This window comes from Oryctolagus cuniculus, chromosome 3 (genome assembly GCF_964237555.1).
Source record: "Oryctolagus cuniculus chromosome 3, mOryCun1.1, whole genome shotgun sequence".
NCBI lineage: Eukaryota > Metazoa > Chordata > Mammalia > Lagomorpha > Leporidae > Oryctolagus > Oryctolagus cuniculus.
This window is the reverse complement of record NC_091434.1, coordinates 34,017,243-34,305,600: the sequence shown is the minus strand read 5'-3', so window position 1 is coordinate 34,305,600 and position 288,358 is coordinate 34,017,243. Positions and strand designations below refer to the sequence as shown.

Genomic DNA, 288,358 nt, shown 5'->3' with positions numbered 1-288,358 from the left:
TGCAATGATTTTTTTTTCCTTCTACCCAGGTTTAAAAGACAAAGCTCAGAGAGGTGGACCACACTGCTTAGGGACCTACTTTCAAAGGTTCCTGCTCTCTGGGGCCGCGTTCTACACAATCCAGCAACAGGATACAGGCAGAGGACACATTTGATCCATGGACATTTGCTTATCTGCAGTGAACCATTTGTCTTACAGGCATCCATGTACAAAACCAAGCCTTGTCCTCTGCTGATGCATCACCCTGCCCCCATCACACAAACCCAGGCTCACTCCTGCCCTGGCTCCTGGCATCAGGACATCTCTGTCCTTCCTCAACAGCGTCTCCAGCTCCCTCAGAGAGCTTCACCAAGACTGCCCTTCTTTCTCACTCAGATCCTACACCATCTCCCTGCCCCAGTGCAGTCACTGGAGCACTGTTGATAAACAGGGTCCTGCTGGGCCAGGGTCCCACCACCATTTCTTAGTTGGGGCATGGGAGAGATGAGGCATCCCAGGGTCAGGCACTTGGGTGGGTGGGTTGGAGTGGCTCTCACAGTGACCAGCTACTCACTGACCACCTCCCAGTCTCAGCTACCCTTGCGGCCCTCTGGGGTGGTATGAAGATGGCGTGTTTGGCACATTAGCCAATGAGGCTTGTTATTTACTATTATTAGCTCTGATTTTCACAACAGATCTGACTGTAGATGATACTTAAATAGCATGCAATCACCAGGAGACAGGTTTCCCTGTCCTTAGTGAAGAAGGAAGATGTAGTCAGGGGCACTATGTCCTCAACACTTCTCTAGAACTTGCTCATCTCTTTCACCGAGAGAGAGGAGGCCCCAGACTTCCACAGGCTCTAGCTCGAATTTAGGAACGTGGTTTTGCTGTCATTATATTCGCTGTATGATTGTCTTCTATTTAGGACCAAATGATCATAGTCCTACCCCCACTCCCATCGCTCCCTAATATATTTGCAAAGTCAGTCTCCATTAAAAAGAAAAGTCTTTGGGTCAATGGTAGGGGATGGAACAGATGGAGGCAGTAGCAGTCATGGTGTGACTCTAGAAACGCTGTGCCCCAGGGGCTCTGGGGCTCCCAGAATGTACAGTGACTTCAGGAGGGGGCAAGCTGTGTGGCTGAACCCTTCACCTCCAGGTAGGCTAACAGGGAATGAAACAAAGCCAGAATAGACAGAGACAGGGGCTAGTGCTGTGGCATAGCGGATAAAGCCACCGCCTGTGGTGCCAGCATCCCATATGGGTGCTGGTTCTAGTCCCGGCTGCTCCTCTTCCAATCCAGCTCTCTGCTATGGCCTGGAAAAGCAGTGGAAGGTGGCTCAAGTCCTTGGGCCCCTGCACCTGCATGGGAAGACCCAGAGGAAGCTCCTGGCTTCTGGCTTCGATCTCTCTGCTTCTCCTTCTCTCTGTGTAACTCTTTCAACTAAATAAATCTTAAAAAAAAAAAAAAAAAAAAAAAAAAAAAAAAAAGAAGAAGATTGTATTATTCCAGGAGGCTTCCTCGGGGTGGGGGGAGGGGGTGTCTTACCTGGTACCACCCATCACTGCTCCTGGCTATCATCCACCACATGCCCACAGGCCCTTCTCTTGCCATCATGCCTCAGTAACAGGTGCCTGCAGGAGCATTGGCTAAAGCTCCCAGAACAGCCAGAGACAAGTCAAACAATGTCCAGGAATGAAAAGCCTCAAATGGAAGCTGTTTTTTTTTTTTTTTTTTCCTCTTTCAATGCCTGAAGTTGTCCTTAACATTTTAGAAAGCCTCAAAGTTCATCTGGTCTAGTGTCTTTCAAACACATCTTGACCTTGGCCCACATTAAGACACATAGTTCACATCTCCACCTATTACATAATGTGCCTAAAAATTGAGTTTCATAAAACAGTCCTAACTTGCATATAATTCCTTCTTATGTGAGGGTGCTTTTAAAAGTTCATGAAAGAGAACTGAAAGATAATTGGGGTAAAAAAGTGATATATACGCATCATTTTTCCATAATACACATTTTCCATGAGTTTTTTGAAGATCTCTGGTATGCTCTATTTTATCTCATTTCATTTTTCTGATTCTGGCCAAGATCCCATAAATTGGTTTCATGACCCATGTGAATTATGACGCGCAGCAAGAACAACTTTGGCCTCGTCTAATCCCTTCATTTCATAGATGAAGAAATTGAGACCCAAAGCATAGCATGAATTCGCTAAAATCACTCAGTTCACTGGCATCCCAGCCACGGCTGGAACCCTGGCCTGGACCTTGAGGAAAATGCTCTTTCCCTACACTGCGCCACAAAAAGAACCCACACCAGACATTCCTGGAACTGAGGAAAAACCATTTTAAAATAATGTGGCTCCAGTTATTGGTTAAAGAGAAAAACTGCCAAAAAATGCACAATCCAGGAGTCTAAAAAACTAGACATTTTTGTTAGAAAAATGAGCATTCGCCTGGAAATTAGATAAGGTTCACAAGAATCCTAAATTCTAGGGAAGGTTCAGAGGTGCTGAATCCTTCCTCAAATACGTGTGAAATTGAATTCATCCTCTCAATGAGCCTAAGTCTCATGACACTGGACAATTAGCCTAGACTCATCTACAAAGAAAAAACCCACCAGCTCGCTGAAGTTAAAGGCCTAAGGAATGCTGGAAAATTCAGAGGTCCCTGTCTTTTCAACCCTAGCCTCCTCTTTTTCTTATTTTACCCTCAACTTCCAAGATGTCTATGTTAGACCCTCGGAGTGAGGATGCTAACACGTCGAGAGGCACGCCCCAGAGACTCAGACTCCAGACCAGCTGATGCAAAAGCAAGAGGATTTATTCGGCGTCTGCGCAGATGGGCCTCCTGAACTCGGGAGTCCGGAGAGCCCCCCCAGTACAAGCCACACGGTTTATATACCCGCAGCGACCAATCAAAAGCACTATAGTGTCCATGCACACAGCAGTCCAATCCGCGAGCTGATCATGTGAAGGGCATGCGTCTTCTATCCAATCAGCTACAGGATCACATGGGAGGCATGCACCTCGCCATTTTGTTGTTTACTTCTTTAGTAGTTCCTTTCCCTGCCAGCGCCATCTTGTTCACCCTGGGGGTGGGGGGCGACGTCTCGCTCCCTTTGTTCCCCTTGTGGGAGAGTGGCATCCTGCTTCCCACACCGTTATTTGAGTATTAGGAGGCATACAAACTGGGTTAGGTCTTAGCACAGCCAGGCACAAGTGTCGCAGCTAGCTAAGCATAGGGCCCCTTATTGTTATAGCTGCACCTAATTTTAGCTTTGGGGGAAAAAAGTTTAGGGCTGTAATTTTAAACTTTAATTTTTTATTTGGGGCAAAGGTGACTTCTTATTTTTAATAGTGTTAGCTTAAGTCACTCCATCTTGGTTTGATTTTTAAGGTTCTTCAGTCTACAGTCGCTCTGCGAGGGTTGTGTGGCACTGCAGAAGCCCAAAGTCCAAGAAGGCTCACGTAGGGCCAGCGTTGTGACATAGTAGGTGAAGCTGCCACTTGCAACACTGGCAACCCTCACTAGTTCAAGCCGCTGCTGCTCCACTTCCCATCCAGCTCCCTGCTCACATGCCTGGGAAAGCAGTGGAAGACGGTCCAAGTCCTTGGGCCCCTGCTCCCTGGTGGGAGACCTGGAAGAAGCTCCTTGCTTCAGCCTAGCCCAGCCCCAGCTGCTGTGGCCATTTGGGGAGTGAACCAGCAGATAGAAGATTGTGTGTGTGTGTGTGTGTCTCTGTCTCTACCTTTCAGGTGAATAAAATTAGCATATTAAAAGGCTCATACATAACATTCATTGATTCCAAAGAAAACCACCCAAAAGTCCCGTTAGGAGAGCCATCTACCTTTCCTTGCAGGAGGGACCCATGGTGGCCAGTGTGTCAGCAGTGATCTGCACAGTGTCACCCCACCACAATCCACAATGCTGATAAAACAAGCACAATGGGTTCAGGGTCAGAACAACTGGGTGTGTTCTCAAGTGCGTTGGGCAGCTGTATTAGATTTACGTTAGCCCCCCACCCAATCCACTTAAGATGTTTACCCTGGGGGCATGGGGTGGTGGAGGTCTATCCCAGAGGCCACCCCCAGGGTATAGAATATTCTATCTCCTAGAGGAAAAGCAACACCACATAGTGAGCCTTCTCTAGGGACTGCCCTCACAAAGTGTCTTTAACTAGACAGCTTCATATAACAGAGCTTACTCTTCCACAGGACAGGAGGCTGCAAGTCCAAGAGCACGGTGCCTGGAGCTCTGCTTCCTTCCGGAGCCTCTTAGGGAGAGTCTGTTCCATGCATCCCTCCTGGCTTCTGGTGATTGTCAGCAGTCCTGAGAAATCCCCGGCTCGTAAATGCATCACCCCAGTCTTCGCTCCATTGTCACAGGGTGTCCTGTGTCTACAATTCCCTCTGTTTATGAGGCTGTTTGGCATTAGATAAGGGTCCACCCTAATCCAGCATGACCTCATTACATCTGCAAAGAGCGTTTTTCAAATAAGGTCACATTCACAGCTACCAGGGGTAGGACTTGAACCTCTCTGTTGGAGGGGACACACTCCAGCTCACAACAGTATCTTGTGTGCAGAGGCTCTCTCCTACCTATGCATCTCCTATCAGCACTGTTATCTATGGCGTGGTCTACACCCTGACACCATCCTCGACTCTAGCCCCCACTGCCATTGCTGGAAGCCAGGTGGCCACATGGCCCAACCACCAGTGTCAGCCCCACCCCTATCCTAACGGGATGCAATGCTCCTACTTCCCTGCCCGCCCCCTGGCAAAGTTTTAAAAGGACCTGCTCTTGTGGAGGATGGCCCAAGTACTTGGGCCCTGCACCCCATGGGAGACCAGGATAAGTACCTGGCTCCTGTCATTGGATCAGCGCAGTGCGCCGGCCATGGCGGCCATTGGAGGGTGAACCAATGGCAAAAGGAAGACCTTTCTCTCTCTCTCACTGTCCACTCTGCCTGTCAAAAATAAAAATTAAAAAAAAAAAAAAGACCTGCTCTTGAACACGTGTCTCTCTCTTCTCTCTGTCTCCTGACCGTTCTGTCTCTTCCTTACACTCTCCTTCTCCCTCTTTTCCCTTCTTCGCCCTTCCCTTCAGTCTGTTGAGTTTCCCCCAATAAACTATTTCCCATACTCCAGTGTTTGGTGTGTTTTGTGGCGGCCTTACAAGCACCTCCCCCAAAACCTTTACTCAGTGTGCTGCTGCAACCCATGCACGCCCAATCCCCACGGCTGACTTGCAGACCTCGCCGTGCCTTCCAATATTCCTTTTTTCCCCTTTCAGGGACTGCGGAAAAGTGGACAAGGGGTAAGGACCAAGTGTACCTGCTCTCCAGACCGTTGGTTCTATTAAACCTAGACACTTGCTTTCCCAGACTCTTTCTATACAAGAAAGGCCATTGGTCATAGCTCTGACAATGAAAAATAGAAGCGGTTGGGGATTTCAGAGAAGTGTTTTATTTCCTAATACAGGTTGCAATGTCTTCTCCTTTCCCTCTTACCTCTCCTTGCTCTTTCCTGCCTGGGACCTAGATGTGATAGCTAGAAACACAACAGCCACCATGCAGCTATAAAGATTCTCATAGGACGCTAAATGCAATGTGCTAAGGATGATGAAGCACTGACGAGCATTGACTATGTCCCAGGTGTGCTCATGGGCACGTGAAATACAGTAACTCCTTTGCCCCATCAGCCCCATTAGCTGCGTATTATCTCCACTTGCAGAGGATGAAACTTAAATGAATCCAGGCCATGGCTGCAGGGTGCATAGTAGTAACCACTAGAGAAAAAAGTCTGGGGGGTCCAAATGGCATCAGTACGCTGCTACAGCTCCTTTTTATTTTCAAATAATAAGCCAGTGTTCGTTGAAGTTTCCATTACTTGCAGCTGATTTCATTCTTGGCTGACCCATGGGTATTAACTCATAAGGGCATCAAAAGGATTCAATGAGAAAATACATGTCTGTGGATGAAAACAACAGCCAATCATGTCTACAACACAGCAGGCCCTCAATAACTGCATTTCATGGTTCCCCATTTCTAGAAGAATTAAACCAATAGCAAGGCGTCCAGAATAGTGGCCTCCCAAGGATGTCTTGGCCCTAATCCTAGGAACCTGGAAGCGTGTTTTGTTACATGGTAAAAGGGACTTTGAAGCTGTGATTAAGTTTGAGGACTTTGATAAGGAGATTATTTCAGGTTAACCAGGTGGGCTCTATCCAATTGCATGAGCGTTTAAGCCGAGAGCCCCTCCTGACTGCACAAGGTCAGAGATGGCAGCGTGAGAAAGGACTCAGTGTTCTATTGCTGATGCTGAGCTGTAGGAGGCTATGGGCAAGGACCAGAGAGAAGCCTCTAGGAGCAGATACTCAGAAAGAAACTGGAGATCTCGTCAGACAACCACAGGGACCTGAATTACACCAACACCTGTCGGAGCCTACAGCAAGGGAAACAGCCCTGCAGGCACTTTCATTGGAACCTAGTGAGACCCATACTGGACTTGTGACCTATGGAATTTTTTTTTTTTTTAATTTTATTTGTTTGAAAGGTAGAGTTACAGAGAGGGAGAGACAGAGAGAGAGGTCTTCCATCTGCTGATTCACTCTCCAAATGGCCACAACCACCAGAGCTGGGCCGATCCGAAGCTGGGAGCCAGGAGCTTCTTCTGGGTCTCCTATATAGGTGCAGGGGCCCAAGCACTTGGGCTATCTGCCACTGCTTTCCCAGGTGCATTAGCAGAGAGCTGGATCGGAAGAGCAGTAGCTAGGACACGAACCAACGTCCATATGGGATGCTGGCGCCACAGGCAAATGCTTAGCCTACTACACCACAGCACTGGCCCCTGCTATGGAATTTTAAGATCATAAACTTAAGCCATTAAGTTTGTAGTAACTTGTCATTGTAGAAATAGAAAAGTGATGCAGATAATAATGGAGTTCCAGACCTCACCCAGAGGGTTAGAAGGGCTTTACAGAAGCCAGGAGCTCCTCACCAAGGCCACTGAGAAGCCTACCATGATGGACTCATGAAGACGTTCAATATGAAGTTTCTAGCCGTTCGGTGTAGCTTCCACACAGTGTACTGGGTTACCCCAATAGACAGTGCAAGGGGACCATTTGCATAGCCCCAGAGGCGCCACTTATGCAGAATAGAACGTGAGCAGGGCCTCCTACGTTTGTGCAAGGCAGAGGCCCTGCTCATGAGAAGGGTTGTGGGGCATCACAGTGAGCGCATTTCTAGAGCGCGGAAGGCCAGGGAGAAGCAGGGCAGTGTCTGAATAGGTATTGTACAGGCAGCGGCCCTGAAAAGCTCCTGGCTGGCAGTTCCAGCGATTCTGGTATTTGATAATGAGTATAAAATGCCATCTTCTAATGTCAAAAACTCCATTTCTAAAGAGAACAAAAGGAGAGCTCCTGGGTTTCCCTCTCTGGACTGCACCTCCACAGGCAGATAGCTCGGGGTCATGGGGACCTGGCGGGGACCTGGCGGGGCCCAGGGGTTTCCTCTGTCCTGGCTAATGAGGAGCATGCTCTTTTTAGTAAGCTAGTCAAGATGCAATCCAAAGGTTGAACGGAGGACAAGGTTGACTGCGCGGTGACAGCGGTCTGCATGTTGAATAAAAACTTGGAGAAGAAAACAGTCCAGACTTGAGAGGCTCCTGCCCCCTTTTCACGTGCGTTTCGGAGAAGGGCTGTCTTTCTCATCAGAGGCGTGGAAGGGCCCAGAAGCCCACTCTCTTCAGGGATCCGGATTACAGGGCTGCTTTGTCAAACACGGCTGCTTCTGCTGACGACAAGCCAGGTATGTCAAGATGTGAGAAATGGAAATGCTGCACCAATTTTCCAGAACAAAGTCTGCCCCTAAAAAAGGTGTAACTTCATACAAAATGCATTTCATCATTTGAATAACAAAATAAGATATGCAAAAAAAAAAAAAAAAGAAGAAGAAAAGACTCCTTCAAGGGAGTCTGCTTGCAGGTTGCAGTTGAATGCAAGCAATAGGATGACGATCTCAGCTGCTATATTTAAAATGTTTTGTGCAAAACAATGTGTTTTAGAAACGGAGCCGAGATAATGCCAGGGACGATCAAGTAAGTTTCCAGGCAGGTTTTGCTGTTTTTTTGTAAGGCTCCTGAAGGTAATGGGGAAAGCTGCCATTAAAATTCATTAGATGAAAAGTAAACTTATATTACAATTGATGACATTCTCCTTTAAATTGGTAGTCCTATTAGTGAGACTCCACTTGTCTGCCAAACTCTGTCTATGGTGTGTGCTTCCCTCTGAACAGTTCTCTTGCATTTTAATCTAAGGAAAACCCTTCTGATATTAAGGTTCTTTCATGCACCACAAATCACGCAGGGCAGTCCGTGAACTAACCCGAGATGCTTCTCGACTTTGGGAAGCAAGGTGCTGAGGTTGCAAGGAACGTCTCCCATTCCAAGCATCAAGGTTGGAAAAATTACTTAAGGATGACAGGAAACGGTTTTTTATGTGCCAGTTACTAAGGCCTGAAGCGGCAATTCATTCAGCTGAAAGGAATCCTGCATGTGCCCCTTAGGGTCCCTGGAAGGGCCGTCTGCCCGGCCTCTCTTCTGGGTTCAAAGCAATGCAAGAGCCGATGACGTATGGTGAATCTGTGTCCCTGCTTGCTTTATCCTAACACACTGTTCCCTTGCAGCCCCTTCCAACCACACATTGTCACCGACTAGATCAGGAAAACAGAAAGTGACCAGCTGTCATCTCATTGATGCGGTGGCCAGCAACCTTAGCTATGAACTGAGTGTCTCCCCTAGATTATTTTTCCTTTTTTATTTATTTATTTGAGAGATAGAGTTACAGACAGTGAGAGGAGAGACAAAGAGAAAGGTCTTCCATCTGTTGGTTCACTCCCCAGGTGGCCGCAAAGGCTGGAGATGCGCCAATCCGAAGCCAGGAGCCAGGTGCTGCCTCCCAGTCTCCCATGTGGGTGCAGGGGCCCAAGGACTTGGACCATCTTCTACTGCTTTCCCAGGCCACAGCAGAGAGCTGGATCAGAAGAGGAGCAGCCGGGACTAGAGCCAGTGTCCATATGGACCGCCGGCGCCGCAGGCAGAGGATTAACCTGCTACAGTGCGGTGCCGGCCCCTCCCCTAGATTCTTATGCTGAAGCCCTAGTGTGAAGGTATCTGGAGATGGAACCTTTGAGAAGTAACTAGGATTAGATGATATCATGAAGGTGGGGTGCCTGTAAGTAGTGTTCTTATAAGAAAAGGGCAAGGGGGGGCAGCATTGTGGCATAGCCGTAAAGCCGCCACCTACAATGCTGGCATCCCATGTGGGCGCTGGTTGGAGTCCCAGCCACTTTCAATCCAGCTGCCTGCTAATGTGCCTGTGAAAAGCAACAGAGGATGACCCATGTGAGAGACCAGGATGAAGCCCCTGGCTCCTGGCTTCAGTCTGGCTCAGACCTGGCTGTTGTGGCCACTTGGGGAGTGAACCAGCAGATGGAAGCACTCCCTCTCTCTCTCCCTCCCCTCTCCCCCTCTTTCCCTCTCTCTTTCTCTCTGTAACTCTTTCAAATAAATAAGTAAATAAATCTTTTTAAAAGACAAGTCAGGGGTGGGCATTGAGTCTAGTGGTTAAGACACTGGTTGAGGGGCCCGCACTGTGGCGCAGCGGGTTAACGCCCTGGCCTGAAGCGCCGGCATCCCATATAGGCGCTGGTTCAAGACCTGGCTGCTCCATTTCCCATCCAGCTCTCTGCTATGGCCTGGGAAAGCAGTGGAAGATGGCCCAAGTCCTTGGGCCCCTGCACCTGCGTGGGAGACCCAGGAGAAGCTCCTGGCTCCTGGCTTTGGATTGGTGCAGCTCCAGCTGTTGCAGCCATCTGGGGAGTGAACCAGCAGATGGAAGACCTCTCTCTCTGCCTCTCCTCTCTCTGTGTAACTCTGACTTTCAAATAAATAAGTAAATATTAAAAAAAAAAAAAGACACTGGTTGAGATGCTGGAGTCCTGTATCAGAGCATCTAGGTTCAACACCCAGTTCCAGCTCCTGACTCCAGCTCCCTGTCAAGGCAGAGCCTGAGAGGCAATGATGATAGCTCAAGGAATTGGGTTCCTAACACCTACAAGAAAGGCCTGGATTGTGTTCCCGGCTCCTAGCTTGAAAAAGGCCCATGAGGCATTTTAGGGAGTCAATCAGTGTATAGGAGCTGTTCTTTGTTCTCTCTGTCTGTGCCCCTTTCTCTTGCTCACTCTCTCAAATTCTTAACATTTTCTGAAGAAAGACCAGGGAATATTCTCCTCTCTCCCTTCCACTTGGCCAGGTTAGGATACAGTGAGAAGATGGCTATCTGCAGACCAGGAAACGGGTCCTCCCCTTGATCTTGGCGTTGTTAGCGTCCCGAAATGTGAGCAATAAATGTCTGCCACTCAAGCCACCCGGGGTTATGTGTGCTTGTTACAGCAGCATGATCATTTCTTCTTTGTAAGTTAGTCTGTCTGGGTCATTTCTTTTGTATGCTTATGCTATAACAGTCTGCAGATTGATGCAGTGTGTCCAGAAATTTGGCAATACAAGAGCTGGTGGGTTAGAACTTATCTAAAACACAGAGCTAATATCTCAAAACACACACACACACACACACACACACACATAATTCAGCCCTAAGCTAACTTGTGTTCCGCATGGAAAAACCTATTTCAGAGCATCTTAAGTGGATGCAGGCAACACCCAGCTCCTCCCCTATCCACGAAACCCATTGCACCAGGAGCCGAGAGCAAGGAAATGGGACTAGAGTCTGCCTTTGTCTTTGCCTCTCACCTCGGTGGCTGCAGGGAAATCCCATCAGTTCCCAGGCAGACAGGCCCGGGGTTGGAGTTCCTGCTTCAACACTAATGTTGTGACCTTGAGAGAATTATTAAATCTGAGACCCAGGGTCTTTGTTTACGAGACGGTGGTAAAACTTCCTGCCTCCCCAATGTTCAAGAAAGATAAATAAGCCATGTATGTTCCTTCCAACTGCCCTTCCCTCCCAGCCTATCTCAACAATGAGTCAGCACCCCTGGGAGGTAGGTGTGTGGTCTCCTCCTGGATCACCAGCCCTCACGGCCTCTGAGTGGCCCAGATTTTGAGGTTATGTTTCAGGAGCTCACAGTGGTGGGGCTGAAAAGCTTTAAGGGGTGGGCATTTGCCTAGCAGTTGGGATGCCCACCTCTCCATATTGGAATGTGTGGGTCCACCAGCTCTGCTCCCAATTCCAGCTTCCAGCTAATGTACACCCTCGGGAGGCAGATGATGGCTCAAGCAGTTGGGTCTCTGCCACTCATATGGGAAACCTGGATCAAGTTCCTGACTCCAGACTTTTGAGTGGCTGTTTGGTGTATAAGCAGCAGAAAGGAGATTCTTGTGTTCTCTCTCTCTCTCTCTGTCTCTCTCAAGTAAATAAAAATCCTTGAGAGCCAGCTGTGTCAAAGAGCAACCTCAACTTTGCATGGGGGCATTCCCAGAGGATGATTAGACTCCATTGTCCCGAGGCTTAGCTCTGGAGGAAGTGGCATAAACCCCACTATACTAACGCATCAACTGACAATAAAGCTCATGAGCTCAGTTTTTTCCTATCTTCAGCAAATAATAAGCTGAATATGTATGAATCATTCCTGGAAATCAAAGCTTAGAGACGCTAGCACCTTGCTCTCTCCCCACCAAAGCTGCTGAGAAGCTAGGCCTTTCATATCAGCTTCATATTGCAATGGAACTTAACTTATAATCTATTCATAACCCAGCTCTGAATCTCTTCTCCTCAGAACTTCCAGCAATAAATAATAATAATAAAAGCTAGGGAGGGAAGGATGAAGCAATTCAACTTATTTCATTACCTCAGATCTTACACTTCTTGTTTGCTAGCTTGATAAGGGATATTACAATCTTTTACAATATCAATCTTTTATGATATCCTTTTTATTGCACTAGATGGTAGGGAAATTGCCCCAAATTAATAAAAACCATATGCTGGATTTTGATGAGGGATCACTTTGGAATAATGATTGATCTGGCTTGGGAATGGGAATAGGCTTCCCCCACCCCCTCTTTTTTTAATCATATGCTTTTCAGAGTCCCTCTGGCCTCCTTTCCTCCCCTCCCCTTGCCTTTATGTGCAAAACCAGGATAATGAAAGGTCTTATAAATCTCTGGTGTATAGACTTGTTACCCAAAACTACATTGTAATCTGAACTCTCAGTCCATCCAATGCCTTCTCTATTGTATTGGGGATAGAAATAACAGTATTTCATAGCTGTGCCTGAGTATTTTTGGGCAACTGATAATGTGATGAGATTGTTCCTCTTAGCATGTGGTATGTCATGTTGGCAGGGACCCATTCTTCCAGCCTCTAGGGAGAGTGGGAAAATTCTGCTATAGGGAAGGCAAACGTCCCTAGTTAGCATAACCTATTCTGCAAGCAATGGAAAGTCTCTAGGAAGTTGTTTTCAACATTTGACAATGCTTCTTTCCAACAGCATGGATAACTGGAACCTAATGACAGCCAAGATGGTCCAGGTAGGAAAATCCTTTCCTTTACTCCCTACTTTGGAGTTGCTCCAACTATAGGCACATGAAAATCTACGGGTGATGTGGTTACACTGATGGATGATTCCTGGGCATGGCTTCAAAGGTGCAGATTCACCAGCTCTGGGGTCAGACCCAGGAATACACATTTCTAACATGTAGGCAATCTAAAGACCACCCTTCAGGAAACACTAATAAGGACCTTAAGAACATCTTAGTTGTGTTTTCTTTCTTCTTTTTTTTTTTTTTTTTTTTTTTTTTTGACAGGCAGAGTGGACAGTGAGAGAGAGAGACAGAGAGAAAGGTCTTCCTTTGCCGTTGGTTCACCCTCCAATGGCCGCTGCGGCCGGCGCGCTGTGGCCAGCGCACTGCGCTGATCTGAAGCCAGGAGCCAGGTGCTTCTCCTGGTCTCCCATGGGGTGCAGGGCCCAAGCACTTGGGCCATCCTCCACTGCACTCCCTGGCCACAGCAGAGAGCTGGCCTGGAAGAAGGGCAACCGGGACAGAATCCGGTGCCCCGACTGGGACTAGAACCCGGTGTGCCGGCGCCGCAAGGCGAAGGATTAGCCTATTGAGCCGCGGCGCCGGCATTAGTTGTATTTAAGATCATTGCCCTTTGGAATAAAATCTCACTAGGTTCAAATGCTACCTTTGCCATGGACAAGCTGTCTGATGCTCAATTTCCTAACATAGAGAATAAAGGGATTTATACCTACATCATACAGTTGTTATGCATGTCAAATGAAATACCATATAAACAACATTTAGCACCAGCCCTAGTAATTATAAGGATTTCATATAGGGCTGGCGCCATGGCACACTAGGTTCATCCTCCGCCTGTGGCACCAGCATCCCATATGGGCACCGGTTCTAGTCCCAATTGCTCCTCTCCAGTCCAGCTCTCTACTGTGGCCTGGGATAGCAGTAGAAGGATGGATTAAGTGCTTGGGTCCCTGCACCCACGTGGGAGACCAGGAAGAAGCTCCTGACTCCTGGCTTCAGATCGGCACAGCTCTGGCCGTAGTGGCCATTTGGGGAGTGAACCCACGGAAGGAAGACCTTTCTCTCTGTCTCTCCCTCTCACTGTCTGTAACTCTACCTCTCAAATAAATAAAATCTTTAAAAAAAAAAGATTCCATATCTAGATAGCTCTTTCTAATGAATAGCTAATGAATAGCTTGTATGTATGTTCTATGTGTATTCTGCCAAGTATTAATATATATATGGATTTTAAAATTATGTTTATTTGAAAGGCAGAGCAACAGAAAGAGAAGCAGAGAGACAAACAGAAAGAGAGAGAGATGTTTCATCTGCTGATTTACTCCCCAAATGCCCACAACAGCCGGGACTGGGCCATACTGAGGCCAGGAGCTGGAACTCCATCTCAGTCTCCAACTTGGCTACAGGGACCCATGCACTTGAGCCATCACCTGCTTCCTTCCCAGGATGCATTAGTAGGAAGCTGCTCAGGAGCAGAAGCAAGACTTGAACACGAACACTCCAATATAGGATGGGAGCATTCTAAGCACCAGCTTAACTTGATGACACCCGTTTAACCCTAACACCCATTCTTGGGGAGAACCACCTCTCTTCAAATGGGTTGAAGTCAGGAGTGCCCACACAGGGAATGCGATTTGCCAGTGGGCAAGAATCAATGTCTCTCTCCTCCCTGCTGGAGCTGCTTTTTTGGCTTGGCCTGACTGACAGCTCTGTATGTGACCCATGCAATAGAAACTGCATTCAGTAGAAGTAAATTACAAGACTTGTGCTTGGAATCCTAAAAAGTTGATCCCACCATAGAAGAGAGTAGAGTGATAGTTTCCCCACGTCTGGAAGGGTGTGGGGAAGCAGGGGACATGGAGGATTTTGAATGTCTGAGGTGACAGTTATGCAATCTGATCATTACACATTGTATTGAAATATCATCTTGTACCCCATCATTTCATACAATCATGTGTTGATTAAAAATTTTAAACAGGAATAAAGTTACATGTAAATAGGCCCCCCGTCCTTTGCCCTTGTGCAGCCCATGCATGCCCATGTCTAGCAGGAAAGTCCAGCAGCACGTCTCTGAGGAAGCACAGGGGTATTCACAGGACGTTCTAGCTTCACGTTTCCAGGGCTCTACTTTTGAAAATCATGATATGACAACAGCTGGGCATTCTGTGGAAGCACCAAGGGATTTCTCATCATGCTAACTTGTACCAATCCAGGAGACTCACAGACTTTATCCTGATATAACTGGGAATTTCTCAGAGTTAAAAGGCAGCCATTGTTAGACTCATCCTTGAGACAAACCAAAGTTGAGAGAAAGCACAAGCCATTCTTAAGGTGGCTCAGCAAGCCCCCCAGGGAAACCACAACTCTCAAAGCTTGTTTCCCACCAAACTTGTGAAGGTAAAGGTTAAAACAATAAGGACAGGTTTATCACATTATCTGAGGAAGCAATGTTTAAAAAGGGAGAGCAGGGGGGCCGGTGCCGTGTGCACTAGGTTAATCCTCCGCCTGTGGCGCCGGCATTCCATATGGACACCGATTCTAGTCCCAGTTGCTCCTCTTCCAGTCCAGCTCTCTGCTATGGCCTGGGAAAGCAGCAGCAGATGACCCAAGTGCTTGGGCCCCTGCGCCCACGTGGAGGACCGGGAGGAAACCCGTGGCTCCTGGCTTCGGATAGGCAGATCGGCTTTGGATCGGCGCAGCTCTGGCCATTGAGGCCATTTAGGGAGTGAACCAACGGAAGGAAGACCTTTCTGTCTGTCTGTCTCTCTCTCTCTCACACTGTCTGTAATTCTACCTGTCAAATAAATAAATAAATAAATCTTTAAAAGGGGGGGGTCAGGGGAGCAGGGGTCGGCACTGTGGCGTAGTGGGTAAAGCCTCCACCTGGGATTCCGGCATCCCACGTGGGCACTGGTTTGTGTCCCACTTCTGAACCAGCTCCCTGCTAATGACCTGGGAAAAGCAACAGAAGATGGCTCAAGTGTCTAGGCCCCTGCCATCTGCCTGGGAGACCTGGATGAAACTCCCTGGCTTTGGCCTGGCCCAGCACTGGCCATCAAAGCCATCTGGGGAGTGAACCAGTGGATACAAGTTCTTTCTCTTCTTCTCTCTCTCCCTTTCTCTCTCTGTAACTCTGACTTTGAAACAAATGAATAAACTTTTTAAAAAAGTAAAAAGGGGGAGTGGGGGACAGAGCCAAGATAATGGCTAAGAAGCTCCAGTGATCACCTCTCCAACATGAACAGATACACACTAAGTCACCCTCACAAGAGCTATAGAAGTCAGCCCAGTGCCTGTGGACAGAATCTCTGAAGTTACCCGGATATGAGATAAGGCTTGTGGCCGGGTGGCTCTGTGACCCAGGAGCGATCTACCAGGGCCGGGTGGCTCTGTGACCCAGGAGTGATCTACTGTGGCCGGGTGGCTCTGTGACCCAGGAGTGATCTACTGGGGCCCGCCTGCAGAGCTGAGGAGCTGCCTTTTTCACCCTTCCTACAACCAGGGAATCACAGGTTTGTCTGGGAACTCAGTAACAGGCTTAGAAAACCCAGCAATGGGCCGAATCTAACAATCCCTGAACCCAGGCCAGTGACTACAGAGAGCCGCCACATTTGTTTCAGTGCCCAGTGGAGTTCTGTGATCCTCGCAGACCAGTTCTATATCCCAGCCAGCATCCCCAGTAGCAAATAGGGGCAATATCAGGCAGCGAGTCGATCTCAGCAGAGGACAGAACTGCTCAGACTTTCTAGAACAGCTACAAACTAAACCAGACTACTAAGACGTTCATATATTGAAGACTAACCCTTCAACGTACAGACAATGTTATTCTCTGACAAGCACCAGAAACTTCCAGGGGACCATGACTTCACCAAAACAGGTGCCAGAAACCAACCAAGTAGTCAGATGAAGATTTCAAAATAGCTATTTTAAGGAAACTCGGCAAAAGGTCAACACAGAGAAATAATTCAGTATTCTAACAGATTTGATAGAGATAATTAATCAATCAGAAACCCTTTGACCAAAAAATACACTAAATGAAATTAAAAACATGATAGAAGTCATCAAAAGAAAAAAATATATACACAACAGAAGAAAGAATCAGTGAGCTTGAAGACAGGCTATGTGAAAACACACAGCTGGAGGAGAAAAAAGATTCAAGAAGAATAAAGAAAGTTTATAGGAAATATGGGATAGCACGAAAAGAACAAACATTTGCCTTGCTGGAATTCAAGAGAAGGCCAAAGGTGTAGAAAACATAGTCAAAGAGATATTGACAAAACTTCCCAAACCTAGAAAAAGATTCAGGCACAGGAAGGTCAAAGGTCACCAGATTCAACCCAACCAAATCTATCCCTAGAGTTTCTAGTCAAGCATTCCAAGGTTAAAGATAACGAGAGGATTCTCAAAGCTACAAGAGACAAGAAGTAAATAAAACATAAAGAAGTCCCAATTGGGGGCCAGCATTGTAGTGCAGTGGGTTAAGCTGCTGCCTGCAATACCAGTATCCTATATGGGTGCCTGCTTGAACCCCAGCTGCTCCTCTTCTGGTGGAGCGCCCTGGTAATGCACCTGGAAAGCTGAGGGAGATAGCCCACGTCCTTGGGTCTCTGCCAGACGGAGTTCCAGTCGCTGGCTTCTGCCCAGCCCAGCGCAGCCACTGCACACTGTGGTCACGTGGGGAGTGAATCAGCAGATGGAAGATCTCTCCCCCTCTCTCTTCTAAATAAATAAGTAAATCTTTTGAAAAGCAGGGGTGGGGGAGTGGAGTCTGGGTGGCGAGTGTGGCGACATTGTGGTATAGCAGGTAAAGTCACTGCCTGTGATGCCGGCATCCCATTCAGGCACTCATTCCAGTCCTGGCTGCTCCGCTTCTGATCCAGCTCCATGCTAATGACCTCGGAAAAGCAGCAGAAGATGGCCCAAGTGTGGCCCCCTGTGGGGTGCTTCAACCTGGATGAACTCCCAGCTCCTAGCTTTGGCCTGGCACAGCCCTAGCCACTGTGGCCACTGGGAGAGGAAATCAGTAGGTGGAGGACCTCTCTGTTTCTTCCTGTCTCTGTAACTCTGACTTTCAAATAAATAAATCAACCTTAAATAAAAGGGTCAGGGGGAGGGGTCCCCAATTCACCCAGCTGCAGACCTGTCGACTTCTCAACAGAAACCTTACAGGCCAGGAGGGAGTGGGGCAAGGCTTTTACAGTACTGAAGGGGGAGAAATGCCAGCCAAGCATATTGTTTACAACAAAGCATAGGAGAGAGACAGAAAGTCATTCCCAGACAAAGGATGAGAGAATTTATCACCTTCAGACCCAAGAATATTGTATACAGCTAAGCATATGAGGGAGAGATAAAGATATTCCCGGACAAAAGATGAGAGAATTTATCATTTTCAGACCTGTGTTCCAAAAAGAAATGTTAAAGAGAGTTCTTCAAACTTAAAGAGACAAGTAAGAAGAAAATATCAGAATGTAGAAAACTCACTGGGAAGAATAACTGCACAAAGAAATTCAGAATGTTCTAACACTTTAAACATGGTATGTAAGCCATTTATATCATGACAATGAAAACAAAAATTATGATTGCTACACTAAGATGTTAAGAAACAGGCAACATGGAAAGAGATCAAAAATATAAAATATAGAGAGGAACAGAGCACAAATATACAGTGCTTTTTTATGATTTATCTTTTTGTTTTGTCTCTTCTGTTTTTATGATCAATTTAAGTTGTTATTTCAAGATACTTGTTATAGCCAAAAGAAGTTCTTTGTAAGCCTTATGGTAATCACAAAACAAAGCCTATAAATAGACTTAACAAAATAATAATTGCTAGAAAAAAGACATTTACCAACAAATGGAGATTTTAATTTAAGGACAAAGAAAGAAAACTGCAGTAAAAATTAAAAAAAAAACAACAAGTATCAAAATGGCAGATGCACAACCTTATCTATTATTAATTACCTTAAATATCAATGGATTAAATTCTCAAAAAAAAGACATAGTGACTGAAAGGATTCAAAAATAGGACTCAACTATATGCTGCCTACAAGAAACTCACTTCATCTCTAAGGATACACATAGTCAGAAGGTGAAAGGACAGAACAAGGTAATCCATGCAAATCAAACCCAAAAGAAAGCAGAAATGACCATAAGAATCTCAGATTAACTAAATAGACTCAAATCAAAAACAGCAAAAAGAGACCAGGAAGATCATTATATAATGAAAAGGAGTTCAATCCAGCAAGAGGAAAAAATACTTGCAATTATATATTCAACTATGATTGGAGCACCCAAATACATAAAGCAAATAATAATTGACAAGGGAGAGATAGACTCCAGTACAATAATAGACAGGGACATTAGCACTCTACTTTCAGAAGTGGGCAGATCATCTGGACACAATATCAACAAAGAAACAGCAGAATTAAATTGCATCCTAGATCAACTGGACTTAACAGACATCTACAGAACTTTCCATCAAACAGCTGCAGAATACATATTCTTCTCAATAGCATATGGAATACTTTCCAGGCTGGATCATATATTAAGTCACAAAGCAAGTCTCAAGAAACATAAAAGAATAGAAATCACTGGCCAGCCCCGCAGCTCACTAGGCTAATCCTCCGCCTGCAGCATCAGCACACCGGGTGCTAGTCCCTGTTGGGGCGCCGGATTCTGTCCCGCTTTCTCCTCTTCCAGTCCAGCTCTCTGCTGGACTTGGGCCCTGCACCTGCATGGGAGACCAGGAGAAGCACCTGGCTCCTGGCTTTGGACCAGCGCAGTGTGCTGGCCACATCGTGCCAGCCGTAGCAGCCACTGCGGGGTGAACCAACGGAAAAGAAAGACCTTTCTCTCTGTCTCTCACTGTCCACTCTGCCTATCAAAAAAAAACAAACAAACAAACAAAAAAAACCCTCAATGTGATTTCTATTCTGACAACAATGCAATCAAGGTAGAAATCAAAAAACAACAAAAAAGGTTGTAAACCAGACAGATACATGAAAATTAAACAGCTGACTCCTTAAACAACCAATGGATCAGGAATAAATCAAGGAAGATGTTCTAAAATTTCTTAAATAAAAATGGAAACGCAACATACCAAAACCTATGGGATATTGCAAAAACAGTATTAGAAGGAAGTTTATAGCAACCAGGGTCTGCAAACAAGCTATCAAAAAATAAAAAGATCTCAAACAACTTATCTAGGCACCTTGAGAACTAGAAAAACAAGAAGAAATCCAAAAGTTCTAGAAGGAAAGAAATAACACTCAGAGCACAAATAAATGACATAGAGACAAAAAAATGCAAAAAAAAAAAAAAAAGAAAAAACCACCATGAAATGAAATGAAGACTTGGTTCTTTGACAAGGTAAAGTTGATAGACCTTTAGTTAGACTAAGCAAGAAAAACAAGTTTCAAATACATAGAATCATAAATCAAAATGGCATTATCATTGACACCACAGAAATACAAAAGATTGTTAGAAATTACTATGAACAACTATATGGCGACTAATTCAATAACCTACAAGAAATGAACAAATTCTTGGACACATTTACCTTGCCCAGACTGAATCATTAGGAAATAAAATACCTAAGGAGACCAATAGCAAGTAGTGAGATTGAATCAGTAATTAAAAATTTACCACCAAAAAATCACTATGTTCCTAAAATTGTATTTATGAAATGCATGAAGTTAGTATACCTTAAATAAAAGGCTCCTGGGAAAGCAAATTAAGAAAAGAAGAAGTTATTTCAACTGTGAACAGGTAAACAAGATTAGAATTTTTAAAAAAATACATAGTTTAATTGATTGTTGAAATAACAGAAAGTCCATAGTCAAATCTATGTATTTATGAGAACCTGGTACATGATTTTTTAATTCTGGGCGGGGAAGGAAATTGTATTAGAAGGCTGAATGATGTGGAGTCATTTTTGCTTGGGTTAAGATGCTGATTCCACCAATTAAATCTGTATAAATTGAGTTAAAAAAAATTGACCATTAAAAATAGCCCAAAACCAGATGGCTTCACTGATGTATTCTACCAACATTTAAAGAAAAATTAACACTAACCATGAATTATTCCAAAAAATATAATAAATTCTACCAAATTTATATGAGGCCAGCATTTCCTTGATACCAAAATCAGACAGACACAACAAAAGAAAGCTACAGACCAATATCCTTGATGAACATAAATGCAACAATCCTCAACAAAAATCTATCAAATCAAATCCAGGGCACATTAAAAATATCATTCTCTCTGATCAACAGAAATTTATGAGGATGCAATGATGGTTCAACAGATGCAAATAACAAATGTGATATACCGTATCAACAGAATAAAGGACAAAAATTCTCTACAGAAGCAGAAAAGGAATTTGTTAAAATTCAACGTCACTTCATGATTAAGAAACTGACCAAATTAGGTATAGAAGGAAGAAAGTACAACATAATAAAGGCCATATTCAATGAGCCAACAGCTAAAATTATATTAAACGAGAAGGGCTGGCACTGTGGCATAGTGGGTTAAGCCACCATGAGCAGTGCTAGCATCCCATATGGGTACCAGTTCAATTCCCAGCTACCCCTCTTCTGATCCAGCTCCCTGCTAGTGTGCCTGGAAAAGCATCAGAAGACGGCCCACATGTTTAGGCCCCTGCACCCATGTGGGAGACCCAGATGAATCTCCTGGCTCCTGGCTTTGGTCTGGCCCTGCTCTGGCAGGGCCAGCAGATGGAAGATTTTTTCTCTCTCTCTCTTTCTCTCTCTCTCTCTCTTCCTCTCTCTCTCTCTCTTTCTCTCTTCCATCCCTACTCCCTTCTGTAACTCTGTCATTCAAATAAAATAAATAAATCTTTAATAATATATATTAAATGAGAAAAGGTTGTGATCTGGAACAAGATAAAGATGCCCATTACTTTTATTTAACATAGCGCTGGAAGTCCTAGCTCTAGCAATTCAGCAAGAAAAAGAAGTAAAAGTCACCCAAATTGGAAAGGAAGAAGTCAAATTGTCACCGCATATGATATGATCTTATATATAGAAAAACCCAAAAAGTCCACCCAAAAGTTTCTAGAACTAATAAGCAAATTCAGCCAGTTGCAGGATACAAAGTCTATATGTAAAAATCAGTAAAATTATTATACCCACCAATGGTAAATCATCTGAAAAAGAAATCAAGAAAGTAATGCCATTTCTATTAACTATCAAATAATAGTAATAATAAAACACCTAGGAACAAATTTATCCAATGAAGTAAAAGATCTCTACAATGAAAACTCTAAACCAGTTTGAAAAGGACACAAAGAAATGGAAAGACATCCCATGTTCACGGATTAGAAGATTCAATATTATTAAAATGTACATACTACCCAAGGTGACTTACAGATTCAGTGCAATCTCTATCAAATCCCAACATTTTTCACAAACTAGAAGAAAAAAAGAAAGCACTACTAAAATTTGTATGGAAACACAAAAGATCATGAAGAGGCAAAATGATGTTGAACAACAATAATCAAAGCAGCAGGCATTAAACTACCTGGTTTTACAATAAATCGCAGGGGCCACCATTGTGGCACAGTGGGTAAAGCAGCAGCCTGCAGCACTGGCATCCTATATGGGCACTGGTTTGTGTCCCAGCTGCTCCACTTCTGGTCCAGCTCCCTGCTAATGGCCCAAGTGCTTGGGCCCCTGCTACTCACATACCAGATCCAGATAAAGCTCCTGATTCTGACTTGCTCAGCCCTGGCTGTTATGGCCATTTGGGGAGTGAACCAATAGATAAAAGACCTCTCTCTCTGTGACCCTGACTTTCAAATAAATAAAATCTTAAAGTAAATAAATAAATTACAAAGCTACAGTCATTAAAGTAGCATAGCATTGATTTAAAAATAGATCCACAGACCAAGGGAACAGAATGTAGACCCTAGAAGTAAACCTATGCACCTACAGTCAACGGACTTTTGACCAAGCTATTAAGAACATGAATTGGAAAATGGATAGTCTTTGTAACCAACAGTGCCAGGGAAATTTGATATACGCATGCAGCAGAATGAAACTTGATCCCTATCTCTCACCATTTTCAAATACTCAGCTCAAAATAGATGAAAGCCATAAATGTGAGACCTGAAACTTTAAGACCATTAGAAGAAAACATACAGAAAACACTTATGGACACCGGAATGGGCACGGACTTTCTGCATCAGATGCCAAAAGTACAAGACATAAAAGCAAAAATAGGAGAGCAGTGTAAAGACCAAGAGGCAAGAACCACCCCAGACCAACCAAAGCCTGCGTGTCCAGTGCCTGTGTGCCCCAGCTGCCACCACCACACCCAAGAGAAAGACTGAAGAGGATGTTAAAGGAGACAAGGCCAAGGTGAAGGACAAACCACAGAGAAGATCCAAAGGTTATCTGCTAATCAGCTCCTCCAGAGCCAGAACCTAGGCCTAAAAAGGCCCCTGCAGAAAAAGGGAGAGAAGGAATCCAAAGGGCAAAAGGGAAAGGCTGATGCTGGCCAGGAAGGGAATCACCCTGCAGGAGACAGAGATGCCAGAATAGACGAGGCACGGCCAGCTGCAGGTGCAAGTGCAAGACATGCCAAGAGAAGTGTGTGCATTTTTGATAACTGTACTTCTGGTAATTGAACAGTTTGAAATACTTTATAAATTGTTATAAAAATCCAGAATTTTGTTTCATTTCTTTTTTTAAAGCTATGTTGTTAGCACACAGAACACTTCATTGTTGCTTTGGGGGAAGGGGCATAGGTCACTCCCAGAAGGTCTCAAACTGGACTGATATGGGGGAACACACATTTTCCTTCTAGTTTTGAGACCTCCTCTCGGCTCCCAGGAGGGATTCCCTCCCTGCCTTTGACACCCAGCCACCAGGACACAAAACCTTGTGGTGTAGAAAAACTAAATTTGACTTTATGTCCTCTTCCTCCTCCCTGTCTGTCTTCAGCATACTTGACTTCCTCAAGCCCAGAGGCCTACTGGGACCCGACCCTGACAATTTTGTTCCCAGTGCGACAGGCAGGCTTGAGAGCGACACCACGGAGACGTGTCTCTCAAACACACAACGGTCCCTTTGCTGGATGGTGGATCTTCAGGTTGATCATTCTGCCCTTGTCATTTCATTTCCTGAACGTTCGGGTGGGTTTGAGAAAAGTCGTTAACATGCTGGATGTGTCATGTCCACCCTCCCTCTGAACTGGGCCTATTCAGAGCGTCAGATGAACACTTCCTTGGGCTCTGTGGTGGCTTTCTGATTTTGGTAGTCCATTGAAGAACTGAAAGTTTATGATCACCTGCCCACGTCCTGCCTGAAATACCATGATTGTTTGCAAAAAGAATCTTTAATAAAGCTGGATACAGTTTGGCTTGGGGGAATGAAAAACAAACACATGAGATTTCAAACTAAAGATCTTTTGTACATTGAAAGAAGAACCAATACAATGAAGAGACAACCTACAGATGGGATAAAATATTTGCAAGCTATACATTTGACAAGGGGATAATGTCTGGAAGATATAAAAAGCTCAATAGCAAAAAAGCAAACCATCCAATTTAAAAATGGACAATAAATCTGAATAGACATTTCTCAAAGAGACAAACAAATGGCCAACAGGTATATGAAAAACTGCTCAAAAACACTTAGCATCACGGAAATGTGAATCAAAACCACAATGAGGGGGCTGGCCTTATGGTATAATGGGTAAAGCCACCGCCTGCAACACCGGCATCCCTTATGGGCCCCAGTTCACATCCTGACTGCTCTGCTTCCTATTCAGCTCCCTGCTAATGGTCTGGGAAAAGCAGAAGACAGCCCAAGTGTTTCTCCCATGTGGGAGACTTAGATGCAATTCTTGCTCCTAGATTCAGCTTGGCAAAGCCCAAGTCATTACAGCTGTTTTGGGAGTGAACCAGCAGATGGAAGATCTCCCTTTCTCTCTCTCTAACTCTTTTAAACAAAATTTTAAAATCTTTAAAAAAAATCCCACAATGATATATAATTCCAGCAAGATTGGTTATTATCTAAAAGAAAATATCACAAATGCTGGTGAGGATGTAGAGAAAAGGAAAGCCTTGTACACTGTTGTAGGAATGTAAATCACAGTAAATTATCACGGAAAACAGTATGAAGGTTCCTAAAAAAACTGAAAGTAAAACTAGCACGTGGGGCTAGTGCTGCAATGTAGCAGGTAAAGCCGCTGCCTGCAGTGCCAGCATCCCAGATGGCTGCCGGTTCGAGTCCTGACTGCTCCTCTTCCAATCCAACTCTCTGATATGGCCTGGAAAAGCAGTAGAAGATGGCCCAAGTCCTTGGGCCCTTGCACCCATGTGGGAGACCCGGAAGAAGCTCCTGGCTCCTGGCTTTGGATCAGTGCAGCTCAGGACATTGCGGTCATTTGGGGAGTGAACCAGCAGATGGGAGATATCTCTCTCTCTGAGTTTCAAATAAACAAATCTTAAAAAAAAAAAAAATAGCATGTGACACAAAAATCCCACTTCTGGATTTATATTCAGGAGGAATTAAGTCCCTCGGTTGAGGGCACATCTGCACGCCCATGCTTACTACAGCACTCTCCACCATAACCAGGAAATGGAAGCAACCTAAGTTTTCGTCCACTGATGAGTGGATGAGGAAATGTGGTAGACACAGGCAAAGGAGTATTACAGCCTTTTAAGGATGAAACCATTTTGCTGCAACACCATGGATGGAACTGAAGGTCATTGTGTTAAGTGCTATGGGCCAAGCATAGGAAGATATCACATGGTCTCACTCATATGTGGAGCCTAAAAGAAAGGTGATCTCACAGAAGTCAAAAATATAACTGTGCTTCCCAGAGGCTGAGGAGTGAGGTGAGGGGGACAAGATTGGGAAAAGTTGATTGACAGGTATGAGGTTATAACTAGAAAGGAATAAGAAGTTCTGAGGTGGGGCCTGCACTGTGGCATAGCAGGTTAAGCTGCCGCCTGCAGCACTACCATATGGGTACTGGTTCGAGGCCCAGCTGCTCCACTTCTGATCCAGCTCTCTGCTAATATGCCTGGGAAAGCAGTGGAAGATGGCCCAAGTCATTGGGCCCCTGCATCTGAATGGGAGACCTGGAAGAATTTCCTGGCTCCTGGTTTTGGACTGGCCCAGCTCCAGCCATTGTGGTCATTTGGGGAGTGAACCTGCAGATGGAAAATATCTCTTTCTCTCTCTCTCTGCCTCTGCCTCTCCCTCTCTAACTCTGCCTTTCGCATAAAATAAATAAGACTAAAAAAAAATTAGTAGTTCTGAGGTTTTATTGCACAATAGAATAAAGGTAATTTGCTGTATATTTATTTAAAAAAAATAGAAGACAGGATTTGGGAAATGTTTTCACTATAAAAAATGTTAAATGTTTGAAGACTTATATTTACCATAATTGGACATTATACAATGTATTTATCACATGGTAAATATGTCCAATTTTTATAGCTCTGTTAAATTTTTCAATAAAAATGTTCTTAAAATGAAAACGAGTATTCATGGACAATCAATTTCAGACAAAAATAGAAGAGGATATCATTACAATGTGTATTGAAGAAGGGTTGCAGCTTAGAAATTTCCAAATTTCCGAATTTCTTAAAAAAAAAAAAGAAAAGTAAACATCTAGGGGCAGCATCGTGGCCCAGTGGATTAAGCTGCTGCCTGTGACGCTGGCATCCCATAGGATTGTTGTTTCAAGTCACAGCTGATCCACTTCCAATCCAACTCCCTATTCATGTGCCCGAGACAACAGCAGAAGATGGCGCAAGTGCTTAGGTCCCTGCCACCCATCTAGGAGACCCAGATGGAGTTCCTGGTCCCCGGATTCATCCTGACCCAGCCCTGACTATTGTGGCCACTTGAGAAGTGAGCCAGTAGACGAAAGATCTCCCTTTCTCTGTCTTTCCCTCTAACTCTGCTTTTCAAATAAATTATTTTTCCTCCAGTGGCCATCTCATGCAATTGTGCCTCCATTTTTGCTTCTAAAATACATAGAGACAATTTCTGAGAGAGCATAATACCAACACATTCAGAGCCAATTACAGGTGAATTTCATCTTTGCTTCCCTTTCCCCAGTTTCTCTACTGAACTGTAGTCTTTTTTTAAGTGTTTAAAAAGCAAACATTCCATTTAGAGCTGCAGATTCTGAAGTTTTCTTCGGGTCTCTTTAATCAGAAGAGGTTGGGGGAGATGGGTGAAAGGGATGTCAAAGACTTGTCAGCTGATTCCTGGGCATGGTGAAGTAACTGGAGTATCAGGTCCCGTGTTCTTTCTTTGATTCTCAAAGTAAATGGTCCTTCTGCAACACAACCTACAATTTAACAGGATTCAGAAGCACGGTTCTGGAAGAACTGCAGGCACCAGAAACAACCATTGCAGTCCCTGGCTTCAGAGGCAGCCAGCCACCTTCTCAGACTCTGCCGTGGACAGATTCCCAGTGGGCACAGGTAATGCTCCTCGGCCATCAATAGCAAGCCAGAGCCTATTGCTTACTCTGGGCTCTGGAAGCCAGGCCAAGGACAGCCTCCCTGTGTTGGATGTGTCTGTTGTTTCCATCTCAGGCCAGCCGACTTCCTCCAGTGGCCATTTGGAGCCTCGGGGCACCTTTCAAAGAACTGCAGTGTCACTGGGCAGAGGGTGGGCTCAGCCCATTCATTCTCCAAGCCCTGTTCCTCCGAGGTCTGTGAAACTCAGATGGTGAAGTCATCCTTTTTATCACAACTGTAGCAGTGTAAGGGCAGGAATACAGGAAAAGACCACGACAAAAAGGAAACACAAAGACCACACACACACACTCACACACTGCAGTCTGCAAAACCGGATATTTCTTTTGCTTGCCTAGCAGGATACAGTATCTCCAGGACAGTTTTCCCCTCCTATTTGTGCCCTTTTCCCCTTTTCCTTTTTGAACAGACACACTTCAAATGTCGGTGGGACCAAGTCAAATTGGATTCAGGAGACCACATGGCTAAAGGGTTTGATCTCTGCAGCCATCTTCAGGGGAGCCTGGGGGACGGCCCGGGCTGCTGCAGGCCAGAGCTCCTGATAAGCTCAAGTGGGCATCTGTTGTGCTATCTGGGCTCCTCTCCCGTTAACCTCTATTTGCACACTTGAGCAGAACGGGTTAGAGCCTGGAAAAGAAAGTCCCCTTCTTCCCATTCTTCCCTTCCCCTGTCCCCAGAGGGGATGAAAAGGAAACAAGGCAGAGGTTAAGTGAGGGTGACAATAAAACAGGAGGGGAGCGCTTATCTAAGAATCTGAGCTTCTGACATTGAGTGACAGCTCTGAGGCCAGATTTCTTCTTTTCAAGTCTTCCTCCAAAGATCCCAAGAGAGAGCCTTAGCCTAATTGTTCCCCACCTTTCCAAGTCAGCCAAATGGAAATGAGACTCCAAACGTCTCCCCGGCCCCAGAAGGGCCAAGGCTAATCAGGCAGCCTCTCAGAGGGGCTGGGTGTCCGGGGACGGCCCATATTTTAACCGAGTAATTCAGACTTTCTTGCCTAATGCCTTACTGAATCTTGTCATCACAGCAGCCAAGTAAAAATTATATGTGCCTGCCGTGTGGAGCAATAAATCCCGGGGCTGTAGTCTCAGTCATTCCATATTTCAAGGCAGGGAAACTTATTTCTACAAGGCTGTTAATAACAAAAGTGACTGTATAAGTAAGGGGAAAGTTTTGTGTCTACTGCTGGTGCCCTCACACAGCCATTCTGGAGAGGGAGTTGGGACCACTAGGTTTGCATGGGATTCTCAGCCGACATATGTCTGTGCTCCACCAAGATCCCATCAACGTGGGTCCACTCGTCCCCAGCTGAATGTAAACAGGAGGCAGCATGGTCCCCCAGTTTTAAAATAACCATGGCCATCAACTCTATGAGAACTCAAGGAAGGGCAGAGTGGACAACCCAGCTTGAGGGTTTACGAGAATAGGCAAGGTTAGAACCGAGAAGACGCTGGGATCTGAGGAAACAGCCGGGACTTCTGGGGTAGAACAGTCAGTAGACGGAGCTAGGCCAGTCTAGAACCCTGGACAGGAAGAAAGACCTGGTGTGACGCCCACAGGTCTTCCCCAGGTCCTAGAGGGACTCTCCCATGCTGAGCTCTATTCCAACTCTACCTGCTGTCTCCTCACTCCCTGCCATCACTAAATGCCCGCTCATTCTTCAAGACGTGCATCAAATTTGACTCCTTCTTTAAGACCTTGATTTCCCCCCTCCAAGCTAGCTGTCTCCTCCTCTGCATTCTCAGAATCTTTTGTTCAACTCAGAACACACATCACTCCCTCAGAAGGGGTCTAGAGCCAAGAGAGAAGGCCCATGCCCTGGGGCCAGTCTCTCCAGGTCAAGCCCCGGCTGCCCCATTAAAGCTGGGCAACTTGGGGCAAGATTTGGAACTCGCATCAGTGGTAAAATGGGAGTCATTGTCATACCTAACTCATGGGGTTGTTGTGAGAATTAAGAGTACAGGTATACTAAGAGCTTGGAATAATGCTTTGCACACAGGCAGCATATAGTAAGAATCATTGTTCATAATCATTGCTCCGTGGCCTATGGTCTGCCACCATACAAGGGTACACCCCTCAAAGGCAGAGGCCCTCTTTTCTTCAACATTGCTAATGGCAAGCACAGTGATTGACACTTAGTGCAGTGAGTGGATTTATGCTACCTCAATTCTCCCAATTGCTTATAGAAATGTGGTTGCTTTTACATGACAAATAGTGTCATATGTACTATGACATTTTGAAAAATTCTGGCTTGAATCTAAAAAGGAATGCAGTAGTTAAGGAGGCAGGGTCACTGGAGAGGGGAGCAGGGTTGCAAAGACCATGACCCCACAGAGATCACTGCCACATCTGGACCCACCTTCCATGGGGTGGGGGGTGACTCAGAGTCGGGTCTGCCAGAGTCTGAAGTAGGTTTTTTGCAATGCCACCACGAAAAAAGTTTCTATGGTCAACTTCAACTTTCCCAGACATTGCCAAATTGTTCTCCAAATTAGATTTGACCAATCTGCACTCTTTCCTCATTGTCAGGGAATTCCATTACTCTGCAACTTCTCTAGCACTTGGGATTTCCATGATGTGAAAAAACAGCCAGGAAGGCAGGAATCAAATGCTGTAGTCCTGCTTCCTCCCACGCACAGGTGGCTCACACGGCCGCAGTCTCTAAGTGACCTGATGTCAAAGAGTAGAAGAACAGAGGAAGGAAAGGAAAGGAGAGAGAGAGGGCGGGAAAACACACAGGAGGAAAACTTTTAAAAATCTGTTTAACCTTGCTTAGCCCGGTGTTTTCCCAGGCAGATCTTGAAATCATGGTCTCCCTGACAAGATTTATGATCATCCCACTGAATTATGTGGGGTTGCAAGGAAATCCTGCATCACCTCGGCATTCTCTCCTCAATATTTATTCTGAAAAACACAGTGAAATATTTTCAGGACTCTGTACATCCTCCTGTGTTGGCTTTGGATATCTTAGCTCACATTCTCAACATGGTGTGTTAATTTTTCCCATAACAACTGCTCAGTTAAATATCAAGTACTGATCAGTTCACATTAAGGTGTGAAACACAGAATTTACATTGTCGTCCTTAATTAATGTTCCCGCATGCCCCATTTATTCTGTGTGTAGACTGTTTTTAAGGTTAAATACTTAATGAAAGCCTTGTGCACTGACCATAGGTGCACCTCCTGCAAATGCCTGCGTAGCCTGGGCTTCAGACCTTGGCTACTCTGGCCTGGCTTCAATGAGCTACGTGACCTCTGGAGGCCTCCATTCCTTCCACGGTGAGATGAGAGTGTTGAATCAGATCACCTCTAGGGCCTATTCAGAATCAACATTTATACTTCAAAACCCTTTGCCAGTGCAAACTTCCCTAGCCATGACTGCCTCCCTATGATCTAAATATTAGACTTGTAAGATTGAACCGATTTCATTTACTAAAAGCCTCTAATCAAGACCAAAACCTTTTACTTAAACAATTAGGAAACAATTAGCTAGGGGAATAAAAACAATTTTAATTTGCTAAATGGGCTTCCTCCCTCCTAATAGATACAGACAAGACCCTAACAAATGCTTCTGACCACAGGGAAACCACACAGGCTTCTCTGAGTCTGCGGATGGAGGTGTGGGTTGGCTTGATTTTCTATTAGGGAAGTGAAAGGCGCACATATTAACCTCAGCCTTTCACAGTGATTCATGTTTAAACATATGCCTAATGTTTGCCAGGCTTAGTGCTCTCTACTCATTGATCTCTCCTGATGTCTAAACACAGATGGATCTTGCACGAACGCAAAGCCATGTGCACCTTTGTCATCGTACCTCTCATACAACCATGAGCTTATGAGCCTCTCTCTTCCAGTGAACTTCCTGAACACAGTGCTGAGCACTCATGGGAAACACAGCAGAAGCCCTTTTGCCAGGAACATCTGGTCCCAAATGCCAGTAGGTATGAGCTACAAAACGTCTTTATTTTATGTGATACACAAAGGGAAAATAAGCAAATTTCCATTTTCACCATCACTCAACAGCACAAGGGTACGTTTAATATCCTGACCTTATTAGTACAAAGATCTTTTTTTTCCAATTTGTAACACAAAAGTGAATAGCTTTGGTCTCCCTTTATCCTTTGACATATTTTTATCTTGTGTAAGTCATTTCTTCTCTCTGGATCTCAGTTTTCCAATTATAAACCAAAACAAATATTTGGGCCATGCCAATTTCAGTTCTTTTCATTTGCCTTTCTTAAGCCTCAAAATATACATATTTTCATATGGAGAAAACTCCTTACTTCTCTGGACCCCAGAGAAATGGGAAGGATAGGTACTCAGAGGGTCCCGCAAGCTCTATATCCGAGGATGCTGGGGTAAGTGATCTCACAGGTACATGTTGAACACGTGCTAGTCTGCTGGTGCTTTCACAACCTAATGCCATCCACTGGATTCCTTAAACAGTCAAGTTTGTTTTCTCAGAGTTGCAGAGGATGGAACTCCAAAGTCAAGGCGTCAGCCTCCAACCTTGACCTACAGGTGGTGCTTGGTGCCTTCTACCTGTGCTCTCATATTTTTCATCCTCTGGTCTGTGTTGTTAGTGTCCTAATCTCTTCTTGCAAGGACATCAATCAAATTCAACTAGGCCCCACCTAATGACCCCAATCTCCGTAATTATCGCTTTAAAAGCCCTCTGTCCAGACATAGTCCCATGCTGAGGTACCAGCAGTTAGAATTTCAGCATCTCAATTTTGGGGAGACACAATTTAGCCCATAATAGGGCAACTACTTCTTTTTCTCTCTTTTCATTTTCTGCCCATCTTCAACTTTTCTTAAAATTTTCTGCCTCTTTTTCCTCTCCCTTGGCATTAGTTCAAGGAGGGTCAAGAGACTCAACTCTGGATCCAGACCACCTGAATCTGAACACCAGCTCTACGTTCATGGCCAGGCATGTGCCCCGGAGCAAACCGCAGAGACCCTGTGAGCCGGTCTCCCCTGCATCGATTTCAAGAGCAGTGCTTATCTCAAGGTTGCTGGGGTATTCAGAGATGTAGTTGAGACGATACGACTAGAACAGGGTTTAGCTCGGTAAATACTGAGTTCTACCATTCAGTTTGCCTGGATGTAACTGTTGGGTTGACCATGGGGTCACTTTGCACGAGTGGAAGGTCATGAGAAATTTTGGTTGAGGGATCCTGGGATGGGACAGGAAGAGCGCTCTGAAATGGGAAGGACAGGACAATTTCTGTGCCAAAATGGGTCCCTGAGTGGCCCCAGGGAGAATTGAGGCAAGAAAGGAGCTGCTTTGAGAGGGAGGAAAATCTTCCCGATACTTCTGCATAGAATACAACATTGCTGGGGCCAGTGCCATGGCTCACTTGATTAATCCTTTGCCTGCGGTACCAACATCCCATATGGGTGCTGGGTTTTAGTCCCAGTTGCTCCTCTTCCAGTCCAGCTCTCTGCTGTGGCCCGGGAAGGCAGTGGAGGATGGCCCAGGTGCTTGGGCCCTGCACCCGCATGAGAGACTGGGAGGAAGCACCTGGCTCCTGGCTTTGGATTGGCATAGCTCTGGCCATAGCAGCCATTTGGGGGGTGAAACAATGGAAGGAAGATCTTTCTCTGTCTCTCTCTCTCACTGTCTAACTCTATCTGTCAAATAAATTAAAAAAAAAAAGTTTATAATAATAAAAAAAAAAGCATTGCTTCTGTGCAGTGAGAACCCAGCAGACCTTGGACACCACACAGATTCTGGGAAAATGAGGAGCACAGGACAGAGTAGCTTTGACGTAGATACCACTTCCAGGAAGGGCTCCAACCCCAGGGGTGGTGCTAAGGAACATGTGAGGCGTGAACACCATTGAATAGCCTGAAGCTGTATGAACACAGGCCATGGGTGAGAGCAAGAGAGATGCTCCTTCAGGACTCCTGACATTAGAGAGGGAATTTTTATATAAGGGTGAGTCTTTTACCATATAGTTAAGGGGGTATGGACCAGGAAATCTGGGTGGTTAAGTACTGTGGACGAGTGTACTGGACAATCTCAGGTAATATACAAATTTAAGTAACACTGAGGGGTAAGGAGTTTGCTTGTCCCTGAACCAGATGTACATCAGCTGCATCCAAACTATAGTCTTTACCATTTGAGCCACAGCTATCACCTTCTCTGAACAAAATACCTGATAGATGACCAGAAAAAAAAAAAATCCAGCAGAACAGGGCTTTGACATTGCAGCCAGCTACGTTTGCTCACATTTCAGCTCTGCATTAGGCACAGGCAGTGATGGACAACCTCAGTGGTCCCAAGCAGGGAGGGTCCTCACCCCTGGGCTAGGGTCGGGTACACATGAAGGAGGAGGGGCTGGGCTGGACATGCCTGGGGGGAACTTTTTCCAAGTTCAGTAAGTAAAGGGTAGAGGAGAGGCCAGGAATGTTACCCAAAGGAAACTTTCTCTACAGAGAAACATGAAGCAAAGGGAGAGGAGGTGCTCACAAACCTCAACTGTGGTCACAAACTCAAGTGTGTCCTGGGTGATGATGTGGCTGTGGAAAGAGTCCAAGAGTGTCAGAAGGTCAAGAGCATCAGTGGGCAGATTTAATGTCTGGGAGACGAGGGGTGGGGCTGACATCTTATGGAGCAGGAATGCCTGTGTTGCCACCTGCTGAGCAGGACTGCAGGGCTGGGTACTGGCCACATTTCTGAATTGGAGGTTTTTTTTTTGAAATGTGAAACTTTATTGTTAAATAATGACACAGAATTCAGCTTTCAACATCATGTAAACTTCTCACAGACCAACTGAGGGCTACAGGCTGTGTCCCTGTTTGATAGCAACTAGGTAAGGGCCAGAAAAAGAGATGGCTCTAAGAGATAACGGAAAATCCATCACCAAGGCCTTTGCTGCTTTAGGTAAAGGCAGAGGAAAGAGAGAGAGAGATTTCCTTAAGAGTAAACAAACAAGAGTCCATGGAACTGGGGCCAGGACCCAGTCTGACTGGGACCCAAGCCCAGGGGGGTCATAGCGATTGCTTTGTGGCCTCCAGTGGCAGGATTATAGGCTTTGGTTCGGTAAATACAGGAGGATAAAAGGGTTCCCTTCCAGACAGGAGGAAGTTCTTGCCGGAATCTCCCTTTGCTCCAGGCTCACACCCTCTATTGTCCTCAGCCCATTCAAATGCACAAGGAGACACAAACCCAGAAGCTAAGTGAGTCACCCAGTCTGGGTGGACAGTCATTCCTTCCGTCCTCACTTCCCTTTTGCTCCCCTCTCCTCACTAATTATTTCCAGGGCTAGTGCTGGGCCAGACTTGTCCAATTCCAGGGCTAGTGCTGGGCCAGACTTGTCCAAAGGCCGGCTCTGTTCTTTCCCTACCCCCCACAGGCTGCTCTGTGTTGCCAACGCCCATTCATCTGGAACTCGCTTTTCGCAGCCCCAGCTAAAAGGGCCTTTTATCCATTCCTTATCCCCTCTACTAAAAATGGTCCAAGGGGAAGAAACTTTCAAAGTGTCAGGGACAGTTTGATTTCCAGCCTGCGACAGATCTCCCCCAAGTGCAGGCAGAAAGCAAAAGGAACACACCATCCTCAGGTTCTGCTTCCGCCAGCAGCGTTGTCATCTGTTCATAGTAACACCCAGTCTGCTATGTGCCTTCCCTTTCTGGATCCTTCCATTATTGTGTCTATTAGAGAAACAAAACCTCTAAAGAAGGCACTCCCACAATTCTGAAACACCCGCATTCTGTTACAAATCCTTTTAGCAGTACAAGCTGAAATGCTGCCTTGGAGCTCCCAATGGGTTGGGTCTTAAAACCAAGAGGCCCCTAGCAGAGCTCACGGATTTTTCCATCTTTTCCACCCATCTTATGACTTCACTCTTAATCAGAACCATATTTCTAAGAGTCGATGTAAAAACAACCTAAACAGCAAGCAGGATGGCAGAGTGGCATGTCCCGCTCGTCTTGATCATGAGGGTCACTCTAAAGCCACCTAATCCTTTGGAGGTTTTTCCAAGACTTACTGATTTGAAAGGCAGAGTGCTGGTTCACTCTTCAGATGCTTCCAGCAGCCAGGCCTAGAACTCCATCCAGGTCTCCCACATACTTATGTGGGAAACCAAGTACTTCCCAGGCTCATTAGCAGGAAGCTCAGTCAGAAGCACGGAGTAGCCAGGACTGGAACCAGGCACTCTGATATGGGATGCATCCCAAGTAGGGGCTTAACCTGCTGTCCCACAAACATCTGTGCCATCTCCTACCCCCTGTTTTCAATTTAACTTTTAAATTGAGGTTTATCATAGCCCATAGATCTTTGAATATTTGTGGTATGGTCCTCAAGTCCCATCAGAACCAAAGACTAAATATAGGGGCCTGCACTGTGGCATAGCAGGTAAAGCCGCCACCTGCAGTGCCAGCATCCCATATGGGCGCCAGTTTAAGTCCTGGCTGCTCCACTTCCAATCCAGCTCTCTGATCTGGCCTAGGAAAGCAGTAGAGGATGGCCCAAGTCCTTGGCCCCCTGCACCTGCATGGGAGACCCAGAGGAATCTCCTGGCTCCTGGCTTCAGATCGGTGCAGCTCCGGCCATTGCAGCCAACTAGGGAATGAACCAACGGATGGAGGACCTCTCTCTCTCTGCTTCTCCTTCTAACTCTGACTTTCAAATAAATAAATAAATCTTACAAACAAAGACTGAATATAAACCAGGATTTCTTCCTTCCTCCTCCTCATCTTTTTCTCAACTGAGGGATGCCCAAGTTGATTGGGTAACACACCTTGCTGGAAACACATTATTAGTCTGCCACTTGCCTAGACCAAGAATTAACAGAAAGTCTTGTGAAGCTTCAAGCATGGGCATAGAAATTTTCCATTGAATGACCCTAGACCTGCTTGCTAGAATCTTAAACAATCAATTTTTAACATACTTAGAGCCATACTTCCCAGTGTTGGTAATCTGATACCCAACAGCAACTGGTCACTAGGAGGAATTTATATCATCCCCATGAGCCAACCAGAATACCAGACATGAACTCTTAAACTTATTTGGTGTTATTGTTCTTTGTCCTATATCCAGCACATATAATTTTTTTTAATTTTTGACAGGCAGAGTGGACAGTGAGAGAGAGAGACAGAGAGAAAGGTCTTCTTTTTTGCTGTTGATTCACCCTCCAATGGCCGCCACGGCTGGCGCACTGCAGCCAGCGCACGGCGCTGATCCGATGGCAAGAGCCAGGTGCTTCTCTTGGTCTCCCATGCAGGTGCAAGGCCCAAGCACTTGGGCCATCCTCCACTGCACTCCCTGGCCACAGCAGAGAGCTGGCCTGGAAGAGGGGCAACCGGGACAGAATCCGGCGCCCCGACCGGGACTAGAACCCGGTGTGCCGGTGCGGCAAGGCGGAGGATTAGCCATTTGAGCCGCAGCACCGGCCCAAGCACATATAATTTCTGCTTGGGAAAACCTACTGAACTTGAACTGAATGACATAGCTCTCCCTGCCTGTCAAAACAATTTCCTAAGAGTCATGATTCAGTGTTAACTTTTCTTGTGTTTACCTCTCCCACTCCTGTCCCCCCACCTAGCCCATTGAGGGAGCACCTGTTACTACCAGGCTGTGTGGCTGGCACTTCCACATACAGTACTTCATGTAATCTCTACTATAACCCCAGTGCCTTGTCTAAGGTCATGCAAATACCAGCCAAGAGAACCTCAAGCCCATACATGCTTTTCAATCCACCATGCTCAATTTCAGAAGAGCCCTGGAGTCGGGGCTGAAAGACTCGATTTGAGCCTCAGTTCTGTGTAATTGGTGGCAATCTCTTCACCACACAGGCCTGTTGTTTCACCACTAAAATGGAGATGATGAAACCCCCTGGCTGTAGGTTTTCGAGCTCCTGCTAGATGGAACTGGTGGGACACCACAGCGGCGAGGCACACCTGGCCTCTCCCCAGGTGGTAGTGTGTGTCAGAAGCTGATCACTAGAACAGAGCTGCAGGGGGCAGCTCTATTACTAGGTGGCCCAGCTCTGGTCCTCCCTGCTTGCCTTTTGTGGGAGAAGCCACCATCAGACTGGAGGGCCTGGAGGTAACTGCCTCCCTGGGAGCAGCACTGCATCACCCACCCCCACTCCTCCGCAGTGCCAGCATCCCGTCCCATACGGGTGCCAGATGGGGTCCCCAGTGCTCCACTTCCAATACAGCTCCCTGCTAATGTGGCTGGGAATGCAGTGGAAGATGGCCCAAGTACTCGGGCCCCTGCACCCATGTGGGAGACCTGGAAGAAGCTCCCCTGGCTTCAGATCTGCCCATCTCCGACCGCTGCAGCATTTGGGGAATGAACCAGTGGATGGAAGGTCTCTCTCTCTCTCTCTCTCTCTCTCTCTTTCTGTTTCTCTCTGTAACTCTGCTATTCAGATAAATAAATCAAAAAAAAAAAAAAAAAAAAAAGGAAGAAGAAGAAAGAAACAAACACTTGGGAAACCTAAAGAAAATACTAATGCCGAGATCCTACCTCCAATCAGTGAAATCAGTCTCTGGAGGTGAGCATGGGCATTAAAAAAAAATTCCTTTATTGTGTTCACTCAGTCTTTGGAATCAGACCAACACAGCAAAGGGCGTCAGTGTTTCCACCTGGGAAACAGTCAGTAGCATAGTGTTTCCCAAATTTTTTCACATTCTGGAACAGAGGGAAAAACAAGTATTTGCACAGTATCTGGGAGTAAGCACAGAAGGTGCCCTACTCCCATGCTTGGACCGTCTCAAGGGCAGGCAGGACCAGTGTCTGCGTGCACTGTGTCCCTTCAAAGTCACCTGCTTGGGAGGCTCACAAAGTGCGGCGAGTGGGGAATTTTTTTTTTTTTTTTTGCAAGCAAACCCACCATAGAATATTAGCGTCGAAAAGGAGGTTCCAAAAATTATCTGCTCAGTCTTTTCATTTTACCGAGAAGGAAAGGAAGGCTAGGAAGTTGGGGTGACCCTCTCGGGAAAAGGCCACAGGGGTCTCAGCGATTGCCATCGGTGAAAACCGAAGCTCAGGCCAGGAGGCTGCTTACCTTCCCTTTGACGAGAGAACAGTCACCAACGGACACTGCACGTCCTGCCCGGGACGCACCGACACCGCGCTGCACGGCGCCCTGGGCGCTGGCCCCACGCTCTCGCAGCGCAGGAGCCCGGCTGAGACGGGAAACGGGGTGTAAGCTTGTGTCTCTGCTCCTTTTCCTTCCCTTTCTAATCTGGAAAGCTGCAGCCAATGAGCGTGTGTGGAATGAAAGCCAGGCTATGGGAATGGAGGTAACAGCGGAGAGCCACTCAGGACGGAGACGTCAACAGCCGAGCATGCTGAAGTCGTTTGCCAAGTTGGAGGCGTTTTTCCTCCCTTTTAGGTGTACCTCAGCTGTGGAAGAGTTGGGTTAGGTCTCAACGCTTGAGCTGCATCTGATTCATAAGAGACCCTTGCCGGGTTCCCAGAATTCCCTCCACACCCACCCTCTCAATTCCATCCCCCTAGGCAGCATGGACATGAAAAGCCAGAATGTAAAGGATAAAATCTGCTGGTGACGGACAAGGACCAGGAAGCCACTGGCTGCGTGGATCTGAAAGTGACAGCCAGGTGCATTCTCTCCAGCGTGGCTGCAGACTGTCTTTGGAACAGATGTCACCCGCTCCCCTGCCATTCTCTTTGCTTGCGTAGGGGAGGTGCAGAGTTCCAGAATGGGAGACAATAGGCATTAATACCCATTGGAATGACAGCTGCTCATGACTCGCTTTGCTAGGACACGTGTCCCCCAAGCAGAATGATTAGTGCTCTGGCAGAATACGATATTGGTGGGTAATCAAAAGCGGATGGCAGAACATTTGGACTAATGGGAAGCAGGGTTCACATGAGCCTTTCTGGAAGTTCCCACAAATAAATAATAAAGTGAGTTCATCGCAGTGGCCTCCCTCCTACTCATAATATGGTGGATTTGTTTAGTGTATCCTGGGAAAACTTACCTGCCTTGCCAGTGTGTTAGGAGGATTAATTAATGTTTGTAAAGTGCTTGGAATTCCACTGAAGAAATGTACCTTGTCGATGCAAATTATTATCATTATATAGTGCCTTTCATCCCAGAATCTCAAAGTGCTTCCCCAACAATTAATTAAGCCTCACTACACCCCTGTGAGCGAGGAAAGCATCGTTCCGCCCGCACTAATACAGGCGAGTTTCTGCACCTGAGTCACAGAGTCTACTGTTCAAGTCGCCCTCCAGGAGGGAGCGAGACTCCATTAGTGAGCATCCCTAAGTGCTTCATAATACATGAGTCGCTAACAATGCAAGGCAAAGCACTGTACGCTGATACCTATGGCCGTAAGGACTTGTTTAATTTCGTTTGGTCCCTAATCGTCTGGGCTGCTTGTTTTGTTTTTCTCGCTCCCCTGTAAGACAATAAGGTGCTTGTCAGATGAGAGCCCAATTAGCAGCTGTAACCAGTTACCGTGTTCTGACTATACACTCTAATTCTATTCCGAAGCACCTGCAATCCAGAAACAAGATGTACCCTTCCCCCACCACTCGTGCACCCCCAAAAAAGGTAACTTACTTTTAGCAAAATGTTCCTGGCATCATTAACGGCATGAACGGTTAGATGCCGCACTAGCAATCTGGAGCCGCGTGCTCCACTGACATGTGAGCATCTCAAGCATGTATTATAATTTCTTCTTTCATTACAAGTGCAGTAATTCATAAGCACAAATCTCTTGTATTGGCTCCTTTTGAAAGGAGTCTGAAAATCAAGTGTGCGTGTGTAGCATTCCAGAGGCACGTATGCGCTGGAGACAAATCAGCCCACACAGTCTTTATCAAATACATTTTCAAACAGAACTTTCTGGCATCGGTTCTGGACAGGTCTTTGGATAGGAATTTCCTTAGGAGGCCATCAATTTTCTAGTCATGATAACCTGGGAGGAAGACCATGATTTCCAACTGTAATTGTATCTCTGGGATAGAGTCACCATGCAACCTCAGAAATGTTCCCTAAGTTCACATAAACCTCCAATGTCTGTCATGTACATCTTATAACCAGAAGACCCAGAATCCCAGCTGGAGTGACCACTTACCATCGTTCATGTTGCCCTGAACAAGCCACTGACCTCTCTGGGGCCCCATTTCCTCGTCTATAAAATGGGAATACTGATGGCCGCCCTAGGCACTTTCATGTCGTGTAGATGGAGTGTGATCATTTTCATATGGGAGTGTTTTGTAAACCATGAAAGCTATATAGGTGTAAGTGGCTGCTAATAGCAGGAGCCTAGTCATCATAAGAACCCTACAGTTACAGGAAGACATACTTGTTCACAGTCATAAATCACCCTGAGATGGCCAGCTGCCAGGTGTGGCATGCTTATTACATACGAAAAGCAGCACTGATAAGCGAAGCTGAAGTGCTCAAAGACTGAAATTTAGGCATTTTCAGATGGAGTACCAGGAAAGCTTCTGTTGGTCTAGCTTCTTGTTCTCTCCCTTCCCCACCTGGTCTCCTAATTCCATGGAGGAATTCTTCCCTAAAACTACGGTAGACCTGGTTGGGTACTCACATGTGGAATCTCATCCACAGCCTCATAGGAGATGGGCATGTAACCCAGGTTGGCCAATCAGAACTCTCCAGCCTCTGGCCTAAGGGATGGACATCAACTCCAGCATGGCCAGCTGGAGTCATTTCAGTGATTGATGTACTGCTACTGGGAGAGAGAAATCCTATTTCCAGTGCAACTGCTAAGCTGGTAATTTGTGAGTTGCCTGCCACTTGAACAAAGCCTGCTTGGGAATGTCAACAGACAAGCCGAGGCAGGAGAGCGATGATTACTTGGAGCACATGTACAGTATGGGACAGTGGTTTAATGCCTTGACAACATTATTTGTGTTCCTGGATCAAGCTGTGCTTTGACTCCCGATTTCCTGATTATATGAGCCAACGAGGAGCTAGTTTGAGTTGAATATCTATTCCTTGTAAAAGCAAATGGCTTAACTAATACTGTCATGAAACAGTGAAGAACAGACAAGATTTGTCAGCTCATCTTTGGAGGGAGATGAACTACATAATCCCAACCTCCATAAGTGGATAAAGCAGGTGCCTTATGAGCCCTTTTCATAGTACTTCTGAAACACATAGAAAAGGTGATTTGAGGAGGCCAGCACTGTGGCATAATGGATAAAGCCTCTGCCTGAAGTGCTGTCATCCCATATGGGCACCAGTTAAAGACCCAGAGGCTCCACATTTGATCCAGCTCTCTGCTATGGCCTGGGAAAGCAGTAGAAGATGGCCCAAATCCTTGGGCTCCTGCACTTGCATGGGAGATCCTGAAGAAGCTCCTGGCTCCTGGCTTCTGGCTTCAGATGGGCCTAGCTCCAGTCATTGCAGCCATTTGGGGAGTGAGCCAGTGGATGGAAGACCTCTCTCTCTCTCTCTGCCTCTGCCTCTCTGTAACTCCACCTTTCAAATAAATAAATAAAATCTTAGGAAAAAAAAAGAGAAAAGGTAATTTGAAATGACCTTGTTTTTTCAGAGAAAATATAGTTGGCCTCCTCACATAGTCAGTGGTGCATTATTAGAAAGTTGGGGCACATTCTCCCTGCCTGAATCATATATTTAATCAATGTTGTTGACTAGCAACTTCTTGTGATGTAAGTTTCTCTGTTCAGGCTTCTCCTCTTTCTACCCCTGCTCTAACTGAAGTCTTCACTCTCATCTCATTACTCTGCCATTGCATTATGTTTTTCACAGTAGGATTAGGTGTTATCCTATGAATAGATTGGAAGCTCTTTGGGAACAGAGTTGGAACTCCTGAATGTTCAGTAAAGTGCCTATCATGTGGTGGTATCTTACATTTGCTGAATTTGTTTAGGTTGTGACATACTGTTCACTAGATTTAAGGAAAAGCTAAGGCACAAAAGAATGAATTTTTTATTCTGATATCAATCTAATTGATGAGGCCAAAGCATTCAAGTATAACTGGTGTGTGTGTGTATGCATGAGTGTTAACTCACATGTTTTTTGTTAACCGAATTGGTATACAAATGTACTAGGATACATGGTTACAAGCTCTGTCTCTGGGGCCTAAAAGCCTGGATTTGAATCCTGGCACCCTTTGTGACTTTGGGCTGATTATCACTTCTTTGTGTCTCATCATTAAAAGGGGATTTTAAAAAAATAAACTTTTACTACCTTTTAATTGTGAAAATTAAATTATCATGCACCAGTCATGTCAGCTCGTCATCACTGTAATGAGATACTGATATAGGCTACTTATGAAGAAAGGAGGTTCATTCGGCTCCTTGTTTTAGAAGTTTGCAGTTCAATATTGGGTGCTGCCATTGGTTTGGCATCTGGTGAGAGGGCAGCAGATGACAATAGCAGAGCATTGTGGAAGAAGCGTCATATGGTGAGCCGGGGGCAGGGAGAGATGGATGGGTCAGACTCAGGCTTAAACACCCAGCTCCATCACGAGAAAAACCTTCCAAGGGCATGCCCCAGTACCCTCAGGACCTGTCACTGGGCCCACCTCCTAAACACCATAATTAGATTGTTTCCATGCTCTTAGATCCATTAACTTATGACTTAATGGGGTTGAAATGTCTGCATGAGATTGAGAGTCTAATCATAGCAAGTAGAATGGTTAGAACATTTCCTGAATCAGAACAAGTGTACAATAAATGTAAGCCAGTGTTACTAGGAATGAAATCTGGCCTAGAGTACTCATCCGACTGTGGGCATGTAGACACACAGTCAGTTCCTCTTGACTACACAAGATGCACTTCATATTCTTCTTGATTGTTTTGCCTGTGAAATTCAGGTGCTCGCTTCTCCACACCGAATCACTGTCCTATGGGGTTGGGCAGCAGGTGGCACGCTCATGAAAGCCTGTCATAGTGTGTCACCACCATAGCAAGTCACAGCTGGCGTCCCGAGACACACTGATGGGAACCAGCAAAATCAGACCGAGGCAGCCCATCTAAGCTTGGTGAAGAGCCCCAGAGCTCTTTCTTTTTGTACTTGTCAATAATTTTTCTGACTTATTACCTTTGTGAACATTTATTTTCCTTACCAGATTCCCATGGCAGGTATTTAGTCTCTACATTTTTGGACAGAAGCTTTTACTTCTTGGCCAATTGCCTTCCCCACCAAAGCTCATCTGAACCTCATTTGCATCCCCTCGCTGCTATGAGAAACATAGCTTGCTCTTGAGTGTCAGTGGATGAAACGCTTCTCATGGCAAAGTAAGTGTATGTGTCCTCGGAGGTCTCCCATGAGGTAACTTCTGACCTACATGCATTTCATTCGTATACCTTTGAAATTTGCTCCACTTGCTAACAAGTCAGAGGATATTTGCAGAGCGGGGATGAGTCAAATGGGGAACATGAACAGATGGAGAAGAGCCAGTTGTTATGCTTGAAGTACATTTCCCACATTGGAACGCGTCAAAGCCTGGTGGTACACACTGCATGCGAGTCACCCACATAGCATAAAACTGCTTTAATTTACTACCAAAACGCCTTCGTTTTGCCATTACATAATCATAAATGTGCCCCCAAAGAGGCAATTTTGGGATGTAAGCCAGGGCAAGGAGCCAGGCAGACATGAGTTCTAGTCCTATTATACAACCCCCTCCATGTTCCTACAAGTCCTCAGTGGCTTTTCCTGTCTGTGTCAGGGACATACCACAATTTTACTCTTCTCTGTTGACTTGTCTTCCATCCGTCTTGCTGGAGGGATATGCAATTTGCCAGCTAGATTCCCCAGCACGCTGCAGAGTTACAGAAAGTGTCACTGATGGTGTTGTCTTGATGTGTAGAAGCAACTGTAAGTTCCCCCCCCCCATACACACCACCTACTCTAGTGAAATTGTTTCTCTGAAAACAGAGCTCAGTGCAGCTTAAGGAGGGCCTAGAGAGAACAGTCATCACCACATTTCCCTGCAAGGACTTGCTGCTGAATCTCCCACAAGCTCTGAGAACAAATTGTCAGTGATCCACTTTACTGGCCCTAAACACCTCTGCCGCGTACACACGGATGAAGGAAATTGCTTTCAGGGATAGATGCATCTCAAGAAAGTTGGCTACAAAATGGATTTCTATAAAGAGAATTCCATTTTCTTCTGGCTTCCATTACAAAATTGGAAAATTTGTCACACTGGGGAAAGAAGCCTCTCGAGGGACAAAAATGAACATTTGGGATGAAAAAGAAATTAATGTAAAGCCACAGCATTGGCACGTCTCTCATTGGAATGCACTGGTGCCTGCTGGGAACCACCGAATGGTTCAGTTTTCCTTTGAATGATTCCCAGCATTTTGTAGAAGTATTGGAACTCACGAACCTTACACATACTGTCAGTCCTTTTTCCTCCCCACTCAAATGTTTTGGAATTTTCTCTATGAATGAAGAGCCCATTTTGCTGTTCTTGTACCTTACACAACTTACTGGGACTCACTCTTTTTAGTCTGGATATAGTGTTAGACTGCAACATAACATTTTATTCATTTATTCATTTATTCACTTATTTATACGCCATTTCATTCCCATAAATAATTTGATGTGGCTTACAGGGATAAATGAGATAAAATGGTATGTTTGCATTTCAGATTTAATTCTACTTGTTTGCCCTAATTAAATCAATTCTGACATTTTAATGTCATGAACCATACCATTAAAAAATAAATATTAATCCATCTGAGTTGAAAGTGTTCAAGAGGTCATCTAGTCTACCTCCCACCCAGTAGAGCTTCCACTATATTATGCCCAATGAAATAGAGTGCTATTTCTACCTCAGCTCTGTAACAGACTACTAAGGAGATACACAAAACCTCTCTCATGAAATGGCTCATGAGAAGCCCTTGTATATGACATAAAGCTTGGTGAATTTCCCATTTGGTGTAGAAAAGTTCAAGAGAAGAACTTACCACGTATTACCTGGAGCAATTTTATGCTGCCACTATTAGAGGAGAGAGTTTATTACCTCAGTAGTAATACCTGGGACATTTCTAGCTTCCCTTGCAGGTTTTTATCCTTTATAAGGTTCCTGGAACCTTTGTTCTCACTTTGTTCCAGGGTCACGCCATCTTCCCACCTCCAGATGAAAAGTACTCATGGCAGGGACAGCCACACTTAGAGTCAGTGGGATTTCCTGGATTCTGTCAACAGAATCCGCTTGCCCCAAACTTCCCTTTTCGTGGATCAGTTCCCTGAGTTACTTCTGCTTCGAAGAATTTGTAACTGTAAAGAAGGCACTAGATCTTTCTCTTCAGCCCACTTCAAGGAATGACTCTCCTCGGGAGAGGGGAAAATGTGGGCAGAGATATTGAGACAGTGGATCAGCTGATTGTGACAGATGTCTCATGTCTCCCTGTTCACTTTGTGGGGGGTAAGGGCACACCCTCTCTCGGAGCTTCGGGAAGTGCCACCTACCTATACTTTTCTTCCAGGGTCACAGGGAACAGCCACAGAATGCAAGGCTGGTGTGTCAGTCTGCATTCTCTACATGGGGCTGCGTGATCGCAGTCTTAGGACTGACAGCATAGCGTCTTGTGTTACCCACAGCACATGTCAGCACGGGGCAGCTCAGCCCACCTCCGCTCCTCATGACCTCTTCCTGCTGGGATCCAGACTGAAGGGCAGCCCCGTGGGTACATGTAATTCTCATGACAGAAGCAAAGGGTCATGACTAAATGTCATGCTGCCCCCCCCAGTGTCCATGCACAGGTGGTACATTTCACTTTCACTCACATCCCAATGGTCAAACCATATCACACAGCCACATGTGATGTCAGAGTGGTGAGGAAATCCTTTATGCTTCAAGAAGGCTATATAGAGGAGGGATATACACTTTTTTAGCAAGTGAGATGAATACCTGGGACCAATAAGAGTACTTTAAAAACTTCATGGAAAAAAAATGGAACTCTAAGGTATGTTTATTTCAATGCACAAACAACTTTTTAATCCCATGCCTAGTTTTCTCATAATATATGATTTCATGACCCTTTTTTTTTTTTTTAGTTTATTCAAAAGGTAGAGAGAGAGGAGTCAGGGAGCAGGAAAGAGAGATATCTCCTTTCTGCTGGTTAAGGACTGGGACAGGTGAAAGCGAGGTACCAGTAACTCAAATTCAGGTCTCCCACATGAGTAGCAGGGACCAACGACCTGAGCCCTCACGAGCTGCCTGCGCAGATAGCTGGAACTGGGGGCAGAGACAGCACTCAAACCCAAGCGCTCCAATGTGGGGTGCAATGCATCCCAAGCAGCACCTTAACTGCTAAACCAAACAGTGGCCCTTTCATGCATTTCTTAAAAATTCTTTTGCGCATGGACTTCAAAGTTTTTGTGAATTAAAACAAGCTTATCTTTTAATTACATCAAACTTTCTGAAGTATCCTTGTATGAACTATCTCAGTTGGTGACATAATAGTTTGGGGAAGGCTCCCACAGAGAAGTGAACATTTTTAAAAATAAATATCTATGGGTCCGGCACTGAGGCACAGCGGGTTAAAGCCCTGGCCTGAGGTGCCAACATCCCATATGGGCACCGGTTCTAGTCCTGGCTGCTCCTCTTCCAATCCAGTTCTCTGCTATGGCCTGGGAAAGCAGTGGAGGATGGCCCAACTGCTTGGCCCCTGCACCCACGTGGGAGACCTGGAAGAGGCTCCTGGCTTTGGACCGGTGCAGCTCCGGCCATTGCAGCCATCTGGGGAGTGAACTAGCGGATGGAAGACCTCTCTCTCTGTCTCTACCTCTCTCTGTAACTCTTTCAAATAAATAGAATAAATCTTAAATAGATAAATAAATATCTATTTAGTTAGTTAGTTAAGACTAAGACAGATAGATGAGTGAAAGATAGAACCCCCAGGCACTGGTTCACTCCCCAAATACCAAAAACAGCCACAGCTGGGCCAGGCAGAACCCAGTCAAGGTCTCCCAGCTGGGTATTAGGGACCCAAGCAGCTGAGCCACCACCAGCTGAATCCCAGGAAGCAGCGATTAGGAACTGAGCTGGGACTGGAACCCAGGCTCTATGACATAGGACACAGGCATCCCTACTGACATCTGAAACACTAGGCCAAACTCCCACCCGTTATCCTGTTTACATCAAGTCTAAACCATCATAGCATTTCATCACCCAGAATTTTGGAGAACGAGATCAATGCCATTTCTTCTGGAAGCAGTGGGTGTCTCTCAGAATCATCCTGTCCTTTATGTTATATCCTTTACTCTACCTCTCTCTCTCTCTCTCTCTCTCCCCTGCCTCCCCGACACACACTCACAGTCCCAAGGTACTTCTTATTCTACTCTCTCAAATTTCCTACCTTGCCTTCATATCCAGGCTGTAATCCCTCCCAATGCCACCTCTTGTGCTCAGGGACACAAGGCACAGATGTTAGGGCCAGTGCTATGGCATAGTAGGCTAAGCCTCTGCCTGTAACACCAGTATCCCATATGGGCACCTGTTCCTGTCCTGACTGCTCCTCTTTTGATCCAGCTCTCTGCTTATGGCCTGGGTAAACAGTGGATGACAGCCCAAGTGCTTGGGCCCCTGTACCCATGTGGGAGGCCCAGAAGAATTTTCTGGCTCCTGGCTTCTGATTGGCCTAGGTGCAGCCATTATGTCCATTTGGGGAGTGAACCAGCAGATGGAAGGCCTTTCTCTCTGTCTCTCCCTCTCTCTGTCTGTAACTCTACCTCTCAGAGAAAAAAGTAAAATCTTTAAAAATAAGTAAATAAATAAATGAATAGACACAGATGTCCTCACCAGTTCCCATTTCCTCTGTTGGGTAAGGTAATGGGGAAGCCTTAATTCCTTATAGTGGAAGAGGGAAGACATAGCACACTCTTGAATCCAGGAGGTAGCTTTCTTTTGTTTTCTTTCAAAGATGTGTGTGTGTGTGTGTGTGTGTGTGTGTACATGTTATGTTTTTTGTTTGTTGGTTTTGCCTGAATGGCAGCAGCTAAGTGAAGTCAGTTATTCCTCTCAATCACAAGGTACCATTCACACCTGCTGAACCATCTCGCCCTGACCCCACCTCTTCCCTGTCTTCCAAACACACCACTCTTTATCTATTACCCTCAGGACCATACTCCTGCCCAGAAGACGTCTGGGACAGACAGGCATCTCCCAGGTCCCAGGTCCACCTGTGCTGCTCCCAACATCACACTGTTCCTCATTGTAAGTGCATGATGTCATTACACTATTCAAGCCCCCATAGATTGCATGGAAACAGCCCGAGGTGTTGTCATACAATGACATATTTGGATCACCTCCAAAACAAGGCTGCAAGTGTGAGGGCTTTCACTCTCCACTTTACCAAAATTTCCAAATTTCAAATCACCAAAATTCACTTAGAGAACTCTAGCCTAGTCTCTACCATGCAATCTATACTTGATGAATCAGGTACATTATACCACCCAATTTCTCCTGATGAATCAGACACACCATCAGATCCTGGGCCTGTGACCTACGGGATACTCCAATAAGATAGGATCTTGCCACTGGTCCACATCAAGATCCTAGTGCACCTAGCTATGTAGTTGTCTCGGTTTCCACGCAGAAAGGTCATGACCTTTGACCTTCATGATGTTTGCATGTGCCTAATCCTGCTGCTTCAGAACACAGGGCACTAAACAATAAATTCTATAAATTGCCACACTCTTCCTTCCAAAGTCTGATCAGCCATTTGCAAACATATGAAGCCAACTGCCTCATAAATGAACACACAGTAAGAGAGGACTATTGCTACAAATGAGCAGTGAGCTTGTGACTCAAAGAACCAATCTTCCAGGGAGACCAATCAGTTTCAGCCCCGTCGCTTTAAAAGGAAGAATCAGAAACCCAGAGAGCTGAGTAAAACTTATTTGCAAAGCTGGGGATGACAAAAATTAGACTTCCTATCCCTGAAAGCTACATTCTCCCTGCTTTGCCATTCTCCCTCCATGCATAGTAATTTTTTTCCCACAAAACAACAAACCCATAAGAAGGAAACTGAGTTATTCTGACTTTTGAGAAAGTTACATGACAAATACTGGCAACTATCCGCATTTAGATGGGAGTTGGTTTACTCCACTTATCTCCCATCAAAATTAATGGAGGTAACATTCAGTGGTGTTCTTCATGCAAGTACGCCCTCTCTACTTATTCCTGGAAGAGATCTGCTATCGAGCAGACATGTTATCCCTCACAGACATGCATTGGACTGTCCCTGCCCACCATGCGTGGGCTGCCCTCTCTCGCTCACTGGCAGGTGTGTCTATGCTCACAGATGTACCGGAGGAGCGCAATGAAGTGCTTTGTAAATGCTATCATAGGGTGACATGTTCTTTACATGGTGGTGACAACTGTTTTTTTAAAAACTCAACATCCTGGTGACAGCCGTTGGTTTGGCCAGCTGAGGCTAATTTATGCTCTGCTGCAAGATTTCTTTTGGAGTTCTCTTGTAAGCATGTGAGTAGATAGACCATACAGGAAGGGAAATGTTAGAAGCGCTGAAGTTTGGAGTGTGAACGTTGCCCTGCGGTTAGAGTACAGAACTTGGTGTCAGAAGTTTAGAGTGCAATTTCCTGCTCAGCCAACAACTCTTTCTGTGATAAATAAACCGACGTCCCTGTACCCGTGGGCAGAAGGGCTGTCTAAACAATTCCAGTGCAGGAGGGGGAATCTGTTTATTTTGTAATTAGCCAAAGGTAAAGGATCTTGTCTGGAACATTTGGTTGGGATCCCTGGTTTGATGCTCCTTCCACTGGCTATACTTGCCTCATAAATCTTTAAACAAATGCCTTGCCCTCCCCTTTTAAGAGATTCCAAGAAATCTTTTATCCTAACAAACGCCACTGCAGCATTTTTTCAAATTGACTTTTTCAAATCATTTTCATTGGATCTGAGTTTTCTCCAATATACTACCTTAAACATAAAGGCTCAAAATACAAAAGCTATCGTAACAGTATTGCTGAAGGAATTGCCCTGGTGAGTATCTTAAAAATAGCAGTAAAAGAGTCTTTGATTTCCTCCCATTACAATGTTGCACAAGAGCCTAAATACAGCTTTGCATTTGTTTAACTGAAAGCTGCCATCTCTCAGTGTCAGTTGGGTGTCGGATCTCAGAATGATGAGTGCTGTTAACTTCAGCTACCAAAAAAAAAAAAAAAAAAGAGAGAGAGAGAGAGAAATTATGAGTCTTAGCGTATCTTCACCAGAGTGTCATTGTTAACATGATTCTATGAAAGATTATGCAAGGAGAAAATTTACAAAAACTGGAACTACTTAGGGAAATACATGGGAGGGGATTGTATTTGATATGACTTACAGTCAGCAATATGACGAGAAATGGGAGTACACTAAATTTCCCTAACCTGGGCAAATTAACCACTAGTAAAGGGAGTAATGATAACAATAATAATACAAATAAAGATTATAAATGATGGAAAAAGCACCTTTTGGTCTAAGCAGTGGTTTAAGAACTGTTGAGGGGCCAGCATTGTGGCGTGGTGAGTTAAGCCTCTGCCTATGACACTTGTACCCCATACCCAGCTGCTCCATTTCTGATCCAGCTTCCTGCTAATGCACCTAGGAAAGCAGAGGAGGATGGGCCATGCGGGAAACCTGGAAGAAACTCTGGGCTCCCGGCTTTGGCCTGGCATAGCCTCAGCCAATGTGGTCATTTAGGGAGTAAACGAGCAGACGGAAGATCTCTTACTATCTCTCCCTCTCAGTAACTCTGCCTTTCAAATAAAGAAGAAGTGGATTAAAAAAAATGTTTCAAATACACTTTAGTTAGTTCCATGTCAATCTAAACTTAGAGGACTGACCAATTATGGAGCCCTTTCCGCTCTAAAATTATGGGCTTCCTTCAAATAGTGCCTTCTTTCAGATTATAATATACTTCAATTGACAAAAATATGGCCTCCCATATAATCATGTCTCAAGAGTGTTTTTGCATGAACTAAGGTGCTGCTTAATGGACACATGACTGTGGCTAGTGATGGGCAGTGGGTCAGCAGGTGCAGTGCGACTGGCGAGGTGCTGCCTTGCTGGTCTTTTTCTTGATGCATGTGTGTGTGTTTTTGTTTAAAGATTTATTTATTTGAAAGGCAGAGTTACAGAGTTACAGAGAGGCAGAGGCAAAAAGAGAGGGAGAGAAGTCTTGCATCCACTGGTTCACTCCCCAAATGGCCACAACAGCCAGAGCTGAGCTGATCCAAACCCAGGAGTCTAGAGCTTCTTCCGGGTCTCCCATGTAGGTGAGGGGCCCAAGGACTTGGGTTGTCGTCTACTGCTTTCCTAGGCCATAGCAGAGAGCTGGATTGGAAATACAGCTGCCAGGACTTGAACCAGCACCCATATGGGATGGTGGCACTGCAGGCAGCTGCTTAACCTGCTATGCCACAACACCGGCCCTGGTACATGTGTGCTTGCCTTGCTTTGGGGAAAGGATGGATACAGAAGATGGATGGAGCAATCCTGAACTCTCAGTCAATTTGCCTGGCCATGGATTTTCCAGCAATTAAGGAAATGGACTTGAAAATTAACTCATGGGCGTGGGCACGGGGCTCTGAGCAGGGTCCATTGACTCTCTCGTTTCTTAAGGATGGTGTATCATTGGGTCCTCAATGGAAGCTCCTTGGTCTGGCTCTCCTTTCCAACGAACATCAACAAGGGTTCCCAGAGAGGGAGGATGGCAGACTGGAGTATTCTATTTCTAATCAAATGGATAATTTTAAAAAGTGAGTCTGAGAAGAAAAGCCTACTACTTAAGCCATAGCTAAGGAAGACATCTATGTTAAAATAAGATTCCTGCCACTCTGACAAAGATGACTTAAAAATGCAAACTCATGAGGTTAGGGGAATTTTTAGGAAGGCAGAATTATCTGGGTCCCCAAGGACAAGAAATAGAAAAATTTCCCCACTAATTCTTTTCTTTCCTTAAGCAGTCTAAAGGTTTATTGAATTACAGTTGTAACAGGGAAGAAGGCAGTTTGCCCTACTTGGAAGAAGAACATTTTAACCTCTTTTATTTTTTTCTTTTAATCTTACCGGAGTTTCTGAGAATTCTAAGACAGTTCCTAGTATCATAAGGAGAAAGGGCAACATAATTCTGAATTTGGTTTGCAAGGTTGGCATTTGGGAAAATGTAATGAATTATTTTGATACATTCACTAGTAAATTTTATTTGTTGATTCATATGAGGTTGCTATATTTATTTTAAGACCTAGTGCATAAATCTCATATCCACTAATTACAAAAGCATTTGTCAAGCACCAATCACAGTGCCTGAACCAGAATTAAACACTGGGATTCTCTGCAGAGAAATAGGATTCACTTAGTGATAAGTAAAATCAAGGAAAAACTATGCTACATCAGCCCCTAGCTATAAAAATGTAGTAGAATCAGTGTTTGAAAGCTTAAAAATGTTTTAGAAGTCATGTAATCCACTGCAATCCACAATAACCCAAACTCTGATTGTGACCCAGAACACTTGTGTGCATTATATGTATACGGAACCAATAAGGAGACTTCATGGGAAATGGGATTAAGTGATAAGCTTATTTTGATGCAAAAAATGAAATCCATGCATATGAGGGGTCTTCAACATGTTCATTGAAAAGGTATAGCATGAAAAACTATGCATAGGTTTCAAAAAAAATTGTGCACCAAAATAAATTATTTTAATTACATTTCCCAAGAACTTGTTGAAGAACCCTCATGTATGTTCATATTCATATCTATGTGAGTGTGTGTGTAAAAATAAGTTTCATGAACCAATATATACTTTTGTCTTATTCTGATCCATTTCTTTTTTAAAATGCAAACTGTACTCCCCTAACTTCATTTCACAACCCACTAATGGATCTCAGTCTAAACTTTGAAAAACATGAAAGTAGCTCAACCCCTTATCTTCAAGCTGAGAGACTGAGCCTGAGTTGGGGCTTATAAGGGAGCCTTGGTTAGTAGAAAAGTTTTCCTGTCAGCTGGTTGAAAATCTGAAATGATCTTGCTCTTGCTCATTATTGACTTGAGTATTACCTGTCTGCCCCCAACACCCTTGGAATAACCGTCTTCACTGATACACAGGTAGGTGTTCCACCCGTGCGGAGCCTGGCACATAGAACATGCTCAGTCAACATTTTTTGGCTCATCGAGGGCTCTGAGTTGGACCCTGCTTTATACCAGGTGTAGATTCATCTGAATAAGTTCTGTAGAGCCATTGCTGTGAAATAAGAGCATGGCTTTTATGAGTGAGGAGTCAGAATCACAGAGAGATGAAAAGACTTGACACAAAGCAGTGTTAGTGCAGAAGCCAGAGCCAGAAACTCCTTCTCTTGACCCTGGTTCAGGGCCTTGCTTTCTCTGCCATACATCTTCTTATCTTGTTAACCTCATTATTAATGTTACTAGGCTGACTTGCCCCAAGATACTCCTCTCCCCTAAGGTGTAACTTTTCCATTTCTTAAGGACTTGGGGAGTCAGTGTCAGAGAAGCCACACTACTTACGATAATCCATCCTATCAGTCAGATACAGCAACAGGAAAACATACTTCCAGATGTGTCCATAGGTCAAAATTACATTGATTCCTTCTAATTTATGATGAAGTGAAACGGGAATCCCAGTGGGAAATATTTGTACATCCTAGATCTTTGCCAAATTCTAACAAAGAGATGTGAAGTTGAGTAAATTTGCAATTTAACTTTGGGAAACTTGTTTAAAGAAAAGAAAACTGCTTTTGGTCAGAAAGGGTTTTTTTGTTTGGCCAAGTTTCCAGGATGAATTTTACAACTTCTTAGAAACTAAACTCCAGGAATTCATTCACAGAAAAGGGGAACAAGACAGAAATGGAATTAGAAAGAACTCACTTTAGGCTGCAGGGGGAACCCCAAATTCTGCAAAAGGACTGTTTGGAATGGCTCATACTGCAATTCAGCCTACTTAATCAAAACTCCAGGAACCACTGGCAAATGCCCAGGTCCATCCAGACTCTTGGGGTTCATTAGATTGAAGGCAGCCCAGGCATTTTCCCTAATAATCCCTGCATGCCCAAAGTGTCCCTGGTCCACCCCAGGTCTTCAATAAATACCCAGGTCTAACAACCATGATGGAAAGTCTTTGATTCTCAAATGAATGTTTTTGCTGGATTTGTTGAGAGGCATTGGGTGTAGAGTTTGGGAATATTCTGCCCTCTGGTCCAATTTAGCACATAAGTCCAGGCATTTGTGGTTTTTTTATTTTTTATTTTTATTTTTTGACAGGCAGAGTTAGACAGTGGGAGAGACAGAGAGAGAGTTATAAACAGTGAGACAGAGATAGGTCTTCCTTTCGTTGGTTCACTCCCCGAAGCCAGGAGCCAGGTGCTTCCTCCCGGCCTCCTATGCGGGTGCAGGGACCCAAGCACCGGGGCCATCCTCCACTGCCCTCTCAGGCCACAGCAGAGAGCTGGACTGGAAGAGGAGCAACTGCGACTAGTACCCAGCGCCCCAACTGGGTCTAGAACCCGGGGCGCCTGCACCAAAGGCAGAGGATTAGCCAAGTGAGCCACCACGCCAGCCGGCATTTGTGTTTTATGCTGGTGACTTTAGACGCGCTTCCTAAAGTTTTTGTCATCTCTTTTACTTTTTTTTTTTTTTTTTTTTTTTTTTTTTGCGATTTAAGAGCAAGATTTATTAGAGTCAAAACTGTCATCTCTTTCAAAGTCGGAAATGGGAGGTTTGGATGAGAAAGAGGGAAGAAGATCTTGACCAGAGGTGATCATATTTATTGTGCTCTAGAAGCAATTTTCCATTTACTACCACCCTAGCATAAATATCCCTGCATTCCATTCACAATGCAAAACATCAGTGCTCAGAACTCCCAGGAGGGCTTGTTTCTGCTTAATGTACCGGGGTGGGGAGGGGGTGGGGGTGGGGGCTAGAACACATTAAAGCAGTAGCTGGAAGCTTTAATGAAGTTAACCTGCTGAAGCCAGGGAGGCTTGCCTGCAGCACACCTGAGAGCACTTTGATTATGGCAGCAGCTTCAAAAGAAGCCCAGTCCCCCCTTTCTGAACTCCACTGCAAGGAGAACTGGAATTACGCCTTTATATTCCGGGCAATGTTGCCGCCTCGCTGAGGGCTGAAAGCATCTTAAGCAGTCTGGAGATGTAAGGGAGAGGGGTCCCCCGTCCCCTCCCATCTCCACCCCACACATCTCAGCCCCTGGACAGAAGGTGCTCAGAACCTTCTGCTTGAAACAGATCCTGAGAACGTGACACACGCCTGCCCCTTCGGGAGAAGATAACCTCCCACTTCCGCTAACTTTCTGTCCATTCTGCTTCTACAGGTTTGCTTAAAAAGGAGAAAAAAAAATCATATAATCTCTGCTGTTTCCAAATTGCCCCTCTCATAACACACACCCCCTTCCTTTCTCTTTAGCTTTTTACCTTTATTACCCCCACTCTCCGCTTATTTTGTAAGCTTTGTGTTTCCTTACTTCCTTTCTCACTCTCCAACCCCTACCCTCACCCCCGTCTTTGGCTGGTCTTTCTCTTTAGCATTCCTTTCATTTCCTTTGCATCTCTTGATCTGAGGTTTTAGTTCCTCATTTTCGCTGGTTGTTTCCTTTTTTGGTCACAGCTGCCCCCTAATGGTTTCCAAGATCATTACTGCTTTGGGCTAGAGGCGAGAAGGAGGGAAAAACTTGGAGAATGCGAGAAGAAAACATAAAATGTGCCTTTGGAATATTGTGTCCATGCCTCAGGAAAGATGCTCAAAACCTGTGATGATGAGAAGCGGAAAATGTAAGAGGCAGGGGCAGGTGTTAAGTTCCATGAAATACCATTTTATGCTGCTTGAAATTTTTTGAAAAAAAGATAGAATATACTACCCATTCACTCTTTTTATTTTTTTTTTAATTTAGAAAATAAATAGAACAGAAATCTGGAGAATGCTGTATAGATGATTTCTTGGTCCCTGCAGAAAGCAAGCACCATTGCAACCCTGTCCCATCAGTGCACTCATCCGGATACTGAGGTTTGATTGGCAGCTCAGTAAACTGTGTAGGAGTAAATATGAAGGAGGAGAGTGGGAACTAATGACTGTGGTGGGTGTGAATTAACCCACCCTGGAGTATCCTCAATAGCAAAAGGTCAGCTCCCTGACTCGTGCCTTTCCATCATGACTTTCATGCTCAAATTAGCAGCTATCGCCATCATAATATAACCATCACCTGACATGTAGATGTCTAATTAAGGCACCATAAGTTGCAGGCTATAAATTTGAAAATAGCAATAGCCAAAAAAAACTTCCTTATGAATCTGTGGGGGTTTGGTAGGGTATGTATGTGTGTATGCATAAGAATAAAGAGAAAGCAACGGGCTCTCTCATGTACAAGTTTCCAAGAAAATCAGTCTAATGCATTTAGCAAAAGAACAGGAATTTTCAGCTCAAAATATGGTTTCCCTGAGTGACAACAAACTCCAAATTACGACCCTAAATTTCCTGTCAATGCTGGGAAGTTACAAATCAATTCTCGGCCTTTGTTTATGACACACAAGTAGAATCTGTATTTTCATTTTTTTATTTTTGAGAGGTTAAGAGAGGCTTTTGTCCTCCAAAGCCTCCTCTTAAAGGCCTACCTGGACTCCTGACATATTTGCTGTATGAGAAAAGGTATACAATGCAAATACTACAATCAATCATAGACCATCCAGTTAAGCCCCATCCAGCACTGGCATCTTAGGGATATTTAGGACTAAAACTAGTTTTAAATTCCTGAGACTGGGGTCAGGAAATAGCTCTGGCCCAAATTCAAAACCTGAGAGGAGCAAAAGCCACTCAAACCTGCACTTTACTCTATAGGTGAGGGAACCGGACCGAAATTGCTTAACTGACTTTCCAAGGACACCCAAGTGGAGATCTAAGGTCTATCTACCTGGTCTCGAAGTTCCTGCTGCCCCCCCCCCCCCCAGTGGTCTCCTCTGAGCACTGGAGCTGGGGCCAGGAGCCTCAGGATCACTGTGAAGGCTCTGCTTCCTGGCAAGTATCCAGCAAGGCACAGTAGGGACGTGGCTGATCGATGATAATATGAGTAAGCCCTTCTCCTCCTTAGCCAATTAGACACGGAGCATTTTCAAATGATGCCTTGGCAATCAGAGCTTCTGCTGATACTGCGGTTCCCTTCTTGGTGACCAAGAGTAATAACCCCAGAGATTTATAAGTGTGTGAATATCTATAGGTTTCAACAGAAAATACTCAACCCTGGTCTTTTGATGACCTAAAGCTGAGCTATCCAATGTGGTAGCCATTAAGCATATGTAACAACTTAAATTTAAACTAATAAGCTTCAATACACAACTCAGATGTTCAACAGCCCTGTGAAAAACACAAATATCTCTATCATTGCAGAAAGTTGTATTGGAGGGTGCGGCTGTGTAGCAAAGGGTCACTCGGGTAATTTTTGATACACTGATGTCTCAGAAGTATAAAGTGTATAAAAATTAGTGTCCCAGAAGGAGATCTGTCTAATGCTACCATCAGTGGAGTAGAAAGAGCAATCTGGCTTCTTGAGTTTCCTTTGCTAAGGGTTCCAGAGATGTTTGGATGAGTTTAGCACATTTTGCTACTTTTGTTCTTTTCATTCATACCTTTTCCTCTTACCAGACCTAGAGTCTATGTCTGGGGTCAAGACAAAGCCACACACATACACAGTTTGGAGTGGAGATGACAACATTTTATGGAAACCTGTAAGGACTCTGTACATCCACCTAAACCTGGACTTCAGTGTCAAATAAGAGAGGGAATAAAAAGTGAGGACCCATTACATTTTTAAAGATTTATTTAATTATTTGAAAGGCAGAGTTACAGAGAGGTAGAGGCAGAGAGGGAGAGAGAGGTCTTCCATCCGCTGGTTCACTCCCCTCAAGATGTGCCAATCTGAAGGCAGGAGCCAAGAGCTTCTTCCGGGCATTCCACGTGGGTGCAGGGGCCCAAGGACTTGGGCCATCCTCTACTGCTTTCCCAGGTCATAGCATAGAGCTGGATCAGAAGTGGAACAGCTGGGACATGAACCAGATGCCTGCGCCGCTACATCACAGCACCGTCCCTGGACCTATTACATCTTAACAGAGGCTAAACACTAACCGGGCAGTGTGGTAAATGACAGACAAGATGCGATTATGACTGTTTCTCCCCCTTTCTGGGTGAGAGCTTGTTGATGTTAGGACTCAGATAAGGGGATGTACCTTAGACAGGTGGTATTTATACGGAATCATGAAACTTCTGCAACTTTTAGATCCCATGTTCCCAGGAGGCAGGACCTCAATGTTTGCCTTGCTTGCACACACTCTGCATAGTCATGCATCCAGGAGCACTTAATAAGTACAAGGTGGTGAACACAGATAGACAATATCTTACCTGAAACAACCCTCTGGTAACAACCAATGGTTCTGTGGGTTGGTGGTGAAAATGCTGGGTCTGCTCCCTAAACTCCAACAGCTGGTACCTTGAACAAGTCCCTACAAGTCTCCCACACTCATGAGATGAGCTTTTCAGTTTTTCAGACTCTCTGCCATCCCTGCTAGGTCATGGACTAAATCTGGGATCCCACCACTCTGGCATTTTAAGAGCTACGTTCTTGGTGGTTTTCCCATTGACCCAAAACACCTGCCCTGTGTGTGAAAAGTGTCTGGAGAAGACATCTGGGGGTATCCACCTGTCGGTCCTTCAGTGGAAGACAACACACAGAAGGCTGTGTGGCAATGCATTATAGCCAAACAGAGGTTCTGGACATTTGCATTAGAATCACCTGGAACGTGTTTTACAAATATAGATTCTCAGATACTATTCCAGCCCCAAGGAAGCCCATCTGCGGGGTGGGGGTGGGGGAATGGAACTCAGGAATCTGGATGTTTAACACTTGCCCTCTGTGATTCTGATGCACCTTAAGGTTTGGGACCACATAGCTGGGAGCAACTTACCACTGGGTGTGGCTAAAAACAGCTTTCTCTTAGCATCATTTATAAATCTGTTTTTATGTTCCTCCATGTCTCTTCCTGTCAAAGGAATGGAATGTGGGATGGGGTTGTCTATTATTATTTCACAATTAAGGATAATGACGTGGAACCTCCTAGGTGAGTCACTAGTGTGGCCAGGAATTGCAGCTTCACTGGTTAGCTGTTTTCCAGCCAGCCTGGCCATTTCTGTTCACACGCCTATGATTTCTGATGCTGAGCCTAGTGTGTAAGTAGTCAGGTTTCCTTATGGGTCAAGGATATGCACTCACAAAATACTGAAAAGTGTGGTGCTTTGCTCCTTACCACTACACCTCTGATCAAAATCCAGCCAATTGCAGCCAAAGCTGTGAGATTCCAGTCTAGACAAAGATAAAGCTTGCAGGTCTGAGCCAGCCCCAAGGCTGGAGAATTTCCCTCAAGATTCCTTTCCCACGTGGTACCTGCAGGATTTGTGTTTAGTCCCCTAGAGTCCTTTAGAAGTTCTAGGTTAAAGAAATTCTGAGCTCTCCCTAGGCCCTCGGGGTCTTGTCCAGAGTGGTCTGGAGGAAAGCTGGCCTCGCTCTGAACCCTACCTGGCCTGACAATGCACTTTGAGCTCCTGGAAGCAAAGGAACCATCACAAGGGTTACCCTGGGAGATGTTACCATTATTTATTGAGTGCTGCCCCCTAGAGGATTAAAACATGTCTGGTGGCCTGGAGCCCCCAAGGCTCAGAGCAGAAGATTCACCCCATGCCCAGCTGCAGGAAATGAGGCCTTTCAGACACTGCTAAGCCTTGCAGCAATGTACACAGAACTCCCAGGAAGTAAGTTAGCTCCCCCTGTAGGACGTGTCTGAAAAATGAAAATCTGTAATTCTGGGAATCAGGTCCAGGAACAGGATGCCGAAATGGATGCTGTCACCTCCCTACTAGACCAACGACCCTGGGAGTAGCCTGCTGGGGACCCTCATCCCTGAGACCTCAAGACCAGAAGTCCAGAGTCATTCTATAGTTCCCCCGTGGCTTCTGTTTTCCTTGTTGTTGTTGCCTCTCCTTTTCTTGCTGGAACAGTTTGGCGTGATCATGAGTGGTACGGGGAGGGGTCACTTGGTGGTCCTTTCTGTCCATGGACTGTCACCACATAGTGTGATTTGTCCTTAGGTTAGCATCGGGGCAGTGACAGAGCTGGGATATATGCTGAAGGTTCAAAAGCCAGCCTGCCTCTTTCCCTCTGCAAATAGCTGCAGCTGGGAGACATTCTTTACAAGTGAACATTAAACAGGAATAATGCAAATTTGGAATTTTTAATAATGTGGATGTGCTCTCAAGCCTAGGAAGGAAGAAGGGAGGGAGAGAGGGAAAGAAGGATGAAAGGTAGCCTTTCCGGGAAGGGACAATCTAAAAGGACTCAGGAGGCCTGTTTCCTACCCTGTCCACCCAGGCATCTGAGATTAGCAGTGTGATACTCAGCCTGTGGGTTCCCACCATAAAACTCTCCTTGGCTTGGCTAAGATCTGGATTTGCAAATCACTTGGGATTCAATTTTGTTTTGGTTATCTCAGTGTAAATAGCAGTTAAGTGGGAGTTACAGATTTTTCAAACACGAAAAGTGATAAACAAAGCTAATGGCAAGCCCAGATAAGGAGGGAAACCACCCAGGAGAATCCACAAGTACAAGCACAGGAGAAAATGGAATGGGCAGATCTGTGTTTCTTGTCACCTAAACTTTGTTTTTTCTCCTGTGCGGAGGGGCAGAAAAGGTAGAGGCACGATGCTCCTTAGGCTGTTCCTGTCCCAGTCTTCAGGATCGCACTGTCCTAGGTGCCCAGCGAAGCAAGACAGTTTGGGAATCCACACATCCGTCCTCAGAACCAAAGATACAAGTGTTTCCCAACTGTTAGCTTGCAGCTCCTTCTAAACAATTTTCACGCCTCCGCTTAAAAATAGTTCCCATCGTGCTGTTTTCTTTCCCTCCGCGTTGTGACCACATTTTCCACGGGGAACTTGTGAATAGGCGTAGTTACAGTAGCTCGTGGACGAGCAGCCCTCGGTGTGCCTGTACTTTTTGAGGGGAGCGTGGGGGTTGGGGGAAGGGGGTCCGATTTAATTACCCGAAGCATTTCTTTGCTGAAGCAAGTCTTGCCTCTTTTCGTGATCCTCCCAAGTTAAGGGTGCAGGGGCGAAGAGCCTGTTTGGGACTCAACAAAGGATCAGAGTAGCAACCGCAGGGAGTGCTTGGGGTTGGATTCAGCCGGGGCTGATGGTGTGTGTAGCCGCCACGCACGGCTGCCTGCGAGGACGCATGGCTGCGCTGCGACTGGCTCCCTACCCAAACACCGACCGCCACCAACTCTCCATGGCGCGTGGCTTTGTGTCGGGCTCTGCGTGTGTGGCATCGGAGTCGCGGCATTTCGGGGGAACAAGGATTTCCCCGCTTCCCGTGGAGTTTCCCCGGGGGTGGAGGCGGCCGCGGACAAGGGCAACGCGCCCCGGAGGTGCCCGGGGGCGCTCTTCCCCGGGGCGTGACGCACGGGCTGCGAGGCGCCCGGGTGCGTAGGGCCGGTGGGTGGCGTAGAGAGAGCGAGAGGGGGCGGCCGGGTGGGGAGCTGCCTTAACTTTGATGGCGCGGCCGCCCCTGGGAAGCCGCCGCCGCCGCCGCCGCCGCCGCCCCGCCCCGCCCGAGCTGGGTGCCGCGGCAGTGGGCTCTGCGCCGCGCGTCTCCGCGGCTGCCTCTTTAATCAGGAACACAGAAGGGGCGGGCCCTGAGCCGGCGCGTAATCGGATAGCTCTGCCGCGGCTCTGACATCCACATGCTGCTCGGCCTGAAAAGGCAGGGGGGAGCCGGAGGGGAGAGGCAGAGACCGCGAGCGAGTCACCATCCCGCAGCCCGCCCCCAGCACAGCCTCCGACGCGCAGACCTCGGCGAGGCGCGGAGCGAGGTGGAGGTGAGGGCGGGCGCCAGCGAACTCGGAGAGGGGCTCGCTCCCTCGCAGGCGATCCCAGCCGCCGCCGCCGCCGCCGCCGCCGCCGCCGCCGCAGCAGCAGCAGCTTCCTGCCTCAGACGCCCCTCGAGAGGCTGGCCAGGCGGGTGTAGCCGCCGGGGGAGGCTCCCGCTAGGGGAACCCGGCGAAGACGAGAGCCGGGCGGCCGCCTCCCACTCGGGCTGTCCGGCGACCGGTGCCTTCGCCCGCGTGTGCGTCCGTCCCAGGGGCCGGGGATGTGTGTCACTTTACGCCTCTGAGAGCACAACGCTGCCTGGGGGCCGGGTGATGCCCGAAGCAAGTCTTGGCTTTAATTTCTGTGATTATTGTTATTTTACGCCTGGCTTTCGGGAAATACTCGTGATGTTGTAGGATAAAGGAAATGACACTTTGAGGAACTGGCGAGGACATAGATGCGTTGTGAGAGGAAAGCCGTCCCCTCTTGGCGGCTTGCTCCTGCTCGGCTGATTGCCGGGGCTGCGGTCCTCCTAGGGAGCTGGGGATTCCGGCGAGACTAAAGGTGAAGACGGGCCGGGCGGACCCCGGAGGGAAACCCTGCCCAGTAGAGACACCTTTGCAGAAGACATTGTGAGGAAGCAAATTAAGAGAGAGAGAGAAACACAAAGACTTAGACTTAGACGAGAGACCTACAAACGCAGCCCCGGGGAGAGCCCCCGTCTCCAGAATGGATATCGTTCTGCTCACCTGGCTTTTCCTAGCTGTCTGCTTCCCAGGACGCGAAGTGCGAGGCCAAGCAGGTAAGCCCCCTGAAAGTTTTTTCTATGCGTTTCAACATGGTTTCCCCCTTACAAGTGACTGGTAATGCAGAGAGGCCTCGCAGAGCCGCACACGAGGGAGGAAGCTCCCTCAGCACTCTCATCCAGAGAGAGGTCCCAGCCGGCCCTCCCGCACCACCAGCGCTGCTGAAACCCAACTTTTCTCTCCTGCTAGGAGGGTGTGTGTGTGTGTGTGTGTGTGTTTTGAAACAGACAGAATTTGGCGGTGTTCAGATGTCACATATGGACTGAATCAAAGGTTTAAAAATACTACAAAGCCTTTGCATTACAGTTTTTGGGGATTTTTTTTTTTCCTGTCTTGAAGCAGAATACATCTCCCTTGAGTTTCTCCAACCTAGCCAGTGAAATATAAATCATTTGCATTCCCTCCACTTAGCTACATTGAGCAATGCTAACTGAAGGGCTTGGGAACTGCGAGAGTGGAGTTTGGGTTTTCAGATGCTGTAGATTCTTTGCAGAATGGGTGGAAACGCCTAAGAATCCTCCCAAGGCTCGGGCTGGAGGAGCAAGTTGGCTTGTGGCTTAGACAGCGGCTTGGGGCTGGGCACTGCTGGCAGCCTAGGCGGTGGGTCCTCCCTGCTCTTTGCTGCATCCATGTGTTTTCTGGGAAAGTAAATCATATGTCCTTTGAAAAATTATGACTGGATAAAACAAACTAGATAGAAACAAAATTATGGCCCTCGAAGGTCTCTCACTCTTGTGAAGTGGTTAGAAAGTTTTGAGTGGAATTTGCTCTCAACCAGTGCCAAGAAGGGTGTGTGGACAGACTGCAGAGGTGAGCGCCTGGGAGGCCCAGTTTGGCGGGGCCAGCCTTGGTGGGCACTGGCCAAGGGTCCACTCCCTGAAAAGGGATCTCTGGTCTCAGGGAATCCAAGGGGGCTCCTCCTTCCCTGCTGGAGCCGCTCTCCAGGGTGAGCCTGTCTCCTCCGAGAACAGCACCTAGAAGCTGACAAGGAAAGTCCTAGCCGAGCCGCTACAGGTGACAGGCGACAGGGAAATCATCAATGAAGGAATTAGGGAAAAGAAAGGAGGAAAAAAAACCCTTCCCGAAGTGTCCTTACTCAAAGCGCTTGGAAGGTGATGGCGGCAGCCGTAGGGCTAACTTCCTGCAGCCTCCCGGGGAAGGCATCCCGCAGTGTGCGGCTAGTGTGGTGGAAAGGGTGAGCTTTGCCTGGTACTGTGGCTCTCCCCGCTGAGCCCCCCAACACACACGTGCAGGCACACAGCCCACTTTAAAGCTGGACAATTTATTTGAGGGGGGCAGATTAGGGAATCTTTGCCACCCAAATCCACATGTTTGCAAGCTCTTCTCTGCCTGCCGCAACCGGTCTTCAATACAGCTGCAAATCCTATCAAAGGGATGGGTGCAGGTCCCACTTGGAGAGGTTTTCTGGGCCTCTCCATCCGCTCTTGCCTGAATTCTAAGTTCTCAGCTTGAAGCGAAATTAAATTTCTTCCCACAGACCTGGATGCTGCATAAATTATGAATGTTGGTGTGATTCGCAATGTGTGTGTGTGTGTGTGTGTGGTGAGCGCGCGCCCGGGAGATGCCCACGGTGTATTATGTATTCAGGCACAGACTCCGGTAGGCTCGGGCGCACGAGCGCGCGCACACTGGCACACACACCAGCGCACATAGACACACAACTTCAGGTTCACTGCTCTGTGCGGAGCGGGAGGGGTCGTGAAGACGCAGCAGCCATCGCCTACCCCAGATGTACGCACATCTGTCCCCGAGCACCACGCCGAGTATGTGTACGTGCCTGTGCGCGACACTCGCTCGGACCCACTCCCGCTCTGCCACCTGCCTCATGCGCTCTCTGCAGAGCCCCCTCCCATTCCAACCCCTGGCCGCGCTGCGTCATTTCCAGAGAAGCCCAGAGGCGCGGAGCGCGGGGCAGGTCGCCCACTATGAGTCCGCGGGCAGCCTCGGACCCGGAATAGGACCTCAGGGTGGGGCCCAGAGCTGGAACTCTCCCAGGGTGGGTATGCCCCCAGTCACCCCCAAAAAGGCGATCGTAAGTCGTGGGCTGCTCTGGCTTTCAGCCGGAGCAATTGACCGGCACCCGGGGAGTTGGCAGCCGGTGGCAAAGGGCGAGGCCGAGCTAGACCTCTGACTCACCCGGTGTGTGCCGGCCCGGAGGCGGCCAGGCTGAGCCGCCCGCAGCGGCCACGAGAACCGATTCCGAGAAGGAGCCAGGGGAGAGAGTAGGCGAAGGTGCGCGCGGGGGAGCAATTGAGCAGATAACCCCGCAGTCCTGGCGGGCGGCCCCTGGGGCTGATGGGCGCCTGGGAGGCCGCCGGGCACCCGACGCCCCCTCTGCTCGCCACGCCGCCTAGGCCGATCGTACCTCTCCCGCCTGCCCCTCTCGCCGGGGCCCTGAGGCTCTGGGGCTCGGGACCGCTGGGTGGCCTTGCCCGGATCGCCCCCTCCTAACCCTCTCCGCGCTCCGCTCTGCGCTGCCGTTCGCTCGCCGAGACCCCAGGAGACGCGACTCTGAGGGGGCTGGGGCCCGAGGCTGCCGGGGCAGAGGATCCAAGCGCTGGCTTTGCTGGGTGGCGGGCAGTCGAGGTGGGATTTCAGCGCAGAGAGGGGAGGCAAGGAGCCAGCTCGAGCCGCAGGAACGCGCGCAACTCGCGCAGCCGCTAGCCGCGCGGCGCGCCCAGCACCCGCCCGCGCGCCCGAACAGGTGAAGAGCATGCGGCGCGCGGGCATCCACGTGGTGGGGACATGGTGGCCCCCAGATCCCCGCATAATGCACCCCCCCCCGCCTCCGCAAGCGCCGTCCCTAACATCGATTTGTTTGGGCTACGCAGCAGAAACAGAGCTGAGCGATCCATAAACATTCTATTAGGCAAAAATATTCCCAGCGAAAGCAAAACCCAGGCTGAAGCCTCCGCGAAGTTGGCCGCCTCCGATTCCTCCAGGCTCGTCTCTTCCTCCCCCCCTTCTTCCTCCTTCTGCTCGGGGACCCCCCCCCCCCCCTGGGAGAAGCCTGCGGCATTTCCGCGACACTGCCCAGAGCCAGAAAGTTAAGTCGCGGCTGCGGCTCTCCCCACCCCCTTCGTCCCCCACCCCCACCCCAGAGAAGCCTCTGCGGGCGCAGGCGAGTTCCCGCCTCCCGGTCCCAGCCGCCTGGCTCTTGGCTTTTACGCGTGAGAAAAAGAAATACAGTATTCACGGCCAATGCTTCATTTTCACTGATTGATTTCTTTTTAATATCAACACGAGTGAACGGAGGCGAGGCGCGCTGTGATTAAACGGCTGCCCTCGCCCTGCACCTCGGGCTGGCTGCGCCGCGGGTTTTTCCCACCGAGTCCCGGGCGCCCGGAGGCTGAGCGCGGGGCTCCGGGAGAGCTGAGCGCGGAGCCCACGGGGCCGGCAGTGATCTGGGGTGGCCCGGGCGCCCCTCTGTGGGTTTCTGCGGTGGAGTGCGTGGGGGGCGGGGACCCAGCGCCTCCGCGCTGCAGCTCCTGCGGCTCGGGCAGAGTTTCTGCAGGCAGGGTACGAGGTGACGCCCGGTTTATTGGCCTGTGCTCCCTGCGTTCCCCACCCCTTTCCAGTCGGTTTCAGACGGGCAGGGGAGCCCCCTGGCGCTAGCCATCCCCACCGGCGCCTGACCACGAAACTCCCCTTTGCCAGAGTTCATCGGGATTCACTGGGGACTGAGCTTTGCGGGGAGGTCGTTCGCGTCCTGCCTATGGGTTTTTGCAGATGGTGGGAAGTCCCAGCCGGCAGTAACGTCCCCGCCCATGGGACACACCGCTTGGGGCCAAAACAACCGGGACCCCAGAACCATCTCCCGGTCTCCCCTCGCCAGGAGAGCTTTGATCTGTGCTTGCGTTTTAACACCATTGCCATGGACACGGGCAGACAGTCAATTCAACCTTCCGTCTGGACTGGACGATCAGATAAGAGGTGTAAATTGGCTGTGGGAGACAGGTCTGGGTTCAAATAAATTCTGAAAGAGAAGCAATGGCGGTCTAGGCGCCAGCTAAGGGTGTGAGGAGTGTATCTTTTAGCCTCTCTCTCTCTTTCTCCACAATGCGGTAGAGCCGTGGGGGAGCATAATAATTTGCGAGTAAAACTGTAAGCGCCTAGGTGCTCCACAGACACCCTGCTGAGGACTCTGGGGACCGGTCTCATGCCCATATTAAATGGGTGCCCAGTAAACTTTTCCCAAGAAGCAGCCACTGGAGGGAGTGACGCTGTTGCCAGCTGCCAACAGAGCACAGAGTGCAAAACAGTGGCTACCCGCGAGCGCCCCACAGGGCTCCAGGGCAGGTCCCTGCTTGTCCAAGCCCCGCCTGCGAGAATTGAGCATGCCCAGCAGCACCGCACGTTTGGGGTTTTATGTCATTCTATGGAGCCTGTATACATTAAGCCACAGGGCACTGAAGTGGCAAAATGGAAGACTGGAAGGTGGCAGCCATAGGGGACCCAGGCTCTCCAGCCAGGACTCCTGCTGTCTACCAAATGGCTCTGGCCCCCTGCTGTTGAATGTGAAGGCCACATTCTGGCAATTCCTGTCTTCACAGTCCAGAATGCAATGCCAGGTGGAGAGGGGCCTGGGGACTCTGCGGACCCTGGTGTTTTTCAGCTCGCTCAGCTCTCCATGAAAACTATCGGACACATGAACTGATTTGGTGTGGGACCATTCTGAGTTGACAGACTCAAGGGCCAGCTTCACTGGAAAAGTTTTCAGAACACATTCCCAGAAAGTCCAGTGTGGAAAGACTTCAGAATCCAGAGATGAGATTTTTTCCTGTTTTCAAAGGTAGCAAAAGCATGCTAAATGAAAATGTATAGGCCACTGTTGTAGACCAGCCTCCTGCGCTAGGCCCCAGCACACCAGGCCAAACCACAGTGGAGTCAGGTGCCAAGTGTGCATGCCATGTAATCAAACTAGGAAACAGACCAGAACGGCTAACCAGGGGACTCGCAGCAACCTGAGTTGGCATCAGTAGCACGTCCCCTCCAGCTCAGCCCTCTAAGGAGAGCAACTTGGAGGTGCCCAGTCCGCTTTGGTTCTTTTTCTGTCTTTTTCGCCCACCTCCTCTGCTCAGCTTACAGGAACACTCATACTCATTCTATTTTACAGAATGAGATGTTTCCCAATTCATGAATTGCAAATAAAAGCTAATTAGGACTCCAGCTCAATGTGTTGTAATTTTGTCTTTTGACAAGCACGATACCTTTAAACGAAAGAGAAAAGGCTGGAAGGGCTAGAGCCGTAGTCTGTAGTATCCTTCACGCATCTGCGGTATTTTGTCATCTGGCCCTCAGGTCCCACTGGGTAAATCTTTGAGGTGCTCTGCTCAAGATGCAGTTCTGTGTTTTCATCCCCAGTTGTCAGAGTACTTTTCCTTCCAGGTAAGGGCTTAGCTGTTTGCTTTAATTCCTCTCCCCTGCCGCCCCCCCCCCCCCCCCCCGCCATGCACCTTTTTTTTTTCTTTCTTGCATTTGATTAACCCATTGCTGGAAGATGGTGCAGAAGTTTTGTTTTTGTTTTTTTTTTTAAAGCTTTGTGAGAAACAGCTGAGGGCTTATGGTTCTGTTACCTAACAGGACTCAGTGGAGTGGGATTCCAGGACACGCTGGCCTTGTATCGAGGCTGGCCCTCCAGGAGAAGGCATCTTCTAAAGCTTTAGGAAGCTGTCAAGTTTAGATAAGACTGAGCTCCAATCCTATGGGACCTTGGTTGTATTAATAAGGAGAAATTAATTTTTAACCACTGGGAACGTTGCCAAATTATGTGACCTTTGGCAGACCAGCTGTGCTATAAAAATAAATCCCCCTTTTCTGAAAATGCTGCTCCTCTCCAGTAGAACAATAACAATATGGCATTTAGGATGGGGAAGAGTGAGAGAGAAGCGAGAGCAATGGGAGGTGACAAAAGGCCTCTCAGTCTTACATATCTCTGTGCTACGTGACTTCAGACCTGAGCACCCCACCCAGCCTTCACACTCTCCCTGACCCCCCTCCCTGGGGTTTCAGCAACCCAGGACAGAGAGCCAGGATGACAAGGAGCTGAGCGCCTCTGCGTGCAGGCAGTGGAGAAGGTGTTAAGTGCTTCCAGCCCACTCACACCCCAGCCCTGAACACATCGCTCATTGTTCACACAGGCGGGTGACTGGCACCAGCAAACAAAACAGGGTCTGCACACAGGCACAAAACCTGTCCATCCCTAAATGCCACCAAAGAAGTTTGGTGCCACGGAGGAGTTTTGGAGGGATTGTCACTGGACTTCCCAGCTTCTGGAACCTTGGAACCAGACTGCCTGTGTTTAAAAGCCTGCTAGGCCGTGTGCCAGCTGCTGTCCAAGTGCACTCTGTGATCAGAGCATGGAATCTTACGGTGCCTCAGTTTCCTTATCTGTAGAAAGTGCTCGATAAGAATACCTGCTGTCCAAGATGGTTGTGCTATGTCAGATTTCTTTGAGTGCTGTTTGGCACATAAAGCTACGCCTGCACTAAAGTCATTTAATCTTTGAAACGTTTCAGTGGAACAAACTGTATCTCATCATCATAGGAAGCACACTCCAATCATTGTGGGAAGTTTATGTTGTTTTTATGAGGTTTGCTTTGAATAAGTAAATACTTCTTCATTCTCAGGTCTTCCCCCACTAAACCTTTGTCTGTGTTTTATAAGCACCAGATTATCTCAGGCCACACTGTTCATAGACAGAGATCCTGGGCTGGATTCTCAGTCTAGATTTATGCCTCCTCTTTGCATTTTTTTTCCTGCTTGCTCTGTGTTTAGTGTTCTCGCCTCCACTTTTTTTCACCTCTCTTTCTTTCCTTCTCTTTTCCTCCCCTTCCATCCCTCATCAGTGAAAGTGGGCTCAGCAGGGAACGCTGTGTTTAAGGCGCTCTCTCCAATGTGTAATAACTTCCACTCTGGCATTAAGGCCCCTCAGCAGCTGAACTCAGAAAAGTCGTCAGAAAGACAAAATAGCTTTTACCCAGCAAGACTCTTAATAATCCCATTTCCCTCTGGGTCTTCATAAAAGAGTCATGATCTAATCCAGGAAAAAAGGGAGGGGGACGGAGAGTCACAAAAGGAAAGCTCTCCCCGGTAGCCGTAGCATGCAGCGGATGGGGCTGCTGGCCAGCTTCATGCACGTGTGTCCCTGGTACCCAACTCCCTGCCTCCAAAGATCCTGTGATACCCACTGGCCGGCTTCTGGAGGGCCTGTCGGGGGAAGAAGATGAAGGGAATTGCAAATTACTGGGCCGAATGGTGACAGTGATCATTTGGATAAAGAGGAAAAATAAAACAGATGTGCCCAAAAGGCATATCAGGGGCCAGAGACAGGGGCATGGGGAAGAGTTCAGTCCCCAGAAAACCCCATGACTAACAAATGGTTCAGCGTTGCAGTAACGGTTTGCACCTTCCTGGAGCTACTGACAAGAGCTGTTTGGAGCTCGCCTTTGTGAATCTGGAATCTGAAGGGGCTGTTGTGAGGCAGCTAAAAGGCTTTATTGATATTAGACTGACAATGTAAGTGTCCTTTGGACTCCATCATTATTACCTAGGGTTACAGGGGCCTCAGAGACGGTGTTCACGCTGGCTTCCCTGGCCTATGACTAGGTACTGTTGTCCCACACAAGTTATCAGAACTCTCAGTTCACCACTAAACGCCATCTGCATCTAATAACAGCTGTGAGTGGGGAAGAGGGGTGGTCGCCAGAGAAGCAGAACACTTTGTGATGAGACTCTGAGAATTCGGGACATCTACTGATACTTTGGGGGTTACTGTAGTCCACTTTCAGTTTATTCAGTCGTCAAATGTCACTGGAGTCTGACTGTTGGGGAAATCTCTGGATTTGGTCCTATGAGGAGGGCTAGAGATGGATGAGAAAGGCGTTCTGCCCTCCAGGAGCTGGTGGCCCAACAGAATGGATCAGGCCGGCCTCAAGTCCCACATCACAGAAAAAGACTGGCTTTTGAGATCCAGAGAGGAAAAATTAGTCTGGTGTTGGGGATGAGGAAGGGTAGAGACTGGATTGGGAGGGAAGATGGGATTTAGAGCCATGGAAGGAGAAGGTGGGAGTGGAGACTTGTTGCTGGGTTTATTTGGGGAACACTCAGAAGCTGCAGTGTAGGCTGTGTGGTGGGAAATAATTGCAAAGAAAGTTAAAGGGAATGGCTTGAGCTCAAGGCAAGGTCTGAATTGCCAGGTCAAGGGGTTCGGGTTTCATTTGCTCACCAGTGGGGAGCCATTGACGTTACAACATGAGCTTCAGTTAATCAAAATAAATGAAAAAATATATTATATTACCTTTTTCCTCCTTTGGTTTTTGGAGAGACCTCAGAATCATTCTCCTTCTGTTTCCTTCCCCCAAATGTCTGTTAAAATGGTCAGGAATTGTAATCCCAGATCTCTCATCAATGGCATCAAAATTGCATTTGCAATGAGGGCTGGAAAAGAGCGGACATAAATATAAACTAATGATATTATATTGGCTGACCTATTGGAATTGCATTTGTTTATGATATAAGATGACAAATAACAAGGTTACCACAGGTGGCATGATTCGAGGTCGGGGGAGGTAATCACATCAGCCTTACATTTCACCCAGTAAATGAGGGTTCATTTTTAGAATCCAGATTGAGGGGCAGAGATGCTCCGGAGGTCCCATTTGCAGGCCCAGTGTGCAGCTCTGCCCTCGGTGAGTTCAGGGGAGGTGTTTGAGAAGAGGCACTGTGCTTCCTTCCTTCCTCTTCTCTTCCTTTCTCACATGCTGGCCTCCTCTCCCTCTCTCCTCCCCTCCCAGATGTTTCTTTTATTCAGATCTTGAACTTTATCATTGCAAAAGTTCATAGGGGTTTCCATTTGCCGTGCCTTCAGGAGTGCATCATTCACTGCCACCGGCCCCATAAATTGAACAGATTGCAACCCTTCCCAGTTGCCTTAGGAAGTGGTCAAACGGCCACATTCCTGGGCTGATGGATTGGCTCATTTCTTCCCAGCTTAAGCCAAGATACAGATTTTATGAGACTGTCTTGTGACAGACTGAAATCGCTTTGAATAAAACAAAATCCAGCCTCAGCTCACAGAAATAACTTAAAAAGCAGCTTATCCTGGGTTGGTGAGCAAAATTTGGTTAAAACCCTGAGCAGAGGACTTAGATGATCTGAGTGAGGGATTTGAAGAAACTGCTTTTGGTCTTTTCTTTTCATGCATCGCTGTTGTTGACATGCTCACACACAGAACTGTGTATCCATAATATTTATAAACATGCAGCCACAGACTCAGTGGAGAAGAGAAACTCACGTCAGTAGAGCTAATGTGATTAAAAGAGACATTTGAACTCTCCCTAATGCGAGGCAGACATGTTCGTCCAAAGAATCCTGGAGTTGGGTTTCAGGCTTACCAAGAAATGATACAGGGGTAACACCTTGAACAAGTGTCTTATTCCCTTGGAGGGTGGAGAATCTTCTGAATTTGGGGTTCAATCCGTAGGAGCTTTCTAGGTTATAGTTCTTTTCCTCACCTCATTATCGAGCTGTGACTTTTAGAACTGGAACTGACCTTTGGAATCATAGTCCTTGTCTTGTGGATGAGAAAACAAGTCCTCAGAGTTGTTTACCAACTTCCTCAAAGTCACAGAGCCAGCCGGTAGTGTAATCCCAGATCTCTCATCAGTGGCATCAAAATTGCATTATGAGGCGCCCGCATCCTGATCTAATGTTATTTCCAGCAGCCTGCCTGGAGTGGAGTAGGTTAAGTGGAAAGGTGACAACTGTGTCCCTTTTTAAGTAGAAGGAGTTTTTTTCTTTGCCTTGCTGCTAATAATTAAATGAAAACACAATGCTCTTGAAATAGGGACAGGATGGGATTAGGTGGCAGATAAAGAATAAATTACAAAGTAAATAAGGTGTATTCATTTCAAGGAAAATGAGACCAACTGTTTTTCGCTACCAGGCACCCTCAGGTAGACAGAGTCCCCCCCTTATCCACTGGAGACACATTCCTAGACCCTCAGTGGGAGCCTGAAACCTCTGATGAACCCTACATGTCCCATGAGTCCCTGCGATAAAGTCTGGTTGATAAACTAGGCATAGCCAGATGGTAACAATGATAACTAATAATAAAACAATTATAGCAATACTTGTAATGTATATGTGTATGTGTAATGTGGATGTGAGTGTTCTCTCAAAATATCTTCTTGTGCTGTACTCAACCTTGTTGTGATGATGAGATGATCCAGTGCCTACCTGGTGAGATGATAGGCATTACCAGATGTGTTGGGCAATCATTGGCCCTCTGATGATGTCTGAGGAGGATCACTAAGTCTGATGATGCCAGTTGGTGCAGGTAACCAAAACCACAGAAGGTGACACCTTGGAAGAGGGGGAACTATCATGTCTCTCAATCCTTCTGTTTTTCCTCTTTTCCATGGCATTTTAATGGAAGAAGGGAACTGAGCTCAGCTCAGTGGGTTTCAAACCACGTACCAGGGAGCCCCAGTGTACCTGCTGAGAAGGCCCACAGAGGCTCGGGAGGTGCAGACTCAGCATCGCTTCTGGCTACCCTCCTTCCCAGCCTCCAAAAAGAGCTCCACTTTTGTCTGCTTTGTACACTGGGGTTCTGGGTAGAGTTTTGTTCAAGGGCAAAAAAAGAATTTTGAAAACCACATCTAATTCTGTCCACTCATTGAATTACCATTTATGAACCGGAGGAGACTTGGGAAGTGAAGAATCAGGTGCTGCCTGTCGTCTTTTTGCTGCTGTCAAACCCTCTCTCTTGGCACTCTAGATCCTCTTTGATGACAACCACCTGATTCCCTAACCCCACACCTACTCAGTGGCCAGGTTTCCCTGCTTTTGTGAAAGACTTTTTCTGTCAGTTCAGCTAAACCAAAGGACCTGATTGTTCATGTATCTGCTGTCATGCGGCTCTGGCTGTTGTGCTGAGCCTTTGTAATTCTGATATTTAAAAGTTCTTATTACAGTCAGGCTTCAGTTTTTAGAAAATATTATTGTCAAGTTCAAGGCATACAGAGTTCCTTTAAAACAACTCCAATTAAATTTTCCTGGAAGACAAGCCGGGTTTTTAAAAGACTTTCTTGTACCCTTGATACTTCCTAAAAACCAAGTATTACCAAGGAATCAGTGATTTCTCTTAAGTTGGGATCTGTAGGAGGATAAACTCGCCCCTAGACTCCATCAGATAGTACTTAGGCCACCAGCAAAGCAAGAAGGGGCTAGAGGGTAGGGGAGGGGAGGGAGAAAGAGAGAGAATATCTGATATTTTGTATTTCAAACAAAAATACACAAGTCCTCATTATAAGTGGTAGAGGCATCAGAACTTTGACTCTGCATTGCGGTGCTCTCTCTATTGCAGATCACATCTGGAGGTGCCACCTTAAGCTTTTCAGCCTGGGGTCTTGGAGGTCTTCATCAGACCTAACTTAGCCCATTCCCTAGGCTTCCCTCCCGGATTCTGGAGAAGACCAACACCGCCCTGAGCCAGTCTTGTCCTGGCCTGGGTTTTGCTACTTCTCTTTGGGAAATGAGTTTGCCCCAGGTGAAAGGTATTCACAAGAAATAGTTGGAGAATGAAGCTCCTTGTCAACTCACCCAACAGGCTCAGTGGCTCGCACTGCAACAGGGTCAATTTCCCCTCTGTGCGGGGAGATTGGCCTTAAGGGGATTGCCCTTGAGTTCAACTCTCCTTTGGCTTGCCTTGCTTCTGCTCAAGCAGGACAGAAAGCATTCTCGAGGTTGATTTGGAACACAATAAAAGCCTGCAAAGTAATGGATGGCACCACTCTTTAGAAGAAATCCTAAGGAAGGCTGCTGGAGCAGGTTTCATTTAAGAAACAAAAGTTTCCCACCCTGGGCGGGAAAGATCAGTTATCAAGGGGAGATGTCGGATTGAGCGTGTTTTCCTAACAATTTTTACTGATGCATTTTAAGAATTCCTTTCTCTCCAAGAAAAATAGAGACAGAAAATCTAGTATTTATCTGGGGGATCTGTGGCTCCGCAAATGATGTGTGATATTTTATGAGAGGGTGTGAACGTGTACAGGACAAAAAAAGTGTGTGAGTTACTGATATGTATATGTAATTGATGTGTGTTCAGTATCTATGTTTGTGTGAGTTTCTGAGTCCGGATGCCATCCAAGCAAGAATGTGAGTTTATAAATGTTTGGGGATGGAAAAGGTTAATCACACACAACTGAAGCAGATGTTTTAAGGAGTTCTCAGCTATTTCAATAAATGTCTTGATTTTCTTTGTACAAAGAAAGGATGGAGGAAAAGAAGACCAGGGCTCCTCCTCTTTCTTTTGGTTAAGTAAGTTTTTGGCAGCATGCTCTCGGTTCTGGGATAGAGGAGGTGCCTATTTATTTATTAATTTACTTGTCGTGGGGAAGGGACAGTTAGCGTCAGTGAGAACTGAAACCTTGCTGTGAGGTGTTGTCTGGCCTTCTAGCTGATCCGTGTGCTTGATCTAATTACTAAAAGCTGAAACCTGGGGTGAAGGGGATGGGAGGGGGAGAAGGCCTTCTTTAGAAAGTAATTGGAGAGTCAGGAAAGGCAGGGAGAGCATGGCTGCTGTGGCTACACAGGAACTCCGGTCAGGCTTCCTCTGATGAGTTCCAAGGCAAAAAAAAAAAAAAAAAAAGTGTGTTTCGGGGGAGTCAGTGGCAGAGCTGCACTTCCTGCAAAACAGCTGGCAGAGGAGCTAGACGTGGTAGGAAATGCCCTGTCCAGCTGGCAGGATCAGAGCAGCTGGAGCTGTTAAGTCCCGGTGCCCCTGCCTTCTTAGAGGGCCACTCCCAGGCCCATGTCACACGCCTGAGCCAGGACCATGGGCTGCCACGTGACTGGCTGGCCGATGCCGGGTGCCCAGCATGGGCGGGTGCTGTGGGCACCTGGAAAGCCTGCAGGCATTGGCTGCAGAGGAAGGGGAGGCACCAGGCGTCAGGGCTGGCCTCGTCTGCATCTGGGCCCATTGTCCTCCTGGACCCGGGAGGTGCAGGGTCATTAGGTGGAGGATGATGTGGTGTCTACCAGCCGGCGGAAATGGCTTGCTTTTGTTTTCCACCCAGTAGGAAATGGACCTGAATCCATTAGATTCTGGGCAGTTCAACACGGCACAGTGTGAGCTCGCAGAGGCTCCATGCTGAAAAGGCTACTTGTGTGGATTTGTGTCCCAACCACCATTGTGCGGCGTGCCCATCATTTGTGCATTTAAAGCCTGTCAGGCTGGTGACGGGAAGCAGAGGTCTGGGAGACAGTAATGCCAGCAGACGCTGGGAGCAGTAAAGTGCACCTGTAGAGCTAAAAAATGCATGACCCGTTCCCTCAAAGAGCGAACACGGGCGAAAGACCCCATCCTGAAGGGGGGCTGCTGAGCTGTAATACATAATTCACGGGCCCATGCTGCCCCATGCAGATGGCGATATTAAATCGTGATTGATGCTAAGAGACGCACACTTCTCAGCAAGGTCTCCAAGAGGCTCCTGAATATTTTCAAGTCTCTGGTGCTTTGCTGTTCAAGTGATATTAAGCAAAATCCCCCACCTCCCAGGAATGCCTGCTGGGGAGTACAGAAGGTCCACCCCACCCCCACGCCCTGCTCCAAAGAGATGGGCTTCTTCAAATGTCATTTCCCACCTTTTCTGCCTTTGAAAGTGTGCCCCCCCACCCCCCACCCCCTGGCCCGCCTTCCTGGCCCACGTGAGGCTGTTGCCCTCCAGCCAGGCACGGGGGGGGGGGGGGGGGGGGGGGGCAGCCAGCTGCTGCTGGCCGCATCGCACAGGCTGGCTACAGCTGGAAGGCAGCAGCACACTCTGGTGGCGGCGACCAGGCAGGAGGGACGGTGGGCAGAAAGGCGTCCGTGCAGCACAAAGCACCTTTGTGGAAATTCTGAGGTCGGAGTCAGTGGGTTCTCCCATACAGATTTTTCCACTCGGTGTATAATGAAATAATAAATCAAATTTGCGGTGTATGTGGAATTAAATGTTTGGAGGTTTTGCTTTTTCTTTCTTAAAAGGGGGAAGAAAAAAAATAGCTAAAATCACCCTCCAGGGCCTGTTCTGGCCCAAAACTGAAAGTACTACTTCCTCTGCACCACTTGTAATTGTTACCAGGCTCGCCCTGTGGGTCGGCACCACAACACCGCTATTGTCAGTTCCCGAGCTCTGACTGCCGGGCGGGGAGACACCAAATAAAATGAGATAAAGATAGAGATGGGAGGTTTGAAGGAGGAGAGGAAGACGGGCCAAGGAGGGGAGACAGGAAAAGGCAGGGAGGCAGATGAAATGTGTGCAGCCTTCTTGTTTTTATAATCTCAGAGCATGGAATTGGGAATATTTACGGCCATTTCACGGAATCCTTTCGTGTGTGTGTGTGTGTCTGTGTGTGTGTGTCTGTGTGTGTGTGTCTGTGTGTGTGTGCTCGTGTATGTGTAGTGGGTAGGATGGGTTGAAATCTCTTCCACTGAATGAGTAAGTGGGTTAGCCTTCTGGACTGCCATAAAAGGACTGTAAAATAGTTGTAATCAGCCACTGGGAGAGAGGAGATGCAAGGAGAGGGAGGAAAAAAAAAGAAAGAAAAAACCCATGACTGTAACATATTTGAAGTTCCTTGGCTTGTGGCTTTCTCTTCCAGACCAGCCGTGTGGAGGCCGTTTGAATTCCAAAGATGCTGGCTACATCACCTCTCCAGGTTACCCCCAGGACTACCCCTCCCACCAGAACTGCGAGTGGATTGTGTACGCCCCCGAGCCCAATCAGAAGATTGTCCTCAACTTCAACCCTCACTTCGAAATTGAGAAACACGACTGCAAGTAAGCGCCACGCCGCGCCGCGCCGCGCCGTTCCTCAGTGGTTTCCTTTCCTCTCTGTGACAGGCACACTCCCTGCCCGCGCCCTGTCACCTCCTGGCAGCACTGTCACCACAGGACCTGCTGCTAACCTCAACAGGATAGCCCCTTCCTGTTTCATCCCGTAGTGTGGAAGACTCACCTGAGTGGGGAGGGCAGAGGCTGCACCTTGTCTTGAAAGTGCAGCAGTAGAGGAAAGTGGCCATGTGGGGCTGGGGACGGGGGGTGGACCACAAACTCACACCCCCTTGCTGTGGGGATTTGTCTTCCCCTGGGAGCTCGCCTCCTGCTTTGCACTGTGCCTGCATGTAGGAACCTCTCTAGCTTCCTTAAACAGCAGTTTGGATTCCCTGTGGAAGCTTCCCCTGCTGCCAGCTGTTACTTGATGAAGCGGCAGCTTGTTTTTTTGAGAGAGAGAGAGAGAACCAAATATCTGAGTTTGGGTAGATTCCTATTGATTCTTGCTAACTGCACTGCACAGGTTAGAGTGGCAGAGCTGGGGTCACAGATTATTGAACACACTGTTCTGATGGCTTTACAAGTACTAATGCATTCAATTCTCCCTGCCACCCTTGGGCATGGGTGCCATCATGAGGAGAGACAGAGAGAGAGGTCTTCCATCCCCTGACTCACTCCACAAATGGCTGTGATGGTCAGGGCTGAGCTGGGTTGAAGCCAGGAGCCTGGCACTCCATCCAGGTCTCCCATGTGGGTGCAGGGGCCCAAGTACTTGGGCCATCTTCCACTGCTTTCCCAGGCCATAGCAGAGAGCTGGGACTCGGCTCCAATATGGGACTCAGCACACCAATATGGGATCCAGCATTGCCCTGTGCCACAATGCTGGCCCAGTCTTAAATGCTTTCCTCATCAAAATGTGCAAACTGTGCAGAAAAGTCTTTGCCAAAGTCCTTCTCTCCAGATGAGCACCCACAGTATGCAGTTGCTCCGAGAACACCCAGTGGTCCCATCTGCTTAATAAAGAGTGTGAGTATTCCTTTGAGCAAGGCATGGTGGGTCCTAAAATGTTTACCAAGAGGCCAGCTGGCGGGACAGGTAGAAGGGAGCCAGCGAAACTTTTGGCCTTCATCTCAGATCAGGCCAGGCAGGGTCCAGCCAGGGCATCCTCATGGGGGATACAAAGTCCGCAGAGCTAGAAGGTGAGGCTTGGAGAGTTGATGCCGTTATGAGCCTCCTAGGACTACTGTGCCCCTGCGAACGGGCTTTCTCCCGACAAGGGGTGACCTTTGGTGAAGACAGAAGGGTCTTTCTCATGGATGTCTCATGTGAGCGGGAGTCACAAGAGGGAGTTTCTAAGCCCAGATCTGCCCTTGACTCAGTGGATGATGGTGGGTAACTCCCAGGTTCCTCTTGAAGTCCCACGCACACCTCAAGGCTTCCGATTCCCCAGTGGTGATCTGTGCCAAGAATTTGTTAGGAGAGCTTCTTCCTCAGGCCTCTGGATCCGCGGGCCTCTGCTGGGCTGCAGGAGGTTGGCACAGACGTCAACATAACACAGAGAGCTTGGGTCTGAGCTCCGAGAAATTTGACTAAGCACCTCTTTCGACAGAGGGCCAAATTCTGTTATGCTTATGCCAGCGAATCTCCCAGGGAAACTGTGTAGAGGTCATTTTATGTATATTCATAACGGCTGAGAGAGAAGCTGCACATTTTAGAAGGAAAAAACTCAGGATCCAAGGGCTTAAAACATGTTAGGAAGTAGGAAAGGATAGAAAAACCTGCTCCTGCCCTGCTGGGGGCTGCGGGTGCCCCCTTCCCTTCCCAGGACCCAGCACTGGCCAGAGCCCCCGCCCCTTGCTGGAGCAGGGACAGAGGAAGCAGGGGGTTAGAGTATGTCCTGCCTTCTGATCCTCACTGAGCACTTCCTGTGTCCCCTCCCCCTTCCTCATCCCGTGCTTCTGTCTCAGAGATCAGCAAGGTCAGAAAGAAATCTCCCTGGCTTCTCTCCCCGCCCCCCTCCCCCGGGTGCCAGATTGTCAGAGAGGAACCCCTGGAGTTCAGCCTCAGCCACCCAAGGGGGTCCTGAATTCTCCTCGCCCCCATTTCTCTTTCTTACTCGTTTTTATATTTAGAAAAGCCTCTCCCTCTTCCAGGTAGGGCTGCCTGTTTCCCTTGGTCAGTTGCATGCAGAGTAAATGGCCACGGCCCTCTTTCCTGCCTTGTTTCACTGTCTTGTGAAAAGAACAATGAACGGAACTGAAGTCCTGGAAGTTCTATCTCACCGCTGCCCGCTTTCCCTCTGCCTGTCTTCCCTGCTGCTTTTTCCCTCCCAGGAAGCTCCTGAGCACTGACTCTTAGAGGCACTTGGCTTCCTTCCCCTTTTACTTTGGGCACCTGGTTCAAGTGGCATTTGGCTCCCGAGGCTCATAAGGTGGATTCTTCCCGAAAAAACACCGCTTTGCCGTCCTCCTGACCTCTGACACAGCGGCAACACCCTAGCAGAAAGGGGAAATGAATAAGAAAGTCAGAAAAAAAGCCAGCCCAGCTGTGGAGACAGGCTGGTCCCTGTGGCTGCCCTGTGCTGGCTCTTGTTTCTGGGTGCAGGGTTAACCACCAAGACCGCCACCAAGGGTCCTCATAGGAAAGGATTAGCCTGTGCTGAGGCCCCTAAGTCCTTGACTGTGTACCCCGAAATCTGCATCCCGAAGGTCAAGGGGTAAACCCCAGACAGACCTTTCCCCCTAACAGCCACTTGTGACTGGTTCCATTTGATCTTGCTGTCTGCTTGGAAAAGCTCACTCATGAGCCTCAGCTCTGCCTGAGTCAGTGCAAGCCAAGGCTAACATCTCTGCTGATCTTCCCCGGACTCCTCCCCCTGGCCATCCGCAGGCTGCTCTGGGGCCCGCGTGGCAGCTGGGGGCAGAGAACAGAGGCTGCTGTGAGACTGCCAGGTCCCCGTGGTCCAGGACCACAGGGCGGGACTCAGGGCTGTCTGGACAAACAGCAGCCACTGTACTCCCAGAGAAGCAGAGGTCTCTGGAAACTGCTGCCTCCGTATATGGAGACCTTGACCCTGACTCATCAGCCAATGTTTGGTTTGAGAAACACACCAAGTCGAGCATTCTTCCCATTTCTAGAATTTTAGATACACGTAGTTTGGAAAAACACTCAGTCACATGTGATACCCAGCTAGCTTGTTAGTGAGCCCTCACACAACTGCCTCTCCCCATCCCAGGGGCCCAGCAGATACAAACCAAAACCAAGAGTATGGGTCCCTTGAAGAATTGGGACTTTCCAGAGACGTAGCTTGAAACATGTTTCAGAAAGTACAAAAGCCAGTAGGAAGGTTGAAAGAACCCTTGTAGGCTAAACACCTTGCAAGACAGTTTGCACTCACACCTCATTGAAGAAAGCTGCTCCTCCCAAGGAAATGTCCAAGTACTACTAAAACCTCCCCTGTAACATTCTTTTCTAAGAGGATTTCTGATTTTAAAAAACACGTTCTAAATTGTGCTGCATTTTTCTGTCTTCTCAAAGTTGACACTAATGGGGGTCAACTTTTTCCTGATGATTCAGGATTTGAATTCTGCTTTTTTAAAAAACTTATTTATATATTCAATAGGCAGAGTGACAGAGATAGAAAGACAGAGGGGGGAGAGAGAGAGACAGAAAGAGAGAGAGAGAGAGAGAGATCAATCTTCCATCTATTGGTTCCCTCCCCAGATGCCCGTAGCAGCCAGGGTTGGACCAGGCCAAAGTCAAGAGCCAGAAACTCCACATAGGTTGCAGGGGCAGAAACACTTGGGCCATTTCCCACTACTTTCCCAGGCACATTAGCAGATCGGAAGCAGAGTAGCCAGGACTTGAACCAGCACTCCAATATAGGATGCCGGTATCGCAAGCAGTGGCTTAACCCGCTGGGCCACAGTGCCAGCCGAGAAGTCTGATTCTAATTTTCACCTTTGTAACAGTAGGCAGATAATGTCATATTCAGATTAAATAGCTTCAGCTTTGAACTTTTGTTGGCCTTTGAAGATTCCCAGGCCTTAGTCTGCTCATCTGTAAAATGGTGACGCTAACAACTACTTGCAAGATCTCTGTGCCATGCTTATGTAGATGCACAGTAAATTAGAAACTGTTACATCTTTGTACTCTGTCATGGGAAAGTTTGGGACTGCCTGGCTGTCACTTCCTACTGGGGTAGGCCTGCCTCCCAGGGCCTTCCTCTCTGGCTTGTTTTTGTTTTGTTGTTATGTGAATTGATTTTGCTTCAGGAGGTCTTACTGTCTGTTGAGAAGTTTAGGGGATGGAGGCTAAGTTTTGCCCTACGCTGGTGCGATTTCAGGGGCCACCGTTTCTGACCGCTTCAATCAGCCAAGCTCAGAGCAGCATGAGGGCTGGAGAGCGACCCCGAAGTGAAAAGAGCTAGCGCATTCCTTTAGGTGTTCGTGATCCACTCCCCCCGCCCCGCCCCCATTCTGGGTATGTAAGGGTTGTGTACTTGGCCTCCGTCTCTGCGTCCCAGATAAACAAGCTGCTGTTGTGTTTATTCACAACCAGGGGAGCCACCTGAGTCTCAGATGTGTCCGTTTCTGATGAGTCTGGGGTTTCCCAGGTTCATAAACTGACACAGTCAACAGAGAGAACAGAGCAGCCCTTCCCATTCACTGTTTCCCTGGGCTCAGTGGCCACCCTCCATGCCCGGCAGACAGCCCAGTGCCATGGGACATTTGCGTGAGCCCCCAAGGCTCACACCTGCCCCCTCACCTCTCAGTAGCATCCAGCTGCGCCCCCCACCCCGTGCTCTCCAGTTCTTTTTCCCAACCCCCTACTCAGAACTCTTGACCCCCGAGTTGCTTGCTTTTCATTCCTGTGTGATCCTATTGTGTTGGGAGTACGTGAATTCTGTGAGTTCCTTTCTAAGCGCCTAGGGCACCTAGTCCTGGGGGTGCAGGTGACTGTTTTCAGGACATTCTTTACACTGGAGATGCCAGGACATAGGCCACCGTGACATCAACCTGTGTTTCAAAGCAGACAGAGCCTTCCTCCCTGTTTGTCCCTCTAGGGATGTAATGACAGCAGGAGGAGAAGATATGACTTGGGTCTCTTACCACCCTAAAGGTCATTGGTTCATTCATCAGGAAGTAGTTAGTAAACACCTACTGTGTGCCCAGCATGGGTGATCCGTGATGAATGAACCAACCCTACTTGGCCTTCAAAGGAGTTCAAGGAGGAGGCAAAGCTGCCGATCTGGGACGTCACCTGTGAGCGTGCCACTGGGCTAAGCGCTTAATCCTCACCACAGATATCTGTTTTTACACGTATGCCTCCTCCACGCTATAGATTCTGGCCAGGGACATGATATGGGCCCGTTATGTGAGCCCACAGCAGCCAGGTCTAGTCGAGGCTGGGGAGATCATGGAAGGTTCCCTGGGGAGGAGGTGATGCCTGCACTGACTGAAGAAGTTAGCCAAGCAAAGAGGAAACGTGTATGGCTGGTGCTCCGGGCACCAAAGTCAAGTCCGGGCCTCAAAGTCAAGAAGTGGGGAGGTAGGATGGCTGCAAGCAGCAGTCTTTGAACATGTCTGAACACAGTTTCTTTGTCTAGAGGCACTGGAAGGATAGTGTAAGGAAGGCTGCTCTTGTTATTCACTGCTGCACATTCTCTCCCAGCAAAGGAACACCTCAGCACCACTCTCATTTTGCATCCTGGCCATGCGGCTTCCACCACGTCCTTAGGAGAGGGGCTGTGGTCAGGAAGTAGGAAAGGCTGATGCTACGAGGACCCAGCTGCCCCTAACATCCCCGTGCCTTGCAGGGTCTCTGCGGTCTCATACCCCCGGTTCAGGGCCCCCAACTGAATGCTGAATAGTGGGCTTGGGCCTGGGACAGCCCCAGTAACACGTAGGACCAAGGGGCCGTCCTCAGCGTTCCCCTGCACAGGACGGTCTCAGAGTCCACGTCCCTTCCCATGAATAGAGGGCAGGAGGCCAAGTTGCCCAATGGGAGGTGTGGCTTCCGCTGGTGTCTGCTGAAGGCTGCGGAAACCCAACAAAGCAGAGAGAGAGTTCTCTCTGGTTCCAGAGGGTGTCTCGCCTTTGCTCAAGAGGGAGCCTCAGGTTGATTACTCATGACATTATTGCAGATTTACTGCCCGCCCAACCACAGAAATCTTGTGATTCCCCCAAGGAGGCCACGAGCAGTAAGACTTTTCTGTATTGCAACAACCCTCCTAATGACACAAACAGATCCACCTCCAGGTACCTGGCGAAGTCATGGGCACGCTCCTGCTAACTGGAGCTCAGCTGACAGGCGCCCGGGGCTCACCAGCCCGCACCAGGGACCCCACCCAGCGACTTCGGCTGGCCGGGGGAGTGGGAAGAAACGCCCACAGATTGTTCTCCTCCTCTTCCCAAGGTTAAAGAGCAGTTGGGACAGTGGTTATTTTTGGCAGTTTGTTTTTGAATCTGCAATGTTGCAATCACCACCCTCACAATGCAAGCTTCACTATGGCCGGCCTTCTGAACAATGTGCCTTATCTTCTGATGGAGAAATCGCTGGAGATTTTATCCTGCACGGTCCCACTTGTTCTGCCTCTCAACCCTGGCACCTCCTCTGCACCCAGCGATCCCAGGGGGCCAGCCACTCACCCCATGTAACTCTGTGTAATCCTCCCATCTAATTACGCCGGCTCAGAGTCTATCTTCAAAAATTCAGTGGGAGCTCCAGGTGTGGTGGGGGAAAAGCAGAGAGGCAAAACATACCAAGTGAAGAAATTAGATTTTTCCAAAAAGGGATTTGTGTATTTTCCTGTAGTGATAAGTCCTCTAGAAAAAAAATATACATATACACACACACACATATATATATATATATATATTCTCTTTGCTTTGTCCTTTTTAGTGGCAAGGAGATTTAGACCTCTGGATTAGGAGAAACTCAAAAGATAATTTAATTCCATTCTTCTACTTCTGCTGGGATAAATCATCCCAGGGCAAAATATTAGCTGCCCTTGTGTTTCCTTCTGGAAAGCACTCCCATAATCGTCTTTCATTACGGGGCTCCGCGTCTCCCGACTCATCTCCGTTGATTGCAGAGTAGTTGGTTGTATCTCATTTACATAATCAAAAATTCTTTTCCTAGAAGGAAAAATCCCTGAAAAATGTTAGCTGGGTCAAAATTAATTTAACAAAAAAGAAGAAGGAGAAAGAAAAACATGAGTGGTCAAGCTTCCGATTGGGAGGGCCGTGTAAGACTACACTCGGGAGGGGAAATGCACACGGCTTTCCATGCCTTTTTCTTCAGCAGTCCTTGCTGATGTTTCTGCTCTGCCCCGTTGGAGACCCAACTATATGTTTGTAGGTGGGTGGAGGGATTGTCAGGTAGACAGTAGTAGCACACACTTACTGAGCTCTCAGCAAATGTCAGACACTCCCTAAGGGCTCCCTTGACAGCCTGTGGGGCTGCTACCACTGGTACCCCCCTTAGCAGACAGAGAGAGTGAGGCTCCAGAGGTCACAGAGGGCTGGACTGGAAGCCAGGCAGGCGAAAGCGCCCCGTGTCCCTGAGTTAGTCTGCCCAGAGCTGTCAGCTGCTGCCCACTGCTCAGGTATTCGGGGCTTCTCTGATTTCTTTAGATATCCTTGACAAGGTTTTTCCTGGACTCTTTTCTGCACCTTTTCTTTGCCTCTTCCTGTCATGTCGGTCACCTCCGGATGCCGACGGGGCAGTCAAGGAGAGCGACATCTTTCCGTGGCTTTAAATGCAAGCAGGAGGCCTGCTTCTTGGTCAGTACCCTGTCATCCAGGCCCCCTTCCGCCCTCCCCCTCCGGCCCCCTCCGCCTTCAAATCCCCTGCCATCCCCACCACCACGTTCTCTCTCCATCTGGAAGCCGGAGACGCGAGGGCCCGTAATAGAGTGTCAGCGGAAGTAATTGATTCCTCACACTGGGAGAATTCTGCTGCCTTTAGTGTCAATGGAGCTGAACCAGAGTCTTGGAGGGTGAGCGAGACATGTAAACAGTCCACGGCTGAGCTGTCAGGGCAAAGCCAGACACACTGGAGAGTGAGCAAGAGGGAAACGGTGGAACAAATAATTGTTTTATTGGAAAGGAAAGGAGTAAATAATATTTCAGCCCAGGAATTGGCAGGTTGCAGGAGGTGGTGGTGAGCTGGCAGCAGAAAGAATCGTGATGCAGGTTTTAATGGAAGTTGTTCTTTGTCTCTCAAGGTAGGAGATTTCGTCCCCTCCCCACCCCACTTCTCACATCATCATCGTTATTATCATTAAAATAATTACCGTAACAATTACAGCTGATGAGACCTCAGGTTTATGGAGCCCCTTTCATCTGAAAGTTCAAAGTGGTTTATCTGTGTGTCATCCCTGGGAGAGTGGTGGCAAGGTAGGGACCTGTTATTATTTTCTTCTTATCCGCTGGGAACCCAAGGCCCAGGCAGATCCAGGATTTGGTCCAAGCCTCCAGGCAGGCTGCTGGGTTACATACTGGGGTCCTGACTTCTCCTGGGGGTCTCTCCTGCTGTACTCTCCCCCACTCACCAGGACCCTTAGCCACGTGCGGCTCCCACAGGGCACCCCTGACACTAAATGCTTCCTCCCAGGCTGTGCGCACCCTGCTGGCCACTGCGGTCTGGAGGCCTTGCAGCCAGCCAGCCTTGCAGCCAGCTTCTGGCTGTAGGGTAAATAAAGGTCTTCCGAGCTCTGACTCAGGCTGTTTCATCCTGCTTGGAGATTTCCTGTAATCTGGTTCCCTTTTTTTGTAGGGGCTCATGTCCTTTCTTCATAGTCATATGAGCTTTGTCCAAGAGCACCCACTATTCCCAAATATTCACAACTTCCCTCCCTCCCCTGCTACCAACCTGGAGTGGAGCTTTCGGAATAGAAGGGGCAGTTCTGTGATGGGGAGAGGCGAGGGCCTTGCCGTGCACTGTGGGACAAGGCTGCCTTTGCGCCCCGTGCTGTCACGGGCACAGCTTCTCAGCAGTGCTTTGAGAGGAGGAAGCGTTTCCAGCTGACTGGCCACCAAGTGCTGTATTCAGAATCTCCACCCTGGCGTGGCAGCAGCGCCTTCCTGCTTGGACATGAGTGCAGGCCTATCATTTCCACACCACGGTGCTTTTTTTGCACAGTCATGACAAGTTGGCCCCTGGAGCCGGGAGAAGCTCTGAGCTCTGTAACCCGAGGCTTCAAGCAAACGAAGTGAAGGACCTGGGGCCCATCACACCTGCCACCTACTCCCGAGTTCTCCGCAGTTTGGATTTCCACGTGGCATGTTTTTCAGACAGGTTTTAAGTTCTGAGTTTTGAGATGGAGGCTGGATGCCAGCAGAGGGGGGTTGCACGGTGACCTGGAGCCTAAATCCCTGGAAAAACCAAAAGGACTTTTCTCATGCGGGCAGTTCACTCGGGCCCCATTCCCAGCGGGCTCCCATTTTTTTGGACTGATGGGGAGGTTATGATTTGCCCGTACAATTGGACCCTCTGGGAGCCAGGGTTAGTGAACACCTGTCTCAGAGGGAGCAGTTCTCCCAGCCAAGTGGAGGGACGCTGCCAGGGCCCCAGGGCCCCAAGATGACGCACTCTGATTTCCTCTCAGTGGTCACCGGATGCCTTATGGCCCTTCAAGCCAGTCGTGGGGAGGCAAGGCGGGGGTGGGGGCGAGGCATGATCCCTGCTCCCCTTAATGAGGCCAAGCAAACTGAGGCAGTAGAGCAACCGGGCCAGCATGGGATGATTTAGTGAGTCTTGGCCCTGCCAGGATTCACATTCATACCCAGGCCGCGGCAGGAGAAAAGGAATGGACATGACCTTTGGAATACTCTCAGCTCCCTTGAATCTGGTGCCTTAAGGGCACGCTAGCCAGGGACCCTTTAGGGTGATTCACAGGGTAAGGATTTTATAAACATAGAGCAAATGGAAGGAAGACCCCACAGCCTTACTGAAAGTAGCTTGCCCCAAACCTGAAAGCTCCCCCTGGCACTGGTGACCTGGACAGTCATTCCTTACATAAGCAAACACGTTCCTTCCTAGAGGCCTCTGGAGTGCTTGCTGGCCCAGGGGCCGAGCATATCTGTGGCCTCGCTGGGGAACCAGCCTGGTTTGGGAAGCGGTGCTCACCCGAAGGGTCAGGGCCGAAGTGCTGGACGCTTTGTTGTGTGCCCTGGGTCCACTTAAGGTTCATGTGCAGTGAGAAGGCCCCAGTGCCCTGTCTTCCTCACTTGGAGATGAGTTCTTGGCAGCCCACGCCGTGAAGAACAATGAGATCGCAGGGCCCTTGCCATCATCCGGGAGCTTCTGCAGAAAAACAAGCAGCAAGTATAAATAGCCGCTGTTTGTAGTTTGCATGTTCTTGCCTTCAAGGTTTTTAGAATAATTCCTTCAGTTTGTTTTGGGTTATTCACTCTGCATACTTCCTTTGCTGGGTGGTCAGATTTCCTGCCTTCTAAACACCCTGGTGACCCAGGCTGTGAGGGGATTTCAAATATGAAGCTCAAAATATTAGAGGCTCATGGTGGGAAGAAAATGCAATGGCCAATAGTCGCTGTTAGCAAAGCCCCTGGCACCAATGCAGAAACACAGACACACGTAGAGCTATGGCACGTAGAGCTTGAAGCCTTGGAGTAGGACAGCAAATGATAATAATGCATAGCAGTAATAACAGCTCACACCTGTGCATTGAGCACCTGCTAGGTGCCAGGCACATTGCTGAACCACTGGGTGCATTCAGTCTCCAAACTCTGGGGAGGTTATGGATTTTTGAACCCAGCCTAGCAGGCTGGCTGTGGAGCCTGTGCTCAGAAACATAGATTGAAATAAATTCTCAGAAACGTAGGTGAGTGAGCCACTGCTGATGGATTTGTATAGGAAGAGTACTTTAGGAAGTCCCAAGACTGGGGTCATTGAGACTCCAACTATGGCTTTTAGTTTGGGCTTCTTGTGTCTAGTCTGCAAAGTACCGTGTGTCTGTAACCTACTGTCCTGTTTTGTTGAACAATACTGGTGATAATAGAGAGCCAGTTTACTGTCACAATCCTGCCGCAGTCCCAAAAGGTGAAGAAACAGAGACTCAGGTGAAAAAGTCCTTGCCTACAGTCACTAGCAAGTGCCAGAAACTAGCTGGGTCTGTCCACAAAGCCCTTACGGATGCCACACACCCCTGAGGGTAGCCAACACCCTCATAGACAGATGTGTTGTTGTGTAGCAGTAATTGAAGATTTGTTTTGTCCCTGGTGCCTTCCTCTAGGAAAATGCCCACACACACGTTCCCAAACATGGTGGCATAAGATTACGGAGGTCACCGATCCATTGAAACTCATGTGTGGACCCTACTGGAAATCAATGGACTGAAGAATATGAGCTCTAGACGATGCTTTAAGAGCTTATAAATACACAGGATCCTGCTTTCTCACTCAATGAGCCATATGTTCACATACGGGTGTGCATGTGCTTATAAAAATTCTGCGCTTACAAAATTAATATGTTATCCCATCTGAGCACTCACAAGCAAGGTTTCCACTGGGTGAATCTTGAAACCATAAAACTCCGAGTCTGCTGTTTCTATTGGTGATTTGTCTATTAATTTTGGCATGTCTTGGGGGCTTTGTTTGAGCAGAACAACTAAATAAAAAGAGCTAGGTTCCATTAAGTCTCTTTCATACCTGATACCCATTTTGTGGAGGTCCGCAACCACAAGGTTTCCTTGTATCTGCTGCCTGCGGATACTGTTGCTCTGTGGCAAGTTGGAACTCTCATTGCTCTCTGGTCTTCATTCCGCAAGGAGGCAAAGGGCAGGAGGTGAGATTTCAGGGCTCCAGGGCTGACTCCAACCTTTCCTTGTCGTGTGCCCTGGGTCAGGTCATCTCACCACTCTGGGCCTCAGTTTCCTCATCGGCAAGTGAATGGGAATTGTAATAGGGCCTGGGGGGTCTAAATAAGGATTAAATCATTTCTGAGCTGAAGGCCAGGCACATCATAACTGCTCAATAAAATATAAGCAATTTCCATTGATAGACCGGCCTCTTATTAAATGAGCGGTGCCTATGAAAGGAGAAATTCAAGGAAATGAAATTTACTTCTTAAAAATCCTGACCTGACAGCAAGCCAATTTCTCCATTAAGGCTGGGCGTCCGTACAGAGCGCGAGAAGCAGGTGTCCTGGCCGTAGACCTGAGCTGGCCAGAGACCTCAGCATTGTGCAGCCCTGCCTTCGTGGTCTCTTTATGACTCAGGCAGCTTCTTCATTGGGAAATTGTGCACAGTCCTGTTGGCTTTTCCTCCTATTTTCCCTGCAGGGTTTGATGTAAGGATTAATAAGACAGTGTTTGTAGATGTCTTTGAGCCTCCTGAAAAAAAGACACTGCAGGAGGCGATAAATTCTCTGGCCTGGATAATCTACTCATGAAATATGGAACTTTGAAAGTGTGAGAAAAATCTCAAATCACTTTGACAGCATTTTAATTATAGTTGATTTGTTTGCCGCTAATAGTGAAAATGCTGTCAGCATGATTTGAGATGTTTTTTCCACTCAAAATGTTATATTTCATGTTTTTGAGTCATGAGGCAACATTTTGGGTTTCACATGCAACCAGAATAGCTCAGTGAATGTGTTGGGGCACAAAGACGGAGGACGAAGTGGACCAAACCTACCAAATCCCTGGGAAAGCGTCATCACAGGGGGCTGCTGTGTTAACAGGGAGCAACCACCACAAGTCCCAGTTGCTGGTCACTCCTGCATGCCAGGCACTCAGCAGCAGACAAGCAAGGTCCTTGCTCTTATGGGACTCACTGTCCAGTGCAGGAGATAGTTCCTAAGCAGAAACAAGGCAAGACCTTTCCAGATTCTGATAATAGCCGTAAAGAAAAGAAGAAGCTGGTGAGATAGAGCGTAAGGACCACCCATCTGACACAGGGTGCTCAGGGCCAGCCTCTCTGAAGAGGTGGCATTGCACGTAGACCTGAAGGCTGAGAAACAACCAACTATGCCCAAAGCAAAGAGCGTTTCAGAGAGGGGAAACAGCAAGTGCCAGGTCCCAGGGGGCCGGGAAGGGCTCACCATCTGCACACTGTTACAGATCTTCTATGACACAAGCAGCATGGAAGGGGCGTGGCCTGTTTGACAAGGGTTGTGATGGCAGATGTGGGCACAGGTGTTCCGGGACGCAGACCCAAATTCCATTCAGTAGACAAATAACATTGGTACTCAGAGGACCTATGTACTGGGTCTGATCTAGAGCCCCTCCCACATGGTTCTGAGTGGCATCCATACCTTGATATTCTGACAGAGGCTGGACCCTCTCCTGCCTAGCCCAGCCCCGGCTGCCCTACTGGGCAGTGTCAAGTGCTGATAGACTTATGGAAACTCAAAAGCTTCTTTGCATGTTGGCCTAGTGATGACAGAAAGAGATGAGCTTGGCCGGCGCCACGGCTCACTAGGCTAATCCTCTGCCTGCGGCGCTGGCACTCTGGGTTCTAGTCCCGGTTGGGGCGCCGGATTCTGTCCTGGTTGCTCCTCTTCCAGTCCAGCTCTCTGCTGTGGCCAGGGAGTGCAGTGGAGGATGGCCCAGGTGCTTGGGCCCTGCACCCCATGGGAGACCAGGAGGAAGTACCTGGCTCCTGGCTTCGGATCAGCGCGGTACACCGGCCATGGCAGCCATTTAGGGGGTGAACTAATGGAAGGAAGACCTTTCTCTCTGTCTCTCTCTCTAACTCTGCCTGTCAAAAAAAAAAAAAAAAAAAAAAAAAAGAGAGAGATGAGGTTGTTGCTTCTTCATCTCTCTCCTGTGGACTCTTAAAATTAATTCCACCGCCAAGATTCCCACGCCCCAAATGCAGGTTTGGGGAGAGACATGAAGACTTTGAAGTGGAAGAAGAAAGTAGAGAAGTCGGTCTCCAGACAGATGTTCCACATGCAGATGTTGGAATCTGGAGAAAAGTTAAAGGATGCGATAGGATCCGTTTTAGAGAGAGAAAGAGCCTGGAATAGAGGCGGCCACTGCAGCTCATGGCAAAATAAATAAATAAACAAATAATAAATACAAGGTAGTGTTAAAGCTTTGAAAGGAATTTTTTCATTTGAGAGAGATTATGGATAATGAAATGCAAACACTGTAGTTAATAATGTCTGTTGCCTTCGGAAAGTGAGTAATGCCTACTTAAGAGCAGTTTTCCCGGTTATCCTATTTGACTAAGGTTGGGGTGAGCTCTTTTGTACCCCAGATTCCTTTACCAAACAAACACTGGATATTTGATGCTCAATGCAAAATCATATTTATTCCAAGGCCACAAACTTCCTCAGCCTCTGCTGGGCTTTCCACAAATGAACCTGACAACGTGGAAATTTCTAAGAAGATTTACTCCAGCTGTGGCAAATCCCTAATAATAAAAAAAATTTCCCCAAATGAGTCAGTCACACAGGAGGTAAATGAGACGTTCTGTGTGAAGTCAGCATGCCATTTGGAGTGTGTCCTGTATAGAAAAAGCCCAGCCAGAAAACCGCGTGGTAAGTGGGGCTTGTCCACGGCACAGGACCAGGACCCTGGAGGGGGAGGGGACATTGCAGCTGCCAGTGATAGCCCTGGGGTCACTCTTCCCTTGAGCAAACCTGATAGAAAAATGTGGTTTTTCTAAGAAGTGCTTGGAAGGGCTGCCTATTTGCTTCACAAAAGGACTCACCAGAGGGGTCCTTGAATTAACAAGCTCAGAGAGAAAATGTGTAATACAACTGAGAGACAGGAGCCTTTCACCAAAACACCCCTTTACTACCTGAGTATGGAGATAGGCGGTCTCTCTCGCTGGCTAAAGGACGAAAATGGATTTGAGGTGCTGGATCTGTGGAGTAAACTGGGGTGAGCTTGCAGCAGCAGCATTTGAGGAGCAGGTTTGCTGCATGCCATTCTGTTAATCTCCAGAATGACTCCATGGGTGATTAAGCAAGGAGATGAAACCCTCCCACGCTGATGAACAGGCCAGTGGGATGGCAGGGCCTGGCCGTCCTTCCTGCAGGAATTGGCAGCACAAAGACTGGAGCTCCCCGGTGCTCTGTGAGATGTTTCTCACGTATTTAGAGTGTGGGCCATGTGCCTGACACCGTGCAAGGTGTTCTGCAAGTCCGATGATGGTGGTGATGGTGAGGATGATGGTGGTGATGGTGAGGATGATGGTGGTGATGACGAATTTACAGCTTCAACCGCTGTGTCCTCAGGGCTGGATCCGTTTCCTCAGGTCTTTACTGTGGGAAAGCAGCTTGATTTTATGTAGTTTTGGCTTATTAAAACATGTAGCCTCATTATAAACAGGCAGATAATAGAATACAACAAAGGAGAAATTAAAAATTATCATTTATCCTACCATCCATATGTCTTGCCACTGTGACTGTTTTAGTGTAGTCTTTCAGATTTGTTTCTCTATGTTCACACAAGGTTTTTTATATATATATATATATATATATATGTATGTATGTATTTCTCGACACACTTTTAATAGCCTACCTTTTTAAAGTTCTTCCATAAAACATAAAAATTCAGACCTGTAGCACTATGTACAATGGCAGAGCACTTTGTTTATAAATATGTTGAAATTAGTTTACTTGCTTGGACCTTTGTAGTATGCTGCTTACAAACTGTGTATCAAACTTTTCGCATGCTTTTAAAAAATGTAATGCACACAGATGCCTGTGTATCTTGCTACAATCATTTGATTGTTTTCAAGGCTGTGTACATATTAACTTCTGACCCATCTTTCCCAAATACTTGAGCAGGCCCATCTGCTGTATCTCTGTGGGCCAGCCACTTCCTCTCCATGTCCCAGCCTCCTTGATCCTGAAATGGGGCTGGGGACATAATGAATGAGTTAACCTTCCACACACACTGAGGTCCAGACTAGGTATTCACACTTCTTACACGTTCGATTCAGTCACATCTCACCACCACCCTAGGAGAAAGGATCTATCCACAGCCCTGTTTTCCTCTAACATTCCCCATTTCTGAGGCCCAGAGAGATCCAGTCACTTGCCCTAAGGGTACCTAGCTAAAAAGTGGTCAAGCTGGGATCCAACTGCAGCTGTGTCTCCCTGCAGGACTGGAACTTTGGCGCCCGGAGCCCTGCGTGCCCCTGCAGGGAGCTTGGCGGGGCTGTGTGGTCAGCGGTGGCAGGTGCAGGCACAGGATTCCTCCTCCTTTGCACACTGCCAGGGCAGTGCCTCACCCAGTGCACACTCCCTTCTCAGCATGAAAATAGCAGGAGGGGTTTTCCAGACAGTTTGGGAGTTTCCTCTGAGAACGAAATAAGTGTCTTTTCACTTTTATTTTTCGAAGCGAGGAAGCCTGTTTTCGAAGTCAGCACCACTTCTCACACTGAAATCACCCCCAGGGACTATCCAGTCTCTGCCCCTCTCCCCAGAACTGCAGGGGGAAACTGCTCCAGACCCTGGACTGCTTCAGCCATTCTTTTTTACTTCTTAAGAATTAGGGCTTTTTTGTTTTTAATTTTTATTTATTTCCATTTTACTTGAAAGGCAGAGAGAAAGCTGAGGAGAGATCGTCCATCTGTTTGGTTCATTCTCCAAATGCCCACAACAGGCAGGGTCAGGCTAGGCCAAAACCAGGAACTTGAAAGTCAGACTGGGTCTCCCAAGTTGGTGGCAGGGACCGAGTACTTGAGCCATCATCCTTTGCCCCCCCCACTCCCTCCAGGTGCACATTAGCAGGAAGCTGGATCAGAAGTAGAGTATCCAGGACTTGAACCAGGCACTCGATCTGGGATGTGGGCATCCCAAGTAGTAACTTAACACTGCACCAAATGCCCAATGCTGCCATTCTTTTGGCTGCAGGGGTCCAGCCCTCTCCATCCAAGCATGAGCCACTCCTGATCTCCTTTTTCTTCCTGCACAGGCTTATTTATGGGGCAGCGGATGAGCAGACTGAAAATATGGCTTCTAGGGGCTGGAGCAGGGCCTCAGCCGAGGCTCACTCCAGCCCCTCTGCTGAGAGCAGGCTCCCACGGATGCTGTGCGGTGACAGGGGCCACAGGCGTGGTCCAGGGAAGGCAGCCTTCCCACCCCTTTCTTTACCCACCAGCAAGAGATGTCTTAGGTGTTGTTTTCACAGGTTGATGCAAAATAAATAAACAGAGAGGAAGAGAGAGGGGGATGAATGGTTGTCAGTAAATAATGGTCAGCAATTTGAAGGGGGCTGGTGCTGAGAAGTTTCCCACCTAGGCAGCTGTGACAGGACTGTTAACTGGGCACCCAGAAAGGGAGACCGACAGAGCCCGTGAAGACTGCCAGAGCACATACCGCGGCTGAAAATGTGCGTCTGTAAAGATAAAACGGTGCATTATGTGTGCATCAGCCGTGAACCTGGCCAAGGGTGTCTTTGAGGCATCTTCCTCCCCACCCCTAGCCCCAGCTCAGGGAGGGCAGCTCACCCTGCCCCTTGCTGAGTCTGACAGTCAACTCGAGGTCCCCAGAGATCCACCCCTTGCCGTGGGAGAGAGAATTTTATTGCCTTATCTAATATGGCTCTGACTCCTTTTAAGAAGTGTTGTTGACTAGAGCCTGGTGATGTGAAAGTGGCAGGAAGGTGGCCTGTGGATGGGGAGTCTTTGTCACTAACAAAGAGAAGAGGAGGAGACAGTGGTGGGGGGCAGGAAAATAAACAGATTTCTCTGAAACATCCCCAGTGTGCCTGGCACAGTGCCTAACCCTGTACATATATATGTGTATTTTTTTTTTTTTCATTCCATCTCCTTCTCAACTCCTTGGAGTAGATTTCTAAAAAATTTTTATTTAATTGAGAGTCACAGAGAAAGTGCTTCCATCCACTGGTTCACTCCCCAAGAGTCCACAATAACCAGGGCTAGGTCAGGCTAAAGCAAGGAGCTGGGAACTCAATCTGGGTCTCCCACTTGGGTGGCAGGGACCCAAGAACTTGAGCCATCACCTGCTGCCTCCCAGGGTGTACATGTGCAAGAGGCTGCAATTGGGAGCTGGAGCCAGGAACTGAACCAAAATGCTCTGAAGTGGGACGTGGGCATCCCAGGCAGCGTCTTAGCCACTCAGCCAAATGCCTGGCCCTGAAGTGGGTATTTTTTATCCTCGTTATAGATGAAGAACTTGATACTCAAAGGAGTTAAGTGATGTGCAATGACACAGAACTATGAAGAAGAGACCAAAATTCGGAGAGATAGAAACGGCAATAAAAATAATGCTGGCAAAGGAAGGAAGAGAGATGTTAGCTTTGAGATGCTTGATAGAGCGATGCCACTGCTCTCGTGTGGGCACAGGATAAGGCTCCCAACCACATGCCCGTTGGCTCTGTGGCTTTCACAAAGCATCAATACTTCCCCATCAGTGTTTCCCAAGGTGCGCAAGTGAACCTGAGAGCCCCATGTCTGTCCGTCTGGGACACCTGCGTGTCTACAGACAAATGGAGAGAATGGGGGGACACAGCGGTCCTTCTCATCTGCTCATAGTGATCCGTTCTCATTTGTGTCTGTTGTGTCATCCTCACCTAGGTATGACTTCATTGAGATTCGGGATGGGGACAGTGAATCCGCAGACCTCCTGGGCAAGCACTGTGGGAACATCGCCCCACCCACCATCATCTCCTCGGGCTCCATGCTCTACATCAAGTTCACCTCTGACTACGCCCGGCAGGGGGCAGGCTTCTCCCTGCGCTACGAGATCTTCAAGACAGGTCAGAGGGGTCACCCATAGAAGGGCGGGGAGAGAGGCATCTTGGGGAGGAAGGTGGGACATGGGGTGGGGGTATAGCAGCTCCATGGGTTGAGACAGGTGAACAAGGGTTACAATTCCATCCAGCTAGAGCAAGGTGACAGAGGAAGAGGCTCAAGGTAGAGATGCCTGAGATGAAAAGCCAGCTGAGGTCACCATCTCAGTTGAAAAGTGGCAGGCAGATGGAACACTGTTGTTGTTTTTTCCCAATATTTATTTGAAAGGTAGAGTTATGGAGAGACAGGGTTGGGGGGGAGACAGAGAGAGAGAGGAGAGACAGAGATCTTCGGTTCACTCCCCAAATGGCTATAACAGTCAGAGCTGTGCCAGGCTGAAGCCAGGATCTAGGACCTTCTTCTGGGTCTCCCACATGGGTACAGGGGCCCAAGGACTTGGGTCATCTTCCACTGCTTTCCCAGCACATTAGCAGGGAGTTGGATCAGAAGTGGAGCAGCCAGGTCTTGAAGTGGCTCCCACATGGGATTCCAACACTGCAGGCCATGGCTTAACCTGCTGCACCACAGTGCCTGCCCAGAGCACTGTTTATGCTATTATCAGAGTAGGGGGCACCAAATATATGGACAAACACCGTTTGGAAGTATTGACTCTTATGTGTTTAAAAAGTCAAAATAATCCTCATGGGAAAAAGCAAACCTTGGTTGAACTTCCTCCCCAATTACTTCACGGTTTAATGTTGCCTTTATTTGGAATTACATGGGGCTGAAGGACATAATCTTTTCATTGTTAGAGTTTCTACAGATCTTACCCTGACCACCCCACAAAGGGGTCCCACTGTAGCTTTTGAATGAAAAGATGACATCCAGATTCCCCTTGGCGATTCCTCCTTCCAGCAGCTTTTCCCTTCCACCCTTGACTTCTGAACACCAGAGAGCAGCCTCCCTGGAAAGTCATCCAAGCTGGCGCCGCGGCTCACTAGGCTAATCCTCTGCCTGCGGCACTGGCACCCCAGGTTCTAGTCCCGCTTGGGGCACCGGATTCTGTCCCGGTTGCTCCTCTTTCAGTCCAGCTCTCTGCTGTGGCCCGGGAAGGCAGTGGAGGATGGCCCAAGTGCTTGGGCCCTGCACCCGCATGGGAGACCAGAAGCACCTGGCTCCTGGCTTCGGATCAGCGCAGTGCACCAGCTGCAGCGGCCATTGGGGGGTGAACCAACAGAAAAGGAGGACCTTTCTCTCTGTCTCTCTCACTGTCCACTCTGCCTGTCAAAAAAAGAAAAGAAAAGTCATCCAAAAGAAAACAGAGAAAGAGGCAGCAAACACGGACTCTCTTCAGTTGGCTGCTAGAATCCCATCAGGGCTGCCTGCCACTTCGCGGGCCCTGAAAACCCTGGGTGTAGCCAATCCATCCACAAGATGCAGTCCCAGCACCTGCAGGAAGGCATCCGTGTCCTTCTCTCCGTGGGGGGCGCTCACTCACCGTCTCCAGGCCGAGGAGCACCTCCTCTGCTTTGCCCCCTCGGCCTGAGCCCCATCCCCACCTCCAGGTTCGGTTTTACAGCTCAACTCGTGGATGGGACTGGGCAGGGGGAGCTGTCAGCCCTGACATCCAGAGGCCTGAGGCCGGCGCCTGTTGAGTTCAGTGTGAGGGGAACTATTCATATATATTTTCTTTTTCATTAAACAGTTTCTTGAAAGGAAGTGGTAGCTGCTGAAAGCACTTTTTTCTGTCCACTCTGTCTAAATATTTGTCAGACTTGTCTGCCCGAGAACAAGAACTTGGAACCAAATGAAGTGGGGGTGGGTGGATCTGGGGGAGCTGTGTCGGGCCGGAGTGGGAGCTGGTTTGTCACAGGATACGCGTCCCAGGATGGTCTGTTTGCTGTGGTTTTCACGCTGTTGACCACAGTCAGTTCTCACAGGCTGACAATCTGTGTGTCCAGGGGCTCAGGGCTGGTGGGAGGCCCCCAGATCACTTGTGCTCCCCATTCTCGCGACTCCTGTGCAAGATGCAAACCAGCATCGCCAGTACCAATAGGACATCCAAATCCAGGGCGCGAGACAAGTGTGTAAACCCTCCACACCTAACAGATGCACAGTCAGTGTTGGAAGAACACACTTGTAAATGTAAATCGAGAGGGAAAGTGTAACGTGAGGCAGGATGGGCGCGTGCTAAGGAAAGGTGCAGTTAACATGCTGTGGTTACGAAAACGAGGGAGCGATCCAGCGGCTCTGGGGAAGTTTGTTAGGCAGTTCTAGAGCTGTCACCTGGCTCCACTGTGGTGATCAGGAAAGACAAACAGCCCCCAAGCATGATCTTCCCGGGAGCCGGCCAAGGGAAGCCAGAGCAAGGGTGAGCCGTGCCATTAAAGCCCATCTGTGGCCTCGCGCCTCTCAACTGTTTCACAAGGCGTGATGCCACGCTCTCCGGAAAGCCGCGCAGAGAGGAAATGTTAACTCTCCCCGTTGTGCCGATTCGAGAGGAGGATATTAAAAGATAATACATTCAAGAGGGTGTCATAATTCATTGCCATTTTGAGATGCCAAAGTAGGATTTCGAATGAAGCAACACATCTGTGAACTGCCTGAGAACCATGGTGCCAGCCAATGCAGGTAGACGGCTGGGCATGGAGAAATGGAAGGACTGGCATTGCTGTGCCAGCAACAGCCACACTTCTGGGAAAGTGAGCAGGGGTGGGAGCAGTGGCCGCCATATCGAAGCCGCTCAAACCTCTGCTGTGCCCATCCGGAAGAGCAGCTCTTGGCAGGAAAGTCAACCCTGTATGAAACACACCCACTGGGAAGTTCAGAAGGACTGCCAGGTGCCGTGCCCCTGCCCTGTGTCCACGGCAGGAGTCCTAAGAGAAAATACACCAAGTTGACATCATCCACAGAACATGAAAGAAATGGGTGTACGCGCTGCAGAAATCCAAACAAACACAGCTATGTTTGCTAGTCGCATTCATAAAGAGAAAGAAGGGGGAAAGTGTCAACACAGATATGCAAATAGCCTTGGCCTAGTGAGAGTCTCTGCAGAATTAGAGACCGAGAACCCTCAATGCAGAAGCAGACGGGGCTCGTGGCCCCAGTGGAAAGTTTGTGTCTGTCCTAGGTGAAGGGGCTTATAAAAGATTCCATGTGTGCACATAGAAAAGGCTAGGAAAAGATGACTGGCGTAGATCTCAAATGACCAAGTGGTGAGCAGTTCAAAAAAAACGAATTTTTGAGCAACTTAAAAAATGACATTGGAAATGGAATCAGTGGAACATATGTTTTTGGCTTGTTTGGTGTTTTTTTTTTTTTTTTTTTTTTTTTTCTGATGTGCCTTGGACCAAAGTTCAAGATCAGGTTTTTGCTTGCTGATGTCCAGTGACATTTCTGAAACTGAAATTTCTAGGGTCATTCACAGTGAGAGAAAACCTGGAGGGCTTTCTACCTGAGCCCTGAATTAAGGAACTGAAGGGATCATCTGTGGGCCAGCCAGGCTCAACTTTGAATAAATCCACTCTGTCTTTCATATTGTTATATATGTAGAAACTTCTTCCACTTGCAAAGTTATAAAATTGACAGTAGAAAAACAGAATAGGAGTTTGTGAGAGCAGGGCCCTTTATATGAGAGCATTCGCTGGAACCCAAATCCCCCAGTTTCCATGGAGAATCTTAGCACTGAGTGGACTTGAGGATCTGTTGACTGCGTTCTTTCTTCTTAACCTTCTACCCTTCCAACACATTGTAGGAGAGGAGCTTGCATTAAGTAGATATCTGCAAGACTCAACCTTTGTCTCTTTCTCTGAGCTTTTTCCTTGGTGTTTGATGTTCAGCTGCCTCCCTGATGCTTTGACCATGCTGCAGACAGCACAATGATTCAGTAAGACATGAATGCAAGTTTCATAGCTTTGATTTTTCTGCGTAAAAAAGGCCAACACTGGCAAGTTTTATGATCTCATTCAAAATAAGCCAGTGGATATTCTCATTCATAGCCATCTATCAGACAGACAAACGCACTTTTTTCCTTAATTTCCTAAGGTTGGAAATTCCATCCCAGTGGAATGCAGGACTTCAGGACCCTGGAAACTGGATACTTAGGCCTTTCACATTTTTCAAGTCTCTCTTGAACTCCTGGGCTTCCATTGTGGAAGCTCTGGTGCCCCACCAGTGAGAGGGACCAAGGGAAGATTCTTCCATCAATCCTACACTCCCAGGGGGCTAGGGATTCCCCTGGCCTTCCAAGAGAATGACAATAGAGCAAGTGCTAAGAGGGAAGGTCTGGATGCCTTTTCTAGCTCTCCAGCAAGTTGTGAATAGAGAGTTAATTTCCACCCAGCCGTGAGGCTCCCTAAGTGGCCCAGGAAGAAGGCTCTATGGGGCCATAAACTCTAACCTTTTCAGAATTCCTCTTGGCCCCCTGAAGACCTGCCAGCTGGCAGGGCTTTGCTAAATTGTGTCATCCCAGGCCATTGAGGGGGCCCTCAGGAATTTAAGGCCTGATGAAGAACAAAGCAGCCCCAACTCATCCCTCCAGGCCTAGCTGCCAGTCATAGCTCTGGGCCTACCCTGCCTCGGCCATGCCCCAGGGGGCACTTAGAGCCTCCAAAGAAGCCAAGGAAGTGTTTGCTGTTGCCCTCCTGTGTCCCTGGTTCCCACCTCAAGAGGCACAGCATTAAGTTGGAGGGAGGTAATGGATAGATAGGTAGGGGATATTAGGATTTCCTGCTCTGTGGGCTGCAGCTCTCCTCTTCCCCCACTTATTTGCATGGCACCTTTTCCAAGTCAGACATTTGCTGCTTTCCAGAAAGCCATCATCAATAAAAGAGCCTTGCAGAGGGGCTGCTACAGGAGCCCTGGATAAAGACATTGCTGCAGGCTAAGATCGGTGTATTGACATCACATCGTTATATTTCAGTGCCATCCCCGGGGGACGCTTCCTGCCCGTAAACACCTGGTTTATTGAGTATTTCTATGTTTTTTCCCTCTTCGTGCTTGGAGTGCCTATCATCCTCCTCATAAATTCTGTTTCCTTTTCTGATTTGAAAATCCGAATGTGGTGAATGAAATCCATTCTGATTGCCCAGCATCAAGATTCATGGCACTCCCTGGCCTCAGTTCTGGCTCCATGAATATCTGTGGATTCCTGGGTCTGGGTTACCGTGCTCCAGGGACCCTTCTGTGGCTCTGCCCTGGCAAATGGGGGCCCCCCGGGCAAAGCACATTGAGGGCTCTTTGAAGAGGACTCCACCTAGAGGCATCAGGAGATATGGTGGCCATAATCCTCTTGGGAGTTCCTGCCCCTGTCCAAGCTCGCACCAGGCTGTGAGCGTGTGCCGCATTTAATCAGGATGCCTTCCAGCACCCCCAGAAAGCACACAAGAGCGCCCAGGAGGAGCGAAACAGGGCCATCCCCATCACAAAGGAAGCAGAAGCCTTCCAAATGTCGATACACTGCTGCATTTTTCCCAACTTGCTGCTGGAGCGGCCTTTAACATCCCCAGCGCCCCACTGTGATCCACCGGCTAAAAACGTCGATTGTTAATTGTCTGCGCACTACAGAGCAGCTCGTTTTAATATAGTCATGACATGAATGAGACCCAAGCTCCCCTTTGCCCCTCCCCTGAGGCACCTTGGATCTTGGAGGGAGAAGGGCACACTTAGTTGGCTGTGGTACAATAGGGGCTAGTGTTGAGGTCAGCAGTAAATAAGGGGCAACATTGTTTTCCCTGCTGGCAACCAGCAAGCCTTCCTTAAGGATTGAAATAACTTACATTTCTACAGTGAGCAGCTGAGTGGCTGAGAAAGAAGATTCTGTTCCTCTTTTCAAGAGAATCCACTCCCCCCTTCTCTCTCTCTCTAACACACACACACACACACACACACACACACGCTTCTCTGCCCCTCACCCCCAGTTCCCCAATTGCTGCCCTTCCTCTAATGTGTGGAGTGAGCCAGCTGTGCTTCCCTGATTCCTATCCTAAAGAGAGAAATACTTGAGGGCTTGAAATATGGATCAAGGGCCACTTGAGTAGAAACAAAAACCTCGTGAGTAGGGAATTGGGGTCCAAATATTTAAATAACCCATGTGACAGAGGCAATGAAGAAAGCCATTTTTAAAAAAGGTTTATTTATGCATTTGAAAGGCAGAGTTATAGAGAGAAGGAGAGACAGAGCCATCTTCATCTTAATGCTACAGTTCTTCTTTTGCATACAGGATCTGAAGATTGTTCCAAAAACTTCACCAGCCCCAATGGGACCATCGAGTCCCCTGGGTTCCCTGAGAAATACCCACACAACTTGGACTGCACCTTTACCATCCTGGCCAAACCCAAGATGGAGATAATCCTGCAGTTCCTGACCTTTGACCTGGAGCATGACCCTCTGCAAGTGGGAGAGGGAGACTGCAAGTATGACTGGCTGGACATCTGGGATGGCATTCCGCATGGTGAGTGACACCACTGTCGTGGGCACTTCTGACTTAAACGCTCCTTGGAGTTCTTAGGTGACCCATGATGACTTTCTCTTCTTCTCCTTCACCAAGGATGGTGTGAAAGAATTTACAGAAAGGCGGTCTACTTTCTTGCAGATCTTTCTTTGGGAAAGGACAGGAGACAGAATAAATACTTGGGAGTGAATGAGGAAAATCTATAGGTGATGTTCTTTTCCCAGGTTGTCAGTATAGAAAGTGGCTAGTCTCTACAGCCAAAGAGAATGACTCCAGGGCCAGGCTGAGTGGATGCCAGTCCCACTCTGCTTTTTACCAGCTGTGCAACCTTGGAGGAATGACTTAACCTAGTTGTGACTCTTCTGTATATTTTGGCTGCTGTTGTCATCATTATTATTGCTATCAATTTTTAATTATCAATATGGTCATGGATGTTGGAAAGTGCATCACCCAAGTCCAAGAGAAGCCTGTACCTCTGGGGTAAGGGCCAGTACAGAACTTGAGCATAGCCAGTATTGGAGGGGGGGATGAATCTCTTTTGTCATCATTTTAAGTATTTTCCAATATAAGGGAGACTTAATGCATTTTTCTCTCCGAGGAAAAGCATACCATTTAATCAGAAAGCTAAGGCTTGAGTCCCAACTCTGCTATTTCCTAGCAGTGTGAGCAAACAAAAGCCAGTCACAAGACCTCGCTGGACCTCAATTTCTTTTTGTATAGCACAGGCGTCATAATGATACCTTTCCAGCCCATCTCCCAGGGTGCTGAGACCAGAACGAGGCCAACTTGGGGAAAGTGCTTTTTTTCTGTACAGAGAAAATGTTAGACATTGTTCTCTCTCTCTCTCTCTCTCTCTCTCTCTTTTAAAGATTTATTGACTTATTTGAAAGTCAGAGTTACAAAGAGGCAGCAGCAGAGAGAGAAAGATGTTTCATCAGCTGGTTCACTCCCCAAGTGGCTGCAATGGCTGGAGCTGGGCCGATCCGAAGTCAAGATCCAGGAGCTTCTTCCTGGTCTCCCACCTGGGTGCATGAGCCCAAGGACTTGGGCCATCTTTCACTACTTTCCTAGGCCGTAGCAGAGAGCTGGATCGGAAATGGAGCAGCCGGGACACGAACCAGAATCATATGGGATGCTGGCACTACAGGCAGTGGTTTTACCCACTCTATCTCAGTGCCGGCCTCAGCCATTGTTCTTAAAACCACTTCTTTGGTTGTTCTTTGGTTTTTATGTCAATGCATGCAATGGGATTCTCTACTGTGACAAACTGTGGTGGAACAGATTGTGTTGAAAACCAAATGTGACATTTGACTTCTGCTTGCCTCTCTCTGCCCTGCATGTCCAGTTGGCCCTCTGATTGGCAAGTACTGCGGGACCAAAACACCCTCTGAGCTCCGTTCGTCGACAGGGATCCTCTCCTTGACCTTTCACACGGACATGGCGGTGGCCAAGGATGGCTTCTCTGCGCGTTACTACCTGGTCCACCAGGAGCCGCTAGAGAGTGAGTTGGCCACCTGAGGACCTCGGTCCTGCCATCCCCTCGGGGCTTCGGGGTGCACAGGTGAAGAGAGGCTGCCTCTGCAGGAGAAGGAGATGGGAACGCTGCAGAATTTGCTCTGGCGTCCAACTCAGGGGCTGCATCCTCTTGCCAGGCAGAGACGAAGGAGAAAAGAACCAGTGCTGACCTGGGCGCTCACTGCTCTTTAAGAAACATGTGCACCAAGAGTTGATCGTTCCCAGGGAAACTCACAGGGCTTCTCAAGCCTCGGTTTCCTTGCCTATGAATGAAAGGAAGGTTAGGTAGGATGATCTGTATACAGGCCCCCTCCAGGGAGAAAAATGAAGACATTTTTCTCTCTCTCCAAGCCCTAGGGGCCATTTTCATAAAACTGAGTCACATTAAACCTCTCTGTGTGTGAGTGTGTGTGTGTCCGCTTTTAAACACCTCTGACTATGACATAATTCTGGCAGGCTTTTCCTGGCTAGACTGGTACATATGCTTGGACTTTCACTTCGCACTTCTAATAAATATAGTTCTTGGAGTTTCTACCGTGTGCCAACTTCTGGGCAAAGCATTGAAAACTGCCACACTGACCCCAGAGGTCATAGAACTTGTGAGTTCTATGAGTTTCTGACCCTGAACTCTAAATTGAAATCAGCTGTCTGATAGCTGTGTCGTGAAACTGTAGCACATCTGCCTAGGAATCATATCAACAGCTCTTGGATGTGTGCTTCAGATATGTTGTCATTTCTACTTCAAAGCCCAAATGTTCAGGGCCAAAGAAGTCCTTTAAGAATGGTGACACGGACAACACCCTGCCATGGCTGTAGAGAGCTCACCATCTCCAAAACCATAGACACAACAGCCCGGCCTTCTGCAAAGTCTCTGGGTTCTGCTCCGAGTCTTGCTTTCATTTTTTCCATCAAAGAGCTCATGAAGATTGAGGGACCAAAGAACAGTGCGGCAAATTGTACCAGGGTCTACAAATAGCTAAAGAATAGGTGTGATGCTACAAAAAGATGACTGGTCCTTTATCAAACACGCACACACCTAAATATTGATCATTGCCCTTAGCATCCAGGGGAAGAACAGCAATTTAACTGGCAGCACAAGACCAGAGTAAGTGTCTTCCGAGTCAATTTGCCCAGACAGGTGGTACAAGGGAAGAGAGCGTGACATGCGTGTGTTCAAAAAGAGGTCTCCTAAAGACAGGTATTTATGCTTTGTGATGTCTGGCTTCTGTGCCAGAACTCACGAGACAGTTGAAAGAAAGAGATGCACAAGTGCCTCCTGGGTATGCAGTAATAAATGAGGCTTCCCACGGAGTAGCAGCCCACCCAGGCGGCCCCACGTCTATCTCCTGTTTACCTGTATCGCAGGCACGGTGCATCTGGCATCTCTGCACATCCGTAGCCTGCAGCAGGAACAGCTTATGCTTTAGATTGTGTTTTTCATTTGCATGATAGTTCTTATTTATCTGTAGCCTAATTTCTTTTAGGTCCAAGGTAGTTTCTTTCAGACCCAGAGGGGTTGTCAAGCTCTCTGACTTAGTGTAGTTGTTTTTGTAAATGCGAGTCTATAATTAGGGTCATTAAGATGAGACAGTACCTGCAAGGACTTGTCCCTAGAAAGAGGGTCCCAGGGCTTACAAGTTGAGAGGCCTAACCCTGCCCTTGACCTCCTCCATTTCTCAGACTTCCAATGCAATGTCCCTCTGGGAATGGAATCTGGTCGGATCGCCAATGAACAGATCAGTGCCTCATCTACCTACTCTGATGGGAGGTGGACCCCTCAACAAAGCCGGCTCCACGGTGATGACAATGGCTGGACCCCCAACTTGGATTCCAACAAGGAGTATCTCCAGGTAAATGCTCTGATTCCACAGTGTGTGAAGAGTGCGGAGGTACTGCTGGGACAGGGGTATGGTGGGAATGGGTCTTCAGGGCAGACAAAGGACACAAAGAAGATGAACACAGCATACTCGAGCACTTCATTCATTCATTCATTCATTCCACACATGTATGTCAGGCACAGCAAGACTGCTCCAAGCACCCTGTATGTGCTGAGATAAATTGGTGAGTGAGAGGGACATCATCCTTGCCCTTACAGAAATTAGCAGGACTGGAGACATTGTTTAGCCAAGATGCTGTTTGCCCTATCACCACAGACATCTCAGCAGTTCTCTCTCTAGCCACCTCTTGGCTCAGAAAGGCATCAGAGACTTGGGGCGTCTTCCTGAGGGCAGGTCTGGGGAGGTGCTAGCTGAGCATGGCAGCTTCTCCTGATCTTGGCTGCTGTTCGAGAGCCCTGCCAGGAAGGCTTTGCACATAGCTCTCAGAAGAACACATGGGGAAAATGTCAGCACCGGGAACAGAACCCAAGTTACCCAGATGCTCTGCAGCGTCGTCTCAGACTATTGTTTGCTTTCTTTCTGAGTAAGACGTGCAGCTCCTGTTGAGTAATGGTCCTGTACCGCAGACTGGCCCAGCGCTCATCCCATGGGAAGAAATAAACAGGGGAAGAGCAAGCTGCTGGTTCCATACCAGAGCAATGACTGCTTTTATGACACATGGCAGACAGCCTTGTGACCCCTGGACAAGTCTGTCCTGGCTCTGAGATGACACAGTGACCTCTCTTCAAGAAGGAAACGACAGAACAGACAACAGGAGAAGGAGAAAGATCACTTGGAAACTCCAGGAGCCCACAGAGGTCCTCACAGCACAACCTAAGGCCATCTGTCGCTGTCTCTCCTTTCTTCCTATCCAAAAATCCTTCTCCTCCTGCAAAGCTTCCTGGAAGTTCTCTAATACTGGCATTCTGTGGATTGTACTCTTTATTTTGGGCCCTTAGTCATGTAGCTTCTCCTGTGCCCATCCACCTGTTTCTCATACATACAGACAGCACCGCCTCCTCCTTCGGAGTGCATAGTGATGCTGAACACATAAGATGCCAATAAGTGCTTGCTGAATTGAATTTTGCCTGTGCACGTGGCAACTGGGGAATGATATCTAGCAATTTCCAAATGGATTTGGCACTGTGGGGGGAATGTTAGCCACCTTCCTCATAGAGGAAAAGGTCAGGCTTGGTGCATAAGCCTAATTGCTTGGGCAGGCTCTGCAAGCCCTTTGACCTCCTAGTGACCTGAGCGACTAAATACACAATGGAGCCAGGGAGTGTGGGGAGGGGACACAGCTAGAACTGTGGCTCCTGCACTAGGGCATTCTAAGTGGATTGGGTTGGATTGGATTGGACTGCACTGGAGTGGAATGGATTAGTTGCCATTGTTCCTTTAATGCAGCTTCCGCTTCCCCCGTCCAAGGCAGGCCACAGTTAGTAAGAAGGGATCAAAGTTCTAGATGCTCAGTGGTTATTCTGAGAAAAACTGACTAATGTCCATGCAGATTTGCAAGCAGAAAGAAATATGATCAAGTTGCATTTTCAAAGTGTCCTATTTAGTGTCACATTAATTTGATTTTCACTGTTCAATGGAATTGCAAAGTGACACTGATTACAAATACATTTCAGTGAGTCTCAGATGCAGGTTGTGAGCTAAGTATCCCAGTTGTGTCCTTTGAGGGAACGCGAGGTGCTGGCCCCACGTGGGGCGTGGGGGTCCCCTGGTGACTCCTCCCCCTCTCTTCCTCAGGTGGATCTTCGCTTTCTGACCATGCTCACGGCCATTGCGACACAGGGAGCAACTTCCAGGGAAACCCAGAATGGCTACTATGTCAAATCCTACAAGCTGGAAGTCAGCACTAACGGTGAGGACTGGATGGTGTACCGGCATGGCAAAAACCACAAGGTAAGTCCATGCCCCACCCCAGGGACACACTGCAGCACTGCAGGAGGGGTGGGGGACTAGAGCAGCGTCCCCACACCTGGGAGGTGGCCTTGTTGAGCAAGGCTGAAATAATTGATGGAGGCCAGGGACACGCTGACCCTGGGAGTCTTTCTTATGCTAAAGTCATTGGAACACACCGTTTGCCGACAGCCTGGCTTCAGGTGCTTCTTCTCGCACAGCAGAGAGAGAGCTTGAAGAGTGCTCTCTGACTGCAAATGAAGGGGAAAATGCGCTCCCAGTTCGCGCCTCCCCACACAGGATTCATTGAGCATTTATGGCCTGAGTCCCTTCCACATGCTGGGTTAACAATCACAAAACCACATGAAACTGCAGTTCAGGAGTTGCCGAGGTCTGGAAATGAAAGGGCACAGATCCTGAGAGGGAATCACAATGTCCCCGAGAAAGAAAGGGGACAATGAATAATGAGGAGAAACTCCGTTTGCCAGGGACCGGCTCTGAACTGGCCATGGGCTTAGCAGCGAGCCATTGAATTGTCCCGGCTGGGGCCTTCCGTGTCTGTGGCTTGCGGAGGTGTGGTCCGCGTGGGTGGTGCGGGCCTTTTGTTGCACATATGGATGACTGTCTGGCACTCGGCTTTCTTAGAACACATGGCACTCTGGGTCTGCAGCTGCCGCTGGCAGTGTGCTGGCTTTATGGCCCACGGGGTCTGTGGGGCAGCTCTGACACCCCTAGCACCTCACCTGAATGGGGGCAGAATGAGAGTGTGTGTGATGGCAGCCCAGCCCCGATGGCTCTACAGGCACGTCAGACCAGTGGAGTCCTAGAAATTCCAGAGGCTGCTCACCCTTGCCTGGAAGGGAGTCTAGGGTGCCTCCCACTCCACCGGGCCCCTGATTGTTGGCTTGAGAATGATCAAAGGACAGAGAGGCCAAAGATCTCTTCCAAAGGGTCTGTCCTTGGCCCTTAGCCCTGCCCCACGGTGTCTCACTCTTGCCCATGCACCTGGAAGCCTTGGGCCCAGAAATGTTGGCAGTCTTGGGAAATGTGACTTTTTAAAGGAGTGGATTTTTTTTAAGTTAAAATTGCCATAGTAACATAATACCATTCATCTGGAAGTCGTGATTGCCACACATTACCAAGAATCAATCAATCTCTCTCCCTCTTTTACATACACACACACACACACACACACACACACGATGTTCCCATTTCTCCTGTGAAAAAAGTGAGGTGCTTAGTAATGGCAAGACATCCCTACCTGGGTGCGTGGGCCAGGTCTAGTTTACCATTGATTTGGTTTCAGGAAGAGGTGCCAGACTTCAGTAGGGGGTTGCAAGCTGGGTGCTGGGAACTCTGGGACTGAGTCCCTGCCACCCCCTGCTCCTTTTCCACTCAGACTGTCTCTTCCCCCCCATGCTTTCCAGTAAGAAACGGGCAGAACCTGAGATGAAGCTCCGCCAGCAGGCGAGGCCAGCCGCTGGGTAGGGGCTGGGGCCCGGGGAGAAGGCGGACACTCACCTGACTCTCTCCCTGTCCAGGCTCAATGACCTAGCAGCGCCGGCCAGAGGGATAGTGTAGCATAAGCTGATTTTAAAAGCACACAGATGGCCCGGGATGCTATTTAAAACACCATTTGTAGGAAATCTGCTTTTGGAAATACCTTCGCACTGCACATTTGGATGGCTTCGTCCCTGGTATTCATTTCCCAGGGAAGAAAGTCCTGAGAACTGGGCGCGGCTTCCTGGCCTCCAGAGTCATTTATGCTGGGTACATGCATATTCATTCTCTCCCTCCCTCTTTCTCTCTCTCTCTCTCTCTCTTTCTGTCTGTCTCTCTCTCTCTCACCTTCTCTTCTCACCCTTGGCTGAATTGCTTTCCCCAGGAGCCAAGGGATGACTTTGGGTTTTGTTTTTGATTTAGGAATCAGTGGTGCCCAAATCAAGGCAGCGGGGGCAGAGGAAAAGCCCTTTCTCTTCCCCCATTGTAATTTCATCGTCTTGGAACTTAGAAGGAGGCAGGGAAATGGAAAGCATGCCAGTTAGGCCGTGCCCCACTCCCCAAGCCCCTCGCCCCGCCGTGGCATGGTGGGCAGGCGGGTGGGATCCCTGCTGCCCCTTCCTTAGTGGATCTCTTTGTGGATTTCACATGTATTTAAGACAGGCATCTGCATTTAAGGCTTGAGGTGTGTCAGCTCATCCCTCTGGGCTGTTGGGGTTGAAATCGTCAAGTGAACCATGCCAAATAGATTGTCAAGTCTGCTGCAGTTTGTGTAGATGCCACAAAGGGGGCGGGGGTGGTGTGAGGAAGGCACTTAAAGGCAGCATTGGGGAGAGGCTTCGTCCACACTGGGTGCTACCAACTGAGTTTCTCTTTGTGGCCGCTGCACGCTGGGCACTGAGCCAAGCAAACTGGTGCTAGGTGCTGGGCTTGAAAGTGAAATCAGACAATAGGACTTAAGACAAAAAGCAAAGCAGAGATGGAGGCAGCAGCCTTTCGGCTCTGCGGTGTAGGGGGAGGACCTGCAGATGCCTTTCTGGGGTACAGGGAGTGAAGAGGGGGTTGTGATGTTTGGAGAGAAAGGTGGGAACTCGATTTCAATTCCCTGGCCACTGTCAACACCATTGCAGTTTATCAAAGTCCAGGAGCTGGGGAATTGGAGCAAAGCAAGATGAATGAGTGGTCAAGGTGGTCGAGGATGGCTGTGCTATACCCTTGTAAAACACTGGGCTGAGGCAAGCCTGGGCCTGTGGGGAAATGACTCTCCTTGCTGCCGAGAGACGAGGAAGACTACCCAACTCTTTTCCAGCCTCCCCAGCCAAGGCACGGCCTCTTCTTAATCTCTGTCCATCCAGCAATTAATCATGAGTTTGCCTGTGAGAAAGCCAATCACACTGCTGCTGGCGTATGGCAGGCATGCTGCCGGCAAATGTAGTCCAGTAACGCTGCCGGCAAATGTAGTCCAGTAACGCAGGCCACAGCCCAGCGCAGCCCCAAACCCTTATCCAGTTCCACATGCCGTAAATACGGAACCTATGATTTTCATATAGGGCGGGCCCTCCTCATGCATATTTATGCCGTAACCACAAGGCGGAGAGCTCGTTCACCCGATGGAACCCATATCCAACCCACGTGCTTCCCTAGATTATACAAATTGCTTTCCATACGTTTCTTTAGAAGCCACAAGTAGAAACTACTGCTTTCAGTTTCGCCGGTTGCACTAGCAACATCCCAGACATGGCCCGGTGTTGTCAATACAGTCAGAGAAGGGTCCCATATGTGTGTGTGATGCAGCTTGATCATGCACCAGGAGAGTTGCATGGAGAGTGACAGGGAGAGCTCCCAGGCAGGAGACCAGGGTCAGAGTCCTGCCCTCCTCTGAGAGACTGAGTCAGTGAGTGTGCACTGCTGCCATTGCTGGTGTCAGGACAGGGGCAGGGGCCATTCTCCCTCATTTGGTAAATCCGGGCATCTCCTTTATCGACATGGCTCTGGTTATGCAGCCCTTAGCCATGGCATTGCTGGGCTGTTCTCAGGTATTCGGAAGACATTTGAGCTAAGATTGAGGCAGTCTCTCCACCCTGATTGGGGGTGAGGAGTTTGGGGAATTAGCCCATAATCAGTGGCAGTAAGCTCATCATGTTAGTGTAATGACAACCACCAAGGGTCCTGGAGAACCCTCAGGCACTGACTTCCCTTGGATGTCAAGGCATTTCACAGGCTGTGGGACCGGGACTCTCAAAGACCAAAGGATTTGCCTCAAGGACTGGGGCATGCCGGAGCCCCTGGCAAGGCAGCTGGCCTTGCTTTCCAGGCTGCTGTTGTCAACAGTCTGTTTGCACAGGTCCTTGCTCCTCTTCTTGCATCCAGAGGGAGCTGGGCTTCCCAGGCGCTCAGTCTGAGGCTGAGAGGGGCACGCGTTCCCAGACAGGCGCTTCATGGAGCTCTGAAGGCAGCTCGGGTTTGCACAGCATGGCTCGGCTTAGAGCCCTGGGCTTGTCACTACAGGTTAGGGCCCTGTCACAGAAGGTGGAGATGGAAAGTTGAAGGAAGTTGCCACGTGTTTGATTTGACCATATTTTTTAAAAATTTATTTACCCAGAGAGAGGAGAGGCAGAGAGAGAAAGAGAGGTCTTCCATCCGATGGGTCACTCCCCAACTGGCCCAACAGCCAGAACTGCACTGATCCGAAGCCAGGAGCCTCCTCCAGGCTTCCCACGCGGGTGCAGGGGCCCAAGGACTTGGGCCATCTTCCACTGCTATCCCGGGGCATAGCAGAGAGCTGGATCAGAAGTGGAGCAGCCGGGATTAGAACCGGCACCCGTTTGGGATGCCAGCGCCTCAGGCCAGGGCATTAACCCGCTACGCCACAGCACCGGCCTGACCATATTCTTTCAAAACAAATAAACCCCTCACTTCAAAAACCCTCTGCTGTATGTTTGTTTTTCTAAACTAAACCAGGTCATTGCTAAATCAGAGACTCAGAGAGAGAAGGAACGAATGAGAAGACCCTATCCCCGGATTTGTGGGCGGACAGTTGGAAGCACGTGACGTCTATTTTCGGGTCTCCTCTGATGATGTGCTGTGTGACTCTGAACAGCCCCACGCTCAGTGTCTCTGTCCACCCAGATGGAGCGGTGCTGCAGCCTCTGTTGGCAGCGCACCCTGAGATCTGCAGATGGAAGCCTCTCTGCAGATATAATTAATGTATTAGGCCTGCAAAGCGCTTCTTGAACAGAAGCAAGTTATCAATTTTAAAAGTAACAAGAGCCCCATGGGGTACTTATCTGCCTCTTTTAAAATCATGGGTTTGGAAGGGACTGTGATAAGTCACCCAGACCTTTCTCTGAGTCCAATGGGCCTGCACCCCAGTCACCTCAGATAAATGTCACTCGGCCTCATTCTCCACTAGGGATGCAATGATTACTCCAACTAAGAATTTATGTTTTCAGAAGAAACTTTGTTTTTGCCTCCTGGTGAATGACTGGTTTGCCTGTATTCCTTTTGTGGTAGTCATTTCATTGCTTTGTGGCTAAGGTTAGGACAATGACTCAAACCCTGAGCTGGTAATGGGTATCAGCCTTCCAAAACCATGGGCGTGACTGCCTCGTCTAACCACGGTGGGGCGTGCTCTGAAGAGAGCCAATGCCCTTTCCAAGTTCAAGTCCTTCTGTTTACCTGCTCCCCCTCAGTTAGAACTGAGAAGAATCCAGTGCCCTGGGTAATTAAGTTTGTCCCTTATCCATTTGCCATGGGATGAGATCAGACCTTTAGCCTCTCCACTTAGAAAGCTCAGGGGAAAATTTCATTATACATAAGCTTGAACCTTCTTTCTAGCAGGCTCCTGGGCCTGGCATCACCCAAGTCCCATGGGTGCTGAATTGTCTCCCGGAGCTGAGGCCAGCCTTCCTGAGCTGTTCGTGCCCCCAGGCCTAGGCTGTGTTGCAGAGGCCAATGGGAAAGAGCTCATCAGGGGTAGTGGAGGGCTGATGGAAAGCTCATCTCAGCCCAACTCCAGCAAACCTAGGTGAGCGTTGGCATGAGGGCCTTGCTGGTGGATTGCCGTGCCATTTGCTGTCTTCCTCTGCCTGCTCTGTGGTTTGCGAGGCTACATTGGAAGAAGCATGTGGCAGTGCACATGCTCCAAGCCTCCTGCCCTATTCCCTGGCTGTCTTTCATGCATATGGGACTTAGGGGTACCCCTTTAAAAATACCTTCGAATGCCCATTAGGAGGTTTTCAGGCATGGAGGACCACCCCCCTAGCTTGGGTGTCTGTATCTCTCCCTCCCTGTCTTGCCAGGAGGACCTTGGCCATGGGATGGGTGTTCTTCCCCCACCCCATCTTCTCCTCCAGCCCCGGGTCCCTGAGCTCCTCCCTGGTGCTTTCCTGTCTCAAATCCTGAAACCCTAATCCTGTTAGTAGGCTGTGTTCCAGGGCTCAGCGTCTCGCTGGGGGTAACCTAATCCTGCATTAAATCTAGCGGCCCCACAAGGCACACACAGATGGGGATGCGCACGTCCACCCACCGCTACCCGCCCGCAGAGAGAAGCCGCCCTGCCCCCGTCCCCTCTGTGGCAGGAAAAAAATTGCCTGATGACAAAAACAGCCTTAAAGTAAAGGAGGAGGCGAGCGGAGGTCATCACAGCCATGAACAAGCATTTGGTTGTCAGGGGGCGTCTGTGCCTTTCCCAGCTCTGCGTGCACTCCCTGCTCTCTGTCTCTGTCTCTGTCTCTGTTTCATCTGTCTCTCTCTTTCCCATCTCCCTCTCTCATTTATATATATATAAACACACAGACACATCCCTTCTGACTCTATCTGGCTGGGTTCCCACTCCCACTAGAATGAAAGCAGCTTTGAAAAAAAAAACATTTGTAGTCTTGAAAGAAGCGTTTTAAGAGAGAAATGGCAAGACGATGATTTACAAACAGGACAAACCCTTGCCCATTACCTTAATATCACCTCCCTCCCCACCCCCACCGTGCCACAGACCCCCTGTCCCACCTGGCCTGTTTGGTGCAACAAATTAATTAGACGGATGGCATTCATTGATTAAGCATTTATTTTTATGTGTAGACTTGATGGCTGGCTTGAGAGAAAATGCAAGGGTAGGTGATGGGAGAGGCAGGCCAGGCTCTCGGTTCTGGGATGAGTGGGTCCAGTTGCTTCTGAGACTGATTCTGAATCCAAGCTGCTGGTTGCCCCAGGTGCTGCCCTCTGTTCCTGCCACCGTTTTCTTTTCTGCCTGCTTTGTTCTCTCCTCCTGAGTGTCTGCACCAAGTAGAACTTTGGATGCCATGGAACATGTATTAGTGGAGAGAGAGATTTATTTAAAAGAAGAAGAAGATCTCATGCACAATTTCTACCTCGGGGCTCCAGCGCTGTGTTGTCTTTGAATTGTTTTTCCTTTGCTGTCCCTGGAGCTGAGAGAGTTCAGGTATTTACAGCAAAATAGAAGTAAACAGTAGGTCATCCTGGCGGGAGTAAAGAGACAGGTGTGTGCGAGCTGAATACTGAAGCCTAGCTCAGATTGGAGCAGTGCATGTGGGCAGGGACTGCATCTGTCTGCCAAAGCCTCACCTCATTTAGGTAATACCAGGGACCTCACTGCAAAGTTGGGGAGTGAACATCTTCAGCCTCAACATGGGACTTGGAGGTCACAAGCTTGCAGAACTTGAACTCACTCAAGTGTGTAAAGGCCCATTTGTTTCTTGTGACTTCACCGCCACTTTGACATCTGTCCTAGGAGCCAGCAGGGAGGGCAAGTTAAGTTCAGTCTCTATCTCCATGCCTATTATCAGCTTTATTGTCCTGAAGGAGAAACCAGGGTATCTAAGGTTTATTGATTTGCCTATAGTGATTCAGTGAGTCGGCAGGGAATAGGAAATAAAACCAATTTCCTGGCATAATTTCCTATGCACATAACCCCTTACCTTGCAATGCCTAGACTGGAAGCCAAGAATCCATCTCAGGGAATTTGATCAGAAAACATATGAAGGGTGATTCTAAAGCCACAGAAGCATTGAGAAAGTCATAAAGATGCATAATATATGATAGCATTTACCAGCTATAAATAGGGGAGATGCAGGGAGAAAAACTGAGACCTTATAAATCCATTGGGTCAGGAGAAATAGAAACTGCTTAATATTTCATTAAAAATGGATTTTCATAAATTGCACTTTGATATCTTTGGGTGAAAGACAATATGTAAGGACTAAGGCGTTGTTATTCATTACTCTTGGTTATTAATAATTTGGGCTGATATGGAACCAACACATCAACAAGGTACATTCTTCCAGTGAATGGGGCACTCGCCACATGTTCTGGGCACTAGCTGATATGTCCACAGAAGCACTTAGCCTCCAAGAGACAGTAGGCTACAAAAATGCCCTGCTACAGAATGGACACACTTGGAGCAATTTGAGAAAGGCTTAGTGTCTGGAGGCCAGAGAGGACTGTAGAAATCAAGCCGTACAATCCCCTCATTTAACAGAGAGGGAAACCAGGGCCTGAGGGAGGTAGAGATATTTGCCCACTCTTATGAGCTAATTAGTAGCAGAGCCCAGCTCCTGGCTCCTGATTCAGTGGTGATTTTTTGTGTTTTTGTTTTTTCAACTTTGCCTGACTCAGAGTGAGAGAAGCATGTCCAGTTGCATGGAGTAAGACGGTGTTCCTCCAGCGAAGGGTCCAGAGAACAGGGGGCAGATACAAACACAAGGTCAACAGCCAGTGAGGAACCATGGAGGAACTAGTCTGGAAACATAAAGGACAGCTCAAAGCCAAGTTAGGAAAGAGCCTTCATATGATCCCAGGGCAGGAAGGAGTGTACCATGTGGAAGGGCAGGTGAAGTTCAATTTGAGCAGTCAGATAGAGGGTTTAGGGTAACTAAACGGTGCACTTGCCTCCCTTGCTGACTGCTGTCGCTGTGGCCAGGGTTTAGGGGCTCCACCCAAAGCCTGTGGCCACTTGCATCTCTGGGCAGACCTCCCTGGGCATGTGCGCTTGAGCAAGTGCACTGCACACGCACAAACAGCCAGACACACACACCCCGCCACCTTCCCAGACAGTCCAAATACACAGTTGCCTTCTTTCTGAGGAAGGGAAGAAGAAGAAGCTTCTCAGTGTTGTCTGCCAAGCTGAGAAATGGAGGGGTCAAATAAGAGAAAATTGGACATTAAAAACACAGAAGACGTGCTGTGCTCCTAAACAGCAGCAGCGTGGTGTGTGTGTGCTGGGGATTAGCAGCGGTGCTGGAGTTCACATGCACTCAGCTCTCCAATTATGGATTCACATGGCAAAGAAAGCTCTTTTCTCCCATCTGAACTCTGTAGCATCCCCTGATGGGGGCCACACACACAGTCACCATCACCGTCCTCGGGGAGCCGTCCAGAGGTGGCCCCTGCTGCTCACAGCACCCGGCCCAGATCAGCAAAGTGCTGCATTCGCTTGCTCCTTGCCAAAACAAAGCACAAACAAAGCCCGTGCCTGTGCTGAGTTCTGAGACCTGATTCATCTCTTTTCCTTGGACTCGGTGCCTCCATCCCTTTCCCCAGAGCTGTGAAGCCCTTTTTCAGCCCCCAGGAAGCCAGGGGCTTTCCCAAACCCCTGTCTGCTCTTTTCTATCAGCCATCCCTGTCTCAAGGGGCCAGGCACCACTCCCACAGGTCTTCTGCCAGGTGTCCAGCTCTTACTCTCTTTTCTCCTCTATCTTTGCCCTTCTTCCTCCCTTGGGCACCCTTTTACTTCTTGCTCATCCTCATCTTCACTCACTGGACAGGAAGTGACAAAATCGCACCTGCAGGAGAGGAGTGGCCAATCAGTTGTCTCTCTGTGCTCCCTGCTGTCAGCAAAGCAGCAGACTTGGCATCTGGCAACCTGAAGACCCAGGGTAGGTGGGCTCCCTGTGGGAGGAGAGAGAGCAGCAAGCTAGACAGACTGGATAGGAGCCCCCAGGTTTGGTGGGCTTAATACCAGGGAACAACGGTTTTACCTGAGTGAGGCAGACTGATGAGAACCTGTTTCCTTCACTTGGTTGCAAAAGGTTTGATACCTCCTACCATCACCTCATCTCATCATCCTCTGATGCCTCCTACCCTTTAGCTCACCATCATGGTTGTGTCATTAAATGATGCACCAGAACCTTTGACCTTAGCAAGTGGGAAATATGGAAGGCTCATGGCTGCCAAATGGTAGAGTTTGACAGTTCACGGGGAAGAAAGGGTTAAGTTGTGTCCATTGGCTCTGGATTCCTGTGCTACCGTCCAAAGCCATTCTCAGGTGGGAGTATGCACTCACGCTGGGGTCGTATCACTGGGCACACACACAATTAGAGACCTTCAAGCAGGAAAGCACAAGCTTGAAGCATAAAAACTTGGCAAAGGCTTTGGATCCACAAGGCATCTCTGAGCCTCAGTTTTCTCATTCATAAAGTAGAGCTATAATCTTTACTTGCTGTGGTGTGGTAGGCATAATTGTGTTTACACAGTGTCACACTCAGAAGTATTTAGATAAACCCATTTCCCCATTCCCTTTGCCCCCACCCTGCCAGTGCTCCCAATACTTGGCAGGTCCTGGGTATACTGAGCCAAAGCATCCAGTTCCCCTGTGCAGGGGAAATCCCTGATGGTGGCCGACCTGGCTGGGGCGGGAAGGATAGTCTCTTGGTGGTTATGGCTGTGAGACATGGTTTGTTGGTTCTTCCCTCCAACCTTATCCAAGGAAACCAAGAGAAAATCACATATCCTTGCTGCAGTTTCTTTCTTTTTTCTGTTTTTTTTTTTTTTTTTTTTTTTTTTTTTTTTTTTTTTTCCTTCCCTTAATGGAGAGCCCAGAAAGCATCAGGTCCATATGGTGGTTATTGACGCAGGCCATCTGGGCAGCCAGGCCTGGCTCCCTCCACGGTGGATCAGACACATTCGGAAAAGCCTTTCCTCCCATAAGAGCTGTGCTGGTCAGATGGGGACAGGGATGGATTTCATTACAGGGCGGGGACCACAGTGAGAGGAAGCCGGAGCAGGACTCAGAGGGAACTGCCTGCAACCTGGGCCCCGCAACAAAGACCAGAGAGAACCTGGCCAGTGCTGATTGACACAGGGGCACTGGGGTAGCCAGTGCCCCTCACCCTCTTACCCGCTCCTGGGTGGGAAGGCGTTTAAGTAACTAACAAAGACGATTGCAATGCCTTGCAAAAATTCCTATAGCCTGCAACATAAGGGAGTGTCAAGTTCAACCCAGTGTGTGAGGTCTGCCAGCCCTAAAAGAGGGCACTTCTACTTCACTTTTAACAGATATTCTTATTCATTCTCTCTGTCTCTCTCTCAGCTTTTGAAGTGCTGTCATTTTCAATGCCCTGTCCTCTGCTCACTCTCTACCCGGAGGCAAAATTTTTCTTCCCGCCAAAAGTTTTCGCAAACACCATTTCTTATTTTCAAGTTGGAGCAATGTGAGCCCAAAACAAGCCCCATGATTAGTTTTATTTATTTAGTTAGTTATTTTTAAAAGATTTATTTATTTATTTGAAAGTCAGAGTTACACAGAGAGAGGAGAGGCAGAGAAAGAGAGAGAGAGAGAGAGGTCTTCCATCCCCTGGTTCACTCCCCAGCCAGACCTGGTGCTGATCTGAAGCCAGGAGCTTCTTCCAGGTCTCCCATGCAGGTGCAGGGGCCTTAGGACTCAGGCCATCTTCTACTGCTTTTCCCAGGCCATAGCAGAGAGCTGGATCAGCAGTGGAGCAGCTGGGACTCGAACCGGCGCCCATATGGGATGCCGGCACTATAGGCAGCGGATTTACCAGCTACACCACAGCGCCGGCCCCAGTCACTGATTAGTTTTAAACTCGAGGGGGTGCTAAAGCGGAATAGAACACTGCAAACAGGGTTTGATAACGTGCTCTTGTGCCTTGTGTTATAGTTATTTCAGGCCAACAGCGATGCCACCGAGGTGGTTCTGAACAAGCTCCACACCCCGCTGCTGACCAGGTTCATCAGGATCCGCCCTCAGACCTGGCACTCGGGCATCGCCCTCCGGCTGGAGCTCTTCGGCTGCCGGGTCACAGGTGAGGGGTCTCCGAAGAGGTTGGGGAGCTGGTCGCCTCTACTTCCCCGTTTAGTGCTCTGCAAGCAACACGAATGCACCATGTGACCTTGCCAGGACGGGCTCAAGGACTCAAGTCCTACTAGAGTTCGTGTTTTCCTTCATTCAGTGCAGCTTTATTAAGCATATATTATTTTTACCAGCTAATGTTTATGTATTTTTTAAAAAATGTATATATTTATTCTTTGGGAAGGCACAATGACACACAGATTTTCCATCCTCTGGTTCACTCCCTAAATGGCCGCAACAACCAGTTCTGGACCAGGCCAAAGCCAGGAACTCCATTCTGGTCTCTCAGATGGGTGGCAGGAACCCAAGTACTTGGGCCAGCATCTGCTTTCTTCCAAGGCACATTAGCAGGAAGCTGGATCAGAAACAGAGTAGCTAGGACATCAACTCGCTGTAATATGGGATGCTGGTACTGTGAGCAGCACGTTAACCTGCTGTGCCACTGGTGGCCCCATTCTAGCTAACTTTTATTGAATGCTAGCACAGTATCAAGTTCCATTCTCACCTAAGTTGTGTTATCTTTTATGATCCTCACGAGGACTCTACGTGGTAGGTGTTATCATCCGTGTCACTTTATAGATGAGGAAGCCAGTGCTTAAAGAGCTAGTTCACACAGCAGGAAGAGGACGAGTCAGGCAGTTTGAATGCAAAGTCTTTGCTCTCCTCCGACACTTTGTGTTGCCTCAACTGGGGCAGGAGCTGTACATGACACTGTGGAAACCACGGAGAGCACACCAGACCCAGCTCTGTGGGGGCTGTGGACAAGACATGTTAATGGAAAAAAAAAAAAAACAACCCAGACATAAGTGTAAAATCCAAATCGAGATACATGTATGGAAACATTGGCTCATGGCCAGTGGAGGTGCCTTGGAGGAGACTTGACCCAGTCCAGGAGAAGGATTTCCTTGTAGAGGTGATAACTGGGCTAAGTAAGGTTAGAGGACAAATAGGCTTACCTGGTGAAGAGAGGAGGGAAAGTGCACCCAGCAGGGGTCACGGCTTGCCCAAAGGCACTGTGGCAAGAGGGACCAAAAGAGAAAGTGAGCAGGGTTGGGTGGCAACCAAAGGGGTATGGATTAGGGGGAATCCCAGCAGGAACGTGAATGCTTTGAGGTGGCTGGTGTGGTGGTGTAGGTGATAGCTGGTGGTTGGACCAGCCCTGGCCATTGATGGACAGTCCAGTCCCCTTCATCTTGTGGGCGTGGCCTCGGTCAAGCAAGTGGCATTTGACCTCGAAGAGTCTGAGAGCCTGTAGGACACACCCATCCACATATCTGCCCTCTCTTCTTTCCAGCTCGGACAGGGCTCCCTCCAGGCTCCAGGCTGACCCTGTTTGAAGCTTCTGCTTTAAACACCGTGCATTCATGCCGTCTCTACATCTTTCTTTTATCTGTGTGTGTGTGTGTATGTGTGTGTGTGTGTGTTACTAATGTTTTTTTTCCCCCCAAAGAAACCACTTATTTAATGGGTACAAATTTCCTAAGTACAACTTTAGGAATATAGTGATTCTTCCCATCATACCCGCCCTCCCACTACATCTTTCATATCCATTTCTTGTCCACTTTCCAACAATGCTGTTAGGTGAGTGGGCAGGGACTGATGAGGAAAACAAGACCCAGAGGCTGAATAACTTGTCCATAGCGCCGCAACTAGGAGGTGAAGAAGGAACTGACCCCATATTTTCTCAGTACAAACTCTCTGCTCCTACCACCTTTACACAAACACCTGGCTTCTCTCCTATGGATGTGGCTCATCCTAATCCCTGCTAGAGGGCTGTTTCCTGTCCCTTCCATGTTGCTGTCTCAGGACAGCAAAGGCTGGCCATCAAGGAACTAGTTAAGACTCATTTTCTGGAAGACTGAAAGTGGAGAAGCAGTGAATTTGAAGGACAACCTGGAGGCTTTTTTCTTTCATCTATAAGTCAGTTTGCAAGCATCTAAGGCACAGTCATTCTAGAGCCTGCCTTGCCCAGCACCAGCTATTCATTCATTTCCCACTTGTTCATTTGCTCCACAAATACTGTGTATGGGGTCCCACACTGGAAACTGGAGATCAAAAGTGAACAAAAGAAGTGGGGTCTCTGACATCAGGGGACTTTCAGGCTAAGGGGCAGGATAGACAATAAACAAGAGCAGGTACTGGATAATTACAAGCTACATGTGTGTGAGTATGTGTGTGTGTGAAGGGAAGAAACAGGGTGCTATGCAAATGAATGAGGGGACCTGTTGACTGTGGGTTGACAGTTTGGGGACAGCCTTTCTGCCGATGTGACCCTTAAGCTTGGGGGCGACTGAGGTTTGTCTGGAGACAACTGAGGGGAAGAGCATTTGGAGGGTGGGAGCAACACGCGGGAAGGATCCGCAGCGGTGAAGAGCTGTGCTAACCACGTGGAAGTGAAGACCTGAGGCCAACCCCAGAACAGTTTTGAACTAGTTGGCAAATGATCACCCAGGAAATAACCCACTGCTCGGCCAAGCTCCCCTGCACCCACCATCCCAGAGAGGGTCAGTGGGGGCTGGGGACATTGACAAGAATGTGCTGTGCACCTTCTGAGAGTCCTTGGTTAGAGCCACAGCCAACAGCTGGTGGATGTGCCAAGCACTATCCTATGAGCTTCTATAGAAAAATTAACAGAACCCTCGCAACAACCCTCAAGAGGCAGGAAATGTTATGAGCCCCCCTTGAGATCTGGGGAAACTGAGGCATAGAGTAATTAAATAACCTGCCCATGGTCATCCAGCTAGTAAGAGGCAGAGTGAACATGAACTCGAAGTTGGCTGCAAGTCCACGTTCTCAACCTCAGTGTTATACAACCTTGGAATGCAAAGAATCTCAGCAGACCAAATGTGTGCTAGTTGGGGTCTTTTGCAGCTCCCTAGTGGTGGGTGGACGATCGTTCCTGGTTTGTGGGGTGGGAGCCGTGACCTTTGGCATCTTTCCCTACCCTCTGCAGATGCCCCCTGCTCCAACATGCTGGGGATGCTGTCTGGCCTCATCGCAGACTCTCAGATCTCTGCCTCCTCTACCCGCGAGTACCTGTGGAGCCCCAGCGCTGCCCGTTTGGTCAGCAGCCGCTCAGGCTGGTTCCCCCGGATCCCTCAGGCCCAGCCAGGTGAGGAATGGCTTCAGGTGGACCTGGGAGCACCCAAGACAGTGAAAGGCGTCATCATCCAGGGAGCGCGCGGAGGAGACAGCATCACTGCCGTGGAAGCCAGGGCATTCGTGCGCAAGTTCAAAGTCTCCTACAGCCTCAACGGCAAGGACTGGGAATACATCCAGGACCCCAGGACGCAGCAGCCAAAGGTAAGCCATTCCCAGAGGGCTCTCTAACCTTACCCCAAGCGGCGAGGCTAACTGGGGTGCACAGAATTGGAGATGCTGACTTCCCATCTCAACAGCCATCATCAGACCCCAGCAAGGCAATCCAACAAGTGTCAGCCAGAGATTATTTTATTCCAGACACTGTGCTAAATGCTTAGATGCTCTTACAATCCTCCCAGCTCTAAGGTGGTATTCATTTGGAATTCCCATTTTAGAGATGATAAAACTGAGGCCTGACATCCCACTCAGGGTCACACAGTTATCCGTGGTAGAGCCAGGATTCAGAAACTCCAAGTCTGGCCCCAAAGCCGAAAGGCCTAACTACCATTCCATGCTGCCTTTTTATAAAGTTCAACACCCTTTAGCTCTCTTTCAGATAAAGTTTCCTTGAAATTGGTCAAACATCCCAAGGGGGATGTGGGTTTTGGAGACCAAAGTATAGGAACAAGGAGTTTGCTTCCAAAAATAACTCTGTTTCTGACTATCACAGGACTCCTTTGCGTTTTTCTAGTCTTGTCTGCTTAGGTCTTCCCCTCCTCTCATACTGAGGCTGGGGAGAAGCGAGCAAAACTTACTGCAGGCCCCAAGTTCAGGCCAGTGCAGCCTGCACCCTGTGGTGACAAGGGTGAAGGTTCGTCTCCCCGATCGACATGTGTGGCCCCAGGACAGGGAGACCTCATAACCCCAGCCCTGGCCACGTTCATTACACTGGTCCTCGTTTCTAGGTTACCCCTTGTTTCCTCCTGAAGGAAGAGGGCAGTGCAGTCTCTGGTGGGCCGCCTGCACCAGCCAGTTCCCCTTGTGGATGCCGAGGCCAGGGCTGGCAGGAGGCTTTGCAATGCTGATTTCCTCCAGCTCTGGACTGCAGAGGCCTGGAGAGGTTGCAGGCGGGCGTGGTAACAGCACATTCAGTGCACGGTGCAGAATGAGGGGCACAAGCTTCCCCACAGAGAGGAAATGGAAGTGGCCTTGACCGGGGTTGGAGACAGCTCTCCCTGAGACAGCATTCCCCTTCTGGAATTGTGGACCTGGGGCGTCCTGCAGAACAGGGCCACCCTGCAGCACCCCCGCGGCTCAGTGACCACAGCCCTTGGCACCTGCACAGGTGAGGGAGGGGTGGCCAGATGTGCTTTGGGTAGGGTTTCTCACTGGCTCCCACCAGGGCAGCTGGTTTTGTGCAGTAGGGCTCTAGCTGAGTTTTCGTGGACAGAACTGCTTTCATTAAACAAAGATTTGGGAAATGTTCTCTGCACCATGAGTGTGTGACCCGAGGACATGTCACTAGCCTGGAGGAGTGGGGTGGTCACTTTCCCTTGAGGCTCCCAGGGAAGCAGGAACTGGAGGTCCACTGGGACTCTAAATCCAGACTTTCAGGCATTAGGAAAAGCAGCATCGCTTTGTGAGTAAACAGGATTTCAGAACAGTCAAGTCAGCCTGAACTGCCTTCTCTTCTCTTGCTAAAGTCAGCTTAAAGCGCATTCATTCGGAGCCTGCTTCCCCCCCCCCCCCCACATCCTCGGTTTTGGTCCCAGGATAAAAGACATAAGCGGACAACTGCGACTTTCTTCTGCTCTCTTCTCTGGGTTCCTAACCACCTTCCAAATGAATAAAACCTTGGTCTGAAGATGACACTGCCCTTGATGCTGCCTGCCTGGTTGGCTGTGAAAGGCGGGGAGGAAAAAAGGGAAGAGAGGGCAGGCAGTCCACACCAGAAGGGCTGAGCCACTGTCTCTCTGCAGCTGTTTGAAGGGAACATGCACTACGACACCCCTGACATCCGAAGGTTCGACCCTGTTCCCGCACAGTATGTGCGGGTGTACCCGGAGCGGTGGTCGCCCGCGGGGATCGGGATGCGGCTGGAAGTGCTGGGCTGTGACTGGACAGGTAAGGCTCTGCTCTCTGCGGGGGGCTCACTCCCATGGTCTCGTGCACTTGGCATTCAGGGACACTCTCGGGGCAGGGGGAGCAGAGAGGCCCCAGAGGAGCCCTATCAGGTGGGCACCCCTGCAGGTGGGCGCCCTTTGGCCTCTGCAGACCCTGCCTCTGCCACGTTCTCAGACCACAGGGACTGCAGCCTCTGGACTCACCGCAGCTTCCCGAGCTACGTGCACTTTCTTTTTTTCTTTCTTTCTCTTTCTTTTTTTATTTTTTTAAGTCTCCCTTCAGTTCTCCAACCAGAGTCTCTCAAAAGCAAATCATAACCACACACCACCCACCCCAATTCAATTAGACCCTGACTCTCAGGCCAGAGGGCTGTGCCTGTTGATTTAGGGAAGGAAAAAAACCCCTCATGATAATAAAGTAATCGGTTTATGTCTGAATCTGGCCTCCAGATGTCACTGGCTAAGAGACTTCATTTTCATTTCGAAGCCACATCTGTAAAAGGCATTTATTTGCTTGGGAGGGGCCTTGTTGCAGGAGAGCTGTTGGCAGCGGGGCTTCTGGATCGCTACTATCCCAGCCAGGTGGCACAGGCCCGGGGCGGTGCCTCCAAACCTCCCCAAGAGGGTGAGGCCCCCGGAGCATGCCCACACGGCCCTGTTTCTGAGGGAGGACCTTACCCTTCTGAGTCCGGCCCCACCTCTCCTCGAGGCACCCGCCCTCCCTTCACAGAAGGGCTGGCCCTAGATCTCACTCTCTGGCAGCCAAGGTGAGCTCGCAGGGCCCATCCGGAGCTCAGGGCCTGCACCCGGCACCAGCAGGAGCCATGGGTAGGCTAAGCTGGCCTGCCCTCTCTCCAGCAGTGCCCCAGGAGTCCCCATCTTCCTGTCTGCGCTCTACCTGTCACCAGCCACCCAGCAGGATAGCTGGAGAAGGATTAATAAGGGCATGTCAGAGAAATACTTTTGGCTCCCAGGGAGAAAAGTACTGCCTGTGCCCTGGCTCTAGCATTGGCTCAGAGGAGCCCCGTGGAGGTGCACAGACAGGGAATTGGGCCCAAATTAGCCTCTCTCACCTTTGAATGGAAGGCAGCCCCAGTGAACGCATTTTAGCAGGAAGACACTCACTCCCCATCGTGTAGGGGTGAGGCCAAGGTTGCCTGCAGCCTGACAAATGTGCAGCACGTGTGCTCTCGCAGGTGCTGAGAACTCACGTCCGGTGCAGGCTGACTTCATCTGTGGCTGCGCTAGGCTCAGGGAGTAAGCGCCTAAGGCATCCCGGAGCCTCCAGGCTGGTGACTTTCAAATGTTCATGACCATGATCTGTATCACAGCTCGCCTCACTCACAAGCACACCTCCCCACTCCCCACCCCCACACACAAGCACTCGCATCTGTGGGCACAATGCTATACTGTATCCTCAAGTTCAGGGATTCTGGGGACAGATTGCCCAGTCCTTGTCCTGCCTCAGATGAGCTGTGTCCTTCTCAGTGCCTCCGTTGCCTGAACTGAAGAATGGGAATGGCATAAATCTATACTCTCCAGGATTGCTATGTATATTAAAGACACCATGGGTATGAAGGACTTAGGCTGCTGCCCGGCACCCAGTAGCCCGTTATAATAAGTAAATGGAACTGAAGCCAAAGGTTCCCAAAGCAGTGCTCATCCTTACTGTGGGAGTGCACTCTGAAATCGTGTAGCTCGTATATTTAATGCTAGTCATGACCCATTAATTTGATTCCACAACCCACTGATGAGTGTGATGAATGGTTTGAAAAACAAAAATCTCACAGACTCAGGACCACACTGAGCGTAAGGGAGGAAGGCACTTGCCCAAGGTCACCCAATTCTCTGGGGGCCACCCCACTCTTCTGTGCTCCTGTGCCTACCACACTCCCAGTCGGGCCCTGCTTTGTGCCTGCTGGGCCAGTTGCTAATGACATCTTCATCTTGGTTCTCTCCCAACCTGCCCCCAGTTACACCGGTGATGGTCAGCAGCAGGTTTCCCATTTCCAAGTCCTGCCTGGCCAGTCCCTGGAAGATCGGCGTTGAGCCACGTTACCCTCCGCCCAGCCTCCTGCCTTTGAAGTCCTGACATCTGGTTTCAATTTTGGGAGCGCGTTGCTGCTCCTTGGGCAGTTACTTCCCAGCTCCCAGTGCAAACGCTGTGGGCACGGAGCTGTCCACCATTTCTTTGCTTTCATCCAAGCACCCTGCCCTTGCTGGCGCTCTGAGCCCCCTGGATTTAACATTATTCCCACCCACAGCCGACGACCCACTTTGCTACCTAACATTTCCAGAAACTGTCCTCCTTAGGTCATGCGGCTTTTTTTTCTTTTTTTTTTTTTTTGGTTTCTCAAACTTTCCAGTCGTTTCTGCAACTCATCTTTGGTTCACTTCTTCATTCCTGCCCCCAAAACGATCACAGAAAATGTAATGGGCTGGGTTGGGTTGCTACAGCTAAGTAATTTGACAGGCCTGCTTCACCTGGTTGGTAGGTTTGTTTGTGTTTCGAATGATTACTTCTTCCTTGCTGCCCATAGGTTGTTTTACAATGGAGCCTGAGATTCTGTGACACGGTGACAAATCTGAACTTACAAATTAGGACGCTCTGAGGCTATTTGCTATGTACGGTGAGCAAGAGGCAGACACAACTAAGGGAAGCACGAAAGGTTATGTGCGTGGTACTTAATAGCAGAAAGGCAGGAAGTCGACCGTGAAAAAGCTATTCAGTGTATTTAGCAATTTCCTTCAGCTCCTGCCTTTATTAGCTGATCTCCTGAAGAGTGCCTGACAAAGGTGCCTAATCACATACAATAGTGCAAAGGTGCATGTACAGACAGGGGAAGAACAATCCACCATTTCTTTGGGGCTCCTTGTTGGCAGGTAGCTCTGGGATGAAGACACCACCTCGCAACACGTGGGCTTACGCGCCCGGTTTCCAGAACCCTTTACACCCCACCCAGGGCCTGACTCATGGCGCCATTCATTCCATGAATGGTTGCTGAATGAATGGCTGGTGTGAGCAAACAAACAGACCAATGAATGGATGAATGAATCACCTAGAGCCCAGGTCAAAACCGAATGCCAGCAGCCAGGTTGGGCTGGGTCAGGTTTTATTGCCTGCTATTTATTATAACGTGTTCAATAAGTTGCCAACACTTAGGAAGCTAGAGATTTTACATAGAAAGGTTTGGCTTCTTGTAGGGGGAAAGTCTGGGGGAGGAGACCTGACCATAATGGGCCACCTCGCTTCCAGGCCTCTTTTCAACCAGGCATGCAATGTCCCTGTTGCCCTAACACACCTTACTCTGCCTCCAGGTGCTGTCTGCTTCCCTCACCCATAGTAACCGCTTGGATCCAGGGAGCATTTGCATTGGCCACACTGTGACCTAAAGGCACAGCCCCAAATTAATTCCACCAGAGTCTGGAGGCCTTTAAGTCCACATTCCCCAGCCATCCAGTTTTGGTGCAGATATACGAGCACAACGTGTCTGGAGCCGGGTTGCCCAAGCTGTGGGCGGTATTTATGGTTTTCAGCATGTTACCGTGGGGCCCCATTGTTCAGGGCGTTTTGAAGCGTTAGCTTTGGTTTGCGAAAGTTGTGTTGGATTCAGAGAAGGCTGAAAAGACAAGGTCTGTTCTCCGTGAAGCAGGAGTGTGAACAGGCAAGGCCGCCAGCAGCTGTGCAAGGGGCAGTGCGCACAGACCCATTTTCCTTATAGTGGAAGCTCGCTTTGTTAAACACTGAGACTTCTCCAAACCGTTTTTGGTGGCTGTCATTCTTTTGTGTGAGTGTTAGCCATGATTGTGTCTTAAACAGAATGCAGAGCGTGGTTCCAGCCCTGCCTTGGGGTGAGCACCACACTCCTCCATTATTGCCCTGCATGGCCTTTTGTGCTGGCTCAGGGCCTCTTCTGTAGACTCAAGAGCTGAGATTTGTGCTCAGGCCTTGGTCCTGGCTGTTCCTGTACGCCAGGGCCATTGTCAATCAGCTCGGGCTGTGCTCCCCTGGTCTGCGTAGGCAGCACACAGGTGACTTCGGCATCTTGTGCACCTGTGTGCATCTTGGCTGTCCTCCTATGAAAGCCCGCACTTGGTTTGAACATCTCCCCCCTGCTGGGTTCCAGCGTGAGCTGCTGCAGCATGTTCTTCCCTTCCTTTGCTTTTATTCAGACTCCAACCCCACAGCAGAGACTCTGGGACCCACCGTGAAGAGTGAAGAGACCACCACCCCTTATCCCATTGATGAGGAGGCCACGGAGTGTGGGGAAAACTGCAGCTTTGAGGACGGTAAGGATGGGGTGGGCATCAGACCACATCTAGTATGGCATGAGTGTGGGCCTGGGGGGTCAGAGTGTTCTCAGCAGCCAGGGGCAGTGGCTACTTCACACCAATCTAGAAGCATTCAGACAGTGTAACAACAAGGACTGCCCTGTGGGTGTGGACCCACTGGTCACCAAAAGGGGAATTCGAGATGTCACGGTTAAGCCCTCTCCACCTGGCTTCTCTTGGGAAAGCAAAGCCATCCTCATCCTTAGGCTTCACAGCGTGACTGCCTTTCCTGTTAGGCTGTGTTTCGACGGCGCAGTCAAGTGAAGATCTGGCGGTCATCTGGGGGATCTGGTCCGTGGAGCGTGATAGTGGGGTTAATTCAGCATTTAACCATGACTTAATTGTATTTCCCTGTGTCTTTCACCGCCACTGATCTGAGCAAGTTTAACAGTGATGATTCTATAAGATAGCGTCTCACATCCCCCGGGACTGAGTGTGGGGCAGAGACAGAGGCAGAAGCCTGAAAAGGCATCTTCAACCACTCCTTCCAAACTCAGGGGCTCCTCATTTTTGGATCTGTCTCTTCCCATGGGAAGTCCGTCTTCCTTTTGTTTTGTTCGAAGCATATCCAAGAGAGATCAAAACAATAATTGGCAGAGCTCAGAAGTAAGGCACATTTTAGACCATATTGCTAAGGTCACCGAGGATGAGGGCTTGCCTGGTATTTTGGGCTAGAATTTTAAGTTCGGCAGCCTCGGTTTATAGTGAATTACGGACCATTGTTAAATGTTCATTAAACAAAGTGAGGGGAGACTGGTGAAGAGACTGAGAAGATGCAAAGATGTAGGAAGATGGCAAATCTCGGGGACCTGTGCGCACAACTGTCCGACAATATGAGGGACTGCACTGATGGAGCGGATGGCTCCAAGACATGACTACTAAGAAGAATGGGAGGAAAGCCAAAAAGAAATGCTGAAGTTGTGCGACTGAAAAATGATAATTTAATGCATATGCTTTGGGGAATGTGTTTTTGTATATTGTGTGGGTGGGGACACTGTTGGTCAGGGCTAGTGGAATACAGAATTCTGACATTTTAATGAACTTGTTTTTGTTTTCCAAAGAGAAGAAGGAGGCTTGGAGAAGCTTCCAAGACATGTTTAAGATAGTTTGAGGGCCAAAAATGGGATGCACAGGGAGTAACTCTGTGGCATTGGATTCACAGAGTTAGTTTGGACACGGGCGGGGGTCCTATCTAAATGATAATACAAGCAAAATGCAAAAGGTTCTGTTGCAAAATTTCAGAAGTTGATTTTTAATATAATTTTCCCATGTATAGTGGTTTGTTTGATTTGAGGTTTCTTTGATGGCTGCTCACTTCTATTTTGTATGTATGTGTGTGTGTGCAAAATATCGTTTTGTGGAATTTGGTTCCTGAGATATGGAATGCATGCAAACTTAACAGAGGAATTATGGCGTATTGAATTACTCAGTATTTTTGAACGGAAAAATAGAAATTCAGAAATTGTGGGGAGACGGGGATGGTGAGGGCAAAGGACTAGCTGGCTTTTCCAAGCCACAGGTTGATGCTTCTGTAATAGATTCCATGTGTTTCTTCTCCACTCGAGCTGACTTTGGCCAAGGGTGGGCAAACATTCAATGCCCTTGCTCTGGGAGGGGAGGCAGAAACAGGGCCTCCTGGCCGGCTGCCTCCTGCCTCCCTGACCTCTGGAGGTGAGCCTTCCTCACCCGCACGGGGAGCAATAGGTTTCTCCAGTCTGCTGTTGCCTTTCGACTTCCTAACCTGCACTGGGAGCCTTCCCCTCGGAAATCCCTCTCTGGGAACATTGGGAAGGGAAGTGAGAAGGCCGGAGACCCCACTTCCTCCTGCTGCCGGCGTGCGCCAGCGCATTTCCGCTTGTCTCCGTAGCCACTGCTGGCGAGCGTCCAAACATGGCTTCCACTTCCTCTCTTTCCCCACCTGCACAGCACCGTCGTTGAGTTGCATGTGTGGTGCTGGCTCAGGCTGGATTTTTAGAGCTGGGTGGAGCCTCAGAAGAAGCCCTCTTGATTCAGTCTTCCTCAGGTGAACACCCAAAGCAGGCAGGCCCAGCCAAGGTGTTGTCACTCGAGCTCTCTCTGCCTCCCCTTGGGTTCTTTGGCCTCAGGGAATCAGCACAATGGGATGTTATCCTCCCGCCTGCTCAGCTCTAAGTGGCGGCTGGCCGGTCCGGCCCCTGCATTTTGTCCCTACCATGCCGAATGGCCCGTCCGATGTCGCCTCCTCATGGGGATGACAAGTTGTCCCAGCCACTGAAATAAGAGGTGAAGGTTGGAGAACAAGCCTCCCTTGTTTCTTGGGTCACTTTCTCTTCGCTAGCCACAGCCACCGGGCATCTCAGCCCGTCTGGATGCTAATGGGCTGCCCCATCACTTGTGCCAGCCAGGTTGGCAGGAGATGAGATAATACTATTTTTTTGGGAGCCAGCCTTCCACCGAGGCACTGGGGAGACATTCTTCTCCAGCATTTAGGGAACAGCAATTTTCACATTTGTCTGCTCTCCGAGGTAGACAGAAGAGACTGATTAGAGCCTGCAGCCATCCGTTTGGTGGCCTCATTTATAACTGCTTACTATGGAAACCACTGGCAGACTTGGCTGTCGTGCCTGGGAAGGATGAGACCAAAGGCTGACCCGAAAGCTAGCAATCGCCAAGACTAGTTAAATGAATAAGCAAAGGGAGCCACTTCTTTCTCTGCTCCCTACTTGGGCCCTGCCAGCCATTGAAATAGCACCACTGTGGTTGTTTTCTGAACCCATTTCATTTGCTTTCCCTTGGGTTATTTTTCCCCCCTTTTAGACAAAGATTTGCAACTCCCTTCGGGATTCAATTGCAACTTTGATTTCCCGGAGGAGCCCTGTGGTTGGATGTACGACCATGCCAAGTGGCTCAGGAGCACCTGGACCAGCAGCTCCAGCCCACACGACCGCACATTTCCAGGTAAGCCAGCCGCGAGCGCAGAGGGGAAAGGCTACGGGCTTGCTTGCTGTGCATTTTTCAGTCCCAGCTTCCTTTGCAGGCTTCATAACTTCTCACCGCAGAGCAATCCTGTGCTCTTTGCCCACAAACCACCGCAGTCTTTGCTCAAGACGTCATCTCACAGAACCGAGGGTTGGTGGTTCCCAGCTTCTCTTGTGATTACAGCACAGCCTGACCACTGGGAGGGAGAGAGGAGGCCACGGCAAGAAGGAGCAGTTGGGGGAGGTGTGGGGAGATGGGCTGAGTCAATCAAGCTGCCGCCTTCAGCACCTCTTGTCCCCTTGGGGCTGGTCCTCAGACAGACATCCGAAGACTCTTGAGAAACCAGTGCACTTGATCGGATGCTATGTCTGAGGGTTTCAGTGCACCTGTAGCCAACTCGGGGAAGGAGGGATGGGGCTGCCTGGCTCTTGGCCTCTGCCCGAGCATTGCTGCTGACCCTGGAAACAGTACGCCTAGAGGTTTCAGAGACCCAGCCTTCAGAAGCCTCCCCTGGCACTGTCGATTCCAAGGTGGTGCCTTCTGCCCGCCTAATGGGCAGAAGCAGGGCTTAAACGTAATCTCTGCCATCACACGCTTTGATAACCCGGCGTTCTGCTAAGTGTTTAGCAGCAGGCTTTCCAAGAATTGGGGGGAGAAAAAAACAACCCTGCTCTGTGATGCTTACCACTTTCAGTGGTGTAACTACTGTTACCAGGTTCAATTTAAGCTGTCAGCCCACCTCACTGGAGATGGAGTCGAGGAGTTCAGAAATAAGGCATGATATCATTTTGTCCATTGTACAGATAGAGAAGATGTAAATGATCTCAGAAGCAAAGACTCTGGTAAAACGTGCTAAAGTAATGAGGAAGTGTTGTGTTTTGCCCATCTTTTTCTTTTTTTTTTTTAAAGATAATCTATTGAGGTATAACTTTCTATAATTTCATTTTTAAGAATGATAATATTTGACAATTGGCTTGCAAAACTCCAGAAATCCTGCTGAGTGGCTCTCACAAGCCACTGCGTGCAGGCTGCAGCACGCAACTCCTTAACGTTCAGTTCTCCTGCCCCTCTGCCCGGACCCTGGGCCCCTATAAGCATCTGAGAGGAAAGGGGTTACTTTTAGAAATTCGGTGGATCCGAGTTGCAGGGGATAAGGGGGAGAGGCTAGGAACTAAGTGGGGGAGGGGCCCTCCTCTGCAGGTTCCACAGAGTTGCTGGCTCCCCCTCTCCGGAGGGTCTGGCCGGTCCCCTGTGCCCAGGGGCTGGCGGTAGGACAGATGCTAGAAGAGCACTCGGGGCTGACCTCCTGACACAGCCTGCACTTGCTTCCCCGGAGGGTCACAGCGTCTGCTCTGAAGAAAAACATTTTCATATTTCAAGTGTTTATCTCTTCAGCATTTGAGTGCTCAGAGAGATTAATATCTGAAGATCACCACGGCCGCAGGCAACAGGAGAGAACACTTACCCCAGTCCCAGCCTTCATCACCCTCCCCGCCTCGTTCCCCGCAATAATGTTTAATTAATATAATAAGCCTCCCGCTCGTTGGAAAAAATACTTATTTTTCTAACCCAGCCTGGATTTTTCATTTCATTTCCTGTCCTTCGAGACTGGGTCCAATTAATTCGTGGTTGTCCCCAACCCCCACCTTGTATCTGAATGTAAAGAAAGGTTGTAGGGGTACAAGTGTGTGTGTGTGCTTACTAAGTGTGCATGCCTTTTTTTTTTTTAAGATGTAGTCATTTTATTTGAAAGCAGAGTTACAGAGAGGTAGAGGCAGAGAGAGAGAAAGTCTTCCATCTGCTGGTTCACTCCCCAAATGGCTGCAATGGTCGGAGCTGAGCTGATCTGAAGCCAGGAGCCAGGAGCTTCCTCCAGGTCTCCCATGCAGGTGTAGGGGCCCAAGGACTTGGGCCGTCTTTTACAGCTTTCCCAGGCTTTTGCAGAGAGCTGGATCAGAAGTGGAGCAGCTGGACTAGAACCGGTGCCCATATAGGATACTGGCACTGCAGGCGTTGGCTTCACCCACTACACCACAGCGCCGGCCCCTAGTGTGCTTGCTTTTGAGTGGGTGTGGTTTCTGTGCATGGGGGCGCGTGTGTCTGCGAGGTGTGTGGATAAAGTGAAGCTCGGCAGATGCGCTTTGAATAAAGAGCTGTAGACGTGGCTCCTCTACAGCCTGGGCCATTTGCTGGGCTTTATGGCACCTGCCTTCAAGTTCTTTCCACTGACTCGGGCTGCCTCCCTTGCACCCTGCTAAACAGAAAATTCTAATCCAAGACGATCAGAAGCCAGCCCTGCCCAAGCTACAGGGCCACCAATAAACAGATAGCAGTTCTGGGAGAGCTGAGGTTACCTCCCTGGAGCCTGGCCTTGGCCTCTGAACCTTTGCCCTCCTCCGCCTCCTCGTGGTCAGGGCCTGGCACCCACCTAGAGGCCCCGGCGGCTGACCCTTGCTGCTGGTTGGAAATTCTCAGCTTTGCCCTCACTGCGGTGGGTTCAGCCCAGCCTGCGGTTTGGGAGGGCTCTTCAGAGCTCAGCAAGCAGGCCGAACGCCAACGTTTGGCTGCGTGGATGGGGGACAGAGGAAATTCAGGCCATCACGAACCGCTGGATTCATGTTGCTCCTCCCGTAAGATACTGAGAAGGAAATCAGAATCCCTAAAGTTTGAAAAAGTGGCACTTGTCACCTGCCTCGGGGAAACAAAATCATAAGATTGTTCTCAGAACCCTCCTCTGTATCCTCCGATGACTTAAAACACCGATTTCCATATTTCCTGTGTTTCTTCTGCTGACACAACCCGGGACCAGGCTTTAAGCAGAAAATAGAAAGCAGTTTCTGTTCAGGGTGGTCCTTTCTTCTTCTCCTTCTTCTTCAAAAGCAGGGGTGGAGGGAGACCCTGAGGGGAGCAGCTGGGAGAAAGAAAACAGCTGTGCGTGGTTAGGGGCAGGGCAAACGCTAATGGGTTCAGAGTGGCAGCTCCTCCCTCAGACCTGAGGGCTGCTGTGTCACCGACATTCACACCGGGCATCCCTCAAAGAGGAGCCCTCTCTGAGAGCGGCTTGTGCCCCGTGCCCTTAGTAGATAAATGGGAGTCACTGAATTAAAGAAGGGAGGTGCCTGTGCCCAGTGCAGGGGGCCTAGGGCTGCAGAGAAGGGTGACAGCGTGCGCAGACAACTGCATCAGAAGCATCGCAGGAAACTGCTCACATTCCTTGGATATTTTCTGATGTCCTTGTTTTCTCGTGTTTTCCTTTTTTTTTTTTTTTTTTTTTCCTGCTCCTTTTAAAGTCAGCAATTAGCTCTGTTCCCTTGGCCAGTGGTAATGGTTGCTTAAGGCTGACGGGACACCCACTGGTTTCACTCCCCCACTTTTGTTTTTCCACGCAGTCTTTCAAGCCACTTGGAACGCCTTTTTATAGCCCTCTGCTTGTGGCTTAGCTGCCTGGAGTGTGCTCACACCAGCCCCTGGGGACCCCGTTCCAGCTTCAGTGACCCCTGCTGGTGGTGTTTTCTCGGAAGCCGGTGGCTCCTCTCTGTGGCTCCAGTGACAAAAAATGTGTCCCTGAGCAGGAGCTGGCATGGCATGTTTTTCTTCCTGGTATTTTGAGTTTTCAGTTTTGACATGATGGGGTGCAGATCTATCGGGAAGGAGGCAGCTCCTTGAGATAAAAGGGTGGGCCCACATATTCAGAGCTACAGTGTTTACTGTGATAGCTATTAGCCACATGTGGCTATTAAAACTTCAGCTAATTAAAATGAATCCACCCATAACTTCTGTTCTGCTGCTTACTAGCCACTTCTCAAGGGCACAATGGCCACAGTACACTGGTCAATGCATATACAGGGGTCTTCAAAAGGTTCCTGGGAAATGCATGATATGAGAAAACTATGCCTGGATTTCAAAATTCTTTTGCACCCAAATAAACTTAGCATTTAGTTCCATTTCTGCAGGAATTTCCTGAAGTATCCCTGTGTAGAACGTGTCCATTGTCTTAGAATGTTGGACAGCACTGCTCTAAAGTCTTTGGACAATTGATACAAGAGCAACCTCCAGGGCACTTGCTGATGCTGTCGGTCCTTGGTCTGGTGTAAACCAAGAAGCAAGTGATAAGAGGGTGTATCTTCTCTGTAAGAGTGGCTGGTATTTTTATCATTGTGCCATTCTGCCTCTCTGAGCAACCATAGTCACAGAAGCAAATAACATAGCATTTGATGGGTTGAATCTACTCTAATCAGTCAAAAAGAGCACCCTGGGGTGGGCATTTGGTGCAGCAGTTAAGGTGCTGCTTGGGACACCTGCAGTTCCTACCAGAGTGCCTGGCCTCGAGTCCCAGCTCCATTCCTGATTCCAGCTTCCTGTTAATGTACACCCTGGAGTCTATGGGTGATGGCTCAAGTAGGTCCCTGCCACCCACTTGGGAGACCCAGATGGAGTCTGGTCTCAGAGCTTTAGCCTGGACTCATCTCAGCCATTGTGGGCATTTGGGGAGCAAACCAGTGGATGTAAGATCTCTCTTTGTCTCTCTGGCTCTGGCTCTCTCTGTGTCTCTCTGCCTTTCAAATAAATAGAGTATAAATTTGTAAAGATTACTGCACTCCTTCTTTTAAAAAAAGAACATGCTAAGTGAATACTAAGTAATAGCATTAATGTTTGTTATTGCTATTGTCACTATTGCTATTGTCAGGGATGAGACAGGAAACAGTTTGTCATTATGAAAGGACCAAGCTGTGGCTACTGGAGCACACATTTATGGGACTGAAAGAACCCTTACTTTGGGTTCGAAAAGTAACTCAAGAGGTCAGTGTTGTGGCACAGCAGGTTAAGCTGCCACCTGCGAGGCCATCATCCCTATCATACTACTCCATTTCTGATCCAGCTCTCTGCTAATGTGCTCGGAAAGCAGCAGATGATGGTGTATGTACTTGGGTCCCTGCCATCCATGTGGGAGACCCAGATGGAGTTCCAGGATCCTGGCTTTAGCCTGGCCCAACCCCAGCCATTGCATCCATTAAGGGGAATGAACTACCAGATGGAAGATTTCTCCAACCTTCCCTCTTTCTCTCTGTCACTTGGCCTTTAAAATAAATAAATAATTTTTTTTAAAAAAAGAAACACAAAAACTAGCTTAAGTAGGAGAGAGTCAAGGATCCTAATGTTATGAAATAATTGGATTTTACAAATGGTTTCTATTTCAGATGTACGTGGAGACTTGTTAACTCTTCATTGGGGCTGTTTTGGTACAGACTGGGCCATTGAATAAACTCTATTAGAGTGAAAGTCCAGAGCTGTGATTCATTTTGAATGTTCACAAGAGATTAAGCGAAGTGTGGGTGGGTATGGTGGATAGATGGTTGTGGAGAAATCAAAGGAAATAATTAATGAGGGAACTCACTTATGATGGGCTTGATTTCTGACAGTGAGATAGTGGTGGCTGGGAATTAAAAAGCGACTCTCTGAGTTCAAAAGACTAGGTGGGCCGGCTGGCAGCGGCGATCCACAGCCCGAGTCGGGTGCTAGGCTGAAGTGCCTCTTGGAAGTGGCTGCCGTGGTTGGGCTGCAGCACAGTCACTGCAAATGCAAGGAGAGAAACCGCTTGGCCTGGTACAACCTGTGCTTGCCCCGTGGTTGGGAGGAGGTGGAAGGCAAGGAACTGTAAAAGGTCATATAACTGGTGTGTTCCTACCTGGGATGCTTTCAGACGTTTTCCAGTACTGGGCATTTTGTTTGACTGTGTATATAGTGTATATAATGGACACATGAGTCCTACTTTTCTAAGGAGGTTGCCAGTGTATGACAAAGTAGTAAAATTAGCATGTTTTGTTAAAAAAAAAAAGAATAGAAACTGCTGGGGCTGTGGACTGTGATGGATAACGACAGACCAGGAACAGCGTGGCTAAAAGCCAGCCAGCCGTCAAGGGGTCATTTCAGCTGGAAGAGGAAAGAGCGGAGGCCCTTCTTGAAGAAATGTTGGGAAATGGCTTTGTAGCAAAGACATTGGCGGAGGGAAGCTGTTAGCTGTTCTTGCTGAAAGCCACGGTGGGTTGAGGTCCCAGGCAGCCGTGGGTTGATAACGAAGGGGCAGAGTGATAACAAAGCTGTCTCAGTGGCAAAACCTTTCGTGACCTACTGAGAAACAGCGCTCGGTAGACTGCTGCAAAGACCAGGCCCGCAATCTGAAATAACCACAAAGTGTTCTAGCGTAAACCTTGAGCACATCCTGCCGACCGAGTGCATCTCAAGTCACCGTTCCCCTTAACCGGTTGTTCAAGACCTTTGCCGAAGTGCACTGACCTTGGGAGGCCAGCTGAGTGGCTGACTCATGTTTTAAGTATGACCTATACAAAGAGACTACATCTCCTGCAGCCCTAAATATTCTTTCAGATGGTGGTTCTAGTAGGAGGGCAAGATGCTAGCCAGGAGATGTGTGTGTTGGACAGATGGTGTGTTTGGCTTTGCGATAGCCAGGGGGATCAAGCTGGTGATTTATTTTGGGGTTTGGTAAGGTGTAGACACAACTGATTCCATTGCTGTGAGGCCAGCCGTGGTCACGTGTCCGTGGGACACTCAAGCAGCTGAAGCCAGATGGAGCCGTAAATCGCCAGGTGAAATATCAAGAGACCCTTTCTGGAGAGAGCAGCAGGTTAAACCGCCCGAACGACCCTGCGCTCTGCACTTCCTCCCCACCCTTCTGAACTCCTGTTGTTCATTCCCATGCGATTGTTTTCCCTGTGTCATTGGCAACAACAGATGTTTTGAGTCAAGGGCCCAGCAAAATGCCTCCCAAATACGTCAGGCCCAGGAGGACAGGGGTTGTATCTCTGGGACATTATTTCTTCGCTCTCTTTCAGCAGCTAAACATATTTCCTTTCCATTGTCTTTTTGTTGGAAGCTCTCCATTGCCGGCATCGCAGCCGGCAGCTTCGGGAACAAGAAGGCAACAGCTTCCAGCCGGGCAGGGCTGATTCCTAGCTGGGCAATTGTATTTCTTAACAAGCCAGAGGGCTTTTCCGTGAGAATCAGGTACATCAGTAAAGGAGCTCCACCTGCCCCATGCCATGCCCGCCCTTTTTTCCACCAAATAGCGACAGCCACTGTGTGCTTGGAACGTGCTCTTTTGACAGTAGTAGCTCGTCAGCTGGGATAGTCCATCTGGGGGATGGGTTCTTCTCGTCTCCGTATCTATGTGTGAGTGCCATGACTTACGGCAGGCGAAGTGTTGAGTTTGGAAGAGGGGTCAGTGGGGACCCAGCACTTAGAACCAAAGCCATGGGCATGTAAAGGGGCAAGGGTTGCGTTTCCTGGGGAAGCAAAGACTCAGGGGCTTAATTCTCTATGAGTGAGAATGTTTCTAAGTCGGTAACCGGACACTGGCTGTGCTCCATTACGGAGAGGAGGAAATATGTCTCAATGACAGCAGGAAAACTTAAAGCTGAACTGAAGAAGTTCCTGACAGTTCGGGTTGCGAGCTAGGAACACGGTGGTAATGTGGCCTATGGAAACGCCTTCTCTGCAGAGCGGGGAGTGAAGTGTGGAAAGCCAGGCTGGGCACGTTTTAGGCCTGGTTCCTCTGTGAGGCGGGGCTGGCCTGCTCTCCGGGGTCACTGGAGGACCCACTCCTGCTCCAGGATCATGTAGCATTCGATTTCCTTGATTGTCGATGCACACAAGGCACACGTGGTAAACAACACAGGGTGGGTGGGCTTCTGGGTAGGGCACACCTGGGGAACCCGTCTGATTCCAGAAAACATCTGTGTCATCTGCAGACTAAACCATGCTTCCTTCTGAGTCTTGGAATGGCCTTTTTACCCGTTTTCTTTCCAAATAAAATAAAGGCAAACATATGCAGTGTCAGTAATGATAATGACAGCTTTTAGTGAGCACTTACTATGTCCCTGTGGGTGTGCAGCATGCTTTGCATGGGTCATTTATTCCTTCCCCCTGCCCTGTGCGATAAGTCTGGTATTATATCCATTTTGCAGATGCAAAGCTGAGGCCTTAACAGATAAGGGAGCACCAGGGATGCATTCCATCCCAGACGAGAGGCCAAGCTCCGGCAAGCTTTCCCAGTTGAAGCAGGGTTCAAATCCTACTCTCATCACTCTCCCTAATGGTGGTCTTAGATGTATTACTTTAATTCTCTGAGCCTCAGTGTCTTTTCTGATAAAAATTGAGAAACTAGGGCAAGTATCCCAGGGATGATTACATGTGATAAGGTAGATAAAACCTCCAATGCAGTGGCAGGCACATTGTAGGTTCTCGATTTTTCCACCTTCCTCCCCGTTGCTTTCCCTCTCCCTTCCTTGAGCATATCCTGGCCTGACTCATTCCTTCATGATGTCCCTGGTCCTAATCAGCCCTCGCTCAGTGACAGGCAGGGACATTTTGCAGCTCAGTGCCCCTCTGCCTGATGTCTACTGCTAATTCCTTAAATTTACATATCATCTTTCTTCCCCGGAGCTCATAGCACTTAACAGACAAGTGGGGCACAAGTGATTTAACTAAGTGAAATCCAGAGGCCTGCTTGTCTGGAGATTCTGCGAACTGGTGGATTAGCTCAGATGTCAGCGCTGAATTATGATCCCTCAGCTGCCCGTGCCTAGCACGCCACCAGCATTAACTCCCGGGCCTTGCAGTGGGCCTTTAAATCATGCATAGTGATTATCATCTTATTGTGAGAGAGGGGGGCAGAGAAGAGGGGGAAGAGCAGGCAAGGGGAGGGGGCTACCTAGGGTCCCTGCAGGAGGCAGGCCCTGAAACCTCTGGCCCACCTGTGCCTGGCGTTCTAGTAGCAGTAGAGGCACTAGAAGGGACCCGGATGAAATCCAGCCACCCTGCTTCCTCACACCTCCACTCGCATCTTACGTACCAAATTCCAACCGCTAGGCGATGATTCCCCTGCTGATAAAGAATGTAAATTCACACGAGCGACAGTATTTCTGCCAGACAATTCTCAGGCAGCAAGTAGGTCTTATTTGTGAAACTGTAAAGGAAGAGGCTGAATAAGAAGTCTCTGAAATCTGCTTTCTTTCGGATACGAGGCGGAAGCAGGAAGGGTTTGGAAATGACCGGCAGTGCGGGAGCCTTCGGGAGGGGCCTCTCGCTGGGGTCTCAGCTGGCCTCCTGCACAGCTCCTCTGTCCATATTAGTTCACCGTTGGTGGCTTAGAAGGGGCAGGGAACTGTGGAGGATTTTGTGAACCTGAGGATAACCCGCTGACTCCCCCCCACCAGGTCTTGGGTCTTCAGGTAAAGCCTCCTGTCTCTCTGTATTGTCAACTGTTGATTCACTGGTTATTCAGTCATTTATTCCCGGGAGCAAAACTGTCCTGAGCAGAGACTTATAGGTATAGAATACCACTATCCAGGGGTAGGGGGAAGCAGCAGTTTTATACCTGCCTATTGGACCTCATCTGCCTGAGACCAGGACCTTACGATATAACCCTAGTGTTAGGAAACACTTGCATGATACAGTTAAATTACAGTGCCTGGCAGTGGATGGCAACCTGCAGAAATCCACAGAACATGGCCTTGCGCCCTTTGGAAAAAAACAAGGTGAAATCAGTGGTACCCTCAGTAAACGCTAGAGTCATGGAAAGAAGAGGGCAAAGAACACTGCATGTGTCAGAACGGTTAATGTTACTGGTTAGGAGGAGACCAAGCAGAAGAGGTGGGAGAGGTGGGGGGGAGCTACAGGTAAGAGCAAAGGCAGCAGTGGACACGGTGGGGAAGCCAGTTGGCCGCAGGGTATGATTGATGGCAAGGACTTGGGGCACAGCTCCTGTGCAGTGCAGCTGGCATGAAAAGCTTCCTGCACGATGATGGGGAATTCCAGCTCTACCCTCTGCCTAGCCTCTCTCCCTCAGACCAAGCCCCAGGGCCTCTCTGAATTTCAGTGTCTTCACCAGGTACACAGGCAGGTGAATAAGTCCTGGCTCACAACTCCGTTGCACGGATAAAATGAAATAATGCATAGGAAGGCTCTCTGTAACCTGAAAGGCATTATGCAAACGTGAATTATAATTATCATTAATAACAGTCGTAATAGGATCTGATAGGGGAAGCACAGGTTTAGAAGATCTTTTGAGTGTCTGTGTATGGCCCTGGTGTTTCCTCCCTCGATAGATCACTGCTACCAAAATCCTCTCCTGGGGAGAGCTACTTTTTCGTAATCTGTGCTGATCTTGGCCTTGAAGGAGTCACATGGTGTGTGGGGTGTGTGGACAGATATGGCTCTGGATGGTGGAGGAGGCACACACTGGAATCCCACATAGGCATCCTAAATTAGTCCAATCTGACTCCAGGGAAGGGTAGTTTCTGAAGCAGTAATCCTGAGAGTCGAACGGGAAGGGGGTTGGTAGGGGAGCCTAGGGCAGCTGATGCAGCAGCTGGGGAGTTGGGGAGGAAGGGGCTGTGTCTGGGCCAGCTGAATCTGTCCTGGGCTCAGCTCTCACCTGGAAAGATGACGTCAGCAGGAGGAACACTGGCAGACCACGGGTCCAGGGAGTGCTGGGTTGACTCAGAGCTCCGCAGTCCTCCCACGTCCTTCTCTGGCTAGTCCAGGATGTTCACAGTCCCTGCTGAGTTAGGACGATCTGTGCACCTGTCTCAGGTTAACATGGCATCACATTAGCATGAGCCTAAGGCATCTGACCTGCCCACATTCTTTGCTGGGTATGTAGTTTAAAAGCAGTCCTGGCATCATGTACAAGCATTCAGCCTAAGAGGCCCCGTGTTTCAGTCTGGGAAGAGGCAGTAGCAAGGTTTCCTTCTCAAATGCCATCCTGCTCTCTGTGCAAAGTGGTCAGAATGTTCCCTGCACCTGTGTCTACAGGAGACCCGGGTCTTCCCCAGGAGTGTCTGATGAATTTGCAACCAATCAGCCAAAAGGGCAGTTCTCTAGATGTTTGGGCTGGCGAGCCCTCAATCTCCCAGAACGTGTCTATTCTGTTAAACATGTGGACTTTGTTAAAGACAGTGCCTTTCTCATCGGTGGCGTGTGAGACTGACTGAGAAAGGCCAGGTTCAGGCCTCCCCAGGGTGCATAGGAAGGGAGTGGAGCGTCAGGCCCCCTAGATCATGATCCTAGCCCCAACGCTGGTCCTGCTTTGCAGTGAACCTGCGCTTCCGAGCTGCCATCATTGGAGCCCTGGCGTCATCTGGTAGCTCGGGTGGCAACAGAAGGTTTTAATGCCTTCCATTTGGACAGTGCCCAGCCTCTCCCTCCCCCATTCCTCTGCCTTTCAAATAAAGAAATCTTTTAAAAAAAGAGAGAGAGAAAGGGATACTGAGCCTGGAGAATGGAACGCAAATGAAAGACACCCAAACTGCAGCCACAGCTTTCCCCTGGAGGCGCCACAGCTGCCAACAGGTGTCCTTCCCAAGCATTTAACCAAGAACCTCTGTTTGGGTTTATTTCCCCAGACGACAGGAACTTCTTGCGGCTGCAGAGTGACGGCGGACGAGAGGGCCAGTACGCCAGACTCATCAGCCCTCCTGTCCACCTGCCCCGGAGTCCCGTGTGCATGGAGTTCCAGTACCAAGCCACGGGCGGCCGCGGGGTGGCGCTGCAGGTGGTGCGGGAAGCCAGCCAGGAGAGCAAGCTCCTGTGGGTCATCCGTGAGGACCAGGGCGGCGAGTGGAAGCAGGGGCGCATCATCCTGCCCAGCTACGACATGGAGTACCAGGTGGGGAGGCAAAGGCAGTGGGGGGCGTAGATCCCAGGGAGCCCTGGTGATCAGCGTTTCAATATTTCAAAGGGCTGTGCCCATTCATCATTAGGGGACGTGGTTAAGCACCACTGTTTTCATTGTGTTTCTCACGTTGCCATGGCAACTAAATGACACTCTTATTTGTTATTCAGAATGTGCCTATCTCTACACCCAGACTTGGTTCTTTGTTCCTCCTATTGCCTTTTATATTGCTGAAATCTTCTCCAACAAATGTTTCTTTGCTCCATTTTATTTTAGATTGCTATCAGGTAGACTGACAAAGGCACACGGAAGCCAGGGAAATAAACACAAACAAACCCCGTACACACAAGGGACAGGGCCTGCTGGGCCCCAAGGAGCCCAGGAGGGCCTGCAGGTGACCTGCCAGACCTGACCTGGGGAGCAGGTCCCAGGAAGCCGCTGGTCTGCAGCCAGCAGATCTGCCAGAGCCCTAGATGAGTATTTTCTCTCTCATCAGCCCCAGGACTCGAGTTCTGTTATTTCTGTGCCACAAGCAAGAGACTGAGGCACAGATGGGCAGGCACAGCTGTGGCTGCAACTTGGGTAGAGGTGGCTGTGCACCAGCCAGAGCAGTCACCTGCTCCTCCCCAGACGGGAGCAGCAACAGATGGGTGATGCTGCGGCCAACTGCTCATTCAACTTGCCAGAGGACATGTGGGAGTTTGCAGAGAGAACCTGGGGATGGCGAGAATGAGGGATGAGTGCAGACCCCAGAGCAGGGAGGCGCTTCTGTGTGCAGCCTGCAGTCGCTCTCTTTAGCAGTGTAAGGCATCCTGAGACCCTGTGACCCAGGCCCAAGTTCCCCCATTGTAGTGTAAGTTCCCACACTGTTTGCATGTTTGTCTCACCCACTAGACAATGAGCTGTCCTGAGCAGAAGTCTTAGTAGGTTTCATTGCTATCCTTGTGCCTAGCACATAGTAGGTGCTTAGTAAACTGTTGGTGAAAGAACAAATCCTTCCTCTCCAGGTTGTAACGAGGGAGTCCCGAGGCAGCGTGGGATAACCAAGCCGTGTTACCCGCACGGCAAGTCAAGCTTGCTCTCTGTTTCTCACAGCTCCCCCACCTGCTCCGGTCCTCTGCGTTTTCAAGTACCTGGTTTGGGCATTTGAAAGATTGATGAGAAAGGAACCTCAAAAATAGCTAGAGAAATTTCAGCCCCCCCTTTAAACAAGCCCGATTGTGATCCTTTTAATCAATACATTGTAGTTACTGGACAGCAGTATCCATCACCTTGTTATATTTCCTTATCCCCTCAAATATGCATTTGATTTCAACCAACTCTTGTTAAATTAAGATTTCAAGAGCTGTAGCCATGTGGCCAACAGATGTGTACCAGGTGCAATAATACACCCACATGCGCGCGCGAACACATACCTACACCCTGTGCTGCACTGAACAGAAAACTAGACATCTTTGCACCGTTTGCAGCAGGAAGCGCCGTTAACCACAACTCTTATTCTCTTTTTCCTTCTAGATTGTATTTGAGGGAGTGATAGGGAAAGGACGTTCAGGAGAGATCGCCATTGACGACATCCGGATAAGCACTGATGTCCCACTGGAGAACTGCATGGGTACGAGAATCTCTGTCTCTTTGTGACTCCTTCAAGTAAGACGCCAAGGGCTGGGCTGTTTGCAAGGAGGCAGCACGCCATCTTCAAATGCGCTTGTTCCCCAGTGGGTAGGCAGGGAGCAGTGGGCATCAGGGTATCTCAGTCTGCGTTCCTGGTAGGGGGGCTGGGAGGTGAGGTAAGGGCTCATATCCCTGATCCCAATCAGAAATAGAAGTGTTCCAAGTATACGGAGAGTCGGGGTGCCACGCCCCCTGCACCAGACAAAGAAAACGTTAAGCAAAGTGCAGCCAGGAGGCAGAATTATGGGCTGGGAAGATCTGCTGGAGGTGATGGAGGCCCTCACTCGTGAGCAACAATAGTGTCTGTGTTATATAAGAGCAATAGCCCAATTACCTGAGTAGTTCATTGCCACGAATGAACTGCAGAGCAGATTATGGCCTAGGAGCCAAGATGTTAGATTTTGCCATAAGAGTCATAAGATGGTGCGTTGTGTGCCAGGAGACCAGTGTAGGAAGGACCGTAGTGACCACCTGGGTTGGAAGTGCCAGGCAGACAACCTTCCTCCTGAGATGCACATATTTTATTTGGAGGGGTCACCCCAAGGGCACCGTGACCATTACCCTTCAAAGCCACGGACACTCCCAGAGCAAGAGGGAAATACTAAGACGTAATGAGACCCTGCTTTGGGGGTGGGGAGGACCAGAGTGGCTGTAATAAGTCACCAAGTGCGCTTTTTTTTGGCATATGATCGTGTGTGTGTGTGTGTGTGTGTTGCCTGATGATGTCAGAAGCAACAGGGACCACCCCATTCCCCTCGGGCAGCTCTCTGGCCCTGGGCATCTAACAGTAATCCTGGCTCTGAGAAAGTAATCAGTGGTAAGTGACTGATTACAATGCTTTGGGGACCCATTACTCTATGAAAGACTTTTTGTTCCAAAGCAACTTTGAGAATCTCTTTCCACTCCCCCAAACCCCCTGATGATTATGTGTTAGACACAGCCCAGGACACGAGGAGAAAATGAGGCACTTTCTATAATGTATTACAAACACCCTTTGGCATCATATTCATACAATTGTTTCTTCTTTTTATCTAAGTCAGGTTTTTGTTTTGTTTTGTTTTTCAGAACCCATCTCTGCTTTTGCAGGTGAGAATTTTAAAGGTAAAAAAAAATTTTTTTTTGCATGCCTTTTCCTTTCCCTATGTGATCTGAATTTGGTGGGGGAATAAACCTCCCAGTTTGACAAATCTCAGCAGCAAAATTAGATGCCACACCTTCCCACCGCTAGATGGCACCAACAACACCTGCAGATGCAAGAAAGGGGGATGGAGAGCTGCACTGTCTCTTGTTTAATTAAAGTTTAGAAACCTATAATAGAGACAAATAGGTTACAGATAAACCTTTGAGCCTTGCATTGTCCAACGGGGAGCAATGAGGCTGAAAATGCAGGAGTGAGGAGAAAGGAGAGGCTGTGGGAAGACGGAACCAAAAGAAGAAATCAGTAGTAAATTAAAAGTGAAATGAGGTGGCAATGATTTGTTTTAGCCTGAAGATGGTTTCTTTCCAGTTCTAGGGTACCAAGGCAGCGGTCTCAATGAACCTTCAGTGAGGGGCACTGACAGGCAGGTTTGGGAGGGAAGACAGGGAAAAGACCCAAGGAGTGATCATCACAAGGAACAGTTGCCAAATGCAGGAGCTGCTCTCCAGTAAAGGGAATAGGGAGGCGCCTTCGGTGACTGGAGTTAGAGCCCTTTAAATGCAGGCTGGCAAACAGAACAGGTCTTTGCTGCCTTAGGAAGTGGACAGAGAGCAGAGCAGAGGGTGAGGAGAGGGTTTGGGGTACTTGTCTCACCCATAAAACGGCAGGGGTGGGGAGCAGCCTCCAGCCTTGGGTGATGGGAATATTCAGGGTGGTCTAAGGCAGTGCAGTTTTCCTTTTGCCCTCTTTGCAACCGGCAAGTGGGCAAAGCTGAACTTTCCACCCAGGTTTCCAATGCTAACCATTTAGGAGCCACTCCCAGCTCTTCGCTGCAGTTGGCTGAGTGTGAAAGGCTCCTCAGGACACTCGCCCTCACCTAATGGCAGGCTTTGCGGGACTGAAATTGATGCAAACCATTGTGAAGGTGCCTGCGCCCTGTTTGTACTGGTGGGACTCACCCCATAGGTGACAGCACTGCAGAGATAAGGGCGGCCATTTTTATAGCCAACGTCTAGACGTGTTATCTTCGCTTCCATTAATCTGTCCTGTTCCTGGCTAGAAAGCGATGAATTTCTGATTTGCCACCTACCGGTGCTCCCTGACTCCAAATCATCTCGCCTAATTTGCCACTTATCACCCGTAGCTCGAAGGCAGTCGAGGAGGGAGAAAGCAGCAGAACAGGAGAGAAGAAAAGGCTATGTAGGCTGTACATTCTTTCTTTCTTACCCGTCTTTGCCTCCCCAAAGCCTGAGCCCTCTCCCCATTTTAAAGTATTAAGGGCATTCATGTCCATACACGGGTGGCCTCGGGGTGTGAGATGCACGCTAATGCAAATGCAAAGTATCGGAAGGAAAGCTGAGATCCAAACTGAACCACTTGGATCGCAGTTGCATTCGGGTTCTAACCTTCGGGACCCAAGGTAACACGTGCACTGGTGGAGTGAAGCCTGATTGTGTTGTTTCACCTGACTCTCTCTGGCTTGTGGAGACTCCGAGCTCCCAGAAAGGCTGGTTAAAGACGTGCCAGCAACTGCCGCAGACGCTGTTCTCTGCACACTGTGTCGGGTTGTGACTGACAAGTACAGTGGCTAAGTGCTTTGCTTCTGTAAGAGAATAAACAAACCAGGGCCCATGGACTCCCCTTGAAGCTGTGCATACCAGGAGGCTGTACAGGCCAGTCATGTTCTGGGGTACAAAATATATAAATAAAATCTCATCAGAGCAGCAGTGCTCAGTTAGCCAAAATAAACACAGGGCTTAGCGTTGGAGGTATGAATTTCCAGTGCATTCCTGATGGCTGCTCTGGCAGCTGTGCAGAGGCAGTGAGCAGGTTGCATGGATTAGCTAGTGGCTGTTGTGCAAGATGGAGAGCATCCGTGAAAGGAGGAAACCAAGGCTTGGGGAGCAGAGACTCGGCCAAGAACTGCAGACAGAGTCGAGGGCAGGCTCGGATCACAGTTCTGATCACATTGGCACTTTCTACGAGGAGCTCTTGAGTTGGTAGGCAGATGCACCCAGGGCCAGGCTTGTGGGGATTCTTGCTTTAGGGCTGAGGCCCATTCAGTCTTAGCATGCAGCTTTGTGTCTTGACTCAAGCAAACCTTTTCGTTTCGGAGAGAAAAGGGAGCCACGTGTCCCATTTAATCTGGTGACTGGCATTCTGTTCCTCTCCTGGTCAGCACAGCCGGAGCCTTCTCTGATTCAGAACATTCAATTCACTCAAAAAAGGGAGTCAGAAATCACGTTGGGGCAAGCAAGATTTGGGAAGATGATGTTGAAACACCACTAACAATAGGCAACTACACGGCCGGCGCCACGGCTCACTAGGCTAATCCTCCGCCTTGCGGCGCCGGCACACCGGGTTCTAGTCCCGGTCGGGGCGCCGGATTCTGTCCCGGTTGCCCCTCTTCCAGGCCAGCTCTCTGCTGTGGCCAGGGAGTGCAGTGGAGGATGGCCCCAGTCCTTGGGCCCTGCACCCCATGGGAGACCAGGAGAAGTGCCTGGCTCCTGCCACTGGATCAGTGCAGTGCGCCGGCCGCAGCGGCCATTGGAGGGTGAACCAACGGCAAAGGAAGACCTTTCTCTCTGTCTCTTTCTCTCACTGTCCACTCTGCCTGTCAAAAAAAAAAAAAATAGGCAATTACACTGTTCGTGTTTTAAAAAGTTCTTTTAAAGTATATTTGTTTGAGAGAGACACACACAGAGAGAAACAGAGACTCGCCAAATGCCTACAGTGACTGAGGCTGGGCCAGGCTGAAGCCAAGAGCTAGGAGCTCAGTCCAGGTCTCCCATGTGGGGGGCAGGGACCCAAGCACTTGGGCCACCACCTGCTGCCTCCCATGGTGCACATTAGCAAGAAGCTGGAATTGAGAATGGAGCTGGGACTTGAACCCAGGCCCAGGATGTGGGCATCTCAACCAGTGGCTTAATTTCTAGGCTGAATGCTTGCCCCAGAATTTTTTTTTAAATTAAGGTTGATTTTCCTTTCCATTATAAATTAAGCATATGACAGACGGAACCCCATTCTTCAGGAAAAGTAAATGTGTGCCAGGTAAATCTTCAGGGAAATGCAATATAAGTGGCCCATGGACCTGGCTCTTTGGGCATTCTTGATCTTTCATATTTCAAGGTGTTTTTCATTTTCTGCCTCTTCCTGATTTCTTGCCATGCTACATTTCTTTGTATTCAAATCACCCATGTCTTCTGCTTTATGTATACGCTTTGGTTGTGTACCAGGGTATGAGTCAGTGAGGAAGCGAACGGCGGAGAAGAAAGGGAACTGTGTAGAGAAGAGAGAAAAAAGTTTGAATAAACTATGTTGTTGTGTGATTTTCAAAAAGACCATTTGTTGCTGTTCTGAGCCATACTTTAAACATTGTAACCTGGGTGGACATTTCTCCTTCTCTGTTTCTTCAAAGCAATGGCTATAAACATGATACTGCCATGTATTTGTCCTTAGAATCTGAGTTCTAACAAATGAAAAAATGTGTGTAAGTGGAAAGACAAAAAAAAAAAAAAATCGAACCCCAAAGTGGTGTAATTAAGGTGATGGATTATTTCCTCCTACAATACTTTGCTTTCTTTTTTTTTTTTTTTTCAATAAAAGAAAAAGAAAGAAGCCAGGAAAAATATATAAAGCCGAGTCAGAGTTCTGTGGGTGAGGACCAGGCAGCTGTTTTTAGTAGTCTGTGGTGGTCTCTGTTGGTGCTGGGGGCCGTGGGCTCTGACCACACATGGCAGGAGCAGAGGCTGCGTCTGCACCCCCACCTCTTAGAGACACCTGGAAATTCCAGGCTCGGTGCACCTGCGGCAGGTGGCCCTTAGGGCGAAGGTTTTCATATCCCTGTCTTCTGCTCATGGACGCTAAAGGGAGTACCCATATCTACACCCTCTCTGAGGACCACGACTCCCGTCCCCTGGCCTTCACTGGGTGTCCAGACAGTTCTAGGAGAGAGCAAACACCCGAAGCCAGCTCGTGGGCACAGAAGGTAGCCGGCAGCAGAGAGACCCACTAGGGGTGATGGACCTTAGCTCCAGGCCTGGAGTTTGTTCTGCTGGGTCCAGTGCCTCTGGCCAGTCTGTCCCCCATCACATCCCATCCACTCCCAGCCCTACTTTCGTGCTCTGTGGCTGGCCTCCTAGAGACTTTACCCCTCCCATAGCACAGGACCTGGGCTTGGCCACAAAACTCCCTTTCTCCTTGGATTCCTGTGTACTGGAAGCCCTCTGAGACACGCACAGGGTTAAATGGCGTTCGTGTGCGTAATCCTCTGATGAAAGGCAGAGAACTCCTTTCCCTGCCAGGTTTTCAAATAGGCAGCAGTGCTGTGTGAACCCCGTCCCTGTCCACAGCTGCTAGATGAAGGCTAGGATGTTGCTGCGCAGGGGAGGATGGTGCTCAGGTGTGAGAACCAGGACTGCATGGCTGCCGTCCCATCCCGGGGAACCCTGTACCTGTGATGGCGCTGGTACGCGCAGACTCACATGTCCCAGAGGCTGGCCACAGCCCCTCCCTGCCCGGTTACCACTGGGCCAGCCGTTGAGGGCAGCAGAAGAGGTTTGCCACTGACTGCTTCCCCCTCCAAGAACGTTAAGGAGGCAGCGTAGGGACCACTAAGAGATGGCACGTGTCCCAGAGGCCAGGCAGCCAGGGCTCTGGATTGAGAGGCATTTTAGATGGACCTGGGGTCTCGGGGGTCTGCGCAGCTGCTGCTTGCTGCAAATCTTGCCATGGCTTTTCCCCCAACACTGTTCACAGTGCAAAGGCAAGAGTCACTTCTCAGGGATGCTTCGAGCGTTCACATCCATTCTCTAAACAAACCAGAGGGCAGGACCACATTCTTCTCCTATCTTCTGTAAACTTTTCTAGGGGAGCCAACCCTTTTTGTTTTGCTTGTTTAATCTCACAAATTAAATAAACCTTTTATGTGAAAGGCCCCTTCACCAGCACTTCATTTTCAACCTGTGCAGAAAGGAATCTGCAGACAAGCCAGGCCCGCGTCCGCGCCTTTGAGCAAGCAACCTTTTTTCTTCCTGCTCTGGTGTGTTGGTGTCTTACAAATAGTTCCTTTGGAAACCTGGAGACCCCTCCACATACGGAGCTGTAGGAGGCACTTTCTTTGTTCCTGACAGAGCCACGCCAGTCCTTGGACAGGCTCAGACAGAGCAGGAGGCAGCAAGGGAGAGGCTGGCTTCCTGTTCCGCCTCTACTTGGTTAGAGCAGATGTCTGCAGACTTGTTCTGGAAAAGGCATGACAGTCAATGCTTCAGGCTTTCCAGGACATGCATACGGCTCTGTCTGCCGCTGCAGCACAAGAGCAGCCACAGGCGGTGTGCAAACAAAAGAGGGTGGCTGTGTCCCAATAAAACTTTATTAACAAGGACAGGTGGTGGTGGGGAGCAGGTAGCTTTGTGGCGTAGTAGGTAAAGCCACCACCTATGACTCCAGCATCCTATATGGGCACCAGCTCCAGTCCCTACTGCTCCACTTTCAATCCAGCTCTCTGCTAATGGCCTGGGAAAAACAATGGATGCTAGCCCAAATGCTTGGGTCCCTGCACCGATGTGGGAGACCCCGAAGAAGCTCCTGGCTCCTGGCTGGCCTGGCCCAGGCCCAGCCCTGGCCTTCGTGGCCATCTGGGGAGTGAGCCAGCAGATGGAAGACCACTCTCTCTCTCTCTATCCCCCTCTGTCTTTGTAGCTGTTTCAAATGAGTAACTCATTAAAAATAATAAATTAAAAATTTTAAAAAACAGGCAGTGCTGACCTTGGCCCACCATTCACTGTGGTTTGCGGAACCCTGGTTAGAGCACAGTTGGACTCAGACCACTGGTTTCAGCTGGGACTCTGCAACTTAGGACCAGTGTGCAAATCTCTAAGGGCTCTGGGCCATTTCTTGGGTTTCTCTGTGTGAGGCTCTGCCTGCCTTCTCAATTCTCCTACAAGTAAAACCAGGAGATCACTAAGCCTTTCAAGTCCTCAGTCTCCCATCTGAGGGTCATGAGGAGTAAACGAGGTGATTCGCACGAAGCCCATAGACCAATGGCTAACACATAGGTAATGTCCACCCACTGTAGCTATTGTTACAGCCACATTGCCCAATGGCCTATTGATATAGTAACCCTATTGGCAAATAGGAATAGAAGGGGCATACCCAGTGTGTAATTTTTTCTTTATTTCTTCTCATATGTGGCTCCTCTAAATTCATTGCTCAGAATTCAAATTCTTTGCCTTCACTTTGCTTTTCTCAGAACTTTTGCAGATGGGAGTCTGCTCAACCTTGCAAATACACTGGAATTATTGGCTATTTAAGTATCTGTTTCTCATTATCTCACACAATGAGAAAACTTTGCAGAGAACTGGGGATGGAAATTAAGGAAACATAGTTCAGGAATTGAAAGCATTTTCCAGTTGGAAATAAAAACAAAAAGGATGTGTGAGTAAGCATTAGAAGTGAGAGCAATCAAAGGGAAAGTTCAGGTCAGCACATCGCCAGCTCTGAGCAAGCTTGAAGTCTCACCTACGCTCCTTGTCCCATGTGACGGGATTCTAGCCAAGACTCTTGTTGTTGTTGTTGTTGATGATGATGAAGCAATGGCCCAGCTACCACATGTGGCTGAGGGGCTACTTACCAACCTGGACACCCCAAACCAGGAACCTTTTTGCAGTTTCACACAGAGGCACTGCACGAACTAGCAGGATCTCTAGCATTTTCTGAAAACAACTTTTCTTTGAAGTTTCAGTGGGCAATCAGTATTTTCCAGGGAGTCTCAATGTTGATCCAGAATACATTCTTTCGTCCATCTGCCCATCTATCCATCTGTGTATGATCCATTTATCTGCCCATCTGGCATTCATTGGGTAACGACTGTTGCCTGGGAAGGTGCTTTGGGTGGGGATTTAACCCCTGTTGATCGATCACCTTGCTTTTCTCCACCTGACAAGCCATAGCCACATTAGCATATAGCCCTTCAAAGCTGTGCACAGCCAGATTCCAAATCAGCACAACATATCACCCTTGGGAGCTGAGTCTCCCTACCTGGAGAATGTCCTGAGAAACTTCTGTCGCCAAGCACTTACAACTTGCTTGTTGGGGATTAGGAAAAAGGATTTCTAATCCTTTTCACAATAAAAGCATAAAATCACATGTCCTCTCATTTTTCCAAACAAATGTCCAAGGAAAATACTTCCAGAGCCAACATAATGTCCCCCCAGCGACTTTTGTCAGCAAAGTTTCCTACATGTTGATAACGTGAGGGCAGGAGGGCATGGATAGGAAAGGGCATGAGTGTCTTGTGCCTAAAAGTGGAGCTTGTTTTCCAAGGCTGAGCTGAATTCTGACCTGATGGGTCTGTTTCTCTGGTTCTGAAAACATAATCCACATGTCAGGATTCAACCTTCTTCCAGTGGCCTCTTGGACTCTTCCCCCCATGCACCCCTACCTCATCTCCATCCCAAGAAACCCCTCCAGAGTGTCGCTGAGCCCCATTCTTCGCTAGCTCCAGCACTTGAAGGCCCTGGGCCGTGCATTGAATGTTGGAAACCAGCATTCCGGCTAAAGAAAAGCCAGCCTTGGAACTGAGACTAAGTGGTGACGAGGGACCGTGGGTCGTTGCGGCTGTGTTCTGCTTGACAGACACATGCGCTCCTGCCCTTGTGGTCTGGTCTGCTGCTTTGGCTGTGGAGTTCATCCCTGCGGGTTTATCACATTCCTTTTCTCTGATGGGTGAGCCAGAGCCTCATGAGAGGGTGGCTGTGTCCATGAAGCCAACTCAAAACTGGAGGCCACCCCAAGGACACCCTTTGGGGAGAGGAAGGAGGGCTTTGAGCAACCTCAGGTCTGTCCCTGCACACTTTGTTGTCTCTCATACATTCTTGTGAGCTCACGTGGAAATCCAGTGACAGGATGGTTGCCAGGCAGCAGATCCTCTTGGTGACCTGAATAATGAATTGACACCAGTTCTCTGTGACTTGCAAGCTGGCCGTTTCTAGGAGCTGTTTTCGGTGCCTCGCTCTCTCTGTTCCCATGCATGATTTCCAGCGTGGCCACAAATGAGAGAGAGGGAAAGAGAGGCACAGGATCCTTTCTCCGCGACGTGAATGAAATTGTTGAAAGATTGAAATAGTGTGGGGACAAAGGAAACGAGGATAGGTATTCATGTGGAAGGAGATGAGGTTGTAGGATTGGGCATTTAGGGGATCCTGTCCTTCCTGGGGGTTGTGTGTATGGCTGTCAGAGGGGGTGAGCTGGGCAGCACATCCTCATCCAAGCTCTTCCCCTCCTGTAGGATTGCTGATGGCCCAAGAGCTCCTAATGGACATGAACCCTAGCAGAAGGGGGTCCCTAAATCTAGAGAAAGCAGTGATTCAGAGTTAGCAAATTAGGCAGGCTTTACAAGATTTTCCAGGAAAACAATCTCTCATTTTTACTATCACTTCTGAGAAGACATTAGAAGGGCTCACCTGTCTCTTAGCTATTCTCCAAGTCAAAGAGAGGCGTTCTGGTGAGAAGACCAACTCAGACATGGGCGTCTAGCCTCTGGTCAGTGTTTTATTCGCCAAGCATGTATTGAGTGCCTTCTGTGCGCTACTAGGCAGAAACCCAGATGAGAGCGATTTTCTCTGCTTGAGGAGCTCTGAGTCTCAAGGGAGAGGCATGAAGCGATCAGTGAGCCCGGTCTGCATTTTGAGCAGAAGCACGCCTGCTGTGTAGGACAAGGCTGTGCAGCGGCAGCAGCACCTCCCCCACGCGGCTCCTGTCCCAGGGTACCCCATGATTGGAGAGGACACATCTTCTGGCCACCACCGCTTGATGCAAGCAGCCAGGGAGGCATTTTTCATAGGTTAAGCATGCATTATCTTTCAGAAGTCAAGATCATGCCTGGTTTTGGCAAGCTCACCAGCACCCTGTCCCTCTCCGGGGCCAGATTCTCATCTGATGTAAATCTTTGCAAGAATCAAGTTGTAGCCCTGTTTTGCATCAAGTGGGACTCTAGCCAGTCTTTCCCCAGAGTTACCCTCAGCTTAAATCTACTACATCATCTCCATGGCAACCAGAGGCCGGCCAGCGAACGCCGTGGTTGCCTTCTAAATCCTCGGCTGGCTTCTCCTCCCTGCTCTGTCTTTTCCATGATTGAGAATCATCTCCCTGCCGTCGCCCCCACTCACTCGTGCTCTCACATAGCTTCTTCTCTCCGTCTCGTGCCCACGTTTTCTGCTACAACTTCCCTCCCAATCTGCTTTTAAGACCCTCCATCCAATTAAAAGCGTGAAAATGCGTTAGTCATTGCTTGACATCGGTAATTGACCTGTTTAGACAAGACCAGGCTGATTTCAATGGGCACAGAAGCCTTGGCAAAGCAGAGTGGAATTTACCTTCAAGTCTAGCCAGCCTAATTAATACATTGTTTGAGAATGCTGGCCAGCCACACCAAATATGGCATTTCCACCCGCTTGGATGATCTGCCTTGCTGAATCCCAGAAGTCATTGCAGCATCTGTGCATCTGTGTGAGTGTGAGTGTGTATGCGTGGGTGTGTGTATTTCAATGCTTGACAGTAGTATAGACTCATGTGGTAAAACAGGAAAAGGGGGAGGGGCTTTGTCATCGTGCAGGTCTTGGGAGAACCTCAGACTTAGCACTTATCACCTGAGTGATCACTGGCCATTTAACCTCTCTGCACCGGCTTCCTCATCTGTGAAATGGGAGTGTTAGTACCTACCTCCTCAGGGGATGAGTATGAAATAAACTCAGTCGTTTACCAGTGTTTGGCACATCCCAAGGACTTAGCGCCCCATCCCCTTCCCTGTACTCCCCGAAGCATGTGTGTGGTTTTCTTTCCTTTTTTTTCTTTATTTGTTTATTTTTAATTGATTTTTTTTATTAGTCTGCATGCTCTCCGCCTAGCAACGCTCTTCTGTGTCTCTCCACCAGGGGGCACCCTCCCGCCAGGGACCGAGCCCACAGTGGACACGGTGCCCGTGCAGCCCATCCCTGCCTACTGGTATTACGTAATGGCCGCCGGGGGCGCCGTGCTGGTGCTGGTCTCCGTCGCGCTGGCCCTGGTGCTCCACTACCACCGGTTCCGCTATGCGGCCAAGAAGACCGATCACTCCATCACCTACAAATCCTCCCAGTACACCAACGGGGCCCCGGTGGCGGTGGAGCCCACCCTAACCATTAAGCTAGAGCAAGACCGCGGCTCGCACTGCTGAGGCCCGAAGCAAGATCCGCGCCCAAAACAAACGAGAAAGACTGCAAACACGTTGCCTCGATTTTGCACTTTTCTCTCCTCGCCCAGTCTCCGTGTAAACTCCCAGACATCTCCCTCCCGGGCCCCCTGCCGCGCCCCCACACCCATTCTCCTTGGGGTCATTTTGTTTTCTGTGTGTCCGTCTGTCTGTCCTTTTTTGCCATTGTTGATACTGAACCTGCAGACCCCACCTCTAATGCTGCATCTTGGAAAACGGGAAGAGATCCGCCCCAGCCCTTCACAGCTCCCGGCTCAGCGGGTTCCCTTCCCGAGGGGACTGGCCCTTGTGTGTCTTCCCCCTTGCCTTACCCGCACCTCCTCTCGGGGCTCGGGGGGACCTGGCTGTGTGTACATAGCATACACGTGTGTGTGAGTGATGGCTCTGCGTGGGGGTGTCTGAGCGAGAGACTGGCCCCGTGCTGGGGGCGTCCGTGGGTGTGTTCACTCTTGTGTTCCTTCTCCTGGGGGACATGTCACGAGACAATAATATACTGTACACGTTTTGTTTACTTGGAGAAGAGATGGAAGCTTTTTGTTGCCTTATCTAGCTCTGGCTGGGTTTCTGTTGGCTGTCATTGTCATCTCCAGGTACCGAGAGGCCACATGGGACACATTGTGGCCCCTCTTGTCCTCGTCCCCATCCCCAGCCCACCTGACCCAAGAGGGAGGCCCCCTACCCCCACCCCTCGCACACTCGGACAAACCCCCTTCCGTGTCTCCTGCTGTCTTTGAAGTCACAAGCTACCAACCCTGGGTGTGTGTGGAGCCTCCTTCCAGCCCTGAAGCAGAGCTGTCTCCTGTTGCCTTATAAAAGAGAAGCTCATAATGAATGTGTAGCTTTTATCGCTTAAGTCCAAGCTTGGAGTAAGTCATAGAGAATCAACAAATCTGGGACTGACGTGGGAAAAACAGTAGTCTGTTTAAGCTGAGGGTAGGAGGAGGTAGGAGAGATGGAGAAGAAAGGACAGGTGGGCGGTCTCTGCAAACTCTCCTCCTCCTGGGGGTCGATGGACCCAACCCAGGGTGGGGTTGAGGCAGGAAGCTGAAAACTGTGTTTTGTGCTGATATATTGGCCATTGTAAAGCATGTGCGGACTATGGGGGGAAGGGCATCATTTGCTTTCCTTTCTTGGTGTGACTGTGTGGCTGCCTCTACAACCACTGAAGACATAAGGCTGACCACCTGACTTACTTAACTATCATGCCAGAATAGAAAGTAGTCATTTTCTTTGATGTACCCATGTGCTACCCCTTAGAGTATGCGTGGCATCCGGCAGCTACCTCCAGGGGCAGTGGGGCGGGGGGGGGGGGGGGGGAGAGGTGACCTGGCACACCCAGATGCTGCTGCCTCTTCCATCCAAGAGGCGGGGCCGTGCAGATGAACCCAGGCACTGCCCACGTGTCCTCCCTGAGCCGTGCAGGGAGGAGGCTGTTAGAAAGCAACTGCCCAGCGACGCTGCCCAAGCAGAGATGAAACAATGCAGTCAACTGCGCTGATGGCAGATGTGTGTTTTAAGATTCTCAGTGTAGTAGGGCTCAGCCTTGGAGGTGTTTATTTTTTTACCTTCCTGTAAGGAACCTATTAGAAGAGCATAAAATTCTCTCCAAAGATGGTTGCCTGGGCTGAAAGCCTCCAGGTACCTTCTGAGAACAAAACACTGATGATTTTTTTTTCTTTTTGGCTGCTTGGGAGAGAAACTTCTAGCATTGTTTCAGAATACACAGATTAGGTCCCTCCAGCGCACACACTCGACTTTCGCATCTGGTTCATTTCATCCTCCTGCAAGAGCCGCGCTCTCCCACTCCTACTCTATTTCAAAGAGCCACTCTGTCTCGACCACAGCGGCCCTGCCAAGAGAAGGAAAGATGAAAGGCTAGAGCATGTGCTACCTTGAGATTCCCAGCAGTGACCCAGCCCAGCGCAAGATGGGGAGAGAAGCAGGCCCGCAGGGCGGATGCCACATGCCAGTCACCCAGGGCTTTTTATCTCGGGTGTCCACGGCCACTCATGTGCTGGGGGCCGGGCAGCCCCTCACGGGGACTGACAGTCCTGTAGGTGCCCCCACGGGGGCTGGTGTCAGGAGATCACACCTGGAGAAGCCAGCCAGGCCAGCTGACTGGTTGAGTTCTCACACACCCTTGTGAATCCCCTTCCTTGCAAGAAGGGAATGACAACTTTGTAAACTTGCTGTACCTTTTATCTGATCGCCCCATGTGGCATCATCCTTATGTCCCAGCCACAGCTGAGACTATGTGAATCCCACAATACACATCAGCTGGGTCTGCCTGCCTCTCTCTCTCTCTCTCTCTCTCTCTCTCTCTCTCTCTCTCTTCCCTCCCTTTCTCCACCCCAGCAACTTTCATAGTATTATCCAGGTACTTTGCTAAAAGGGCACCTTTTCTATAAAACGCCATGCCTTGCAGCTTTAAAAAGCAAACTTCTGTAATTCACAGAGGGAGAGATGAGTCACTCTCTTACAGAAAAACAGGCTAGACAGGTGAATGCATGCATGCATGTGTTTAGAGTTGCTGTTCAGAAGACAAAGAGGCGATAGCAGCTGTGAATGAATGAATGAACGAAGGAGTGAATGAAGGCCTGGTTGGAGCTGGTAAAGCTTTCGCCTTAGGTTTCTTGGCCACACCTCCTGGAGGGGAAGCCCTTACCTGTGGGGTGAAAACCCCTTCCTTAATGCTGTGCTAGCAATTGCTGTCACCTGATCGCTGGCGAGGGCAGAAAAAAAGACAAAAAATTCCTAGCATTGCCATTGACAAAACAGGATGCTGAAAATAAAGTCAAATAGTCTTTTCCTTTGTCCCACGTTTTTGGGATTGAAGCCAGAACTGAATAGGAAATCCAGTAACATTTCTAAGGTTAATACCCCGTCTTTAAAAACAGCCTGCCTTCAAAATGAAACTAGCAGGCAAGCAAACACCTAAACAATAGAAAAATTACCAAAGAACAACAACAAAACAAGGAAACCTGAAGATTTTTACTTCCTATTCTTCCCCCTCTCCCTGTTACTGTGACATCCCTTGCATTGCTCCGTTGCTTGTGTGTCAAAATCACTTGTGGATGTTGGAAACTATTTGAAAATGTATTGTGTGGAATGTAATAAAATGATGATATTTTTATACAAACATCTGGGTGGTTTTTCTCCCTCGGCCTGTGAGAACAAAGTTGAAGGGCAGGCTTTGAACAAGGTGGTGCTTCCCAAGTTTGCTTGTTGCCTTCGGAGCTACGGGGCGTGTCCGTGGGAGGTAGGTGGGCTTTCTCCTTGAGGCCGCATGCCAGCTTTTCCTTCTTCTTATTTTTATTACTGCTTGTTAGGAGTTTTATCCAATTTGTGCAGCTGAGCCAACTTTTATGATTGGTGTGGGATTTTGTGAAAGTTGCTAAGTGCTAAATTGCTAAATGTGATTCCACAAAATTTCTCTTGATGGCAATTCCCGAGAGATTGGACTTGACTTTCAAGAGGCCCCAGGGGGAGTGGGACCAGCTAAGCTGTGCCATGTACTGAGCCCTACAGAGACGCATCGTTTTCTCTGGAGAAGCGGCAGCCACATCTTACCCCTCACCTTCAAATTATTACTACCTCCACAGGGACATTGATCTCCAATTTATGAGCACTTTCCCAGGGAAAAAAAAGGAACCTGTAGTATGTTCAGGGCTTAAAGATATTTTAGACTTAATTTTTGAGCAGGTAATGAAGGTAATAATATGATTATGATGAGCCTGAAACCATCAGAGTAGAATATTCTTATAAAATCTTGGAGGAGAGGGGCTTGGGAAACCTTAAGAAACCCCATCTCTCTCTCTTTTTTTTATCATTATTTTCCTTTGATCCTTCCCTTTGAGCAGTTAGTGATCTACTTACATAAAATACTTCCAGCAGAGTGATATTGGGAGTGGGGGGGGGGGTGGTGGATCTAGGAAAGAGACTCTCCCAGGGTTTCAAGGTTTCTAGATGGTGGCTAAGAGGAGGTCATGCAAATATTTCCCACAACTCATTCCTGGGCTGCCTCAGGAGCCTTCTGTCTACCTGGGCACCTTCCTTGGGGATCCAAGATCCATCCTTAAAGAGCCTGAGCCACAGGGTATGTGCAGAAGACCCTCTTTCTGCCAGGGTCCTGCTTCCCTTCCAACCCAAAGCCAACTCTAGGAAGGAGCACTTTTTACAGCTGTGAAATCTGCCCGGGTGCTGCTCCAAGGGGCCAGGAAGCTCTGTTTGTACAGATGGCCCCATGTAGATGGCAGTATCTGGCCTCCGCGGGAGGAGAGGGTAGAACGTCCGTGATTAGAGCACTGTTTGTTCTTCCAATGACAAGCACAATTACCCATTCTGTCTAAATAACATTTGGCTTTCCTTAAAGCCATTTGTTCCCATTTGTAAAGGATGAAATGAAAACATCTCCAAAGTGTTTATTTCGCGCAAAGGCCCAGGCTCAGTCCACAATTTCCCAAGCTGACCAGGGACCAAATTGGCCAGGCTGAATTAAATTAGCCACCACCTATGCTCCGTTAACAGTGCTAGTTTTGGAGCTACGTGTGGGAATTTTTTGCCACCTAGTCAAGAGACTTATTTTAGGGGTAGTTGCCCAAAAAAGGACAAAGACTAACGACTCCAGTCTCAGAGGTTGAGCACAGCACGGTCACAGCAAACATTCCTCTGTGTGGAATTAGCCCAAGCATAAATGTTACAGAAATTGTGTTTCCATGGATCATCAATACCACATGTCTGGGGCAGAGAAGGCATGCCGCCTCCCCTACCTGGTCCTTGCACGATGGGCTAAATGCACGTTCTTGTTTCAACCACGGCCCTCCTAGCCCAGCCAGCCGCAGCCCAGCCAGGCCTATGTGGCATGCTATTTGTTTTCCTCTTCCTTCTTCATGAATTTGCAGTCGTTTTGCACAAACATTGTGGCCTTTTTGCAATCTATGATGAAAAGAGCTTCATTCTGAAGTTTTCATTTGTCTGCATTGTGGGCTACGCATCTGAGCCAAACTGCAGATCTGTAGGTGCGGGCTTGTTTTTTTCTCTTTAATTGTGCAGATCACTGGGGCTCTCACAGCTGTAATTTGCCTTTCATCCACTTCAGTGACGGCCCAAAGAAAACACAAAACAAATCCAACCCGAGAAAAAGGAGGGGAGAGGGGAACACCAGCTGATGATCTTACAATCCGCAGGGAAAAGAGTCGCCTTATACAAATAAATGAGGAGCTAGGAATAGTGCAGGATTTAATTAAGCCTGACAGAAGCCAGGTGCACCGAGGTCAGACACAACCAGAAACCTGCACCCTTAGGAGTCATGAGGCCATAAGCCTCCGTCAGGTTGCATTTGCGCTGACCGCCTGGAAGATATCTATTTGGCCCCAAACGCAAGCACTGGAGAGATACAAGATTGGGGAAACTGCCAAGTGTCAAAACCTCATTGAGCTTGGTATGGAACAACGGAGAGTCTATGTGCTTCAGCACAACCAACAGAAGTCATTCTTGCCCCACGTCCAGTGGGCAGCAGACCCAGCATCTCTCTCTCAAGTCAAGTAATTGGGCTTGCATTCTTCTGCCATTGACTCCTGAAAGTCCCAAAAACTAAACTCAGGTCCCGTGGACACTGGACCAAGAAATAGAAAAGAAACAGTTGAAGGGTCACCAATAGGAGTACCGGAGGTGGGACTGGATTTTGTATGGGAAACACCTTTTCTTGGAGGCTCGTTGCCAGAGTTGCTCTTGATTCTGAAATTTGTGTGGGGGAACCTTCAGGAAAGCAACTGGTTGAACTGCTTCCTTTTGTTTTTAAATTCACAAATAATACATGGGTATATTCCCTCAAAGTGTAATACTGAAGAAAAGGCAAAAGTCCACCTCATTGTTGACCAACCCTGTTCTCCTCCCCAGAGGTCACCAGGAGGAAGGGTTTGGGTAATGCATCTTCAGGCCTTGTTTCCTTTCTTCCACAGACATCATATTCCACTGTTCACGTTGAATTATGTGGTTTGGCTCACCTGGGGTTTGGTTTGTTTTATATTAACGGTATCATCGTGTTTGTCACTTTGTTGGACACCTTACTCTGCATTTGACAACATCTAGAGGATACTTTGGTGCATACCAATACATTTATGCCATCCTTTTTAGCTATAGCTTGTCTAGAATCCCATATTGTACTGATTTTCAGTTGATTGTGAACCGCTCTCCTACCAGGGGGCATTCCACCAGTTGTGTCTTGTTTGGTTCTTGCTAACATTTGTAAATAATACTGTAACGAACATCCTTGCAGTTGCCTCTTTCAGCTCACGTTCCTCTAGGGTAGTTTCTGGCTCAAGTGTGTGCCTGTTTTCATTTTAACAGATGCTACAAATGGCTGAGTTTACCTCTCAAAATGAGCCTGTCCCCATTTGGGAGGATGACAGGAATTACTGGACATCCTGGATTTAGATCCCCTGTGACATTTGCACAAGCCACATAATGTCTCTGAGTCTTTCTAGTACCCAAGTAGGCATGGCGCTTGCAAGAGAAGATACGGGCAGCTTTCTCTAAAGGGACTTTTAAACCTAGGGAGTGTTTCTCCAGGACTTTTTAACTGCCAACTGGTAGAGAATATGGCCTGACTGTAAGTGGCAGCTCACCAGAGCTGTGGCAGCTGTGGCCCGGGAGCTAATGCTATCCCTGGGTTCAGCAGGCAAAGGCCTGTTCTCCATGATTAATGAGTTCCACTTGGTTTCTTCAAAGAGTGACTGTGCTGTGCCTTGCTGTTATTTATTTATGTTTTCTTCTAAAAAATTCATGTAAAAAACATCCTTTAAGGTCAGTGTGCAGCATTGTGCTGCAGACTGAACGATTCCAGCAGCCACAGGTAGACCTGTGTGCCAAGAGAAAGTCTCAAATCCTTGGAACCGTGGGACCCATGCCCCTGCACTGGCTCTGGGGAGGAGCAGACCTTCTGGGTTGAAAGGAGGCATCTGGACGCCTTCCAAGGAGGTTCAGGGCTACTCCACTGGAGGAAAGGCATCAGGCAGCAAGGTTGTTTTCTAGTGGGATGTTTATAGTGGGCAAAGCTTCCAGGCTCACATGACTCTGGCAAGGAATGGCAGGGTAGGAGAAGCCAAGAGACCGATGGGCCTGAAACACCATTTCTAACAAGAGCACTGTTTTCCAATGTGTGCTGAGACAAAAATGTGATACTAATGTGACTTTGACACTGAGCACAATGCGTAGTATCTACAACCATATACAAGGGGGGGCCAAAAAGTTCATAGAAAAAGGAATTAAAAGATGTTTGTTTTGGTGCAAAAAAAATCTGAAACCCATGCAGTTTTTTTGCTTTTTCTTTTTAAGATTTATTTATTTGTTTGAAAGTCAGAGAGGGAGAGACAGAGACAGAGAGAGAGAGTGATCTTCCATTCACTGGTTCATTCCCCAAGTGGCAGCAATGACCAGGGCAGGGGCAGGCTGAAACCAAGAGCCAGAAGCAACTTCCAGGTCTCCCACAAGGGTGGCAGTGCCCAAGCACTTGGGCCGTCTTCCACTATTTTTCCAAGGTCATTAGCAGGGAGCTGGATTGAAGTGGAGCATCCAGGACTTGAACCAGCACCCATATGGGATGCTGGCATCACAGGCAGTGGCTTTATCCACTATGCCACAACACCAACCCCACTTATATATGCTTTGTGTGCTTCATCTGACCAGCCCAAAAATCGAGCTGATGCCTCTTGGACATGAAGCCAGAGTTTATCTCAGGAAAGAAACCAGCGTGAGTTTGCAGTCTAAGTGAATTAGAGATAAATCACACACACACACACACACACACACACATATCCCGCATTATTTTGGCTTCTTCATGTAATTGTGCAAAATTGAACATGTTTAATATTATTAACTAACATTCCCAAAAGCAAAGGCTCGGATACAGACCTGAAATGATAGTATATCAGGCCTTGGCTTCCAACAACAGTAGTTTCTTTCTCTGGCCCCAGGACTCATTATCAGGATGCCCAGACTAGAATTTTCTACAACTTGTTAGGGAGCAGCCAGCCCTAGTAATGATGAGAGTGTGGCAGGATCTTCGAGCCAGAGGTGGTCTTGACCAAAGTCCTATTCTCAGCTGGCCTGCTGGGTTTTGAGGTTTCATTTTAGCACTGCTAAAAAAACCCTTTTTGTCCCTTAGTGTTTCCTTACTGCCACCAAAGGCATGGAAGAAGGTGTATAAGGATTTGGGAGCTGAGGGTGGGCCTCCCCATTGCTTCTGTAGAGCAGTTCCAACAGCTGGTATAGAGGGAGAAAAGATAGTCATTAGGACCTAATTAGGGGCCAACATGGGACATGTCAACAAGGCCCTAGAAACGTCCCATCAGCCTCAGCCAAATGTGTACAAGAGTGTGAGCCCAGGAGTGTTCATGGGAAGCTCTGGGCCCACAAGTCATCCCTTTCTGCCTCTGTAGCTCCTAACAGGGCCACTGTCTCTACCCATCTGCCTTTGTGGCAGGTGCAACTCACGTTCAACCTCCAGCATCTCTTTTCTATACTGTCCCTTTTTCTTGGCGGCCCTGTTTCTTATCCTGCTGTCCTTATACTTTCTCTGTCCTACCTCTACCAAAACCTTCTCCAAGAAAAGCCTGGGCAAGATTCCTTCACATAAATGCTTACTTGGTTACTTCCTCCTTGTATTTGCATTTTTACAGAAAACCGAACCTGAAGTCAGAGGAACTTTTCTGTTAGTATTAAGGTCCTCATCTCTTAAGAGGACAGAGAGAGGTAACTTTCTGGTACCTGTGGTCAGAGGAAGAACCCAGCCTTTAACAATAGTGAGTTCTCTTAGTGACATACATATTTACTTTTTCAATGACCTATAAGATGGGGGAGGCAGTCTTTAAGGAGACATAATTTGTTTGCATTGGAAGTGGATGCAGTTTTGCTTCTTCAACTCCATCCTCTCTCATGACCAGGGTATCCAACTACTGCACCTGGGCAGTTTCTAGGGCACAATTCTTTAAAAAAAATATTTATTTATTTGAAAGACAAGTTACAGAGACAGAGACACTCCCCAGATTGCTGCAATGGCTGGGGCTAGAAGAGGCCAAAGCCAGGAGCCAGGAGCTCCTTCCAGGTCTCCCACATGGTGCAGGGGCCCAAAGAAGTGGGCCATTCCCTGCTGCTTTCCCCAGGCACATTGTCATGGAGCTGGATCAGAAGGCAGAAGCTGGAACCCATGAGGGATGCTGGCACTGCAAATGGCAGTTCCACCTGCTGTGCCACAGCACCGGTCCCTAGTGCACACCTCTTGAATACTGGGAGAACAAGAAGGGGAATTGCAAGAGAGGAGAAATGTCAAAGTCTGCTGGGAAAAAGCTCCCTGAAATACAAAGATACAAGACTTTCCTAACAACTCAGTCCAAAATAAGGGAGGAGAGAGGGGAAAAAAAGTATTTTTTCACTGCAATTTTCTGGTTTGTTTTTGTTTTTGTTTTTTTCTCATCCTCCTGCTTTAAGAGATGATAGCAGGGCCAGTGCTGTGGCACAGCGGGTTAAAGCCGGCACTGCAAGAACCATATGGGCACTGGTTCTAGTTCCAGCTGCTCCACTTCCAATCCAGCTCTCTGCTATGGCCTGGGAAAGCAGCAGAAGATGCCCTAAGTCCTTGGGCCCCTGTACCCACGTGGGAGACCTGGAAGAAGCTCCTGGCTCCTGGCTTTGGACTGGCTCAGCTCCGGCCATGGTGACCATTTGAGGAGTGAATCAGCGGATGTAAAGACCTCTCCCTGTCTCTACCTCGCTCTGTAACTGTCTTTTGAATAAATAAAAATAGATTTTTTTTAAAAAAAAAAGAGAGAGGATAACAAACAAAAGAGGTGTAAAGAGTCAATTTCTTATTGACATATCTGCCTATGGGGTGGAGAATAGTCCCAATTTTTTCAAGATTTAGGGTAAAAAAGAGACTTCAGAATTTTCTCCCTTCAGGTTTGCCGAGTTTTCCAGCCTGCACAACATGAAGCTTATCATGATAGCCAAACACTTCTCTGGCTGCAACATTTCTCATTTTCATCACATTGTTGGGGCTCAGTGAAGTCATCCTGGCTTTAGCTGCTTGTCCTCCTCCACACTTGAACATATTACTCGAAGCCTCCTTGGTTGCAGTCAGTATTTCTAGTCCTTTTTAGTGTTTCTTCTTAGTTGTTCAACTAAAAATAATAGAAAAGAATGGCTGAATGCAAGATCAAGCTCTTCTAATAATTTCACACCAAGCCCTCTTTTCTTTTCTCACTTGAAAACTTTGGAAAAACTCCAAAAAAATGTTTCTTTTCCCTGACCTTGCATAGACTTGGCTACAGCCTAAAAGATTAAACACTCGTAATTCAGGATCTTCTACTTCTAAACTCAGCCAAACCCAGGGAGGAATGGTGCTCAAGGAATCTGACTTTCTCACAAAGATTTGCAAGGTTTCAATCAACATCTGAACTTTTGGCTCTTTGTTGCAACTGGGGATGAACAAACTGAGTTAGGGAAATTAAGTGTAGTGGGGAGGGGAAAATTCAGTCAATACTAAATGCGAGGCTGAATTAAGCATTTTGGAGCTCCAGGAAATATCCCCTTAGTCCTTCACCATTTCTCATTTGTTGAGCTCTTGGTGCTGTGTTTCCTGCTAGGATTAAAACAGAACAGCTGAACGAATTTTCTGAGGCCTACTCCCATCTGAACAACTCAGTGATTTAGCTGGCTCAAGGGGTCCAGGAACTTGGAATCGAATTCAATAAAGGCTCTGAGTGTCCAAGAGCTTGTCCCAAATAAATCACAGGCCCCAAACAAGGTGTTGAAAACCTGTAGCTTACTCTCAGTTCCACTGCTGATTTGGTCAATAACTTATTGCATTTTTCTACCCTCCCTCCTTAACTTCTTCATGTTTCAAGTAGAAGTTGATGACACCAGTACCTGTGAAAAATGAATGATTTCAATGCTTTCCTGTGTGTCAAGGGCTCTTCGATCCTTGCTTTCAAGTCCAGTTGCGGTTTGGTAGGTTAAGTGTATGTGCTAAGACTGGCCTTCCATGAGGCTTATCAGCCCAGCCATAGTGAAGGTGGAGACCTGGGACAAGGGACACATTTTCCCCACATGTCAGTTCCTAGATTGCCAATTCAAAGGACTGGGTCCTAGCCGAATTGGGCAAGAATCAACAACCTAGAACTGCATGGCTGCCCTCCACCTGTCCTTCTCGTTGCATTCTTTCTGCATACCCCTCAAGCTGCATCACTTCAGGGTGCAAGCATTCCCAGGAGAGGACAGATGTGGGGTGAAAATGGAAGGTGGACCATGTGGGGAGACAGAGCCCTTGTGCTGGAAGTCACTTCATCAGCCTTGACCAGCAACCATCTTCAGAGAGCCCTCATCAGGAAGGCCCTTGGACCGTCCTCATTTTCTTCCCCTAAACACCATGGAACTCTATCTAAAGCAAGGAGAGCATGAGCAGGGACTTTCCGGGGAAGCACACGGAGACTCAGGGAGGGCAAAGACTGGCCGACGCCCCACCTGAGGGAGAACCCAGACAAGGGGCAGCACCTGCTCCCACGCCAGGGCTCCACCGTGTCCCCACTACTGCCTCCCACAGACGCTGAACGGTCCTTACAGTGTCTCTGCCACACCTTCTAAAAGACAGCTCTGGCCGGCGCTGCGGCTCACTAAGCTAATCCTCCACCTTGTGGCGCCGGCACACCGGGTTCTAGTCCTGGTCGGGGTGCCAGATTCTGTCCCAGTTGCCCCTCTTCCAGGCCAGCTCTCTGCTGTGGCCAGGGAGTGCAGTGGAGGATGGCCCAAGTCCTTGGGCCCTGCACCCCATGGGAGACCAGGAGAAGCACCTGGCTCCTGCCATCGGATCAGCGCAGTGCGCCGGCCGCAGCGCCCTGGCCGCAGTGGCCATGGGAGGGTGAACCAATGGCAAAGGAAGACCTTTCTCTCTCTCTCTCTCTCTCTCTCTGTCCACTCTGCCTATCCAAAAAAAAAAAAAAAAACAAAAACAAAAAAAAACAAAAAAAAAAAAACTCTGTCAACAGATCCAAATGGGCCTATTTCTTTAACAAATAGTTTTATTTATTTATTTAAGAGGCAGAGATATCTTCCATCCGCTGGTTCATTCCCTATATGGCTGCAATGGCCAAGGCTGGGCCAGACCGAAGCCAAGAGCAAAGAGCTTCATCTGGGTCTTCCACGTGGGTGCAGGGGCCCAACCACTTAGACCATCTTCTCCTGCTTCCCGAGGTGCATCAGCAGGGAGCTGATGAGAAGTGGAGCAGCCAGAACATGAACTGGAGCTGCCCGCCCCTCAAACAGGACTCTTAACCCATTGTTCAGAGTTGGCATGGAAGGGGCTCCTCTAAGAAAGCCGACACATGCTGGTGTCCCGAAATGATCTGTGTGCGAGTGGCCTGGGATGAACTGCCTTAAATCATTGATCTCACGGTAGCCTGTGGTTTGGGGCAGCCCTCTGCCAGCAATCTTGTGAAGCTTCCTTCACAGTACAGAAAATAAACAGAATGCTGTGGCGGGCAATGCATTCTCAGTGGACCACAGTGTATCGAAAGTGGGGACAGGAATGGTGGCACACTTCCGCAGAACAGCAAACTGATGGAGCAGTGCTCACCCGGAAGGATCCCTAATTTAGAAGAAGGAAGAACATGAGGGTGAGAAGAAGGATGTGTAAGTGTGTGTGTGTGGGGGTGTGTGTGTAAGGAAACAGCACAAATTCCTGTTGGAGACCTCAATCACACACTGGGACTCTCCCAGCTGCAGGTTGGTGTGTCTTGGGTGTTTCCCCTGAAGAGTCTGTGTGGTCCTAACACCACCAGGCAATGTTCCAGAGCCCTGGGGGAGAGGCGTATTTCATTAGAGGAGTTTGTGACTGGGTATGGCTGTGCACCATTTGTTGCTGTAGGGTTGCAACTTACTGAGACCGATACAAGAGAATGTCTGACTCTTCTAAGGTGGAGGGAGTCTCTGGGACAGTGGGCTGGAAGGTTTTATAAGTAGCCACTGTAATTTCTTGCTTTGAAAAATCAGGGCAACGGGTGAGGCATGAGACCTTGAATCACTCCTCACCACGCACCCACTAAGTCTCTCAGTGATGCAACGGGAAAAGACACCTGGGGAAAGAAGCTGCCTTTTTGGCTTGAGACTTTGTGTAGTTGGACAATTTTTGTTTTTCAGGAATGGCTGCTCTGCTCCCTTGATTACTCCAACTCTATTAAACTCCCAGTCATCCTCAGTTCCCCTCTTCCTCTCACCGTGTTGCTATGTAGCAGCTGGGAGAGGAGACAAGGGGGCAGAACTCTCAGTTGCATGTAGATAAACTCAGGGTGGAAGATTTGTGGCTGAGCAAGGCCATCACTTTGAATTCCTTGGTAGGTCCGATATAAGTGAATGTGAACCAAAAAGCGAGGGATCAGAGTCAGGGTAAAAAGGCGCTTGAAAGCATTCCTATCAATCAAACAGATAAGGAACCAGGACTCCCCCAGGCATACCTTACACAGCCTCAGTCCGAAGCATCCTCCTCCTCATTCCCACAGTTTCTTTTCTGGAAGAGCCCCAGCTTGCTTTGCCCTCTCCCTGCCTGGACTCAGGCAGCACATGGTTGCCTTTATGCGGAGTTGTCACTTCCCAGGCACCCTGAAGGGCCTTCATGGCAGACGCCAGGTCCTACACATCTTTATTTCTCCAAGTCCTCGGTGCAATTCCGGGGCACCTAGTACACCCTCTTACTGAATGATGGTTGGCTGAGGAGTTGGTGAGTTGGCTAATGGCGACTGCCCTTTGAAAAGCCATGCAATTGAGCCAGTGGCCCTTTCTGAGTGTCTATCATGAAACACATGAACGCCTACATTTCAGATCACCCCCTCTTCATGTTCAGAAATGCCTTCTGAGTTGTCACTAAAGTGGTAAGCCAGAGAGTGTGAACCCTGCCAACCAGAATGCGAAACAAGGCAGCCTTTTATCTGTTAGAACAAGGTAGCAGTGATGCAGAGGCGCTCACAGTGTCCAGCCCACCTCAGAGAACTTGAAAGCAGGTTGGGTGGTCCCACCTGACCTGATGCGGATTTGAAATTCAGCATTTGGGCTTTGGAGTCAGGCCAGTCTGAGACTGAATCCACACAAAGGTCCCCGAAGGAGGCAGGGTCATGTGAGCACAAAGGTTGAAAGTGGAAGCTGCGTGGGCGGCGAGATCCATTCCTGACCTGGATTCTCCCAGAAACACGGCCCGTTCCCCTCTCCCCGGCCTGCCTTCCCCTCCAAACACACCCATCCACTGGGAGAGAGTCCCGGAAGGTCCTCTCCATGTTTTTCCCCATTAAAAGGAAAAAGCTAAAAACAATCTGCTGTGGCCCTGGTCCCTTTCTCCTGCCGTCTGCTGCCCTCCACTGTCACCTCCCCAGCTGGTTCACCAGCCTGTGGGGGCAGCTTCCGCTTCTCTGCCTTGAGCCTCTCGCTCTACTTTCTCCCTCCTGTCCCTCTGGAGGGTCCCTTCACCTTTGCTTTCCAAGCACTAGCGGATGCAGTGAGAGGACTACACTCCCTCCTGCCAGCATCCTGGGGTTTGCCTACTGAACTCAGCAGAAAAGGCAAGTGGCCTGCAAATGGCTAAGAGGCTCTCAGCAGAGACAGCTGTTAATCAAACACAGATATCAAGAATCTGAGCAAGAAGACTCAAGAAAATTGCCATCAAAGTAAATTACTTTTTGTACAAATGTTCCCTTTATTCGGGTTTTCCCCTGTGTGCCTTTCTTTTCTTAAGACTTGGTGAACAGATGCGCTTTGGAAAATGTTGATTAACTTATGCTTCTCTCCACCCCGGCCCACTCACCCAAACTCCTGGGAGCCGTGATTATACAAAAAGCCATGTCAAGCCGCTACAGTGTGCTTCTTCACCTTAAGTAGCCTTTGACTCTCCAGGTGCAGAACTCTCAGCTGCATCTGGGTGACTGATTTCACAGAAGCTTAGAAATGGGCCACTTCTGGGGAAGTCATCTGGTCCAGTCCTCTGCCTCCAGAGGCAAGAAACCTTGACCTCCTGGGATGAAATGTTCTCACAGTCATTGTCATCCTATTACCCTTATTCCTTTAAGATCAGCGTCACATTCACCCCTTTCTAGCCCATGATGAGTAGTGTCCCAAGCCTTCTTCTCTGAGGATATGAGATAGAGCAAGATGACATTTCAGCCTCCAAGAACTCGTCACATCCTTGGCAGAAACCAAGTCCCTAAAAGCAAAAACAGGATTTGGCCCAGAAGTCGCTGGCAGGAGCCCCACAGTTCTCATCCCAGGCTGATTCGCATATTCTTATCCGATGTTCTTCGTCTTCTAACCGTGAAGGTGTTAAGACATACGCGCATCCCATCAAAACAATTAATTGTCAAAAATGTGACAGTTTTCTCCCATGTTCAGTTTTTTTTGTGAGGTTAAAAAAGAACTCAGGGTTGACTTTCACAAGCTCGATCTGATCCCTGTGACAGACACCACCTGCCTCATGTTGGTTCACGTCCACGTCTTCATTCCAAGGAAACAGCCTTCTATGTAGGGGCCTGAAGAGTGATTCAGGGGATGGGTATTGAGGTGGAGAAGCTGGTGTGGCCTGCAGGTGCCAGCTGCTATGCAGTGAGCATGCCAGGAATGGGCTGGATTTCTGGAGGATTGGTGCCACATGGCATTGATCTTTCCAAGTAGGGTCTTGGCAAATTGTTTTGTACATCCCTTCCTGGAGACCAAGGAGATGAGAATGTGCTTTAGTACTTTGGCCAGGAACAAAGAAGGCTTCTAACATGATTAAAACCATCACCTCCAGGAAAGACCACATTTCAAGTACGACAGTGATAGATCAATCTGCAGTTCAGATCATGGCCAAGTGGATCCTCCCTGAGATGTAGTGCTGACGATGGAGATGCTCAGGATGGGCTCAAGTTGTCCGCCTGCTCTTGTTTGATACTTTCATTGTTTGGGATTTTAAGTGCTGTCTTCAAGGTTGTTCATCTGACTTTGGGCTGGGCAGAACTCCCAAAAGGCTACCTACATTTTCTGGGGCCATCTTGAGCTGACAGCCTGGAAAGGCATAATTAGCTTGTGAGATAGGAAAAAGTGATAAGACCTTGCTCTCTGCCACATATTTGATTCTCTTTTTTAATGTTTTGCCATTTTAGACAGGTAATTTTCAATGGCTGTGATTTCTGTAAGATGGACAGCATCATGAATAGACAGAGCTGTATTACCCTTCCCCCTGCCAAATTATCATAAAAAAGGAAAAGATAGTGATAATACTGGAAAAAGATTCAGAGTAAATTAACTTAGCTCTATTCAAGCCTGGGCTAGTCAGATTGGATGCCTGTGTTTGATCTATTCTAAATAGTGAAGAAAACCAATAGAAAAATAGACTGGAGCAAGACAAGAGATGTTAGCACAGATATGTTATGGTAGACAGGCATTATGAAGTTCTTTCCGGTTCTTCTCTTACATTAAACATAGAATGATGAGGCATGACTTTCTTAAATTACCATATTTATTTGAAGGCTAGAGAACAAAGACTGGTGTGTTGTGTCTATGTAGTTGCATGCACGTGAAGAGATGCAGAATGCTCCACTCAGTGGACATCTAATGGTGACTGACTGTGCACGGAAGATGCCGTTGAAGGTGCCTTAGCTAAAACCCAGACCTATATCAGTAATGAATGACTCTCATTATGAACACCCGAGTGACAAGGTTTACTTGTTGCCAGAGTCCCAGTGTTTCTAATTAGTTCTCTTTTTCTGGTTGTTGTTGTAGAAACATTCCAATAATATATATTTTAAATGATCTAGAAGTGGTTGTGATTCTTGAACTGCCTACCCTACTAGTAGGTTGCACCTCTGTCTGCCTTTTAGTCATTGGTGATAGAACCTGCTATAACTTGGTTTGTTTTTCTTTTCATTATAGTGGACATCCCAGAAATACACGGGAGAGAGGGATATGAGGATGAAATTGATGGTGAGTATCACTGTGATTTAGCAGATAATCATGGCATTCAAGTTTGATTATAAAGACATCAACAAAAATAATACCCAGGGTATTAGAGGGGCAGGCTTTAAAACTATCAGTCAGAAATATAAGTGAAAAGAATCCAGAGAAGAGTGAGCAAACCACCAATTGCCCTGTCAAAGTCAGACTTAGATATTCAGAAGGCTTATTGAATTCCCTCTGCCTAATCTGAAACAGGTCCTCTGTTTCACACAACTTTCTATACTGATGGACTTCAAATCTTGATAAACCCTTTAGAAGTGAAAGGTGAGCTCCTCTATGTGTCACCGCTTGAACCCTTTAACCTCATCCCAAAAAGGGCCTGAGTCAATGAGCATAAATGTGAATATTCTCCCAGGGCTGCTCTGGCTTTGGTTCCCTGGCTGAGGATGGCGGGGGATGAAGGGGGAGAGTGTTCAGTAACCTTTCTCATACCATCGAAGATTCCAAATCTGGCTTGTTACAAGTTTTAGGTTTCTTTGTCATACTACCCATCTCATGTTCATATTTATTGCAAGTTCTATTTTTCCACTTCAAATACACATGCTGTAAGAGGCTGACACAAGACTCCTAACTGGAGGGTGGCTAAGCAAACACATTGGGGTAATTTCTTCCCTGGACTCTGAACAGTGCGGGTCTCCAAGAGACTCAACAGAAGATTCCACTCAGAGAACAACTTTCGACCAAGATTGATGCGTTTAAGAAGAGCAGTTTATAGAGCAGCTGCTTTGAACCTGACCTTAATCAAAAACTTGAAGTGTAGTTATAGAAACTGGAGTGACTAACCCAAACAGCACCTTGTTAACTGCCTGCAGACTCTCCCTGCAAAGCTCAGTCCAACGCGCCTTTTATGGGCAAAAGTGCACGACTGACCTACATGGTGAGGCTGCAATAGATCAAGCAGCACAAGCACTTTGATGGAATAGAAAGAGTAAGGGATGAGGATGCAGAAAGCCTGATTCCTACCCTTGGTTAGCTCGCTAACTCTGTGACCTGGAGTGAGTTACCTAGGGATCTCATTTCTCTAAGCTTGTTGATTCACCTATTAAAAAAAAATGTAACATCATGCTGTATCTTCATGGGATTATTAGGAGATCTGTAAAAATGAGCCCTGGATTGCTCATGCCTTGGCCAAACTACAGAAATGCAGCCATGTTAGTGGGGATGGCTGCCATGACGGGGTACCCCCTTTCTGTGGTCACGGTTTCAAGATCAGGTTGTCAACAGGGTTGGTTCCTTCTGAGGGCTGCAGAGAAAGGAGCAATTCTAGGCCTCTCTCCTTGAGCTGTTGGAGGTCATTGTCAGGTTGTCACGTTGAATGCCATTCTGCCTTGTGCAATCACCCCCCAATGGCCTCTTTGTAGCTTGATTACCTCTGTAAAGACCTGGTCTGCAGTATCTGAAATACAGGGTGTTAGCACTTCAACATGAGTTGGGGTTGAGTGGGGCAGACATGATTCAACCCATAACAATAAGGGAAGACCCAAGTCTGGGGTGATGTGGTGAACAGAAAGAAACTGCTGTTTAAATGGCTACAAATGCTAAATTGAGAAATTTGTCATGTGCAATAGTCCCAGCCTGTCCTTTGATTGAACTTGAAGCAACTGGAAGTGATGGATGAGGAGTCAAAGAGGGATGCCTGGGACACAGGCCACCAGGTATTCCAAAGCCACCTGGAAGAGCCTGTTGAAATCTGAGCTCACCGAATGTAAACCAAATCATTTAAATATCAGCTATTTGGAAAGCACTTACTACGTCCTAGACACCCAAAGATTAGTTCCTGTCATCCCCCTAACAAGCCAGTGAGGGAGATGTTATTAATATTCCCATTCTGCATATGAGAGAACTGAGGCAAGAGCCATTTAAATCACTTGCCCCAAATTACACAGCATGGCAGGACTGGAACCCCAGGCAGTTGATTTCCAGAGCTCCTGCTGCTGACTGCTATGCTCTGAAGAGCTCAGGGCTGCAGAGGCGCAGTTCTTTCACCCTGAAAAAAGCAGCACCTGCAATCTCTCATGTGTGTTTTATGTCACAGATGAGTACGAGGTAGACTGGGGCAACTCTTCTTCCCCAACCTCAGGAGCCGGTGCCCCCTCAGCTGACAAAGAGAAGAGCTGGCTCTACACGCTGGATCCTATCCTCATCACCATCATCGCCATGAGCTCACTGGGTGTCCTCCTGGGGGCCACTTGTGCGGGGCTGCTGCTCTACTGCACCTGTTCCTACTCAGGCCTGAGCTCCCGCAGCTGCACCACGCTGGAGAACTACAACTTCGAGCTCTACGACGGCCTCAAGCACAAGGTCAAGATGAACCACCAGAAGTGCTGCTCAGAGGCGTGACGGATTGCACCTGCATCACATCTGACGTTTCATTCCAGTGAGAGGGGCTGGTGGTGACGAGGACACTTTCTTTTCCTTGGGAAACTGAATGCCATAATCGCGATCAAACCGATCCAGAATACTGAAGGTGTGGACAGGACAGACAGGCGAGTCGAGGGAGGAAGGCAGGTGCAGCCGCGAAGGAGGCTGTTGCCTACCCAGGACCACAGTGGCTGAGTCACTGCAGCAACCAAGCTGTGTTCTCTGCTGGAACAAAGACTGGAGTTCATCTCTTTGGGGTCACAGTTCTATTTTGTTTGTGAGTTCTTTGTTATGATTGCCGTTGTTATGTTTGATTTCTTTGGTCTGTGAGCAACTCAAAGAGGCAGAAGAAGAGAATGACTTTGCCAGCACAGAAGGGCAGCAGGGATCTGTATTCTCTGCTGTCTCTCTCTAATCAACACTTGAAGAGCAAAGGGTCTTTTCAGCCTTTCCACCTTCAGAAATAAAACTCAAAAGGAAGCTGTCCGGCTTACCCCATCCTCTGCTCGTCTGACTTAAGGGATTTTCTGCTGTGTAGGTTCTGCCAGCCAACCCTACAAGCCGCGGTGGCACGCCTAGCATTGAAGTAGGATGTTGTTGCCTTTAACTTTTTGTATCCAGGGGAAAAATCGCCATGTTAGGGTCAGCCTGAACAGCTCTTTCTTCCATGCGATGGAAAACAAACCAGAAAGGAAACGTCACATGTCAAAACCAGTGGAAGCGGATGAGCCTTAAAGTGCTTTACGAGCAGGAGCCATTCACTGAAGCTAGACCCAGAGTTTGTGGCTGTGAGGCTTCCTTTCCGGGGCCTCTGGGAGTGGTTTTGCCTTTTCTTTTCCCTCCTCTTTATTTTTGTAAAACACAGAAAAAGACACATACACATGTGCTCTCTCTGTCTCTTTCACACACACACACACACACATACACACACGAGTTTTTCAGTTCTCTAAGCTTTGGAAATGGCATTGCTTGCTATTCTCAGTGGCATGCAGTGACTGGTGACCCCTGGATGGAGAACGGTTGTGCCTCTGTGGCCTGTGATGGCACCGGCTGAGCATTGTAGATGCACGTTTGCATGAATCATTTTCTCTAATAGGCTGGTAAACACTGATTCCCCCTTCAGGGTCCAGCCACCACTTCAGCTTTCTGGGAGCGTGAGCACACGCTGATATGAACCAGCAGTCTGCAAACACTGTGTGCCAAAAATGCCAACCACACTGCTCCAATCCCAGAGACACTTGGGCTCTTCACTCACACACACACACGCACACACACACACATACCACACATCAATTTATGTGTTTTTTATTAAGTGCCTTGAAAAGCAAAGAAAAATGTATCTCCCTCTATGTAGACATCCGTGAGTATCTGACAAGTTGAGGCATTCTACCTTCCCGAACCTCCATGGCTCCATTCCCCGTTCCCCTAACTCACCGCTGATCCTACCAATGGAGTGAGTCCTGCTACCCGCGCGGCAGTCAGAGCCCTCGATCACTCTCAACTAATCTAGAAAGGGAAGCACCAGGAATAGAATGAAATTGTATGAAGGGTAAGATTGTCTGCATCAAGATGCAAATCTTGCTTTCATGTTAATGCCTAAGGATCGCCTATGTGCTAGAAAGACTTTAAAAACCCAACCAGCGTGCCCAGTCTGCTGCGTATGGGTAATAAACTGTCAGACCATTTTGCTGCTATGGTCACCTACAATTTTGTTTGTCTCCTACCCAGTGGAAAAGTGAAAGGTGAATGGGACCGGCTGATTCCTTTAAACAGTAACTTACGAAGATGCTAGTGCAGATGGCAATGTCACAGTGTGTGGTGTGCAGAGAGGGAGACTCCATTCTGACAGCTATTTATCCCTGTGTGTGTGTCTTCACGCACCTTTGAGTTCTCTGTGTCTACTGTGTATGTGAATGGTCACGTGGGACTCGGTGGTGCTATTGTGACTTTGACCTGGGGCTGCTGATCTTGGCACTTGTGGGCCCAGTGGTAGTTAGAGGTGAAAAGTGAAGCTGTCAAGCCCCAAGCGTTTAGTATTAGGAGCCCCCTGAGCTGAGTGTGCAGCAGATGTCAGTTTCTTGTTAAGCCCCTCCTCCTCTACACCCTCCCGTGCAGCTCAGTGTTCACGAGGCTAGAAGTAGCCTGCAGCAGAAGAGGAGTGCAGAAGCCTACTCTGGGGGAGTCCTGGCCTTCTCACGCCCAGTGGGTCATTTGTAATTCCCTGAAGACCAGCCCTGCCTCAGGCCCACAGGTCTCCTCTATGTTATTGTACAACCTGCATCCCCCTAGAAGCTCCATTTTCACCATCAGCTGATTAGAGACCCACCCTGGGCCCTGAATGCTGAACAGAATAGGGTCCTCAGGCTCCATGGAGATACCTCATCCAGGCTGGAAGCTGGTCTGTCCTAAGGCATAGAGCAAAACACCTGGGCTCAACTGAAACTCTGCCAGAAGGCCGCCTTGGTGCACTTGTCGCTCTCTGCAGGTAGGCTACTGACCCATCTCCTGAGTCATTCCCTTCGGGAAATCCCACTCACAGTATTGAGCTCCTCTTTGCCTTGTACTGAATGACACATTACCTCCCAGCTCTCCCAGACAAGGCCGTCAACAGGAACGCAGGGTTGCTTTCTCTCCTTGCTGGGGATGGGGACTTGACAGGGATGAGGATACAAGGAAGGAGCATGAGCGACCAGAAAATGAGGGGGGAAGGCAAACTGATACACAGGAGGTTGGCTTTTCCAGGGTTTGCAGTTAAAGGTATTCGACCATTCGCTGGCTGAGCCAGATCACGGGAACTTGAGAGCTTTTACTGTGATTCTTCAATGTAAAGAAAAGAACAACAATGTCAAACTGTGTTTATATGATTTGTATAAAGACTTTTTAAAATTACTATTTAAATAAACATTATACCAGAGGTATTTTTCTGGTTTGTCTTTCTGGGGACAAAGAGAAGTGGGACTTGGATGACCAAGTCAACCCCATGGGCCATAGCCTTTCGTAGTTTTTAGAACTGGAAGCCCATTGTCTTAGGAAACCCCTGGTCTGAGTCAGCTTGGGTTGCTATAGACTGGGTGGCTTAAACAACAGACATTTATTTATCACAGTTCTAGAGGCTGGGACGACCAAAATCAGGGTCCCTGTAGACCCCATGGCTGGTGAGGACTCCCCTCATAGCCTGGCGAGAGCAGCCTCCACTCTGGGTCCACTTGGCCTTTCCCTGGTGAGAGCCTTCTGTCTCCCTCTAACAGCACTGATCCCAACAGGAGAATCCACTCTCCCGACCATCCAAAGGCTCCACATCCTAACACCGCCACAGTGGGGCTTAGGGCTTTAATGTAGAGCTTCAGCGAGGACACACACATTCAGACCCTGGCACCGCTCCATCATGGGCAAGCTAAGATGCTTGGTTCTTCCCTTGGATCCACGTTTCTCAACACTGGACTGAATAGGCCGACTGCTTGACTTCTTTAGAAAATGAAGCGGTGGGGGTGGGGGATGGGTCACCTGGCCACGTGGGCTGAATTAACTCAGCGTCCGGCCTTTCAGGATCCAGAGGCTGTGCTCGCTGTAAACCCTCCTCCTGCCTTAGATACCACCAGGCCTGGCAACCTCAGATTCTTTGGTGCTGCTTTTGTGCTCAGACTGTGGACCATCTCTGTCTCTGGTGATTCTGACATCTACCATGGTGCTTCTCAAAGTGGGGGCCCAGGCCAGCAGCATCGGCATTATCCAGCAATGTGTCAGAGGTGCAGACTCCCCGGCTCCAGCTCAGATCTGAATCAGAGACAGTGGTGCCTGCCTCGGTGTCTACATGTCCACAAGCCTCCCAGGAGACTGGGAAGCACTTGCAAGTTTAAGAACCAACAGATGGTCGGGCCAGCACCGTGGCTCACTTGGTTAATCCTCCGCCTGTGGCGCCGGCATCCCATATGGGCTCTGGGTTATAGTCTTGGTTGCTCCTCTTCCGGTCCAGCTCTCTGCTGTGGCCTGGGAGGGTAGTGGAGGATGGCCCAAGGGCTTGGGCCCTGCACCTGCATGGGACACCAGGAAGAAGTTCCTGGCTTCAGATAGGTGCAGCGCCGGCTGTAGCAGCCATTTGGGGAGTGAACCAACAGAAGGAAGACCTTTCTCTCTGTCTCTCTGTCTCTCTCTCACTGTCTATAACTCCACCTGTCAAATAAATAAAAAAAAGAACCAACAGATGGAAGATTTCTCTGTCTCTCCCTCTCTGTAGTTCTTTCAAATAAATAAAAGTTTTTTTAAAAAAAGAATTTTTTTGATTACTGTATTCAAAACAAACTAGACTTAGGCCAGAATAAGTCAAAGGACGCCCAGTTCATCATGGACCACAAGACATCCACAACAAAGTGCAAATGCAACCTGGTGACGTCATAGCTTAGCTTGTGTAGGTGCCCTGTACAGTGTTTGCACAGAAACATGTGATGTCACATTCACCGGAACGTGTCCCTGCTGTTAGGAAGCATGACCTCACACTCTGAGAAAGTACAATTCCCAGGCAAGAATTTATTAAGAGCCTCTCCCTATAGAACCTATGAACTGGAGCTCAATGTGTCCCCATCCTGAGGCTCTGTGCATCCCCAAAAGGAAAACTGGTCCAAACACTTACTCACCAAATGTGTTGAAGTACTTCTTGATTTTATGAGCTCCTGTAGTTTACAATCCAGTGAGAGGTACAGAAAGTAAACAGCCAAACACGTAAGGTAATGGCTGGTTCCCATAAATGCCACGATGCAATTATCAGGTAGCTCTGACAGAAGATGAATAGGATACCTCCCTCTAAATGGGTGATACTGGAGGGTGTTTCTGAGAAGGTGATGCTTAAGCTAAAACCTGAAGGGATACAGAGGGACGAGATAAGCAAAGCACCTGGGAAAGACTTTGCAGGTTTGCAAACAACATATAAAGATCTTGCTGTGGGAACAGGCTTGATGTACTCCTAGGAACACAAAGCAGTGCAAGGAGAGCATGACCCCAGATCGGGGGGAGCACTTGCCATGAGCCTGGGGAGCGGGTAAGAGCTTGTTCGCACGGCACCACTAAGGCTATAGGAGGTCCTCTCACATGTATATCATTTTTCAGTTTTTTGGGGTTCTTTTTTTAAAAGATTTATTTATTTATTTGAAAGTCAGAGTTACAGAGATAGAAGGAGAGACAGAGAGAGAGATCTTCAATCCACTGGTTCACTCCCCAAATGGCTGCAACGGTCAGGACTGGGCCATGCCAAAGGCAGGAGCCAGGAGCTTCATCCAGGTCTCCCACATGGGTGTCAGGAGCCCAAACCCTTGGGCCATCTTCTGGTGATTTTCCCAGGCCATTAGTAGGTAACCGGATTGGAAGAGGAGCAGCTGGGACACGAACCGGCACCCCTCTGAGATGCCAGCATCACAGGTTACAGCTTCACCCACTATGCCACACTACAGGCCCCAAGTTTTTCTTAACTTATAGGCAGGGCAGTCCCCTTTCCTCTACCCACCAAGGTCAAGTCTGCCACTTCCCTCTCTGCCCCTCCAATGATCGTCATGATATGCAGCATCTCCTGAGCCGTCTGGTTCTATGGGATCACTGACCCTCGCCACAGAACAGAGGATCAAATGAAAGCGAATTTCCCCTTTCTTTTAGTTGAGGATTTGGGTATTTTTAAAGCCCCAGTAAACTAATAATATCTCCTGGTCCCTGGCCATGCAGTGTTTACGTAAGATCTTTTTCTTTTTCTTATCTGCATCCTTCTGGAAATGTTTACATGATCCTCAGGGAAAGCCGGCAGGCCAGGGAAACACAGTTGGAACAGAACCATCCTTGAGCAAAACAGGACCCATCTGGAGGCTGAGGCCGCCTCCCGCCCCGGCAATGGCGCAATGGTGGCAGCGGCAATGGGGGAGGGGTAGGAGGGGACCCTGAAGAAGAGGTTGAAAGATGACTCCGATCCTCACAGGCTGCAGACTCTAATCCCAGGCTGAGCTCAACAGGATTTCTGAGAAAAATGTTTTCCCCCAACAGGGCACAGGCTATGGGATGGCGTGGGAGAGGTGTTTGGTTAAGGAAATGCCACCTGTTGGGGGTCTTCAGAGCTACCTTGTGGTCCAGCCAGGAGCCTCCCGGGAACTTGAATGCCCATTCTCATCAACAAGAAGCCTGGTGACCCCGCAGTAGTGAAGCAAGACAGAGCCTGCCTGACCTCCAGCCTCCCTTGCCTGCTCCCTGCCCACCCCTATAGGCTGGTCCTCCTTATTCCTCAGTTGTCTTGGTGCCCCTGAGAGATGGCTCCTGGACAAAGGACGTGCCTTCCATGTGCTCCCTGGAGACCAGAGCGCTAGACCTTGGCAGGGGCTGGGGGTGGGAAGGAGCTGCGAGCCAAGTGGTTTCTGTGGCTTATCCACACAGAGTGACACCTGTTTCCTCTCCCCTCCCTTCCAGAAAGCCCAGGGGGACGTGTGTGTGTGTGTGTGTGTGTGTGTGTGTGTGTGTGTGATGAGAAAGGGCTGCTCCTGTCACTGTCAGTTTACTAATGCTGGAAGTGGCTCTTGCTAAGGGAACATGTCCCACCCGACTGCAGTGTACCTGAGCCCTTCCTCGTGCCTTCTCCTGCAGAGTGGCCCCAGTGGGGCAGGCTGCCCCTCTCTGCCCAGGACCCAGCCAAGCAGGGAAACCCTGACCTGAGGCCCTGCGAGGCCCCTGTGCACACAGGTGCACTCAGTCCTCTGCAGAAAGCTCCCCGCCCACAGAGGGAAAGGCTTGGGGCCTGGCACTGGAAGTGTGAGGACTTGGGGGGCATTCAGTCCTCAGCATCTCACCAAAGCAGCCGGCCCGGTGGCTGCGGCCAGGTGTGGCCGCTCCTCTGCCCCTGAGGTGGGAACAGCCTCCCCTGGACACAGCGCAGCCGTGTTTGTGAGGAGCCGGCTGCGGCTTCCACAGCCCCCAGGCTTCTGGGAACCAACGGCAGGGCCAGGTTGCCGGCTTGGAGCGCAGTTCCACTAATCAATCTCATCTCCAAGTCCTTGACTGCCTCCGCTGGGAATTGAAGTGCAGCCTTCCCGAGCGCCCACTGGCTGCCCTCTGCAGTGCCAAGCCCTGACAGGGCCCTGACTCCGGAGCATGGCAGGCGGCCCTTCCGGACTGGTCTTCTTTCTCCTTTTCCCCTCACCTCACCTCTCCTGAAGCATACAGCTCCCTTCCCAGACAGTGCTTTTCTTCTGACGCGGGAGGCAGTTCAAAGAAAGACAGGGCTTTTAAATCCCCAGTGTTCCCCTCCCCTTGAACTTGGACAGGCTGAGGAGGTGGGAGAATGCTGGTCCCAGAGCTAGGGGACCAGGACTCAAGATTCCAGTTCTGCCCCAACCCCAGCCACCATGTGTGACCGGGGGAAAACCGTGTGGCATCAGTGAGGGGGGCCCTTGGAGCTGAGTGGCTTTTCTGCCCCCAGCGATGGGATCCTCGCCCATGGAGCGATTGTGTTTGTTTCTGTCTGTGTTGTACAGCGCAGTGAGGACAAAGCTCTGCACATGCTCTCTCCTGTTGGTTCCCTTGGATGCTTTTTCTGCAGAGATGCTGGGGATGGCATCTTCGGGCTTTCTCCTGGAGCTAGCCCCCAGTCCCAGCTCCCCCACAGCACAACTGCTCTCTTCCCCAAGCCCCTCATTCCTGTTTACATAGAAATTGATAGGCTTACTTGTCTCCCTTCACTTCTTGAGGGAAGAATTTATGCAGATACTCATTTACAGAGCCAACATGTTTTATATTAAATGCTTGGGCTGGGAGACAATGATAAGCAAAGTGACCTGGAGCTTACAGTCGGTCTACAAAGAGATGTAAGTGACTCAAATGACCACACAACTTTAACAATGTGTCAAGAGCTGCAAAGAGCAGAGAACCGTAGTGCATGCCCAATCAAGCTGACCATCATGCCCCCTGGGAACTGACCCTGGGTGAGCCACCTGAGCGGGCAGGGCAGGGTGGAGAGCGTGGCAGGTAGAAGAGCTGGGCTGGTACCTGCAGATCTGCAGAGGTCCAGGCAAACCTGGCTACAACTAAGTAGGGGTGGGGAGTAGCATCTCATTTACCCTTGCGTTGGGACCCCCAGCTCACACCAGGCACGTATTTGCATGCATAAGAGAAGCTGAAAGGCTGCATGAGTGACTTGTACAAATTCCCCTTGCGACAAGCAGCGAGCTCCCCAGTGTGTCCACTTATCGCTATCTGTGCGTCACTGTTGTTATTGCTTCTACTTCACAAGGAAGCTTCACTGTGCTTTTCTGTTGTGGAAGATGTGCAAGATGTTTTCCAAGAGCCAGGACTGAGAGCTGATGCCCACATCTTCCAACATGGAGATGGGCACTGTAAGTTCCTGCTTAAGTATGATAATTTACATTAAATACAACATTTGGATTAAAATTCTGTTGAAACGTTTGGAAGGTTGCCAGACAGAGCAAATTAAAAGAAATGCCCTACGCGGCCACTGTGGAAAACAGCGTGGTAGTTGCTGAAACTGTTAGACATAGCATCGCCGTGTGATTCGACAACAGTTCCACCTTTAGATATATGTACCCAAAATAATTGAACGCAGTTACTCAAATAGATGCCTGCGTGCCCAGGTTCATGACAGCATTATCCACAATAGCCAAAAGGCAGCCATGACTCAAATACCCATCAACAGATGAATGACTAAACAAAATGTGGTGTGATCATGCAAGGGTTCTTCAAACAGTTCATGGAAAATTGGATTAAAAGATACATTTATTTGGGTGCAAAATTTTTTTGAAAACCATGCATAGTTTTTTCATAATATGCATTTCCATGAACTTTTCAAATACCCCCGTACTATGAAATAGTATTCAACCTTAAAAAAATGACATGGTATAACATAGATAGACCTTGAAAATATGCTAAGTGAAAGAAACCAGATACAAGAAGACAAATTTACAATTCCACTTACATGAGGTACCAAATTCATAGAGACAGAAAATACATTAGAGGACATCAGAGGACAGGGGAAAGCAGGTATGGGGAGTGATTATTTAATGAACATGGAGTTTCTGTTTAGGTCACTGGGAAAGTTCCAGAAATGGATATTAGTGATTGTTGCACAACATTGTGAATTGACTGAATTCCACTGACTGGTACACCTCAACATGGTTAAATGGTAACTTCATTTTATGTAGTTTATACCACAAAAAAAAGCACCTTGCTTTTCAAAAATTACACTGTAGCAGGCATTTGGTGCACATATTAATCCACCACTTGGGACACTCACGTTCTGTACCAGAGTGCCTGGGTTCCAGACCTGGCTCTGTTCCTGCTTCCAGCTTCCTCCTAATGTGCACACCAGGGAGGCAGCCAGTGGTGGTCTGCCTGGGCCTCTACCACCCATGTGGAAGACCTGGATGTAATTCCTAGCTCGTGACTTCAGCCTAGCCCAACCCTGGCTGTTACAAGCATCTGGGAAGTGAACCAGCACTCTCTGTCAGTGTGTGTGTGTGTGTGTGTGTGTGTGTCAGTCCCTCCACCTTTCAAATAAATAAAAATAAATAATTAGAAAGTTCAATATCCATTTTAATACTCGGGGCATGCTTCATCTGAAGATCTGCTCGTGGTTTTTTTGGCTCCTCTCGTGCAGCCGATTGTTCTGAACTTCACCTGTTCATTCTAGTTGAGAAGCTTCCTCTGCACCATGGACTTCCTAGGACCTTCCCGGGATCCAGAGGCCATATTTTCCAAGCCAAAAATAACTGCCTATATTCTGACAAGAACAAAAGTACAGAAACCATGGTGGAAAATCAGAGGAGTAATGCCTTCCCTAATTATAGGTTCAACCACAGAGAGAGGCCATGAAGTGACTGCCTCCGCCCTCACGCACTCCATCAGCGAGGAGGTAGAGATTAGAAATCTTGGCTGGGTTTCCCATCTGTTGTTTAATCATCATGAGCCCCAAATGCAGTAAAAGCTGGCTGTGAACCCCTGCTTACGATTGACCACGTGGCTGGAATTACAGTTGCAGATGGTGACACTTGTGTGTCTGACTCAGACGATAGCCTTGTCCCCTGCCATCAGTGGGTCTTTACACCGGAGTTGGTAAGAACCCATGGGGGTGGCAGATGCCTAATTGTACTACCATTTGCACCCATGCCTTCCCATAGAAGGAAACTGCCTGCACAGTTCATTTGCAGCAAGAAACAACAGGTGCAAACGGCAAAGGCCACTTTGGAGCCATTTGGACCAAAGAACATGGCTCAGGGTAACAAGAGTGCCACAGCCCTGGCACATGTGCATTAACCGCCTACAAAGTGGGGGGGGCTGGAATCACATCACAGCCCCAGATCTACGGCTGCCGTGCCAGGTGGTTCCACCTACTCCTTCTCTCAACCGAGACGAAAGGCAGCTGGGGAGGGCATCGCACGAAGAGATGGGTCGTGTCCAATTCATTTTTACTAGGTGCTGACAAGCCCCTGTGAAAGTCTGGAAATGCGTAGCACAGCAAAAACACGCAGGTCACAATGCGCTGGTGACTGATTACAGGAGGAGAAATTCGTTACAGGCTGCTCTCAGTTCCCATCACGTAAAGAAGTGTTACATTAGCAAGATGGAAGGGCTCTGGGGTCCCCTCCCCAGCACAGCCCCCACTGCCTCTGCCTGCCACCCCCTGTTTCAATTTGTGTTGCATTGTGAGAGTATAGCCCAGAGGTGGGGGTAGATAACTCAGCTACCCTAATCAAAAGGGGGTGTGGGTAGGGATCGGGGTCACCGTGGTGGCCAAAGCCCATTGCAGCAGCTTTGACCTACATGCTATCTGAGATCCTTTCCACCAGCCTGCACCACCGATGACCACGGTAGCCTGGTACCTATGTGTGGCATGCAAAACACAAAGAGTTGCTTTTTAACTGCTCATGCAAACTCATTTCCTATCCGGAATGTGTGTGTGTGTGTGTGTGTGTGTGTGAGTATCACCCTAGACATGCTTGTTCCTCATGCCTGTAGACACCCAGGCTCCTCCTTTCGTTTCATGGGCATAGGTGTGGATCCTAGTAGGCGTCACTATGGAGCCTGCACTGACACTGTAGAATGGACTTGGAACAATTCTGCATCAACAAGTTCCAGGGTGACGGGAACAGAGCCTCGAGTTTTGCGGTGGCCGTGGGGACTTCCTACATCAAGCGGACTGCAAGCCCTTCCTGGTCAGTGTCACATGCAGTCTTTGACACAGTCCTCTTCGTAATCTCGCTTCTGCAATTACCACTTCCCACATGAAAGAATCACAGGCCACAAGTGCAAGGTTAGCCGGGAGTCACCAGCACACGCCAGATGGGGCAATAGTTCTTCCCAAATGGGATCTCTGCTCCTCCTGGAAGTCATTCACATGCAGAGGGGCCAGCCAGGAGTCAAGTGCACAGCCAGGCCCAGGAAAGGCGGACATGGGCTTTCCACAGATGCCTTCTGAAGGAAACTTGAGCCTTGCCCCTGTGGCCAACCTCTGCCCACAGAGAGGACTGGTGCAGTTTCCATTGCAAATGTCAACCTACAGAGGAGCGCCCACCCCAGCGCACTGGCCAGCCAATGCAGCATTACACGTTCAGCCTCTGGGTGGTCAGCCTAGGCTCCAGAAGCACAGAGCCTGTCTCTCCCAGAAGTGCACCCTGGAGCCTTGCCCTCAGCCTTCTCGGCACCGTGCGCCTGCTTGGTTTGCCCAAGCCCATCCATCTCGAATGTCACCATCTGCATTTTCTCCTCTCCTCTTTTATCAAAGCAGCCAAAACAGAAAATGTCACTGTATTTGGGGCCGATTCAAAAGCCAGGCTGAGATGGATGTCCTGCGGCTTTCCCCAGCCCCTGTGTTCTTTTTTTTAATTTTTTTAAAGATTTATTTTATTTGAAAGGCAGAGTTACAGAGAGGAAGAGACAGAGAGAGAGAGAGGTCTTCCATCCTCTTGTTCACTCCCCAGATGGTCACAATGGCTGGAGCTGCGCCGATCCAAAGCCAGGAGCCAGGAGCTTCTTCCAGGTCGCCCATGTGACTGCAGGGGCCCAAGGATTTGACTATCTTCTGATTTCCCAGGCTGTAGCAGAGAGCTGGATCGGAAGTGGAGCAGCTCAAACCGGTGCCCATAAGGGATGCTGGCATTGCAGGTGACGGCTTTACCCACTATGCCACATCACCAGCCCTGGCCCCTGTGTTCTTATCCCCCATGGAGCTGCAGCGGCTGCACCTCACCCCTTCCACTCCTGTATTCATCTAGCATCTTTAGATCTCCCCTCTGCTGGACGCCCCTCACTCACCTTCTTCACAGCATCCTCTGTCACTGTAGCCCCTGCTAAGAGGACATGCTGGGAGCTGGCGTTGTAACGCAGCGGGTTAAGCCACTGACTGAGATGCCTGCATCCCATATGGACGTCAGTTCGAGCCTTGGCTGCTCCACTTTCCATCCAGCTGCTTGATAATGTGGCTGAGAAACCTGCAAATGATGGCTCAAATTCCTGGGCCCTGAAACCCACATGGGAGACCCACATGGAGTTCCACGCTTCTGGCTTTGGCTTGGCCCAGTCCAGCCAAAGAGATGCCTGGCTGGACTCTCTCTCTCTCTCTCTCTCTCTCTCTCTCTCTCTCTCGTTCTGTCTTTCAAAGAAATACTTTTTAAAAAAGAGGACATATGTTGCTTTTTAAGGGGGGCAGGACTGCATTCTAGGGGTGCAGAATTGCAGGTGAGGCTGTTACCACCCCCATCAACTTCCAACAGTGATCTGGACATGGAGCAGCTGAAGCAAGCAAGGGGGCCCCTGTGCTGCCTTTTAGAAACTATGTTCCCCAAATCTGTCCAGAACACATGGAGTCGTCCCCAGCAGTGGCAGGTGCGGTTGGAGGGAGCACTGTGTGCACCTCCTCTCCTCTGTGTGCCTTGAAAACCCCTCTAGGACGTGCAGGGCAGGTGGCAGTCCAGATGAAGACAACAGTCAGAAGGCATCCCTGACAGCCCTGGCTCACCCAGGAATACAGCGTCGATGCACTGATTGATACCTGAGCGGGCGGCTGTCAGCGGGGAGGACACAGAGTGGGAGATAAGGGACTCAATCAGTGTCAGACCTGTCCCAGTGCAACACAGCCATAAATCACTTTGGGCAAAGATTCTCAGCTGCTCAAGTGGAGAAGGGCAAGCAGGTGATAGAAAAACAGGGGGAGATGCAGCCACGTGGGCTCTGGGAGGCATGAGGCACCGGGTGCTGCCCTGGATGAAGGAACAGACCCTTCAAAGAACTCTGTCCATTGTCAATCTCACCTCAGTCCAAAGTTTGTACTGTATTTCCCCCGGTTAATTGCACAGGGTTCAAATATAATCCAGGGTGAGCTCCAGAGTATGTGAGCTATGTCTCAATAAGGCTATTAAAAATACACACGCTCGCGTATTCCAGCGGCAGCCCAGGACGCCTGCAGTGGAAACCCCACCCCCACCACTGCTGATGTTCTTGCCTTGCCCTTGCCGCCGCCGATACCTGAGTTAGACACAGCACATGGCAAACCGTGGGGGAGCACAGGACTCAAAGGCTCAGCGTTTTGATGAAAGAAGATTTCTCTAATTCCAGAGAGCCCCAAGACTCCGCCTCAGCAACTCCCATCCACACTGCCCATGCGATTAGCACTGGCTAAACCCATTTCAGAGATTGTCTTTCAACGTGTTCTAATTAGACATTTAAAAAATAATAACCTTATTCTTTTGTCCAGGGGACAGAGATGCCCAAGTTGGAAATAAAGAATGGATTAGTGCTTAATTAATTGTTGGCAGGTGTGGGGAGATGCTGTCTATGGCTTTTTAGCTCCCCCCCCCCACCTTTTCTCTCTTAAGATCATTCTTTCTTATTTTAATTAATTTTTTGCCACCCCCAGCATTTCTCTTATCAAATATTCAAATAAACTAAACAAATAGGGTGTACCGAGACCAACGCACTCAATATGGTGTTTAATTGGAATTGTAGCCTGTTTTGTCCCAGTGGAGTCTCAGGGCACCTGGAAGCTTTCCCTGGCAGTGCAATTGGACTCCAAAAGTGTGTTTTTAGCATCTAGTTAATCCTCCTCTCAGGTGCCAAGGGCATGGCTTGATTGAAACAAGGGAAAGTAAGCCATTGGGTGGTTTGGGGTTTCCTGTGCTGGTATGGGATAGAAGTGGTAACACAGCAAGCCTGTGGACTTTCTCTCCACTCTGCTCCCTCCCCCCTTTCAAAGATTTTATTTACTTATTTGAGAGGTACAGCTACAGACAGAAAGAGAGGGAGAAACAGAAAGAAAGGTCTTCCATCCACTGATTCACTCCCCAAATGGCTACAACGAATAGAGCTGAATCCATTCAAAGCCAAGAGCCAGGAGCTTCTTCCAGGTCTCCCACACAGGTGCAGGAGCCCCGGACCATCTTCCACTGCTTTATCAGGCCATAGCAGGGGACTGGATCAGAAGAGGAGCAGCCAAGACATGAACAGGCACCCAAATGGGATGCCAGCAGTGCAGATGTAGGCTTAGTCTACTATACGACAGCACCGCCCCTCTGCTCCCGTCTTCACATGTGTGTCTGCACCACATGAGTGAGTGCATGACCCTGGGTGCACGATCCAGCTGTTGGATGGGCCTGGTCTGGTGGCAGCCACATGACCTCAGCTGCCAGCATCACTCTAGACTCAATAGGGGGCAGGTGGCAATCACCACATTGCCACTTGTGCCAGTACCAAACAATCAAGTCTGCATTCATGTCTTCAAACCCATCCCAGCCACAGCAGCAGTGACAGGAAGGGTGAGCGCCTCTCAGGGAACAGGGACTTTATACTCTGCGCTTTCCAAAGGGATATTACTCAGTTCCTAATACATGGGACTGTTTCCTGAATCAGGGAGCTGTCTTCCAGAACTCCAGAAGGGGCTTGGGGACACAGGTCTGTAATGGAGCCAGAGCTGTTGGCTGCTTTGCCAGGAGTTACATGTTTCAGAACACAACTCTGGTGTCTTCTAACAGCTGAGAGATTCCTTAGGAGGGAGGGCTTCTGCTGTCTCCTCAAAAGCAGCCAAATTGTTGAGCCATGACCATGGCTTTGTCCAGAAATGATGATTAGTGGGAATGCAGAAGGAATGGAAAGGGAGTTTAAAGAGTGGGTCTCTGGTGGCCACTGTGTCATTCGGCCCAAAGTACTTTTCTCCTGATTGAAGCAAAGACAAGAAATCTGCTATGACCCACGGAGCCTAGATGATTGCTTGCCAAGCAATTAAATGACCGGGGGGTGGGGATAGGGGACGAGGCTAAAAGGTGGAGCAAGGTGGGGATGGAGAGGACACACGAAGAACCATGGGCAGTAGAGACATGGCCACTGGGTTCACTGGCAAAGACATGAGAATCAGGGAGGGTGTCTGGCACACTGGTTAAGATGCTGCCTGGAACACCACACCTCATATTGCAGCACCTGGGTTTGAGTCCTGGTTTCAATCCAAAGCCCAGATTCTAGCTTCCTGCTAATGTATGCCTTGGGAGCCAGCTAGTGACGGCTCAAATAGTTGGGACCCTGCCTCCCATGTGGGGAACCCGGATAGAGTTCCAGGTTCCTGCCTTTGGCCTGGCCCAGCCCCAGCTATTGTGGACATTAAGGAAGAGAACCAACAGATAGCAAATCTTTCTCTGTTTCTGTCTCTCTCTCTTTTCTCCCCTTACCTTCTCCCATTCAAATAAATAAATATTTAAAAATTTAATTTTTAACCAAAAAAAGAAATGAGGATCAGTACTGAGGGCTTCTAAAACCACAGATGCAGAGTGAAGATCCAGCTAGAGGAAGATTTCCTTGGCTTTTTTTTTTTTTTTTTAATTTATTTGACAGGCAGAGTTGGTGAGAGAGAGAGACAGAGAGAAAGGTCTTCCTCCCGTTGGTTCACCACCAAAATGGCCGTTACAGCCGGAACTACACCAGTCTGAGGCCAGGAGCCAGGTGCTTCCTCCTGGTCTCCCATGCGGGTGCAGGCGCCCAAGCACTTGGGCCATCATCTTCAACTGCCCTCCTAGGCCACAGCAGAGAGCTGGACTGGAAGAGGAGCAACCGGGACTAGAACCTGGCGCCCATATGGGATGCCGGCACCACAGACGGAGGATTAGCCAAGTGAGCCACGGCGCCAGCCCCTCCGTGGCTTTTCTAAGTCTTTTTCTGTCTCCAAACTTTGGAAGCATCGAAGGGCTGAAAAATTGGGACAAGAATCCTTAAAGGATCTGTAAAGCAATGATTGATAAAGCTTTTTATTTTTTAAAAAGATATATATGTGTGTGTGTGTGTATGTGTGTTGTGTGTATATATATATGTATATGTATATTTGAAAAGTGTTGAAAGTGGAGTTACAGAGAGGCAGAGAGAGAGAGGTCTTCCATGCATTCTTTCACTCCCCAAATGGCCACAACGGCTGGAGCTGGGCTGATCTGAAGCCAGGAGCCAGGAGCTTCTTATGGGTCTCCCACATGGATGCAGGGCCCAACCACTTGGGCCATCTTCTACTGCTTTCCCAGGCCACAGCAGAGGGCTAGATTGGAAGTGGAGCAGCCAGGACTCGAACCAGCACCATATCAGATGCCGGCATTACATGCCAGGGTTTTAACCCACTGTGCCATAGCGCCGGCCCCAATAAATCTTAAAAATAAATAAATTCTCAAGGAAAGACTATGGGGATGTTGTAAAATAAATAAGTAAATAAATAGTAGTCAAATAAATACACATAAAGAAAGCCCATTATATATAAGGAAGAAAAGATCTTTAAGACACGTAGTTAATCCAAAAAGCAAAGTGAAGAACCATGTCTAATATGCAGAATAGGCTATGTAATTTGCAGGATCCGGTGCAAAATGAAATTACAGAGTTCATAAATTATTAAGAATTTCAAGATTGTGACAGCAAAGCACTAAAGCAAGTGCAGGGCCCCCCTGAACACAGAGCCCCAAGCGACTGCACATTCCGCTCCCACGGAACCAGTCCTGCTGCAGTACTGCCATTGCTCTTTGCCTCAAGTGTTACATAAGAAATAAAGAAGGTGTACCTTCTGTGAAGGGAGGTTAGAAGGAGGAAGAAGGAAGGGAATTTCCACCCTATGGCCATTTATGTATTTTGAGTTGAACTATGTGACTGACTCACCTATGAAATACTTAACAAAAAAAAATCCTCGTGGCTCCAGAAAACCCCACATAGGCAGTAAGCAACATGGGCTCCTATTCATGTTGATTTTGTGATCACATGTTGCTGTGCAGGGGTCTGTGGACGGGATGGAGCTACAAGAACAGATCACTGGTGACAATGACTAAAGCAACAAGTGTCCTTCTCACCCAGTCATTCACTTCCCAGTAGATGCAGATTTTTATGAAGCCAAATAAAATTGAAAATGTTATCTTGCTCTGTGATCTCCATCAGGTTTCCCTCACCCTCCTGAACTTTGCAAGGCCTCAGGCACCTGGGCCGGTGCCTATTTTCACAGCTGCTCTATAGGTTAATAAGTGCTATTCTTGTGAGCAGGGCTACTCTTGTGATTCCAAATCTCATTAAATGCCTGGATTGGGTGAATGTATCAGTAATATCAGTGATAATCAGAAACTAAGACACTTCAAGTTTAACTAATACGACCCGCTTATGTGTCTCACGAATGGTGCAAAGAAATGAGTGCAGTAATGAGATGTTCCTGAACCACAAATAATCAAGCTAATAAATTTTCATGTATTATCTACAGCGTGCTAAATGAATTGTTCATCTAATCCACATGACTCCCTTCCAGGCAGGTTCTACTATTCTTCTCTTTCAATAGATAAAGAAATAAGCCCAAACAAGAAAACTAACTTGCCCAACATTACCCAGTAATAGAGATTGGGGCCCAGTTAGAATACAGACATCCAGTTCCAAAGCCCACACTCTTAGGCATTAGCCAACAAAGGAAGGAAGCCCTGATTTTAATGTAAATGATCTATATAATAAAGAACTAAGATGCAACACATTTTTAAAGCTATTCCACTCAACAGAGTCTTCTGCATTCCAGAATACAATAGCACTAATTTAGAAGTAAAGGCTGCCTATTATCATTCGGGCAGACATAGCTATGAATTCCTTTGTGCCATCAAATCAAATGAACACTAAGCTCACTATTGTTTGAGGCCTACATTAGCGTTCCGTGTGGCCCTGCAGCCTCTTTTCATTGGAAACATCTCTAGAGTTATGACAATCTGAACAACTCTCTCCCTAGACTCACCCCCTAACCTCTCCAAGTGGTTTCAGAGGTGGAGGCTTTTAAGGAGAGGGAGGAGGAAATCACTTTCAAGAGTACAGAAAAGTCAAGAAAAACAACCCAGAGTCAAGAAGTTCAAAATCAGTTGACATTCCTAGACTGAAGAAAAGGTTCCAGGACTTGGTTCAAAGTAGCCATAGAGAAACTGTAAAGGTGAGACCAAACCCCAGCAATCCCTTGGGAATTTTCCTCCTTCTGAACTGCATCTATATAAGAAACAAGCATCTATATAAGAGTATTACACACATCTCTGTACCAACTATACTGTCACTTATCTTCTACTAAATCGTGGTAACTACTTTGATGGAAAAGCCAATTTCAGATATATATTAATGACCCAGAACTTAAAATGGGCCCTTAATATATATTTGTTGAGATGGTGAATGAATGACTTGACTCATCAATCAACTGACATACAAAATCATAATCCTTAATGGCCATGATATCCAAATAATATCTCATTATACCAACCAACCCCTCCCTGCACTCTACCAATGAAATATTCAAATGATTCCAACGACATTTTGTGATAATTGCTAGAAATTCTATTCCCAGTAGGCAGAAGCTGGAGATGAAACTGAACCAATATCAGATTTCCTGATCAAATATTGCAAAGTTGGGGCAGTGTTGTGGCATAGTGGATAAAACCTCCACCTACAACGCCAGCATCCCATATGGACACCAATTCAAGTCTCAGTTGCTCCATTTCTAATCCAGGTCCCTGCTTATGGCCCAAGTGCTTGGGTTCCTGCACCCATGTGGGAGACGTGGATGAGGCTTCTGGCTCCTGGCTTCTGCCTGGCCCAGTGCTGGCTGCTGCAACCATCTGGGGGAGGGAACCAGTAGATTGAAGATCTTTCTCTGTTTATCCCTCTCTCTCTCTGTAACTCTGACTTGCAAAGAAATAAATCTTTTTTAAAAATATCGGAAGGTGAAATTAAAATTATTTTAATGCAATAAATATATATTGCAAATATATATATAATATATTCCCCTTGAAGCATCATGCTGTGTTTGTGTGATGTTGTCAAGTGACTACTCAATAAACGCTTCAAAGCTTGTTTAGCTTATTCAAACTTAAAATATGAAGAGAAAGAAAAGATTGGTTGATTTTTACAAATTCAATAGCCAGAGTAGAGTGGAAGGAAATACAAACAGCTGGGTTTTATGAAGTTGCTAATTTAGTTGAGGATTAATCATCCTTCTAAGCAAAAACACTTCCTTTGCCACATCTGGAGGAACCAGTTGTAAGAAGCGAAGGTATGGCGTGGTTGCCAAAAAGATATTTTCCTTATTAGGGAAAAAAAAATCTTGATTTTATGCAAATTGCCTTTCAGTCTCCCTCTCCCTGTCCCTCACTCCACCCCCACCACTGAAGTGATGAAACACAGGAAGCAGGAAGATGGTTTGGGGACTTTTATGAGACTGATAAAGCCGTGCTTTCCTGGGAATGAGACTCAGCTGATCCTTGGCCAGGTGACGAGACTTCATAAGGAGGCCAGAGTTTTAAGGTTCCAGTAAAAGCTGCAGGAAGAGAGAGGTTGCCAGCAGCTTGTGAGGAGAGACCAAGGACTTGGGGATTTTCAACACCCTTATAGGAACTAAAGATCTAGGACTTTTATTTAAAGGAAAAGTACAGATACCAATAAACAATGATTGATAATCAATCTGTTGGGATAAGAAACTTAACCTGAAAAGTTTTGTACAGTCTTTCTTTGTATGTAGTTCTAAATTGAGTGTATCACTTTCTACACTGTTCTATTTTAAGAGTTACACATCAATTTTTGCTTGCAATTCTGTTTTTCTCAAAATTAGGGATTCTCAGGCCGGCACCGCGGCTCACTAGGCTAATCCTCCGCCTTGCGGCGCCGGCACACAAGGTTCTAGTCCCGGTTGGGGCGCCGGATTCTGTCCCGGTTGCCCCTCTTCCAGGCCAGCTCTCTGCTGTGGCCCCAGAGGGCAGTGGAGGATGGCCCAACTGCTTGGGTCCTGCACCCCATGGGAGACCAGGATAGGTACCTGGCTCCTGCCATCGGATCAGCGCGGTGCGCCGGCCACAGCGTGCTGGCCGCGGCCATTGGAGGGTGAACCAACAGCAAAGGAAGACCTTTCTTTCTCTCTGTCTCTCTCTCTCACTGTCCACTCTGCCTGTCAAAAAAAAAAAAAAAAAAATTAGGGATTCTCAATTACCAACGAAGCTTTAAAATAAAAATGCAGCTTCCTGAACCTAGATGGTCTAATTTGGTGGAGGGAGGGGTCAGGTTCAGGAATCTGTTTTATGGAGCTAATAGGCTCCATTGGCTGGGCAGTCTTATGCCAATGATTCACATATCACTTTTAAAAAAAATACACAATTTTTATAATGGTGTTTATTCCATTTTTAGTATAGTTGAACTTTTTTTTTTTTTTAAGATTTATTTATTTGAGAGGCAGAGTTAAAGACAGAGAGAGGGAGAGACAGAGAGATGTCTTCCATCTGCTAGTTCACTCCCCAAATGGCTACAATGGCTGGAGCTGGGCCAATCAGAAGCCAGGAACTTCCTCCGGGTCTCCCACATGGGTGTGGGGTCGGGGCGGGGGTGGGGTGAGGAACCAAGCACTTGGGCCATCTTCCACTGCTTTCCCAGGCTATTAGCAGGGAGCTGGATCAGTAGTGAAGCAGCCAGGACTCAAACCGGCGCCCATATGGGATGCCGGCACCACAGGCAGAGGCTTAACCTACTACACCACAGCACCGGCCCCCAAATATCACTTTTAAGAAGCTCCTCTTCAGATTTTTGTCTTTGGTAGTATCCTCTATCTATGCAGTTGAAGCAAGGAATTCCCACCTATTGAGAATTTACCAAAATTATAGACATAATGGAAAGAAGAACTCTGAGAAGTCAGTGTATTGTTTTGTAACTTAATTGTGATGTCAAATAACTGCTCAATAAATGTCTCAAAGCTTACTTGATTTATTCAAATTTAAAATGTTACAATAATTTAAATAGATTTGTATTGTTTTTACAAATTCAGTACCAAAAATAATGTGGGAGAAAAATTAGCAGTGGACTTGTACCATGGCTAATTTATTGTAGTTTAGGAATCCAGGTTACCTGGAAACAGGATGCAGAAGGGAGGAGAGCTACAGAAACACATTTATCTGTCTCAATTATTCCTACATCCCTTGCCTTAATAAGAAACTTCAGTCCCATGAGTTAATACTTTAATAAAGAAGTCACCATTTGGGGCTGGCTATGTGGCCTAGTGGGCTAAGCCTCTGCCTGTGGCACCAACATCCCATATGGGTGCCGGTTTGTGTCCTGGCTGCTCCTCTTCCTATCTCACTCTGCTATGGCCTGGGAAAGCAGCCGAAGATGGCCTCAGTTCTTGGCACCTGCACCTATGTCAGAGACCTGCTTGGAGCTCCTGGCCCCTGGCTTCGGATCAGCTCATCTCCAGGTGTTGTGGCCATTTGGGGAGTGAACCAGCAGATGGAAGACCTTTCTCTCCGTCTCTCTCTGTGTCTCCATAACTCTACATCGCAAATAAATACATAAATCTTTTTTAAAAAGTCACCATTTGGCTACAAATCTCTACTTTGGCCCATTCACCGGTATTTACAGGTGAGGCATCTTTTTCTAATTCAGTTGCAACCCCTCCTTCTTTGGGGAGGGCATGGGAAGAAATCTGAGTTAAATAAAAGAGAACTCTGCACTGGAGAGCATTTTGCCCCTTCCCAGATACACACATGGCAAAATCAAGGACTAGAAGCTTTGGACAACACTTCCTCCAGCGGGTACACATTTGACCTGGAAAGTCAGAGACTTCCATACTGACCTCTCATCAGTCACAGCAGATGGCACAAGACATCACACCCTTGAAGGAACCAGCTGCCTTACAGCACGGCATGACACATGGAGCATTTGGCTTTGGCAGTAATTTGCATGACCAAGGGCAAACCACATCTCTGGGCATCTTTTCCTCCTCTATTAGGGGAGTATCCCTTCCTTCTGCGGTTGTGAAAAGTTGACCTAATGGATGCAAAAGGCCGGGGACATAATAGGTGTTCAATAAATGGTTGTTGCTATTTGATGCATGAGCCTTGGGCTCATGTATGTGTGAACATTTAGTTATTAATTAGAAGGTAAATGAAAGCTGGCTGGAGGGAACTGCACTTGACCTTTAGTAAATTATTTCATTTAGATGTGCTGATGCAAAGCTATCACATCTTATGAAGAAAGATGAAAATAAATCTGGCTGACAAAAGGTATTTTAATAAATATTCAATCTCCCTCCACTATGCTCTCAGTCCGTGGCCACTCACAATAATTCGTATGCTGTCTGGGGAAGCTTTTGTGCCTTCCCCTCTCTTGTCATAGCCCATCACTGGCTGATCAGGGGCCAGATTCAGCTCCAAGAAACCTTTTCTGAGCACCTGCAGTTAGTAACTGCTCCCACAAAAGGAACTGTTCATGCCTTTTTCCCTCCAAATAAGCCTGCCACCAAATAAGCTCTGGCACTCTAGGTTGATAGAAACTGTTTAAATTATTCCTAGGCTGTGTGTAGCTCAGCTAGTCCAGTGTGACACAAGAGCCTGAGGCATTTGTTCCTTTAATATGCCCATTTTATTGACAGGCAAAGAGAACCTGCTACACTTACATGCAAAGCTCATGATGGGAGGCTGTGTTATAAGAGTCACGTTCCTTACAGTCCCACGTCTGCTGCAGGGAGAGCAGTGCACCCATTCCAGCTGATGAGAGGAAAGGAGGACGGGAAATGACAAGGATTCACTACAGACCAGAAAGAGCCACGTGGAGGGATGGTGGCCTCATCTTGGCTGTCTCTGGAAGTGCACTTAGGGCGCGGGAGTTCTGAACCTTGAGAGACGAGCAGAAAGCAGAGAAGGACGGGGATCTGTGAGGGCATTTCTGCAGTGGGGAGCAACGTGCGGAAGAGGGAGGCTACAACAGGAGGCTGCGCTAGGACTGCTTTGCGAGAGAGTCAGTGACAAAGAACTTGCAGGCACATTTGGGAGAAAGAGAGCTAAGCCTCCCGAGCTTTAAAAAAAATGAAAAAGAAAAAGACTAGGAAAGAAAAGGAAGGAAAGCTATCAGAGGAAATCACTAGCTGATGCCTTCCTGTTGGAAATCAGCACAGGTCCCACGACGAAAAGCGAAGGGATCTGTGTTTTTCACGTGTGATCTTTTCATGCTAAATAACACAAGGGTAAATGGTGCTCTCAGGGGCATCATTTGCTGTTTCTCTACCTCTCAACCTACCTGGGATGAGGATGTATTAGAAAGCTGAACCCAGTGAACTTTACAAAAGGGCCGTGATTAGCTTCGGTAGGCTCCAACTGTGCAAGCAGCCACTGTAATAAGCTCACATGTTGTGACTGATGATGCCCATTACCATGCCTGCATATTTATGCTCACAGAGGAGCAGGAGGAAGAGTTAGATGAACGTCTTTGGGACTAGTTTATTAAGCTAATATACCAGGCATTGCCCATTTTGCATCCTGAGAAGCCATCAAGCCCTTTGAACTTAGCATTTTCATTAGAAATTGTCTATTTTAAATAATGATACAGTGAATCTTTGGACTGCTTTTTATCCAAGGACCTCAAAATGCATTACTATTACTGCTGATTCTAAGCATTCAGTATATAGTGTTCCATTAATTTTCTAGATGGTTAGACTAACGCATCTAATGGCGAAATGCAAAATCCGCTGCAAAGTTAGGAAAAGAGTTTAGAGGAGTCAGAGCTGAGCCTGTTATCTGTAGAACTATCCATACTGCACACATGCCAATATCCAGACGCACAGTTATGAGTGAGGACAAGTGAAGACTGTATGACCGGGCACCTGTAGAGGACCTTGGTCACGTTGGAGACTGCCTGACATCTTTCTGACAAGGCTCCTTTCCCAGCCTCCCTTGCAGCTGCAGTGCAGACATGCATCCTGGGCTCTATTAATCAGATGCACTAGTGAGGGCAGCAGGTCTAATCTCTGGCACAGAAGTTGCAACAAAACAAATTAAACTGTCAAGTTCATGGTAACAGCAATGGCTTCCCCATCAGGCCAGTTTGACAGCACAGTTGTAGACATGTTTCTGAAAGAGGAACCTCTAGCCTCAATGATTTTACAAACTCCCTCATGTCTTTTTAACCCACTCCTTCTCTGCGAGATCAGCCCGACTCAGCTTCTGTCGGCTGCAGCTACAAACCCTGACAGGTATACCTTTCCATCTCATAAAAAAACAGAGATCAGAGATGACTCCTTCTGGTACTTAAAGATAGCTTGATAACGATCAGTCCATTTTTGAAATTATCAACTTACTGATTTGATATTTGACATTTACAAAGATCTAGTGTTTACTGAGCATCTATGTGCTATGTGTGAAACTCTGCACTCAGACTTGTAGGAATTATTGGCTGCACACCTGTTATATGCTATATATCACAGTGAGGGTTAGGGATATAAGACAAACGAGGAAGAACAGAAATAGCCACCACCCCCAAGAGTGTAAAGTCCATGGGCAAAGGCAGACAGTAATTGCGGAATCACACTCAGAAGTGTGAAACTGCCACTATCACAAGTGATGTGAAGGATGGAGCAAGTATCCTTAAGGGAATGACACCAGCATGAAACAGGCTTTTGAAAAAAGTACACTGAAGTCAGTTGAAAAAAGAAGTCAAAAATAGGTGCAGATTGACCAGGCAGAAAGAAAAATGTCACTAATTCAGGAGGAAGTTGATAGTAGCTAAGGCTGGGGAGGTTAAAGGTGTAGATACAGGGGGGATAAAATGACAGATTAGGGAGATATTTAGGAGATAAAATCAAGAGGAATTAGCAATGGATTGGACATGAGGAAATGCAAAGAGCTCAGGATAAATCCAGGTTTTTGACTTGAATCACTGGTTAGATGGTGGCATCTACCCTTGGGAGAACATTGAAGAAAAACCATGTGTAGTGAAGACATTGCAAGCTCAGTCCCAAGCAGGTTACATAGGTTACCTTTGCAGCAACTATGTGTTGGCTGCATTTTGAAGGTATGGAACTCAGAATAGAGGACTGGCTAATGGCACAGAAGAGCTCCTGTGGAGCCAGCATTGTGGTGCAGTGGGTTAAGCCACTGCCTGCAATGCTGGCATCCCATATCAGTTCCGGCTGCTCAGCTCCCAATCCAGATCCCTGATAATGCACCTAGCAGAAGATGGCCCAAGTACTGGGATCCCTGCCACCCATGTGGGAGACCTGGATGGAGTTCTGAGCTCCTGGCTTTAGTCTGGCCATTGCAGCCATTTAGGGAGTATACCAGCAATGGAAGTTTCTCTCTCTCTCTCTCTCTTTCTCTCTCTCTCTCTCTTTTTGGATGTGTGTATGTATGTATATATGTAACACTACCTTACAGAGAAAAAATAAATCAGTCTTTGAGCCCTTGTGTAATTGAACTCATTGTGCAAATGGGATATCTTCTGGGAGGAATATAGCCAAGGGCCAGCTTCAGACTTGTTCTAAAAAGGAGCAAAATGTAGGTCTAAAAATTAGGCAGGGTGGCCATTTTGACATTGTAGTCAAGACACTGCTCTCAATGCCCTCATTCCACATTGTAATGACTGGGTTCAATTCCTGGCTCTCTCAATTCCAGCATCCTGTTAATATAGACCTTGAGAGGCAACAGTGATGGCTAAAGTAGGTGGAGTCCCTGTCACTCACATAGGAGAACTAGATTGAGTTCCTGGCTCCTGGCTTCAGCCTGGGCCCCAGCCACAGATGTGGGTATTTGGGGAGTGAACCAGTAGATGGGAGATTGAGATTGCTCTCGCTCACTCTCTCTCTCTCTCTACTCCCACCTCTCTCTCTCCCATCTTTCAAATAAATAAAGCTTTTTAATTAAAAAATTACAATTAAGTGAGCTAATCATTAATGCTTACCAGAAGACTAATCTTTTACTCAACTAAAAGGTGAAATGAAATAATACAAAAACATGTCATGATTCTCCCACTACAAACTCCTCTCCAGTAGGAATCACACCCTCAGAGCCCCGGTCAATCTACTACCCAGTCAGTGGGCCAGGAAGGGCTTATGGCATACAGGAGAGTGCATGCCCTATTGAAGGAGGACAGCTGATTCTAAGGCCAGACAAGTTATCTGCAGATAATGACACCCATACCCAAATCCCCACCATTAAATCCCCTACTATTTGAAATAACTACTGTGGCTTACATTTATGTGAATGAACTTGGACCAAGACAATATTTAACCTGGGTTTCTAGAGTCAGGGCCTAATCCTCTGCTTCTAATTTGGCAAAAAATCCCCAATTAAATTATTTTTCCTACTGAAATCCTCCATTTTTCAATTTTTTTTTATTTATTTTTTTGACTGGCAGAGTGGACAGTGAGAGAGAGACAGAGAGAGAAAGGTCTTCCTTTGCCGTTGGTTCACCCTCCAATGGCCGCCACTGCAGCCGGCGCACCGTGCTGATCCAATGGCAGGAGCCAGGATCCAGGTGCTTTTCCTGGTCTCCCATGGGGTGCAGGGCCCAAGCACCTGGGCCATCCTCCACTGCACTCCCTGGCCACAGCAGAGGGCTGGCCTGGAAGAGGGGCAACCAGGACAGAATCCGGTGCCCCGACCGGGACTAGAACCCGGTGTGCCGGCGCCGCAAGGTGGAGGATTAGCCTATTGAGCCACGGCGCCGGCCCATTTTTCAATTTTCAAACAGCATTGATAGCTACTGATAGTCAACTGCTCTCCTACCCCAGCAAGTTTCTCTAGATTCCAATTCTCCCCTAAAGTGTTTGCTAATATCAAGCCACGGTTGGCCCCTCTAAAACTCCCCTCCACTATATGACTCCATCCTGAAGAAAGGGGTAGCTATTGGTACTTAGGAAGGTGTTGGCCTCATAGGGTGTGGCATAAGGATAAGTGAGGAGCTGCACAAAGGGTCATTGTCTTCTGACACCAGGAGGTAGCTTGAGATTAGGAACTGAAGGAGTGGTGGTAAAGGCAGTGACATCAATGAAGGATACATGATTCTGGATACATCTTGAAAACAGTCTAGGAAAAGGAAAGAAAGTGAGAAGAACCAGCAGCAGTGGGAGGAAATTTCTCTCACTGCTAGTTCATTCTAGACTCTGATATTTTTTTGTTCCTCAGCACCAGGACATTTGCCTGAAGGTCTATGAGGTGGTTTTCATTTTATGTATTCAGATCTCTTCTTTTGCCTTCTCAGTATCCTCTGTAGCAGTGGACTGCATGTACTAATTATAACTACCAGCTATTGACTACATCTGATATGTAGTTGAACCGGATTTATTCTTAGCCTAGTGCTATAAAGCATAAACACACACAAAATCCAGTTCTTCCTCCCTCCTCCCACCTCTCCAACGCTGAACTGTAATTTCTAAGCCAAGGCCCATGAAACAAAGCGAACACTCAGCACATGTGTGTGGTAAAGCAGCTACTGAGGGCTGCTCCCGCCTCTGCAGATACCAGGTGAGTCAACCACACCTCGCTTTGTGCTGCAGCTTCCAAGACAAGCATCCTTCAGGAAGCATTACCCGGCACCCGAAGCAGGATGACAGGTAAAAATCTGTTGATATTCTTTGCAGAGTGTTGATCTGTGTGAGCAGGAGCTTGCTCCAAAAATTCCCTTTCTGTTGACACTTGGCAGGACTTCTGTCAACAAAAGTTAAATCAACCAACAGCTAGGAGAGTGTCTGGCACATGATAAATACTCAATACTTGTTTTTAAAAAATCAGATGAAAATAAGCCAGGTCTAGTCTTATAATGAAGTAATATAGTAGAACAATTAGTGTCAAGCACATAGTAAATGCTACATATATATTAGCTATTGGTGTTATTATCATCATCTGGAGTCACTGTATCTCCTTGTTCCCATTCTGGAAATCAAGGGGGCTTCTTACACATCCTTCTCTCATCCCATTCCTCTTATTTAAATTCTGTCATAACTTTCAAAGAGATTTAAATCACACCTCACACATTCACACGCAGTAAAAGATCATGGCCTCACTCTTGGGCATTGCTGATGGGAGAATAAGCAGCACAACACCTATAAAGGACAATTGGGAAACATCAACCAAAATTACTATCATGTTGGAGAGTTTACCCTACAGGTTTTTTTTTTTTTATCTTTTTATTTATTTTTTGACAGGCAGAGTTAGACAGTGAGAGAGACAGAGACAGAGAGAAAGGTCTTCCTTCCGTTGGTTCACCCCCCAAATGGTCACTGCGACCGGCGCACTGTGCTGATCCGAAGCCAGGGGCCAGGTGCTTTTCCTGGTCTCCCATGTGAGTGCAGGGCCCAAGCGCTTGGGCCATCCTCCACTGCCTTCCCAGGCCACAGCAGAGAGCTGGACCGGAAGAGGAGCAACCGGGGCTAGAACCTGGAGTGCCGGCGCCACAGGCGGAGGATTAACCAAGTGAGCCGCGGCGCCAGCCTACACTACAGGTTAACTCACACCCACATGACTTGCAGTATGTTCAAGATTTTCATCATTGCAGTCTTGTTTGAAATTGCAAAACAATTAAGCAAAGTGTCCTTGAATAGGGAACTTATTAGATGAAATCGTAGTAGATGTATAGAATGGAATACTCTACAGCAATGAACCAAGTTTTGAATGAGGAGACCTCTTTGTACTTACATGAGAAATCCAAAATGTATTGATAAGTTCATTTTTTAGTTTTTATTTTCACCTACTTGAAAAGAGGAGCAAGATGAAGAGAAAGAGATACATCTTCCATCTATTGGTTCACTACCCAAATGCCCACAACAACCAGTGCTGGACCAGGCTGAAACCAGGAGTCCAGAATGCCATCTAGGTTCTCCCATGGAAGTGGCAGGAACACAAGCACTAGAGTCACCATCTCATGCATCCAGGTGCATTAGCAGGAACCTGTTTCGGGAGCAGAGGAGCTGGGACTCAAATCAGCTCCCCAGTATGGAACACAGGCATTGCAAAATGGGGCGTAACTTGCTACACCACAACGTTGACTCCAATATTTCTAAGTTAAAAAGTAAACAAATAAAACACAGATGGATAGTGAATAAAAACATCCCAAATTTTGCTTTAAAATCAGGGCATAAAAATAGAGACTTTCATTTGTTTTGCATTAAGAAACTGGGAGGGGTAATTACCATGACAAGGAATGAAAAATTAGAACAATGGGATGGGGTGGGGGCAAGGTTTGAAGAGAGAATTTTTCACTATAAAACTTCTATCTATTCAAAATAGATGAGAGAAAGGATATACAATTGATCGATTGATAGATTGATCGATCAATCAATCTAACTTTCAAGCAGAAGGAAAACTAGTCTTCTGCTCACCTAAACTCACTTGTCAATGCTCTGTGGATGAAGTTGACACCCCAGCTCCTGGACAGTCCTATCCTGCATCCTGCATGTTTTGTCCCCCACTCACTATGGGATGCCTCAGCCTTGGGATAGGGAACTGTGCCTCAACAGCTAGACTCCTATATTGGCTGCCTTAATCCAGCCTGTTGAGCTATGGCCCTATTCTCACATGTATGTATTCCTTCTAGGACACAAGAGTATGAATTAAGAAAAATCTCTCAGGTCACAGACTCAGCATTATAATTCTTCATTTCTTTGCTTCCATCGGTTTAAATTCATACACTTAATGTGATTTGCAAATAGCTTTGTGTGATATGATATTAGAGGTCAGAGGACTCCTCAATCCATCTAAAAATACATAAACACACTGCAATGAAAATCCATTAAAAGTAGAAATAACTAATCCTTTACATGCAGAGAATAAATAATTCACCTCCAGGCTCTCCCACCATAAATCAGTTGTGCCATTATCAGATGCCCAGACTGGCAGAGGAAAGCAAAGCAGCTGAATTAAACTTTGACAATAATAAAAAAGAATGGAAAAACTAGGGATGAAAGACTTACTTTCCTTCCATGTTGTTCTTAAAACAGACTACATAATGAATGAACTGGGGGGGAAATGCGTGATTTAATTCCATTTGTGATGAACCTTTTCCTAACTTTCCTGACTTTGTACCTCAAGTAAAGGGACTCCAGGATGTATCTGACTCATACATTATGGTTCTAGCAATGCCACATGCCAGTCCTCTGGTGTGACTCGGGCACCTGCTCCAGTGAAAGGTTTACAGAGAACCTGCCATCTTGGCCCTTGGAGCTCGCCCTGGAGGAGGAAGGTGGGGCTCAGGGAAAGAATAGCATAGGAAGGAGCTGTTCTGCATCACGGATCCCCATCCTCACTGGACCGTGGAAACTCAGGACTGATCACCCACAAAGGAGTCATAAGGAAAAGAACTGCCCCCACATCTCCTTGGTGAACAGTCAGGAAGGCTATGGAAGAGCTTTAGCAACGGAGAAGACCCAGCCAGGAGATAAGGATGACCCTGCAGAGTAAGATTCTCTCTTCATGCATTTTGCAATTTTTTCCATACTGCTTTTTCTTCAGGTGCTATTCAACTCCATAAATCCTGCCAACATCTCCGGAGTTAGGTTCCATTACTATCTCCATTTCACAGGTGAGAAGACAGACGTACAACATGCATAAGAAACACTCACGGTTTAACTCAGCTGTGAATCAGAAAGTCCCAAGGACACTTCAGTTTTCATGAACTTCCAGAAGAGCTGCTGCCAACGCCCCCAGTTCTGTCCTGGGCCCTGGGCAAAAGGAAGAGAAAATCAGAGGCCAGAGCCACACTACAAACCAATCTGAAAGGTTAACAGAGCTGCTTTTGTGTCTTAATACTGATAGTTACACCAGGAATTGTTTAGGTTTTAGTAGGCAGGCTGTTCTCAGTATTCACAAACCTTATCTGTATCCAATTGATGAACACAGTGAAAAATGGTTGACAGTCAGTTCTTTGCAACAGCAATCATGTATCAGGAGAGATATGAGATCATTCTCAGGACAACCACACCCTGCTTCCATTTGAAATGAGCCCCCAAAAGTATTACTCAGCTTAGTAGTTCCAAACATGGGCTATATCAGCAGTAAGAATGCATGCAATATGAAGTACAAAAGGTAAGCTATGTGTCAATTAGCTGTTTCCACAACAAAATGTGTGACAAGTAACCCAAAATTCAATGATTTTTGTTAGGACAACTGGGTTATTTTGATCCTTATACCATAGCATATACAAAACTTGACTCAGATGGCCTACATGTAAGAGGTAAAACATTATCTAGAAAGTAAAAAAACAGTCCACAGGAGAGAACATTTGAAAACTATATATTTGATAAGGATCTATTAACCATATACAGAACCCAACTTCATAATAAAAAGCAAACAACCATGGTGGGCATTTGGCACAACAGTTAAAAACAACACTTGAGACACCCAAATCCCATATGTGCCTGAGTGCAACTCCTGGCTCCACTTCTGATTCCGATTTCCTGTTAATGTGTTAATGTGCACTCTTGGAGGCCACAGATTATGGCTCAAGTAGTTGGGTCTCTGCACCCACAGGAGAGGCCCAGACAGTTTCTGACTCCTTGGTTCAGCCCTGCTTGCTGAGGTTATTTGAATGAACCAGCAGACTGAAGATCTGTGTGTGTATGTGTGTGTGTGTGTGTGTGTGTGTCTGGTAGAAGGGGGAGGGTCCTTTCAAATAAATAGTTTTTTTTTTTTTTAAAAAAGGAGGTGAATGTATTGAATAGATATTACTCCAAAGAAGATACACAACATATGGCCCAAAAGACACATGAAAAAGATACTCAATTTCATTAAGCATTACAAAAACACAAATCAAAACTACAGTGAAATATCACTTCATACCCACTAGGATAGCTACCATAATTTCTTTTAAAAAATATTTTTATTTATTTTGAAAGATAGAATCACAGAGAGAGGTAAAGCCAGAGAGAGAGAGAGGTCTTCCATTCTACTGGTTCACTCCCCAGATGACTGCAACCGCCAGAGCTGAGCTGATCTGAAGCCAGGAGCCAGGAGCTTCTTCCAGGTCTCCCATGTGGGAGCAGGGGCCCAAGGGCTTAGGCCATCTTCTACTGCTTTCCCAGGCCATAGCACAGAACTGGACCAAAAGTGGAGCAGCCACCCTCACTGTTGATGAGCAACTTGGTATGTTATCCCTCTTAGTATTTTTTTGTTTGTTCTACTTAATACTTTTGGTTGAATACTGTAATCAATACACATTTCTTCTTAAGTGCTGAAACTTAACTGAAAAGTGATCACTGTTAAATATAAGAGTGGGAGTAAGAGAGGGAAGAGATGTGCAATTCGGGACATGCTCAAGCTGACTTACCTCAAACGGTAGAGTTAGAAACATACCAGGGGATTCCAATTCAATCCCATCAAGGTGGCATGTACCAATGCCATCTCACTAGTCCCAGTGATCAATTTCTGTTCACAATTGATCATAATGATAGGACTAAGAACCAAAGGGATCACATAAACAAGAATAGTGTCTACAAATACTAGCTGATAGAATAAAAAAGGGAGAGAATGATCCAACATGGGAAGTGAGATACACAGCAGACCCATAGAATGGCAGATGTCGTAAACAGCACTCTGGCCTCAGAATCAGCCCTTAAGGCGTGCGGTTCCAGCTGAAAAGCCCATGAGACTATTTCAGGCATGGAAAGCCAAAACACTCTGGGGGGGAAAAAAAACCTAAATGAAAGATCTCTGCGAGTGAGATTCCAGTGGAAAGAACGGGTCATCAAAGAAGGAGGTACCTTTCTCTGAAGGGAGGAGAGAACTTCCACTTTGACCATGGCCTTGTCTAAAAATGATCAGAGTCAGTGAACTCAGGGGGCTTCCACAGCCTTGGCAGCTCATGACAAGAGCCTAGGGTGATTACTGATGCCATAAACGAGAGCGTCAATTTGTTAAGTCAACAACAGGAGTCACTGTGCACTTACTCCTCATGTAGGATCTTTGTCCTTAGTGTGCTGTACATTGAGATTTAATGCTATAACTAGTACTCAAACAGTATTTTTCACTTTATGTTTCTGTGTGGGAGCAAACTTTACTTAATCTTTACTTAATGTATGCTAAACTGATCTTCTGTATATAAAGAGAAACGAAAATGAATCTTGATGTGAATGGAAGGGGAGAGGGAGTGGGAAAGGGGAGGGTTGCGGGTGGGAGGGACGTTATGGGGGGGAAGCCATTGTAGTCCATAAGCTGTACTTTGGAAAATATATTTATTAAATAAAAGTTTAAAAAAAAAAAGTGGAGCAGCCAGGACTCGAACCGGTGCCCAAATGGGATGTTGGTGCTGCAGGCTGGGGCTTTAACTCACTGCACCACAGTGCTGGACCCATGTACCATAATTTTAAAAGAAGAGGAAGAGAAGAAGAAAAAGATAAGGAGGAAGAATAGGAGGAGAAGGGAGAAAATGTGTATTGGTGAAGATATGAAGAAACTGGAATCTTCCTAAGATCCTGGTAGGCATGTAAAATGGTCCAACTACTACGGAAAATAGTTCAGCAGTTCCTCAAAAATTAAATATAGAATTACTTGTTGACCCAACAATTCCACCCCAAGGTATATACTCAAAATAATAGAAAACAAGTATTCAAAGAAAAAATTGCACAGGAATACCTATAGCACCACTATTCACAACAGCTAAGGAAGAAACAACCCCAAAGGGGATCAACATGGGATAAATCCATATGATGAAATATGATTCAGGCAAAAACGAAATGACATACTACATGCTGCAACATGGATGAACCTGAAAACTGTTATGTTAAATGACACAAAAGGATACATATTGTATGAGTTCATCCATAAGAAAAGTCCAGAATCTACAGATGCGGAGAGACAGCAAGCAGATTAGTGGTGGACAGAGGCTGGGGGAGGAGAGAATGGAGTGTGACTGCTCCATGGGCATGGGGTATCATTTTAGGGTAAGGAAAATATTATAAAACTAGACAACAGTACAGGTTGTACAATACTATAAATGTACTGCCCATAAAATGCTGCATTTAATTCATTTTATGGTGATGAAAATATTAAAAAACTAGACAATAGTACAGTTTGCACAGTACTGTGAATGTACTGCCAATAATATGCTAAATTTTATATGAATTATACCTCAAAAATATTTTAAAGATTTATTTATTTATTTGAAAGGCAGAGTTACAGAGGCAGAGGCAGAGAGAGAGAGAGCTCTTCCATCCACTGGTTCACTCCCCAGATGGCTGCCATGGCCAGAGCTGTGCTGATCCAAAGAGAGGAGTCAGGAGCTTCTTCAGGGTCTCCCAAGTGGGTGCAGGGGCCCATGGACTTCAGCCATCTTCCACTGCTTTCCTAGGCCACAGCAGAGAGCTGGATGGGAAGTGGAGTGTGGGTGATCCTGTGCCTGGCTGGGAGACTGCCTGCCTAGCCCATGCAGGAGGGTAAGAGGGCATGGCACACCATGCCTCCTGGGTAGGACTCTATGTCCTGACTGCTGGCAGGCGGTAGGATCCCCAGGCACACTTCCCCCACCCCTGCTCCCTGTTGAAGGGCCTTGTAATTACCAATCAGGTAAACAGCTCCTGGCTGTGGCTCAGGCCCATAAGGACCACCTTGGAGGCTACACAGGCTACATGACCTTCAAGCTGATTGGAGAAGCATAGCAACACCAATATCAGCTTTATCCTACAGAGTTAGTGTTGCCCTGAACTAGCTACGCCCCCTCTGCCTGCCTTTTAAAAGGTGTGCTTGATTGTTAATAAATGGACATGTTCACCGAAACATGTCCCCGGTGCTTCTTGTTGAAGAACGCCATTGCCCCACCATCCCGACAATGCAGCCCTCAGGACTGGGGAAGCCAGGACTGGAACCAGCACCCATATGAGATGCTGGCACTGCAGGTGGCAGCTTTATCCACTACGCCACAGGGCTGGCCCCTCAAAAAATTTTTAAACTCAATGGCTGCAATTGTCTAGACAAGATTTACTGTGTTCCCCAAAAAGTTCATGTGCTGGAAATCTGGTCTCCAGGATGACAATATGAAAAGCTGGTAAAACTTTTAAGAGGTCAGGTCTAGTGGAAGGGAATTAGGTCGTGGGGGCATCACTCAGAAACAGTTAATCCTGGGCTCATTGCAAATTAGGGCCTGCAAGAGCAACTTGTTGGAAAGCAAGGCCACCTCATGCCATTGGCTTCTCTTTTTCTTCTTCCCTGCCAAGTTGTAACGCAGCCATGGGGTTCCTCACCAGAAGCTACACAGATGGGAATGCCAATCTTGGACTTCCAACCTTCAAAACTGTGAATTTTTCTTTATAAAATACCCAGATTCAGGTGTTTTGTTAAAGCAACAGAAAATGGACAAATACAATGGCTTTTCTTATTCTCAGTCATAAAATTTGTGGGTTGACTGAGGGTACAGTGATTTGGTCTGTGGTAGGTTGGGCTTGCATTCAGGCTACAAACTGGGTCCAGGTCTGCTTCACATGTCTCATTCTCCTTCAGATCAGTAGACTAGACAGGGCATATTATTCTGTGATGTTAGAAAGACAAGAGGGCAAGCCCAGTACGCAGATGCATTTAATACCTTAACTTGGATAGTGTCTGCTAACATCCTGCAGCCCAAGCAAATCACACAGCTGAGATCAAAGACAAATGACAGGAAGTGTACCCCACTACTGCTCAAAGGTACTGCAAAGTTGAATGGACAAGGACAAGAGTGTGCCAGGCCAGCATTGTGGTTCAGCAGGTTAAGCCTCTCCCTGCAACAACAGCACCCCATATCAGCACCAGTTCAAGTCCCTGCTGCTCTACTTCCAATCCAGCTCCCCACTAATAGATGTGAGAAGGCAGAGGCTGATGACCCAAGTTCTTGAATCCTTGCCACCCAGGTGGGAGATGTGGAATGGAATTTCAGGCTCCTGACTTTGGCTTAGCCCAGCCCTAGCTCTTGTGGCCCTTTGGGGACTGAATCAGTAGATAGAAGACCTTTCTTTTTCAGTCCTTCCCTCTCTCTCTGACACTCTGCCTTTCAAATAAATAAAATCTTTTAAAAAAAGATAAAGAGTGGGGTAAAGAATTAGGAATTACAATGCAATGTACCACAGCTCTTTCTCTAACAAGAAACCACTTTATTTTTTACTCCTAAATAATAAATATTCTCCTGAATCTTTTCCACAAGTTTTGCCTATTTTTTAAACAGCCCTTCTCCTAAGGAACGTGATCCTATTCACGTTATTATCCTGTAAGAAACACAGATCAAAGTAAGTGTCTTTTTAATAAATGGTGCTGGGAAAATTGGATATCCACATGTGGAAGAATGAAATTAGACCTCTATCTCTCACCATTTGCAAACATCAGCTCAAAATGGATTACAGACCTAAATGTGAGACCTGAAACTTTAAGACTATTACAAGAAAACATAGGAAAAACACTTCAGGACATTGGAATTGGCAAAGATTTCCTAGATCAGACTCCACAAACACAGGAAATAAAAGCAAAAATAGACTAATGGAATGTCCTCAAACTAAAGAGCTTTTGCACAGCAAAAGGAAACAATCAACAAAGTGAAGAGACAACCCATAAAATGTGAGAAAATATTTGCAAACTATCCATCTGATAAGCAGTTAATATCCAGAATACATAAAGAACTCAAATAACTCCATAGCAAAAAAAAAAAAAAAAAAAAAAAAACACAAACAATCCAATTTAAAACTGGGCAATCGATCTCAGCAGACGTTTTTCAAAGGAAGACATACAAATGGCAGAGTTACATAAAAAAAAAAAAAACCTAACATCCCTCATCCTTAAGGAAATGCAAATCAAAACCACAATGAGATATCATCTCACGCCAATAAGACTGGCTATTCACAAAAAGACAAAATAGAACAAGTGTTGTCAAGGACACTAAAAATAGAATTACCATATAATCCGGCAATCCCACTTCAGGGTATATAAAGGAAAGAAAATCCATCTGTCAGAGACATCTTCACTCTCAGGTTTATTGCAGCACAATCCACAATAGCCAGGAAATGGAAACAACCTAAATATCCATCATCTGGTGAATGAATGAAGAAAATGTGGGACATATACACAATGGGATATTACTCAATCATTAAAAAGGCTGAAATCTTGTCATTTGCCACAGCATGAAGAGAATAGGAGGTCATTATGTTAAGTGAAGCAAGCCAAGTGAAGAAAGATAAATGTCACATGATCTCACTCATATGTGGGGTCTTAAAAAAAAAAAAAGGTGATCTCATTGAAGTTAAAAAATTAATGGTGGCTACCAGAGGCTGGGGAGGGAAATGGAGAGGGAGGGATTGGGAAAGGTTGACTGATGGGTGCTAGGCTGTGTTTTGGGAGGAGTGAGATCTGAGGCTCCGTTGCATAGTAAGTAAAGACAAGTCAGGTTAATTTTCTGCACATTTTTCTATTCAAAAACAAATACAATTATCCTGACTGGACATTACACAGCATATACAGGTAACAAAACATCCCATAGTACCTCATAAATATGTGCAGTTTGACCATGTCTGCTAAATTCTGTAATAAAAGGAAAAATGCTTGCTTTAAAAGGAAAAATATGACATCAAGGGTTATGTGGGAATTTTATTGGCCAGATATGGAAGCGGCACACATCACTTCTGCCTGCATTCCATTGACCAGAACTCAGCCACTTGACTGCAAAACATATAGCTGCAAAGGAGACTGGGAGCTGCAGTCTAGCTGTGTACCCAAGAGGAAAAGGAAGTGACAGAGGGAATCTTAGCCAGCCTCTCCATGTAACAGAGCTGCCGTTGTTTGAATGCCAAGCCATGTAAAGTAGGCTTTTAAAAAGCACTAATCACTTGTGGGTGGGAAGTACTCCTTCAAGACTGGAGCAGGAGAGGGGAGTCCTGGCGGTTTGAGGACACTGGAGTCCTGGAGGTTTCAACAGTTAGAGACACAGGGCCAACAACAGCATGAACAAATATCAGTCCCAATGAATAAAAATTACGGCAGAATTCGAAGAAAAAAGTATGTGAGGCATCAGCGACCCAGAAGACGCCAAATAAGAAAATGGAATGTGTTCCTACAGACAAATGTCATCAGATGACACAAGCCTTGACCTCACTCAAGTCTGGCCTAGGGAAGCAAGACTTCCATGCATGTTACATATTTCAGTGTCCCATTAATGGCTTGCTCCTTAGACTTTTACTGTCAGCCTGAATATATTTCAGATTGAACAAGCAATGCAATCAAAGTGATTTGGATACAAAAGTCCTTCTTCCCCTTGTCTCTCACTCCTTTTGCCAACCTTCCCCCCTATTACAGCTGCCCTAGACCAGAGTAAAGGAAAATCCAGGCCAACAATGCTGTTAACACCTCTGAGGCCAATGAAAGACAAAAGGAATTCAAAAAAATCCTGCTTCCAAAGTACTCACTGGTCCTCCCTGAGCTGGCAAGCTCTTGATCTCTCTGCATGACCTGTACTTCTCCCCTTGAAATTTCAAGCCAGTTGCCATTTCCACCCCCTCTCAACTGGGGGCTTTATTATCTTAAGGTGTGAAAAGTTTCTTGGGCAGAAGTCTGCCTGGGAGAGAAATCAGAGTGATTTAAGCAGTGCCCATGTGTGTTGGAAATGGAAGCGAATCCCCGGCTGACACATCAGAGAGGAAAAATGTAAGCTCAGATGCATTTATTAAGGGAGGCTGAATATCTGCTCAGCAGCCCCCTCCTTCTTTTTTAACTCTCAGATACTCTTTTAATATATAGTCACCACAAGTCCCCAGCAAATCTCAGCTTTGAAGGAGAAATGTCAGTCCTTATCAAAGGCTGAAGAATTGTTGGCGCTGATGGAAATCTACATTCGTCAGTTGGTTTCCCCATTTCTCCCTCCATCTCTTCAAGCCAGCCCCAGCCTCCCCCAACTGGCCCTAAAGTGCAGGAATAGGGCTGCAAATCAAGGCCCCAGGGACATCCCATCAGACAATGGGAAGGTCTAAAGAAAGGTTAAAACGGAAAGGAAACTAAATTTATAGACTTAGCATTAAAATCTTAAAGGACCTTAGGAACAGCAATGAATCTGATGTTAGGAAAGTCAGGGGCTGTCAGAGGCCACGGCAGGCAGGCCTGACAAGGGTCATAAATCTAAGCGACGAGTGGAAAGAAATAGGCATCCTTTCAGGCTGCAGCAACGTGATGAAAAGACTCCAACCTGGGCTTAAAAGAGAAGCAGGTCCACAGAGGCATGGTGGGAAGAAGCAAACTGGGAACCGCAAATAAAACATGAAGAGTGCGGTAGATTGTGGGGGTGGACGAGCAGGCTGGGCTCCACTGGCAGAAGCCGGCAACAAAGACCCCAGCAGCACACTTTAGGCGGGATGGGGGTGGACGGTGTAGGAGGGGTGGCAGTGGTGTGCACTTTTGAAACTAATTCCCACGGAAAGAAAACAGAAAACAGAAGATGAGCTGATCCTTGCTGGATGCAGGAGACTGAGATGCAGAGTAACCTTGTTAAGCAACCAGAATCAACACAGAAAGTCAGACAACAGAAGGCAAAGGAGATTTGAGTGTGGGGAAGGGGTGGGAGGGAATGCCTAAGGGTCTGAGAAAGGCAACAGTATCCAGTGGTTAGAACACCCAGGATTCTTTGATTTTCAGTCATGCGTATCGTGTATTTGGGGATTTTGTTTTTTGTTTCAATTATGCCTTCTGGGGTCTAAGCACAATACCTTAAGATGAATTAAAATACAAAGAACAATTACAACTGAAAATAACACACCACAAATTATTATTAAAATACCAACCTCAAGTGGCCTCCCATCCAGGCAGGCCCAACTGGACTGGCTTTGCTTTGACTGCCAGGGCTCAGGCCAGCTTCCCCCATGCCCTAGCATTCAGCATGGCTTCCATCGCCATGATTTCTCCCAGTGGAAGAGAGAGTGGCAGGTCTGCTTCCCAGTTGCAAGGTGAGTTGCAAGGTCTAATAGTTGATGCAGTGATAATGGCATCCATGTGTATGGACACAAAGGCTCTTCAGAAAGTTCATGGAACATGCATATTATGAAAAAAATCTGCATGGATTTCAAAACTATGTGCGCTCAAATAAACTTACATTTCAATTCCATGTCCCAGGAACTTTATTAAGTACTCATGAATACATAGACCCACGCATGAAAAAAAAAACCTTTTCACCCTTTTGAAATATGAAAATCAGGATACCCTCTCCATGGGTCTAACAGTCTTCCCCACCCCATTTTCTTTCTACATTCTGCATCTTCTCCTTTTACTACTTGCTTTGCCCTTCTCAGCAGATCTCTGTCCACTTCTGTTTCCTAGTTTCTTTCCTCTCTTTCCTGCCAATTTTATTCTCCCCAGTTTCTCACTCCTCCCATTTGCCTTGGAAACTAGAACACATCTCATGTGCAATGTCACTTCATAGGTGAGTGCATATGGTCATTAATATTCATTAGCTTCCATATTCTCTATTTTTTTTTTCTAGGAAAAAAATGGTACCTTTCTAGGTGTCAGACTGGTTGATTAGCAGCAGTATCCAACTCTCATTCTGTAGAGAGCTTGGAGGTGGGAAAGCTCTGGAGTGGTTGATAATCTTCTTCGGACCAACCAAGGAGAGGGAAATTAGCAAAGCTGAAGGATGATCTGGCAGAAGGTTAAGCCTCAAAGTGATAAGCATCATCGAAGCCTTCGGGAGTGAACTCACCCAAGGGTATTTCTGAAAGATGGGGATCACCTTTCACATCCAAGAGTCACCTGCAAATCAAGGGATTTCCCTGAGAAATTAAGAATTTTGGACTTTTGAACTTAATAAATGCCATGTTTTCGGTTGCCCATAAAAAGTCAATGTGGATCAGGAGAAACTGGCTGTTGCGACTCGGACCTACCTTGTTCTTAAACACAGAGAAAAAAAATCCAAAAATGTGTAAGAGGTAAGGGTGTAAAGAATGAAAAAGAAATCAAGTAAAAGATGGAAAAGTAACCACTACCTCTGATATGAGGAAATTCTGATATCTAGGGCCTTCTATAAGAAAAAGAAAAGATTTTGCTTCATGCTTAAGTCAGTGAATACATAAACAAAGGGACTTAACCTGACTTTTAACTCATTTGGTGAAAAGTTAGTGGACCAGAAGTTTATTTGCAGAGCTGGGGTCTTTCAGCAATCCAATAACAGGCTTCCTGTTGGACTTCGAGTAAGTTATTTAACTACTTGCTATCTAAAGTCACTCATCTGTAACATGAGTAAAACAATATGATAGCCATGTTATTTTTGGCTCTCAGGCTGCTCCCAGCCTAAAATGTGTAATTGAATCTTACAGAGGAATTTCACAGAACTAATGAATATCTGCAAATGTTGAAGGGCCTAGGATCAAATGGTGACTTCATGATAGTATCATTAGAGAGTCGACGTTAATAGCTCCGGTCTCATCACCCCCTCTCTTAAGTCATCACTCTCTTCTGTCCAGTGAGAGCTCTCTGTGTCTAAAGTGTCTGTCCCTACCAGAACAGTCTTCATTCCATTCTACCACTCATTAGATCCTCTACCACATCTCTTTTCTAAAATGCAGAAGAACTCTGGTTAACAGTGGCTTATCTCCTCTTGTCCCTTCTTTTTTTTTTTTAATTTTTATTTATCCATTTTGATTTTGATTTGCAAGGCAGAGAGACAGACAGAGACTTTCCATCTGCTGCTTTATTCCTCCATTGCCCTCAACAGCCAGGGCTGAGCCAGGCCAAAGTCAGGTGCCTGTGATTCCATTGGGTGGCAGAGACCCAAGTACTTGAGCCATCATCTGGTGCCTCCCAGAGTGCACATCAGCAGGAAACTGGATCAGAAGTGGAGCAGTCGGCCAGGCCAGCGCCGCGGCTCACTAGGCTAATCCTCCTCCTTGCGGCGCGCCGGCACACCGGGTTCTAGTCCCAGTCGGGGCACCGGATTCTGTCCCGGTTGCCCCTCTTCCAGGCCAGCTCTCTGCTGTGGCCAAGGAGTGCAGTGGAGGATGGCCCAAGTACTTAGACCCTGCACCCCATGGGAGACCAAGATAAGTACCTGGCTCCTGCCTTCGGATCAGCGCGGTGCACCAGCTGCAGCGCGCCAGCCGTGGTGGCCATTGGAGGGTGAACCAACAGCAAAGGAAGACCTTTCTCTCTGTCTCTCTCTCTCTCACTGTCCACTCTGCCTGTCAAAAAAAAAAAAAAAAAAAAAAGAAGTGGAGCAGCCAAACTCAAGCCAGGCACTCCAATATCAGATGTATGTATCCCAAGCTGCAATTTAACCACTGCACCAAACACCTACTCCATCCTCCTAGCACCCTGTAATCTAGTTTCTAACCATCACTTCATGTAGTTTTGTTTGTGACAAAATCAGTGTTTGCCTCTGCACAAATCTTTCTGCAAAGGTGTGCTCTTTCTCCCACTTTTTCTGGTGCTATGATGGTTTATGTCTCAGCTTCAGAGATGCCTCCATGTAGTAGATAACTGCTAATCTTTCTGATAACTCCATAGCAGGGTCTTATTTCTCTTCTTGCCCAGTGACTGTCCCTTATGATTCTTATCCATATACAACTTCCAAAAAGCAGTTTGTCCAATCATGTAGTTTTCCTATCAACTGTGTGCATGATCTCCAGTTTCTATTTCTTATCTCTTCTAGACCAGCGACCTAAATTCTAATCTACCTGTGTCAGTTACCTCTTGTCACAATAATAATGCATGATAAACCACCTTAAAACTGAGTGGTTTATCTGTATATATGAAATACATGAAACTTGTATAATTTAAATTTTTTAAAAAATGAAAAAACAGTGGTTTGAAATAATAACTAATTATTGTTTGTGAGTTCATGAGCATTCTGGGTAGTTTTGTGATTTGGGCCTGACTTGACTGATTTCAGCTGAATGTGTTGATGCATCTTTGCCATTTGGCGGACTTGGGAAGGACTGGGTGATTTCAGGTTGTCTCAGTGGAGACAACAGGGATGTCTTGGCACTGCTCATGGGAGTTCTCATCCTGCAGCAAGCTAGCCTGGGCTTGCTCAGCTGGTGATGATAGAGTTACAAGGCACACAAGTGGGCAAGGCTCAGCACTGGAAGATTATTATTTGCACCACATAAATCTAACTGACCAGAACAAGGCACACGACCAGTCCAGATGCAAGAGGTAGAGGAAAAGGCTCTTGTCTTGGTGGAAGAAAATACAAAATCATATTTTAAGAAACCACTACATTCCCATATAAATGTCCTGCCATCAGATATAGCCAAGCAAAGAAAAAGCTAACTCCCTCCCTGGCTTGGTGAGCAGGACTATCAGCATTCCAAAACCCTGAGGTCCCTGAGATTAGAACTTCAGAATCATCATTCAGCTGACTTCAAACTATCAGCATTGTTCAACCATATCACAGACTGCCCAGGCTGTGAAATCATTTCTGTACAAATGTCTGTCTTTCCAGGGATCTATCATTTCTTTAAGTCATCTACATTCTCTTTCCGTGAGCATCACTTGGAACCACTCCACCCCTTGTAAAAATCTCTGCTCCTGGTCATGTCCTTCCACAGACATTTGCATCCATGCACAGACTGGCATGCCACATCTTAAAAATTAACAATAGAGAATTGTTAGCAAAATGCTTTCTAATAGAAAAGAATAACAAGGAACAACAAAATTAAATGACACCACAGTTGGAATCCAATTTATCTGTATTTTCTAATTGAGCTGAACCCAGAAAAACACTGAAAAATGACATACTAAAATCTTCAATTCATTCACTCATGTGGTATATCCATCTCTTACTACTTATAATAAATATATTTAATTGTTGAAAAACTCATTAATCTGGGTCTTGTTGATATGGCTACTGTCAAAATTAATTATCTCTTCTCAAGCAAGATAGTTTTCCCTTAGAGTCCCTGAGTAAAATAAAACGTGATTGTTTTCCAAACTATGTTTGAAAATTATAAAAAAAATCCAAACTGAATCAATAATTTCTAGAAATAAATCCTTTAACTGAAGTATAATGTCCTACTTGAAGTAAAAAAGTAAAAACTTTTTTTACATTAATTTGCTCTGCATTTTTAAATATTCATTTTATGTATTTGGAATATAGGGTTACAGAGAGAGGGAAAGACACAGAGAGATCCTTCGTCTGTTGTTTCACTCCCCAAATGGCTACAATGGCCAGGACTGGGCCAGATCAAAGCCAGGGGCCAGGAGCTCTATCCTAGGTATCCCATGTGGGCACAGGGGCTAAGAACCCAGACCATCTACTGCTGTTCCCCCAACATACTAGCAGGGAGCTGGACCAGAAGCAGGGCAGCCGGGACTTGAACTATTGCCCACATGAGATGTACGCAACAGCCCCACCGGCTACACCACAATGCTGGCACCTAATCTGCTTATTTCTATTTTTCTATATTACTTCATTTCCTGTTTCTATAACAAAATACTTGAGGCTGGGTGGCTTATAAGGAAAGAGAGGATTACATAACTCCCAGCTCTGGAGGTCCAAGAGCATGGGCCTCTACTCAGATTCTGATGAGGGCTTTGAAATGGAAGAGATCACATGACGAGAGAGCAAGCAAGGGTGGTGAGCATACACACGTGCATGAGGCCAAATCACCAGGGGCACCCTTGCTTTATCACAACCGATTTTTCTTGGTAACTAATCCAGTCCTGCACGTCTTGACTCACTCCCTTGAAACCTAATACAGTCTCCAGAGACCTATCCAAGTTGCCTAAGAAAGACAACATATTCATGAGGGTGGAACTGGAATGACTGAAGTATCTTTTTTTTCCCCCAAAGACACCATTAATTTAATGAGTATGAATTTCATAAGTACAACATTAGGAATATAGTGATATCCTATCATATCCGCCCTCCTACCCCCACTCCCATCCCACCTCCTCCTCCCTCTCCCATTTCCAGTCCCATTCTCCATTAAGGAAAAAAAAAAAAAAAAAACCTATTCCTCAACAGTCAAGTGAAGGGCTGTTCAAAGTCATTGCTTCTCAAAGTGTCAATTTCACTTCTACAGATTTCCTTTTAGTTGCTCTATTAGTTCTTATTAGATCACAGAGAATATATGGTATTTGTCTCTTTGGGACTGGCTTATTTCACTAAGTATGATGTTTTCCAGACTCATCCATTTTGTTGCAAATGACCGGATTTCATTTTTTATTTTACTACTGTGTAGTATTCCATAGAGTATATATCCCATAATTTCTTTATCCAATCTTCAGTTGATGGACATTTAGATTTATTCCATGTCAGCTATTATGAACTAAGCTGCAATAAACATGGGGGTGCAGATAACTCTTTTATTTGCTGATTCGTTTCCCTTGGGTATATTCCCAGGAGTGGGATGGCTAGGTCATATGGTAGGTCTATATTCAGATTTATGAGGTAGCTCCAAAATGATTTCCATAGTGGTTTTACCAGTTTACATTCCCACCAACAGTGGATTAGGGTATCTTTTCCCCCACATCCTTGCCAGCATTTGCTGTTTGTTGATTTCTGTATGAAAGCCATTCTAACTGAGGTGAGGTGAAACTTCATCGTGGTTTTGATTCGCATTTCCCTGATGGCTAGTGATCCTGAGCATTTTTTGATGTGTCTGTTGGCCATTTGAATTTCCTCTTTTGAAAAATTTCTGTTTAAGTCCTTGGCCTGTTTCTTCACTGGGTTGTTTGTTTTGTTGTTGTGGAGTGTCTTTATATATATTCTGGTTATTAATTCCTTGTCAGTTGCATTGTTTGCAAATAATTTCTCCTATTCTGTCCATCGTCTCTTCACTTTCCTGAGTGTTTCTTTTGTAGTACTGAAGCAGCTCAATTAGATGTAACGCCATTTGTTGATTTTGGCTTTGATTGCCTGTGCCTCTGGGGTCATTTCCAAAAACTCTTTGCCTGTACCAATGTCTTTAGGGCTTCCCCAATGTTCTCTAGTAATTTGATGGTATCAGGTCATAGATTTAGGTCTTCAATCCATTTTGAATAGATTTTCATGTAAGGTATAAGGCAGGGGTCCTGCTTCATACTCCTGCATGTGGAAATCCAATTTTCTCAGCACCGTTTGTTGAAGAGACTGTCCTTGTTCCAGGGTTTAGATCCTTGGTCCAATATAAGTTGGTTTTAGATTCTTGGATTGATCTCTGGCATTTCTGTTCTGTTCCATTGGTCTATCCATCTATTTTTGTACCAGTATCAGGCTGTTTTGATTGTAACTGCCTTTTAGTATGTCTTAAAATCTGGTTTTGTGATGCCTCCAGCTTTGTTTTTGTTGTATAAGATTGCTTTAGCTATTGAAGGTCTCCTGTGCTTCCATATGAATTTCAGCATCATTTTTTCTAGATCTGAGAAGAATGTCTTTGGTATTGCATTGAATCTGTAAATTGCTTTTGGAAGAATGGACATTTTGATGATACTGATTCTTCAATTCCATGAACATGGAAGTTTCCACTTTTTTGTATCTTATTTTTTCTTTAATGTTTTGTAATTCACATCATAGAAATCTTGGACAACATTGGTGAAATTTATTCCAAGGTATTTGATTTTTTTTTTGTGAATCCCATTGTGAAGGGGATTGATCTTAGAAGTCCTTTCTCAGCCGGCACTGCGGCTCACTAGGCTAACCCTATGCCTGCAGCACCAGCACCCCAGGTTCTAGTCCTGGTTGGGGCACTGGATTCTGTCCCAGTTGCTCCTCTTCCAGTCCAGCTCTCTGCTGTGGCCCAGGAGTGCAGTGGATGGCCCAAGTGCTTGGGTCCTGCACCCCACAGGAGACCAGGAGAAGCACCTGGCTCCTGGTTTTGGATCAGCGCGGTGCGCCAGCCGCAGTGCATCGGTCGCAGTGGCCATTGGGGGATGAACCAATGGAAAAGGAAGTACCTTTCTCTCTGTCTCTCTCTCTCTCACTGTCCACTCTGCCTGTCAAAAAAAAAAAAAAAAAAAAAAAAAGAAGAAGAAGAAGAAAAAAAAAGTTCTTTCTCAGCTGTGACATTGTGTAGACAAAGCCTGTTGATTTTTGTGCATTAATTTTATATCCTGCTACTTTACCAAACTCTTCTATGAGTTCCAATAATCTCTTGGTGGAGTCTTTTGAATCCCCTATATACAGAATCATGTCATCTGCAAATAGGGATACTTTCACTTCTTCTTTCCCAAGTTTTATCCCTTTGATTTCCTTTTCTTGTCTAATGGCTCTGGCTAAAACTTCCAGGGCTATATTGAATAGCAATAGCAAGAATGGGCATCATTGTCTGGTTCAAGATCTCAGTGGGAAGGCTTCCAATTTTTCCCTACTCAATAAGACATGGTCGTGAGTTTGTCATAAATTGCCTTGCTTGTGTTGAAGAATGTTCCTTCTATACCCAGTTTACTTAGAGTTTTCATCATGAAAGGGTGTTGTATTTTACCATATGCTTTCTCTCTATCTATTGAGATAATCATATGGGTTTTGTTCTTTAGTTTGTTAACATGATGTATCACATTGATCTGCAAATGTTGAACTATCCTGGCATACCAGGGAGAAATTCCACTTGGTCTGGGTGAATGATCTTTCTGATGTGTTGCTGGATTTGATGGGCCACAACTTTGTTGAGGATTTTTGTGTCTGTGTTCATCAGGGATATTGGTCTGTAATTCTTTCTCTGTTGTATCCTTTTCAGGTTTAAGAATGAAAGTGATGCTGGCTTCAAAGAAAGAATTTGGGAGGATACCCTCCCTTTCAATTATTTTGAATAACTTGAAAAGAAATGGAGTTAGTTCTTCTTTAAATGCCTGGTAGAATTCAGCAGTGGGGTCATCTGGTCCTGGGCTTTTCTTTGTTGGGAGGCCTTTATTACTGATTCAATTTCTGTCTTGGGTATGGGTCTATTTAGGTTTTCTATGTCTTCATGCTTCAATTTAGGTAGGTTGTATGTCTCCAGGAATCTATCCATTTCTGCTAGATTTCCTGGTCGTCTGATAGTATCCTGTAGATTCCCAGCAGTGTTTTTTAGTTTCCTAATTTCTTCATCTTTTGTTTGGTCTGACTGTATAATTTCCTGTGCTTTGTCTTCTAAATCAGATTCTTTCTTCTGCTTCACTGACTCTGTTGTTAAGTCTCTACTGTATTTTTTAATTGGTCTATTGAATTCCTCATTTCCAAGATTTCATTTTGATTTATCTTTAAGATTTCAATTTTTTAAAAGATTTATTTATTTATTTTAAAGTCAGAGTTTCACAGAGAGAAAAAGAAAAGGAGAGAGAGATGTCTTCCATCCGCTGGTTCATTCTCCAGCTGACCACAATGGCCAGAGCTGGGCCAATCTGAAGCCAGGAGCTTCTTCTGGGTCTCTACGTGGGTGCAGGGGCCCAAGGACTTGGGCCATCTTTCTACTGCTTTCCCAGTCCATAGCAGAGAGCTGGATTAGAAGTGCAGCAACCAGGACTTGAAACAGTACCCATATGGAATGCTGGCACTGCAGGCAGTAGCTTTACGGGCTATGCCACAGAACCAGCCCCAGATCTCAATTTCATGGGAGAAATTTTCTTTCATGTCATGTACAGATTTCATTAGTTCATGTATTTGCTTCTGATTACTTCTAAGTAATCCTATGATCAATTTTTTGAATTCTATTTCTGGTATTTCTTCATTCTCATCATCTTCACAATCTAGTATTGAGGGGTTGTGTTCTTTTGGGTGTGTCACGTTGCCTTCCTTGTTCTTGTTTCTTGGATTGGTGCATTTGTTATTCGGCGTTTGTGGGGACACTTGTTGGTTTCTTTGGTTTTTCACTGTGGCAGCTTTTAAATTTGTACTATACCTCTTTAGATTAGTGAAGTGTCTGCTTTCAGGGAATACCTAGAGGCATGTGGTGGGAGTGGTCAGGAAGCTCTGTTCAGTGCTTCAGGATGAAGGGCATGTTTGAGGTGACACACCTAGGTTTGGTGTGGTAAATTTTTTTTATCAGAGGAGAGGTTTCATCTTGCCTGTTGGAGTAGACTCAGCTGAGCTCTACTCAAAGGAGACCAGTACTTGGGTGCTAGCCCCAGTGAGTATATTATTCGTCCACTCTGCCACAAGGACCACACAAAGGATCTGTACAGGCCTCAGTATAAAAACCCACATTCCCCAGCAATGTCTCTCACCAGGTAACCAGGGAGCCTTGATCATATGGAGCCTCCCACAGTGACTGCCCAATGTGCCAGCCACACCCTGAGTCCTCCCACGCAGCCTCAGTGTTTTCACAGTCCTGGCACACAAGCCTCCCACAGTCATGAGCACCCAGCCCCTGTCTATTCTTCCTACCAGACTCAGGACTCTCCACCTGGCTGGCTGGTTGGTAGGAGTGGACACAAGCTGGTACAGCTGTTATATTTGTCCAAAATGGCACCTGCTCTCTGTCAGCTTGTTACAGGACACCTTTGCAGGATGACTGGGGAGACAGAAAATGTGCCCCCTGCTTTATTTTTTCTCCTTTACTTTGGTGGGTACACTACCCCCATGGGGCTCCAAGCTGGCTTCCCTCTTGGCTCTTCCTGCAGCTTTTTTGCCAGTGGCTTGGGCTGCTGCAAACTGGTCTCACCTTGCTCTCCACACTGGTACAGAAGATCTCAGCTGGTGGAGCACTAAGTTGTGTGCATCTTCACCCTCTATGTAGATCCACTGTGTTCCTCCAATTTATGTAGAAAAACAGTAGAGTTCCTCTGCTGTTTTTCCCCTAACTCTTCCCTGAAATTGCACTCTTTCCACTTTGTTTTAAACTAAATTCTCCTAGACTCGAGCAGCAAGTTCCCTCCCTACTCTGCCATCTTAATCCACTCTCTGAACCAAGTATCTCTTACAGGTCCCACCACCTCTCAATGCCTTGACATTGGGAATCAAATCTCAACATGAGTTTTGGTGGGGACAAACCATACATAAATCACAGCAATCACAAATCTTGCTTTCTGTTTTGCAAAAATGCCCCATGTTCCTACCTTATCTCTTCATTAGGCCACTTCCAAAGGATAAGAAGTTTGTCTTCTCCACTCTTCTGTACACTTCCACACATTGCTCTGGCACATAGTTGGACTTTAATTAGTGTTGATTCTTTACATAATGGTGTGGAGCTCATTTCAGATGGACCACCCCTTTGTTAGTGGGCTTCACAAAAGCACAGACTTGGAATGGGAAAGTAGTCTTGCTAACATCTGGAATAAATGCAAAGAGTCTGGTCTGAAGCTTCTTCCCCAGAGATTTCAAATTCATCTTTGTTTCTTTTGAGTTTGTATGTGTGCGGTTGTAACTATTGTTCTTGGAAAACCAATGTCTGGTGCTTCTTCTTTGAGTTTTAGGCTCACAGACTTAAACTAACTTTAACCCATTATCAGTTGCCCTCTGTTCTTTTTGTTGGAACTCTGAGTCCTTTTTGCCCTTTCCTCACCCTATGTCTTTCAGAGTCTCAATTTCCAGGTTTCAAAACCAACATTAAAGGTCCTTGGAGGGAGGAGCCCTCCTGCCCTGATCTTGTTTACATAAATCTAGCTCTTTTCCTCTCTCTTTTCCACGGCTCAGTCATCCACTGCTATACGTAATCTCTCATCCTGCTTCCATCCATGTACTCTCAAGTGCCCCATGACTACTCTTGAGAGATCACTTGATCCTCTGGTTCTCTTTGACTACTAAACCAGGTCTTTGATTTCTTGTTTCCTTCCTGCTTTTAATATAAAACCAAACAGACTAGAGAGTCCCAACAACCAACTAAGCTGATACGACCAGAGTTAGAGGGGGCTAAACTTCTCAGGTTGCTTCCTTTTTATATCCCCCCCATTTGAAGGATCCTTCTTACTACATTGACTTCGAGCCCTGTATTTTACAAAGCCCCCTCTCACAGAGTTCTCCTTGGCCCTCCCCTCTTCTCTTTCCCACAAACTCTTGAGGCCCTAGAAAGCCTTCTTTCAATCCATACAGACAAGCAGTTCCACTTATTAGTTTGATTCCATGCCAAGTTACTTTTCCAAAACACTTTCAGTCTGCATTATAAGCCAATGCTCCCACGAGAGCTGGCCTGTTTCCTTCCCACACTGATGGTGTGAGAGGGAAAAAAACACTCCACACATCAAAGAACAATCCCACTCAGATCTGTGATTGGTTGAGAGACAATACAGGGTGTGGTTCTGGGTCAGCCGTTCAGCTTCTCCACCTACCCTTTTTCACCTACAGAACAGACTCACTGATCAACAGGAAAATTAAGCAAATCAAACAAGGTGAATTAAATGAGCTTGTCTTTCCACATGCTAATGTGCATGGTGATGTGGAGTAGTTTTGAATCAAGATGTAAGCAGTAGCCAAAACTATTAGTAGGTTGGGAAATTGGGTGCATCAAGGGTCAGGTTTCTAAAACAGGGCTCTTCAGCCAAACCTCTGAAATACTAAACAATAACAACACTCTGATACACTGAAAAGACCAACCCAAAGCATCTGGTTTCCTTAGCTGGTGCACATAGCAGGAGAAATGTTGGCAGGACATTTGATTACCATAAAGAGAGAGCTATGCAAAAACCACATTAGAGTAAACTCAACCAAAACAAAGTCAAATGTTTGAACTGTTTTGAATAGATTATGGTAGTGACTTGAAAAGGGTCTAGCCTGGATTAATGAGAAATGCAAATGATCTGGCTCAGAAGCAAACCGGCTCCCCCTGCGATGTGACCCTTTGTCCTCTCAGATTTGGAGGTGAAGTAAATACCTGTCATCTACAGAGCTTCTCAGAGGCACATCGCATCCACATGACGGGTAGCTGCAGCCAGGCGTGTTAACCACTTCCAGAAAAACGATAAGTCAGCCTGATGCCGAAGTGTGTGTGCAGAACCCTGAACTGCCAGCTCCACCTCTCTATTCCTTTCAATGAAGAACTACACGGAGCAGCTGGTTTTGATCATGTCGTCCATGGCACAGACTGTGAGAAACACATTTATTTTGGTAACCCACAGCAACATATATACATTTACACATATATATTTGCACATACTTTTCTCTGGGTTGTATATATGTCTCTTTATTGTCTAGGGTTGGAAATAATCTTCTGTCAGTCTTTCAGAGTGTCCTCTTAGGAGCTGTCAGCAAAACCTTCCCTAATTTGGCTTCCTGGCAGCTGAACCCAACCACCACTGAAAACCAAACTGCTGAGTTTTGGAAAGCCCAACCCACCCATCTGGACAGCCCTTTCTCAAAGGGACTCTGACCTCCCCTGGAGACTCTCCTCCCTAAGTTCCTCTTGGCATTATTCTGCTACAAGAGACTTTTGAAAATCCAACAGCAGTTTGAGAATCTGAGTGGTTCTCATCACACTCTTCAGACCCTGTTCTGAGTGAGAGCAAAGACTCAAAGATCTGTAGGCTTGAAGTTCAATGAATCAGGAAAATGTTTCCCAAACTCATGTTAATGAGAAATATACGGGAAAGTATGAAATGCAGTTGACAGGATGACTGGGAGGTTCCGCTATGGTTCTGCTTCTCTGTTGGCAGAATGAGTGCTGAGTAACAGCCTTGCTGATGGCGAGTTATTTTCATGAGGGCACTTTAACAGGCTGCTCCTTCTCCCCAGATAGCCGGACTGCCTCGTGCCAGGGAGCCAGCACCATCCCCGCTGCTTGCGCTGCCCAGGGGCTGGGCTTGAAAAATGCGAGGCAGCTGTGGGAGACAAGAGCCAGGCATCCCTCTATTTATTTATTCAACTGCTCTGCTGGCCTGGGTGCAGTTATGTGGTTTTCCATGTACACGATCTGCTAATTGGATAGCAGTACCTGCCCAGTCTTGGTCCATTCTTAGAGACTCAAGGTACAAGCCCTGTGTTGTTCATTTCTAGCATGTCCTGGGGGCCAGGCATGGCCAGTTAAAATCCTTGAGGTGTTCTTATCTTCAGCATGCCTTAGAACCGCCAGGCTAACCTATTAAATGCACATTCTCAGGCCTATCTGAAAGGATTCTGATTCCGTAAGTGTGGGGTTAGGTCTGAGAATTCGCCTAACAAGCTGCATTTCTAGCAACAAACCAATGCTGATGTTGTTGGTCTGCAGAGAATAATTTGAGCAAGGTGCTGCCTTTGAAGGAGGAGCTACCAGAAGAGATCAATCCTTTTGCTTCAATCAAGCTGACAATGGATGTTCATTGGAAACTAATTTTCTCCAGGCGAGAAGAAAGGAATCTGTGGCCCTACAGGTGCAGATGTTTATCCCAACCCCAGCCCCCGGTCTCTATCTAATCCAACTCAGCCTTCAAGGCTTGGCTTGAGTCCCTCTGGAGTCTCAACCAACTCCTCCTACCAACACTCACGTCTCCCTCATCTGAACTTCTACCAAGCTTCAACATAGAACTGCCTGCTTTTGTTCTTCATTATTCACTAATTGTTCCTTGCATGTGAATTTTTTCATAGATCTGAACTCTAATGCAATTGGACAAAGGCCCTTTCAACACTCACAGAGCCAGGAGTAGGCACAGAATTCTCTTTAACACAAATTTTGAAGATCAAAGACTAACTAAATTAGTGTGCCTCTGAATGTAAGAACAGGTAACACTGCGAGCTGGGATCATAAAAGAGTCATCAGATCAATCCATCACCACGTCATTTTGGCTGTGGTTCTACATTTTTTGTTTGAAGTGGCTGGCACGAGATAAAGAGAGCTCTGCTCTGCGGAACAGAAGATGACATCTTTTCTAGCATTTTTTTCTAGACTTGGATTAGTTCAAACTGTTTTCAAGATGTTCACAGACTGGATACTGCTGTATGAAACAGAGTTAAAAGCAATATGGCAGACACTGACTCTGAAATGGCAATGGAAAATGAGGTAGGCCTTCTCCACAGGTAAATACTATTTAACTACTAGAAATTTTTTTTAAAATTATTTATTTGAAAGGAAAAGAGTTAAAGAGAGGTAGAGACAGAGATAGAGAAGTCTTCCATCCACTGGTTAACTCCCCAGATGACCACAATAGCTGGAGCTGGACTGATCCAAAGCCAGGAGTCAGGAGCCAGGAGCTCCTTCTGTGTCTCTCACACAGGTAAAGAGTCCAAGGACTTGGGCCATCTTCTACTACTTTCCCAGGGCATGGCAGAGAGCTGGATCGGAAGTGGAGCAGCCAGGACTTGAACTGACGCACATATGGGATGTTGGCACTGCAAGCAGTGGCTTTAACCTCTATTCCAGTGTGCTAGCCCCTAGAAATTATTTCTGAAAGATCAGTATAAGATGTGTGTTGTAATCTCTTTAGTGACAACTAAGAAAGGAATTCAAATAGTATGTAAGTTAAAGTCACTTGAGGCTTTAAAATTTTCTGCTAGAAAATACTCAGTTAATGCAAAAGAAAGCAGCACAGAAAAAACAGAGGAGCAAAAAGACATAAGACATGTACAAGAAGAAGCTAAGTGGAAAATATAAGCCCAACCATACCAATAGAAGAACTATGGGTGGATTATGCAATCCAATTAAAGGCACCGAGTATTAGACCAAATAAGACAATAAGAACCAACTATATACTGTCCACAGAAAACACATACAAAATTAAAAAATACAAATAGGTAGAAAGTCAAAGGATGGGCTGGCGCCACGGCTCACTTGCTTAATCCTCCGCCTGCAGCACCGGCACCCCGGGTTCTAGTCTCGGTTGGGGCACCAGTTCTGTCCCAGTTGCTCCACTTCCAGTCCAGCTCTCTACTGTGGCCAGGGAAGGCAGTGGAGGATGGCCCAAGTGCTTGGGCCCTGCACCCGCATGGGAGACCACGAGGGAGCACCTGGCTCCTGACTTCAGATCAGCACAGTGCGCTGGCCTTAGCGGCCATTTGGGGGGTGAACCAAAGGAAGGAAGATCTTTCTCTCTGTCTCTCTCTCTCAGCGTCTAACTCTGCCTGTCAAAAAAAAAAAAAAAAAAAAAAAAAAAAAAAAAAGAGAGAGAGAGAAAGAAAGAAAGTCAAAGGATGCAAATATACCATGCAAACAGCAACTATAAAAGACGTGGAGTGGCTATAGTAATATCAAACAAAACAGTCATCAAAACAAAGAATGGCATTGGGGATAAAAAAATGGATATTTTGGCTGGTGCCATGGCTCACTAGGCTAATCCTCTGCCTTGTGGCACCAGCACACCGGGTTCTAGTCCCGGTCGGGGCGCCGGATTCTGTCCCGGTTGCCCCTCTTCCAGGCCAGCCCTCTGCTGTGGCCAGGGAGTGCAGTGGAGGATGGCCCAAGTGCTTGGGCCCTGCACCCCATGGGAGACCAGGATAAGTACCTGGCTCCTGCCATCGGATCAGCGCGGTGCGCCGGCCGTAGCACGCCAGCTGCGGCGGCCATTGGAGGGTGAACCAACGGCAAAAGGAAGACCTTTCTCTCTGTCTCTCTCTCTCACTGTCCACTCTGCCTGTCAAAAAATAAAAAAATAAAAAAAAGGATATTTTATAATGATGAAATTTCCAATCATATCAGTAAGATAGCACAAAAATACATGAAGCAATGATTATTATAAAGGGAATTAAAGGGAAAAATAATAGCAGAATAATCAATACTCCAACTTTGATAATAACTAGAAAGAAGATAGACAAATATATAGAAGAAATATAAAGAATATGCCATGCAACATGAGAACACATTCTTTTCTAGTGTACATGGAATATTCTTTCGAATATACCATTTGACAGACTATAAATCAAACTTCAATAGATCTAAGGGGATTGAAATAATACAAATTATTTTCCAAACACAATGAAATTAAACTAAAAACTAATAACATAAGGAAATTTGGAAAATTTATGAATATGTAGAAAACAAATGCACATCAAAATAACCAATGAGAGGCTGACATTGTGGCGCAGTAGGTTAATCCTCTGCCTGCAGAGCTGGCATCCCATTTGGGCACCGTTTCTAGTCCCGGCTGCTACTCTTCTATCCAGCTCTCTGCTGTGGCCTGGGAAAGCAGTAGAAGATGGCTCAAGTGCTTGGGTTCCTGTACTCGTGTGGGAGATCAGGAAGAAGCTCTTGGCTCCTGGCTTCAGATCAACACAGCTCTGGCCAATGTGGCCATTTGGCCATTTGAAAGAACATTGTCTCTCCCTCTCACTGTCTGTAACTCTGCCTCTCAAATAAATAAATAAAATTTTTTAAAAAATTAAAAAAAAAAAAAACTGGGCCGGCACCGTGGCTCACTTGGTTAATCCTCTGCCTGCGGCGCCGGCATCCCATATGGGTGCCAGTTCTAGTCCCGGTTGCTCCTCTTCCAATCCAGCTCTCTGCTGTGGCCCAGGAAGACAGTGAAGGATGGCCCAAGTGCTTGGGCCTCTGCACCTGCATGGGAGACCAGGAAGAAGCACCTGGCTCCTGGCTTCAGATCGGTGTAACTCTGGCAGTTAGTGGCCATTTGGGGGGGTGAACCAATGGAAGGAAGACCTTTCTGTCTCTCTCTCTCACTGTCTATAACTCTACCTGTCAAAAAAAAAAAAAAAAAAAAAAAAAAAAAAAAAAAAAAAAAAAAAACTAATGAGCCAAAGAATAAAACAAAAAGAAATAAGAAAATACTTTGAGATCAGTGAAAATTAAAACATGCCATTCTAAAACTTCTGGAAAAAAGCATCTACAGTAATTCCTAAAGGTAAATGTATGGCTGTGAATAAGACAAGAGCTGGTGCTGTGGCATAGCAGGTAAAGCTGCCGCCTGCAGTGCAGGCATCCCACATGGGATGCGTAGCTTTCAACAAAAGAAAATCACAAGACATTCTAAAAAAAATAAAGACACAGTTTGAAGATACAAAACAAGCATCAGAACAAGACTCCGATAGGGCAGAGATTTTGGAATTATCAGACTGAATTAAAATAACTGATTCATATGGCAAAGGTGCTAGTGGATAAAGGCAACAGCATGCAAGAATAGTGGGTGATAGAAGTGGAGAAATGGATGCTTTAAGAATGAATCAGAAGAAAATGCTAGAGAGAAAAAGAGCAATTGTATCAGAAATGAGGAATGCTGGCTGCTCCACTTCTGATCCAACTAACTGCTATGGCCTGGGAAAGCAGTAGAAGATGGCTCAAGTCCTTGGGACTCTGCACCCATGTGGGAGACCCAGAAGAAGCTCCTGGCTCCTGGCTTCCGATAGGCACAGCTCTGGCCATTGTGGCCAATTGGAGAGTGAACCAGTGGATGGAAGACCTCTCTCTCTCTCCCTCTCTCCCTCTCTCCCTCTCTCTCGGCCTCTCCTTCTTTCTCCGTGTAACTCTTACTTTCATCTAAATAAATAAATGAAAAAAAAAAAAGACAGATCTCAAATCAATACCCTAGGCTTCTATATTAAGAAACTTGAAAGGAAGAGAAAAGTAAGTAAACCTCAATTAAGCAGATGTAAGGAAATAATAGATCAGAAATAAATGACATTAAGAATATAAAAATATCAATAAAATCAAAAATTGGATCTTTTAAAAAAAAACAACAGCATTCCTTTTTTTGAGAGAAGTTTCAAATTGTTAAATGAAAATTCAAAGTGGGCCATTACTACTGACCTAACAAAATTAAAAATAATTACAAATAAATGTTATAAATTTTGTAATTGTGCCACAGTTCTTTGCTTTTTAGATTGAGAAGTTTCTATGGATCTATCTTCCAGCCCACTGATTCTTTCTTTACATGTCTAATCTATTAATAAACCATCAAAAGCATTCCTCTTTATTTTTTTATTTGACAGGTAGAGTTATAGACAGAGAGAGAGAGAGAGAGAGAGAAAGGTCTTCCTTCCGTTGGTTCACCTCCCAAATGGCCGCTAAGGCCGGCGCTGTGCCGATCCGAAGCCAGGAGCCAAGTGCTTCCTCCTGGTCTCCCATGCAGGTGCAGGGCCCAAGCACTTGGGCCATCCTCCTTCCCTGGCCACAGTAGAGAGCTGGACTGGAAGAGGAGCAATCGGGACTAGAACCTGGTGCCCATATGGGATGCCGGCGCTGCAGGCGGAGGATTAAGCAAGTGAGCTACGGTGCCGGCCCTAGCATTCCTCATTTCTGATACAATTGCTCTTTTTTTCTCTAGCATTTTCTTCTGATTCATTCTTAAAGTATCCATTTCTCCACTTCTATCACCCACTATTCTTGCATGCTGTTGCCTTTATCCACTAGCACCTTTGCCATATGAATCAGTTATTTTAATTCAGTCTGATAATTCCAAAATCTCTGCCCTATCGGAGTCTTGTTCTGATGCTTGTTTTGTATCTTCAAACTGCGTGTTTATTTTTTTAGAATGTCTTGTGATTTTCTTTTGTTGAAAGCTACACATGACACACTGGGTAAAAGGGAGTGGGATGAAAAGGCCTTTCCTGTGAGGTTTTATTTATCTGATGAGGAGTTAAGAGTTCACTGGTTGCTGCAACTGTAGGTGTCAGAGCCTGAGTGCCCTTGAGAATGCTTGTTTTTGCTCCCCAGTTATCTTTTTCCTAGATACCACCAATTAAATAAAGCCTGAACTTGGAGTTCTTTTATCCACAACACACTGCTGCTACGCAGGAGCCTGATTGGTGTGGTGGGAAGGGGACTCATTCTCTAACACTAGACTGTGTCTCAGTCTTTCAGAAAAGCCTGTGCCCTTGGCCTGCGCTCTTCACAAATACATCTCAGCTTCTCCCTGACCCTTGTAGGTGGCACAGTAAGGCTAGAAGGGCTGAAGTCAGCTGGTTCCCTTCCCCTTTGTGGTAGGCTAGAGAGGGGGCTAGAATTGTGAGTTTCTCTTTCCCTTGGCAAAAAAAAAAAGTTTCTTTTTGTTAAGGAGAACAGAATTCTCTGGTATAGTTCCAAATGGTTATTTTCCCCACCTCTCCTGCTGGCAGAACATGGAGAAACTCAGGCTTTGCCTTCAGAATCTGAGAGGATCCCTGCAGGTAAAACTGTCAACAGTGTGGGAGCCTCCCGAAGGAGGAGCCCCCAAAGAGTTTAATCCTCCCGACAGCCCACACTGCGCCTACAGCAGTTCATCAGTTACCTCTGAGGCTTTCCTACCGGTGCTGGCTCCAGTACTAGCTTCTGCTTCTGCACTTCTCCTCTTCCTAAGCTGTGAGACTTAGCATCTGCCTCCATCTCCAGCTTAGGGCCAGTAACTTGCTTTGTTTCCTAAATGTGCTGATATAGGTAAGAAGAGTTGTGGATTTTCAATTTTTTCATTTTTCTGCTGTTACGAGGAGGGCAGTGACACCTTCTAAGTTCTTTATCTGTCACACCAGAAAGGGGCAGTCAGAAGAAAGCATTATGAACAGCTATATCCCAACAAATTAGACAACTTCAGACAAGATGGAAAAAGTCCTAGAAAGACACAAAGTATCAAAACTTGACTCTGAGCCTTAAGTACTCAAAATAGACCTAAAACAAGCATAGAGGTCAAATTAGTAATTTAAAAACTCAAAAACTCGCACAAAGAAAAGCCCCTCCAATAGGACTTCACTGGTGAATTCTACCAAATATTTTAAAAATAATTAATACTAGTTCTTTACAAACTCTTTCAAAAAAGAGAAAAGGAAGTAATGCAAATAACAGCAGAAAAATGAAAAAATTGAAAATCAACAACTCATTTATAGTCTGATGATTCAAAATCAGACAACAATATCACAAGAAAATAAGACCACAGCATAATATCCTTTATAAATATAGATATTCCTCAACAAAATGCTAGCAAACAAAATCCAGCTTTATATAAAAAGAATTATACACTATGATCAACTGGGATTTATCCCAGCAATACAAGGTTTGTTTAACATCTAAAAATCAATCAGTTAATACACCATATTAATAGAATGAAAGACAAAATCCACACGAGGATTTCAATAGATAAAGAAAATTCACTTGACAAAACCCAAGACCATTTATGATAAAAACACTCAGCAGATTAGGAACAGAATAAAAAGTATCTATGAAAAACTACAACTAACATCAAATCTAATGATAAAAAATGGACTGCTTTCCCCATAAGACCAGGAGCAAGTCTAGGATGCCCACTCTTGCATTTCTATTCAACATCATACGGAAATAGCCAGGGCAATTAGACGAGAATAAGAAAGAAATAAAACATCCAAATTGGGGAGAAAGAAGTAAAATTGTCTCTATCTACAGATGACATGATGTTAGAGAAAAGCTTAAAGGACCAGCACCATCACCACCCCTAACACACACACACACACACACACACACCCATTAGGACTAATAAACAAGTTCAGCAAGGTTGCAAAATATAAGAGCAATATATAATTATCAGTTGTGGTTCTATATGATGAAAACAATTCCATTTACAATGACATCAGAAAATATTTACAAATATAAAGCACAAGTCTTACACACTGAAAATAATAAAATATTGTTAAAGGAAATAAAATCTAAGTAAATGTGTGAGACATCCCATGTTTGTGGATTGGAAGAGTTAATAGTAAGAGGCAGGACTCCCAGACTGACCTATAGACACAATATAATCTCTAGCTAAATCCCAACTGGTTTTTTGAGTAAGGGAATTGACAAGCTGATTTTCAAATTCATATGGAAATGTATGATACCTACAATAGCCAAAATAACCTTGAAAAAGAAGAACAAATTTGGAGAACTCATGTTTTCCAATTTCAAACTTACTATAAACACTGTGGTACTGGCACAGGGCTGGGCATATAGATAATTGAAAATTAAAATTGAATTGAAAGCTGAGAAATAAACTTTACATTGATGGTCAACTGATTTTCAACAAGAGCACCAAGACAACAAAATGGGGATAATATTTTCACCAAATGGTGCTGGGACAGCTGGACATCACATACAAAAGAATGAACTGGGCTCCCTTCCTCACATTATACATAGGAGCAAAAACTGGAAAACACAGGAGTAGATCATGACCTTGGGCTGGTGACAGTTTCTAAGATATTACACAAAAAGCATAACAATAACAGATAAAAGATAATTGGTCAAATAAAGAAAAGATAACTGAACTCAATCAAAAGTAATATTTTTGTGCTATAAATGATACCTTCAAGACAAGATAGGGTAGGAGGAATATTTTCAAATTATACATCTGATAAAAGGTTGCTACTCAAAAATTGCAAGGAAAGGGAACACCTATAACATAATAAAGTTTAAAAAATCAAGAGTATAAAGGATTTGAATAGAAAGTTCCAAAACAAAGATACACAAATGGTTAAGAGGCCCATGAAAAGATGTTCAACGTTATGTTGTGGGGAGCAACCCGGACTAGACTAAGTTACTGGAATTAAGACTTATTCTATGCATCTGCTCTCCCACAATATGGCGCTGAGAAGGGAGAAACAGCTTCTACACAGCTGCCTCCAGTTCAACCAATAAACTGTAGGACCTGCTCCTGATTGGAGGAGAGCAGCGTACTCGGCGTGTGGGTAGCAGAGTTGGGATTGGTGGAAGAGGACTATAAAGGAGGAGAGAGACAACATGCACCAGGAACATCTAAGGAGAACATCTATCTGAAGGAACACCTGTGCAGCCCCCGAGAGAGCCGGCCGGCGGTGTGCCGCTCCCCCGCGGAAGTGGGGAAAGTGGCTAGGGGGAACCGCCCTTCCACGGAGGTGGAGGGGTAGGTAGCCAACCCGGGAAGAACCAGCAGCAAACCCGGGGAGGGCCGAACAGACGAAAGAACAGCGCAGAGTCCTGTGTCGTTCCTCCACGAAGACGGGGAGCGACATTATGTCAATGGGGAAATGCAAATCAAAATCACAATAAAGTATCACTTCACATTGACCAGGATGTCTAAAATTAAAAAAAAAAAAAGATGACAACAAGCATTAGCAAGAACGTGGAGAAAATGGAACCCTTAGCACATTGTGGAGAGGGTTATAAAATGATGCGCCCACTTTGGAAACAGTATTGCAGTTCTTCAAAAACTCAAACCCAGAGTTACTGTATAACTCAGCCATCCCACTCCTCAGGATATACCCCAGGGAAACAAAAAGCTATGTCCACACAAATTTTTGTGTGGTCATGGGTTTTCATAACAGCGTGATCCATACTAGCCAAAAAGTAGAAACAATCCAAAAATTCCATCAAGTGAAAAGTGGATGAGGAAAACATGGTACATGCATACAATAAAATACTACACAAAGTTCACAAAAAAGAAATACAATTCTGATACATGCTATAACCTGGGTGAATCTGGAAAACATACTAAGTCAAAGTAACCAGTTACAAAAGACCATGTATTGTATGATTTCATGTATATAGGATGGCCAGAACAGGCATAACTACAGGGATATAAAGCAGGTCTATAGTACCCAGAAGTGGGTGTGTGCCAGGAGTGACTGGGGCATGACTTCCACTGGGCTTAGAGTGTCTTGCAATGGTAATGAGAATATTCTAAAATTAGGTTGTGGTGATTGTTACAAAACTCTGTGAATATACTGAAAACCATTTAATTGTATACTTTAAACAGATGGGTTTTATGGGTGTGAATTGTATTTCACTACAGCTGTCAAAACAATTAATGTGGTAAGTCTAAAAGCTCAGTAACTCCCCACATGCAGCACAGTTCCCAGAACAAATTCAGTGGACATCTACAAATGCTGTGCAGTCGGCTCTAGTTTGGCTGCATCCAAATGCCTCCCTGTCACCAGAAGCCTGCGCACTGTGTGCATATATGTCACCAGGGCTGCCTTCCTCTGAATACCTGGTTCCCAGGCCGCCTGTCCCTCTAAGACGACCAGCAGCAGCCCAGTCTTACAGACTCAGCACAGGCCTCTGAATCCACTCCAGTGGAGAGAGTGCCTTTCCCCCTGGCTACAGACAAAACCCCAGACTGCTTCTCATTGACCTGGCTTTGGACCTTGCCCACCTCTGAGTCAGCCACTGTGGCCTGGGGAATAGGTTCTGGCAGATCTGAGCTGGGTGCCATGTTCATATCTCTAAGCAGCTAATGGAGAGCCTCATCTGGACACATGGAATACAAGTTACCGTGATTCCCCTAAGGAAGTTCGAGGGACTGATAGCAGGAGCGGATATAGGTGTTGGGATCCTCTACAGAGGTAGAAAATATAACAGTATAACTTAGGGGCAGGTTGCTGTTAAACACTCTGAGCTTAGGAAAGGCTCTATTATGATCCCTGGAAATTATTTTTAAGCCCATATAAAAAAAGGGTGTGCCCACCATTGGATAACAGATTTGAGTTGGATACCCAAGCACACAAATGGTGCCCCTTGAAAAATGTCTGCAATTATAGTGAAGAGTTGAATCTCCCTGTGGTTTTGATGAATCCAGTTCTTAGGATTGTATGGCTAGGCTTCCCACAATTTTGACATAGTTCCTAGTGCAAGATGTCCATTCGTAAACATGTACGCTAAGTTCTAATGTAGGACTGCAGAAGTAGAAGAGTCCAATATCGGCTGGCACGGCGGCTCAATAGTCTAATCCTCCACCTGCGGCGCCGGCACACTGGGTTCTAGTCCTGGTCAGGGCACCGGATTCTGTCCCGGGTGCCCCTCTTCCAGGCCAGCTCTCTGCTGTGGCTCAGGAGTGCAGTGGAGGATGGCCCAAGTGCTTAGGCCCTGCACCCGCATGGGAGACCAGGAGAAGCACCTGGCTTCTGGCTTCAGATCAGCGTGGTGCACCGGCCGCAGCGGCCGTTGGGAGGTGAACCAACGGAAAAAGGAAGACCTTTCTCTCTGTCTCTCTCTTTCACTGTCCACTCTGCCTGTCCAAAAAAAAAAAAAAAAAGAGAGAGAGAGAGAGAGAAAATGTCCATGGGCTTGCTAATTTAATCATCATACAACTTTAAGAGGAATGATACCATTTCCAAAACAAGGTTAAGTAATTTATTCAGTATCACACTACTTCTCTCACTATCTCTCCCTCTCTCTCTGTAACTCTTTCAGATAAACACATTTTTTTTTTTAAGATTTATTTGTTTATGTGAAAGTCAAAGTTACACAGTGAGAGGAGAGGCAGAGAGAGAGAGAGGTCTTCCACCCATTGGTTCACTCCCCAGATAGCCACAGTCATGCTGATCCGAAGCCAGGAGCTTCTGCTGGGTCTCTCACATGGGTGCAGGGGCCCAAGGACTTGGGCCATCTTCCACTGCTTTCCCAAGCCATAGCAGAGAGCTGGATCAGAAGTGGAGCAGCCAGAACTCGAACCAGCGCCCATAAGGGATGCTGGCACTGCAGGCGGCAGCTTTACCTGCTACGCTACCACAGCACTGGCCCCTAAACACACCTTGGAAAAAAAAAAAAAAAAACACTGTTCATAGAGGATAGAGTCAGAACTTAAACTCATTTTCTGGTCAGTGTGCTTAACCACCCTGCAGGTATTTTTTGAGGATATCCTCCAAGCTAATATACCCATCAGAGGCCACAGTGACTCAATTGTGAGGATTGTTTACTGTCGTGGCTACAAAGGCACACACACGACACAATAGGAGCACATATACAACACATATAAACACACACACACACACATGCACGCCCACCATGGATGCTCACAGCACTCCCATGCATACAGCACTTCTCCAGCTTCCTCTCTCATCTGTTCACTTCCACAGAGAGCAGAAGTGCCAGATGTGGAGTCAGAAATCAATGTCATTTCCTTCCTGGATGATCATTGAAAAGTCACATCAACTCTGATCTCGATACATGTAAAACATCTAGCCTTCCTCGTCATACCCTTGTCAAGATCAAGTAAGCTTATGTTTGGACATGCACTTTGGGTGTAGAGTTGGAGAATTTGTGTCATTTTTCTCAGTAGCCCTTGATATCCAAGTGTTGGCCACATCATTCACTTTCCCTGTCTCTGAGGAAAAGAATGAAAACAGGTAAGGAAAGTCCAGAACTGAGTCATCTTATCCCTGTCTACGCCAGCCAAAAAGGGCATATCCTGAGCTCCTTCCAATCCCGGATGGGTGTTTGGATCTAAACGTTGAAATGGGGGCCGGCGCTGTGGCACAGCTGATTAAGCCTCCACTGCAGCACCAGTATCCCAGTTCAAGTCCGGCTGCTCCACTTCCCATCCAGCTCCCTGCTAATGTACCTAGGAAGGCAGTGGAGGATGGCCCAATGCTTGGACCCCTGCACGTATATGAGAGACCTGGAAGAAGCTCCTGGCTCCTGGCTTCAGCGTGGCTCAGCCCAGGGCCATTACAGCTATCTGGAAATGAACAAGCAAAAAGAGGCTCTCGCTCTCTCTTTCTCTCTCTCTCTTCCTCTCTCTCTCTGTAACCCTGACTTTCAAATAAATGAACCTTTTGCAAAATAAGTTGAAATGGTCACCGAGGCTCCTTAGCGGCCCACTTCCTAAATGAACACAGTCACTCGTAACACGCTGGTGTGAGACAAGGACTGGCTCTTCTCCTAACCTCTGCAGGCTACAGAAACGATGCAGACACAGAGCTGTCAGCATTGACAGAGAAGGTTCCATATAGTCCAGGGATGTGTTCGAAGAATACTCTGGAGCTCAGGGGCAGAACCACAAACCTGGCTAGCAGGTCTTCATCATGAAGAAATGTAAGAATGCAGAGAGGCAATCTAGGAGCAGGAGGAGGGACCCTCTCCCAAGGCCAAGGCAGTGCCTGTCCTCAGACACACACTCAGCCTCGTGGTGGACATCTGTAGGGACAGAGGGCTGACCCTTCGGTCAGTTGGCTCTTTAGCCCTTGGAGTTCTCAAGCCATCCAGGTAGTAAGAACTGAAAACAGATGGCCACTCTGAGAGTGCCAGCATCTAGAAGAACTAGCAATGGATCTACCTCTGCCTGTAGGTCCAGCTATGAGGCCAGGGAGTGTAGAGGCTAAGGGTACACGTGCCAGACACCGCTGAGGCATGGGCCAAACTGGGGAGATAGCAGGAGAATGTAGCACGGTGTTGTCTGCTGGGGTGTCTGAAAGGTTTGGTTCAGGCTCATAAAGCTTAGAAGATACCAAGATCCCATCTACAGATGGAGTTTCCGATGCATACCAAATCCAAGATCAACAAGCATAATGCACTTAATCTTAACCAAAAGGCTGAGAAGCAATAACAAGCATAATGACTCCCTGAAGGGCCACAAGCAAGCACCCTGATGGCAATCGAGAGGGAGAACCTGTCCCTATCCCTCTGCCCCCGTTCTCACCACAGGGGGCAACTCATGGGGAAGGCAGGGTGTTCAAGAAGGCAAGGCCATACCTGACTTCCTGTCCAAGCCTCTGAGGCCAGGAACACTGGGAGGGAAGCAAAAAGCCTTTAATGGAGCCTTAGGTTGAAGTTGAAATTGCAAAATAAATGAGAGTAAATCTCAATAACCAGAATTAAACTGTTCTAATAAGCAGAAATGAGTGGAAAATTATGGAATCCAACTGTGAAGTTGCTAGGGGAACCTGCTGCCCCAGCAGGAACGGAGGCTTCATGGGCCAACAGAGCGCAGCTGGTAGGAGTTACTGGAAAAACAAAGTGCCTTCATGTTATTTTCCAGTGAGCTGAGATCTCCCTATCTAGGCCCGCTGTACCGATGGTGAGGGCCGACACGTCCATCCTTGCCCACATGGGCCAAGAGTCATGGCTGTGTGGACGGTAACGAGGTGTAAAGCCCTCGAGTTAGAGAGAACCAAGTGTGAGTTCTGCTACCAGCTGTGTGGCACTGGGCCAGTACGACTCCTCTGTGCCTCACTTTCCTCATCTGTGACTCGTGAAGATCAACTAAGAGAATCCATGCAAAGCATTTACCCAGTGTCTGGTAGACTCTGAGTCGTTAAATGTTATTCTTACTACCGAGCTCTGCTCCGAAACCCATAGAATGTTCCCAAAGTCACCATACTCCTCCTCATTCAGGTTGCCTCTGACTCTCCCCTCTTGGCTTTCTCGCCATCTTTCTGGCCTTTCTTAATCTCCTCCCTAGAACTTTTCCCTCTATTGATGTGTCTGGGCTCAGTGCTGGCCTTCTCTTCACTTCCATAGTCGCCCTGGATGTCCACACCTATTCTCACCACTTTAAAAACCATCCATGAGTTACGGCCCCCAGATGCCCAGCTCAAGCCCAGTCAGTTTTCCCGAACATCCAGCTTTCAGACCCACTGCCAATTTGTCAGCTCCCTTAGCAGTCTCACAAGCATCCATCTCACAGTTAGCATCCACATGTGAGCTGTGGCTCTGCCCTCCTCTGCCACAAAGCATCCCATTTCTGCCCATCTCCCCACCCACCCCCTCCTCCAGCCCAGTTAGCTATTCAAGCCAGAAACATGGAAGGAATCCTTTAAACCTCTCTCTGCATTACCATCCCCACCAATCCAGCCCCGAGGACTCTGAGTTCTGCACCCTCCCTCCCCCACCACCAAATCTATCCCTAATCATTCACCTCCATCCACACACACTGCCACCACAGAGCACTCCATCCTGAACTCATACAAGGACAGTAGCAATGGATGCCTAATGGGACTCCTTGCGGTCACTCTTCTTTTTTTCTTTTTCACTATGTTTGTGGGGCAAACACACATAGTATAAAGTCTGGCATAGTATGAAGTGTACAATTCCATGGCATTTAGTGCAGTCACAATGTTGTACAGCTGTCACCTCTCTCCAGCTCCAGGACACTTTCATCACCCTGAAAGGAAACCTCATACCCATCAAGCAGCCACTCCTCCTCCCTCTCCCCCAGCCCCAGGCAAACCCCGCTCTGCTTTCTGTCCCTTCCAATTTAGCTATTCTGGGCATTTCATGTAAGTGGAATCATACAGAGTCTGGCTTTTTCTGCTTTGCCTAATGTTTCCAAGGTCCATTCCTATTGCAGCATAGATCCCCACTCCATTCCCTCTTTTACTCCTTGCTTTCACAGCTGCACCTGCTTATTCTCAGAAAGATGCCAATCTTGTAAAACTATGCACTCTCTTGTTTGAAACATTTTGCAGCTGCCCTTTACCCTTAGGAAGGAGCATAAGATTCTTGCTGAGATTCTTGCTGAGACACTGACCTCTGCCGTGCGCTCCATCATCTTGCCCTGGCTCACTTGGTTCTGCTGCATCGATCTTTCCAGGCTGTGTAAAAGCCTCTTCCAGCCATGCAGCCTGGTACATGTGTCTCCCTTCCCCTCTCCGCCTCCTCACAAGAACCCTCCTCACCATCCTTTCCCCAGAGCACCTGCTTCCAGAACACATCACACTTTGCAATTCAGCATCCACTTGCGTCTCTCTGCTTGGTCTTCACCTTCGCCACTCCATGTGGCCAGGAACCAAGTCCACTTCCTTTTTGTAACATTTTTATTCATTGACTTTGTTTATTTGAAAGAGAAAAAGAGACAGAAAGAATTTCCATCTGCTGGTTCATTCCCCCAGATGCCTGCAACAGCAAAGCTTGGACGAAGCTGAAGCCAGTTCAGAACTCAATCCAGGTCACCAATGTGAGTGACACAGACCCAAGCACTTGAGCTATCAACTGCTGCCTCACAAGGTGCACAATTGCAAGAAGCTGGAGTTGAGAATGGAGCCAAGACTTGAATGCAGGCCCTGGATATGGGTGCAGGCATGCCAAGCAGTGTCTAAACTTCTGTACCAAACACCTGCCTCCCAAGTCCACCTGATTTACTGCTGACATCCCAGAGACTAGCACTGTGCCTAGCACATGACAGTTGCTCAAAAAATACAGATGACTATGTGAATTAATGAGTTTTCCAAAGCAGAAAGAGGAGGTACCAGTAACTTGGCCACTTCTACTTTTTTTTTTTTTTTTTTTTGGCCACTTCTACTTTTAAAGAGTGTGATCCAAAACTGTTCACATTGACATAAGCTCTCATTTACCCTCATCACTGCCACTGTCAACCAAGTGACTTCCTGCTGACCTAATGGTGGCTGCGTCGCAGCAGCATCAGAAAAAAACACACTTTCGGGGTAATTCCAGTTCTTCCCCTGCAATTTGCACTCCAGGCAGCTGGAAGCTAAAGGCTAGCAGCCAGCCCCAGGAAGAATGACTTTAGGGCTCAGAGAGACCGCGGGACAATTTCCCAGCTTCTAGCCTTCTGCTAGCCAACTCACACTTGGGAGTGGTGGCTCTCCAATTTCCCTGCTCCCAATGCTGTTCCATGAGACCAAAAACACATCCCTCGCTCCCACTCACCACCTCAAAAGAAGTAAAGAATTCAGAAGAATGGCACTGAAACACCAAATGAGGGCCGTCATAAGTAATTACTAATTCACACCAGCAACAGAAGCTTAACGTTAGCATTCACCCTGCAGGAGACCAGCCTTGCAGACCACCAGGGAACCTGGACCACACTTCAAGAATATCTCTCTAAGAGGATGGAGGATTTCCTGCTAACCTCCCTGACTCTATTATTGTGGTCCCAGATGAGACCCAACCCAGTAAAGTTAGCAAAATTTGTAACCAAGAGCAGAGCCAGCCAGGCTCTGGGCAACTCAACCTTCTCTGTACTGCCGCCCCACCATCACGCCTGGAGGGCCTCTGTCAGCTGGCACCGTCTTCATCCTCTTGTGATGTGGTTTCCCATTCGCATATGTCTGGGTCTGAGCACATCTGGAGGAAGCGAACGAGGTCCACTAGTTCTAGTACTCCAGGGCTTTAAGACCATCAAAGGCCACGACTGGTTTTTAAAAACAATGAGAGACACAAACAGGGCTTTTAATGTACTCATCCAGGCTCACCCCTGAAAATGAGCCCCAAACCCCAAAGAATATTGAGTAATTCATTCAGATAGTCCATCAACAAACATTTGTTGAGCATTACCCAATGCTAGGCACTGGGTTGGGGACTGAGGACACAGGTGTTCCAGTCTTTGTCCTGGTGGGGATTATAGCCTAATTGGCAATAAACAAGGCAATGACTATAGAATTTAGTAGTTACTATGAGGGACATGAAGGAATATTTGGGAACTCATAGAAGGAATCATTCACCAAGATTTGGAGAGAGGAATTGTTTCAAAGATGTCTTTGATAGTTGAATAAAAAGTATATTAGGGGGCCAGCGCTGTGGCACAGTGGGTTAACGTCCTGGCCTGAAGCACCAGCATCCCATATGGGTGCTGGTTCAAGACCTGGCTGCTCCACTTCCTGTCCAGCTCTCTGCTATGGCCCGGGATAGAAGTAGAAGATGGCCCAGGTCCTTGGGCCCCTGCACCCACGTGGGAGATCTGGAAGAAGCTCCTGGCTCCTGGCTTCGGATCGGTACAGCTCCAGCCGTTGCGGCCATCTGGAGAGTGAACCATCGGGTGGAAGACCTCTCTCTCTCTCTGCCTCTCCTCTCTCTGTGTAACTCTGACTTTCAAATAAATCAATAAATCTTAAAAAAAAAAAGAGTATACTGTGGTGCAGTGGGTAAGGCTGCCACCTGCAGTGCCGGCATCCCATATGGGCATCAGTTTGAGTCCTGGCTGCTCCACTTCCAATCTAACTCCTTGCTATAGCCTGGGAAAGCAGTCGAAAATGGCCCAAGTCCCTGGGCCCCTGCACCCACATCGGAGACCCAGAAGAAGCTCCTGGCTCCTGGCTTCGGATCACTATAGCTCTGGCCATTGTGACCATCTGAGGAGTGAACCAGTGGATAGAAGATCTCTCTCTCTCTCTCTCTCTCTCTCTCTATATATATATATATATATATATATATATATTTCTCTCTCTGCCTCTGCCTCTCTGTGAATCTGCCTTTAAAATAAAATAAATAAATCTTTAAAAAACAAGAGTATATTAGAGGGGGAGAAACAATGGAAGCTGTTCCAAAACAGCAGTTGGTAAAGGGCGTATAGAGAGAAGAGGGCAGAGTTATTCATGAGCAAGGGGCCTTGGTGATGGGATGGATGGGGGTGCTAAGAGAGAGAGAGAACAATGACACAATGGGTCAAGTCAATAAGGAAATGGCTGTGTGATGCACAGAAACAGGGAGCCCTGGAACGTGGGCAGGTTCAGAAGGAAGGTAAGTTTTGTTTTTACTTGTTGGTTGCAGGTGTCAGAGGGACATTTGCATATGGTTATTGTATAGGCAGGTGGATGTGCACATCCAGACCTCAGGCGAGAAATCTGGGCTCTTTACCCACATTTGGGAATCAAGAGCATCGATGTGCTTTTTGGAGACATGATAGCTAATAAAGCCACTCTGGGAAGCCCCTTCCCGGTGGAAGTTACAATTAAGCAGAACCTGATGGACAATGAGGATCAACAACTGGTTAGAAGAAGAGTGGGAAGGAAAAGCATGCATGATGAAGGCAGCAGCACATGCAAAGGACCAGCACTGAGAGATTTAAGAAACTAAAATCAGCTTCGTGTGGCTAGAAAATAAGACCTCCAGGATAGTGTTCATAGGAACACCCGCATTCAAAGAGGACATTTGGCACTGCTGTTAAGAAACCACTGAGATGCCCATATCTCACAAAGTCACCATCTGGCTCCCAATTCCCACTTCCTGCTAATGTGCATCCTGGGAGGCAGCAGGTGATGCCTGATACTTGAATCCCTGCCACCCATGTAGAAACCCAGATTGAGGTTCTGGGCTCCTGACTTTGGCCTGGCCCAGCCCTGGCTACTGCAGGCATTTGGGGAGTGAAATTTGGGAGCTTTCTCACCACTCTCTTTCTCTGCCTTTCAAACAAATGAAAATAAACCTATTGAAAATGAAAGGAAACACCACTTTAAAGAAATCTCTGAAAAGGAGAACAAAGACTTAGCCAAATAAATAGAAGAAAATTGCAGAAGTCAGGAGAAGCAAGATAATGGTTAACAGGGTCACCTAGTGCCAGGGGGCTATATCCCTGGTGCCTAGGACAGTGGCTGGAACCAAATGGTTTTTGAATTAAATGAAATCACTTTCATGAAAAACACCTCCACTGAATTTAGCAACCTGGCTCATTAGTAGTCTGGGAAAAGGAATTTCTCAAGGAGCAAGCCAGGTGTGGCGGCACAAGGAAAGAATGTGGGGTAAGAAAACAGACGTTGATAAGGCCTCCAAAAGCTAGAATTAAAATCCCAAATCCTCAGTGAGGTCCCAGGGGACGCCGCATACCCCACTCTAAATTGAACTGGTGCCATCACCCCTCACTCACTATGATTCAGTCACATGGCACCCTTCCAAACTTAGGGTTCCCACCTGCAGTTCCCGCTGCCTGAGTTTTTCCCTCCACGCCATCCCAGCCCCAGCTCCTCAACCCCGCCTGCCGCCTCCTACTCTTCCTTCAAGGCTCAGCTCTCATGGCACATCCTCAGCAAAGATTTCCCAGACTCCCTCAACCTATCCCCCAGTTCTCTTTTTTGCACGCTGCACCTCTCCTCCCCAGCCCTTAACACAATGGCAATGAATCATTCGAGTGGAAATTTTTTGAAGTGGATTTCCCCAACAAGACCGTAAGATACTCAGCTCTAAGCAGGAACCAAATCCCCAGGCTGATGCATAGCAAGCACTCCAAAAATATTGATGGAAAAAAATGAACAAGTAGAAGGGTAAGACACCAGTATGAAGGAGGTAAGAGGTTAAGGAAGGGCTTTTTAAAACATAACAGTGACAGACGCAAGCTGAAAAGTTGCTGTTAAGGGATCAATAGAGAGAGGAGACTGTCGCTCCCCGTCTTCGTGGAGGAACGACACAGAACCCTGGTTGTTCTTTCGTCTGCTCGGCCCTTCCCGGGTTTGCTGCTGGTTCTTCCCGGGTTGGCTACCGTCCCTTCCATCTCCGTGGAAGGGCGGTTCCCCCTGCCACATTCCCCACTTCCGCGGGGGAGCAGCACACCGCCGGCCGGCTCTCTCGGGGGCTGCTCAGGTGTTCCTCTTAGATGTTCCCCTTAGATGTTCCTGGTGCATGTTGTCTCTCTCCTCCTTTATAGTCCTCCTCCGCCAATCCCAACTCAGCTGCCCACACGCCAAGTACGCTGCTCTCCTCCAATCAGGAGCAGGATCAGCTCCTGGAGGTCATCACTCAAGTTGGCAAGAGGCAGCTGCGTAGAAGCTGTTTTCTCCTCTCCCAGCGCCATATTGTGGGAGAGCAGATGCATAGAATAAGTCTTAATTCCAGTAACTCAGTCCAGTCCGGGTTGCTCCCCACAGGAGATAACCAAGAAACAGAAACACTTGAGTAAAAGGTGACACCCTTAAATAACTGAAGATGGAGGCCAGTGCTATGTTGCAGCAGGTTAAGCCACTGCCTGCAATACACGCACCCCATATGAGCACAGGTTCAAGTCCCAGCTGCTTCTCTTCCAATAAAGCTCCCTGCTAATGCACCTGGAAAAGCAACAGAAGATGACCCAAGTATTTGGGCCCCTGCACCCACGTGGGAGACCCGGATGATGCTCCTGTCTCCTGGCTTCACCTGGCTCAGCCCTGGCTGTTATGGCCACCTGGGAATGACCCAGCAGATGGAAGATTTGTGTGTGTGTGTGTGTGTCTGTCTGTCTGTCTCCCTCACTCACTGTAACTCTTAACTCTCAAATAAATAGATGAATGAATAAATTTTAAAAATAAGTTAAAAACAGGTAGAGGGATGGCCCCTGGTGGGGAAGAGAGCCACCTTTTTCATTGATGTAGGAAACGCGGGAAGATGAGTGTGGACACAGGTGTAGTGGCAGGAAGATGAAGAGGCACCTGTCCATGGGCCTTTTTTTCTGTGAAATAAAAATTTAGATTTTGGTGTCTCTTCATTTAAACAGCTTCTTATTTGCATAGCCCCTTCAAACTTTGCTTTGAGGTAGACAGAAGTTCAAAAAGCAGTGCAAAGGAGGTGGAAGAAGGGAAGTATGTTCTGGAAATATCTGATGACAGATTAGATGGTGGAATGATAGAGAAGAGAGCATTCATTTATTCTTTTGTTTTTTTGTCAAAGTTTTATAAGCCTGTAATGTAAGAAGTCAAATAATTCTATAACAGATGTTGTTGCCACAAAGAACAGTCTCTGTTCACACATCTCTTCCCCCAGAGGCAACTAACTTCAACTATTTCCATCAGCTGTTTTGAAATTTATGGGGGCTGGCACTATGGCACAGTGAGTCAATCCTACTAGTCCCGGCTGCCAATCCAGCTCTCTGCTATGGCCTGGGATAGCAGTAGAAGATGCCCCAAGTGCTTGGGCCCCTGCATGCATTTAGGAGACCGGAAGAAGCTCCTGGCCCTGGCTTCAGATTAGTGCAGATCCGGCCATTGCAGCCATCTGGAGAGTGAACCAGTGGAAGGAAGACCTTTTTCTCTGTCTCTCCCTCTCACTGTCTGTAACTCTAACTCTCAAATAAATAAACAAAATATTTAAAATAAAAAATAAATGTATGTCCATACCAGGAATAATATGCATGTGTTGCCAATTCTAATTGGTCTGTTCTAGGCATTACCCATGAACTTGCACCTAGGGAAGATGCCTTCACCCCTTCTGCCAAATGCCTTCACCCCTACCACACAGATGCCCTCCTGCCAGTCCCCAAATCTCTAAGGCATCGCATCACATTTCTGGATAGATTAATATTCTGTGTTTATGTCTGTGACTAAAGAAATGATATTTACAGATGAGCCACGGACTTCTCCATGATCACTTTTCCTTGCTTGGGCATGTTTTTTGTCTTGTCTAAAATTAATAATTATCATATGAATAAATATGTTTGCTTTCATGAATTTTGTTGCCACTAAGCCAACCACAGAGTCCCTTTCTCTCAGAATGCTTGAATCCAAGAAACAGACCCTCAATTTTACATTATTGCATAAGCCTGCTCCAGGTTGCCCTCCGCTCCTCAATTCTGGGGCTTGGCTGTTACTGCCCATTCCCTTCTACTCTCTCCTTTCTTAGGTCTTCAGTTCCCTGTGATTTCCTCTTTTTAAGTTTACACCCTCAGTTTAATGGAGTGCCTCCTCCAATGGCTTCCTAAGAAAAGGTACAAAGGAAATAAAATGCTTGAGACCCTGTATGACTTCTAATGCCATTCACATATTACCAGATTAAAAGTACATGTATAGGCCAGCGCCGCAGCTCAATAGGCTAATCCTCCGCCTGTGGCGCCGGCACCCCAGGTTCTAGTCCAGGTCGGGGCGCCGGATTCTGTCCCGGGTGCCCCTCTTCCAGGCCAGCTCTCTGCTGTGGCCAGGGAGTGCAGTGGAGGACGGCCCAAGTGCTTGGGCCCTGCACCCCATGGGAGACCAGGAGAAGCACCTGGCTCCTGGCTTCGGATCAGCGCGGTGTGCCAGCTGCAGCGCGCTGGCCGTGGCGGCCATTGGAGGGTGAACCAACGGCAAAGGAAGACCTTTCTCTCTCTGTCTCTCTCTCACTGTCCACTCTGCCTGTCAAAAAAATAAAAAAGTACATGTATACATATGATTGTAATAGATGCAAACAAAGCATTTATAAAATTCAACATGCTTATGATTTAAAAAGAAGCTCTTAATGCAGAATTATTCACAATACCCAAAAAGTAGAAATAATTCAAGTTTCTATCAGCAGATGAGTAGAAAAATTAAATATGGTATGTTTATATGTACATATATAATAGAACATTATTCATCATTAAAAAGGAGAAAATTCTGATACATGCTAGAACATGGATGAACCTTGAAAATATAACGTTAAGTGGAAGCTAGTCACAAAATACCACATGTCATGTGACTCCACTTATATGAAATATCTAGAGTAGCGACTTCCTGAAGACAGAAAGCATATTGATTAGAGATTATCAGAGCCTGAGAGGTGGGGAAGGGAACGGGGTGTTATTGCTTAATGGCTATGGACTTTCCTTTTCTGGGTGATGAAAAGGTTTTGGAAATAAATAGTGATGATGGTTGCACAACATTGTGAAGGTATTTAATGCCAAGAATTATACACTTCAAAATGGTTAACATGGCAAATTTGTTATATATTACTACAACAAAATGTTTTCAAAAGAACCCTTAGAATTTAGAAGCAGAAGAGGGTTCTTTACTTTATAATGAGTATCTATAAAATAATATCTTTAAACATCATCCTAACTAGAAAAGTACTGGAATAATTTCTCTAAAATAAAAATAAGACAAGATGGCTCAGTCTTATCATTTCTATTTAGCATGGTATTAAGGGCCATAGGAAGAAGGAATGGGAAGGAAGAAATAGAACTGTATTTCAGATGACATAATTGTTTATACAGAATAATAAAAAAGAGATATGAACAAATCATTAGAATTATAAGAAAGCTTAGCAAGTCTTTTGCATTTTTGTCCACTTGGAATAAACAACCAGAAAATGTAATTTAAAAGAAGATCACATTTTCAACAATTGCAAAGGATCTCAGGAATCTAGAAGTCACCACAAAAATACATTCAACCCCTCTACAGGAAGAATTATAACACTTTGTTAATAGCCAGTAAGATGACTCAATGACTTGAAGGATAGACCACATTGTGAAGAGGAAGACGCTAGCATAGTATTGCTCATCTCCACATTTCAATAAAGTTCCTGTCAAAGTGCTAACATGTGTTCTATGGAATTTAATAGGCTGGTTCTAAAATGTATAGGAAATAGTAAAAATGAGAAAAATAACCAGGACCTTTTATCAAAAAGATGAGCCTAGAGAGAAGACTTACTCCATCAGATAACATGCTTTTTTGTGAAACTGCAGTAATTAAGCCAGGATGGTATTGGCACTGGGACAGACAAATAGACCGTGGAAGAGAATGAAGGGCTCAGAAATAGACCTGAAACACATAGGGAACTTTGTTATATGACAGAAATGCCCTGCCAAATCAGTGGGAAAATAAATAGAACTAAGTAATAAAGGTTATCCATACAGAAAATATGAAATTGGATCTCTACATCAAACCATATACCAAAATTGATTCCAGATGGATTGAGGGCTTAACTATAAAAAAGAAACAGAGATTTAAAACTGTTAGCAAAAATCATAGGCAAATATCTCTTAGGCTTTGAAATACAAGAGGATTTCTTGAGCAACACTCTAAAGGTACTATTTATTTTTATATTGACAAATTTGGCCATGCTAAAATTAAGACCTATTTATCCAAAAAAAAAATGAAAAATAAAATACAAATTAGGAAGCTACAAGCACATAGTATACAATTATTCTTGCACAACAAGCATAACCTGGGTCTTTCAGGCAAACCAGACTCAAGGTCATCCTATCTCTGGCCAAAATTCTACTCGTGGTGTTAAGTTACAACAAACTTTTGCCTATGAACACCTTTAGTCTGGAGTTGGGCAGGCAATGTGTTTTGATGAATTTCAGAATGATCAATGCCTAAAGGGAAAAAAGGGACAAGGGTTACTGGGAGATAAAAGGAAGGCTATTCCCCAGTGTAGAAGCAATAGACACATTTTGAAGAAAAGATAAGTAAGCTCTATAGTGAACACAGAAAGCAAAAAGCACCCCTGAGTCAATATGGTCAGCGCCTGTTGTGGACATTTGTTCTGAGGTCTCCCCAAAGACACCTCCTAAAGGCACTGAGACTTCCCTTAGGAGAATCATTCCCTCCTCCATTGGATACATTCTCCTGGGCCCATTAATAACATTTTCCCATGGCCAAGGTGCTAGCATGAGAACTGCCTTAATCTAGGCTTCCTACATTAAAAATAGACCTTAAGACGTCCGGGTGTAAGTAATTCTTTTTGGGAGGTGACCCCGGGAAGCAATGTGAAAAGGAAGAGAGGAGGGGAGTGGAGGGAAGTACAGAGTAAGAACCCATTACTGCTGTGGGCAGCTGAGGCTCAATCCCATTTAGGAGCTCCCTGAGGGAGAGAGAAAGCTGGGTGTTCACATGCACTTCCAGCCCCTCACTGAGGGCTCCTCCTGGGAAGTTTAGTCCCCAGAAATTCTGGCCTGTCCTGCACAGACCCCTCAAGCCCACAGGTGTCTTCCAGAAGAGACACAGGAAGTCATCAGCAGGTAAGGGAACTGTGTCTGCAGGTGACTCCATGGGAACATGGCTGGTGCACAGACAGCATTTGTTCCCCAACAAAGCTAAGCTCACTCCCAGGAAACTGAAAAGTCAGCAAGGTCTGGCACCGCTTCTATTAGAAGACCCTCCTTATACCACCCCCCACCTAGCCTTTTATAAAACCTGGTTTCCAGTCCATCTCCAGACTTAGTTCTGCAGGTTCCGTGAAAAATTCCAACACCCCTTGGATATTTCCAGTAAAATTTTCCAGAGTTGGTTTCTATTGTTTGGAACAACAACCACAAAAAAGGAAAAAAAAAAAATCTGTAACTGGTACACCTGGAGACCCATTACACTTACCTGGAGTTACCATCCACCTGGTACATCTGGACACCTGATACACCTGGAGATTGCTGATGCCGACCTGAGTCTTTAAGAATGTAATTCATTGGGGCTGGTGCTGTAATGTAGCAGGAAAAGCCACCACCTGCAGTGCCGGCATCCCATGTGGGCGCTGGTTCAAGTCCCGGCTGCTCCATTTCTGATTCAGCTGTCTGCCATTGACCTGGCAAAACAGAAGATGGCCCAAGTCCTTGGGCCCCTGCACCCATGTGGGAGACCTGGAAGAAGTTGGCCCTTGCACTCACATGGGAGACCCGGAAGAACCTTCTGGCTTCGGATCAGCATGGCTCAGGCCATTGTGGCCATCTGCGGAGTGAACTAGCAGATGGAAGACTCTCTCTTTCTCTCTCTCTCTCTCTCTCTCTCTGTCTTTCTCTCACTGCCTCTGCCTCTCAAATAAATAAATCTTTTAAAAAAATGTAATTCATCTCTGTGCCCTTCAGTATCTTCAGCTATAAAATGAAAGGACTGACAGATTCTTTCCAAGTTTCTACCCCATGCCAAGATTCTGATTGAATTTAAGACAACCAATGGTTGAACAACAGAAACTTCATAAAACTTATTCCTGTAACCTAAATTCCAAGCTGCCCTCTGTGCCACGTCTGAAGCCTACTATAAATAGCAATGGGATCATCGTGGGTTAAATATTCCCAAAAATCAGATGGCACCAAAGGCAAGCTCCTAGGTCTTACCCCTGCCCTATTTGGAAACACCAAAAACATACCTGATTTTTAAAAAGTACTTTGTGTTTGCCCACAGGAATTCTTCACATGGAAAGTGAGACTGCCCACAGAATTCCCATCACACCAAATTCCCAGACCAAACATAATTGGATTTCTCTTCCTCACTCCCATTCCCGCAGCTTCTGGTGGGAGGAATGGAGCAAGGGCACACATAGTCCATTGTTCTCCTGTGTGGATTCAGCAGGCAGAGGCTGAAGCTGCGGTTGGTTATCACCTGCCAGCTAACGGGACAGTTGAGCCAACGCAGAAATGTTGCAGAACAGGAACAGAGTCTGGGCTCTGATCCTCCATGAAGTTGTGATGATTTCCCAAGGCATTCGGGGTGGGGCAGAGGCGGCAGATACAATGCGTGGCATGGCTGGAACAGCATGAAGGCAGCCATGGCGGCAGCTGTCTGTGTGATTTGGCAGCCCAGAGCTATTCTGACAAATCCAAACAAATCATCATCCCTGGCGTCCTAGTGCCTCAGGAAAGTCCTGCAATGGCTGCCCTGCTCTGGCCTCCCAGACAGGGTTGAGGAAAACATGCAGATTCTACGAGTTTAGGGCTTTCCTGGGGCATCTGCTCAATGCACCAGCTGCCACCCTTCCAGGCTGCTCTCTGCAAAAACCCAAGTTTCCATTAACTAATCATACATTTGCAACCCTTTCCACCGTGCCCCCAGCTAGCAAGGTGGGCCTCACAGCTCCATTTCCCCCATAGCCTGGCCTTATGGAAACCCAGCACCCATCAGGTAGCCCCAGACGGGAGCAGCTGAGATTTGCCCTCTGCCTATCTAAGCTAGCCCTGCCTTCCATCCCCAAGGCTTGCTAGCTGGGTTCTCACATGTGGCTGTCACCTGGAGGCACATCTCCAAGCCTGAATCCTGGTCGCTGCCTTTCCCCCATCCCTCCCACAGCTGCCAGGACAGCAACAGATCTGCCAAGGGTAGCCACAGTCACCTAGTTAGACACATTTTACTAGGGGAAATAGGATGGATCTGCCCGTACCAGTTGGGTACATGTTGTGCAATGAGTGGGTGGGAGAGAAATCCTGCCATGGATAATGGATATAGAAAAGAAATGGAGAATGAAAACAAAACAAAACAAAACAAAAAAACTTGCTCTTTTTGCCCCAGCAGAACTTTAAGGAGCAGCTGTGAAGAAGGCAATGAGAAGAAGGTCTGGTCGGCCGCTAGCAGAGACCGCTGGTTTCCTGTGGGGAGAGTTGTGGCCCTGTTGAGATGCCACATCTTAGGAGCACTGGGGAAGTGGGGAGGGAGAGAAAATCTTGTCACTCACCAGCCAGCATGCTGCTCACATGAGGAAGGCAGGGACGGGGAGCCCATTATTCATGCTCAGATAGCATAATAAAAAAAAATCCGTGTTGTGATCAACACCGTAATTTCTCGGGCTCCTTTTTCTGCATATATCTTAATATCCTGTTAGGTGGCCTGGACAGTGAGGCCAGAGGGTTCCTCCCAGAAATCAAGGAGAAGGGAAGGGAAAAGGAAGTGAGAGAAGGAGGAGGAAGGGAGGAGGGATAGAGAGAATGCTGGAGGGAGGGAGGTGGAACAGAGCTTTCACGGGAAAACACCTGAGCACCTAGTTTGCTGCCATGTACACAGCAGGTGCTCAATAAAAACTTGCTGGTGGTAGAGTTAAATGCGACTTCCTAGAAAAAGCCTGCTTTACTCTAAGTGAAATAAATATCTGCTGGATTGAATTGAATTGAAATAGGCAGCGGGTTAGTGGTGTAATCTGAGGAGCGATGGAAAAATGGTCCCTTGCCCCAAATCTCTCTGCTTCTGAAACTGCCAGAAAGCTGCAAATTTTCGGATTCCTCTTTTGGGTTAATGGGGTAATGAAAACCTCATTGAAAGGCAAATGCTGTCTGGGAGGGATAACCCGTGAAGCTATTTGTTCCATCATTCACACAGAGTGGCAAAGAGAATTCAGCCACAGCCAGCTCTGATGGAAACAGAGCTGTCCTGAGAGGCTCAGAGGCCACATGTGCTTCAGAGGAAAGCAGTACTGTGGGGAATCAACTTGTGTCTGCCAAGGGAGTGAAGGGGATTTGATGCCAGGGGTGCCAGACTGAATTCTGTTATTATATTAACCCTAACAAAGAGCAGGCCCCTCGGGGAATGCAAGTTGAATGGGCATTCTGGAAGAGTTGAGAGCAGAAGAGTTTTGCCCAAAAGCATCCAGGGAATAAACTGTTGATGTGTGCTCTGGGGATACCAGGAGCCCCCGTGAGTCTGGTAGAAGAAGGCTGGAGAAAGGTTATTAGAAATCTAACTTCCCCTACTATAATCTCGCCTTGAGTGCATGCTTACTGCAGACCATGGCCTAGAGAACGAGCAATCATAGCTCTCGATTCTCCGTTACACGAATTTGCCAAGTTCTCCCAAGAACTTGAATGGCTCACTTCCTGGGCACCCAGGGCTAAAGTCAACAGCCTGGCACAAGCAAAGTCTTTGAAGCCTCCATGTTAGCTTACAAGTGCACCTGAAGCTTGCATCCTTTCATATGGCTCTTCGCTCTCTTGTAGAAATATTTAACTTACTATTGAGTTCTATGAGAGAGATGCTATCTGCTGTAACAGCTCAAGCTCAAAAGCTCGGTGGTTTAATACTTTACAGATGTATTTTTCCACCATAGAAAATGCATGTAGGTGTGGCTGGCCAATGGATAGCATACCCTTGGTCTTGTTATTCTACCTTCCTCCAGGAATTCCATGATATTTGCATTCAACAGGCAAGTGGGAAAAAGACTGCTTCTTACTTTCTGGGGTCCAGGGTTGACAGCCATCCCCCCTCACTTTCCATGAGCAAGAATTTGTCGTGTGCTTCCACTGAAATGCAATGGTACTGGCCAACAGACTCCCTGACTACTACCCAGAAACAACTCTGGGAAACTGGGAAGCCTTTCCGTCATCATTAATGTTTCACCTCACCATCTCCCCAAATCTGTGGGATAAATTAATCTTTCAGAAAGATTTGCTCAGTTTTTATCTTGCGTCTTTACTCATCCTGATCAGATGGCCACATACTCCCAAAAGAATATCCCCATTTAAGAAATGCGTAGGTAGTCCACTTTCAGTAAGATTAAATTTCCACTTGGAGCCTCAATGAAAAACCAATTTTAATGGACTACTCCACTCTACCTCCTCCTCTCCCTGTTCCTTCTCCTCCTCCTCTCAATCCAGTTAGGTACCATCAAGATTTTTAAAGTGGGCCCAAAGCCATGCTGAATATTGCCAGGAAATGGCTGGCTGGCTGTCCACCAAGAGGCCTTCCAAAGTGGCATTATCTTAATGAATTTTTCACAGTCCATGGTCTAGCCAGAAGACTTTCAGATCCAAAAGTTCAATCTTGTTAGCATTCCAAGATTTTCCTGACTCAGGAGAGCTGACTATGTGAACTGAAGTCACAAAACACCAAAACATCTCACCAAAATGTCAATACTTCTATTGACAAGGGGATATGCAACTGTCCAGGAGAGCAAATGTTCAAATTATTCTACTCAGCATTTTTTTTCTCACTGCAGAAAATCCACCAAGGAGGTCAAATTACAATCAACAAGCTCCTTGGTGCATCTGGATGCAGAGCACGGATCCTTTAGCGGATGACTTGAAAGCTTAATGGCGTCGGGAGACTGGGTCCCACTGAAGCTGTCACCTCTAGAACATTCATGCGAACTTGTCAGGGAGTCCCTTTGGTCTGTCCTGTCTTAATTCTGTGCTCCCCAACACCCTCTCTGATTGACACGCTCCTTCGACACACCCATGCCATCAGTGGATAATGGCCAGATCTGCACTCTGCTTTCTTCTGACACAGAGGCTATTTTGTCTCTAAGGTACATTTGTCTACGGCCTTGTCTGCTGTGTTAATTTTCTAAAGTAGCTCGCAGAGCTTCGAAAAGGAGGAGAGGGGGAAAGGGCAGGGAACTCACTCTCATCTCTGCCTACACCAACTGATATTATCCTACAACTAAGTATAAGCTGATTTGGAGGTCTCCGTAGAAATGTCTGGATATTTGTAGATCTTTGACTGAAAAAAATATTTTTCACCTCTTTTTCTGGAGCCTAGGCAGACTCAGCAAGATGCCTGCAGTCCTCCCTTCAAGGCTGTAACCCAGAGCTGCTGGGAGCCAGCACACACTGAGGGATGAGTCTCTATCAAAGCCAAGCAGGGTGGACGAGTTCAGCACCACGGAAGCTTTTAGTTGCCCTGAGCAGACTGTGGAGAGATCAGGGAAAGGTCACTACCCATGGTGCCAGGAACAGGCCTGGACCCCAGTGGCAAAGAGGGTTCCAGTGAAATGGAGCAGGCAGAAGCTGAGGAATCCAGTAGCACAAAGAGGCTCCTTCTTATTGGATATGGGCTAGTAGGAAGCCCAAGACTGAACCAGGCACCGGGCTGGTGGACTGGGAAAGCAACCTTCTTGAACTGGGTTTGCAGCATCAACAGGCAAGTGCGTGGGATGCTCAAGAAAGGGACTCCAGCATGGACAACCACAAAGCACAGGCCCCAGCCACATCGCCCTTACTGCCGGCCAGGTTACTGACACATAAAGGGCCTGCTTTGTGCTTTCAGCTCTGACAATAATTGGAAGCTTGTCTTCTGCAATTCACTTTATCTCCCTGAGACTTAGTTTTCTCTTCTTGTTCAATGAAGCATTTGAGATCAGGGCTGCCCAAGCGCCTCTCCTGAGCAATAGTCATACTGTGCCTACCAAGATAAAGCATCCCTGGAACCACTTATCTATTCCTATCCCACACTGAAAATATCAACCTACTGGGAAAAGGATTTTTAAAACTTTTAACTTATACATAAAAAGTGTCCAAAATAGTCCTGTAGCAAGCTCCCAGACTAAGAAATGGTACTCCTACCAGCATCTCAATGGCTTCCCCATGTCTGTTCTCTATCTTCCCCCAGAAAATAACTACAGTCCTAACTTCTAGCAGGATGAAAGATTAGTTTTGCCTATTTTAGAACTTTATATAAATCAAATCATACAATATGTAGTCTTTTGTGACTGGCTTCATTTCTTCAATTATTTGTCTATGAGACTCACCCACAGTATCACATGTAACTAGAGTTGGTTATGTTCTTGTTGCTTGACAGAGTTCCATTGCTTGAACATACCACAGATATATTTATCCATCATAGTGTCCAAGGGCTTTTGAATTGTTTCTTATTTGGTATCATGAAGAATGTTGCTACAGAAATTCTTGTGCAGGTCTTTAGGTATGTATTTGGAAGCATTCACACATTAGTTATCCGTTGCTATGTAACAGATTGCCAAAAAATTCAATACAACATATATTTGTTATCTCCCAATTTCTGTGGGTTGGGATTCTGAACTGGACCTTCAGTTTTATGGTCTCTCCAAGAGTGCAATCACGTACCAGTAAGGGCTGGGGCCTCATCTGAAGGCTCAACTGGGGAAGGATATCCCCAGACCATTAGCCTGATGATTTCAGGATCTAGCTGGCTGTTGGTCAAAGGCCACACTCAATTCCCTGCCATGTAGGCCTCTCAGTGTGCAAGCTGAGAAACAATAGAGATTCTGCTAGCAAAGTGGAAATTACAACTTTACATAATAGCGTGGGTGTGGTATCCCTTCGCAGTGACTGTACTCTATTGACTGGAAGCAGGTAACAGGTGCCATCCCCTTCAGTGGGTTGGGTTTACACAGCAGGATGAATCCCAGGAGGAGGGAATCACTGGGGTCATCTTAGAGTCTGCCACCATTTCTGTTAGGACTGTAACTGGGAATAGAACTGTTTTCCAAAGTGATTACACCAATCGGCACCCTCAACAGCATTTGTTCCACAACCAGGATTGGCTTTTATACTGGTTTCCTTCTGATGTGAGTTATCAAACTGTTCCTGGCATGAGAAAAAATAGTTTTCTGTACCATGAGCTGTGTTGGGTATAGGGTGCCCTTACACCCTGATTGAGCAGGGAGGCAGAATTTGCAGTTTCCTGCCTCAGACTACTCATGCCTTACTCACTACTCACAGTGCCAGGCTACTCACGCTCTTCTAAGAGGGAAGGAACCCCTGTAAATGCATAGCTTCCAGAGGCATCAACTCCAGCCACCTCATCAGTGATAGCAGCCACCCAGTCATGGGTGAGGGACCTGGCCAAGAGTGTCACCAACTCATTTACTGGAGTCCTCTGCATAGTAGTCTCTATTTATGCAGCCTGAGGAGAGCCACTGGAGTGCTTCTGTCTGTGTCCTAGCTGTCAGCTGTCCCAAAAGGGCATTAATGTGCCCTGGACTGAAAGGTTCCCACCATCAATCCTCTCGCACTGCAGGAACATAACAGACACACATTAACTGTTCAGTTAGGATACAGTAGGAGTAAGAATACTTCCAGACATCTGCCCCCAACGAGTACTGTCTAGGTTTCTCTATTGCAAATGCAAGCACAGACCCCAGAGGCACCAGAATTCGGGGGAAATGCAATGGGTCAGAGCGTTCGGGGGATGTCCATGAGCCGCATTAATATTTCCGCCCAGGTGTGTCTAACACCGTGGGCTCCTGAACGCCACTCACCAGCGATGGGGTGACAATGTGGGTGAGCTGCCTGGGTTTGACAAACTTTTCAAATGCTTTCCAAGAAGTTCTTGAGGAACAACTGATTTGAATAGATTCTGTATAAAAAGGCCCTCTTTCGGACACCTGGGAAATGTTGAGGTTAATTGGGACTTCTGATGCTGATTGTGGAGGAGTTTGGGGGCTGCTGTGTTTCCTCCACTGAATTCCATCTCCTTTCCTACTCCTCTCTTTCACTGGGGCTGTTAGTATATCGGATGTAAGGAGTATTAAATGGAAGCGTGCTTTTGTGTGGAAGTCATTACTGTGAACACCTGTTCACTGTTGAGTTTAATTGGACTACAGCTGGTGCTGATTGTGCGGGAAGGGGGGCCGCTCTTCTTGCCGAGGAGTTCACTGTCAGTGGTAACAGTGGGGAAGTCAGCGCCGCGAAGTTCAGCTCACACATTGTACTGTCAAGTACTCCACATCCTGTGTGGTTAGGTTGCCTCTCAGGGGCACTAGGGGAAATTTAGACAGGCAAGAAGAGAAAGAGTGCCTGCCTTTTTGGTCTACTTTACTAAACCAGCTCAGTTCTGCACATGGAAATTCCGGGAAATATGAGGGAGATGACTGATGTAAACCTACCACAATTATTTACAAAGAAAACAAAGCGGCAAGTTGGCTCACGGTAATATTCTCAGCAGTTTAAGCTGTTCACCTATGTCCAGAGATTATAGGAACTAAACAAACGTATAAATAGGGAGCCAATAAGGTACCTCAAGGGGAGGCAGATAATGGCAAATTAAGATTGCATTCCTGATTGGAGCATAGAATGTCTTTAGCCATTAATAATAATGTGTATTTTAAAAATGCTCAAGTTGTTGACTTAAAAAGAACAGATGCTGACTTGCATATTTCAGCAGTCTAGATGTAATTCACATTACTTATTCATTTAATATCAAAATGCATTGAAACAATGAAACATTGAGTCTGCTTTATGAAGACTGTTGCTTCATATTCATATTAATATTATTAAAGTACATGATTCTTGAGGATGACCCATGTTCCAGGGATGACAGCAACTGCTATAAACCGTAAGACTTCCCTGCTGAAGCGAATCTGCTGACTCTTGGTTTTGGCTGCTTGGTGAGGCTCATTCCTCTTTGTGTGCAGCTGACACCTTTGAGGGAAGTGAAAAAGAATCACTCCTAAGAGTACTGAGTCAGATAAGTAGCTCTATCTAAGAACTATTCCAGGAGCAAGTGTTCTGGGCTAAGTCACTGTTTGGGACACCCACATCCCACACCGGAGTGCCTAGTTTCAAGTCTTACCTCTACTTCCAATCCCTCTTCCTGCTAAAGCACACCATGGGAGCATGGGAGGCAGCAGATGATGGCCCAAGCACTTGGGTCCCTGTCACCCATGGGAGAGACTGGGATGAAGTTCCTGGCTCCTGGCTTCAGCCTGGCCCACCCCCAACTGTGGCAGGTAGTATGGGAGGTAACCAGCAGATGAACGATCTCTCTCTCTCTCTCTGTCTCCTTTTCAAATAAATAAACATCAATAAATATCTTTTTCAAAAAATAAAAATTATTCTAGAACCCTAGAACTCCATTGTTTGTTGTTTTAATATGGGCACACGCCCTTCGTCCAGGGATGAGAACGCCCAGTTGGCCATTTTTTCCTTGCGGAGTCTGAGGTCCATGTCACCAACTTCAGTCTGAGAGGGCAAATGAGACTGAGACCTTCCGTAGAGACAACGGCAGGACAGGATGCAACCTGGAGACCCCTCCTACTTTGAGTCTGACGGTCCCTCTGCCGTCCCTACAACCTCGGCCTTCAGAGAGACGGTGGCCCCTGACCAAAGAGCAGCAGCCAGCTTCTGCTGGCCATTTTCTAGTTGTGCGGCCTTGGATTAGTCACTCCTCGCCTGTGGATAGGATCAAATGAAAAAACACTGCAAAAAAACCGCTTTGTCGGCTGTGAAGCGCCTTACAAATATAGCGATGTTTATGACTCAAGGGGCAGTTTTTCAGTCAAACTGAAAACAGATTTTTTCGGCGTGAGAAACTGGGTTCCTGTGAAAGGCAACAGCGCGAGATTTAAGGGTGGGAAGTGTTTGCCTCCTCAGTTCTCTGTTTGATTGCTTATGTTTAACAATTCTTTTCAGGCAGACACCAAGAACAGCTTTGCGGTCAATCCATGGATGTTCTTCCTCAATTGTTTCCATTTTAGTTCTCGGCTTCTTAATCAAATTATCACAAGTGTGCTCTTTGAGGAAATGCATACATGCACACATCTGCACAAGTGCACACAGCACACACACATGCACACGCACACACACACACACACCCTCTGTTTTCCAGCACAGATGGTAAGCAGTTTGAGTTCATTTAAATGAGGTCACAGATATTTCCCCACACATTGCCATGATCTTTCTATCACCACACAAACCCCACCCTCATCCAGTAGCTGGAAGCCATGAGAGGCCCCTGATTAGATAATGGGAACAGATCACAGCGCACAGAAGGAAAGCCCTGGAAATTGCTCTCCTCCAACAGTGGCCTGATACTCGCCTCTGTTCACCCAAAAGCCACTGCAGAATCCAGAGTCTATGGTCTGTACTGAGGCAACTGTTTTGGGTTTAAATGATCAGGCAGCATGGAATCTGGCCAGATGAGGAAAAAAATGATTGATGCTCATTTTCCTGAATTAAGAAATAGAACCACACTTGGAATGTTTCCAAACACTGCATGTGGTGACTGGGCCTTCATAACAATGGATGCTGGGAGTGGGCAGATGGCCTAGGGATTAGGGCAGCAGTTACAATGTCCACATTCTGTATCGGAGCGCCTGGGTTCCACACTCAGCTCTGCTCCTGCTACCAACTTCCTGCTACTGTGTTCCCTCGGAGGCAGCCATAAGGGCTCAAGAAAGGGAATCCCCGTCACAACATGTGGGAGACCTGGACTGCACTGCCAGATCAAATAAACAAATTGAAAAAAAAAATGCTGGCTGATCTGAGCAAAATCAGTCCCTCGGCCTGCTGAGGGCCACACAAAAGGTGACGCTGGCATCTCTCAGGCTTCACGAGAAAGCCCTAGCCTGCTCTGGGCTTTGGTGTGCTTGGCTGTACCACCTCCAGGAGAAGGTTTCAAATAAAGAAATAACCAGGGCTGAGTCCACCAGTGAGCCCAGGACCACCACCACAAGGGCAGCACCCGAACAAATGCCCACAGAATCTTTGTCATGTGCCCAGATTCAGGAACCATGGGAAAGGGACCAAGGGTGAGAGCACTCTTGAAGCCACAGACTCGGAGGCATTCATCACATGGTGGGTTAGTTTTATCTGGAGCAAACTAAGCGCTCAAGGTTGCCCACTGGCTGAGTCTAGCCTGGGCGAATTCTTGGGGGCAGACACCTGACACCTGCAGGTGTGTTTCTGCTCTGTGCAGGGACCACAGCTTGCTGTTAGCCCTGTCCATTCTGCTTGGTGGCATGCCCAAACCACTCCCATGCAGCTGGTCCAAGTCCTCTCCCCGCAAGCCCATGCAGTGAAATCTAGACATTTCCCTAACTAACTGGGCACTGCCACCTCTCTCTTCAGCCTGGCACACTTTGGAGTGTCTCTGGACAGGCAGGCTGGCCTGGTCAGATCACGCAGGGAGGGGAGATGGGCACTTGTGCCTCACACACAGCTCTCCCTGAGCACAGCCACATGTTCCCCCTCCCTGGCGCTGCTTGGCTTCACTCAGCTAATTTGGAACAGTGATCTTGACACCAGAAAATGCTCTTATCCTGCTCTGTGGCCCGGGCTGCTCCGCCTTGTGGGAGGACCTGCTCAGCTTAAGCAAAAAATTATCCACCCAGTTTGCTTGTTAGTCACAGCTGCCCTGGGCTTGGTGGCTTTGTCTGTGTCCTACAGGAGGTGACATTCTGGCAGGAAGGCCAGCACAGCCCTGTCACCCCCATACTGCATCTGATCCATCAAGCCAGGCTCCCACACCCTCTGCTGAGCTCCTCCCATCTCCCTCGGAGCACAAGGGAGCCACGCGTCATTCTGTTGGCCCCATGGTTCCTATCATGCGCCTCAGGGAACTGTACTGGAAATGCAGATTCCTGGGCTCTGGATCTAGAGGGCTGGGCAGAGGCCCACAAATCTGCACTTTAGTAAGTACCTGCCCCGGGTGATTGCAATGCACTGTGACCCAGGGACTTTAGTAGCAGAAATCACATTGGGAGCTGAGGGCACACAGGGCGGGGATCAGCCTGTGTCTGGTTTGTTGCCATTTCCCCGGCTTCTAACCCAGACCTCACACATAGTAGACGCCCAGCAGATGCCTGACCTGGAAGAGCCAACGGTGCTGGCAAGGACAGTGCTCTGGTTCACCGAGGGCCTCAAGTAGCAAGTGTATCTTTCTAGAATAATCTGAGCATGTGTAAACAGAACAACAGACTCTTAAACTTGACAGTTCCTTTGGGGAAGAGCACAGGTGAAAAATACAATTTTCAAAAAATTCCATGGTGGTTGTTAGAAAATTCTTTACATAAATGAAAACTTGGGACCTCCCGTATGTCATGTAATAGAAGGAGGGCTGCATTTGCCCATGACGTAGCCTCACGAGAGAATCCCACCTGAGCCGCTACACGTGGGTGAGCTGGACAAACAGGACATGATACAAAATGAAGGGAACAGAGCCCTCCGCCGCCAGCCCCCACAGAGCCCGCACGAGCACAGACCCAGCTCAAACGCGCCCGTGCCCCGGGAAGGCTCTGAGTGCGTCTCAGTTCTTATTTGCTTGGTGCTCTTTATTTGCAAAATGGCTCGCATTCATATGAACTAAATAAAAATAAACGAAACTGCTGCCACGTGGCTGGCCCCAAGCTCCTGGTAAACATGTGAAGAAAATGACGAGGGAGAAGCAGCGAGTTGGGCTCCAAGCAAAAACATCTGAGACGTGCATTGGTTTTGACAGACGGAGGAAATCGCTCGCAGATGCCTGGGTCTGCTCTGCGCTCCCCTCCCTGTGCTCCGCTGGCAGCCGCTCCCCGGCATCCCTCCTGCCCTGGATGCTCTCCACTACCCAGGGACCTCTTGGCCCAGTCCCACGAGAACAACACAGGCCCTCTGTCCTCAAGAGGCAGCCCCTCTGCCCAGGGCCTCAAAGCAACGCAGCTGCAGACGCTGGGCAACTCTCAACGGAGCCAGCGGGGAGCATATTGACAAGGATGTGCCCTGGCCTGACCACTTGTGCCCTCCAGGTCTCGGGCAGTTCCCTCTCCCACCGGAGGTGGGAAGACCTCAAGGTCAACTGTGTAAGCACCCGGCAATTCTTCCCCAGGGCTCTGTGGGTTAAGCGGGGTGACCCCAGCTGAGGCAAGTTGTCAGTAGGTTGCCTTGCAAGGCTGGCACGAAAGGTGCATTCAGGGGAGGGAAGCAGGAACAGCAAAGAAAAAGTGCTTGCTAAAAGACAAGGCAGCCAGTTCAAGCCAAACAGCATTAGCAGTAGCATCTCTCCCCAAAGCCAAAGCAGCTCTGAGCCAAAGAAACTGCGTATTTGAGCACTGTGGCTTTGGCTGCTGGTGCCTTAGAAAACACAAACAGAATGTAGCAATGTCTCAAAGCCTAAGTCTGCTAACAGCTCTCAGACTGTCCACCTGGGAATAGCGTACCAGGCTCTCTCTTTTTAAAATGAGGACAGAGTTTCATGTTCTGAATGTTAGCCCACAGGTCCAGTGATGGATTCTTCTTGCCATTCCTAGAACAGGGCATTAAGGCACATGGGCAATGGACACAGGGACAAGGCAGGCGGGACGGCCCTTGACTTTGCAATCGCCTCTCTTCCCTGGGCACAGGTGTTGTTTTGGAGATGGGGACTCTGATGTTCTGTAATGCAAGGGGCTTAGGTTTGTATATAAACAGCAAGGTGGCTTCTTTCTTGCATGTTTATAATATTCACTGAATTCTAAAATTGTACTAACCTTGTAAATCTAGGGGAACTGATACTTTTTTATTAAAATTCATATCATGTAAATTAACCTCTTAAAGTGCACAGTTCCATGGCATATTCCAACATTCACATTGTAGGTCAAGCCCCATCTGGGTCTAGCTCACCCTGGAAGAAAACTTTCAACCATGTATGCCTTCTCCCCAGGAATAGCCTTGGTCCCTGACAACCATGAATCCACTTTCTGTCCCCACCAATTTACCTAGTCTGGATGTTGGTTTTGTATAAATCAAAGTATACAGCTTGTAAGTTTTTGTGTCTGGTTTCTGCCATTTAGCCTAAGGTCCCAGGGCTCATACATGTTGTAGCATGGATGAGTACTTCATCCTTTTTTGTGGCTGAGTAATGCTCCCTTACCCATGTAGTTCACATGTTGTCTATCCACTTAGCCATTGAAGAACATTGTGTTATGTCTACCTTTTGACTATTGTAAGTACTGTTTCTGTGAACATTCATCTACAGATGTTCAGAATGTCTGTTTTCAATTCTTTTGAGTAGATACTTACTAGTAGACTTTTTGAAACTCTGCCAAAGTTGCTTATTATTTTAGAAAATCACTCTACTGGGGGCAACACTGGCACAGCAGGTTAAATCCACAGACTACAGCACCAGCATCCCATATGGGCACTGGTTCAAGTCCTAGCTGCTCCTCTTCTGACCCAGCTCCCTGCTAATGTGCCTAGGAAAAGCAGTGGAGGATGGCTCAAGCCCTTGGGTCCCTGCAACCATATGGGAGATTCAAATAAATCTTTTTTTAATTTACTTATTTGAGAGGCAGAGTTACAGACAGAGGAGAAGACAGAGAGAAGCGTCTTCCATCTGCTGGTTCATTCCCAAAATGGATGCAATGACTGGGCTGGGCCAGGGCAAAGCCAGGAGCCAGGAAGCTTCTTCAGGATCTACATGTGAGCACAGGGGCCCAAGCACTTGTGCCATCTTCCACTGCTTTCCCAGGCCATCAGCAGAGAGCTGGGTCAGAAGAGGAGTAGCTGGGATACAAACAAGCACCCATATGAGATGCTGGCACCGCAGGCAGAGGCTTAGCCTACTATGCCATAGCACCGGCCCCAATAAATAAATCTAAAAAAAAGGAAGGAAGGGGCCGGCGCCGCAGCTCACCAGGCTAATCCTCCTCCTTGCAGCGCCGGCACGCTGGGTTCTAGTCCCGGTCGGGGCGCCGGATTCTGTCCCAGTTGCCCCTCTTCCAGGCCAGCTCTCTGCTGTGGCCAGGAAGTGCAGTGGAGGATGGCCCAAGTGCTTGAGCCCTGCACCCGCATGGGAGACCAGGATAAGTACCTGGCTCCTGCTATTGGATCAGCAACGGTGCGCCGGCCGCAGCACGCCAGAGCCGGGGCGGCCATTGGAGGGTGAACCAACGGCAAAGGAAGACCTTTCTCTCTGTCTCTCTCTCTCACTGTCCACTCTGCCTGTCTAAAAAAAAGCGGGGGGGGGGGGGAGGAAGGAGAGAGAGAGAGAGAGATTGAGGAGGGAGGGAGGGAGGGAAGAAAGAAAATAAATTACCCTGCTGGGGGCCAGTGCAGTGGGTTAATCCTCTGCCTGTGGCACCAGCATCCCATATGGATACTGGTTGGAGTCCCAGCTGCTCCTCTTCTGATCCAGTTCTCTGCTGGAAGAAGCTCCTGGCTCCTGGCTTTGGATCAGCCCAACTCCTGCCATTGTGGAGGAGTGAACCAGCGGATGGAAGATATCTCTCTCTCTGTGTCTCTCCCTCTCACTGCCTATAACTCTGCCTCTCAAATAAAGAAAATTTTTAAAAAAGAAAGAAAGAAAATCACCCTGCTGATAACCATGCCTAGATCAGTCTACACTTATCGCTATTATATTCCCAATGACTGAAAAACAAGAGTGCTTTTTTTAAAAATGTGCTGAAAATGGAATTAAAAGAAATTTTATTTTGGTGCAAAAATTTTTAAATCCACATAGAGCAGTTTTTCCTAGTACACATTTCCAAGAACTTTTTGAAGACCCCTCAAACAGGTACCAATCTTTTTCTATATCATGTCAAGAATTGATAAAAAAAAACTTCAAAAACTCATGAAAATATATATCATGAAAAAAATTGCATAGGTTTCAAATATTTTTGAATCAAAATATATAAACTTAGATTGTTTTGAGAGAGAGAGAGAGAGGGAGAAATATCTTTCATCTGCTGGGTTAACTCCCCAAATGTCTTTAATAGTTGGGGCTGGGTCAGGAGCCAGGAATTCCATGTGGATGACAGGGATCCATGTACTTGGGCCGTCATCTGATGTCTCCCGGGGTACACATTAGCAGGAAACTGAATCTGAAATGAAGCCAGGACTCAAACTCAGGCAGTCTGCATAAGAGAGGCAGGCATCCCAAGGGCAACTTAACCACTGTGCCAAATCCCATCCCGAAAGTTATCTTTTCATTTCATTTTTCTGTGAACTTTTTAAAGTGCCTTGTTACATTTTGGAAAATATTATTTTAAGATTATTACTCTTCCATTTTATAGCCAAGTCATTATAATTTTTTAGCATTCATGAGAGTAGTTTGTATTATCTGTACACTTGAGGATAAGGAGCACTGTAACTATTTTTAAAGGGAAGAGTTAAGTCTGATAGAGTTGAGAATCACAACCAAAGATTGTTGAGCTGCTTGCCAGCTCTGAGCATCTGTGGAAACAAGATGACATTGATATCGAAGTTCAGGGCAGGCCAGATTAGTTACACATTTTTCTGACAAAGCCTGTGGTTTCCACACCTATAACCCAGAGGTTACAGATGCAGCAACCCCAAAACAGTTAACTACTAAGTCACAGATGATAACACTGATGGTAGGTATTACACAACACAGAAAGAGGCAAACCCTTGTTTCTGCTCAGATAGGCAGAAGTTTCCAGGGTGCCTGATCTTAGTGGCTGTCTTCCTCCAAAGCCTGAATAATAATCCCCTCACTAGCACACTGTGTACAGAGAGAAGCTGATCACAAATAATAAAGCCTCAGAGAATTTTGGGAGGGTCAGCCTCCTTAAATCAGAGCTGCTGCTCTGTGCGGCAGTAAATTAGAAACAGAGCTAGAGCTGTAGAACAGCTGATGACAACACAACGCTTCAGGCACCACGCTCCCCACTATATTCATGACAGGGGTTGCCTCTGGGATGTGCAGGAGGAACATTTGATTAAAAAATAATTCAACTTTCTCATTACATTTTATTTCTTTTATTTAAAATGAAAACATTGCAGAAAATAAGTTAGCACATTGATATTTGTAAATTCTGAGGTGAGACTATGAAAGCTAGTTATGTATTCTCCATAAACTTCTATATTATTTTCTGTATTATTTGTGTGTGCGTGTGTGTGTGCACATGTGTGTATCTTAGAGCAATTCTAGATGAAAACTGACCATTCTTGGTAGTTTCTATAAAACCAAAACTGTAACCTGTCTAGACCAATCTCACAAAGGATCAGCACAGAAGAATAGATGACGTAGGAAAAGGATGCCAAGCACAGGTGTTGTGGCGTAGTGGGTTAACCCACCACTTGGGATGGCCAAACCACATAGCAGACTGCCTGGTGTGAGCCCCTGTGCTTCTGATCCAGCTTCCTGCTAATGCACCTGAGGGGCAGCAAATGGTGACCCAAGTGCTTCGTTCCTGACACCCACGTGGGAGAGCCAGGTGGCGCTCTGGGCTCTGAGCTTCAGCTGCTGTAGGCGTTTGGGGAGTGAACCTGCAGATGGAAGAGCTCATTAAATAATAAATCTCCAAAAAAGAAAACATAAAGGAACATGATGTTGAAAAGAGAGGAGGACCAGAGAGGAGCAGATTGCAGGCATTTCCCACGACTTCTCCTGGAGTTTGGAGAAAGGTTCAAACAGTTTATCCCTTATGGGTGGGAAGCATTAACACCAGAACCGCAGGCAATAGTAATTGCAACTTGTTGGGTTTACAGGCATTTAAATTATTGTTTTGTATTCTGCATCTATGGATTCAGTCATCTCAATTAATATTTTATGTCCTCTGAATGCCACCCACTTTTCCAAGCATAGCCTAACAGAGCTGACCAGGAAGACACCCAGGTTAGATTAAAGATGACCACCAAGTCCCCTCCCATCAAAAAGGTGCAGCACGCTTCCCATCCCCTGGAAACTGAGTTGACTGCGACTGGCCTGATCAAGAGAATCCAGGGGCAGCGACGTTCTAGAACTTCCAGGGCTCGGCCCTACAGGCCATGCAGCTTCCACTATGCTTAGAAGGCTTACCTGGGGGAAGGGCACACCACGTACATTTGACCACAGTGAGTCAGGCATCCTGTGAGGCAGCCCAAGCTAAAGGAGCAAAGATGTCATGTGGAGGCAGAACAATGACAAGCAAGCCAAGCCAGGCCCCAGACACAGAAGTGAGGAAGCCAAGTTGGACACTTTGGTCCCAGCAGACCTGATGTGGAGGAAGAGTGAGAAGCTTCTCAGGTACTGGCCCCTCGCTGGACTAGCCCAGCCTCCTCCAGCCCCGTGAGCCATCCCGGTGACCAAGGGACAGAGGTGAGCTTTTCTCACTGAGTCCTGACCCAGAAAATCCTGAGCATTCTCTGGGTCAGGACTCGGGGGAAGAGCTCATTAAATGCATTTGATGGCCCACATCTTGGGCCCCTGCACCCACATGGGAGACACGGAAGAAGCGCCTTACTCCAGGTTGGCCTGGCTCAGGCTGTTGTGGCCCTTCGGGGAGTGAACAAGCAGATGGAATATCTTTCTCTCTGTCTCTGCCTCTCTGGAACTCTGCCTTTCAAATAAATAAATCTTAAAATACCACTTGAGATGTTGGCAACCCATATCAGAGTCCGAGTTCAGGTCCTGACTACATTTCCAACTCCAACATCCCACGAATATGCATCTTGTGAGGCAACAGTGATGGCTCAAGTAGCTGTTATCATTTGTATTCTGTTATTTGTATATCTGAGGACAAGTGTCAAAATTTGTTCCACAGACAAGAATTCTATGTAGAGTACCAAGAAGGCAGAAAAATGACTTAGATTTTAAAAAAAAAAAAAAGAAAAGGTGTAAATTGCACTCTTGCAAGATTTTGCAAAGCTATTAGTGTGTCAGTGTGCATGTGAGTTATCAAGAAGAACACAGCAGATGAAGCATCTCCCCAGATCTGTGCGACCAGGAAACAGGTTTGTGTGTCCAGCACACCATCCTGCAGGATTATGTGTTACAGAATGGCCCACCCTGGACCGAGTGTCCAAGTCACCGTCTGGCACCCACATTCCTGTCTTGGTTTGCAACTGTCCGGTAGACAGAGATGTACATTTACCCTTGAAGCACATCACAGAGCAGTGCTCTGTGAGTAGCCCTCATTATGTGAGCCTTTTGGAAAGAAGCCAATGGATGACACAGACTTGAAATTTCATGGGTACACACAGGCAAGACTGTGTTATACCCAGCATCTCTTCTGAGTGGTCAAGACAAACACCATACTGATGGTTAAATGCTTTCACCAACACCTCTGGGATTATAAAGATTGAGAGAGGAAAGGAAACCAATCATGGTGGAAATGACCACACAATCCATCCCATCATCTTTAAAAAATCATTTTGCCTTGGACTCTGGGAGGCACACGCCTGGGAATACTCCCCAGGACCGCACTTGACCTCAGTAGAACTGTCCCTTTATGCCACCAAATGAGCTTCCTGATTAGTCATGCCCATTTCAGCTGGCCCAGTGCCCACACAATGCTGGAGGCTGGTCCAAGTGTTTTTTCCACCAATTTGCGCTGTCAAATCCATTCATTTTCCCAAGTCATTAATGGTGATTCGGTCATCCTCAAAAGCGACATTTCCTGAGGGCCAAGACTCACATACTCTCTAGAATCACAGCCAAGCAGGGCTCAGCCTGTCTGGACAAGGGCAGGAAATGAGATTAGGAATTCAGAAAGGCAAGTCCAGCCATCTACACTGGGACCATTCCCATTCCCAGTGCTTATTCCAGGTCCCAGTAGGTGGTCAACCATACTTTATTCCAGGTTCCCAAACCCCTGGATTTAAGTAAGAGGAGTGTTCCTGCCATAGTCATTGACTTTATAATTTGGGTGATTTCATATAATTGGAGGTTTAGTTTCTTTTTTCATGATTCAAGCTAGTGCCATGTTTTACATCATAGGGGTCAGGGTACTGAATTATCATTACACATTTACAAGTTTGTACCCTCTATTAACTGTAAGTACAGTGACACAAAAACCCTCTTATTCATCCCCATATCCCCAGCACCTGGCATAGGGCTATCAGTTGGCTGCCTCACCCTGCGTGTCTCATCCACATTGCAGGCATGAAGCAGGAGAAACAAGAAAAGATGGAGAGAGGCCAGCGCCGCGGCTCAATAGGCTAATCCTCCACCTTGCAGCACTGGCACACCAGGTTCTAGTCCCGGTCAGGGCGCCGGATTCTGTCCTGGTTGCCCCTCTTCCAGGCCAGCTCTCTGCTATGGCCCTGGAGTGCAGTGGAGGATGGCCCAGTGCTTGGGCCCTACACCCCATGGGAGATCAGGAGAAGCACCTGGATCCTGCCTTTGGATCAGCACGGTGCACCGGCCGCAGTACGCCGGCCGCTGCGGCCATTGGAGGGTGAACCAACGGCAAAGGAAGACCTTTCTCTCTGTCTCTCTCTCAGTCTACTCTGCCTGAAAAAAAAAAAAAAAAAAAGATGGAGAGCACAATACATGCTTCAACTGAGTCTACTCCCATTTGTCAGGAAGCAACAGTGTCTATGAGTTCTAAAAACTGACTTGGTAGGATGTCCTTACAACTAACTAGCCACCCCCGAGGAAACAAACCCTTGCCAGGAAGGGGAAGATCATTAACGAGGCACATGATTGCCCTAACCAAATAGGATTCATTCATAGGATCAAGAGCAGTCATGGCAAAATCTGATGTTGATTGAAATGAAAAGGCTGGGTCTGTTTCTATTCATGTGTGTGTATGCGTGTGTATGTGTGTGTTTAAGCACATGCATTTGGCGCAGTGGTTAAGATGTTGCTTAAAATACCCACGTCCCCTATCTGAAGTGCTTCTGCTTCCAATCCAGCTTCTTGCTAATGTGCATCCTTGGAGTCAGCAGATGATGGCTCAAGTGCTTGGCCTTGCCACTCATGTGGGAGACCAAGATGAAGTTCTATGTTTCTTGGAGTCTGTGCTGTGGTATAGTAGGTTAAGCCTCTGCCTGCAGTGCCAGCATCCCATATGAGTGCCGGTTCATGTCCCAGCTGCACCACTTCTGATCCAGCTCTCTGCTAATGGCCTGGGAAAGTGGCGCAAGATGGCCCAAGTCTTTGGGCCCCTGCACCCACATAGGAGACCGAGAAGAGACTCCTCGCTCCTAGCTGCGGATCAGCCCAGCTCTGGCCATGGTAGCCATTAGGGGAGTGAACCAGTGGAGGGACAACCTCTCTCTCTGTCTCTCCCTTTCTCGGTCTATAACTGTCTCTCAAATAAAAAAGTAAATCTTTAAAAAAAATTCTAGGTTTCTGACTTCAGCCTGGCCCAGCCCTGGCTGTTGCAGGTATTTATGGAATGAGCCAGCAGATGGAAGATCTCTCTCTCACTCTCACTCTCACTCTCACTCTCACTCTCATTCTAGCTCTTGCTTTCGCTATATGTGAGTCTGCCTTTCAAATAAGGTGAAAATAAATAACAATTGAAAAAATAAAGAGATGTGTTTGAGCATGCGTATCCACGAGTAAAGATATGACTTGGTTCCACACAGGAAGATTCAGCTTCAGGAGAAGCACTCATGCTCATCTGGCCAAAGGAAGTATCCAATGTGGGCAGGGGAGGAAATGGTTATTTCTATATAAATCACTCTGCTGTCAGAAATTGAGCACAGCCCCTCATCCTTTGGTTCCCTCCATGAATCACCAGACCACATCGTTTCTCATTTATTTGCCTGTGTTGTGTTGCAAATTAAGTTTTAAAAGACATTTTTTTTTTCCAAAGAAAATTGAAAGAATAGAGTAGCACCACCCAGGATAATGAACTATAGCTGCTGTCATCCCAGGAGGGCTTAATGACAGTGTTCAGTGTGTGTGTGGACAGCCGCGGCTTCCTTCAGAGTTGCCTGTGTGAATGGGCTTCAAGATGTTTTGACTATTATCTGTTACAAAGCAACTTACTATTAATTGCATATTGTCATAGCTCTTAGTCCAATGAACTGTTTAGCCCAACAAAGCATTCTCTCCTCAGGAGAAGGGAATAGGGACACTGCCCAATTTTTTCCCCTGGATAACTGAGTTTCTCTAAGTCCCTCACGCCTCCACTCCTTAAGTTTTCTTGGAGAAAATCAAGTTGAGGGAAGGCTCGTTGTCTGCTCACAACTCCAGCTCTCTTCCAGGCAGGAGTGACGATGAATCGCTATCATCCTGGGATAGGCAGCAGGAGCTGCATTTCTCAGTGAGGTCACACTGAGGACACCAGCAATGACACAGAGGCCCCAGGGAGCTCAGATGGTGACAGTGGCACTTCTGGGACTCTCCCCATACTCTCCTCTACCCACTGTGTGCTCTGATGCTAAAGAAAATGTGATTCCCAGGAGGATGGTGGGAAAGCCATGTGAGTACTGAGATCAGGAAGAGGAGCAATGAAATACGTGGAAATGCTTACAATTTTTTTTTAATTGGAGGGATGTTAACCAAACTCCAAGAAGAAAGCAGCAAATCATTATTGTGCTAAGTTCAGGAGGTTTGTTCCTCATCTTAGACAAATGCAGCACCGGCACCAGGATTGTGTCTAATGAACTGGTATAGTCACAGCCACAGTGCAGATAGAAGGAAAAAAGTATGCTGGAGAATGAATGAATAATAGATAGATGGTGGATGGATGGAAGGACAGGCAGATGGATGAATGGATAATTGCATTGTACATGATATCTTGGGCTACTAAAGAGGATCTCATAAGCCTATGAACTCCAAGAAATCCATAAACAAAGAATCACTGAACGAAGACTCGGGTGATGCAAGTCCTAGCAGCTTTATAGACCCCAGCATCCTCATACGATAAATAAGGATGGTACTTCCTGCTCTAATGTTCTATGAGTTGGTGATAATCACTGTTCCCATTCACTAGAACTTTCTGCAGGAATGGAAAGGTTACAAAATTGGTTCTGTCCATTGTTACATGTCACTCCATGTTACACATCACCATTTGTTGCATGTCACTACTGTACAATTCAATTTGCAATTTTACTTTATTTTTATTTATATTTAAGTAGCTATGTGCAGCTGGTGACTATTGCACTGGACCTCACAGGTGTAAACCATTACAACAACCCCTATGATACACTGCAGGGAACTGACGCTCAACACCATCATTGCTATACAGGCTCAAACTGCACAGATTCTTCTCGTGCAGGTGAAAAAGACACCTGTGTTGAGTGAAGTGAATAGTGTTCTGCCCTCTCTCATTTCGCAACTAAACATAACTCCTCCACTGACCTCAGCCCAGCCTATCATACCTACCTGGCCTGATCTTACACAGTTAGAATTGTAAGGATCAGCCCAGAAACACTCTACCAAGAGCTCAAACTTGGATGCATCTCAGGGGATGATCCACTACATCTCCAATTCCCTTTGAGTTCTGTTCCTCCGAGTTGTCACCATACCGAGGGCATTTATGGTGTCTTGTTCATCACCACATTTCTCCTAACACGTATTACGATTCTTGGCACTTAGTAAGTACTCATTAACATTTGCTGAATTAATTTACCATGATTGCCAACAGAGAAGAGCATTCTAGCCATAGGCTTGGATGCTCATGACCAACACTTCACTCCCAAAAGCATATCTGCTCATCTGAGATTTCAATTATTAAATCTTCAACAGTGGCCAAGCCTTAAATGCCTTCTATGCATCTGATACTAGACATGTGGTCATTTCCTCCGGATATAAAAGATATGACAAAGTGTCTCACCTCAAAGAATTCCCAGGTTAGTTGGAAACAGAAACATACAATCAATTCTAATTCCAGAAGCTGCTAACTCCAAGAGAAGCATACGTCGAGATATACAGTAGTTCTTCCTTTAAAACAGTTTAGAATTCCTGGATGGGATATTGCAACAGGCATTGGGTTGCACCACCCAGAAGCCCCCTCAGTGAAGGACTTGCTACTGGTAGAAAGCTTCCAAATCCAGTCCTTTAGACAGACAGTCTTTGTCCAGTTACTGGGAAATGCAGGAGTACAAAGGCCTGGCCATCTTGTCCCAGTTCTAGAGAACTCTGAAGAGTCATTTTAGCTCCAAGAGCCCAAATGTCCCTGGAGCCTGCAACACAGCTCTACGTATGCTTCTGCTTCCTTCCCACCTTTTCCCCAGAGCCCTCCTTAATAAAACCCCTCCATGACAGCCTCCATGCTACAATCCATCTCGAATATCCTTCCCAGAGAACCCCTCCTGCAACAGGTAGTCCTACAAGTGGTGAGAGAAGGCAGAGGAATAAGATGGTTGTGTGGTTGCATCCCTTCCCAGCTGGCTCACTGGGGGAAGCTGGAGCACAATGCAGCCCTCAGTCCAGTTGTAGAAACAGCCACTCGTGCAGTCCTGGGATGTGTATGAGTACTCGTGCAAGGGAAACATTTGCTGTGCCAATGAAGCAGTTATTTGAGTAGTAGGGCACAAGGGCAACGGCAATGGCTCTAATTAAGCTTCACTGATCCTCTGAAAAAAAGCGTAGGAAAAAGCTGAGAAGGTCGGTCTCAAATGAAAACTACATGTGAAAGCCAGGGGACCTCCCAGATAGCACAGAGAAAGGCTGTCGTCTCCTGCAGTGGGAGAGCAGAAAAAGCTAAAGACCAGGGCCAGGACATGGCTGACACTGTAACTGAGCCCAAGGTCGAGGCTGAGGTCAAGATAAAATGAGACTCTGACAAGGGATGGGAACAGCTGGGGGAACCCCTCCCTCCCAAAATTTTCCAAAACTTCCTGCAAAAATGCCCTGCCTGCTATCAAGAAGTGGCACTGCACCATGGACTGGAGATGATAAAAGTCTTCTCCCTGCAGGGCTGCCAGTGCCCCACTCAAGATCAGGCCCCACCTCCCTTCTTTGTCACTAGTTCTATAATTAGGGTTACTGAGGTTACAGCATAATGCTGCCCAGGACACGCTGCAGCTAATAAGAGGCAAAGAGGAACCATACCCTTCAAGAACTGCAGGATTAACCAAGCACAGGACAGCAGAACTGGCTGCCTTCATGGGACATTCGACTTGGAAGGTGCTTAATTAGGATATTGGAATATGAGGTTGAATAAATTAGAATTTACCAACTCAGTAATCCTCTCCCCGGGGAGAGGGCGAAGGATTTAATACCCTGGCAAGAACCCTAGACGACGATGCAAGCTCCTTTTGAGACGGCTCCTAGAGAAGAAAGACCAATACTCACAGTGGGAGGGCAACACCAGGACTGCTGTGACTAACGGTGGAAGAAGGAACTGAACTCTCAGAGAAGTGAAGATGCTGGAACCAAGATACTAAGACACTCCCCCCAAAAAATCAGAAAGATGATTGTGGTCCAAGGGAAGACCATACGGAAAGCGCTGGTGAGAATGGGCATCAAGGCCTCTGGGAAATTCAGCCGTGACTCCCCTTTCCAGGTCAAGGCTGACAGGAGGAAAAACCATGACAGAAGCAAGCTTGGATGCCAGTGCTGTGGTGTAACAGGCTAAGCCTCAGCCTCCAGTGCCGGCATCCCATATGGGCACCTGTTTGAGTCCAGCTGCTCCTCTTCCGATCCAGCTCCCTGCTGATGACCTGGGAAAGCAGTGGAGGATGGGCCAAGTACTGGGGCCCCTGCACCCACATGGGAGACCTGGAAGAAGCTCCTGGCCCTTGTCTTTGGATCTGCCCAGCTCTGGCTATTGCCATCATTTGGGGAGTGAACCAGTGGATGGAGGACCTCTCTCTCTTTCTCTCTCTCTCTCTCTCTCTCGGTCTATAACTCTGCCTCTCAAATAAATAAATAAATCCTTAAAACAATTAAAAAAAAATAGAAGTAGGCTCCCAGGGTAGGCATTTGGCACAGTGGTTAAGATATCACTTGGGGCCGGCACCGCAGCTCACTAGGCTAATCCTCCGCCTGTGGCGCCAGCACCCCGAGTTCTAGTCCCGGTTGGGGCGCCGGATTCCGTCCCAGTTGCTCCTCTTCCAGTCCAGCTCTCTGCTGTGGCCCGGGAAGGCAGTGGATGATGGTCCAGGTCCTTGGGCCCTGTACCCGCAGAGGAGACCAGGAGGAAGCACCTGGCTCCTGGCTTCGGATCAGCACAGTGCGCCGGCCACAACACACTGGCCGTAGCAGCTACTTAGGGGGTGAACAACAGAAAAAGGAAGACCTTTCTCTCTGTCTCTCTCTCACTGTCTAACTCTGCCTGTCCAAAAAAAAAAAAAAAAATAGCACTTGGTACTCCCACAGCCTATACTGAAGTGCCTGGTTTGGTCCTGGCTCCTCCACTGCCCATCCAGCTTCCTGCTGATGTGCACCCTGGGAGGCAACAGATGATGGCTCAAGTAATTGCATCACTGCCACCTCTATGGGAGACCTGAATGGAGTTCTAGACTCCTGGTGCAGTCTGGCCTAGCCCTGCTTGTTGTTAAGTGTTTGGGGGATGAACCAGCAGGTGGAAGATCTCTGAAGATCTCCGTTTGTATCTCTCCGCAATTCCTTTCTCCTCCTCCTCCTCCTCCTCCTCCTCCTCCCCCTCCTCCTCCTTCCCCCTCCTCCCCCCTTCTCCTCTTCCCCCTTCCTCCTCCTCCTCCTACCTCCTCCCCCCTTCCCCATACTCCTTCTCTTCCTCCTCCCCCCTCCCCCTCCCCCTCCCCCACTTCTCCTTCTCCTTCTCCTTCTTCTGGTTTATTTATTTATTTGATGAGCAGAGTTACAGAAAGAGCAAGGGAGAGACAGAGAGAGATCTCCCATTTGCTGGTTCCCTCCCCAAATGGCCACAGTGGCTAGAGCTGGGCTGATCCAAAGCCAGGAGCCAGGAGCAGCTTCCGTGATCTCCCATGCAGGTGCAGGGGCCCAAGGACTTGGGCCATCTCCCACTGCTCTCCCAGGCCATGGATGGGAAGCAGAGGAGCCAAACTCAAACGTGTGCCCATATGGGATGCTGGAGCTGTAGGTGGAGGCTTAACCTACTACACTACAACTCCATCCTTTCCCATTCCTTTCAATTTAAATAAAAAATAAACATTCTAGGCCAGCGCCGTGGCTCACTAGGCTAATCCTCTGCCTTGCGGCACCGGCACACCAGGTTCTAGTCCTGGTCAGGGCGCCGGATTCTGTCCCGGTTGCCCCTCTTCCAGGCCAGCTCTCTGCTGTGGCCAGGGAGTGCAGTGGAGGATGGCCCAAGTGCTTGGGTCCTGCACCCGCATGGGAGACCAGGAGAAGTACCTGGCTCCTGCCATCGGATCAGCGCAGTGCGCCGGCCACGGCGGCCATTGGAGGGTGAACCAACAGCAAAGGGAGACCTTTCTCTCTGTCTCTCTCTCTCTCACTGTCCACTCTGCCTGTAAAATAAACAAACAAACAAGCAAACATTCTAAACAACTAGGATCCCTGACAATAATGGGATTGAAGCACTCCATAACAACACAGGCAATTGGCTATGCAGAACTTTTAGGAGCCCGCTTCTGTCTGCCCCAGTTCTTCCCCCAAAAGGAATTGGGATCATTTAATTCACTAAGCAAACTGAGAAAAAAGGATACCCAAACATTTAGAAGACTGTGAGAGACAGGATCCAAACTGGCACTCATATTCAGAGAACTTTTGTCAGAGGGCTCCTTGCGAACTCGAATGTAAATGGAATACTGGCCAAAGTCTAACTCCCAGTGGGTCCCCTGGGTCTACACACCCAAGTGGTGGTCACCTCCTCCACCCCAGAGGGCACAATCAGAACAGCCTTGCTGGTTGGTTGACACAACTCCTGCTTTATATCTGTGTTCCCTAGAGTAAGAGCCATCACACCAAAGGAATTTCTATCTGGCTACTTCCAAGACAAGGCTATTAAAAAAAAAATCAGGGACTGCATCATGGCACAGAGGGTTAAGCCACTACCTGCAATGCTGGCTTGAGGCCCAGCTGCTCTGCTTCCAAACCAGCTCCTTGCTAATGCTCCTGGGAAAGCAGCAGAAAATAGCCCAAGGGCTTGGGCCCCTGTCACCCACCTGGGAAACCTGGAGGAGTTCTAAGCAGCTGGCTTTGGCCTGGCCCAAACCTTCTGAGTTGTGGTCATTTGTGGATGCCGGTGCCACCGGCAGCAAATTTACCTGCTATACCACAACACCAGCCCCTCCCTCTCTGATTCAGCCTTTCGGGCAAATATATTAATTTTAAAAATCGTTAATTTTATTTAAAACTTTATCTTATTTAAAATTAATTTTATTTCAATTAATAACATTTTTTTAAACTTTTATTTAATGCATATAAATTTCCAAAGTACGACTTATGGATTACAATGGCTTCCCCCCCATACCGTCCCTCCCACCCACAACCCTCCCCGTTCCCATTCCCTCTCCCCTTCCATTCACATCAAGATTCATTTTCGATTATCTTAATATACAGAAGATCAGCTTAGCATACATTAAGTATGGATTTCAACAGTTTGCTCCCACACAGAAACATAAAGTGAAAAATAATAGATGATTTTTTTAAAATGATGATGAAATCAGATCAGACCTATGGTCATGTTTAATCCCAGTGAGAGTCAAGTTGGGAATTGATAATTTCTTTTTTTTTTTTTTTTTTTTTTTTTTTACAGAGGATCAGTTTAGTATGCATTAAGTAAGGATTTCAACAGTTTGCACCCCCATAGAAACACAAAGTGAAATATATTGTTTGAGTACTCGTTATAGCATTAAATCTCAATGTACAGCACATTAAGGATAGAGATCCTACATGAGGAGTAAGTGCACAGTGACTCCTGTTGTTGACTTTACCAATTGACACTCCTATCTATGGCATCAGTAATCTCCCTATGCTCCAGTCATGAGTTTCCAAGGCTATGGAAGCCCTCTGAGTTCTCCGACTCTTATCTTGTTTAGACAAGGTCATAGTCAAAGTGGAGGTTCTCTCCTCCCTTCAGAGAAAGGTACCTCCTTCTTTGATGACCTGTTCTTTCCACTGGGATCTCACTCGCAGAAATCTTTTGCCAGCGTGTCTTGGCTTTCCATGCCTGAAATACTCTCATGAGCTTTTCAGCCAGCTCCGAATGCCTTTAGGGCTGATTCTGAGGCCAGAGTGCTATTTAGGACATCTGCCGTTCTATGAGTCTGCTGAGTATCTCACTTCCCATGTTGGATCACTCTCCCCTTTATTTACTCCATCGGTTAGCGTTAGCAGGTACTAGACTTGTCTATGTGCTCCCTTTGACTCCCAGTCCCTCCACCATGACCAACTGTGAACTGAAATTGATCACCTGGAACAGTGAGATGGCATTGGTACATGCCACCTCGATGGGATTGAATTGGAATCCCCTGGTATGCTTCCAACTCCACCACTTGGGGCAAGTCAGCCTGAGCATGTCCCAAATTATATATCTCTTCCCTCTCCCATTCCCACCACCATGTTCAACAGGGATCACGTTTCAGTTAATTTTCAACACTTAAGAATAACTGTGCATCAATTACAGATCTAAACCAGTCATATTAAGTAGAACAGATAAAAAAACTACTAAGAGGGATAATGTATTAAGTTGTTCATTAACAGTCAGGGCTATGCTGATCAAGCCACCGTTTCCCATAGTGTCCACCTCACTCCAACAGGTTTCCCTCTTGGTGTTCAGTCAGTCATCACCGATCAGGGAGAACATATGGTATTTGTCCCTTTGGGACTGGCTTATTTCACTCAGCATGATGTGTTCCAGATTCCTCCATTTTGTTGCAAATGACTGGATTTTGTTGTTTCTTACTGCAGTATAGTATTCTAAAGAGTACATATCCCATAATTTCTTTATCCAGTCTATCGTTGATGGGCATTTATGTTGGTTCCAGGTCTTAGCTATTGTGAATTGAGCTGCAATAAACATTAGGGTGCAGACCTCTTTTTTGTTTGCCAATTTAAATTCCTTTGGGTAAATTCCAAGGAGTGGGATGGCTGGGTCGAACGGTAGGGTTATCTTCAGGTTTCTGAGGAATCTCCAGACTGACTTCCATAGTGGCTTGACCAGATTGCATTCCCACCAACAGTGGGTTAGTGTCCCTTTTTCCCCACATCCTCGCCAGCATCTGTTGTTGGTAGATTTCTGAATGTGAGCCATTCTAACCGGGGTGAGGTGAAACCTCATTGTGGTTTTGATTTGCATTTCCCTGATTGCTAATGACCTTGAACATTTTTTCATGTGCCTGTTGGCCACTTGGATTTCCTCTTTTGAAAAATGTCTATTGAGGTCCTTGGCCCATCTCTTAAGTGGGTTGTTGGTTTTGTTTTTGTGGAGTTTCTTGATCTCTTTGTAGATTCTGGTTATTAACCCTTTATCTGTTGCATAGTTTGCAAATATTTTTTCCCATTCTGTCGGTTGTCTCTTCACTCTCCTGACTGTTTCTTTTGCAGTACAGAAACTTCTCAATTTGATGCAATCCCAATAGTTGATTTTGGCTTTGACTGCCTGTGCCTCCCGGGTCTTGTCCAGAAACTCTTTGCCTGTGCCAATATCTTGAAGGGTTTCTCCAATGTTCTCTAATAACTTGATGGTGTCAGGTCATAGATTTAGGTCTTTAATCCATGTTGAGTGGATTTTTGTGTAAGGTGTAAGGTAGGGGTCTTGCTTCATGATTCTGCACATGGAAATCCAATTTTCCCAGCACCATTTATTGAATAGACTGTCCTTGCTCCAGGAATTAGTTTTAGATCCTTGATCAAATATAAGTTGGCTGTAGATGTTTGGGTTGATTTCTGGTGTTTCAATTCTGTTCCATTGGTCTATCCATCTGTTTCTGTACCAGTACCATGCTGTTTTGATTACAACTGCCCTGTAGTATGTCCTGAAATCAGGTATTGTGATGCCTCCAACTTTGTTTTTGTTGTACAAGATTGCTTTAGCTATTCGAGGTCTCTTCTGCCTCCATATAAATTTCAGCACCATTTTTTCCAGATCTGAGAAGAAGGTCTTCGGTATCTTGATTGGTATTGCATTGAATCTGTAAATTGCTTTTGGGAGAATGGACATTTTGATGATATTGATTCTTCCAATCCATGAGCATGGAAGATTTTTCCATTTCTTGGTATCCTCTTCTATTTCTTTCTTTAAGGTTTTGTAATTTTCATCGTAGAGATCTTTAACGTCTTTGGTTAAGTTTATTCCAAGGTATTTGATTGTTTTTGTAGCTATTGTGAATGGGATTGATCTTAGAAGTTCTTCCTCAGCCATGACATTGTCTGTGTATACAAAGGCTGTTGATTTTTGTGCATTGATTTTATACCCTGCTACTTTGCCAAACTCTTCTATGAGTTCCAATAGTCTCTTAGTAGAGTTCTTTGGGTCCCCTAAATACAGAATCATGTCATCTGCAAAGAGGGATAGTTTGAGTTCTTCCTTCCCAATTTGTATCCCTTTAATTTCTTTTTCTTGCCTAATAGCTCTGGCTAGAACCTCCAGAACTATATTGAATAGCAGTGGTGAGAGTGGGCATCCCTGTCTGGTTCCAGATCTCAGTGGAAATGCTTCCAACTTTTCCCCATTCAACAGGATGTTGGCTGTGGGTTTTTCATAGATTGCTTTGATTGTATTGAGGAATGTTCCTTCCAAACCCAGTTTGCTTAGAGTTTTCATCATGAACGGGTGTTGTATTTTATCAAATGCTTTCTCGGCATCTATTGAGATAATCATATGGTTTTTCTTCTGCAGTCTGTTAATGTGGTGTATCACATTGATTGTCTTGCGCACATTAAACCATCCCTGCATACCAGGGATAAATCCCACTTGGTCTGGGTGGATGATCTTTCTGATGTGTTGTTGCATTCTATTGGCGAGAATTTTATTGAGGATTTTTGCATCTATGTTCATCAGGGATATTGGTCTGTAATTCTCTTTCAGTGCTGCATCTTTTTCTGGCTTAGGAATTAAGGTGATGCTGGCTTCATAGAAAGAATTTGGGAGGACTCCCTCTTCTTCGATTGTTCTGAATAGTTTGAGAAGAATTGGAGTTAGTTCTTCTTTAAACGTCTGGTAGAATTCAGCAGTGAATCCATCTGGTCCTGGGCTTTTCTTTGTTGGGAGGGCCTTTATTACTGTTTCAATTTCTGTCTCAGTTATGGGTCTGTTTAGGTTTTCGATGTCTTCCTGGTTCAATTTAGGTAGGTTGCATGTGTCCAGGAATCTATCCATTTCTGATAGGTTTCCCTGTTTGCTGGCATACAAGTCCTTGTAGTAATTTCTGATGATTCTTTTTATTTCTGTGGTGTCTGTTGTTATGTTTCCTTTTTCATCTCTGATTTTATTGATTTGGGTCTTTTCTCTTCTTTTTTTAGTTAGTTGGGCCAATGGGGTGTCAATTTTGTTTATTTTTTCAAAAAACCAGCTCCTCGTTTGGCTGATTTTTTGTAATGTTTTTCTTGATTCAATCCTGTTGATTTCTTCTCTGATTTTAATTATTTCTCTTCTCCTACTAGATTTGGGTCTGGTTTGCTGTAGGTTTTCTAGATCCTTGAGGTGAATTGAAAGCTCATCTATTTGGTGTCTTTCCAATTTCTTGATGTAGGCACCTATTGATATAAACTTTCCTCTTAACACTGCTTTTGCTGCATCCCATAAGTTTTGGTATGTTGTGCTGTTATCCTCATTTACTTCCAGAAAGTTTTTGATTTCTCTTTTGATTTCTTCTATGACCCATTGTTCATTCAGGAGCATGTTGTTCAATCTCCATGTGTTTGCATATGCTCTAGGGATTCCTGAGTTGCTAATTTCCAACTTCATTCCTTTATGGTCTGAGAAGCTGCATGGTATGATTCTAATTCTTTTGAATTTGCTGAGACTTGCTTTATGGCCTAGTATGTGGTCAATCCTAGAGAAGCTTCCATGTACTGCTGAGAAGAATGTAAAATCTTTAGCTGTAGGATTGAAAGTTCTGTATATATCTGTTAGATCCATTTGGGCTATAGTGTCGTTTAAATCTACTGTATCCTTGTTGATCTTCTGACCGGATGATCTGTCTATTTCTGAGAGTGGAGTATTAAAGTCCCCCAGTACTACTGTATTGGGGTCTAAGTCTCCCTTTAAGTCCGTTAATAAATCTTTTAGATAAACTGGTGCCCTGTAGTTAGGTGCATATACATTGATAATTGTTATATCTTCCTGTTGAATTGATCCCTTAATCATGATATAGTGTCCCTCTTTGTCTCTCTTAACAGTTTTTGTGGTAAAGTTTATGTTGTCCGATATTAAGATGGCTACGCCCACTCTTTTTTCATTTCTGTTGGCATGGTATATCTTTTTCCAGCCTTTCACTTTCAGTCTGTATGGATCTTTGTTGGAAAGATGTGTTTCTTGTAAGCAGCAAATAGATGGGTTTTGTTCCTTAACCCAATCAGCCAATCGGTGTCTTTTAACTGGACAGTTCAGGCCATTCACGTTCAAAGTGACTAATGATAAGTGGTAACTTTGACCTGCCATTTGCCAAAGATAAGTTCTAATATATGCTTTGAATTCCCTGTTATCTTTTGCTGTGAGGTTTCCTTCCTTGATTTCCTTCCTTTACCTTCTTTCATATTGATGACCGTGTTTCTGTGTTTCTGTGTGTAACACATCTTTAAGCATCTTTTGCAGGGCTGGACGAGTGGCAACAAATTCTTTCAATTTCTGTTTGCAATGAAAAGTCTTTATTTCACCTTCATTCACAAATGATAGCTTTGCAGGATATAATATTCTGGGCTGGCAGTTGTTCTCTCTTAGTACCTGGGCTATATCTCGCCATTCCCTCCTGGCTTGTAGAGTTTCTGATGAGAAGTCAGCTGTGAGTCTGATTGGAGATCCTCTGAGAGTAATCTGACGTTTCTCTCTTGCACATTTTAGGATCTTTTCTTTATGTTTCACTGTGGAGAGTTTAATTACAACGTGTCGTGGTGAGGATCTCTTTTGGTCGTGTTTATTAGGGGTTCTGTGAGCTTCCTGTACTAGGATTTCTCTGTCCTTCTCCAAACCTGGGAAATTTTCTGCTAATATCTCACTAAAAAGGCCTTCTAATCCTTTCTCCCTCTCCATGCCTTCAGGAACTCCTAGAACCCGAATGTTGGGTTTTTTAATAGTATCCTGAAGATTCCCGACAATATGTTTTAGATTTCTAATTTCCTCGTCTTTTCTTTGGTCTGACTGTATCCTTTCCTGTTCTCTGTCTTCTAAGTCCGATATTCTCTCTTCTGCTTCACCCATTCTGTTTGTAAGGCTCTCTATTGTGTTTTTCATTTGATCTATTGAATTCTTCACTTCAGTCACTATCACAGTTTCCTGTTGTACTAGTTGT

The 288,358-nt window shown here is 47.2% G+C and overlaps 1 protein-coding gene and 2 long non-coding RNA genes across 7 annotated transcripts in view; 1 reads left to right on the top strand and 2 right to left on the bottom strand.

Annotated features, from left to right (window-relative positions):
- LOC138848940 (uncharacterized) overlaps positions 1–38,679 on the bottom strand; it is a 111,340-nt gene extending 72,661 nt beyond the window's left edge. The window contains exon 1 of the long non-coding RNA XR_011387149.1: positions 38,088–38,679. This is a non-coding gene — a long non-coding RNA (uncharacterized lncRNA). The remainder of the gene's footprint in view (positions 1–38,087) is intronic.
- Positions 38,680–61,781: 23,102 nt separating this feature from the next.
- On the top strand, positions 61,782–179,167 carry NRP2 (neuropilin 2). Of its 4 annotated transcripts, none has more exons than XM_008259015.4 (17): positions 61,859–62,746; positions 77,415–77,592; positions 96,114–96,295; positions 102,490–102,720; positions 104,066–104,221; positions 105,916–106,085; positions 107,868–108,023; positions 119,431–119,575; positions 122,576–122,925; positions 124,683–124,827; positions 129,000–129,116; positions 131,955–132,095; positions 143,540–143,802; positions 145,324–145,420; positions 146,545–146,565; positions 173,805–173,855; positions 175,924–179,167. In XM_008259015.4, exons 1-17 carry the CDS (start codon positions 62,674–62,676, stop codon positions 176,226–176,228), a joined length of 2,781 nt encoding a protein of 926 aa, XP_008257237.1. In that variant the 5' UTR covers positions 61,859–62,673; the 3' UTR covers positions 176,229–179,167. The 4 variants fall into 4 exon arrangements, with proteins under 4 accessions (XP_008257239.1, XP_008257237.1, XP_008257236.1 ...); XM_008259014.4 differs by having other exon boundaries at positions 146,545–146,580; XM_008259017.4 differs by lacking the exons at positions 173,805–173,855; positions 175,924–179,167 and adding an exon at positions 156,550–160,005 and having other exon boundaries at positions 61,782–62,746.
- On the bottom strand, positions 166,923–254,769 carry LOC127491712 (uncharacterized). 2 transcript variants are annotated; one of them, XR_007920595.2, is made up of 3 exons: positions 254,565–254,686; positions 207,097–207,195; positions 166,923–167,041 (listed from the first exon to the last, which is right to left on the bottom strand). It is a non-coding gene; the product is annotated as an uncharacterized lncRNA (long non-coding RNA). The 2 variants fall into 2 exon arrangements; XR_007920594.2 differs by lacking the exon at positions 166,923–167,041 and adding an exon at positions 171,578–172,596 and having other exon boundaries at positions 254,565–254,769.
- Positions 254,770–288,358: the final 33,589 nt, after the last annotated feature.

What these genes read in the sequence shown, in the direction of transcription:
- NRP2 (XM_008259014.4), top strand. Translation starts at nt 62,674, where the DNA reads ATGGATATCGTTCTGCTCACCTGGCTTTTCCTAGCTGTCTGCTTCCCA. An exon ending in CGAAGTGCGAGGCCAAGCAG is followed by an intron (nt 62,747 to 77,414) that starts GTAAGCCCCCTG and finishes TTTCTCTTCCAG; the next exon opens with ACCAGCCGTGTGGAGGCCGT. An exon ending in CCCACTGGAGAACTGCATGG is followed by an intron (nt 145,421 to 146,544) that starts GTACGAGAATCT and finishes TTTGTTTTTCAG; the next exon opens with AACCCATCTCTGCTTTTGCA.